At 47.2% G+C, this 279,687-nt stretch overlaps 4 protein-coding genes and 1 non-coding gene across 9 annotated transcripts; 2 read left to right on the forward strand and 3 right to left on the reverse strand.

Annotated features, from left to right (window-relative positions):
- The first annotated feature begins 12,001 nt into the window (after positions 1-12,001).
- Positions 12,002-32,452, forward strand: LOC134352154 (cerebellar degeneration-related protein 2-like). The gene is made up of 5 exons (XM_063059406.1): positions 12,002-12,218; positions 20,487-20,599; positions 22,373-22,521; positions 28,330-28,479; positions 29,403-32,452. Exons 1-5 carry the CDS (start codon positions 12,140-12,142, stop codon positions 30,160-30,162), a joined length of 1,251 nt encoding a protein of 416 aa, XP_062915476.1. The 5' UTR covers positions 12,002-12,139; the 3' UTR covers positions 30,163-32,452.
- A 1,666-nt stretch (positions 32,453-34,118) lies between these two features.
- On the reverse strand, positions 34,119-109,966 carry polr3e (polymerase (RNA) III (DNA directed) polypeptide E). Of its 3 annotated transcripts, none has more exons than XM_063059407.1 (22): positions 109,861-109,966; positions 109,588-109,680; positions 103,000-103,088; positions 93,878-93,928; positions 93,704-93,781; positions 90,739-90,857; positions 88,862-88,944; positions 84,731-84,838; positions 81,779-81,828; positions 80,719-80,838; positions 79,383-79,468; positions 77,970-78,014; positions 77,048-77,139; positions 76,512-76,632; positions 74,822-74,903; positions 72,928-72,987; positions 70,444-70,601; positions 63,127-63,191; positions 58,283-58,770; positions 42,183-42,260; positions 40,594-40,719; positions 34,120-35,834 (listed from the first exon to the last, which is right to left on the reverse strand). In XM_063059407.1, the coding sequence occupies exons 3-22, from the start codon at positions 103,033-103,035 to the stop codon at positions 35,778-35,780; spliced, it is 2,103 nt and encodes a 700-aa protein (XP_062915477.1). In that variant the 5' UTR covers positions 103,036-103,088; positions 109,588-109,680; positions 109,861-109,966; the 3' UTR covers positions 34,120-35,777. The 3 variants fall into 3 exon arrangements, with proteins under 3 accessions (XP_062915479.1, XP_062915477.1, XP_062915478.1); XM_063059408.1 differs by having other exon boundaries at positions 109,787-109,902; XM_063059409.1 differs by lacking the exon at positions 109,588-109,680 and having other exon boundaries at positions 34,119-35,834; positions 109,861-109,956.
- Positions 109,967-110,982: 1,016 nt separating this feature from the next.
- Positions 110,983-182,864, reverse strand: eef2k (eukaryotic elongation factor 2 kinase). 3 transcript variants are annotated; one of them, XM_063059410.1, is made up of 20 exons: positions 182,714-182,864; positions 168,541-168,804; positions 165,466-165,513; positions 153,528-153,628; positions 144,385-144,445; positions 141,977-142,014; positions 136,814-136,985; positions 134,730-134,879; positions 133,561-133,693; positions 132,515-132,642; positions 130,996-131,206; positions 129,704-129,771; positions 127,353-127,427; positions 125,188-125,241; positions 124,985-125,050; positions 122,521-122,661; positions 120,518-120,706; positions 118,876-119,000; positions 116,277-116,455; positions 110,983-114,212 (listed from the first exon to the last, which is right to left on the reverse strand). In XM_063059410.1, exons 2-20 carry the CDS (start codon positions 168,748-168,750, stop codon positions 114,103-114,105), a joined length of 2,259 nt encoding a protein of 752 aa, XP_062915480.1. In that variant the 5' UTR covers positions 168,751-168,804; positions 182,714-182,864; the 3' UTR covers positions 110,983-114,102. The 3 variants fall into 3 exon arrangements, with proteins under 3 accessions (XP_062915480.1, XP_062915481.1, XP_062915482.1); XM_063059411.1 differs by lacking the exon at positions 165,466-165,513; XM_063059412.1 differs by lacking the exon at positions 124,985-125,050.
- Positions 182,865-193,477: 10,613 nt separating this feature from the next.
- Positions 193,478-193,559, forward strand: trnal-uag (transfer RNA leucine (anticodon UAG)). The gene has a single exon. It is a non-coding gene; the product is annotated as a tRNA-Leu (tRNA).
- Positions 193,560-211,693: 18,134 nt separating this feature from the next.
- vwa3a (von Willebrand factor A domain containing 3A) lies at positions 211,694-278,007 on the reverse strand. The gene is made up of 32 exons (XM_063057526.1): positions 277,701-278,007; positions 276,253-276,352; positions 275,340-275,464; positions 273,604-273,681; positions 272,218-272,272; positions 270,102-270,203; positions 269,870-269,976; positions 267,978-268,103; positions 267,055-267,163; positions 266,468-266,533; positions 265,905-266,030; positions 265,532-265,670; positions 264,570-264,673; positions 263,287-263,367; positions 260,966-261,060; positions 260,586-260,705; positions 260,142-260,216; positions 257,843-257,981; positions 255,860-256,052; positions 251,382-251,452; positions 249,697-249,855; positions 239,734-239,815; positions 238,553-238,642; positions 236,944-237,041; positions 231,606-231,758; positions 230,015-230,123; positions 227,839-227,983; positions 220,969-221,113; positions 218,493-218,644; positions 215,934-216,060; positions 214,951-215,048; positions 211,694-213,423 (listed from the first exon to the last, which is right to left on the reverse strand). Exons 1-32 carry the CDS (start codon positions 277,751-277,753, stop codon positions 213,369-213,371), a joined length of 3,477 nt encoding a protein of 1,158 aa, XP_062913596.1. The 5' UTR covers positions 277,754-278,007; the 3' UTR covers positions 211,694-213,368.
- Positions 278,008-279,687: the final 1,680 nt, after the last annotated feature.

Genomic DNA, 279,687 nt, shown 5'->3' on the forward strand with positions numbered 1-279,687 from the left:
GCATTCCATGGGAAATATCCACGTTTCTATAGCAACATTCACAGCTCCGGATGCCCAGAAGCCCTTTGCAATCAATGATATTCATCCAAGATGGATAGGTGTTTGGGTTACAGACAATATTACCAGGACTACAGGGCGATGGTTGTGGGGGGCTGGGCAGGCTGGCACTTCATGTCTTGCATGGTAAGAGACCTTTTGAGGTGTGTAAATTCATGGGGGGCAGAGATAGGGTGAACTTACTCCGTCCTTGTCCCAGATGGGGAATGAAGATCCAGGGGGCAGAGGTTTAAGTTGAAGAGGGACAGAGTTAACAGGAATTTGAAAAGCATCTTCTAAACACAAAGAGTATTGGAATTGGTTTATTATTGTCTTGCATACTGTTCACACAGATCAGATCATTGCAACTGTGCCTTGAGGTAGAACAAGGTAAAACAATAACAGAATGCAGGATACGTCACAGTTACAGAGAAAGTGCAGACCGCCATCACCATTATGTGCTGTTGCATATGACATCATCATTATGTACTGTGTTGTATGACATCATCATTATGTGCTGTGTCGTATGACATCATCATTATGTACTGTGTCATATGACATCATCATTATGTGCTGTGTCATATGACATCATCATTATGTGCTGTGTCGTATGACCATCATTATGTACTGTGTTGTATGACATCATCATTATGTGCTGTGTCGTATGACATCATCATTATGTGCTGTGTCATATGACATGGACGATCATGGTCTTTCCATGACTATGATTGTTCTTGGCAATTTTTTCTACAGAAGTGCTTTGCCATTGCCTTCTTCTGGGCAGTGTCTTTACAAGATGGGTGACCCCAGCCATTATCAATACTCTTCAGAGATTGTCTCCCAGGACTTGTGATCTGCACCAGCTGCTCTTGAGACCATCCACCACCTGCTCCCACGGCTTCACGTGACCCTGATCGGGGGCTAATCAGATGCTACACCTTGCCCAAGGGTGATCTGCAGGCTGGCGGAGTGAAGGGGCACCTTACACCTCCTTTGGTGGAGATGTATCTCCACCCCACCACCCAAAGTGGGGCGTGGGCAGACAGTAAGGTGCAAGATCCTAACGAGGTAGACTGAGGGGTCAAGAGGCCTCTTCTATCATACTAAAGGTGTACTCTAGACTCTGACACTAGTGGGATAGAAACTGCCCTTCAGCCTGGTGGGACGTGCTTTCAGGCTTTTGTGTCTTCTGTCCGATGGGAGAGGGGAGAAGAGAGATTGTCCGGGTGGGTGGGGGCTTTGATTTTGCTGAGGCGGTGAGAGGTGTAGACAGGGCCCATGGAGGGGAGGCTAACATGTGTCCACAACTCTCTGAACTTTCCTGAGGTCGTGGACAGAGAAGGTGCCGTACCAAACTGTGATGCCTTCCATGGTGAGAGTGGTCAGTGTATAGAACGTTACAGCACAGTACAGGCTCCTCGGCCCACAATGTTGTGCCGAACTTCTACCCTATTCCGTGATCAATCTCACCCTTCCCTCTATTTTTCAAACAGACAGATAGAATGACCTGCCAGAGGCAGGTACAATGACAAGGTTTAACAGTTGCTTGGACTGGAAAGGTTTCAAGGAATGTGGATCATAGGCAGGCAATTGGGACGAGCTTAGATGCAAATCGTAGTCAGCATGAATGAGACGGGCCGAATGGCCTGACGTTGTGCTGTGTAAATAAATAAATGGTACAAAGAACGAGCAAAACAGTGCGTTCATGGGTTCCTGGACTGTTCAGAAATCGGATGGCGGGGGAAGAAGCTTTTCCTGAATCATTGTGTGGGTCTCCAGGCTCCTGTACCTCCCAGTGAGGGGGGGGGGGGTGGCACGTCCTGCACTGTGAGGTTCCTTAGTTATGTTTTGCCGCCTCCTGACGATGTCCTCGATGGTGCAGCGGCTGGTGCCCATGGTGGAGCGGAATGGGTTTACAACCCAGCTCTCCTCTACGTTGACCCCTCCGTTCCAGGCTCTCCTCCATAGACCTCCAGGACTCTGCAGAACTTCCTTACTCTCCTAACGCAGTAGAGCCGGGGTACACCTTCCCTGTGATTGCATCAACCAGCTGGGCCCGGAGGGGTTGACACCACGAAAATGAAGCCCTTCACCCTTTCTGTTTGATTCAGCCACACCTCCTTCGCCAGCAGTGCACGGCAGATGAGATGACGTGTCACAGTGAGAAGTCCACGGCCTCGATCTCCACAGGTTATTGCTGCTGCACCTTTGCACTCAGATACTGCCTGACTGAAGACATGCCAAAAGCTAAACCAGGAGGAATCTGGAAACTCAGCAGCCGGCCGGGCAAACGTGAAGGCAGCCGATCAGTCTGAATCTATCCTGGGTCCAACATAGAGACAGAGAAAACCTGCAGCCCACAAAGCTGTGCCAAACATGTCCTTACCTTAGAAATTACCCAAGGTTACCCATAGCCCTCTATTTTTCTGAGCTCCATGTACCTGTCCAGGAGTCTCTTAAAAGACCCTATCCTATCCACCCCCACCACTGTTGCCAGCTGCCCATTCCACACACTCACCACTCTCTGCGTAAAAAACTTACCCCTGACATCTCCTCTGTACCTACTCCCCAGCAGCTTAAACCTGTGTCCTCTCGTGCTAGCCATTTCAGGCCTGGGGAAAAACCTCTGACTATCCACACGATCAATGCCTCTCATCATCTTATACACCACGTTGATGCAATTGCAAGGAAGGCATAATGGCAGCTATATTTCATTTGGACTTTGGGGAGACTTGCTATTGTCACCAAGGACTCTCACAGATGTACTGTGGAGAGCATTCTAACTGGTTGCATCACCGTCAGGTATGGAGGGGCCCCAGGGTCGGAAAAAGCTGCAGACAGTTGTAAACTCAGCCGGCTCTATCATGGGTAGCAGCCTCCTCAGCATCCAGGACGGCCATGCCTCGAAAAGGTGGCATCCGGTATTCAGGTCCCTCCTAAACCGGGACGTGCCCTCTTCTCATCGCTACCATCAGGGAGGAGGTGCAGGAGCCTGAAGACACACACTCAGTGTTACAGGAACAGCTCCCCCCGCCATCAGATTCCTGAACAGACAATCTATGTCACTAATTGTTTTCCTCTTTTGCTCTGTTTTTGCACGACTCAGTCACTTTAATTTTATATTTTTTTGTTTCTTACTGTAATGTTCGGGTTTTTTTATTACGCATTGCAATGTTCTGCGGCTGCAAAACACCAGATTTCACAATGTGTGCGGCTGGTATTAAACCCGGTTCTGATGGGTCCTCTCAGGTGGAATATTTCACCAGGTGTCTCTCAGAGTGAGGGAGGAGGGATCAGAGATGCTTCCTCTAACTCCTCCGGACCCATCCCCTGTCCCAAAGTTGTACAGGCCTGTGGGTTCATCTGCCGCTGTAAATTGCCCACCGTGTGGGTGAGGGGGAGAGGGCAGTTGACGGAAATGCCGGCAGAATGGATCGCGGGGAATGGAATTGCTCGGCTGGCTTGTATTGACTCAATGAGCCGAAGGGATCGCCTTCTATTTCCTAGAAATATATGGAACAAAGTCAGTCAGTCAAAGGTCAAAGTTCTAATAGTTTCCTTTCTTGTAAAAGTTATGAGTAATTAATGTTTATTTTATGTGAAGCTGCTGGTCTGTTGTGAAGCTGCTGTGAGTTTCCCATTCTCCTGTGCACACACGGACTTGTGCAGGTGGCAATAAACTCCACTTTGGCTACTTAGCTCCTCAACACAGGTCTTACTGACCATGTTACTGTCTCAATCTTCAAAGTAAAGTTCTGCAGACTTTGGCTGTCTCACTTGCTTCTGTCTCTCCAGGTAATCCCAGACAGCCTGGATGACGTTGGGATCAGGCACAAGACGACAAAATGTGTGAATAAAAAATAACACGCTAACACTGAGAACGTGAATTGTGCAGCCGTTGAAAGTGAGTCAGTACGTTGTGGAATCTGTTCAGTGAAGTTATCCATTCCAGCTCCAGAGCCGATGGTTGAGAGGTGATAACAGCTGCTGAACCTGGCGTTGTGGGTCCCGAGGCTGCTGTGCCCTCTGCCCAATGGCAGCGGTGAGAAGAGGGTACGTCCTGGTGGGTGGGGGTCCTTGATGACAGACGCTGCTTTCCTGCAACAGCACTCCCTGTAAACGTGCCCAGTGGTGTGGTCGACTCTGACATATCAAACCTTTCTGTAGACAGTGTTTCCATACCAGGCCGTTGGTGTTTCCATACCAGGCCATGGTGTTTCCATACCAGGCCATTGGTGTTTCCATACCAGGCCATGGTGCAAACAGGCAGGATACTCTCCACTGTGCATCTGTAGAAGTTTGTCAAAGTTTTTTGGAACAATTCACGGGGAGTAGGTTTCTGTAACCAGGTGATCTCAACATGTTTGGAAATATTGACTAAACCTCAGGACAACTTTCCTTAATAACAAACCACTGGTTCCTATTTATAAATTGGGAGCTTTCATAACGAGCACTTGAGTGGAAACTAAACAGAACCAGTCAATTACATTTGTCCCACCCAGAGTGAAGCACAGACTTAACGAGGAGCTTGTTGATTTTTAATTTATTTTATTTAGTGATACAGCAAGGTAACAGGCCCATCTGGCTCGATGAACTGTGCTCTCTTCTCCCTTCAACCATCAGGCAGGAGATACGGGAGCCTTAGGACCCACACCACCAGGTTCACTCACAGATATCACCCCTCAGCCATCAGGCTCCTGAACCAAAGGGGAAAACCTTACTCAGCTCAACACTGAACTGTTCCCACAACCTATGGGCTCTTCATCTCGTGTTGTCGATATTTATTGCTTATTTATTCATTATTATTATTTCTTTCTTTTTGTATTTGCACAGTTTGTTGTCTTTTGCACTCTGGTGAACACCCAGGTCAGTGCAGTCTTTCATTAATTCTATTACAGTTATTATTCTATTATGGGCTTATTGAGTATGCCTGCAAGAAAATGAATCTCAGGGTTGTAAATGGTGACATGCATATACTTTGATAATAACGCAAACACGAGGAATTCTGCAGATGCTGGAAATTCAAGCAACACACATCAAAGTTGCTGGTGAACGCAGCAGGCCAGGCAGCATCTCTAGGAAGAGGTGCAGTCGATGTTTCAGGCCGAGACCCTTCGTCAGGACTAACTGAAGGAAGAGTGAGTAAGGGATTTGAAAGTTGGAGGGGGAGGGGGAGATCCAAAATGATAGGAGAAGACAGGAGGGGGAGGGATAGAGCCGAGAGCTGGACAGGTGATAGGCAAAAGGGATACGAGAGGATCATGGGACAGGAGGTCCGGGAAGAAAGACAAGGGGGGAGGGGACCCAGAGGATGGGCAAGGGGTATATTCAGAGGGACAGAGGGAGAAAAAGGAGAGAGAGAGAAAGAATGTGTGTATAAAAATAAGTAACAGATGGGGTACGAGGGGGAGGTGGGGCATTAGCGGAAATTAGAGAAGTCGATGTTCATGCCATCAGGTTGGAGGCTACCCAGACGGAATATAAGGTGTTGTTCCTCCAACCTGAGTGTGGCTTCATCTTTACAGTAGAGGAGGCCGTGGATAGACATGTCAGAATGGGAATGGGATGTGGAATTAAATGTTGTGCTGAAGGTGTTAAACTAAAAATAAAAGTAGTACGTGACAAAACAAACAAAAGCTAAAAGCAACAATGTCATTGCAAGTTGAGGAAAGTATAGTACGAGGTAGAATTAGGGTTTTCCAGCTTGGTTCAAGAACTTGATGGCAACGGGGAGGAAGCTGTTATTGTACTTCACCTCGTCCGCAAAGTAGGTATATGAAATGAGCTGCCAGGGAAATGGTAGATGTGGGTACAATTACAATGTTTAAAAGGCATTTGGACATGTAGGGACAAAGGCCAATTGGGCCGAAGGACCTACTTCTGTATGACTCTATGAACCAAGTATAAGGAGGTGTTCCTGCTGCTATTTCCTGGCATAATTTACATATTATTATTTAATTATTTAAGGTTTTATTACTATTTAACTATTTATGGTGCAACTGTAACGAAAACCAATTTCCCTCGGGATCAATAAAGTATGACTATGACTATGTAACACACATCAAAGTTGCTGGTGAACGCAGCAGGTGAACGCAGCAGGCCAGGCAGCATCTATAGGAAGAAGCGCAGTCGACGTTTCAGGCCGAGACCCTTCGTCAGGACTAACTGAAGGAACAGTGAGTAAGGAATTTGAAAGTTGGAGGGGGAGGGGGAGATGCAAAATGATAGGAGAAGAAAAAAAAGGGAAAAGAAAAATAAATAAATAAAATAAATAAGGGATGGGGTACGAGGGGGAGGTGGGGCATTAACAGAAGTTAGAGAAGTCAATGTTCCTGCCATTTTTTCCTCTCTTTTTTCTCCCTTGTCCCTCTGTCCCTCTGAATATACCTCTTGCCCATCCTCTGGGTCCCCCCCCCTTGTCTTTCTTCCCGGACCTCCTGTCCCATGATCCTCTCGTATCCCTTTGGCCTATCACCTGTCCAGCTCTCGGCTCTATCCCTCCCCCTCCTGTCTTCTCCTATCATTTTGGATCTCCCCCTCCCCCTCCAACTTTCAAATCCCTTACTCACTCTTCCTTCAGTTAGTCCTGACGAAGGGTCTCGGCCTGAAACATCGACTGCACCTCTTCCTATAGATGCTGCCTGGCCTGCTGCGTTCATCAGCAACTTTGATGTGTGTTACTTTGATAATAAAGTTACTTTGAACTTTGCTTCCACCACCTCTCCTGGTCACCCATTTGAGGCACTGACCATCCTCTGTATAAAACACCTGTCCCACTCCTATCCTCTAAACACCTGCTCTCTCAGTTTAAAGTTATGAACTGAAATCTATGTTGGAAAAGTTAAACCCCCCATTGCTTTTACAAGTTACTGCAGAGTACTTACGTATCTGTTTCTGCTGACTACTGGGAGGCTTGTTGTATTATGCTTGCCAATGTCGAAGTAAAGTTATTAGCAAAGTATGATATGTTTTTAAAAATGTAGTTACTGATTGAGATACAGACAGACCCTCCTGGCCCTTGTTTGAGACACACCACCCAGCTACACTCCTGTTTAACCCAGGACAATTTTCAATGACCAATTAACCTACTAACCAATGCATTGTTGGACTGTGGGAGGAAACCAGAGCACCAGGAGGAAACCCACAGGGTTACGGGGAGAACCTACAAACTCCTTACAGGCTACTACCCTGAGATTAACTTTATTTCGGACACTTACAGGGAAATAAAGAAATACGATAGAATTTATGAAAAACAGCACATAATCAAAGACTGACAAACAACCAATGTGCAAAATAAGACAAATTGAGCAAATGGTAATAAAAGTGTCATACTGAGAATGTGAGCTGAAATGGGACCTCGAGGGTAAGTCTGCAGGTCATACAATCAGTTCAGAGTTGAGCTGAGTGAAGTTATCCACACTGGTTCAGGAGCCTGATGGTTGAGGGGTAATAACTGTTCCTGAAACTGGTGGTGTGGGACCTGAGGCAGGCTCTCCTTCGTGATGGCAGCAACGAGAAGAGAGCCTGGCCTGGAGGGTGGGAGTTGCTTGTTCTTTGTAGATGTGCTCTATAGTGGGAAGGGCTCTGCCTGTGATGGACTTTTAAAAAATTTATTCATTTACGGGATGTGGGCATCGCCAGCTAAGCTGGCATTTATTGCCCATCCCTGGTTGCCCTCAAGGTGGTGATGAGCTGCCTTCTTGAACCATCCCTGAGGTGTAGGTCCACCCACAGTGCTGTTAGGGAGGGAATCCCATGATTTTGACCCAGCGACCATGAAGGAACAGCGACATATTTCCAAGTCAGGATGCTGAGTGACTTGGCGGGGGGGGGGGGGGGGCGGGCGGGTGGATTTCCAGCTGGTGGGTTCTTGTTCCAGGTATCTGCTGTTCTCGTCCTTGGTGGTGGTGGTGGGTCTGGAGGGTGCTGCCTGTGATGGACCGGGCTGTATCCACCACTTTCTGTAGCCTTTTCTGTTCCTGGGCATTGATGATACAACAGTTAGGATTCTCTATACTGAGCATCTATAGGGTGAACACCCCACTCCTATTAGAAACTTCTACCCACATGACCTTATTGGAAGATCCCTCCTGGATCTGGAAAAGTACTACAACACTCTCCCTACCCAGTGGTGTGACAATCTCCCTATCCAGTGGTGCGACCACCCCCCTATCCAGTGGAGTGACTATCTCCCTATCCAGTGGTGTGACACTCTCCCTATCCAGTGGTGTGACAATCTCCCTATCCAGTGGTGTGACCACCCCCCTATCCAGTGGAGTGACCATCTCCCTATTCAGTGGTGTGACCATCTCCCTATCCAGTGGTGCAACTATCTCTCTATCCAGTGGTGTGCCGATCCCCCTACCCAGTGGGGTGTGACTATCTCCCTATCCAGTGGTGTGACCCCCCCACCCAGTGGTGAGACTATCTCACTATCCAGTGGAGTGACCATCTCCCTATCCAGTGGAGTGACCATCTCCCTACCCAGTGGAGTGACACTCCCTATCTCTTTGTGTTTATTTTCTCAGGTGTTTGTGCATGGAGGGTCCTCAACCATCTTGGACTGTAGGACAACTTCACTTGTTCCCACAACCAATGAACTCACCTTCAAGAACTCTTCACCTCATGTTCTCGATATTTATTGCTGATTTTTTTGTATTTACAGTGTGTTTTATTTTACACACTGGTTGTTGTCTGTCCTGTTGGGAATGTTCTTTAATTGATTCCATTCTGTTTCTTGTATTTGCTGTGAATGCCCGCAAGAAAACGAATCTTAGGTTGTACATGGTGACGTGGGAGTACTTTGATAATAAATTTACTTTGAAGTTTGTTTTCTTTTTGTATTTGTAAATGTTTACAGATGAGCTGTAACGAGTACCCTGACTTCATCACCACAACTTCATCACTTCCCGTCACAGTCACTCCTGTGCCCAGCATCTCTTTATGGACAGACAATCAATCTGTGTGTACAAGCTACCTCAAGTATTTATATTCGTGGTGTTTTACTATTACTATATTCTTTACCTTCTTGTGCTGCATCAGATCTGAAGTAACAATTATCTTGTTCTCGTGTACTGGAAATGACGTTGAACAATCCTGAATGCTAACGGTTGCATCTCAGCCGGGCCCGACAACTGCCCTGCACCACCGGACCCTGCAGGGGGAGGTAGGGACAGGCCAGTCCATCACAGCCTCGTCACGTCCTGCATCCAGCCCACCTTCACCCCCTGGCCAGTCGCTTGTCTCTGAGAGAGGATACAGGAGCTGGAAAACCAGGTGACCTGCCAGCTTGGACTCCTTCACCCCACCTTTTGATTCTGGGTTTAGCCCCCTCCTTTCCAGTCCCGATGAAGGGTCTTGGCCTGAAACATCAACTATCCCCTCCCCAGACGCTGCCTGACCTGCTGAGTTCCTCCAGCATTTTGTGTGTGTGTTGCTCTGGACTTGCAGCATCTGCAGAGTGTCCTGCGTTTCAGGACAGGTTCTTCCCCACCGCTTTGAGAAGCCTGAACCAAGTACTTCTTTCACACCCCTTCCTGGTGGTACAGCAACATTCTCTGAATCTTAAATTCAATATTTGGTTATTTCATGATTGTTACTTCCATAATCTTCTCTTGCTCCAATTCAGATATGCACTACAATCAGAAACAGAAGGTAGTGGATATGGCCCAGTCCCCCCCACCTCTGAGCAGATCTACAAGGAAAGCAGAAAGCAGGTCCCCCACCACCCGGCCATGCTCTCTTCTCACTGCTGCCGTCAGGAAGAAGATATAGGAACCTGAGGGACAGTCATTACCCCTCAACCATCAGGCTCCTGAACAAGACAGTTAGAAGGTCTCGGCTCAAAACGTCGACTGTTCACTCTTTTCCATGGATCTACCCAGCCTGCTGAGTTCCTCCAGCATTTTGTGTGTGTTGCTCTGATTTCCAGCATCTGCAGATTTTCTCTTGTTTGTAGATACAGATACTTTATTGATCCCAAAGGAAATTAGTGTCACAGTGGCAGTACAAGTGCAGATATAAAAATGAGAAGTAGAAAGAATAAAGTTACCACAAACAGTCTGACAGGAGGGGGTCATCACTCCCCCGGCTATAGTTTGACTCATTATCGAGCCTAATGGCCGAGGGTAAGAATGAACTCATTTTGCACTCTTACTAAAAGTGCTCCTCTGTTCAGCCAAGGGAGGGGGATAACCTCACTCACCTCAACACTGAACTGATTCTACAACCAATGGAATTTCAAGGACTCTACAACTCACGTTCTCAGTAATTAATTATTTAACTATTATTTATTTGAATTTGCAGTGTCTTTTAATTTTTTATAATTTTGAGATGCAGTACAGAATGAGCAGCACTCACCTAGCCTAACCACAGGACAATTTACAATGACCAATTAACCTACTAACCAGTACGTCTTCGGACTGTGCGAGGAGACCACTGCGCTCCATGGGAAAGACGTACAAACTTCTTACAGAGGGCGTCGGAACTGAACTCTGAACTCCGACATTCCGAGTTGTGGGGGCGTCGCGCTGACCACTAGTTAGTTGTGACGGGGCCGGTTGTCAGTCTTTGTGTGCAGTTTTGTCACTGGTTTTACTGTATTTCTTTGTTCTACTGTGAATGCCCACAAGAAAATCAGGGTAGTATATGGTGACATATATATACTTTGATAATACATTTGCTTTGAACTTATTGTTGTATTCATTATTTCCACGTATACTGCAGGCGAGCCAGGAATTTTACTGCATAACAGCACTAATGGAAGCTTTTGCATCGACTCTGTCACATCCATAGCCATAGCCACAACAGCTGCCATAGTTGGATGCATCAGCAAGGGAGATGAGGCTGAGTACAGGGCTACGGTAGGAAACTTTGTCACATGGTGTGAGCAGAATTATCTGCAGCTTAATGTGAAAAAGACTAAGGAGCTGGTGGTAGACCTGAGGAGAGCTAAGGTACTGGTGACCCCTGTTTCCATCCAGGGGGTCAGTGTGGACATGGTGGAGGATTACAAATACCTGGGGATACGAATTGACAATAAACTGGACTGGTCAAAGAACACTGAGGCTGTCTACAAGAAGGGTCAGAGCCGTCTCTATTTCCTGAGGAGACTGAGGTCCTTTAACATCTGCTGGATGATGCTGAGGATGTTCTACGAGTCTGTGGTGGCCAGTGCGATCATGTTTGCTGTTGTGTGCTGGGGCAGCAGGCTGAGGGTAGCAGACACCAACAGAATCAACAAACTCATTCGGAAGGCCAGTGATGTTGAGGGGATGGAACTGGACTCTCTGACGGTGGTGTCTGAAAAAAGGATGCTGTCTAAGTTGCATGCCATCTTGGATAATGTCTCCCATCCACTACATAATGTACTGGGTGGGCACAGGAGTACATTCAGCCAGAGACTCATTCCACCGAGATGCAACACAGAGCGTCAGAGGAAGTCATTTCTGCCTGTGGCCATCAAACTTTACAACTCCTCCCTTGGAGGGTCGGACACCCTGAGCCAATAGGCTGGTCCTGGACTTATTTCCTGGCATAATTTACATATTACTATTTAACTATTTATGGTTTTATTACTATTTAATTATTTATGGTGCAACTGTAACGAAAACCAATTTCCCCCGGGATCAGTAAAGTATGACTGAAGCTTCTGTACTCTTCACGCAGCCACGCTCCCGATGAATGCAACAAGCGAGGGCTCCGGTAATTACCCCGGGAGGAGCCCCGCCGGCTCCATTGTCTCGACCGCAGAACTTTCAATGAGCCGCGCCCTCTCGGGGGGCGGGACGCTGTCGGTCACGTGGCGTCGCGGACGCGGCGGATTGGCTGGGATTCGAACCGCACTCCAAGAGCGGGTGGGCGGGACGCTGTCGGTCAGGTGACGTGGCGGGCGCGGCGGATTGGCTGCGGCTCGGTGTGTCACACAGGGGGCGGGGCCTGGCCAGCGGGGTTCCCGCCCCCCGGCCGGCGGTCCCAGTCTGGGCCGCTGCCCTTCGCCGCCCCGCCGCTCGCTGCCACGTCGCTGCGATGGAGTGAGCCCCGCGGCGCTGCGGTGCCGAGGGCTGGGAGAGCCGGTGCTCGCTAAGCGCCACACGGAGGGAGGATGCTGACGGACAGAATAATGGAGGAGTTTGAGCTCCGGGAGGATTCCTGGTTCCAGCAGCAGCGCGATATGGAGCACGGTGAGTGAGACCTCGTGTCTTTTCTCTCGCGGTGGACTGTGCCTCTGTTCCGGGGCGCTGCCTTGTTCGAGTCCCGGTCCCGCGGTCTGTCACCTGCACCGGCCTTTAGTAGAGGAGACGGTCTCTGTTTGAGATTAAAAACCCTCTGATAGAACAGGTCGGTGCAGTCTAGTTACTTTGTTCTTCTCTGCCCACCGCCTAAAGAAAACTTGAAGAAGCCTTTCGGCTCAATTGGATCTTTAACACAGCTGTCCCGGCTCGGGACGAAATGACCTCTGTTCCCATGCCTCCATCGATGGTACCTATCCCGCTGCGTGTCTCAGGCGCCTTGTGTTTCGAGCATCTTGTGTCTTCGCTTCCTTTCGCTCCGCCGGGGGTTGGTGTTGAGTTTTACACAGTGATCGGCCGGGAGTTGTCCTGAACGACGCGGTACGGGGTAGGAATTATCCCGGGTGCTCAGGATTGTCCGAAGTCCTTGCATTGTGGAAAGGAAGGCTGTGTCGCAAAGACAGGAGATTCTGTGGACGCTGGAAGTCCGGAGCAACGCACTTAAACCGCTAGAGGAGCCCAGCAGGTCAGGCAGCATCTGCGGAGGGGAAGAGACAGTCGGCGTTTGGTCATCAGCACTGGAAATGAAGGGGCAATGTCAGGGAGGGCGGGGAGAGGGGCAGCAATACGGGGGGGGGTGGGGTGGAAGAGGTAAAGGGCTGAAGAAAGAGGAACCTGATAGAGGAGAGTGGACCATGGGGCAAAGGGGTGGGGCACCCCCAGGGGGAGGTGATGGACACGTGAGGATAGGGAATTCGGAGTGGGGAATAGGGGGAGGGGAGAAATTACCAGAAGTTAGAGAAATCGATGTTCATGTCAGGTTGGAGGCTACCCAGACAGAATATGAGGTGTTGCTTCTCTAACCTGAGAGTGGTAGAGGATGGGGACGGGTGGCCACCTGCAAAGCCTGTGTTGTAGTAGATGGAACGAGGGTGCTCGACCGTGTAAGCTCGGGGACTGGGTGTTAATCAGGATCAGAGGTTGGGTGCTCAGGGAAAGTCCCACCCAAATGTGTACCTTGATGTCCTAGGATTGTCCCTGTTTGTGCTTGGAATGTGGGGGTCTCACACTTCTCCCAGGACAGAAGCTGGTTGGCTCATGTTGTGCTGTTGCCGAGGGAGATTTTGCATTTTAGATCTAGTGACACTGAGAGGTGATGGTTGGGCTTGAAATCACTGGGGGCAATTTTCTCTGGGAAAGGGTGGGGGAACCAGCTGATCTTAGATTTAAAAACTGGGATGTGAAATTACTGAAGGGCTAGTATGAAGATGGGCTGAATGGCCCATGGGACCACTGCTTCCCATGGCTTGGGCTCCCTGAAGAGTTTGGGGGGGGGGTTGTTACTGTGAACCATGCATATCTGCCTCTCTCTACAGTCAAAGCTTCCTGTGGTATCCTGCCTGGGAAAAAGGCCATTCAATCCATCAAGACTGTGCCTGCCCTGCGTTCCAGTGAGTCCCACTCTTGCACCCGCTGTGTCGCTATGGCAACAGTGTTCTGAGTGAGCGCGCCGGTTGAATTGGACCTCGACAGGCGTGAATTCCCTTTCAAACTCTCTGAATCTGCGTCCGCTGACCTTTCAAGGAGGGTGTTCAGATCACAAAGGATCAACCCCTCCACCACCTCCCGCCCTTCCCAGTTCTGCCCCTCTCCCTCCCGCTGTTCCTAATAGTGATTTCAACTCGGCCTCCCTTGGCTCAACCCCTCCTCCCTGTCCAGAATAAATCCCAACAATGGCTGTTCTTTTGTTCCCCTCGTAACTCTGCCTGAGGATGCAGACAGATCTGGCCTTGTGCTGAAATGTTTGTGAAGGGTTCAGAGATCACAGATGATGGAATCCCCCATTTCTAATGAGGGTTCCAGTCATAGGACAGTACAGCACTGAAACATCTAGTCCATACCAAACTATTAATCTGCCTGGTCTCATCGGCCTGTACCTGGACCATCGCCCTACCTACCCCTCCCGTCCAAACTTCCCTCGTGTTGCAATCAAACCTACGCGTGCTTCTTCCTCTGGCAGCTCATCCCACACTCTTTATCACCTTCCGAGTGAAGAAGATCCCCCTCAGATATTTCATCTTTCACCTTTAACCTATAACCTCTCGTACTGGATTCTCCCAACTTTACTGGAAAAAGCCTGTTTGGATTTGCCCTCTCTAAGCCGCTCATAATTTTGTATACCTGTATCAAATCTCCTCTTATTCTCCTTTGCTCCAGGAAAAAATAGTCCTAACCTATTTAATCTTTCTCTATAACTCAGGTTCTCAAGTCCTGGCAACTTCTTTGTAGATTTTCTCTGGGCAGGTTCATGTTATTTGCCCCCCCCCCCCCCCCCAGGAGTTGTGTTTTCTGGTTTAGTGGCAGCTTGTAACTGGCTGTAGGTGAAAATATAACTCTCTAAGTAATGCTCCATATTTCTGTGGTTAAACTTAGTCATTGACCTGCTCTCTGCCGTTCCTAAAGAGGGTGGCTGGCTAAATGGTCAGATTCAAGTTTATTGTCACTGACATACACCTGTAGACCTTGTTAATGCAACTATCTAATCAGCTGATCATATGACAGCAGCTCAATTTACAAGAGCGTGCAAACACGGTCAAGAGGTTCAGTTCAAACTTCAGAACGGGAAAGAAATGTGATCTGACTGTGGAGTGATTGTTGGTGCCAGACGGGGTGGTTTGAGTATCTCAGAAACTGCTGATCTGGGATTTTCACGCACAACAGTCTCTAGAGTTTACAGGGAATGGTGCAAAAAAAAGCATCCAGTCAGTAGTATTCCTGTACCTAATAAGGTGCTCAGATGTTGCAAAATTAGTTATTTTGTAATAAATTAGTGTAACACATTAAGAAAGTAACTACAAGTTGCAGTAAGAAATGTGTGTGACAATCGTCATCTCGTTGTAGGAAGGATGTGGGAGTTCTGAAGGGTCAGAGGAGATTTACCATGGTGCCTCCTGATTCAGAGGGAATGTCCAGGACTTTTCTCTTTGGAGCGAGGGAGGCTGAGGGGTGGCATGGCAGTGGAGTGGTCAGCACAATGCTTTACAGTCCCAGTGACCCGGGTTCAATTCCCCTCACTGCCCGTAAGGAGTTCATACGTTCGCCCTGTGATTGCCTGCGTTTCTCTGGGTGCTTCCGTTTCCTTCCACAGCCCAAAGCTGTACCAGTTGGTCAATCGGTCATTGTAAACTGCCCGCTGATTAGGCTAGGGTTAAATAGGGGGGTTGCTGGGCGGCTCAAAGGGCTGGCAGACCCTGTTCCCGGCCGTCTCTCAATCGATGAATAAGAGGCATAGATAGAACGGAAATGGCGGATCAGTGAATCAAACGGCTAATACGAACAAAATAATTGAGTCAAATGGCTAATAGGAAGGAGCATATTTTAAGGTGTTTGGATTGAAGTATGGGGGATGTCAGAGCTAGGTTCTTTTTAAAGAATGGTGAATGTGGGGGTAGGGGCAGATACATCAAGGACATTTAAGAGACTCGGGCACATGGATGAAAGAAAATTAGAGGACTGAGTGAGAGGGAAGGGTTGGGTTAATCATGGACTGTTAAAAGGTCAGCACAACACAGTGGGCTGATTGACCTGTGCTGTAATGTTCTGTTTTCTATGTTCTACAAAAGTAGTGGAAAAAAAGAGAAAATAGTGACAAGATGACAGAGCATAGAGGAAGAGACCCCTGTTGTGATTCTGGTTCTAGCTGAGACGGTACCGAGCTCCCAGATGTAAAGTTCAAAGTAAATTTATTGTTGAAGTACACACAATTCGCCATACACAACCGAGATTCATTTTCTTGCAGGCACTCTCAATAAATACAAAGAAACACGTTTAAAAAAAACACTTAGAATACCGATTAACCAACAGAAGTGCAAAAGGCAGCAAACTGCAAAAAGAATAATAATAATAATAAAAAATAAATATTGGACAGGAGATGGAGTCGGTAGGTTGTGGGGACGGTTCAGTGTTGGTAATCGGGTCGGTTGTAGGTTCGTAGCAGGATAAGTGTCTCAGTGTTGGTTCACTGTCTTTGTTGCCCTTCCTTGCATCATACAGTGGGGCAGGCTGAACACAGGGAGGGAGCGGTGAAAGAATCTCCAGGCTGTCTGTCTTGGCAGCCAGGCAAGGCAAGAAAAATGCTTAGCCAAAGCCTTCTCGGCATGCAGGCAGAACAAATCCGACTGCTTTACACACCGGTGGCTGTACAAAACACCTCTCCTTTGTGACTAAGAGTTGAATGTTGGTGTTGATCGTCTGTATGCCCGCCAAATCTTCCTCCCCCCTGAGGGACTGGCTGAGACACGAACAAAGTGAGCGGCAGTTTTGGGAAGTGACTGAGCTCTGTCTTCTGTGTTGTCCACAGCTGAATCTGTTGCTGATGCATCTCGGATTGTCAGATTATACAGATTAGCTTGTCACTGGTTATATTGCAGTCTGTTACGGAGGGGCCAATGCACAGGATCGGATAAAGCTGCCGAGGGCTGTAAACTCAGCACAGAAATCTACAGCACATTACAGGCCCTTCGGCCCACAATGTTGTGCCGACCATGTAACCTACTCTGGAAACTGCCTCATAACCCTCTCCTTTTCTAAGCTCCATGTACCTCTCTAAGAGTCTCTGGGGGTGAGGGGGGGGACCCCCTGTTGTATCCGCTTCCAGCACAGTTACTGGCAGTGCATTCCTCACACCCTCCATCAGCACCAGCCTCCCCACCACCCAGGGCATCTTCAAACGGTCATGCCTCAAAAAGGCATCCCTCATCACTACTGTCAAAGAGGAGGGACGGCAGATGAAGGCACACACTCATAGCTCAATGTTTCAAGAGCAGTTTCTTCCTCTCCGCCATCACATTTCTGTAAACACTCTCACTTTTTCACTCTTTGTACATTATTTTGTAGTGATTTTTAATATTTTACACTGGTACTCCTGTGCAGAACAATAAATTTCACAGCTTGTGTCAGTGATTCTCATTCACTTCATTGAGCTACAGTGAAATGCATCGGTTTGCGTCAAAACCCAACAGTCCGAGGGTTTGCTGGGGTCAGCCCGCAGTGTTGCCTCACTTCAGGCGGCAGCCCAGCACGACCACCACTCGCTAACCCTCACCCGTCCGTGTTTGGACTGCGGAAGGAAACCGGTCACCGGTCCTGGAGAGAACATACAGACGGTGGTGGGAATTGAAAACTGGTGCTGTAAAGTACTGTGCTAATCGCTACGCTGCTTTTACCTGTTTTGGGTGTGAGAGTGTGGGTTAGGTTATCAGTCTGGGGAATGGACATTGACCTGAAATTTAAACATCCCACATCACTGGGTTCAGGAACAGTTATCACCCCTCAGCCATCAGGAAGGAGGTACAGGAGCCTCAGGACCCACAGCACCAGGTTTGGGGACAGTTATCACCCCTCAGCCATCAGGCTCCTGAACCAGAGGGGATAGCCTCACTCACCCGAACACTGAACCTGTGGCCTCGCTTTCAAGAATTATTTATCTCGTTCTCATTTGCTTATTTATTATTATTTTTCCTTTTGTGTTTGCACGATTGTTGCCTTTTGCACATTGACTGCTTCTGTCCTGTGTGTTCTGTTAGAGTTCCTGCAGGAAAATGAACCTCTGGGTTGGGTATGGTGAAACGTAGGTCCTTTGATAATAAATTTACTTTGAACTTTGTTCTCTAGACCTTGTTCCATCTCATTTGCGTTTCTAAATGTCTGGTGGCTGTGTCAGCTCTATTAACACTTTCCCGTGTTGATCTGCCAATGTTTCTGTCCCATTACTGACTCTGACAGCAGTGTGAGAGAACATCTTCTCTCACGCACGGGTGCGATCACACCTCATCTGCCGTTTCGCTCGTTCGTTCTCAGTTGCAGCAGGAGGGCTGGGCTTTGCAGTCTGCTCTGCTTACCCTCAGCTTGCTTTGTCTGTCAGAAAAGAGCAGGTTCATCGCTGATCTGAGCCACTGGGTGTTTGTCAGAATCGGGTTTAACAGGAAATGTGTTGTTTTGTGGCAGCAGTACATTGTAATATGTAATAAAAAAAATCTAATTTACAACACTGTCCAAAATCTTTGATGCCCACCTGCAAATCTGCTTGGGAATGGTGAGGGTGGAGCACTGGGGTGGGGTATGATGTGGGTGCAGACACACCCCAGCCCTGATGCACCAGGTAAGGTCGTTTTGATTTCAAACAATCAGTTTGGTGTTGCTTACTGAATGTCTCTCTGGTGGTAATGTATATAGATTCATTATCCATTCAGAAATCTGATGGTGGAGGGGAAGACGCTGTTCCTAATGTGTGTCTTCAGACTCCTGTATCTCCTTCCAGATGGTAGCAATGAGAAGAGGGCATGTCCTGGGTGGTGGGGGTCCTTAATGATGGATGTCACTTTTATGAGGCACTGCCTTTTGAAGTTGTTCCTGATGGGGAGGCAATGTTCAAACAACCACTCGTTACAACAGTAGTGTGCAGAAGAGCATCTCTGAACGCACAACGCGTTGAACCTTGAGGTGGACGGGCTACAGCAGCAGAAGACCATGAACATACACATGGTGGCCACTTTGTGTGGTGTCTGGATCTACTTGTCGTTCTACCTGTACTGCACTTGTGCACGGGACGATAAACTCGACTATCTTTGTTCAGGGCGCCGTTGAAATTGGAGGCCCACCAGGGTTGTGGTTCTCGGGTTGGTGTTGGGACCACTTCTTTTCACGTGGTATGTCAACCACCTGGATGACGGAGTTGGTGGCTTTGTGGCAAAGTTTGCATAGGATTCAGAGATGGGTGGTAGGTCAGGTAGTGTTGAAGCAGGGAAGCTGCAGAAGAACCTGGACAGATTGGGGGAATGGGCAAAGGCAGCATGGTAGTGTTGGGACGTGTACAGTTATGCACTTTGATAGAAGTATTGAAAACACTGTTTTCTTAATGGGGAAGTGAATTCAGAAATCGGGTGCAAAAGAGCAATAGACAATAGGTGCAGAAGTAGACCATTTGGCCCTTCAAGCCTGCACCGCCATTCTGAGATCATGGCTGATCATCTACTATCAATACCCGGTTCCTGCCTTGTCCCCATAACCCTTGATTCCCCTATCCATAAAATACCTATCTAGCTCCTTCTTGAAAGCATCCAGAGAATTGGCCTCCACTGCCTTCTGAGGCTGCGCGTTCCACACCTCCACAACTCTCTGGGAGTAGAAATTCCTCCTCAACTCTGTCCTAAATGACCTACCCCTTATTCTTAAACCATGCCCTCAGGTACTGGACTCTCCCAGCATCTGGAACATATTTCCTGCCTCTATCTTGTCTAATCCCTTAATAACCTTACATGTCTCAATCAGATCCCCCCTCAATCTCCTTAATTCCAGCATGTACAAGCTCAGTCTCTCTAACCTCTCTGCGTAAGACAGTCCGGACATCCCAGGAATTAACCTAGTGAACCTACGCTGCACCTCCTCCACAGCCAGGATGTCCTTCCTTAACCCTGGAGACCAAAACTGCACACAGTACTCCAGGTGTGGTCTCACCAGGGCCCTGTACAAATGCAAAAGGATGTCCTTTTGGAAAGGATTGCCTAAAGCAAACTTGCCAGTTAAGTCAGTGGTAAGGAAGGCAAGTGTAATGTTAGTTTTTATTTTGGGAGGATTAGAATATAAAAGCAAGGATGTAATGCTGAGGCTTTATAAGGCTCTGGTTAAACGGCACCTGGAATGTTGAGAAAGTAGAGATGTGCTGACATTGGAGAGGGTCCAGAGGAGATTCCCAAGAATGAAAGGGTTCACGTGAGGAGCGTTTGCCTCTGGGCCTGTACTCACTGGAGTTTAGAAGTCAGTGGAGATCTCACTGAAACTGGCTGAAAGGCCTAGCTAGTGGATGTAGAGAGGACGTTTCCAATAGTGAGGGAGTCTAGGGCCAGAGGAGATGGTTTTGGAATAAAAGGACATTTCTTTAGAACAGAGATAAGGAGGAATTTCCTTAGTCAAACGTTGGAGAATCTGTGGAATTCATTGCAAAGATGGTTGTGGAGGCCTCGTCATTGGGTATATTTAAAGTGGAGATTCATAGGTTCTTGATTAGTCAGGGTGTCAAAGGTTACAGGGAGATGGCAGGAGAGAGTGGGATTATAAATCAGCCATGATGGACTGGCAGTGTTTTCTCAATGGGCTGAATAGCCTCATTCTGCTGCTAGGTCTTGTGGTTTAATGGTCGTGGTGTCTTATCTCCTGTCCTAGACCTGTACCTGGCAGCAGAGCTGGGCAAGGCCCTGCTGGATCGCAACACGGAGCTGGAGGAGGGGCTGCAGCAGATGTACAGCACCAACCAGGAGCAGCTGCAGGAGATCGAGGTGAGGCTGTGGCACTATGCCCCTCGCTGGGGAGGGTGGGGGAGAGGGTATATGGAGTCCCCTCACCAATGTGCCAGCCAGTTACATTCCAAACCATACAGAGGCCAGTGCTTACACCGAGATTTATTGGGTAGGGGCAGGAAGAGGCCATTCCTCCCCTCTGCATTGTCCTACTGTTCAACTGGATCGAACCTGTTCGGTATTTGGTCTGACAGATGGATACACAGCAGGTCGGGCAGCGTCAACGGAGAGGATGTTCGAGCTGAGAGCCTTCATCAGGACTGGAAAGGAAGGAGGCAGAAGCCCGAATGGGGGGGGGGGGGGAGGGAGAAGGAGTTGAAGGTGGTAGGTGAGGGGTTAAAGTGAGGAGCCGGGAGGGGATAGGTAGAAAAGGTTAAAGGACTGATGGAGGGGAGTAGACAATGGGAGAGAGGGAAGGAGGACGGGCACCAAGGGGAGGAAGGTGAGCAGGTTGTGAGGGTGGGGTAAAGGCATGAGAGGTTATAGAGATCGATGTTGATCCCATCAGGCTGGAGGCTACCCAAGCGGAATGTGAAGTGTTTCTCCTCCAACCTGCGTCTGGTGTCAGTGGGGGAGAAGAGGAGGCCGTGGACGGACATGTCATTGGGGAAGTGGAACTGGCTGGCCACTGGGCAGAGCCAAGTTCCTGCTGTTCGGCATCTAAATCAGGTTACTATCACTCACATACCATGAAATTTGTTTTGCGGAAGCAGTACAGTGCAAGACAAATTACAATAAATTGCAACAGGAATATTAAACAAGGCAAAGATTAAACCAGTGAGGCGTTCAGCAGTTCATGAACCATTGAGAAATTTGGTGGAGGGGAAGAAGCTGTTCCTGAAACAATGAAATCTAAATCATTAGACCAAACAGTTCATAAATTGTGCAGCAGAAAACACCTGATTGGCTGTAGATTGCTTTGGGATGTTGTAGGAGGGACAGAGTCCATTTTCTCCCTACTTCAGTAAAGCAGTTCATCTTAATCATAGACCCCACCTACCACAGGCATTCTCTCCCCCCCACCCCGAAAACGCCAGACTCATACCTGTATGGTCAGACACTTGATGGGATTTCTAGTACGATAAGATGACTCTTGTCCTCAGTCTACCTCGTTGTGAGCCTGCGTCTTACTGACGGCACTGCCCCTTCTGTTTGTCGTTTGAGTTCATCAGGATGGATAGGATACAAGCGTTTCACTGACGAAGGGTCTCAGCTCCCCTCTTCCTGCCCCCATCACCTTCTCTTTCTGGCGTCTGCCCCCTTCCTTTCCAGTCCTGATGAAGGGTCTCACCCCAAAACATCTCCTGGTTATACGACCACTGATGCCAGGCAGGCAGTCTCTGAACAGTATTGATAATGGCTGGAGTCACCTGTCTTGTAAAGACACCACCCAGAAGAAGGCAATGGCAAACCACTTTTGCAGAAAAATTTGCCAAGAACAGTCATGGTCAATGATGGACCAAGATCGCCTATAAAATAAGACACGGTAGATGATATGAAGAAAATTCCAGGTGTGAGGTAACCAAGGCACTGTGTGCAGGAGTATTTCAGTGAGTGCAGAGCCATGCAGCTTAGAGAGAACAATGCTCAGGAAATGAAAGGCAGTGATACAGACGGGGAGGACGTTCTTTTTCCTGTGATGCCATTGTGCAGCTCTCTTGCCTCCTGCGGTGGGTGGAGGGGAAGGGGGGTTTCCAGTCGGACAGGCCTCCCCCCTTCCTGCAGTCTCACTGCTTCTGTCCCGTCTCTCAGTACCTCACCAAGCAGGTGGAGTTCCTGCGGCAGACAAATGAGCAACACGCCAAGGTCTACGAGCAACTGGACGTGACTGCCCGCGAGCTGGAAGTGACCAATCAGAAACTAGTTATGGAAAGCAAGGCATCAGAGAACAAGATGACCAGGTAATGTGATGCTTTACCGTGACAGACTTGATTATTACAATCCGTGCGTGGGGCAGGTCTCCTTTTAAGCAACGCTGAAGATTTTAAATTGCCTCTTATTCTGCCTTCCGGCCCCTTCCATGGTCCACTGTCTTCTGCTATTGAATTATTTCTTCAGCCCTTTTACCTTTTCCACCTATCCCCTCCCAGATTCCTACTTCATCTCCACCTCCCGGTCCCACTTATCACTTGTCAGCTCGTACTCTTCCCTTCCTCCTACCTTATTTTGGCTTCAGCGTCCCCTTTCCTTTCCAGTCTTGATGAGGGGTCTCTGCCCAAAATGTTGATTGTTTATTCCCCTCCAGAGATGTTGCCTGATCTGAGATCCTCTGGCACTTTGTGTGAGTGTTGCTCTGGATTTTCACATCTTGTGCCTGTTTGCCACTCAGTTTTGCTATGTCAACAGTCACGCTGGAATTGCATGCTCTGGCCAGTAGGGAGTGTTTGTTCACCCTCGCCCTCAGCCGATGCAAGTTGAAATGTGTGTGTTAACGACACAGCCACTCAGTGGTGACCTGCAGACACTCGGATCGGCCAAGGTTCCCCACAGATGGATGCACGTTGGTTCTTGTTGGTGAGATAGGGTCCACTTTGTGACCAAGGCTTACAAATTCATTAGCAGATCATAGAAACATAGAAAATGTACAGCACAATACAGGCTCTTCGGCCCACAAAGTTGTGCAGGAAAAGGGGAGGTGCAACGAGACCTGGGTGTCATTATACACCAGTCATTGAAAGTGGGCATGCAGGTACAGCAGGCGGTGAAAAAGGCGAACGGTATGCTGGCATTTATAGCGAGAGGATTCGAGTACAGGAGCAGGGAGGTACTACTGCAGTTGTACAAGGCCTTGGTGAGACCACACCTGGAGTATTGTGTGCAGTTTTGGTCCCCTAATCTGAGGAAAGACATCTTTGCCATAGAGGGAGTACAAAGAAGGTTCACCAGATTGATTCCTGGGATGGCAGGTCTTTCATATGAAGAAAGACTGGATGAACTGGGCTTGTACTCGTTGGAATTTAGAAGATTGAGGGGGGATCTGATTGAAACGTATAAGATCCTAAAGGGATTGGACAGGCTAGATGCGGGAAGATTGTTCCCGATGTTGGGGAGGTCTAGAACGAGGGGTCACAGTTTGAGGATAGAGGGGAAGCCTTTTAGGACCGAGGTTAGGAAAAACTTCTTCACACAGAGAGTGGTGAATCTGTGGAATTCTCTGCCACAGCAAACTGTTGAGGCCAGTTCATTAGCTATGTTTAAAAGGAAGTTAGATATGGCCCTTGTGGCTACAGGGGTCAGGGGGTATGGAGGGAAGGCTGGGTTCTGAGTTGGATGATCAGCCATGATCATAATAAATGGCAGTGCAGGCTCGAAGGGCCGAATGGCCTACTCCTGCACCTATTTTCTATGTTTCTATGTTTCTATGTAAGGCACGACCTGCCTTTGACAAAGCCATGCTGACTATTCCTAATCATATTATGCCTCTTCAAATGTTCATAAATCCTGCCTCTCAGGATCTTCTCCATCAACTTACCAACCACTGAAGTAAGACTCACTGGCCTATAATTTTCTGAGCTATCCCTACTCCCTTTCCTGAATAAGGGAACAACATCCACAACCCTCCAATCCTCTGGAACCTCTCCTGTCCTCATTGATGATGCAAAGATCATCGCCAGAGGCTCAGCAATCTCCTCCCTCATTTCCCACAGTAGCCTGGGGTACATCCTGTCCAGTCCTGGTGACTTATCCAACTTGATGCTTTTTAAAAGCTCCAGCACATCCTTTTTCTTAATATCTACATTCTCAAGCTTTTCAGTCCACTGCAAGTCATCCCTAAAATCGCCAAGATCCTTTTCCGTAGTGAATACTGAAGCCAAGTATTCATTAAGTACCTCTGCTATTTCCTCGGGTTCCATACATACTTTTCCATTGTCACACTTGATTAGTCCTATTCTCTCATATCTTATCCTCTTCCTCTTCACGTACTTGTAGAATGCCTTGGGGTTTTCCCTAATCCTGTCTGCCAAGGCCTTCTCATGGCCCCTTCTGGCTCTCCTAATTTCATTCTTAAGCTCCTTCCTGCTAGCCTTATAATCTTCTAGATTCCTATCATTACCTAGTTTTTTGAACCTTTCGTAAAGCTGTTCTTGACTAGATTCACAACAGCCTTTGTGCACCAGGAATCTTGTACCCTACCATCCTTTCCATGTCTCATTGGAACGTACTTACTCAGAACTCCACGTAAATATCCCCTGAACATTTGCCATATTTCTTCCGTGCATTTCCCCGAGAACATCTGTTTCCAATTTATGCTTCCAAGTTCCTGCCTGATAGCCTCATATTTCCCCAAACTCCAATTAAACGTTTCCCTAACTTGTCTGTCCTATCCCTCTCCAATGCTATGGTAAAGGAGATAAAATTGTGATCATTATTTCCAGAATGCTCTCCCATTGAGAGACCTGACACCTAACCAGGTTCATTTCCCAATACCAGTTCAAGTACAGCCTCTCCTCTTGTAGGCCTATCTACATATTGTGTCAAGAAATCTTCCTGAACACACCTAACAAACTCCACCCCATCTAAACCAATCTATTAGAGTTTTTCGAGGAGGTTACCAGGAAAGTGGATGAAAGGAAGGCAGTGGATGTTGTCTACATGGACTTCAGTAAGGCCTTTGACAAGGTCCCACATGGGGGGTTAGTTAGGAAAATTCAGTCACTAGGTATACATGGAGAGGTGGTAAATTGGATTAGACACTGGCTCAATGGAAGAAGCCAAAGAGTGGTGGTAGAGAATTGCTTCTCCGAGTGGAGGCCTGTGACTAGTGGTGTGCCACAGGGATCAGTGCTGGGTCCATTGTTATTTGTCATCTATATCAATGATCTGGATGATAATGTGGTAAATTGGATCAGCAAATTTATATAAATATAAATAAAAGGCCAAATCTCGATTATTGTGTACAGTTCTGGTCACCGAATTATAGGAAGGATGTCAATAAAATTGAGAGAGTACAGAGGAGGTTTACTAAAATGTTGCCTGGGTTTCATCTAAGTTACAGAGAAAGGTTGAACAAGTTGGGTCTTTATTCTTTGGAGCGTAGAAAGTTGAGGGGAGACTTAATAGAGGTGTTTAAAATTATGAGGGGGATTGATAGAATTGATGTGGTTAGACTTTTTCCATTGAGAGTGGGGAAGATTCAAACAAGAGGGCATGGGTTGGGAATTAGAGGACAAAAGTTTAGGGGTAACATGAGGGGGAACTTCTTTACTCAGAGAGTGGCTGCTGTGTGGAACGAGCTTCCAGCAGAAGTGGTTGAAGCAGGTTCGATGTTGTCGTTTAAAGTTAAATTGGATAGATATATGGACAGGAAAGGAATGGAGGGTTATGGGCTGAGTGCAGGTCCGTGGGAATAGGATAGGGTAAGAGTTCGGCACGGACTAGAAGGGCCGAGATGGCCGGTTTCCATGCTGTAAATGTTATATGGTTATATATACGGATCAGCAAACTTGCTGGTGATACAAACATTGGAGGTGTAGTGGACAGTGAGGAAGGTTTTCAAAGCTTGCCGAGGGATTTGGACCAGCTGGAAAAACGGGCTGAAAAATGGCAGATGGAGTTTAATACAGACAAGTGTGAGGTTTTGCACTTTGGAAGGACAAACCAAGGTAGAACATACAGGGTAACTGGTAAGGCACTGAGGAGTGCAGTAGAACAGAGGGATCTGGGAATACAGATACAAAATTCCCTAAACAGTAGATAGGGTCGTAAAGAGAGCTTTTGTTACATTGGCCTTTTATAAATCAAAGTTTTGAGTGTAAGAGTTGGAATGTTATGGCTGAATTTGGAGTATTGTGTGCAGTTTTGGTCACCAAATTACAGGAAGGATATAAATAAGGTTGAAAGAGTGCAGAGAAGGTTTACAAGGATGTTGTCGGGACTTGAGAAACTCAGTTACAAAGAAAGGTTGAATAGGTTCGGACTTCATTTCCTGGAGAGTAGAAGGATGAGGGGAGATTTGATAGAGGTATATAAAATTATGATGGGTATTGATAGAGTGAATGCAAGCAGGCTTTTTCCACTGAGGCTAGGGGAGAAAAAAACCAGAGGATATGGCTTAAGGGTGAAGGGGGAAAAGTTTAAAGGGATCATGGGGGGGTGGGTGGCTTCTTCACACAGAGAGTGGTGGGAGTGTGGAATGAGCTGCCAGATGAAGTGGTAAATGCGAGCTCACTTTTAACATTTAAGAATAAATTGGACAGATACATGGATGGGAGGTGTATGGAGGGATATGGTCCAGGTGCAGGTCAGTGGGACTGGGCAGAAAAATGGTTCGGCACAGCCAAGAGGGGCCAAAAGGCCTGTTTCTGTGCTGTAATGTTCTACGGTTCTGTGGTTGTAAACCCCTCACTCTAGGGAGATGCCAATCAATATTTGGGAAATTGAAATCTCCCACAACAACCCTGCTATTACTACACCTTTCCAGAATCTGTCTCCCTATCTGCTCCTCAATGTCCCTGTTACTATTGGGTGGTCTATAAACAACACCCAGTAGAGTTATTGACCCCTTCCTATTCCTAACTTCCACCCACAGAGACTCCATAGACAACCCCTCCATGACTTCCTCCTTTTTCTGCAGCCGTGACACTATCTCTGATCAACAGTGCCACGCCCCCACCTCTTTTGCCTCCCTCCCTGTCCTTTCTGAAACAGCTAAAGCCTGGTACTTGAAGTAGCCATTTCTGCCCCTGAGCCATCCAAGTCTCTGTAATGGCCACAACATCATAGCTCCAAGTACTGATTCATGCTCTAAGCTCATCTGCTTTATTCATGATACTCCTTGCATTAAAGTAGACACATCTCAAACGATCGGACTGAGCGCATCCCTTCTCTATCACCTGCCCATCCTCCCTCTCGCACTGTCTCCAAGCTTTCTCTATTTGTGAGCCACCTCCCCTTCCTCTGTAACTTTCGTTCGGTTCCCACCCCTGAGCAATTCCAGTTTAAACTCCCCCCGATAGCCTTAGCAAACCTCCCCGCCAGGATATTGGTCCCCCTGGGATTCAAGTGCAACCCGTCATTTTTGCACAGGTCACACCTGCCCCAGAAGAGGTCCCAATGATCCAGAAATCTGAATCCCTGCCCCCTGCTCGTATTGCTCTCTCCCACCTCTGAGCCGCAGAAACAGGCCCTTCAGCCCATCCAGACTGTACTGAACTGTTCTGCCCAGTTCCATTGTCCTGCGCCCAGATCCTAGCCCTCCATAACCGTCCCATCCAAAATTCTCTTCAATGGTGTAATCAAACTGGCATATCTAATTTTTCCTTCCCTCCCCCCCCCACCCCTTCCCAAGCATCCGAATGTTCCCCAGACCTCCAGTGGGTGGATGGTGGGAAGCTCGAGATGCCGAGTCTTTCGTAACTTCTCTCCCTGACCCCGCCCAGTGGAATGACAGCTGGTGATGCCTGGCAATCCCTCTAACTGAGCGTAGTGGTTAGTGTGCTGTTATTACACCTCGGCGTGCCGGTTTCCGGGTTCATTTCCAGCGTCCCCTGTTAGAAAGCTTGTACGTTCCCCCTGTGACGGCGTGGGTTTCCCCCGGGTGCTCTGGTTTCCTCCCACAGTCCGGTAGTAGGTTAATTGGTCGTTGTGAATTGTCCTGGGGTTGAATCGGGGGTTACTGGGCAGTGCGACTCGTTGGGCCGGTCCCATGCCGTGTCTTTAAACGAGTAACAGTAATAAGCAGTGGTGCCTGTGCCTGCTGTTCCTTGCAGCCTGACGGAGATGGTGGAGAGTCTCCAGTCTCACGTGGACGAACTGCAGCGGCAGATCGAGGATCTGAAGAGCAGGTCCCGACAGGAGTCGGAGAAGCGGAGGGCGGCGCAGAGCTCCCCCTGTCTCAAAGAGCTGTGCGACTTCCAAGGGTAAGACCGCCACGCCTTAAAACCTCTTGCTTTGGATCCAGACACAACAATGGACTCAGGGTGTCTGTCATGGGGGAGAAAGACTGTTCAGCACATCTCTGACCAGAGATGTTACTGGGGCTGGATGAAGTTCCCCTGCAGTGACACTGGTGGCAGAGAGACCTTGTATGAACTGGGTTCCCAGCCTGAGACGCGCGGACCCCAGCATCAAGGCTGGGAACCCATCTCAATGCAGGCAAATGTGGTTAGTATGGATGGGGTTCAAACAGAGGCCTGGAGGCCCATTCCCAGAAGCCTGGCGGACGCAGAAAGGATTCACGAGGACGTTACCAGGACTGGAAGGCTTGAGTTACAAGGAGAGACCGGATAGGCTGGGAATGTTTTCCCTGGAGTAAAGCTGAGGGGTGACTTTTTATGGAGGTTTAAAGTCATGAGGGGCATGAAGGTGAATGGTCTGTCTTTATTCCCCCGGGAAGGGAGCCCAACACTAGAGGGCATGGGTTAAAGGTGAGAGGGGAAATTTAAAGGGGACCTGAGGGGCAACTTTTTCTCCCTGTGAGGGGAGGGAGGGAGTGGTGCTGATGGTAGGGACATGGAGCGAGCTGTTAGAGGTGGGCACCATTGGTGCTTAGACAGGCATGAGAAAGCTCTAGGTTGTGAGCCAAATGCAGGCACATAGATTAGCTCAAGAAGACTCCTTGATCAGCATGGGCAAGTGGTCTGTATAACCCCAGGGAATGATTTTTCATGCATCTCTTGATTATAACTGGAATGTTAGCAGAGGAAAATATTCTGTGTGGACTGCATTGGCCTGTTTAGAACTGTGTGAGCTAATGGGCTGGGCTGGGACAGCAGGAGTGGGTAGGGCCAAGTGGCCTTTCTCTGGCCTCATCTCTTCTCCCTTGCTGTGTGTCCACCCGCAGGTCGCTGGAGCAGGACCAGGCGCTGGCGGAGGAGCGGGAGCGGCTGCGGCGGACCGTGTCGTCGCTGCGGAGCCAGCTAGCGGCCGAGCGCCGGCGCACTGAGGAGCTGGAGGAGGAGCGGCGGATGGTGCTGAGCGAGAGCGGAGGCCTGGAGCGCGGCCTGACCGCCCTGCATGACTACACGCAGCGGCTGGCCGAGCTGGAGAGCAGCGTGGCCGATCTGCGGCGCCGCAGCTCCGAGCCCCGCGACCTGGCCAGCCTGCTGGACAGGCTGCTGCTCTACCCGGAGCCGGCGAGTGACGGCCGGCCCGATAGCCCGGACCCCGGCCCCGCCGATGACCCGGTGCGCGGACATGAACTGACCTGCATCAGGCGGGCGGAGGCGGTGCGTCGCCGCGGCGTCTCGCTGCTCAACGAGGTGGACGAGCAGTACAGCGCGCTCCAGCTCAAGTACGATGAGCTGCTGAGGCGCTGCCAGCGCCCCGCCGCTGGGTTCTCCTCCTCCAGCAGCAGCCACAAGGCGGTGCAGACTCCAGGCCGGCTGGGCCCAGAGCCCGCTGCCCGCTGCAGCCCGTCCAGAGCGCTGCTGGCGGTCGAACCTGCCTCCATCCCGACCTCGACCTCCGCTGACGGCCAGCCCGAGTACAAGGCCCTTTTTCAGCAGATCTTCAACTGCATCCAGAGGACAAAGCAGGAGATCGAGGAGAGCCGTTCCAAGTACAGGCAGGGACAAGCGACCGAGCGCAGGGCTGAAAAATAAAACTACCAGTACTGTGGCAATAAATCTCTCAGACTGGATCCAAACCTCATCTAATTTATTCAACAAAGACGATTTATTGCTTTGTTCGTTTTTCATTGTGGGGTGGGGGAAGAAGCCATTTTGACTCGAGCCAGATGACACACTTGGATGTAAATATCTTTGTAAATCCCTCTGGAGTGTGACTGGGAATAGACTTTTCCTCAGAGAAAATGAATGTTTTTTTTAAATTACAAGACACATTTCCAAAACTTGAGAACAAAAGCAGAAAATGCTGTGAATACTCGTGGGGTCAGCCAGCATGGGTGGATGGGGAAACGGGGTGAGTGCTTCAGGTGGAAGACGCTCCACGGAACTTGGGTACAGAGAAATGTTCTATGATGCAGTGACGGTGGGGAGGATTGAGGAAAATTCTGTTGGGGCGAGACTGCGATTGTCTGATGTGGAACTCATTCAGTTAGTGGAGGGGCAGATTAGTGTGGGAACAAAAGGGTTAAAAAGTTGTGGATTGCAGGGTAGTGGGGCAGGCAGTGGAGGCACAGCGGATAGTTCATTTGGAGCAGAAATGGGGAGTGAGTAAAGGACGGGTAGCTTGCGTTCACATTGGCCTTGTACCTGCACTGCTCCCATGGGTGCTGCTGAGGTATCCACCTGGACAGTGGAACATTTGTCGAAGTCTGTGCTCTGATGGGCGGGTGAAGAACACAGCTCTGAGGGTGTTTACACGCTGGCTTGTCCATGTCACTGGGTTACTTACAAGCTTCCCGGTGCAGCCCGAGTGGTGAATTGGAAATGAACCTGGCATGACTCCCAACCAGACCCAGGAGGACTTGGTGTGAGGTCGATGACTTGCAGATCACTTCTGCTCGAACCTGTCCGTGTCCCAGCTGGTAGCCAAGGTGTCTGGCTTCCCTTTTTGTACATTGGGGGTGAGACCAGCAATATGAATAGTCCCCAGGCCCCTGCACAGATGGTCCAGGTGTTCTGACCATGTCTGGCTGTAGTCCTCATGGCCTTGGAGAACCTGTTCCATCAGCTGCTGGTGAACCATGAAGTCCATCTATGAACTGAATCAGTTCAGGAACCTGTGATGTGATATCTGCCCCCTCTGCTGTACAGCAACATCAGTTTCCGCCTGTCTGTGCCACTGACTCCGTTCCCTCCCTTGTCATCTATTGGGCAAGTGTCACTTCACATCTTGTGTCCTGCCCTCAAACTGCCCCAGCCACCCCTTCACCTCTAGAATTGATCCTCGGCATCAGTCCTGCCCCCCCAGAGTACAGACATCCCCATAATCCACTCGGAAACTTAAACAACTTTGTATTCTGACCGAGGACCTCCCACCAGAAACATGAACCCTTTCTTCACCTGCTGCTTGGCCTACTCTGAGTAATGCAAGCATCCTGATTTTTGTTTTGATCACCTTGGTCAATCTAACTGAATGTGCCAGAGGGTAGGGAGGGAGGGAGTCTCCTGTTATATTTCCCCACACCATCTCCTTTCAGATGGTGAAGTCCTAGTGGGTGAAGGGTTCCTAAGTCTCTCACCAGTGTGTTTGTGTAGGCACACTAGGGAATCACGGCCCCACCAACCTCTGCACTAGAGTCTGACCTCTTTCTTCCTGAGCTGAGCACACCTACTGCTGACAGCAGCTCAACAGTCCTCTATCCTGGTCCAGACTTTCAAATTGCTCATCATAGTTCTTCTAGGTGAAGATCCTTCCTCTCCCGGGGATGAGCTTCAGAGCTTCTGTTGCTGTTCCTGTAGCTCTGGATTTTAATCAAATGGAGTTGCTAGCCCCATATCCAACCCTCCTCTCACAATCTGGCTCGGGACTGGTCATAGCAAAGTTGGAGCCTGTGCTCACATGTGAAATTACCATCCTTGCATGCACACAGTGATCAGGCCTTTGGTTTGTGTGGGATAGAGTGCCCATGTGGAGATGCTCCGGTGTGCAAGTGTGCGAGTAAAATTCCAGTTACAGTGGACATGCTGGTGGTGCAGTCTTCTGTTTAAGTTGGTGGCTACCCCTCCGTCTCGCCTGTAGTAAGGAAAAATGCCCCAAATGTTGGAATTAGATTGATCACTCAAGTGGAGTATGATGATCTCATGGTTGTCTGTTGGTGGGTCCTCCAGTGGCTGATCAGGGATCCACGTATTCCGGTGCTGTGTGGGCAAGAGTTAAGTGGTGGCTGTAGTTGGTGGTTGGGTCTTTTGATTGTTCAGTCTGTACTTGTTCTCTGAGGTGGACTGGAAGTCGCTCTCATGTAGCACCCCCCCACCCCCCGGAACAGATTTCCTCCAGGTGCATTTCTTAAATGTGGTCCTGAATGTTCAGCATCTGCACGTTGACCTTCCCTGTGGCCATGAAGCTGCAGAAGATGGGCAAGATTAGACTGACCAACACGCATGCGCACACTGCAGGAACTCAGGGGGTCGGGCAGCATCTATGGAGGTGAGTAAACAGTCGATGTTTCAGGCCAGAATAGGGAAGTGGGGGGAATTGGTGGAAGAGGTGAAGTGCTGAAATGGGTAGCTGTTAGAGGAGAGTGGACCATGGGAGAAGGGGAAGGAGGGGCACTGAGGGGAGGTGATGGGAAAGGAAGTGGAATGGAGAAGAAATCATTGTAAGTTAGAGAAGTTGATGATCATGCTGTTGAGTAGAAGGCCACCCATATGGATTGCAGTAATTAGAGTGGGATGTGGTGCAGGGTTGCAGTTCCTGCAATGCTAATTTGCAGATGGTTTCTGGGGGAGGGTGTGGCATAGTCCAGGGCTTTGAGCTCAGCCAGGAGTGAGGGGTGTGTGCAGTGTTGTCTGGGGGTAACTGAAGGGAAAAATCAGCCCTTTTGAAAATGGATAGTTCCTACCTTACTGCACCAGAGAGACTCTGGGTTCAATCGCAACCTCTGGTGCTGTCCGTGGGGAGTTTGCATATGCACCTGTTTTTTTAATCTGCCCCAGTTACTCTGGTTTCCACCTGCATCTCAAAGAGGTGATGGTTGATGGGTGTTTGAAGATCCTCCAGAGGGAGGATGAGTTCTTCAGAGTTTATGGGGTGGGGTTTCTGGCCCCATGTGCAACCCCCCTCCTTTCACAGGGAGGCTTGGCAGAGTTTGAGTGGGGATTAATAGGTTTTGGGGGGGTGATGATTGTAAAGGGTTTTGATGGACTGTATGACTTGTAGCTACTCTCTCCTGGGCGGGGGGGGGGGGGAGGTGTGATGTGAAACAGTTTATGTTAAAGGCCTTCGAGTAAGTGTGGCATTGGGAGAGGGAGGGGTACTTGTCCCTGGATTCAATCAACCCATGGGGGGGGGGGGGGAGAGGAGAGAACAAGAGCTTTGGCCCTGTGGGAGAGTCCCTTGTGAAGATGAGGTGGGACTGGTCCACAGGCTGGAGTCACTTTAGTCTCAGAATTGCCCCTCCTGCTCAGAGTGACAGTGGGCCATTGGTGTGAGCAGGAGGGAGCTGATGGTGCATCAACCTCCAGTCTTCTTCAGTGGAGGAATTACAGTTGACGTGCTAAATTCTCTTCACAATGACAAAGGAAAATTGTGTTCCTGCTGTTTTTTTTTCCTCGTCTCCTCACTGTTCTCCGGTTTGTACACTTCATTCGGTGTTTTCATTGTAATAAACTTTCTCCCTACCCCACCTTTGATTAATGGCACTGAAATCTAGTATAAGACCTCATCTTACCACTGAGGTAGTTTGTGCATGGGATGTTTCAGAATTCCACGGGCCAGGAAAATTAAAATGTTCATCATTGCCTGCAACATATCTGGTCTCATCAAGGCAACTGGACGTGCTGTGTTGTCTCATTGCCCTGATTTACTACTGCTTGATATATACAATGACCTGCTGTTTCAGGCCAAAACTTTTTGTCAGCAGTTTGTGTGCACTTTGAGTTCATTACTATAAACTACAGTCAGTTCACCATATCAGTCAGTGAAAACACCTCTCTTTGGTTGAGGAAACATTAGAAAGAGGCAGACTCTTACACTAAGGGTGGAAGCAGCAAAGAAAAGTGAATCTGTGGACTTCTGTATGCCAGAGAACTGCTGCTGAGGTAGAAGGCTGGTACAGTCCTCTGGTCTATTTCTGTTAGGAGCAGGTGAGGGGATACTACAGCAAAGAAGTAAGCCTTTGCGTACACCTAGTCTATGCTAAACTAGATTTCACTGGGCCAGCCCACTACCATCCATTCAAACTTCTCTTAAAAGTTGCAATCGATGTCTATCACCTGCTGCATCTTGTTCCCCACCCTCTGAGCAAAGTTCTCTCTGAATGTTTCAACTTTCACCCATGACCTCTGACTTGATGGAAAAAGCCTGCTTGCATTTATCCTATCTGTACTGCTCATTCTTTGTTCTGGGATCCTCCCATCCTGACAACAACCTTGTAACATTTTCTCCGCCCTTTTCAGGTAAAAACCAGTTACTTCACTACACCAAATATGAAATGTTTATACTTTAATCTGTTGGGATCTGCCAGAGATATTCAGAAGTATTAGCACGAGACTGGCATCTATCAGCTTATTGTAGGGGTGTGAACCACAGGGGAATGATAACACCGTAAACAAGATCTATCAGATATTCATGGAGACAGCAGGTCAGGCAGAATCTATGGAATGGAATAAACAGTTGTCGTTTCAGGTTAAGACCCCTCATAAAATTGTAAAACACTACAGCAGAGAAACAGGCCTTTTGGTCTCCTAGCCTCATTCTCCCAAAGCCCTGGCTCCTAACAACAGTTCCATCCCAACCAATTGTCCCTAATTTTCTGAAATGGGCAACATACACAAAATGCAGCAGTCAGCATTTAAAGAGAGGAATAAACAAGTCAATGTTTCAATGTTTTATTTACAGTTTAGCTCAGATGATACGTGGCAGCCATACCCACTGCCCATGTTCCCTCTTTCGTGAATTGACAACTTCACATTAAGATGCAATCTAAAAAATTCAATCATGTTACACGGGGAAAAACCTATCAAAGAACGATGTGGATTTGGTTATAACTCATCAGTATTAAAACCATAAAATTAAACTTTAATAGTTTGGGTGAACTTTTGGTCACTGTGAGATTGTTCAAGATCACTGGCTCTCAATAATGGGAAATCATTAGACTATGAATTTCTATTGAATGAAATAGAATCCTAGCCTTTTGACTAGGTAATGTTACTGATCTAGACCTTAGCCACGATGTATGGAGATTAAGGATGACTGCAAAGACTTTAAATGATATTTCATGATTCCTCACAGATAGATCCATTTTCCATCTACACAAAACCATAGTTTGAACAGAGGGTGAGCGTCAATAGGTCCGAGACTCATAACACTGAGTTGTGAAGGTGAACCAGATCTCTATTTGCCTTCCCCAGGGTCATTCTACACAAAACTGTAGTTTGAACAGAAGGAGAGAGTCAATAGGTCCGAGTCCGTTAACACTGACTTGTGAAGGTTATTCACTTTCCCTGGGGCTGTTCCATCTGGTTCTGTCCACCGTTACAATCAAGTGTCCACGCCAACCATCACAGGCACACAGGCGTTAACCCAACACCATCGCTTGCTAACTTCACTGCCCAGCTCCGGAGTCACAGAGCGGGGCACAGTGTAGCTGTCAGGAAGGTAAGGTCCCTTTCAGATACCACATCCCACCGTGGCTTGCACAGCAGTCCTGTGAAAAGAGTTGAGATGGATGGGTACAGCAGAGAAACCACTTGTACAGGCAAATGGACCAACCCAACACCACACAGATATGCAGAGTTGTGGTCGCAGCTCAGTCTCCCCTCCATAGACCCGGTCTATACTTGTTGCTGTCTTGGTAAAGCAGCTAGCACAATCAAAAACTCAACCCAGCCTGTTCTCTTTCCTCTTCTGGCCACAGCTCCCACAGGGCAGAAGGTACCCAAAAACAAGGACCACTCTATAAGATTAATGAACAGTCCTTTGGAAAATATACTCTTGATGTCACAATCTACCTCATGGTGGGCTTGCACCTTATCGTCTAGCTGCAACATAGCTGTTACTGTTTGATTCAATCAGTATGGAGAACAACCAATGTGCAAACGATAAACGGTGCAAATAAAATTCAGAAAATAATATTGAGAATAGGGCATGGTAGCATACCAGTTAGCACAATCACTTTACAGCTTCAGTGATCACCACCCAGGGTTCGATTGCTGCCACTGTCTGAAAGGAGCTTGTAGGTTCTCCCCACAGCTGCATGGGTTTCTTCTGGGTGCTCTGGTTTCCTCCCATAGTCCAAATGATGGTGGCTTATTGATTTATTTATAAATTGAGACCTTCCAGATCTTCGAGCAGTGCTGCCAGCAATCTTCCGCTTTAACCCTAGCCTAACCACAGGGCAATTTACAATGACCAATTAACCTAGCATCTTTGCACTGTGGGGAAGAAACCGGACAACCTGGAGGAGACCCACGCGGTCACAGGGTGAACGTATAAACTCGCTACAGGCAGCGGTGGGAATTAAACCTAGGATGCTGGTACGGTAAAGCACTGTGCTAACCACTACGCTACCGTGTTGCTTCTACACTTTGACCTGTTTGACATGGGTGACCCTACCAAGGGCCAAAGCAAAGTCTTGACTCAGCCAGCATAGCTCCCCAGGTCATTGAGGCACTCAACCCTCCAAACCCAATGACAAAGTTGTGGTCCTCTTGGAGGCCTTGCTATTGAAGTGTCTGGCAAGGTGGAAATCTTGTCACATGAACTTAGTTCAGTTTTTTTTAAGATAACACCATAAGATCTAGGAGCACAAGTAGGCCATTTGGCCCATCGAGAGCACTCCAATTCTTCCAGTCATCCCCACCCCCCTGCATTCTTCCCATATCCTTTGGGCGCATTTAAGGCAGAGATAGATAGGTTCTTGATTACCCAGGGCATCAATGACTCTGCCTCCACAGCCGCTCGTGGCAAGAAATTCCACAGATTTACTCCCCTCTGACGAAAGTAATTTCTCTGCATTTCTATTCTAAATGGATGTCCTTCAATCCTGAGGTCATGCCCTCTGGTCCTAAACTCCCCTACCATGGGAAATAACTTTGCCATATCTAATCTGTTCAGACCTTTTGACAGTCGGAATGTTTCTATAAGATCCCCCTTCATTTTCCTGAACTCCAGGGAATACAGCCCAAGAGTTGCCAGACGTTCCTCATACGGTAACCCTTTCATTCCTGCAACCATTCTCGTGAATCTTCTCCGAACCCTCTCCAATGTCAGTAATTCCTTTCTAAAATAAGGAGCCCAAAACTTCACATAATACTCAAATGTGGTCTCCCAAATGCCTTACAGAGCCTCAACATCACATCCCTGCTCTTATATTCTATACCTCTAGAAATGAATGCCAACGTTGCATTTGCCTTCTTCACCACCGACTCAACCTGGAGGTTAACCTTTAGGGTATCCTGCACAAGGACTCCCAAGTCCCTTTGCATCTCTGCATTTTGAATTCTCTCCCCATCTAAATAACAGTCTGCCCGTTTATTTCTTCCATCATACACTTTCCAACATTGTATTTTATTTGCCACTTTGCCCATTCCCCTAAACTATCTAAGTCTCCCTGCAGGCTTCCTGAACACTACCTGCTCCTCCACCTATCTTTATATCATCGGCAAATCCATTAATCCCACAGTCCAAATCATTGACATACATTGTAAAAAGCAGCAGTCCCTACACTGACCCCTGTGCAACTCCACTAGTAACTGGCAGCCAGCCAGAATAGGATCCATTTATTCCCAATCTGTTTGCTGCCGATCAGCCAGTGCTCCACCCATGCTTATAACTCCCCTGTAATTCCATGGGCTCTTATCTTGCTAAGCAGCCTCGTGCAGCACCTTGTCAAAAGCTTTCTGAAAATCCAAGTACACCAAATCTACTGCATCTCCTTTGTCTACCTCGCTTATAATTTCCTCAAAAAAATCGCAGTAGGTTTGTCATGCAGGATTTTCTTTTCAGGAAACCATGCTGGCTTTGGCCTATCTTGTCATGTGCCTTCAAGTCTCATCCCTAACAATCGATTCCAAGAACTTCCCAACCACTGATGTCAGGCTAACAGGTCTATCATTTCCTTTCTGCTGCCTCCCACCCTTCTTAAATAACGGAGTAACATTTGCAATTTTCCCAGTCATCTGGTACAATGGCAGAGTCTATTGATTCTTGAAAGACCATTGTTAATGCCTCTGCAATCTCTCCAGCTACTTCCTTCAGAACCTAAGGGTCCAGGAGATTTATCCACCCTCAAACCATTAAGCTTCCTGAGCACCTTCTCAGTTGTAACTTTCACTGCACAAACTTCACTTCCCTGACACTCTTGAATGTCTGATATACTGCAGACATCGTCCACTGTGAAGACTGATGCAAAATACACATTCAGTTCCTCTGCCATCTCTGTGTCTGATTACAATATCTCCAGCGTGATTTTCTATTGGTCCTACTCTCTTTTACCCTTTATATACTTAAAAAAGCTTTTAGTATCTTCTTTGATATTAGTCACCAGCTTCCTCTCATAATTCATCTTTTCCTTCCGAATGACCTTCTTAGTTTCCTTCTACAAGTTTTTAAAAGCTTCCCAATCCTCTATCTTCCCACTAACTTTGGCTTCCTTGTATGCCCTCTCTTTTGCTTTTACTTTGGCTCTGACTTCACTTGTCAGCCACGGTAGTGTCCTTCTTCCATTTGAAAATTTCTTCTCATTTGGAATATATCTGTCTTGTACTTCCCTGATTTTTCACAGAAACTCCAGCCATTGCTGCTCTGCTGTCCTTCCTGCTAGTGTCCCTTTCCAGTCAACCTTGGCCAGCTGCCCTCTCATGCCATTTATTCCACTGAAATACCAACACATTGGAATTTAGTTTCTCCTTCTCAAATTTCAATGTGAGCTTGATCATATTGTGATCACTGTTCCCTAAGGGAACCTTAACCTTAAGCTCACTTATCACCTCTGGATCATTGCACAACACCCAATCTAGCATAGCCGATCCCCTCGTGGGCTCAACAAGCTGTTCTAAAAAGCCATCCCTTAGACATTCTCCTGAGGTCCAGTACTGGCCTGGTTTTCCCAATCCACTTTCATGTTAAAATCCCCAATGATTATCATGACATTGCCTTTCTGACACGCCTTTTCTATCACCTGCTGTAATTTGTAATCCACATCCTGGCTGCTGTTTGGAGGCCTGTATACAACTGCCATTAAGGTCCTTTTACCCTTGCCATTTCTTTACTCAACCCATACAGACTCTACACCTTCCAATCCTATGTCATTCCTTTCTAATGATTTAATATTATTTCTTATACACAGGGCCACACCACCCCCTCTGCCTACTAACCCATCCTTCCGATACACCGTATATCCTGATTCGTCTGATCTTGCTATTCTTCCACTCGTTAATACGTGGCACAGGCAGCAATTCCAAGATTACTACCCTGGAGGTCCTGCTTTTCAGCTTCCTACCTAAATCCCTGAATTCTCTCTTCAGGACCTCCTCCCTTTTTCTACTTATGTCATTGGTATCAATGTGTACCAAGTCTTTTGGTTGTTCACCCTCTCCCTTCAGAATACTTTGCATCCGATCCGAGACATCCCATACCCTGGCACCTGGGAGGCAACACACCATGCGGGTACCTCTATCAGGCTTTCAGAACTTCCTGTCTGTTCCTCTCACTATTGAATCCCCTACGACTACCACATTCCTCCTCTTCTCTCCCTTCTGCACCACGGAACCAGGTTCAGTGCCAGAGACCCGATCGCCATGGCCGTCCTCTGTCAGATCAGCCCCCTCAACAGCATCCAAAACAAGAAAACGATTACTGAGGGGGAGGCCACAGGGGTGCTCTCTACTATCTGAGCTCTTCCCATCTCTTCCCTGACAGTCACCCAATTATCTAACTCCTACAGCCTCGGGGTGACTAACTCCCTGTAGCTCCTATCCGTTTCCTGCTCACTTTCCCTAATAAGCTGTAGGTCATCAAGCCGCATCTCCAGATCCCGAACACGGTCTATCAGGAGCTTCACCAAGAGAACTGAATTTTTTTTTTGCATCAATGAGCAACACAGTTGAGAATGAGCTGGGGGCAGCCCACAATTCACTAACACGTCATTGGAATGTGGTAGGAAACCCACATGATCATAGGGAGAACATACAAACTCCTTACATAGACAGTGGCAGGAATTGAACCCAGATTTCCCGTGTAGTAAAGTGTTACGTGAAACACTGTGCTACAGAATGGAATTGATGCAAGATCAGTGTGGTCGAGATCACGGTGTCTGGTACAGACTCAGTGCACGAGGGTCCTGTTGTCAGGGTATCTGTGATTCACCCAGGAAGGGGTGCAGGAGAAGAGAGACTGTATTAACCCTCACACATCATCTAGACCACACCATTACTGGGGTAACCTGACTGTCCATTTGCACTTACCTTCAGCACTCTGTCCACGTCGTGTTTACTGAGATTGTCTCCAAAATCCTGGCAGAGTTTGGACTGGATGACGTTCCGACGCACACGGTAATTTTTTGAAAAGATTTCAAGTAGTATCTGCCGATACTGAAACAAAAACGTTGTGAAGACACGTCAATGTCACATCTCTGGACAAGACCACTCAAGCCCATTCACATTTATCACAGGACTAGCACAAGATGGTAAGACATTAGGCCATTCATCCCATCGAGTCTTTCACTATCCTATCATGGCTGGTTTATTATTCCTCTCAACCCCATTCTCCTGTCTTCTTGTAACCTTTGACTATTCAAGAACTTATCAACTTTTGCTTTAAATACACCCAATGACTTGGCCTCCGTAGCTGTCTATGGTAATGAATTCCACAGATTCACCACCCTCTGCATAACGAAGTTCCTCTCTATCTCTGTTCTCAGTGGACGTCCTTCAATTCTAAGGCCTTCCCCCCAGTCCTAGACTTCCCCATTATGGGAAACATCTTCTCTACATCCACTTTATCTAGTCCTTTCAATATTTGGCAGGTTTCAATGAGATTCCCCCTCAATATTCTAAACAGCCATGGCACAGCAGGCCCATCCTGTAAGGAAAGCCCCATAATGACTCCCTTCTCCTATCCATGGAAACTTCAGCATTGTGGGCATTTATCAGATGCCCATTAGTGTGATGTGGTGACTCAGCAGGTAGTGCTGATGTCCGATGGCCAATCGCCTGCATTCAATACTGACTCTGGGTGCCGTCAGTGCACGCTCTCCCTGTGACTGCTGTCAACGAACCCTTAAATGGGTATTGGCAGGCAAGAGATTGTGTCTGGGAAAGAGGGCGAGTGGGGCAGCTGAAATTACTTTGCTAGGAGCTAGCATAGACCCAATGGACAGAACGGTCACATTTGTTATCATAAGGAAGTCTTTACTCTCAGCAGCCTCTCAGATTCTGCAGATGCTGGAAATCTAGAGCAACACACAACAAAACGCCGGATGACAGGTGAGGGAGATGGGTGGGTGAAGGGGGATGAAGTAAGAAGCTGGGAGGTGAGAGGTGTGTGATGTGAAGGCTGAGGGAGGAGGAATCTGATGAGAGGATATTTGATTTTGGAAGAAAGGGAAGAAGAGGAACCGGAATGGGGAATGGAAAACTGCAAATCGGGGAGAGAGGTGGGGGAGAAATTACCAGATGCTGGAGAAACCGATGTTCATGCCATCAGGTTGGAGGCTACCCAGACGGAATATGAGGTGTCCCTCCTCCAACCTGAGTGCAGCAGTAGAGGAGGCCATGAATCAACACGTCAGAATGGGAACGGAAGTCTAATTAAAATGATGGCCACCAGGAAATCCAACAATTGTGGTAGATGGAGTGAAGGTGCTTTGACAATTTCATTTATGTTTTGGTTGTGTTTCCACCTATGTTAAATGTTTCATGAGCCCAGTGCACGTTACCTTCGCTAATACTGCCCTGGGTGCCAGCTTCATTGCTTCTCCTTTACCCAGAGACAGGCCAAAACCCAAGGGACATCGTCGGTCTCAGTCAGAACAAAACACTTTGGTGGAGCTTACCTGGTCGAAGGAGTCCCCAGCCTCCCAAAGTGCAAAGATCTTCTGTTCATCAGCTGAAGCGGTTGTCTGTGGAGGGAACTGCACAGGGAGTATGCATCAGAGAGAGGGTCTGCACACTCGAACACAAAATGCCCACAGGATACAGAACCACCAGATAGACTGGAAACTCCTTACAGACAGTGGTGGGAACCAAACCTCGATTAGTGATTGTTGGCGCTGTAAAGCGACTACACTACCATGCCACCCTGAAAGGCTGGGCCCCGGCCCTTGGCCCAGCTCCTACACTGAACTGTACACATACCGTAGTTCTAACTCCTCCATTTCCAGCAATCTGAGAACCAGAGGGAATACCAGTGCAGTGTGCTCAACCTGCAATTGCACACAGGCTAAACCAGGTAGGAAAAAGAATGTTCCTACATAAATAACATTAATGAATCAACAAGACATAGACTTCAACATAAATCAGGATGCTGCCTGGATTAGAGAGACTGTCTTTGAGGATGGGCTGACAGAGCGAGGGCTTTTCTCACTGGAGCGGAGGAGGATGAGAGATGACTTGTTAAAGATGTACAAGATGATAAGAGGCAGAGATAGAGTAGACAGCCAAAGACATTTTTTTCAGGGTGGAAATGACTAATATTAGGGATGATTGGAGGGAAGTATGGGAGGGGGTATATAGAGTGTCAGAGGTAAGGTTTTTTTAAAAATATAGAGTGGTGGGTGCATAGAGGCAGATAAATTAGAGGCATTTAAGATATGCACACGGATGATAGAAAAATGGACGGCTACGTGGGAGGGAAATGTTAAATAAACTTGGAGTAGTCAAAAGGCCGCAACAAATGGGCAACACTATTACAGCTCGGGCATCGGAATTCAATCCTGGTGACCTCTATACGTCCTCCCCGTGGAATGCAGGGGTTTCCCCCGGGTGCTCTGGTGTCCACCCACAGTCCAAAGACGTTGTCGGGTAGGTTAACTGGTCATTGTAAATTGTCCCTTGATTGGGTTAGGGTTAACTTAGGGGTTGTTGGGTGGTGCGACTCGAAGGGCTGAAAGGGGTTATTTGGTGCCGTATCTCAGTAAACAAATAAAGCACCCTGATCTAAACGGCCTGTACTGTTCTATGTTCCAAACAGAGATTGATACACAATGAATGTGCAAAAGACAAGAAATGATGGACACTGCTCTCTCGAGGCAGCACTCCATGTAAATGTGCTCGGTACTGGCGAGGACTTCGTGGGCATGGACTGGGCTTTTCTGCTCCTGGGCATTGGTGTTTCCACACCAGGCCATGATGCAACCAGTTCACCGGGCATCCATGGATGTTTGTAATGATTCTGGTGACGTGCCGAATCTAAGCAAACTTCGAAGAAAGTATCATGCCTTCTTTGTGATGATGCTTACACGTTGGTCCCAGGACTGACGTGGTAACACCAAGGAATTTAAAGTTCTGACTCATTCTCTGCAACCACAACTGCTGCCCTATTATTTTCTAGAGTAATGAGCTGAACAACAGGAAGGAAAGCAGATCCCTTTAATTTAATGTCTGTTCTGAAGATAGGAGGCACTCAAGGTCCATTTGTGGTCTATATCATCACCAGGAGGAGGGAGTGAGCTGCCGACCTCGCATTGGATCCTGTGGTTTGCAGTATCCAGTGTGAATAGTTCAACCTGTCAACCCGAACTAAACGGGGAGATCTGAGCTCACCAAGGTCCCGAATCTGGAGCTGGGTCCACGTGGGTGAAGGGAAACCAAATTAACAAGAGCAGAGGTGACCATTCAGCCCCTTGAGCTTGTACTGGCTGCTCACCAACTAGCTCCACTCAGTATAGGATTACCTCAATTGCGGAACACGTTAATTGGATTAGCCAGCACAACTTTAAACACAAACATCTCACAATTCTATACTTTCCTCCAAACACCTTAAAACAGGGGCTCTCAACCTTTTTTATGCCAAGGACCAATACCATTAAGCAAGGGGTCCACGTACCCCAGGTTGGGAACACCTGTCTTAAAATTATGCCCTCTCTTTTATGCCATTTCCACCCTGGGAAAGTGTCTCCGGCTCTCCACTCAGCCTATGCTCCCTATCATCTCATTCATTTTTATCAAGTCACTTCTCACCCTCCTTGTGCCTGGGAACTCTGCCAGTCTGACACACCACAGGGACAGAGGAGAGCAGATTGTAGAAACTTTTATGTCAGGGCAAGTTTCCAATCAGGCGCCAAGACCACACTAAGTGCAGCATTGCCTGGAAATTCACTCCCATTACAATGACTGGTGGATAACAGCCACTCACCCTCCTCATTCTGTGTGGTTGTTGTGCACAGATAGGTCTATTAAAACCTTGAAGACGACCATGAATCACAAACTGCATTTCTGTGGTCATGCAGTACAGTCATTGTTTTGTTGAAGCACACAAGGTGGTCCTGCTGGCTTTGTCCCCACGACCAAGGAACCACTGGCCTCCTGACTAGCTATACGTCAACACATCCTTTCCAAGTACCAGGAGTTCACAAAACTTTGGTTACACTGTTGTTTCACACAACCCCTGGGACGCAGTAGCGCAGTGGTTAGCAAACTGCGATTCCAGCTCGGGCCAGAGTTCAGAGTTCAATTCCAACACCATCTGTAAGCAGTTTGTACGTTCTTCCCATGACCACATGGGTTTCCTCCCAAAGCCTAAAGATGGGTAACGGTAAGTAGGTTAATTGGTCCAGTGATTAGGCTGGTGTTAAGTAGGTGGGTTACTGGGTGGTGTGGCCTGGGGTTACTGGGTGGTGTGGCCTGTTCCACAATGTCCCTCTACATAAATACACTCAGAGTATTGAGTTCAGTTCTGGTCGCCTCGCTACAGGAAGGATGTGGAAGCTTTAGAGAGGGCGCAGAGGAGATTTACCAGGATGATGCCTGGACTGAGAGCATGTCTTACGAGGATAGGTTGAGTGAGCTAGGGCTTTTGTCTTTGGAGTGAAGGAGGGTGAGAGGTGACTTGATAGAGGTGTACAAGATGATAAAAGGGTGCACAAGAGTGGATAGTCAAGAAACTTTTTCCCAGGCTGGAATACAAGGAGCCATAATTTTAAGGTGATTGGTGGAAAGTATCGGTGGGGGTTGATGCCAGAGCTAAGTGTTTTACACAGAGAGTGCTGGGATGCCGGTACAGGCAGGTACACCAAGGACACGTGAGAGACTCTTAGGCACTTGGATGGTAGAAAATGGAGGGTTATGTGGAAGGGAAGGGTTAGATCCATCTTGGAGTAGTTAAAGCACTGGTACTGTGCTGTACTGCTCTATATGCCAGTTCCAAAATCCAAATGTGCAGGAATATAAACAGCTGTGGAGGGGATTCTGCCCAACACATCACAGACATATCCCTCCCCACAACTGGTAGTACCTGCAGAAGAGTCCCCCTCATGAAGACTATGGGTACCAAAGATCCCCACCATCCAGGCCATGCCATCTTCTCACGGCTACCACTGGGCAGGAGGTACAGGAGCCTGAAGCCCCACACTACCAACCAACACAACCCTAATCACTATCTCTGTATAGTAACGCTGTCACCACTTTATGCTTTACATTGGCTCTTTGAGTTTCCATGGCGATTGCATTCTTTCAAAGTTTATAGTACTTTCATTATCAAAGCATGAAAACTTGCCTCCTTACAGACAGCCACAAAGCAAAGAAACCCAATACACCCATTAAAAAAAGACCGTCAAACACCCAATGTGCAGAAAATAACAAACCGTACAAACAATAAAAGTAAGCAAACGCCATTCAGAACTGAAGTTCTTGGAAGCGAGTTCACAGTCACTGCCGGTCCAGGAGCCCGTTAGTTGCAGACCACAGCCTCAGTTCAGCGCAGAGACGAGTAAACCTCACGGAGCAGTCAGCGGAACACCAGCCCATATCTTTTCTCTGGCTCTGACACCCTGACCTTTTCAATCTGGTCCGGTGTTGAAGTCGGCCAAACGCTGGGTCACTCTCACTCTCAGCCCCGGGCCCTGCTGCCTTGATTCGGCCCGTACCCAAGCTTTCTAATCTGGCCCAGCATTTAAATCAGCCAAAGAGTGGGCTGCCCCTCGCTCTCAGGCTCGAACCCTGCCGCCTCAGCTCTGCCTCGCCTCCAAGAACGCTTCAGTGATGGCCAAACAGTGTGTACAAACCGTCCCTGCTCTCAGACTCAGACCAGTGCCCTGGCCCCACTGTCTCAATTCAGCCTGTACCTGCCACACCGCAACCATCCTGCACCTTCAAGACTTCCGTTCACATCACAAAAATGCCAAGTCAGAAGCTCAACTCCAAAAGGGAAGATACAGGCAACAGTGCAGTAATTAAGTGGTAATGATTGCAGTGATCATTTCCTAGAAATAGTGTGATTAATAAAGTAGCTAGTAGTTTTGCTTGCTACCAGCAAGTCGTCACTGTGTTTCACCAGCACATCTTAATCCTTTTATGAAAATTTATGTTTGTTCTTGTGAACGCTGTTTATCTGATGCTCAGTGCCTGCGATGCTGCTGCAAATAAGTTTTTCATTGTACCAGTGAACTAGTGACAATAAACCCCACTTTCACTACAGCCTGATATACTTACATCAACAACGTTACCTACGTGCAACTCAGCAGCCCCAAATTCTATTATTACATTAACTTTCTGGTGTTGATCTCTCTCACTTGAGTTAGTGTGTTCACTCCCTTGATGTCTGTGCTGGGACTTTGGTAAAGCTGTATTTTCAAGTGCAAAGTGAGAGAGTGAGAGCTGGACGTGTCTGAATAGGACATTAACGAGACTCAGAGTGTTCCTCCCTTGAGCCCAATCAGATATTAATGATTACTCAGCATTGTTAAGGGTGTGGGCTGTTCCAGTGTCATTTAGTTAAAAAGCAACTCCAGAAGCCTCAGTAATCAGCCCAAAGGCTTGTGGTGTCTTGTATGGAATGTGGCTGGTTTCATCCACACAACACTGAGTTTCAGGACATTCACTGGCAAAGACCTTCTGTGAGGTGATTATGTGCATTATTGCTTCAGGAAGCTGGAATATGCCTTTTGATTGCGGGACGGGGTGGGGTGGGGTGGAGGAGCCACTTTGTCGAGCACCTTTACTCCGTCCACTAAGGGAGGCATGATTCCCAGCAACACACACAAAATGCTGGAGGAACTCAGCAGGCCTGGCAGCATCTAAGGAAAAGAGTACAGTGCTGAGTTCCTCCTGCATTTTGTGTGAATTGCTCAAGATTTCCAGCATCTGCGGAATCGCTTGTGTTTATAATTAACTTCAACTGACATTTTAATCTTAATTTCAAAAATCAACAAACAACAGATGCCATTTATCGGTCAGATCTGTCGAGCTTCTGGATCACAAACACAAAGATCCCTCAACCTAACTATTCATCATCATGTGCCGTGTCGTGTCGTATGACGTGGGCGATCATGGTCTCTCCATGACCACGATTGTTCTTGGCAAATTTTTCCGCAGCAGTGGTTTGCCATTGCCTTCTTCAGTGTTTTCACAAGATGGGTGACCCCAGCCATCATCAATACTCTTCAGGGATTGTCTGCCTGGTGTCAGTGATCACATAACCAGGACTTGTGATATGTACCAGTTGCTCATATGACCGTCCCCCACCTGCTCCCATGGCTTCACGTGACCCAGATCGGGGGGGACAGGAGGGAAAAGAGATGCTAAGCAGTTGCTAGACCTTGTCCAAGGATGACCTACAAGCTAGTGCAGGGAAGGAGAGTGTTACACCTTCTTTGGTAAAGATGTCTCTCTACCTTGCTACCTGTAACTATTGTTCCTTTCCACACCTTGTGGTGCATCGGTGGGGGAACCTTGCCGTTCCTTTAGCATTCTTGTCTGATTTTTTTTTTTTTTTTTTAAAAAGAAGCTGGAGTTACTAACTCGATGCTCAACCTGGCACGGATGGAATGTGTGCAAGGAGCTGGCTGCATTCAAACCCAGGACCATTTGCCTCCACGTCTGGTGCAGATGCCACTACACCACCGGCTGGCAGCCCGTAACCACTAGCACTGGTAATTTAATAAGCTCCAAGAGGTTGCTAACATATCTAACAAAAATAGCAATTCACCAGTCCTGGCATCAACACACACAGAGTCCAGCCAGATTAGCTGAAATACTGAAAGTAATTCATTCAGTCTCTAATCCTGCCATCGCCTTCTCAGTTCTTTTCTCCTGATTAAACTAATCCGTCATTCTAAAATGTTAATCAGATTATATCCATACTGGTTCGTTAAGGTTGTCATTGCTGAGGGTGGTACAAGCTCCCACTGCCTATTAAATGCTTCCAATGACGTGCATCTCAAATAGCCTCCGACAACCAAGTTCAGCTCCTGGCCTTCCTCTGTGCTTCAGCTACTAAGCCCAGTGGAACTGCTTCTACTGACAGGAGAAGGGGCAAAAGTGGGTTACCGGTGCCTTAAAACCAGTCGCTTTGGGCAGATAGGGCTCATCAGCTGTGGTTGGCAGCTCATCTAGGAGAAACTGTGCCCTCTGGTCCTGGACTTGCCCACTATAGGAAACATCCTCTTCATTTCCACTCTATCCAGGCCTTCCAATATTCGGTAGGTTTCAATGAGATCCCCTCATTTCTCTAAACTCCAGTGAGTACAGGCCCAGAGCCAGCAAATGCCTCTCATACATTAACCTTTTCCTTCTTGTTCACTTTATACCAAATGTGGTCTGGCCAATGCCTTACAGTCTCAGCATCACAAAAGCATAACCCACCATCAGGTTGAAAAATCACAGGTAGAACAGAGCAATGGAAGGGAAAAAGCAGAAGCCTGCTGACCCACCTCATCTCCTGTCTGAGCCAGTTCTCACTCCTCCCTAAATATGCCTAACGATCTGATGTCAGCAACCCATCAGGGCAGAGAATTTCGATAATCTCCACACTATACAGAACGTGACCACTCCATAATCTTAACCATGTTCTCTTGCTTGAGAGTGCTGCACCTGGCAGCATTGAAAGACACAGAGATGTTTCCTACAGCGCAGGAGTCTAGGACCAGAGCACACAGCCTCAGAATAGATGGACGTCCATTTAGAACAGAGAAGAGGAATTTCTTTTGCTTGAGATAGCTGAGGGGACCAAATCATTGGATATATTTAAAGAGGAGGTTGATCAATTCTTGATTAGGAAATACATCAAAGGTTACAGGGGAAGACAGGAGAATGGGGATGAAAAGTTATAATAATCAGCCATGATGGAATGGTGGTGAGGGCACAATGAGCCAAAATGCCCAATTCTACTATGGCTTTAAGGAACCCACTGTGAATACCTAGCATCCCATACCCAGTACAATACGGACTGCAGCTAGGGAAGTGCTTTCTTAAAGCACTGTTGGATGCTCTTAAGTCAGGAATGGTGTTAATGACTGTCTTGTTCTGCCTTAAGGCCTGGTACAGGACCTCTTGCTGGTCCAGGAGTATCCTACCTTATTAAATAACCCACTTGGCACTGACACTTCTGCAAAGACACAACTGATGCACGGGATTGAGGCACCATCCAGGATATTGCCATTCTACACTGACAAGCAGGCCCATGGCCACCTCTGGGGTCACGAAGAAGCTTCTCTCAGGTTGGAGGAGTAACACATCATATTCTATCTGGGTAGCCTCCAACCTGATTTCTCCAGTTTCTACCCTTCCCACTTCCATTCCCCGTTTTCCTGCCCGTCATCTCCCCCTGGATCCCCTCTCCTCCTTCCCTTTCTCTCATGGTCCACTCTCCCCTGCTATCAGATTTCTCATTCTTCAGTCCTTTACCTCTTCCATCTATCACCTGCCAGCTTGTACTTCTTCTCCCCCTCTCCTTATTTCAGCTTCTTTCCCCTTCCTTTCCAGTCCTGATGAATAGTCTCGGCCCGAACGTGACTGTCTATTCCCTTCCATAGATGCTGCCTGACCTACTGAGTTCCTCCAACATTTTGTGTGTGTTACACAATCCAGGACATGCCCTCTTCTCATTATTACCATCAGGGAGGAGGTATAGAAGCCTACAGGAGTGTGTACAGGTACACACTCAATGATTTAAGAGCTTCTTCCCCTCTGCCATCAGATTGCTGAACTGTTCAGAACTCTACTTGTTCTGTTTATTCCCCTCTCTTGATGCTGCCTGGCCTGCTGAGTTCCTCCAGCATTTTCTGTGTGTTGTTCTGGGCTTCCAGCATCTGTACAATTTTGTGTTACCTTACTATCTTGCTCTTTTCACACTATTTTTCATTTATTCTCATTGCAACACAACACTTTTTAAACGTCTTGCGTTATACTGCTGCCACAAATCGAATTCCACAATTTATGTCAGTGATAATAAACCTGATGCTGAATAATGTTCTAGCAGTTGATGCAAACTCCAGTGAGCTGACACAGAAAGGCTGGCATTTTGTGAGATACACACAAGTCCTGTTAATGGCATGATTTTTAGCAGGAGAGGAGGGAGAATGGCTCGGCACTTCGACTCCCCACAGACTGAAACATGACAGAAGGAAGGAAGATGTGTGAAGGTTTAGTGTGAGATCGACACCTGGTGTCTGCCATTTCAGCAGCTCAGATTGCTGGTCTCCAGTGAAGTGAAGGCAGCACTGGTATCTGAGCAGTACAGCGTCGTCACTCACACGTCCCTGAAGCTAGTACCAGACACTCCTGACTGCAGCCATCCCCACTGTACAATCTGTAACAATCAGCCCAAGATGAAGGGCAAGCCATTTGGCCACAGAAATCCATAATAGATAGGAGCAGAATAAAGTTATTCGACCCATCGAGTCTGCTGCATTATTCGATCATGGCTGATTTATTTTCCCTTTCAACCCCACTCTCCTGGTCTTCTCCCCATCGTCTTTAATGCCCTTCCGAGTATCTATATTTAAATATATCCAATGTATACCTGAAAGATACAGAATTATTATCTTTACTGCCAAATGAAGCAAATTTTTTTTGTTTTTTAAACACACCCCAAGAGCAGTGAGATATTTTCACAGGAAATATCTCACAGTGGCTTGGACGGTTGTGAAAATACGTGACCCTGGATGGCCGATATTCGACCTCAGTACCATTCTCCCACAATAACACTGAACCCTGTTAGATCCCAACAAATCTTTCTATCTGTCACAATTTACTCAGTGACTGAACCCTCTGTGATAAAGATTTCAAAAGACTTTTCACCTCAGCGCTAAATGGATGACTACTGAGTTGCCTGGTCCTCCTGTCCAACGCAAGTCCACCCCAAAATGGTCACTTGGCACTGGAAGGCACTAGAGGTCCAGCTTAAAATTATCTGGTCTCTGGTCACCTCAAATGGAGGCCAAAGATCCCATGAAACTACCCAAAAGGCAGCAGGGTAGATACGCCCAGTGTCTAGGTCTAACTTCACACCAAAATCACATAACTGAAACACTACAGGAGTGCACCCGACAGAACTTCAGCATTCAATACATCAAGCTCGATAACCCAAGCCAGCACCATTACCCCATGCTCCACAACATCTGGCTACTGCCTTGCAGTTTGGATTAGAAAGAGAACATTACAGTACAATACAGGCCCTTTGGCCCACAACGTTGTACCAACTGTTTTTAACTTTATCAATCAATTTAACCCTCCCCTCCCACATAATCATCCATTTTTCTATCATCCATGTGCCTATCTAAGATTCTCTTAAATGTCCCTAATGTATCTGCCTCTAGCAAGACCCTTAGCAGCATGCTCCATGCACCCACCACTCTGACATCCCCCCTATACTTTCCTCAAACCACCTTAAAATTATGCCCCCTTGTATTAACCATTTCTGCCCTGGGAAGTCGTCTCTGACAGACCACTCTATCAATATCTCATCTGTACACCTCTGTCAAGTCACTTCTCATCTTCCTTCAATTCAAAGAGCCCTAGCTCTTTCAACCTCATAAGACATGTTCTCTAATCTGGGCAGTATCCTGGTAAATCTCCACATCCTTCTTATAACGAGGCGACCAGAACTGAATGCAATATTCAAAGTGTGGTCAAACCAGGGTCATACAGAGCTGCAACATGATCTTGCAGCTCTTGAACTCAATATCCCAACTGATGAGGGCCAACACACCATAAGTCTTAACCACCGTATCAACTTGCACGATAATTTTGACGTAGTCCCTCTGTTCCTCCATATTGCTAAGAATCCTGTTATTAACCCTGTACTCTGCCTTCAAGTTTGACCTTTATAAGAGCATCACTTCATATTGTTCCACAATAACCCATACCCTCTGGTAACTTCCCCAACAACCCACACCCTCCATCTAACCACTGTTTTCATCAGTAATTAAGACAATGAACTGAAGTCCCTATCCGAGGGTGTAAAGGAATCTCTCCTGTTGCTGCCTCAGGCTGTATAGCCAGGCAGCTGAAACTAGTTACTGATTAAGTCCAGGAGCTAGATATTACAGCTGTATTTGGAGAATTGTGTATAGTTTTCGTTACCCTTCTATAGCAAAGACATCATTAAACTAGAAAATGTGCAAAGTTTAATGAGGAAGCTGGTCTTGACCTGGTAACAGCTGCTTCCCTCAGGCTGTGAGGCTAATGAATACCCTGTCACCACCAAGGTCTTGTCACTAGGACAGCGAGCTGTTTACCTGTGCTGCACACTATAAGCATTTTTATATTAAAATTTTAGTCATTATAAATATATTTCATTCACTTATTTATGGCAATATTTTGTCTCGCGTGCCATGTATGATACGTTTTGTGGGCGCACCATGGTCTGGAGGGACATTGTTTTGTTTGGTTGTATATACAGTTGCAAGAAAAAGTTCGTGAACCCTTAGCAATTACCTGGTTTTCTGCATTGCTCATAAAATGTGGTTTGATTTTCATCCAAGTCACAATAGACAAAGACAACCTGCCTAACAAATAACACACAAACAATTGTACTTTACATGTCTTTACTGAATACATTGTTTAACCATTCACAGTCCAGGCTGGAAAATGTGAACCTTTGTATTTAGTAAGTGGTAGATCTCCTTTAGCAGCAAAAACTTTCACCAAACATTTCCTGTAGCTGCTCATCAGACCTGCACAATGGCAAGGAAGAACTTTAGACCATTCCTCCATACAAAACTGTTTCAGTTCATTAGTACTTCTGGGATACCTTGCATGAACAGCCCTCTTCAGATCATGCAACAGCATCTCAAATGGGTACAGATCTAGACTCTGACTTGGGCCATTTCATAACATGAATTTTCTTATTTTTAAACCATTCTGTTGATTACTCTTGTGCTTTAGATCATTCACTTGTTGCATTATTAACTTTTAAGTTTCAGGTGATGGACCACTATCCTGACATTTTCCTGTAAAATGTCTTGATACAAAATTGTATTCATTGTTCCCTCAACAATTGGAAGCTGTCCAGGCCTGAGACAGCAAAGCAGCCCTAACCATGCTGCTCCTTCCACCATGATTCACAGTGGGGATGAGGCTTTGGTGCTGGTGTGCAGTGCCTTTCTTTCTCCAAACACAGCAGTGTGCATTTCTGCCAAAAAGTTCAACTTTTGTCTTATCTATCCGCAGAACATTGCCCCACCAGCACTGTGGAACATCCAGGAGGTCTTTTGCAAGCTTGAGATGTGCAGCAATGTTTTTTTTGGAGAGCAGTGGTTTCCTCTGTGGTGTCCTTCCGTGAACAACATTCTCATTCAGTGCTTTTCTTATAGTGGACACATAAACAGAGACAATAGCAAATTCTAGAGATTTCTGCAGGTCCTTTGCTGTTCCCCTTGGGTTCTTTTTCACCTCCTCCAACATTGCACATTGTGTTCTTGGTGTGATCTTTGCAGGATGGCCACTCCAGGGAGAGTAGCAGCAGTACTGAGTTTCCTCCATTTATAGACAATTTCTCTTACTGTGCACTGATGAACACTCGGGTGTTTAGAAATGCTTTTGTAGTCTTTTCCAGCTTCATGTATCTCTACAATTCTTCTTCTAAGGTCCTCTGAAAGCTGTTTTGATTGAAGCATGGTGCCCATAAACAGGTCTTTCTTGAGAAGAGCAGGCTCTATCAGTAACCTGACTTTGTGTGTCCTTTTTTTATAGTGCAGTGCACCTGTACAATCCAGACCTCCAATCTCATCTCATTGCTTGGAACACCTGACTCCAGATAGCTTTTGTAGAGGGCATTACCCCAGAGGTTCACATACTTTTTTGAACTTAGACTGTGATTGTTTAAATAGTGTACTCAGTGTTGATGAAAAGTACAATTGTTTGTGTTTTATTAGTTCAGGTAGATTGTGTTTGTCTACTATTGTAACAGATGAAGATCAGACATTTTAGGAGTAATTAATGCAGAAAACGAGGTAACTGCAAAAGGTTCACAAACTTTTTCTTGTATGTATAGTCAGATGACAATAAACATAGAAACGTAGAAAATAGGTGCAGGAGTAGGCCATTCGGCCCTTCAAGCCTGCACCGCCATTATGATCATGGCTGATCATCCAACTCAGAACCCTGCACCAGCCTTCCCTCCATACCCCCTGATCCCCATAGCCACAAGGGCCATATCTAACTCCCTCTTAAATATAGCCAATGAACTGGCCTCAACTGTTTCCTGTGGCAGAGAATTCCACAGATTCACCACTCTCTGTGTGAAGTGAAGTTTTTCCTAATCTCGGTCCTAAAAGGCTTCCCCTTTATCCTCAAACTGTGACCCCTCGTTCTGGACTTCCCCAACATCAGGAACAATCTTCCTGCATCTAGCCTGTCCAATCCCTTTAGGATTTTATACGTTTCAATCAGATCCCCCCTCAAGCTTCTGAATTCCAACGAGTACAAGCCCAGTTCATCCAGTCTTTCTTCATATGAAAGTCCTGCCATCCCAGGAATCAATCTGGTGAACCTTCTTTGTACTCCCTCTATGGCAAGGATGTCTTTCCTCAGATTAGGGGACCAAAACTGCACACAATACTCCAGGTGTGGTCTCACCAAGGCCTTGTACAACTGCAGTAGTACCTCCCTGCTCCTGTACTTGAATCCTCTCGCTATAAATGCCAGCATACCATTTGCCTTTTTCACCGCCTGCTGTACCTGCATGCCCACTTTCAATGACTAGTGTATAATCACACCCAAGTCTCGTTGCACCTCCCCTTTTCCTAATCGGCCACCATTCAGATAATAATCTGTTTTCCTATTTTTGCCACCAAAGTGGATAACTGCAATTTATCCACATTAAATTGCATCTGCCATGAATTTGCCCACTCACCCAACCTATCCAAGTCACTCTGCATCCTCTTAGCATCCTCCTCACAGCTAACACTGCCACCCAGCTTCGTGTCATCTGCAAACTTGGAGATGCTGCATTTAATTCCCTCATCCAAGTCATTAATATATATTGTAAACAACTGGGGTCCCAGCACTGAGCCTTGCGGTACCCCACTAGTCACCGCCTGCCATTCTGAAAAGGTCCCGTTTATTCCCACTCTTTGCTTCCTGTCTGCTAACCAATTCTCTATCCACATCAATACCTTACCCCCAATACCGTGTGCTTTAAGTTTGCACACTAATCTCCTGTGTGGGACCTTGTCAAAAGCCTTTTGAAAATTCAAATATACCACATCCACTGGCTCTCCCCTATCCACTCTACTAGTTACATCCTCAAAAAATTCTATGAGATTCGTCAGACATGATCTTCCTTTCACAAATCCATGCTGACTTTGTCCGATGATTTCACCGCTTTCCAAATGTGCTGTTATCACATCTTTGATAACTGACTCCAGCAGTTTCCCCACCACCGACGTTAGGCTAACCAGTCTATAATTCCCCGGTTTCTCTCTCGTGAACTCAAAAGTGGAAGATAGACAAATGCGAACTGAGGTGCTTTGGGAAGTCAAATCAGGATTTGTACAGTGAATGGCAGAGCCCATAGGACCGTTGTACAACAGGAAGACCTTGGGGTAGAGGTAAATGGTTCCTTTAGGTTCATGTGCTGTGTATATATAGTTTTGTTTGGTTGTACATTTTTAAAGTAAGATAACAATAAACATGAATACTTGAACTATAGGGAGAAGTTCAATGGCTAGGACTTTATTCCTTGGACCATAGGAGTCTGAGGGGTGCCCTTACTAGAAATGTATAAAATCACGAGGAGTCGAGACTGGGGTGAATGTGAGTCTTTCTCCCAGGGTTGGAGAATTACACTCAGCGGGCACAGGCTTAGGGCAAGAGGGGAAGAGATTTAATAGGAAACTTTAGGGGTAATTTTATCTGCACAGAAGCTGGTCAGTATGTGAATGCTGTCCTAGTGACGAGGCTGTGGTGGTGCCAGGGTATTAACTCTCTCAGCCTGTGGAAGAAACTGTTACTCAGTCAAAACCAGCTTCCTCGTTAATCTTTTCTGCATGTTTCCCAGCTTAATGATGATCAATTCCAAGAACCTGGCAAGTAGGCATGATCAATCAGATCCTGGTGAGAACATGGCAACTGAATGGCCCTACTATACACTGAAGAACCATCCCTTTTTCTGCAGGCTATTGAGTGCACGTATTTGGCAGGTCATGAGCCAATGAATCACAAAGACATGCTACACTCCATTAGGATTTTGAGGAGACCCTAGCAAATTTCCACGGGTATATGGTGCATCATCATCTGGTATGGAGGCTCCAGTGTGTAGGTTTGAAAGACCAAAAGACCATCATACATGAGATGGCATAATAATAATTTGGCGATTCGGCCCGGAGTCTGCTCTGCCATTCCATCATGGCTGATTTATTTGCCCTCTTAACCCCTTCTTTTGTCTTCTTCTCATAACCCTGAACACCCCGACAAATCAAGAACCTATCAGCCTCCACCTTAAATATATCCTTGGCTAACACAAATCAGTGCAAATGTTTAACCCTACTTCTCTGTTGTTGTTCTTGCTTTGCGTATACGTAACAGTATGTGAAATAAGCTGCCAAAAGGGGCATTTGAGGCAGGAACTATACATAGGTGGTGGGGTGGAGATATGTCTCTACCAAAGGAGGTGTAAGGTGCTCCTTCCCTCCACCAGCCTGCAGGCCACCCTTGTGCAAGATGTAGCACCTGCTTAGCCCCCAATCAGGGTCACGTGAAGTCATGGGGGCAGATGGTGGATGGCCGCATGAACAGCCAGTGCATATCACAAGTCCTGGTTATGTGACCACTGACCTCAAGCAATCGCTGAAGAATACTGATAATGGCCGGGGTCACCTGTCTTATAAAAACACTGCCTGGGAGGCAATGGCAGACCACTTTTGTAGAAAACTTTGCCAAGAACAATCATGATCACCCATGTCATACAACACACCACATAATGGTGATAACAACTGTACACCAGTAACTCAGACAGGTAGATAGATAGGAAAAGTTTACGGGCCAAAGAAAGGCAAATGCGAAGAACTGAGATGGAAATCTCTGGTGACACAGACAAGATGAACCGAGCTGCATTACTCTACGAGTATATGGATGCCTGGTATGGAAACATCAGTGCCTGTGAACGGGAAACCCTACAAAAAGTGGTGAATATGGCCCAGTCCTTCACAGGTAAGGCCCTCCTCACCACTGAGCACATCTACAAGGAGTATTGTTGCAAGAAAGCAGCATCCATCATCAGGGACCCCCACCACCCAGAACATGCTCTCTTCTCGCTGCTGCCAGTAGGAAGGTGGTACAGGAGTCTCAGGGCCCTCACCACCAAGTTCAGGAACTGTTATTACTGCTCGAACATCAGGCTACTGAACCAGAGAGGATAACTTCACTCACCTCATCACTGAACTGCTCCCACAACCAATGGACTCACTTTCAAGGACTCTTCATTTCAAGTTCTCAATATTTATTGCTTATTTATTTATTTATTATTGTTTGCTTTTTTGTTTCTTTGTATGTGACTAACCACAAGGAAATGAATCTCAGGGTTGTATATGGTGACGTATATGTACTTTGATAATTATTCATTCTAACAAACCGTTCTTGAATTTAAGTTCTTCTAACGAATGGATTCTTTTATTTTTCCTACCCAGTTTTATCCCCCTTCTACCCTCTTCATTATAACTCCGGTATTCTTGGAACCCAGCCCAAAAGATGCCCTTCTATATGCTCGGTTACTTACAGGCACCAAGATCTGCTTGCAGCCACAGTCCAGAACGGTCTCCTGTAACATTCGGTCCGAGATGCCACTGAATAAGATGTGGCCAGGGGGCAGACTGGCCAAGTGCAGGTTAAACAGCCGCTTCAGTTCACTTAAACTGAGCACGTAGTGTTTCCTGAGCATGCTGTACACAAAGTCCCTCAGCTCCACCGACGCCAGCTTGCTCTGCCCGCCCGCGTGCTCATCCGCTGACTCACGGGAGCTCTCGTCTGTGTGGATGCCATTGGTTACCCTGCTGCCCGACCACGGGTGTGTGTCCATGGGTTCCTCCTCACTTAGCGGTTCCTCCTTGATCCTGACAGGAAGCAAGGAGCTGCCGGGGTCCTGCATGTCCGCTCCATGGGGGGACTTCCGCCGCCAGTAGTCGCTGTCCAGGGTGGCATGGTTCTCCCGAAGGCGCTCTTTGGCTGCGGCTACCCGCCGCTCGCCGCTCAGCACCACAGGCACAGCTGTTCAAAGACAAAGCAAAGGCCAGTCACTCCCAATGCTTTCATGGGGGAGGGGGAGGGGGCACAATAACACAGCATCTAGCACAACACTTTAGAGTGCCAGCGTCCCGGGTTCAATTCCAACCAGTGTCTGTAAGGAGTTTATATGATCTCCCTATGACTGTGTGGGTTTCCTCCAGGAGCTCTAGTTTCCTCCCACATTTAGATTAGATTAGACTACCTTCATTTAAAATATGTACATTGAAACAGACAGCGAAACATGTCATTTGCATTAACAACAAACCGAGGATGTGCTGGGGGCAGCCCGCAAGTGACGTTACACATTCCGGCACCAGCCTCAGACTTAAATAAAAAATTCCAATTTCTTTAACCTCTTATAAAAGTCAGAGAACTATAGCAAAGAATTAGGCTATTCATCCCATCTAATCTAAAGTAAAGGTATCTGTTAGTCTTGCGAGACCATGAAACTGCGCCTGGAAAGTCTTCACTCTCCAGGGTGCAGGCCTGGGGAAGGTTTTATGGAAGACCAGAAGTTGCCCATGCTGCAAGTCTCCCCTCTCCACGACACCAATGTTATCCAAGGGAAGGGCATTAGGACCCATACAGCTTGGTGTTATCGCAGAGCAATGTATGATTAAGTACCTTGCTCAAGGACACAACACGTTCCCTCGGCTGGAGCTCGAACTCACGACCTTCAGGTCGCTAATCCAATGCCTTAACCACTTGGCCACATGCCCGCACCCATTTAATCTACATTGCACTATTACTGGCCCCATCACTGAGTGTGCATGTCTGAATGTTACCTGCTAATGTCATTCAAGGGAAGTAATGCAGACAGGCCCTATTATGCCTCATCTGCTGGTACCCAGGTCTCAAATGGGAGTCACAAGATTGAAATACGCTCCTTCCCCATCCCAGACCAATCCAATGACCCATGTTCAAAGACAGATTCTGCCCCACTGTTATTGATCAGTCCCCTAGTATGAAGTGTTGACCTCATAATTTTGAACTTCATTGTCTGCCCACACTACACTTTCCTGGCATCTTATATTTACTTATTTAGAGAATCAGAACAGTAACAAGCCAACTACATCCATGTGACCAGCTAAGCTACTAATCCATACGTCTTTGGAATATTTGAGGAATCTCAAACGTTACAGGAAGAATTTACAAACTCCTGAGACAGTGGAGGAGTTGAACCCAGGTCGCAGAAGCTGTAACAGCGTTACATGAACCAAGAGGCTACTGTCACACTAACAGTAACACTTTAATCCGCATTCTGTTATTGTTTACTCTTTGATCTGTATGTAAGACAACTTCTTCACCCTACTATCACAGTATGTGATAGTAATAAAACTATTTACCTATCTGGGATTGACTGTAAGCCTTTCCTGCTTCCATTGAAAGGCCTAGATAGAATGGACATGGAGAAGGGGTTCCCTATAATGGGGGGAGGGGTCCAGGAGCACAGCGCACAGCCACAGAATTGAGGGACATCCCTTTAGAACAGAGACAAGGAAGAATTCCTTCAGCCAGAGGATGCTGAATCTGTGGAATTCATTGTCACAGATGACAGTGGAGGCCATCATTGGGCGTATTTAAAGCAGAGGTTGCTAGGTTCTTGACTAGTTAGGGTGTGGAGAAGGCAGGAGAATGGGGTTAAGAGGAAAAATATATCAGCTATGATGCAATGATAGATCAGACCTGATGGGCCGAATGGTCTAGTTCTGCACCTATGTCATATGGTCTTATTTATGGCCATACAAGCCAGCTATTGATTTTGGTAAGGCACACAAAATGCTGGAGGAATGAACAGTCAAGAGGTGGTACACTAGTGCAGTGATTAGCATGATATTATTACAGTGTCAGTGACCCGGGGTTCAATTCCCGCTGCAGTCTGCAAGGAGGTTGCACATTCTCCCCATGGCTGCGCGAGTTGCCTCCCCACATGCCAAAGACCTACAGGAATCAGGCAGCTCAGGCTCATCGGACCTGTAACTGTGCTATATCTAAATAAAACAAAATTCAGACCAAGACCCTTCATCAGGAACCGATTGACTGTTTATTCCCTTCCACAGATGCTGCCTGATCTGCTGAGTTCCTCCAGCACTTTGTGTACGTTGCTCCGGTTTTGCAACATCTGCAGAATCTCTTGTATTCTGATCTTGTTGGTTTTCCTAGTCACTTATGCCATCTCAGAGTTCTGCAATCTTGCAGCATTTAGATATTATTGCTCACTTTTCCCCTCCCCACACCTTATTCTGGCATCTGCCCCCTTTCCTTTCCAGTGCTGATGATTGTTATTGGCCCAAAACGTCCCGTCCATTGATGCTGCTGAGTTCCTCCAGCATTTTGTACGTGTTGCTCTGGGTTTCCAGCATCTGCAGAATGTTTGTGTTAATAATATATTGCAGATGTTGGTTAGGATCTGATTGAGTGCACAGGTGTCTCATATGTTAACTCATTTTCAGGGCCATTCCCACAGGACTGCATGATCAGGAACTGATCTAATCTCAGGCACCATCACCGCGCAAAGAAACAACAGCTGTGTCCGAGGGAGAGTGGGCCGTGAAATCTCAAAGAGCCACCAGCTATGCTGCTTGGCACCTAACAACGAAGCCTCATTAACATCTGCGGTCCACTGGCGTGCAAGCTGATTCCTGGCTGCCTGGAATAATCTAATTCACACTTGGCTGCTACAATGCCAAAACACATTTGATTGATGGAATGGTTCTCAGGTTCAGATTTCTATACTACAACAACAAAAATATACAGTAAAATGTGTCATTTGCACAAGGCCAACACAAGGATCACACACAAAATGCTGGAGGAACTCAGCAGGTCAGGCAGCATCTGTGGAGATGAATAAACAGCCGACGTTTCAGGACTGGAAAGGGGAAAGATGCCAGAATAAAAAGGTGGAGGAGGGGCCCTGAATGAAAGTAAGGGAGTAGGTGAATGGGCAGCTGGATTGTAGCACCACTGTAGTGTAGTGGTTAGTGCCATGCTATTACAGCTTGGGGCACCGAAGTTCAGTTCAATTCCAGCACCCTTTGTAAGCAAGCTTGTACATTCCTTCCCGTCTGCGCGTGGGCTTCCTCTGGGTGCTCTGGTTTCCTCTCACAGACCAAAGACGTACTGATTAGTAGGTTAATTGGTCACTGTAGATTGCCCCATGATTAGTCTAGGGTTAAACTGGAGGGTTGCTGGGCAGTGCAGTTTGAAGCGCCTACCCGGCACTGCGCCTCTAAATAAACGTGCTGGGGGCAGCTGTAAATATTTCACATTCAAGTACCAACACCACAGCAGAGAAAGATGCTCCCTTTAATCCATGCCTAACTATTATTTTGCCGAGTCCCTTTGACTTGCACCTGGACCATAGCCCTCCCATCCATGTACTTAACAAAACTTATCTTAAGTGATGCAACCGAACCCACATCCACCCTGAGTGAGGTTCCCCTCAAATATTTAAACTTTCACCCTTAACCCATGACCTCCAGTTCTAATCTCATCAACCTTAGTGGAAAATACCTTATCTGTACACCTCATAATTTTGTACATCTCTGTCAAATCTCCCTTCATTCTCCTACACTCCAGGGAATAAAGTCCTAATCTATTCTCTTTAATCCTACGATAACATGCCCACCATGAGTGAGTCCAACCTTGCTCATCCACAAGATGTGCGGTGCCAAGAACAAAGTTCAGCAACACTTCGCAACTGAACTTACATTTGATTTGTCTGATAACACGAATGAGGTTTCCCTACAAAAAGCAGTGGATCCAGCCTAATCCATAAAAGGCAAAGCCCTCCCCAGCATTGAACACATTAACAAGGAGTGCTGCCACAAGAAAACAGCCTCCATCCAGGACCCCTGCTGAGCTCTTCTGGCTGCTGCCATCGAGGAGATACAGAAGCCTTAGGTCCCAAGTTCTTGGGTTCAGGAACAGTCATTACCCTACAACCATTAGGCTCTTGAACCATGTGGATAACTTCCATCACCTCAACAATGAACTGACACCACAACCTATGGACTCACTGTCAGGGACTGTACAATTCGTGTTCTCAGTATTACTTATTTATTGTTATTTGTATTTGCATTGACTTACTTTGCACATTGATTGTGTGTAGTTTTACATTGATTCTATTGTTTTTCATTGTATCTACTGTGAATGCCCACAAGAAAATGAATCTCAGGTTACTATATGCTGAAATGTAGGTACTTTGATAATAAACTTACTTTGAACTTTGAGGTTTTACAATCATAATGAGTCGCTTGCGATTTGCAAGAATTAACATTTAGCACCGATTTCCCAATTTGCCAGTTGATTAAAAGCTGGTGACCTTATCGCTCTTACCTGGTTGAGAGTCGTGTTTCTTTGGCATCATGTCTTCCTTGGAGAGGTTGTAGACTTTCTCTAACCTGCAGACAAAAAAAACCCCAATAATAAACACAAGGGATTCTGCAGAGAAGTGATGTGTCAAGAAGGTGGCATCCATCATTAAGGACCCCCATCACCCAGGCCATGCCCTCTTCTAATTGTTACCACCAGGGAAGAGGGACAGGAGCTTGAAGACACATGCAGTAAAACAAATTTCACGACATACATCTGTGATAATAAACCTGATTCTGAGATTCACGCACAATATGCTGCAGGTCAGCAGGCAAAGGTTTCCAACCTGGGGTCCAGGACTTGCTTATTGGTCAATAGCATTAAAAAAAATTGGGAACCCCTGATGCAAGAAGAGGAATAAAGATTTGCTTTTTGGACTGAGACCCTTTATTAGTCCAAGTTGCAGAAGCAAACTCACGATCCAACATTTAAGTCTACAGTCTGCCTTGCAAACGCAATCAATGTGTGATTTTATGTCACAGGATTCTGAATCTCTGGGTCAATTTGGATTCATTGTTCCTTGAAAGTGGCATCACAGATAGATAGGGTCATAAAGAGAGCTTTTGGCATATTGGTCTTCAGAAATAAAAGTATTAGGTACAGGAGTTGGGATGTCATACTGAAGTTTTGTAAGAAATTGCTGAGCCTAATTTGAGAATTGTGTGCTGTCCTGGTCACCTACCCACAGGAAAGATGAAAATAAGACTGAAAGATGCAGAGAAAATTTACAAGGATGTTGCTGGGATTCGAGAACCTGAGTTATAGGGAAAGGCCGAATCAACTGGGTCTTTATTCCTTGGAGCACAGGAGAATGAGGGGAGATTTGATAGAGGTAGACAAAGTTACAAGGGATATAGATAGGGTAAATGCAAGCAGCTTTTTTCCCCTGAGGTTAGGTGAGACAAGAATTAGAGCTCATGGGTTAAGGGTGAAAGTTGAAATATTTAAGGGGAACCTGAGGGGCAGCTTCTTCACTAAGAGGGTGTTGGGAGGGCAGAATGAGCTGCCAGCCGACGTGGTGGATGCGGGTTCAATTTCAACATTTAAGAGAAATTTGGGAGTGGTACGGGGGCTATGGTCCAGGAGGTATGGGGGCGGAGGGTCTAGTGGGGCCATGGTCTGGGTATGAGGGGCATGGAGGGGTATATGGGGGTATTGAAGGAGTATGGGGGGGTCCATGGTCCAGGTATGAGGAGCATGGGAGGTGGGGGGCTATGGTCCAGGGGTATGGAGGGGCTATAGATACACATATGGGAGGGGTATGGCGGGGCTATGGTCCGAGGGGTATGAGGGGTGGCATAGATACACAGATGGGAGGGATATGGTGAGGCTATGGTCTGGGAGGGCAGGCTAAAGATAAACGGATGGGAGGGGTATGGGTGGGGGCCAGTGGTCTGGGTAGGGGTCGATGGGAGTAGACAGATGATTAGTTTAGCACTGAATAGATGGGCCAAGGGTCCTGTCTCTGTGCTATAATGTTCTATGACTCTATATTAAATATAGAGACTTTCAAAATTAATTGTCCCTCAAATTAAAGTTTTGTTTAGACTACAGGAGCAAATAAGTTGCCAAACATGCACAAGGGCCCCGTCCACCAGAGGTAATGTTTTAATGAGTTATTACTCTTGCTATCAATTTGTGCAAACTTAACGAAGGATTCTGATAAGGGTTGCGATTTCACAGTCTTGTTAAGGGGAAACTATTGGCACTGGCCGTTATTTCTCGAGTTAACTGACAAAGGCAGCTGGATTCCCACGCGCGGAGTTTATCAGAGAAAGCCTGAAGTGACTGCTGACAAAAACACCAGCAGCGTTCCTCCAGCAGGTGCAGGGTTTCACCGACAAGCGAATGAACATTAATTACTCAAATTATGTGAACTTAAGCTCCTCATCGGCTAACCCTGCTGCAAAATACATTGAGAGCTGTTCACTATGTACCAAATGTATTTTTTTTAAAATGAGTGTTCAGTACTGAATAGCAAAAGTGCCTGCTGTTATTGAGTTATTCTGTGTTCTTTGAGTCTTTCAAACAAAGTTACTTTCAAATAAAAATTTGCATCTCTTAAACACAAGAGATGCTGTAGATAGTGGAAATCTAGAACCACAAACGCAAAATGCAGTGGAATTCAGCATCTATGGCAGAGGTTCCCAGCCTGGGATCCACAGACCCCTCGCTTAATGGTGTTGGTATCTCTCCACAGCATAAAACAGGTTCCAAACACCGATCTATGGAGAGGAATAAATAGCTGACATTTTAGGCTAAGACCCTTCATCAGGAGTGGGAGGAGAAGGAAGCCAAAGCCAAAATAATAAGGTGGGTGAGGGGGAGGAGGGGAGGAAGACAGGATCAGTTTACTCAGTTCTATATCACATCTCTGTAAGCCACACTGGGGCGGTGGGGGGAGGTGGTTGTTAGAGGAGTAAGGACACATTTATTAATAATACTGAGAGAAGCAAAAACGTTTGCAAGTGATGCTTGATGGAGGGAGGGGAGAGTCATAGTCATACTTTATTGATCCCGGGGGAAATTGGTTTTCGTTACAGTTGCACCATAAATAATAAATAGTAATAAAACCATAAATAGTTAAAAGTAATACGTAAATTATGCCAGGAAATAAGTCCAGGACCAGCCTATTGGCTCAGGGTGTCTGACCCTCCAAGGGAGGAGTTGTAAAGTTTGATGGCCACAGGCAGGAATGACTTCCTATGACGCTCTGTGTTGCATCTCGGTGGAATGAGTCTCTGGCTGAATGTACTCCTGTGCCCACCCAGTACATTACGTAGTGGATGGGAGACATTGACCAAGATGGCATGCAACTTGGACAGCATCCTCTTTTCAGACCCCACTGTGAGAGAGTCTAGTTCCATCCCCACATCATCACTGGCCTTACGAATGAGTTTGTTGATTCTGTTGGTGTCTGCTACCCTCAGCCAGAAGGAGGTTTTCACCGAAATAGATGCTGTCTTTGCAGTTTTGCTGAGTACACCTCCATTCCTGCCATATAATGTAATGCTGGGGGTTTATAAGGCATTAGTCAGTCAGACCTCACTTGTAGTGGTGTGAGCAGTTTTGGGCCCCTTACCTCAGAAAGGTTGTGCTAACATCGGAGAGGGTCCAGAGGAGGTTCACGAGAATGACCCAAGAGGAATGAAAGGGTTAATGTATAAGGAGCTTGTGATGGCTCTGGACCTGTACTTGCTGGGGTTTAGAAGAATGGGGGGGGGGGGGAGGGAGAGGAGATCCCATTGAAACCTATCATATATTGAAAGGCCTAAACAGGGTGGACACAGAGAGAACGTTTTCTATAGTTGGGGAGTCAAGGACTGAGGGGTACATTCTCAGAATACAGGGAGATCCATTTAGAATGGAGATGAGGAGGAATTTCTTTAGCCAGAGGATGGTGAATCTGTGGAATTCATTGCCACAGGCGGCTGTGGAGGCCAAATCATTGGGTATATTTACAGCGGAGATTGATGAGTTCTTGATTAATAATGGCATCAAAGGTTATGGGGAGAAGACAGGAGAAAAGGGTCGAGAGGGATAGTAATTCAGCCATGAAGGGTCTCGGCCCAAAATGTCGATTATTTATTCCCCCCCATAGATGCTGCCTGACCTGCTGAGTTCCTCCAGCATTTTGCGTGTATTACTCTAGATTTCCAGCATCTGCAGAATTACTTGTGTTTATAGAATGTATTAAAAAGCTGGCTCTCCCACACAATGCATACCAGCAGTTCCTGTGGAATGCAATATCTATAGCAGACAGCACATTGAACAGAAGAATAAGCCCTGTTCTCCACACACTTCCTGACTAAAGGACCTGGGTTTTGTCAGCAATCCCTTGGTAAAATAATACCACACACTCACTGAAATCAACAATGGTGCACTGAGAGACTACCAGGGAAGGAACCAATGAGGGAGTGTAAAGAAGCCCACACCAAGGGCTTTGTGTGAGCTGTGATTAAAATATTGCTGCTTCTGCACTGAGAAAACAGAAAACAAGCTCAACTAGTACAGCGTTTTAATAACATTTCAAGTATGTGGAATATTGCACAGGAGGCCAATGGGCGGAATAAAAGGCAGCCAGATCAAATTAATTTCTTCAGCACAGACTATTATGTTACCGTAGCAACAGTTTCACCTGATGGGAAACCAAAGGGAAGGCTGAGCTCAGGAATCGCAGCCAATGCCTACAGCCCACCTCTCCATCCCCACGGTGAAACAATGCAACTTTTCAACCAAGGTCAGCGAGTAGAGGTTGAAGGCCTGATGCCTGATGCCTGCATGCCCAGGGCCTCGGTCTGGAGGCTGAAGGCCCAGAGGCATCCTGTCATGGGTTGGAAGCCTGTGGGTGTGTGCATGCAAAAATGGTTTGTTTTGTTCAACACACACACAATGGTGGAGGAAAGGGAGCATCTATGGAATGGAATAAACAGTCTACATTACAGGCCGAGACCCTTCAGCAGGATTGGAAAGGAAGGGGAAGATGTCGGGGTAAAAAGGTGGGGGAAGGGGAAAGAGCACTGTTGTTGCTTGTGGTATGTTGTGTTCTGCTGAACATTGTGGACATGGTATATGTTGAAGCTGGAATGTGTGGTGACACTTGCGGGCTGCCTCCAGCACATCCTTAGCTCGCGTAGGTTGTAAAACACAGAACGACACATTTCACTGTATGTTTTAACATACATGTGATAAATAAATGAATCTAATCAAATTTGAAAAGGCAAAAGACTCTCAGGTGCCAGATGGCCAGCTTAACTGACTATCCAACCTTGGAAAATCACTAAAGTCTGAGGGAGAAAGGCTAAAAACATGAAGGAGAGACATCAGAGATGATGTCCTTCTTCAAGGAAAGGGGCTTCCCTTCCTCCCCCATTCCTCTACCCTCATCCATGTCTCCTCCATTTCCTGGACATCCACACATCCCATCGTCCCACCACCTTAACAGGAAGAGTTTGTCAAGCACCTCTGCTGAATCCAGCAAACGCGGAATTTCCCGGTGGCCGACCATGTTAATTCCAACACCCATTCATATTCTGATATGCTGGTTCATGGCCTCTTTTGCCACGAGGCCACTCTCAGGGTGGAGAAGAAACACCTCATATTCCATCTGGATAGCCTCCAACCTGAAGGCATGAATATCGATATCTCCTTCTGGTAATTCCCCTCCCTCCCCCTTCTATTCCCAACTCTGGTCTTTTACCTCCTCTCCTCACCTGCCTTTCACACCCCTACCCTGGTACTTTTCCTTCTTCACTTTTTCCCATGTTCTACTCTCCTCTCCTATCCTCCTTTCCTGCCCTTTACATTTTCCACCCAACTGGTTTCACCTATCACCTTCTAGCTGGTCTTCCTTCCCCTTCCCCACCTTTTTATTCCAGTATCTTGCCTTAAGGGCCTCGGACTGAAACATCAACAGTTTATTCACTTCCATTGATGTTGCCTGACCTGCTGAGTTCTGCCAGCATTTTGTGTGTGTTCCTTCAGAATTTCCAGCATCTGCAGATTCTCTTGTGTCTAGTCAAGATAACTGAGTGTTTTCTGGAAATGTCTTCGGACAGGGAGCTGCCGTTTGTTTGGAACAGTCCTGGAGAAGAGAGTCCGCATCTCGCTGGACACCTTAGGCTCCACTGAACCCTACCTGGCGGCCCTTAAGGAATCTGAGCCCCTTCATCTCGTGTTTATTTGGGAGAAAGGCTGAGGGCAGTTCAGGGGTTCAAACATCACTGTCAGATGAGACTCTCATGCAGTGAAGAGGGACCACAATCAGGAGGTACAATATTTCAGCTGAAACATCACGCTGTCAACCTGGGGTCCACGGACCTCTCAGTTAATGGTAGAGGTCCAAGCATAAAAAAGCTTGGGAAACTCTGCCATAGACCAAAAGACACAGAGCAGAATTAGGTAATTCAGCCCATCCATTCTGCTCCTCTAATTGAACATGGCTGATCCATTCCACTGTCAACCCTACTCTCCTGCCTTCTACCCGTAACCTTTGATGTCCTGTTTAATCAAGAGCCTATCAACCTTCACTTTACATATACTGTACTCACAGATTCACCATCTTCAGGTTAAAGAAATTCCTGTTCGTCTCTATTCTAAAGGATCTCCTTGTACATAAAGATACCACAGTAGTTCTGAGGAGTAGGAACTTCCCCAGTAACCTAGAGCCAACATTGTTCCTCAATTAACACTGTTAATCCTGATGATAATGTTGCGGTATGTGGGAGTTGGTGCGTAAGTGTTTGCTTTGTTTCCTGCACTGTCACAGTGACTTTATTCTAAATGTTCACTGGCAGTCAGAAACTGTGGTGTGTGCTGAAGAACTACAAACTAATCTTTTTTGAGCATAGGGAATATCTGAACAGCATAATAATATTTGACTTGGCTCATCTAGTTCGTGTCAAACTATTGTTCTGCCAAGTCCCATCTGGACCATGCACCTTCAAACTTCTCTAAATTGTTCAAACGGAACATACATCCATCACTTCCCCTGACAGCTTGTTCCACACTTGCACCACCATCTGAGTGAAGTTCCCACTCAGGCTCCCCCTTAAATGTTTCACCTTTTACCCTTAACCTATGACCTTTAGTTCATGTCTCATCCAAACCTCAGTGGAAAAAGCCTGCTTGCATTTACCCTATCTAAACCCCTCAATTTTGTACACCTCCATTACATCTCCCCTCATTCTCCTACACTCCAGGGAATAAAGTCCAAACCTATTCGACCTTTCCCTCTAACTCAGGTCCTCATGTCCCAGCAACATCCTTGTAAATTTTCTCTGCACTCTTTCAATCTTACTGATATCTTTGCTGTACACAGGTGACACGAACTGCACACAACACTCCAAATTCGGCCTCACTAATGTCTTACACAATTTTAACGTAACATCCCAACTCCCGTACTCAAAACTTGATTTATGAAGTCCAACATGCCAAAAGTTTTCCTTACGAAGCTTACATTAAAATAATGCTTACATCAACACTTTGAACCAGTTCCTAATGCTGCCCCATAGTAAGGACTTTGCTTCTTTTCATTTACTATACTTTCCTTCTATTTCCTTTCTGTTCTGTACGTCCTGCATTCAGGAATTGAGCAGAAAGAACCAAATCCTCAGCAAATTATAGAAAGGTATTATTAAAAATGCAGGAAAAGAGTCCGTGCACCTCTCCTCCCCCAAGTAGCATAAGCAGTTCTACTCATTACTGCTGGTGTGTTTAAGGCCAGTTTCTCAGCTTCACCCAACCCCACCCCATCCCGGACCGAGTGAGGCATCAGATTACTTGGCCTGAATTCCCATCCAAAGCATGTGCTGCCTCTGGGCCACATCCGGATGCTTCTTCACAAACTTGGAGTCGTGGGGAAGCAGGAACTCCCAGCCTTTGTTGACACGGGGAACAGCCATTTGCTCCAGGAAGTCCTTCACATCTTCAGGAGGGAGCTGATGAAATAAAGACAAGCAGAGATGAGGGATGAGGGAGGTTGCACAGCCTTCAAATTACTGAACTCCCATCTTGAGTGCGTGCAACAGACTGCCAGGGCTGGTGGCGGAGACAAATACATTAGGGACATTTCAGAGACACTTAGATAGGACAATGGAGGGAAGGGTGAGATTGAACTTTGAATAGATTAAAATCTACCAAGGTAATGTAGTGGTTAGCATGACACTATTATAGCTGGAGGTGTTCTGGGATTCGGAGCTCAGTTCCGGCGTCATTCTGTAAGGCGTCTCTGTACATCCTGCCAGTGCAATCAGTGGGTTTCCCCTGGGTACTCTGGTTTCCTCCCACAGTCCACAGACGTCATGAGTAGGTTAACTGATCATTGTAAATTGTCCCGTGATTAGGTTAGGGTTAATTGGGGTTGCATGGCTCGAAGGGCTGAATGGTCTACCCCACCCTGTACCAATAAATAAATAGTAAAACAAAAGATTGGCACAATATCAAGGGTCAAAGTGTCTGTGCTGTGCTATAATGTTCCATCATGTTGAAAGAATGTAGTTAACAACCAGGCAAGCACGGCTTCTAACTGTGCTTACGCACTGAGGTTTCGTTTGCAGACAATTTTCTCCACTGTATGATTAAGATAATATCCTGTGTGTTGTTTATACAGATGCGCACGTGGTGCTGCTGTAAGCAAGCTTTTCAATTGTCGCACCTCACTGTACTTGCATGCGACAATAAACTCAACTAGGAAAGATTAAACCATTAGACACAGGAGCAGAATTAGACTATTCGGCCCATCTAGAATGCCCTGCCATTCAATCACGGCTGATTTATTATCCCTCCCAACCTCGTTCACCTGACTTCCCCCTGTAACTGGTGACGCCCTGACTGATCAAGAACCTATCAACCTCCACCTTAAATATACCAAATGACATGGCCTCCACAGCCACGTGTGACAATGAATTCCACAGATTCACCGCCCCCTGGATAAAGAAAGTTCTCATCTCTGCTCTGGGGCTGTGCCCTCTGGTCCGAGACTCAGTCAGTACTGGAAACATCCTCTCCACGTCCATGCTACCTAGAACTTCCAATATTCAATGAGATCCTCATTATCGACACCCCAGCAAATACAGGCCCAGAGCCAAACACTCCCGTGTTAACTCTTTTATTCCTGGGATCATTCTCGTGAACCTCCTCTGGATTCCCTCCAATGCCAGCACATCTTTTCTTAGGTGGGCCCAAAACTGCTCACAATATTTCAAGCCAGTCTGATCAATGCCTTACAAGTCTTCAGCATCACATATTCTAGTCCTCAAAATAAATGCTAACATCGTATTTGCCTTCCGTACGACCGACTCAACCTGCAAGTCAACCTTTAGGGGATCCTGCAGGAGGACTCCAAAGCCCGCCTGCACCTCTGATTTTTGAATTTTATCCACATTTAGAAAATGGTTTACATCTTTATTCCTTCTACCACAGTACATGACCATGCACTTCACTACACTGTATCCCGTCGGCCACTTCTTTCCCATTCTCCCAATCAGTCTAGGGCCTTCTGCAGGTAAGGTTCAGAGTAAAATTTATTCCCAGAGTAAATTCACTTCACCACAAACATCCCTGAGATTCTTTTTCTGCAGGCATACTTAGCACAACTATAGAACAGTAACTGTAAACATCAGGAACTGTTCACTGTAAACTGTGCAAATGTAGATGTAAATAAATAGCAAAAGCAGGTACCCTGCTTCCTCAATACTGCCCCTCCACCTATCTTTATATTATCCATGGACTTGGCCATCCAAATCATTGAGAACATGAAAAGCAGTGGTCCTAACACCCATCCCTGCAGGTCATCACTAGTCATCAGCAGCCAACCAGAAAAGGCTCCCTTTATTCCCACTCTTTGCCTCCTACCAATCAGCCACTGCTTTATCCAAGCTAGAATCTTTCCTATAATACCATGGGCTTGTAGATTGTTTAGCAGCCTCATGTGTGGCACCCTGTCAAAGGCCCCTGAAAATCCAAGTAAACAACATCCACTGACTATCCTACCTGTTATTCACAGAATTCCAACAGATTTGTCAGGTTAAGATTTCCTCAGTCAGTAAACCATGCTGACCATGGCCTATTGTGTCAGGTGCCTCCTTGTACCCTGAAACCTCATTATCACTGAGACTCCCAACACTTTTCCAACCACTGGCCTATAGTTTCCTTTCTTCTGTCTCCCTCCCTGAAAGAGTGCAGTAACATTTGCACCACCACAAGAGTGGCTGACACTGGCATCGCAACACATCATAAGTGTGGCAGAGATAACACTTCAGTCACCTTGATCACAGCAGCGACTTCTTTCCGGACGACCCACAGGTCCTGCGTAAACTTCCACATCTACAGATGGGGAGACAAGGAAAAGATTACAGAAAATCGGACGGCACCGTAGTGTAATGCCATTACAGCGCCAGCCACCTGGGTTTAATTACTTCAGTCTGTAAGGAGTTTGCACGTTCTGTCCGTGACCGCACGGGCTTTCTCTTGGTGCTCTGGCTTCCTCCTGCATTTGACAAATGTACAGGTTAGCAGGATAATTGGGCAATACGGGCTCGTTGGGGCAGAAGGACCTGTTATCACATGGTATCTTTAAACAAACAGAAATTGAAAGTCAGGGTGAAGGCTAAAAGCGTGGGCCTTGCTTGCTCATTTTCACAATGTACTTCTCAAATTTGAGACAGGACGACGATCTCCTCATGAAGACTACAGTAGCTGGTGGGACAGATGATGGGGAGTTATTCCTGCTGCTGGGATAGCTGATGGAAAGAGCCTAAGGTAGAGGGGACTGAACCCTGGAACTTGAGGCTGCCCAGGGGTGAGGCCAATAAGTACACCATCACACAGTGGGAATATGTGTCTTGTCCTAACCTCTGTCTCCTTCAACACACCCTCATCCAATACAGCAGAGCTCTGCCACGTCCACCACAAAAGGCAGGGTCTCCTAGTGGCCACTGATTTCAATTCCCTCCTTTACTACCAGAGGACACATTCAGGGTGGAAGAGCAACACCTCACATTTCATCTGGGTAGCCTCCAAGCTGATGGCATGAACATCGATTTCTCCCTCTGGTAATTTCTCCCCCCTCTCCCTCCTTTTCCCATTCCCACTTTAAATCCCTTCTGTTCTCCTCACCTGTCCATTACTTCCCTCTGGGTCCCTCCTTCTTCCCCTTCTCCCATGGTCTACTCTCTTCTATCAGATTCCTTCTTCTCAATCTCTTTATCTTTTTCACCTATCACCTGCCAGCTTCTTGCTTCACCCCGTTCCCCCACCCACCCACCTTCCCTCTCAACAGGTTTCACCTATTATACTCCTTCCTCTCCCTCCAACTCTTATTGTCTTTCACCACCCCCCCACCCACTTGCAGTCCTAATGAAGGGTCTTGGCCCAAAATGTCTACAGTTTATTCATTTCCATAGATGCTGCCTGACCTGGTGAGTTCCTCCAACATTTTGTGTGTTGCTCTGGATTTCTAGCGTTTGCAGAATCTCATGTTTGCAACCTGAATTAAATTATTGTTTGTGTTGGAACATCACAAGTGAAACAGCTTTTTAGATAAATAACAGACACAACAAAAATGTCTGCATTATCTAATGCTTCAGAGCCTGATATAAAGACAGACAGTGCATTTATGTGACGCCTTTCCCAACTTTCTCATGGCACTATACAGAACGCAAACAAGGCGGTCTCCCCCCCAATGACTTGGCATTAGCTTTGTCACATCGAAATAATGTGAAGCATGCTGCTTGTGTCAATAACCAACAGTCCAAAAATGTGCTGAAGGCAGCTAGCAAGCTGTCCCAAATGCTTCAGGCACCAACATAACATGCCCTCAACTTACTAACCCTAACCTGGAGCAGCCGGAAAAAGCCAACATGGCTATGGGAAAAATGCACAAACTCCTTACAGTGGCGGGTTTGAACCCAATTGGTGATCGCTGGTGCTGTAAAGAGATTGCGCTGTTTTGTTATTGTATTGCCCTTGTGTGACAAAATAAAGTTCAGCTCTCATTATTAACCCCTTCATCATCATCAATGAAATATCCATTTATCCTGGGACTTTTGTCGATGTAGGACATTACTGCCTGCACTGGGACATACCAAAAGTGCTTATAGGATTGCACGTCATCCTTTAATCCAGACCTGATCTGATATGTCTGCATTTGTGTACTCACAATAAAGTCCCTTCCTCTGCACAGAACTTCCGCAGCAACTCCACTGTGGGGACTGCAGGTATCCTTGGGGTACAGCACGTCACTGGCCAAGAGAAGACAGCAGTACATTAGCCGAGAGTTAAACACCGATTCAAAAGACAAAATCTAACCACAGAAATGCTGCTTCTCCATAGGTTTGAGGAATTGAGAGCTAATGTGACAGGGCAGCACAGTAATGTAACGGTTTACAGCGCCAGCATTCGGGGTTCATTCCCGCTGTTCTCACATCTGACCACATTCCAAAAACGTACGAGTTAGGGTTTGTTGACTATGTTGGCACCAAAAGCATGGTGACACCTGCAGGCCGACCCCAGCACATCTTGGACTGTGTTGGCTGTTGATGTAAACGATGCATTTCACTATTCTTATCTTCCAACTCAAATGTTCACTTGAATGAACGCAGACTAAAGTTCATTAAACCTACACAGAAATGCTCAGCAGGTCAGGCATGTGGAATTGGAATCAGTTACTGTCACTTGTACCGAGGTAGAGTGGAAAAGTAAACTTGTAAGAAAATGTCATCATGTCAGCGATTGGTAGAAGCAGCAGATTCTGTAGGTGCTGGAAATCCAGAGTAATAACACCACTGTGTAAGGAGTTTGTATGTTCTCCCTGTGAGTTTCCTCTCGATGCTCCAGTTGCCTCCCACAGTCCAGACATACCTGTCAGTAAATTAATTGGTCATTGTAATTGGTCCTGGGATTAGGCAAGGGTTAAACAGGCGGGTTGCTGGCGACACAGCTGGAAGGGCTGGAAGATACTATATCTCAATAAATAAATAGTGCTGGGGGAACTCATGCAGCGTCTATGAAAATAAAACATCAACTGTTTATTCATTTCCATAGGTGCTGCCTGACCTGCTGAGTCCTGCCAGCAGTTTGTGTGTGTGCTGCGTTGCTATGGGAGAGATAAGGGAGAGTTTAAACCAGCCAACAGCACAAAGGCTCAGTTCGATTGGGCCAAATATTCAGAGATTATGAAAAAAAATTAAAATAGATGCACATAAAAAGGTTTGACTGATACTGTGTCCTCAAGGGAGCAACCTTCAGTGTGGAGTGACGTTAGAATGACAATGTCAGTTGTTCATTAAGTGATCTGGGTAAACACTGATGGACAGAGTTGGGACAAGACCATTGTACTGAGGAACAGGAAAATGCTCCATGAGGAATGAAGAATGTGGTCAGTGGGGTAGGGTGAGGGCGAAGTATGAACATATACCGTTCAGCACAGAAACAGGCCCTTTGACCTACCCTATCTGTGCTGACCACACAGCCAAAACACACTTACACAAAAAGTAAAAGATACCACAGTAGTATAACCACTGGTGTGATGCTATTAGAGCACCAGCAGTCTGCATTCAATTCCTGCTGCTGTCTATAAAGAGTTTATACAATCTCCCCACGATCACACGGGTTTCCTCCGTGGGGCTGCCACTCTCCGAAGGTGTGGGTTTCTCGGTTAATTGGTCACGGGTGTAACCGGACGGCATGGGCTCACTGGGTAGAAAGGGCATGTTACTGCACTGGATCTCTAACTAAAATAACAAACTCCCCTCAACTTGGAGATTTCTTCTGAAGGCGATGTTTCCTCAGCCTAACTCAGGAGCAGGAAGCTTGTCCTGAACAAGACACTGGCGATTCTTGGCACCTACCTCTTAACCACCCAGCATCCCTGAACCAGCATGGCCACCTGCTGAATACAACGCAGAACGGCCGTGGAATCGACACCCGAGCCCAGGAGACCCATCAGATTCGCAAACTGCACCACCTTCACTGCAGTGAGAGAGGCAGAGAACCCCGTTAGAAACAGAACTTGTGTCAAGCAAAGCTCATATTGCAATGACTGAACCAACATTATGCTACACCACAGTAGAACAGCGGTTAGCGCGATACTATTACAGCTCAGGGTTCAATTCCGGCACTGTCTGTCAGCAGTTTGTACGTCTTTCCCTTGAGCATGAAGGTTTCCTCTGGGTGCTCCAGTTTCCTCTCACTGGCCACAGACGCACCACATTAGCAGCATTTAAAAGCCATTGAGACGGGTCCATGGACTGGAGATGATTAGACGGCTATGGGCCAAACACAGGAGGATAAGTATGGACAAGCCGGGTGAAGGGGCCTGGTTCCATGCTGTATGACCCGATGACGAAATAGGGCACTCATCTCAAAATGCCCCAACATCACTCACCGTTCTTCATCAGGGTTCTGACTTGGTCTGCCAGGGGCAGAGTCCGCAGCTGAACCATAGAGAGTACGTTGCTGGGGGCTAGGGGTACCTTCCTGCAAGAGGAGCATAGGCCATTAACACCACAGGACCTCACCATTCAGCCCATCAATGCTGCTCTGCCATTCCATCATGGCTGATTTATTATCCCACTCAACCCCAATCACTTGTCATTTACCCCGTAATCTTTGACATCTTTACTAATCAAGAACTTAGCAATCTCCGCTCTAAATATACCCAATTTCTTGACCTGCACAGCAATGAATTCCACAGATTCACCACCCTCTGGTCCGAGACTCTCCCACTATTGGAGACATCTTCTCCACATTCACTCTATCTAGGATTTTCAAATAGAATGCTGTAGTGGCACTTCTGGGCTATATCATCACCCACAAAGACCTAACCTCAGCACGAACAGAAGTTGGGACTAACAACAAAGATCTGTGGGATTTTGAGGTTGAATAGGTTAGGACTTTATTCTCAGGGGTGTAGGAGAATGAAGGGAGATTTGATAGCGGTATACAAAATTATGAGGGGTATAGATTGGGTAAATGCAAGCAGGCTTTTTCCCCTGGGTTGGGTGAGACTACAACTAGAGGTCATGGGTTTAGGGCATAACGTGAAATATTTAAGGGGAAATTCCTTCACTCAGAGGATGGGAGTGTGGAACGAGCCACCAGCATAAGTGGTGAATGCAGGCTTGATTTTGATGTTTGAGAGAAGTTTGTATAAGAACGTGGATGCCAGGGGTATGGAGGGCTGTGGTCTGGGTGCAGGTCGATGGGATTAGGCAGATTAACAGTTCAGCACGGACTACATGGGCAGAAGGGCCTGTTTGTGTGCTGTAGTGCAGTATGACTGAGGTATATAAAAAATGTCGACTTACAACTCTTCTTCTTCGACTGGTGGCATCAACATGGACAAATACTCGCTGCAAAGAGAGGGAAAATCTCAGTGATCTGAGCAAACTGTACTTGGACCTCTGCAAAATTATTGGCCCCCAGGTTTCCCAAGGTTGTCATAGCCTTGGGGGGGGGGGGCAGAGAGAGGGGTAGTGGGGTTAAGCTCCCACTACCTATGAAATTCTCCCAAAGGCATGCATCTCAAATAGCCTGATAACCAAGTCCAGGTCCTAGCCTTCACGTGTGGCTTAGCTACTAAGCCCGGCGGAACTGTTTCTACTGACAGAAGGGCCAAAGGTGGATCATTGGCGTCTTAAAACTAGTCGCTTCAGGCAGATGAGGCTTGTCAGCCGTGGTTGGCAGCTCATCCAGAAGGGAAACTCAGATTTCAAACCTCTGCTGCCTTGCGCCTATACCCACTCATGGGGAAGGCTTCAGGAGTAAACCCCAAGAAAAAAATCCGGAGCTGGAATCCCTAAGGCAGTCCTATGTTGAGTTCAATGCTGACTGGCAACTCCTGCAACACTGCTGGTGTCAAACTGTATCAGTCTCTGCTGTTCCTTTGGATTCATCAGCTGCCTGGAGAGGGGGAACCTGCTACTTGGGCAAGAACTAGCTCTCCATATCATACTGCCCAGGCCTGTATATCACGTAGACATCCATGGTCAACCCCAACCAACGGCGTGCCTCCTAGAACCCAGGACATTCAGCTCAATTGAGAGACACTTAATACAGCTTTGGGAAGAAGCCCCAAACTTATCTGTACTTAATGAACAATCTGCTAGGGTGCTGGAGGCAGGCAGGCCGAAGATGGCCTGTCCTGGGGTTAGAGAACTGCCTGTGTGTGTGTAGGTGCATGGGATGTAGCAACAGGGCCTGTTCACTCTTGCCTCTGTTGTTTTGTGAACATTGTGGACATGCATGTTAACAGCAGAAAGTGTGGCGACATTTGCAGGCTGCCCCCAGCACATCCTGGGGCAGTGTTGGTTGTTAACACAAATGACTTATTTCACTGTACGTTCTGTATTATTGTGTCTTTGGGAACATTATGAACGTGCTAATGTTGGGCTGCCCCCAGCACATCCCCAGATGTGTTGGTTGTTAATGCAAATGGCACATTTCACTGCACGTTTCGATGTACACATGACAAACAAAAGAATCTGAATCTACTTGTTTAAATACTGTCTGTAGATTTATCAGATACTATATCCAAAAATCTTTGGCAAAAAAATCCCTTCATAGACTTGGGCAAAACACTACAAGGTAGATCAGATTTTTATATCTTTATAACTTGAAGCACACTGTACATCCTGTCCGTACACATTCTACGGGCGTCACTCTATAGGGACTCACGATAAGATAATGTGAAGCGCAGCACGCGAACACCCTGCTCATACCTGGGGGATTTGGTTAGTTCAGACGTCTCCACCATGCTGGCCAGCTGACTGAAGAGATACTGCCGCTCGTGTTCAGACCGGCTGTCCTGGATACAAAGCAGATGCACTTTCAGTAAGTCAGACGCAGCCAACACTGCCCCCTGGTGCCCATCTCTGTAACAATCTGGTGGCTCCCAACGCTCCCAACACTCCCTAGTGAAGCCCCACTCTTTAAAAATATAACAGATCCATGCCAGATACACTAAATTAAACATGCTCCTTTAAACACCTTTGGTGCCTTCTCAATCTTCTCATAAGGCATGCCCTCTAATCTAGGCAACTTGTTTAAATTAAGGGACACACAGGGTGGTAGCTTGGAACTCAGGTTTGAGAGGGACCAAATCAGAAATATTACCACTGATGTACTGTATGTCATGTAATCTGTTGATCTGTTGCTTTAAATAGAGTACTCCTGCCTTCCCACTACTGTACTGACTCCCATCCACTTCTCTCAAGGATGCTGATGAAGAAAACTGCGAGGCTCCCCACCTGCATTTTACCAGAGCACCATTGAGAATGGGAATTGCAAGGCAAGACCCTGCAGTGGATTGTGAGGAGTGCTGAGGGAATCGTCGGTGTCATTCCCACCCTCCCCCAACCATTCAGGACATGTATTAGAAACGTTATTTCCATAGAGCTCTCAGCATTATCGAGGACCTCTCCCATCCATCCCACAGTCTCTCTGACCTTCTACGGTCAGGTAGAAGGTACCGCAGTATAAGAATGAGGACTGTCAAGCTGGGTAACAGCTTCTTTCCCCCAGACTGTGAGACTTCTGAACACCCAGCTACCACCTAGTAGGTATGACAGCACTAGTGGCAGTAATATTGTTGTTTATTTAATCATATGTAATATATGCACTGTCAACTTGTACATCCATAGAATATTTATCTGTTAATATTATTTTAGATGCTGTATGTGATATACGTACTGAGTTTTGCACCTTGGTTTTGTTTGGCTGTATACATGTGTACCGAGTTTGACACCTTGGTCTCGGAGCAATGTTGATTTGTTCAGCCTTATACACGTGTACGGTTGAGTGACAATAAACTTGAACAAGCCCACAACGTCAGGCTTGTGCCTCTGTGGAAGATCAGAGAAATGCTAATGGTGTAATCAGACAGAAGTGGAAGCAATACCTGGGAATCTGCAGAATACAACCAGGTGGACATTTATATTAAAAAGGACCATGAAACAGGAGCAGGATTCCTACTCCCTGTGCTGAGATAGAATGTAATTGTGTAAGTGACCAGAACTATAAGATGGTACAATGATAGTGGGGACAGAGCATACACACCTTCACACCACAGTAGTGCAGGTAATGCCAGGGCTCCTCCGCCTGTTTCTTCTGTAGGAACTCGTAGGACTGAATCCGACGCTGGCGAGCCTGCTCGGTCTCAGGACGTGAGAAACGCACCTAAAGGTAACACAATAGCGTGTCGGGTAGTAGGCACAATTATTTTTAGATGTACAGTGAGGTCCCACAGAGAGAAGCCCAGCAGATGAGAACGATCAGGGTGGCACAGAGTGTAATGCTTTACAGAGCCAGTGCCCGGATTCGACCCCTGCCGCTGTCTGTACGTTGTGACTGCGTGGCCTTCCTCTTGCCGCTCCGGTTCCCCCCACATCCCAAAGACGTACAGGTTAGTAGGGTAATTGGTCAGATGGGTGATTGAGCCACACAGGCCTGTTTGGACAGAAAGTCCCGTTACTGTGCTGTACCTTTAAATAAATATAACAAACAACCAGAACACAGAACTACATAAAGTAACCAATAAAATTACCACACAAAAACCACTAATAAACAGAACTACAGCACGTTACAGGTCCCATGGTCAACAATGTTGTGCTGACCCTTTAACCTACCCCAAGATTAATCTAACTCTTCCCAAACCCATAGCCTCCATTTTTCTATCATCCATCTGCCTCTCTAAGAGTTTCTTAAATGTCCCCAATGTATCTGCCTCTATCACCACATTCCACACAGCCACCACTCTCTGTGTAAAAAACCTTACCTCTGACATCCTCCCCATACTTTCCTACAATCACCTTAAAATTATTCTCCTCATATTAGCCATTTCTGCCCTGGGAAAAAGTCTTTGGCTGATCAATGCCTCATTTCCTTGACCTCATAGAGCAGGGGTTCCCCACCTTTTTTATGCCAATAACACTGACCATTAACTGAGGCCCATGGACCCCACATTCGGAATCCTTGGCTTTACAGTGACATTACATTAGTTTACTTTTTACCCTTGGTTATTAAAACCAGAACTCAACCACTTGATTGTGAAAAGTGAAATTTTAAGGCTTTGTAGAGTTGAGTACCCCTACAGAGGTGGAGCACAAGGCCCACTTACTGTGATCTGCTTCACATCATCTTCGGCTTCATCCTGGGAAGAATCACCAGCTGCAGGAGAACAGGTCATATTTACTCATGGGCTTGAAGACCGCAAGACAATAGACAATAGGTGCAGGAGTAGGCCATTCAGCCCTTCGAGCCAGCACCACCATTCACTGTGATCATGGCTGATCATCCACAATCAGTACCCCGTTCCTGCCTTCTCCCCATATCCCTTCACTCCGCTATCATTAACAGCTCTATCTAACTCTTTCTTGAAAGCATCCAGAGAATAGGCCTCCACTGCCTTCTGAGGCACAGCATTCCACCCAACCTCTGGCAACTGTGGAGGCTGTGGCAAGGCAAGGGTTAATGTCGTGGCAAGGCTAGATCACAGTCAGTCCTGGCAAGAAAGCTCTTTGAAGAGCATCACTTCCCTTTTTCACAGCTGCAAACCGGAGCCATTTGGTATCCAGAGAAAAAATAATAGCATAAGGATTCAAGGTTCACAAACCAACTGTGGGACAATTGTCGGTTTGTACCTTCTGCTGACTTTTAACACCTCCATTCTGAATGGTGGCAGGGTGGAGATACATCTCGACCACAGGAGGGTCTCCTTCCCTGCTCACCCTGATCAGGGTCACGTTAAGCCATGGGAGCAGGTGGTGGATGGTCGTACGAGCAGCCAGTGCAGATCACAAATCCAGGTTATGTGACCACTGACACCAGGCAAACAATCTCAGAATTGATAGTGGCTGGCGTCACCCATCTTGTGAAGACACTGCCCAGAGGGCACAATAGCAAAACAACTTCTGTAAAAAAGTTTGCCATGAGCAATCATGAAAAGACCATTATCGCCTACATCATACAACACGTCACATAACGAACGATTGTGAATGACTATTGATCTTGCAAGTAAGGATTTCAAACACAGTTTACCAAATGGTCAATATTCATAACTGCTGGTGAATTTGGTATAACAATGCCATTTCTCTGTTCAGATTTCAGTCCTGTTTGGTGACAGGGACCGGGATATTTTCCTTGTGCACAAGTAAATGAAGAGTGATTGAGGAATGAGCACGAGTTTTCAGAATCTGGTTAACCAACAGCAGATAAACATGCGTTCACCTCCGTCACTCATTGACAGAAAATTTTAAAAACCAAAATAAGCTTTGTTCATAATAAAATAAATTTACAAAAAAAAAATAGACAGCACCTTTTCATTCTTATATTCGTAGACAACACATTCAGGGTTAAACTACTTTTTTAAACCAATAACACAGTAGCCACTCATGTGGCCCCCGGTATGGTATAGTGCTATAATGATTGAGGGGCTTCCATACCAAACCTGGCCCCTCCTGTACAATATGGAAGAACACTATAACATGGTCATTCCCCACCGAAGCATGGAGAGAACAGTTATGATGATTTTGAGGTTCACTGGTGACTTGCAAAACTAGCCGTATGACACATACTGTCCAGGCAGAGTGCTCTGGACCCACACCATCCTCACCGTACAAATATCCCCTTTACTTACTATCCAATTCTCCTCATTCTGACATTGGAAGGTTCAGAGAAGGTTCACAAGAATGATTTTAGGAATGAAAGGTTTATTATATAAGCAGCGACTAATGGCTCTGGGCCTGTACTCAATGGAGGCCTAGAAAGAGTGGACGTAAAGAGGATAGCAACACACATTAAAGTTACTGGTGAACGCAGCAGGCCAGGCAGCATCTCTAGGAAGAGGTACAGTCGACGTTTCAGGCCGAGACCGTTCGTCAGTTAGTCCTGAGGAAGGGTCTCGGCCCGAAACGTCGACTGTACCTCTTCCTAGAGATGCTGCCTGGCCTGCTGCGTTCACCAGCAACTTTGATGTGTGTCGCTTGAATTTCCAGCATCTGCAGAATTCCTGTTGTTGACGTCAAGAGGATGTTTCCTTTGGTGGGGAGTCTAGGACTAGAGTACACAGCTTCAGAATAGAAGGATGTTCACTTAGAATGGAGATATGGGGAGTTTCTTTAGCCAGAGGGTGGTGAATCTGTAAAATTCATAGCCACAGGCAGCTGTGAAAGCCAGGTCACTGGGTGCATTTAAGTCGGAGGCTGACAGATTCTTGATTAATCAGAGCATGGAAGGTTACGGGGAGAAGCAGGAGAGCGGGGTTAAGAGGGAAATGGATCAGCCATGATGAAATGACGGAGCAGACTCAGTGGACCAAATGGCCTAATTCTGCTAAGCCACATGTGAAAGACAAGAGCCGGACTTGGGCGGCAGAGGCTGTTTGAGGCAAGCCATTGGGAGCATTTAATAGGCTGCGGGAGCTCATCTCCACTATCACCCCTGGCTCCAGCAACCTTAAGGACACTAAGTTACTATAAAACTTGAATATATAAGCAAAACACTACAAACCACTTTCCCCTTTCCCAATAGGCAGAAGATACAAAGCCTGAAAGCGTGTAGCACCAGGCCCAAGGATGACTTGCACCCCACCGTTATGTCTATTGAGTGATCGATGAAACGGACTCTGTTCTCACAATCTACCTTGTTATGAGCTCGCAATGCACTTTCATCGCAACTGCGGCACTATTCTGTATTGTTATTGTTTTACCTTGTTCTACTTAAATGCATCGTTGTAACAAAATGCACTGTACCGATGGCACGCAAACAAAATTTTTCATTGTACCATAGTCATGTGACAATAATAAACTAATTTCCCAGTATTCGGGATAGGAGTTAAATACTGGTCTTGTCAGTAACTCTCACAGACTAAAAACGAACAATTAACATCAGGAGGCAGGAAGGAAAGCCTTTCTGCCTTTCAAGAGCACAGCCTCCACCGGATCCAGGAACCTTTGGAATACTGACTTCCCACGCTGCTGCTCTGACCCTCTGCAAGGTGTCCCACAGCAGCATCACCCACCCGTAGGCCGAGGCCGACCCACCAGACAGCACCACTCACCCCGACTCCTACCTTCATTTGCTGCCTCCCTTTCCCGATGCTTTGCGTCCGCTTTGTCCAGGTAGGAAAAACTGGGTCTCATCTGAAGCATTCCATGTAACGGGGTGACATGTAGCTCGCCTGTTGCACAACATTAGGAGAGAAAACTTATCCAGGGTACTCACACCAGGCACTCTCTCAAAGACAGATGCTCGAGCCTGACATAAAGGGAGCGGTTTGACAGGCTACAATTTCATTGCTTAGAGAGTGGACACTGAGAACTGGTCTTATAGAGATGCATAAAATTGTAGGGGACAGAAATAAGGTGACACACATCAAAGTTGCTGGTGAACGCAGCAGGCCAGGCAGCATCTCTAGGAAGAGGTACAGTCGACGTTTCAGGCCGAGACCCTTCGTCAGGAAATAAGGTGAACTGTCTTTCCACAAAAGTTAGGGAATCAAAGTTCAAAGTAAATTTGTTATCAAAGTACACTTATGTCACCATATACAACCCTGAAACTCATTTTCTTGCAGGTAACCATAGTAAATTTGTAATAGAATAACATAATACAATACAGGTGCCCCCCGCTTTACACCACTTCGCGTTTTACCAGAGACCTACATTAGTACCTGTCTTTGCTAACCGAAAGAAATCCCGAGGATTTTTGCTTTTATGAAAAAAGGCGCCTGCTTTGAACTTCTGTTTACCCTGAGAAAGACTACCATGACCGTGAAGCCTTGCGTGGGCAGGTGCGTGGGCATGCGTGTAGTTGCCTTTTTTTTTAGGTTTTATGTGCTATTTGGTATGATTTGGTAGGTTATTTTTTGGGTCTGGGAACGCTCAAAATTTTTTCCCATATAAATTAATGGTAATTGCTTCTTCACTTTACGCCATTTCGGCTTATGAAAGGTTTTGTAGGAATGCTCTACTTTCGGATAGCGGGGGAAACCTGTATATGAAAAAACGCACGTCCAAATAGCGCCAGAAAAAGACAACAAACTGTGCAAATATGAGAAGAGAGGAATAATAATAATTCACAAATAAACAATAAATATCGAGAACATGAGATGAAGAGTCCTTGAAAGTGAGTCCCTAGGTTATGGGAACAGTTCAGTGTTGAGGGAAGTGAAGTTGAGTGAAGTTATCCTCTTTGGTTGAGGAACCTGATGGTTGAGGGGTAGTAATTGTTCCTGAACCTGGTGGTGTGAGTCCTGAGGCTCCTGTACCTCCTTCCTGAAGGCAGAGGGGAGAAGAGAGTGTGGTGGTGAGGGTTAATGACGTTGGAGAACTGGAGGGCATCAGTTTAAGGTGAGGGGGGAGAGATTTAATAGGAACATGAAAGGCGTTTAAAAAAATACACAAAGGGTGATATCTCAGCTGCCAAAGTGACTAAAGCAGATACAATAACAGCTTTAAAAGACAGTTGGACAAGTACGTAGATTTAAAAGGTCCAGAACAGGGTTCCCAACCAAGGGTCCACAGACACCTTAGGGTAAGGGTCCAGGGCATAAAAAAAATTGGGAACCCCTGGTTCAGAGGGATGAGGGCTAAATGCTGGCAATGGGACGAGCTTTTTGGGGGCATTTTGGTCAGCATGGACCACTTGGGCCAAAGAGTCTCTATCCGTGCTGTCTGACTCTAAAAACAGTGCCACGGGAACTCACCAGCCAAGTGCCAACACTGACTGGAATCTCAAGTCAAGTCTATTGTCATTTCCACCATAAGCTGCTGGTACAGTACACAGTAAAAATGAAACAACGTTCCTCCAGGACCCTGGTGTTACATGAAACAACACAAAACTACACTAGACTATGTGAGACAGCAGAAAGCTACAGTAGACTACGTAAAACAACATAAAAACTGCACTAGACTGCAGACCTGCACAGGACTACATAGAGTGCACAAAACAGTGCAGGGCAGTACAATAATTAATAAACAAGACAATAGGTACAGTAGAGGACAAATTACAATATAATAATAAATGATGTAGATGTCAGTCTAGACTGAGTACTGAGGAGTCTGATGGCTTGGGGGAAGAAACTGTTGCACAGTCTCGTCGTGAGAGCCTGAATGCTTCAGTACCTTTTGCCAGATGGCAGAGGGAAAAGAGTTTGTGTGAGGGGTGTGTGGGGTCCTTCAGAATACTGTTAGCTTTGCGGGTGCAGCGTGTGGTGTAAATGTCTGTGATGGCAGGAAGAGAGACCCCAATGATCTTCTCAGCTGACCTCACTATCCGCTGCTGGGTCTTGTGATCCGAGATGGTGCAATTCCCGAACCAGGCAGTGATGCAGCTGCTCAGGATACTCTCGATACATCCTCTGTAGAATGTGGTAAGGATGAGGAGTGGGAGATGGACTTTTCTCAGCCTTTGCAGAAAGTAGGGACACTGCTGTGCTTTCTTGGCTATGGAGCTGGTGTTGAGGGACCAGGTGAGATTCTCCGCCAGGTGAACACGAAGAAATTTGGTGCTCTTAACGATCTCAACGGAGTAGCCGTCAATGTTCAGCAGAGAGTGGTCGCTCCCTGCTCTCCTGAAGTCAACAACCACCTCTTTTGTTTTGTTCACTTTCAGAGACAGGTTGTTGGCTCTGCACCAGTCTGTTAGCCGCTGCACCTCCCCTCTGTATGCTGACTCGTTGTTCTTGCTGATGAGACCCACCATGGTCGTGTCATCGGCGAACTTGATGATGTGGTTCGAGCTGTGTATTGCTGCACAGTCATGGGTCAGCAGAGTGAACAGCAGTGGACTGAGCACACAGCCCTGGGGGGGCCCCGTGCTCAGTGTGAAGGTATTGGAGATGCTACCCCGATCCAGACTGACTGAGGTCTCCCAGTCAGGAAGTCCAGGATCCAGTTGCAGAGGGAGGTGTTCAGGCCCAGTAGGCTCAGCTTCCCAATCAGGTGCCGAGGAACGATTGTGTTGAATGCTGAACTGAAGTCTATGAACAGCATTCGAACATGTGTGTCTTTTTTGTCCAGGTGGAGGGTGGTGGCGATGGCGTCGTCTGTTGAGCGGTTGGGACGATACGCAAACTGCAGCGGGTCCAGTGAGGGAAGGGGCAGCAGGGTCTTCATGTGCCTCATGACGAGCCTCTCGAAACACTTCATGACGATGGATGTGAGGGCAACGGGACCGTAGTTGTTGAGACTCACATATCCATCACTCAGACAGCCTGTGTCCAAGTCGCCTCACCGTCAGAGGGGAAAACAATTCAATGTAATGAGTTCCTTTTCACGCGGCTGCTGACCAAGCGCAAGGCATTGCACTGTGGGACGTTAAACCGGGGCAGGACTTGGACAGTAAGTGGCAGGGCCCTGGGGAGTGTGCAGAACGGAGAGACACTGGAGAACACAGAGACAATGGGGAGTGGGTACAGTTCCCTGAACGCGGTGACATGGTGTTGAAATTGACATCTGGCACAATCAGGGCATAAATCATCGGTAAGTGCTGGAGTACAGTTCTGGTCACACAGCTATGGCAATTATATCATTTGTACAAAGGAGATTCACTGAGACGTTGTTGGAACTGGAGGGCCTGAACTATAAGGAGACCCTGAACAAACTGGGACTGTTTTCCCTGGAATGGAGGAGGCTGAGCGATGACCTTATAGATCAGGGGCTCCCAATCTGGGGTCCACAGACCCCTCGTTTAATGGTAGGGGTTCAATGACATGAAAGGGGTTGGGAACCCCTGCTCTAGAACTTTATAAAATCATGAGGGGCATAGATACTGTGGATGTTAATAGTTTTTTCCCCAAGGTAAGGGAGCCTAAACTAGACGGCACTGATTTAAGGTGAGAAGGAACAGATTTAGAGGAGGCATCAGGGGCAGGATTTTCCACATAGTCTGTAAGGAGTTTGCATATTCTCCCTGTGAACACGTTGGTTTTCTCTGGGTGCTCCAGTTTCCTCCCATATTTCAAAGACGTGTGTGTTAGAAAGTTGTGAGTACACTACGTCAGCGCTGAAGCATAGCGACACTTGCCGGCTGCACCCAGCACTTCATCGTTTTACCCTGAAAAACCAAAAGCTACTTGTGAACAGAGACTGCTCACAGGATCTTGAAATCGACCCACACCCGCAGCCATGACTCTATACCTGGCCCAGGGATAAACCTGAGGATTATTGGTGTCACAAGTACAAGACTAATCCAATTCCCTCACCTTTCCTGTAGATGGCAGCAGCGTAGCGGGAGGTGTTGACGACAGACTGGATCGAAGAGAAGACTTGTTTGTCCATGAGTTTCCTGGAGACGAGAAAAGTGCAGCCAAGATTTACATCGGACAAGGTAACCAGGGCTACATCAATGTCACAAGGTCCAAGAATCTAGAGGTTTACTAAGTTGAGCTTTATTTTCTTGTAGGCATTTACAGTCAATAAAGAAATAATCAAATTATTGAAAAGCAAAGACCGTCAAACAACCAATGTGCAAAACAGCAAATTGTGCAAATAAATATACTGAGAACAAGTTGTAATGAGTCCTCAGAAGTGAGTTTGTAAGTTGTAGAATCAGTTCAGATTAGAGGTAAGTGAAGTTATCCATGCTGGTTCATGGATAACATGGAAGCTTGTCAAAGTTTTTGGTGACATGCCAAATAGATACAAACTTCTAAGAATGCGCTGCCATGCTTTCTTTGTGATGGCACTTTATGTGCTGAGCCCAAGCCAGATCCTTGGATAAGTTAACGCCAAGGAACTTAAGGCAGCGATTTTCTCCGCCTCTGATCAAACTGGAAGAGGGAGTGTGAAATCACCAGCAAGGTTGATGCAAAGTGCAGACAGACCAGGGGTCTCCAGCCTGGGGACCACAGATCCCACAGTTAACGGAATGGGTCCATGGCATAAGAAGTTTGGGAACCTGAGCTGGGGTAAAGCTTACCCGTTGCTGCAGGAGGAACTCTGACATGGTAAAAGGGACACTCGAGCCAGTTCAGCACAAACAGATGCATCCACTGTGGGATGCACTGCCACTCGAAAGCTACAATCTGGACACTGAGGGGCAGGGTCCTACACAGCACCCACAAACACGTGAGGAGTGGGTTGGGGTAGCAGAGTAGTGCAGTGGTTAGTGTAACACTATTACACGCAGGCGACCTGGGTTCCTCTAAGGAGTTTCTACATTCACCCAACACTGGATGGGTTTCCTCCCATTTTCCAGACATACCGGTTAGAAGGTTAATTGGTCACATGGATATAATTGGGCGATGTGGCTCGAAGGGCTTGTTATCATCTAAATAAAGAGATAGTTTTTAAACAGGGCACAGGCGAGGGAGGGGGATGGTGCTTTGCACACAGAATAAATGAAGTGGATGAAACCTACAGGTGACAGCAGAATAACAAGAATGTACAGAAAAGCATGTGATGTTTTGTGTTTTATATATACTTCTATGACTAAAGTTTTGTTTTGGAAATTCTCCTTAGTCAAGTCATCTTCAGGAGGCTAAAGAAACCTCGTATGTCCCCTTTGATCCTTGCCAATTTTTAATCAATGCACCATCCTATCTGCACAACGGTTTGGTACAGCAACTGCTCTGCCTGTGACCACAAGAAACTACAGACAGTGTGGACACAGCTCAGGACAACACAGAAACTGGCATCCCCTCCACGGATTCGAGGCAGATTTACCCCACCCACCCCGGGCGTTCTCTCTTTTTCCCCTCTCCCATCGGGCAGAAGATACAAAAGCATGAAAGCACATACCACCGGACTCTAGGGCAGCTTCTACCCCACTGTTATAAATCTCCTGAATGGACCTCTTGCACGATAAGATGGATTCTTGCTCTCACCATCTCTGCACTTTCTCTGTGGCTGTTACACTTTATTCTGCATTGTTATTGTTTTACCTTGTTCTACCTCAATACACTGTGTAATGATCTGATCTGTATGAACAGTATACAAGACAAACTTTTCATTGCACCTTGGAACATGTGACAATATATTCTACCTCAATGTGTTGTGTAATCACCTGATCTGCTTGAACGTTATGAAAGACCTGAGAATGATAAGCCTCACTGGGACTAATCGCTGTGACATTACTTACGTTGTATAGGTGCTCCCAGAGTCGTCGGTGCTGGCACCATCCACGTTCAGCGCTATCTGCTCCCCCTTGCTCCGACAGTAGTTGGGACTCATTGTGTCGATTGCCATTTCCACTTCCACCTACAGGGAAAGCCAGCAAACAGCAGGGGGATAACTTTGAGAAACAGCACAGTAGCAGGTCCTCATTCTCCCACAAGCCCGGGCCACCCAATTACACTGACGTGACCTATTAACCCACTAACCCTGTGGGAGGGAACAGCAGCAAACCCACACAGTCATGGGGAGAACGTACAAATTCCTCACGACGTACAATGGAATTGAAGCAGGCCACTGGCTCAGTAACAGTGTCACACAACTACACTGCTGTACCATCCACAGATCAGTAGCAGAGGAAGAGATGTATTGTACAGTGAGCCGGAGTCTCCCAACGAGAGTCCATAAGACACAGGAGCAGAAGTGGCTGATTTATTTTCCCTCTCCACACCATTCTCCTGCTTTCTCCCATAACCTCTGACACCCTTGCAACCTATCAACCACAGCTTAAATATGCACAATTACTTGACCTCCACAGCCATCTGTGGGAATGAATTCCACAGATTCACTACCCTCATGCTAAAGAAATTCCTCATTTGTTGTAAAAATTAAAACAAGTTCAAAGCATATTTATAATCTACACCGTATACAACCTTGAGATTCACCTTCTTACAAGCAGCCACAAAGCAACAAAAGAGAACAGAATCCACAAAAACCCACACAACCAAGGCTGACAAACACCCAATGTGCAAACAATAAAAAAAATAAAACAGATAACACACAGAACATGAACCAAGTCCCTGTGACTGAGTCTACAGCCACGGAGCCAGTTCAGCACTGGGGCGAGAGCAACTGGTCCAGGAGCCCGATGGCTGCAGGGCAACAACTACTCCCAAATCTGGCGGCGTCGGACCCGCAAGACTCCTGCTTCACCCGCCTGATGCCAGTAGCGAAATGAAGGGGAGACAGGTCAAATGCAGGCAGGAGGGACAGGCTCAGGAGGGGGATCTTGGCTGACTCGGAGAAGGGAATGGAACAACAGCTGGTCCTCCACCTTCGGACTCGACTCCTTTATCCTTTTAATCTGGTTCAGCGCTTAGATCGGCTAAACATCAGTTTGCTTTTGCTCTCGGACCCCGACCTTTCAGTTCGGGGGTGGGGGGGTCTTTGGGTTCTGCCCCAACAATGGCCAATGCGACAACCACCATACCTGCATTGCAGAGAGTCCAGTTAGCCAAATCCTTCAGGTGACCGCATAAACGGCAGATAGCACACCTCCGAAAAGAAAATTACAGGCTTCAAATTGCAGTGATTGTAGTCCAGAAGCATATTTAGTAGAATAGCTGGCAGTTTCATGAGCTTCCCACAAAATGCTGCTGTATGCTACCAGCACCATCTTGGGACACTCTTCTAATCCCAACCTGCGGTCCACAGACCCCCTGGTTAATGGTAGGGGTCCATGCTATAAAAATGGTTGGGAACCGCTGCTCTAGACTTTCCTGTGCAAAATGCTGCGTGGCCTGCTGATTTCCTCCAGCATTTTGTGTGTGTTGTTCAACTTTCCAGCACCTGCAGACTTCTCCTAGACTTTCCCATTATTGGAAACACCCTCTGCAACAGTAAAGTGACAGTAAAAGAAGAGACAGCAGCGGGACTTGGGAAGGTGGGGCCATGGTACCGTAGTGGTTAGCGTAACACTATTACAACACCAGAAACCCAGTTCAATTCCCACCGCTGTCTGTAAGGAGTTTGCACATTCTCTCTGTCACTGCATGCGGTTCCTCTGGGTGTTCCAGTTTCCCCCATACGGGTTAGTACGTTAACTGGTAATGTGGGTGTAATTGATTTCTTTGGACTGGAAGGGCTGTATCTCCAAATAAATTAAATTAATAACGATGGTGGCAGCTCCACTGAGGACGGGGATGTGAAGGAGGAGAACCAGAATTAATGTTCCACGCTGAATTCCAACGCGAGGGAGTAAAAACCTTTGCATTACAACTCCTCCGCAATGTAGAGACATGTGAATTTATAAGCCCAACGGCTTGTAGAAAGAAACTGTCCTGTAGATTGCTGGTCCTGGTTTTACTGCTGTGGTACCGTTTGCCAGATGGAAGCAGCTGAAACACTTCATGGTTGGGGTGACTGGTGTCCCTAATGATCTTCCAGACCTTCTTTATGCACTTGCAACTGTAAATGTCCTCAATGGAGAGAAGCTCACATCCACAGATGGGCTGGGCTGTCCGCACCACTCTCCGCAGTGTCCAGCGATCAAGGTTGGTGATGCAGCCAGTTAGGATGTTCTCAATGGTGCCTCTGAAGGCCTTGCGGATTTGGGGGATCATGCTGAACTTTCTCAGTTGCCTGAATTGGAAGGGACGCTGTTGTGCTTTTTTTTTTGCCACAAAACCAGTGTTTACAGTCCAGGTGAGATCTTCAGTGATAGGTATATCGAAGAACTCGAAATTACTCACCCTCTCAGACTTTAATTTTGAAGCGAAGCCCTGCCGACTTTTATTTTGATAGCACTGCCACCTTTAATTTTGAAATTCAGTTCAACCACATCAGAAGGGCAGCTATATTGTTATTTAGTAGAAATTTTTGGTCAGACCAAAGCACAGATACACAATCCTGTGTTGCCTTTCTTCCATTTGTGCCATCAAAATCATTGCCTTTTAACGGTTAATCAATTGCACAAGGAAAGCAGTACACCCGCTCCCCCCATCACTCAGAAAGCCCTGATCCGCTAAGACAACCTGCCTTTGAAATGTCTTAGCTATCCTCTCACTCCACTGGCCCAGAGGAGCTCACGCGAGCCCAGCTGAACAGTTACCTCTGCCACTGGCTGGGTAGGTCGGATGGGCAAAAACACCCCCTCAGCAGGGTCACCCACCGACCAGCAGGGCAACGGGATCATGGCAGAAAAGGGGACTCACCTTCTGCTGTTTAGGCTTTATCCTCGCGGACAAGTGGGTGACGTCATCGTACTTCATTGTAGCTGGACGCACCGGGTACTGCGGACGAAAGGAAGAATGTTGGCGGGGCAGGCTTAACTTTAATTTTAAAAAAAAGATGAAGGGCACAGAGAAGGGGCTCGACGAGACACACACCTGGAACAGGTAGAGCTTCTCGGCCAGACTCTTGGCTAGGTGCACATCGATCTGCAGAGAAAGGAGAGATGTATTACTGTGGGTGCTGGCAGATTGTACTCAACCTCTCCTGCAAGCACACTTCATTCCTTCCAGCAGCCACTTAAAACCAAAGCTCCTCTAATCCAAATAATTTAGCCAGAGGAGTGCCCACCCTCAAAATGGGGACACAGATCCTTTAAGGAAGGCGACTGACAAGTCAGAGCACTACAGCACAGAAACAGGCCCTTTGGCTCTTCCAGCCCACACCGAACTGTCACTCAGCCTAGTCCCCTGCACACCGAACTGTTACTCAACCTGGTCCCCTGCACACCGAACTGTTACTCAGCCTAGTCCCCTGCACACCGAACTGTTACACAGCCTAGTCCCCTGCACACCGAACTGTTACTCAGCCTAGTCCCCTGCACACCGAACTGTTACTCAACCTGGTCCCCTGCACACCGAACTGTTACTCAGCCTAGTCCCCTGCACACCGAACTGTTACACAGCCTAGTCCCCTGCACACCGAACTGTTACTCAGCCTAGTCCCCTGCACACCGAACTGTTACTCAGCCTAGTCCCCTGCACACTGAACTTACTCAGCCTAGTCCCCTGCACACCGAACTGTCACTCAGCCTAGTCCCCTGCACACCGAACTTACTCAGCCTAGTCCCCTGCACACCGAACTGTTACTCAGCCTAGTCCCCTGCACACCGAACTGTTACTCAGCCTAGTCCCCTGCACACCGAACTGTTACTCAGCCTAGTCCCCTGCACACCGAACTGTTACACAGCCTAGTCCCCTGCACACCGAACTGTTACTCAGCCTAGTCCCCTGCACACCGAACTGTTACTCAGCCTAGTCCCCTGCATACCGAACTGTTACTCAGCCTAGTCCCCTGCACACCGAACTGTTACTCAGCCTAGTCCCCTGCACACCGAACTGTTACTCAGCCTAGTCCCCTGCACACCGAACTGTTACTCAGCCTAGTCCCCTGCACACCGAACTATTACTCAGCCTGGTCCCCTGCACACCGAACTGTTACACAGCCTAGTCCCCTGCACACCGAACTGTTACACAGCCTAGTCCCCTGCACACCGAACTGTTACTCAGCCTAGTCCCCTGCACACCGAACTGTTACTCAGCCTAGTCCCCTGCACACCGAACTGTTACTCAGCCTAGTCCCCTGCACACCGAACTGTTACTCAGCCTAGTCCCCTGCGCTCCGAACTGTTACTCAGCCTAGTCCCCTGCGCTCCGAACTGTTACTCAGCCTAGTCCCCTGCGCTCCGAACTGTTACTCAGCCTAGTCCCCTGCACACCGAACTGTAACTCAGCCTAGTCCCCTGCATTGACGTGCATCAAGACCAAAGCCCTCCATAGCCCTCCCATCCACACACTTAAGCAGATTCCTCAGATGTTGCAATCACTGGCACTCGCACCACCCTCTGAGTGAAGTTTCCCTTAAATATTTCTTTCACCCTTAACCTATGACTTTCTAGTTCTAGTCTTGCCAAATGCCACGGGAAAAAACCCACTTGCATTTACCCTATCTGTACCGCTTAATTTTGTATACCCCTATCAAATCTCCCCTCATCCTTCTACGCACTAAGGAATGAGTAGACATCAACCACAACACTGGGAGAGATAAACCTGCTATTTTCACAGTGGTATATTTCACACCATTCAGCAGTAGACAGGGTATTAATCACGAAGGTAGCACCTCAGATGTCCATTGAAGAGAGCGAGATGTGAACACACAACCTTGCCAGACCAGCTCAACCGAGACTCCCACGGAGCCACAGAAATAGAAGCCGCAGACGCTGCGATTAAGAGATTAAGGGAGCTAGGGCTTTACTCTTTGGAGGGAAGGAGGATGAGAGGAGACATGATAAAGGTGTACAAGATAATAAGAGAAATAGATAGAGTGGATAGCCAGAGCCTCTTCCCCAGGGCACCACTGCTCAATACAAGAGGACATGGCTTTAAGGTAAGGGGTGGGAAGTTCAAGGGGGATATTAGAGGAAGGTTTTTTACTCAGAGAGTGGTTGGTGTGTGGAATGCACTGCCTGAGTCAGTGGTGGAGGCAGATAGACTAGTGAAGTTTAAGAGACTACTAGACAGGTATATGGAGGAATCTAAGGTGGGGGCTTATATGGGAGGCAGGGTTTGAGGGTCGGCACAACATTGTGGGCCGAAGGGCCTGTACTGTGCTGTACTATGCTGTACTATTCTATGTTCTATAAATCTGCCGCCACAAATGAAAACGCCGAAGGGACTCAGCAGGTCAGGCACATCTATGGAGGGAAATGGACCGTCAATGTTTCAGGTCGAGGTCCTTCATGCAGTCCTGATGAAGGATCTTTGCCCAATACGTCGACTGTTTATTCTCCTCCATAGATGCTGCCTGACCTGCTGAGATCCTCCAGTATTTTGTGTCGCTCTCAATTTCCAACATCTGCAGAATCTTTTCCATCTCCATTTTAAAGCACATTGCGGTCTGGAAGCATCGGTATATTTTTGGTTGAATGATTTTGTATCGAATGAACGTAGAACAGCTTATGCCGGTAATGTTGTGTCGACCTTTTAACGTATTCCTAACTCTTCCCTCCCTATTTTTCTTTCATCCATGTGCCCATCTAAGAGTCTCTAAAATATCCTTAATGTATCTGCCTCTACCACCCACCCTGGCAGTCTGTTCTATGCACCCACCTCTCCGCGTAAAAGACCTGATACTCACCTGCAATACTTTCCTCCACTCACCTTAAAATTATGCCCCCTTGTATGGTTACTTATGCCCCAGGAAGAAATCTCTGGCTGTCCACTCTTCACACTTTTCTGTATTGAACTCCATCTGTCACTTCTCAGCCCAGCTCTGCATCTCGTCAATGTTCTGGTGTAACCTGTGACAACCTTCTACACTACTGGTCACCAACCTTTGTAAGCCCAAGATCCCCTACCCCGGCCTTAGTGAAAAGCAAGATCGACCTACTAAGTCATTTAGACACACGCATGCGCCCCGGGGCAGAAGGGACTGGAAATGGAGCCCTGCAGCTCCGGAAGCAGTCTCTCTTTGCAGGCCGCTTTCCGTAGCGGGAGTGTTGCTATGTTACCATTACCTTAATTGGTATTACTTATTTTTATAATGCTCACATTAACACACCTTTAATTCTAAGTTTCATTATTTAATGCTATTTCAACACGAAAAATAAATGAATAAAAATTAACTGTTGCACTCAGTGTGATGACTGGGGCTGAATACTTTCTGCTAGATCCCTGAAAGTTTGAGACAGTCTGTGAGGTGTCTGTCAGTAAGACAGCTCCTCTACTTAGATTTAATAACTTTCATCTGTTGCAGCACAGTGCCCTCGCAAACCTCCTGACAGACTGAATATTTGAATGGACAGTTTCCTTTGTTAGACTGAATGTTGAATCTGCCACGTTTTTCAGGTGTTTTGTATTGGTAAACTGTTACTGAGACACTAGTATAAGCTTCAGAGGTACACAAGATAATGACACTGTGGCGACCCACTTTCTGGCACCCACGAACCGGCTCACGAAACAGCGCGCGCAGGCAGAGGGCCGGCAGCAAAAAGGGCGCCAGGCCATCTTCACCAGCAGGGGGAAAATCCCGCGCGCAGAAAGGGTCTGGGAATATGCATTCCCCACAGTAGTCCCGCCCAGGGAGGGCGGGAACGGGAAGGCTTTAAAGCGGGCCACGAAGTTTGAATAAATCTCTTTCATCGCAACTCTAACTCACCGACTCCGTGTGGTTATTCTAGCGCTGTGTGTAGCACATCGCTACAATTGGTGACCCCAACGGCCCAAACGATATTTGGACCAGAGATGACTGACGCTGCATCTGTTCACGCAGTTTCGTTAAAACTGCCAAGCTTCTGGACGCTGCGATCCCATTTATGGTTCGAACAAGCAGAAGCACAATTCCACATTCGGCAGATAACCTCGGAGTCCACTCGCTACTACTATGTGCTGAGCTCCCTCGACCAGGAGACTGCTGCACAAGTTGAGGAGTTTATACAGTCGCCCCCGGAGGTCAGCAAATACACAGCATTCAAAGCCCTGCTCATAAGGACTTTCGGACTCTCACGGCACGAACGAGCACGCCGCTTAATGCACCTGGATGGTTTGGGAGACAGGCCGCCGTCAGCATTAATGAACGAGATGCTGGCCCTGGCTGAAGGACACAAACCCTGCCTCATGTTTGAGCAGGCATTCCTAGAGCAACTGCCCGAGGACATATGCCTACTGCTGTCCGACGCAGATTTCAGCAACCCCCGGGAGGTGGCGGCCCGAGCAGATGTGCTGTGGAATGCCAGGAAAGAGAGAGGGGCATCCGTCACACAGATCACCAAGCCGCGTGCCCAACGACAGACCAGACCAGGCCCGGCAGCAGAGCCTACAAAACCCGGCGACGGGAGTGAGGAGCCCAACGAACAACGGTGTTTCTACCACCAGCGGTGGGGCACGGAGGCCCGCCGCTGCAGACCGCCCTGCAAATTCCCAGGAAACGCCAGGGCCAGCTGCCGCTGATGGCTACGGCGGCTGGCCATCAGGACAGCCTCCTGTACGTCTGGGACAAGCAGTCGGGACGCCGCTTTTTGGTCGACACCAGAGCGGAGATCAGCGTCTTACCTCCAACGAGTTACGACACCCGCAACAGAGAACCGGGACCCACCCTGAGGGCCGCTAATGGCAGCACAATACGAACCTACGGCACCCGCACGGTGCGGCTACAGTTCAGCTCCAGCCGGTTCACGTGGGACTTCACACTGGCCGCCGTGGCCCAACCACTGCTGGGGGCAGATTTTCTACGAGCCCACAGCCTGCTGGTCAACTTGCAAGGGAAGCGATTAGTCCACGCCAAGACTTTTCAAACGTTCTCCCTGGGTGAAGCACAGTTGCCAGCCCCACACCTGGACTCCATCACGCTGTCCGACGATGAATTCACCAGGGTCCTGGCGGATTTCCCATCAGTACTGACACCGCAGTTCACGGCAGCCATGCCCAGACACGGAGTACAGCACCACATCCCGACCCAGGGACCACCCCTCCACGCCCGTGCTCGAAGGCTTCCCCCGGACAAGCTCCGACTGGTGAAGGAGGAGTTCAAGAAGATGGAGAATTAGGGATCATACGACGGTCCGACAGCCCATGGGCCTCCCCACTTCACATGGTGCCCAAGGCAACGGGGGGCTGGAGACCATGCGGTGACTACTACAGACTGAACGAGGCTACAACGCCAGACCGCTACCCTGTGCCGCACATTCAAGACTTCGCAGCAAACCTACACGGCTCAAGGATCTTTTCCAAGGTAGACCTCGTCCGGGGATACCATCAAATCCCTGTACATCCGGACGACATCCCCAAAACAGCACTTATCACCCCGTTCGGACTTTTCGAATTCCTCCGAATGCCGTTTGGTCTAAAGAATGCCGCACAGACTTTCCAGCGGCTAATGGACGCGGTGGGACGCGACCTGGACTTTGCATTCATCTATTTGGATGACATCCTCATAGCCAGCAGTACTCGGCAGGAGCACCTGTCCCACCTCCGCCAGCTCTACTCCCGCCTGAGTGAATTCGGCCTTACAATCAATCCAGCCAAATGCCAGTTCGGACTCGACACCATCGACTTCCTGGGCCACAGGATTACTGAAGACAGGGCAACCCCGCTGCCCGCCAAGGTAGACGCGGTCCGCCACTTCCCCCAACCCAACACAATCAAAGGCTTGCAGGAATTCGTGGGTATGGTGAATTTCTACCACTGTTTCCTCCCCTCAGCAGCCCGAACCATGCGCCCCTTGTTCACTCTAATGTCAGGTAAGGGCAAGGACATTACCTGGAACGAAGAGGCCGCAACCACTTTCGTTAAAACCAAAGAAGCCTTAGCAAACGCCGCGATGCTAGTGCACCCCAGAACGGACGTTCCTACTGCCCTCACGGTGGACGCATCCAACACAGCAGTCGGTGGAGTGCTGGAACAACTCATCGAGGGTCGCTGGCAACCCCTGGCGTTCTTCAGCAAACACCTACGACCACCCGAACTCAAATACAGTGCTTTCGACCGGGAGCTATTGGCACTATACCTGGCAATCCGGCATTTCAGGTACTTCTTAGAAGGTAGGCCCTTCACTGCGTTCACAGACCACAAACCGCTTACCTTTGCGATCACTAAGGTGTCCGACCCCTGGTCGTCCCGCCAGCAGCGACATCTGTCCTACATCTCCGAGTACACGACGGACATCCGGCATGTCTCTGGAAAGAACAATGTCGTGGCAGACGCACTTTCCAGACCTACCATACAGGCCCTGTCCCAGGGGGTGGACTATGCAGCGCTGGCAGAGGCACAGCAGGCAGACGCTGAGATCCCCAGTTACAGGACTGCAGTCTCCGGTTTGCAGCTCCAAGACCTCCCCGTAGGCCCAGGTGAGAGGACCCTACTATGTGACGTAGCTACCGGCCAACCCCGCCCCGTCGTCCCAGCAGCCTGGCGCCGGCGGGTGTTCGAATCCATTCACAACTTAGCGCACCCCTCCATCAGGACAACTGTCCGGCTGGTCTCCAACAGGTTCGTGTGGCATGGACTGCGTAAACAGGTCAGTGAATGGGCCAAAACGTGCATGCAGTGCCAAACGGCCAAGGTGCAGCGGCACACCAAGGCTCCGCTGCAGCGGTTCAAACCCTCCCGCCGGAGGTTCGACCACATCCATGTGGATATCGTGGGCCCCCTGCCAGTGTCACGAGGAGCGCGGTACCTCCTAACTATGATAGACCGGTTCACCAGATGGCCAGAGGCAGTCCCGCTCACCGACACCACCTCCGAATCCTGCGCCCGAGCACTGATCGCAACCTGGGTAGCACGCTTCGGGGTACTGGCCCACATTACCTCCGACAGGGGCGCCCAGTTCACCTCCAGCCTGTGGTCGGCTATGGCCAGACTTCTAGGAACACAGCTACACCACACAACTGCCTACCACCCACAGTCGAACGGACTAGTGGAGTGCTTCCACTGTCACCTGAAATCGGCTCTCATGGCCGGCCTGGAAGGGCCTAACTGGGTGGACGAACTTCCCTGGGTCCTGCTCGGAATCCGCACGGCGCCCAAAGAGGATCTACACACCTCGTCGACTGAGTTGGTGTACAGCGCGCCCCTGGTCGTCCCAGGAGAGTTCATACCAGCCCCAAGGGGGCAAGAGGAAGAACCCACAGCAGTCCTGGACAGACTACGGGAGAGGCTCGGTAACCTGGCCCCCATACCCACTTCACAGCACGGACAGAGCCCGACCTGCGTACCCAAAGACCTGCAAAACTGTAAGTTTCTTTTTGTACGACGGGGCGGACACCGGGCACCGCTACAGCGGCCCTACGAGGGGCCGTTTAAGGTGATCAGGAACAACGGGTCCACGTTCGTGCTGGACATTGGGGGGAGAGAGGAGGTTTTCACGGTGGACCGACTCAAACCGGCCCGTGTGGACTTGGCGCAACCGGTCCAGGCTCAGGCACCGCGGCGCAGGGGCAGACCTCCCAAACAGAGGCTGATCCAGACTGTGGACATTGGGGGAGGTATCGCCGGTTCTGGGGGGGGGGGGGGGTTATGTGGCGACCCACTTTCTGGCACCCACGAACCGGCTCACAAAACAGCGTGTGCAGGCAGAGGGCCGGCAGCAAAAAGGGCGCCAGGCCATCTTCACCAGCAGGGGGAAAATCCCGTGCGCAGAAGGTGTCTGGGAATATACATTCCCCACAGTAGTACCGCCCAGGGAGGGCGGGAACAGGAAGGCTTTAAAGTGGGCCACGAAGTTTGAATAAATCTCTTTCATCGCAACTCTAACTCACCGACTCCGTGTGGTTATTCTAGCGCTGTGTGTAGCACATCGCTACAACACCACTGTTTTTTGTTTCCCAGTTCTTTTACATTTGGGGAATGTTGGAATTTAAAGGGGGAGAAGTATTGTAATGTAAGCATTATAAAGATAGGTTGATGCAGATTAGGATAATGGTTCTCCCGCTAGGGAGAGCTGTTTGCGGGGAGAGGTTGTTTCCGGGGTTGCGGGGTTTTGCTTCCGGTCTTTTCTGCGCATTTTTCCTTTTTTTGGGGATCTACTGTTTTATTCATTTATTTTTCGTGTTGAAATAACACTAAATAATGAAACATAGAATTAAAGATGCTGTAATGTGAGCATTATAAAGTCTCAAAGATTGACCGGTCGATTGCAATCGACCGGTTGGCGACCACTATTCTACACGATCCATAACACCCCCATCAAAACACACAGGAGCGAGCCTTGGTTGTAATTCAGTGGGAATCCATGGCCCAAACTCTTGTGGATAATGAGGACTGAGCATACAGAAGCAGTAAAATAGTGACATACAGTTGGAGATTGGGAACTGAGGGCATATCAGAGAAGCATGAACCAGGTGACCAATACAATACCAGAGGGCATCCATTTAAAGAGCTTGGAGGAAAGTGCAGTGACCGCATCACAGATAGGTCTTCTTTATACACAGAGACTGGTGAATGCGTGGAATGCACAGCCGAAGGTGGTGGTAGGGGCAGATACATTCACGACAATTAAAAGACTCGGGCACACAGAGGGAGGAGAAACGGAGGGTTCTGGGCTGTGTAGGAGGGAAGGGTTAGAACGATCAAGTAAAGTGGCAAGAAAGCGCAGCAGTTAGCACACTTTACAGTATAGCAGTTAGGTTTCAGTTCCCACCGTGGTTGGTAATGAGTTGTACCTGCTCCCTGTGACCATGTAGCTTTCCTCTGGGTGCTACGGTTTCCTCCCATATTCCAAAAACATACAGGTTAGGGTTAGTGAGTTGTGGCGTGCTATGTTGGCACTGGAAGGATGGCGACACTTGCAGGCTGCCACCAGCACATCCTCAGACTATGTTGCTCAGTGACACAAAGGATGCATTTCACTGTAAGCTTTGAAGATAAACGTTACAAATAAAGCTGATCTTTATGTAGGTTAGCACATGGTGGGCCAAAGAGCTCGTACTGTGCCGAGGCTCTAAATCTACAAGGAGCTGGGGACAGCATCTCCGCCGTTACTGAGAAAGCTCTAGAGGTTCACTCACCTCTTGTACAACTGGGTCATCGTCTTCGGTTGCCATGCCGACAAAGGAGCGCTGGACTGCCCGCTGCTGGCCGGTCTGTGCTCCCACACCTGGAACATTAGAAGCAGGTTGTTGGTAAGTTCGGCTCCTCATTTGCCCACTACCCTCCCCCAGCAGTGATCTCCAAAGCTGACCAGGTACCAGCCAAGCACAGCTCAGAGGATTCACCAAGTCAGCGGAACAGGCTGCTGCCGAGGAGCCTCTGAAGCTAATGTGCAGTCCAAAGGCAAGAGTGGTACTGTAACGTAGTGGTCAGCACAAGTGATCCCACCACAGTCCGTAAGGAGTTTGTACATTCTCCCACTGACCGTGTGAGATTCCTCCGGGAGCTCCGGTTTCCAGACATACAGGACAATGCGAATTGAGGGCAGGCTATGTTGGCACCAGAAGCACGGTGATGCTCGTGCGCTGCCCCCAGCACATCCGTGGACTGTGTAGGTCAGTGACACACATGATGCATTTATTGGTGTGTGTCAATGTACAGGTGATAAATAAAGACCATAAGATATAGGAGCAGAATGAGGCCATTTGGCCCATCACATCTGCTGTCATTTCATCATGGCTGATCCATTTTCCCCCTCAGCCCCAATCCCCCGCCTTCCCCCTGTAACCCTTCATGCCCTGACCAATCAAGAATCTATCAACCTTTGCCTTAAATATACACAATGATTTGGACTCCACAGCTATCTGGGGTAACAAATTCCACAACTTCACCACTCTCTGGTCAACAGATGGCCCTCTATTTTGAGGCTGTGTCCTCTGGCCCTAGACTCCCCCACCATAGGAAACATCCTCTCCATGTCCACTCTATCAAGGCCCTTCAACATTTGTTAGGTTTCAATGAGATCCACCCCTTATTCTTCTGAATTCCAGTCAGTACAGGCCCAGAGCCATCAAACACCCTTCATGTGACAAGCCCTTCAATCCCGGAATCATTTTCATGAACCTCCTTTGAATCCGAAATAAAATAAAGTGAATCTGTGAAAACAAATTGGATCTGGGAATACAGGTACATAATTTGTTGAAAGTGGCATCACAGCTAGAGAGGCTCGTAAAGAAAGCTTTTGGCACACTGGCCTTCATAAATCAATGTATTGAGTACAGAAGATATGACATTATGTTGAAGTCGGATAAGATGTTAATGAGGCCTAATTTGGAGTATTGTGTGCAGTTTTGGTCACCCACCTACAGGAAGGATGTAAACAAGATTGAAAGAGTACAGAGAAAATTTTACAAGGACGTTGCTGGGTCTGGAGGACCTGAGTTATAAGGAAATACCAAATAGGTTAGGACTGTATTCTTTAAAATGTAGAAGACTGAGAGGAGATTTGATAGACGTATACAAAATTATGAGGGGTAAAGATAGGGTAAATGCAAGCAGGCTTTTTCCACTGAGGTTGGTTGGGACTACAAATAGAGGTCATGGGTTAAGGGTGAAAAGTGAGAAATCGAAGGGGAACATGAGGGGAAACCTCTTCACTCAGATGGTGGTGAGAGTGTGGAACGAGCTGCCAACGCAAATGTGCATGAGCTCAATTTCTCCTGACCCTCATGTATTACCCAACAACTAAGGTTTTATGTAACCCATTGCATCTACAACTCCAAATAACTGTTTTGAAACGTTCACATCTAGGCAGCGTCATCATAACTCTTTCTCCATAGACCTCTTTAGTCAGCAGGTTTGTTACCAGTTAGAATTCATAACCAGGACAGATGAAGTAAGAAATGGGCTTTAATATCTCCTACATTGTCACGTGCTCAGGCTGTTGTGTTTTATTACAACAAGTAACTTCGGTCACTGCTGTAATGTAGGAAACACATCAATGCCAGCTCTCACAAACAGCAAAAAGCTAAGATCAGAATTAGGCCAATCGGCCCATCGAGCCTGTTCCACCATGGCAGATTTATCTCAACCTCATTCTCTTGTCTTCTCCCCGCAATCTTTGACACCCTGATTAATCAAGAATCTATCAACCACCATTTTAAATTTACTCAATGACTTGGCCTCCACAGACGGTTGTGGCAACGAATTCCACCACACTCTGGTGCTACTTTCCCACTATAGGAAACATCCTCTCTAGATCTTTCAATAAGATTCTCTTCATTAACTCCAGAAAGTACGTTAACCCTTTCATTCTAGGAATCATTCTTCTATTCCTCCATCTAATGTCAGCACATCCTTCCTTTGCTATGGGGCTCAGAAATGCACACAATACTCGAAAGGTAGTCTGGCCAATGACTTATAAACCTTCAAATGACTGGATAATTTGTTTTAGAAATTGCAGGCAGAAGTATAAATATTGACTTAAATGTAGGAGGGAATCACCTCAGCCCAAATCAAAAGAGTTTTGTGTACTTTTGTTTTGACATGGCAGGTACAACCGCCATTAAACCTCGCACTGACGGGGTTACACTCCCACAGTCCAACGTCAAAGCATTGGCCGAGATTTGCTGCTCTACTCTCAGGAGTTGGTCTTAAACCCGTGACCTCCCGTCTTTAAAATGTTCTTGAATCATGCCACAATGCCACAGCAATTTACTACTAGCCACCAAGAATATAGGGGTTAAATTAGTTAGATTTATTTGTCAAGTCAAGTTCAAAGTAATCCAAGTACATATACGTCCCCATATACTACCCTAAGGTACATTCTCTTGCAGGACATGACAAGAATCAAACAGAATCGAATTAATGAAAAACTACGTAAGCAAAGACTGACATCAACCAATGTGCAAAAGCCGAATTATGCAAATAATTTTAAAAAGTACTCGACACATGTACATGGACACCGAGTGAAACGTTGTCAATGACCAACACAGCGTGAGGATGTGCTGAGGGCAGCTCAGTGTTGCCATGTTTCCACCGGCAACATAGCACGTCCACAACTTACTAAGCCGAACCTGTACGTCTGTGAAACGTAGGAGGAAAGCAGAGCACCCAGAAAAAACCCACTCAGTCACTGAGCGACACACAAACTCCTAAAAGTATATATGAGTATTTAAGACCACGAGGGGCATAGCTATGGTGAAACAATGTAGCCTTTTTGCTGCACAGCTGGTATAAAAACAAAAGGCCATACATTTAAGATCAGAAACGAGAGACAGATAAGGGATATTGGGGCTGCTTCTTCACGCAGAGGGGTGGTGAACTGCCAGAAACAGTGGTTGAGGCAGGGACAATCAACAATCAATATCCATCTGGATAAGGAGAAGTTTAGACAGCAAAGGGACAAACATGGGCAGATGGGATAGTCACCATGGACAAGATGGGTTGAACAGCCTATTTCCAGCTCTCTACCAGCAGAAAGAAAGGACTTTAATTTTAAAGTAGAGAAATGAGACAACTTTTCCTCAGAGTTTAGAACCAAACCAGGGAGAGCAGCAAACAGCTGGATGGGGGGGGGGGGTGTGAAATAACAGGATGGAAAACACCTCTGTCAAACCTCACCAACAGGGATCTTCACTGATTCTAGATTGTTTAAGGCAGCAGTCCCCAACCACCGGGCCGCAAAGCATGTGCTACTGGGTCGCGAGGAACAATATGATTTGGCGATATGAGTCAGCTGCACCTTTCCTCATTCCCTGTCACGCCCACTGCTGAACTTGAACACACGCGGTCATTACCCACGCGTCATCAATGTCAGCGCGGGAAGGAGATCAACTCGAGCTTGCAAATGACGGCGGGCTGAAAAGTATGTTTGACATAACATCTCTGCCAGCATTCTGGATCAAAGTCAAGGCTCAATATCCTGAGATAGCCACGAAAGCACTGAAAACGTTGCTTCCATTTCCAACATATCTCTGCAATGAATGCAACGAAAACTAAATTGCGGAATAGACTGGACATAAGGAACCCCCTTCGAGTATCGATGTCTCCCATCACCCCTCGATGGCACCGTCTTGTTGCAGGGAAACAAGCCCAGGGCTCCCACTGATTCAGCGATACTGGTGTGTTGCAATGATTTTATATGTTCATACGGGGAAAATATGTGCTGTGTTTAATATCCAAACATTACTTAAAATGTTATGATGCTATTGACTTATAAGTGATTTTTATATGGTTATATAACCATATAACAATTACAGCACGGAAACAGGCCATCTCGGCCCTTCTAATCCGTGCCGAACGCTACTCTCACCTAGTCCCACCGACCCGCACTCAGCCCATAACTCTCCATTCCTTTTCTGACCATATAGCTGTTCAGCTTAACTTTAAACGATAATATCGAAACTGCCTCTACCACTTCTACTGGAAGTTCATTCAACATTTACTTCAAGCTCCCCTGATAATTGACCTATCACTATATGCATGTGAGGAAAACACATGCGCTGTGTGTTTAATATTAAATTCATTAGATAAACCGTTTTAGAAACGAAATTGAGTGTATTAGCCACTTATCACCCATATTCCGGTCATGATTAACACCCACCCCCCCCGAATAAAATTGCCAAAAACGCTTGTAGAAAAAAATCGGCATGTACACACATGCGCACACAGATGCCCGCGCAAGGCTTCATGGTCATTGTAGTCTTTCTCGGGAAAACACAATGTATTTGACTGCTACTCTTGTCCGTTGGCAATCCTACCACCCCTCCTCCGGGGTCAGCCGGTCCGCAAGAATATTGTCGATAATAAACCGGCCCGCGGTGCAGAAAAAAGGTTGGGACCCCTGGTTTAAGGTCATTTCCAGTACACAAGCGTAAAGGAGAACGAAATAATTGTACTCTGGATCTGATGTAGCACACAATAAATATAAATACATAAGATAGCTTATATAAGTAACACACATCAAAGTTGCTGGTGAACGCAGCAGGCCAGGCAGAATCTCTAGGAAGAGGTACAGTCAACGTTTCAGGCCGAGACCCTTCGTCAAGCTTATATACATGGATTGCGTTATGACTCTGTCGCAATGTACAGACATGTGAATTGACAAGCCTAATGGCTTGCAGAAAGAAGCTGTCCCATCGCTTGCTGGTCCTGGCTTTAATGCTGTGGTACCGTTTGCCAGATGGAAGCAGCTAACACTGTTTATGGTTGGGGTGACTGGTGTCCCCGATGATCTTCCAGGCCTTCTTTACACACTGTAAATGTAAATGTCCTCAATGGAGAGAAGTTCACATCCACAGATGCACTGGGCTGTCTGTACCACTCTCTGCAGTGCCCAGCGATCAAGGTTGGTGCAGTTCCCGTACCAGGCAGTGATACAGCCAGTTATGATATTCTCAACGGTGCCCCTATACAAGGTCTTGAGAATTTGGGGGCTCATACTGAACTTTATGGATTGTATGTCCATAAAGCGATGCTAGACACTGGAGTGTCTGTATGCAAGGTGACTCCATCAGGAAATGATAAAGTATTGGTGGTTGGAGTAGGTCAGTGGGTGGAGGTGTTGATCAGCCTTACTGTTTGGGGAAAGTAACTGTTTTTGAGTTTGGTGGTCCTGGTGTGGATGCTACATAACCTTCACCCTGGTAGGACTGGGACAAACAGTCCACGAGCTGGGTGTGTGGGTTCCTTTATGATGTTAATGGCCTTTTCCCCACTCGTTTCTGTACAACTACAACTGTAATCATTGCCCTGAACCTCCACACTTCACAAGCACCCTTTATGCTGACTCCAGAAACAGATGAAAAACAACCTATTATATTACAAACGCATTAAAGGCTGGTCTGTACTCATGCGCGTTGCTACAACAGACAACACATCACGCAATAAGTATGTGGATTGCAGGCTCACTGAGGTGAATGACTCAGAAAACACAACAGACGATTAGAGGGGAGGAAAAGGCTTTGCTCTCTGTGCACACTTCAATAACAAGTCAAGAGAAGCTTTGCTTAGGGCCTGCAGCCTTGAGTAAGCAAACATGGCTTAATATCCAAAAACTCCCATGTGTTAGGGTTGGGCTCCATAACTGACACTTACTCAAGATGTTTAGTGTCATTTCCAGCACACAAGTGTAAAGGAGAACAAAATTATTACTACATAAAATAGCATATATACAGAGATTGATTGTATATCCATAAATGACACTAGGCACAGGAATGTCTGCACATAAGCTGACCGACAAGAAATGATGAAGTAGTGCTGGTTTGGGAAGTGGAGGGGTGGGTTAGTAAGAGGAGGCATTGATCAGCTTTGGGGGAAGTAACTGTTTCAGAACCCCCTTCACTCCTCCTCACCGGGGACGAAACCTATATTCCCTCCTGCTCTTCACCGGGGTCGGCACCCATCCTCCATTCTCCTCACCGAGTAAGCCACCCTCTCTCGCTCCTCCTCGGTGAGGGAACCCTCCTTCCCTCCTCTTCACTGGGGATGGCACCCACACTGCCTCCTCCACCTCCACTCCGGGGACGGAACCCAACCTCCTTTCCTCCCTCTCCACCGGGACAGCATGCCTTCTTCCCCACCGGGGACGGCTGGCTCCCTCTTTCCGTCCTATTCACGGGACGGCACCCATTCAAAGCCACCTCTGTACCCCAGTTTGTGCCACATGCAGAGCTGCCCGGTGGGATTCTGTCCGCCGGCAGCCGTACCGACGCCGTTGCCGTTACCTGCTGGCGGAGCCTGGGTCGCGCTGACCACTTCCACCGCGGGAACGGAACCGCCTCATCGGGGGTAAAGGAAGGACGACCAGGGGCCTCGGCCTGTAGTGGACACAGAGAGAAAGTCGCCGGTCAGGGCAGTCCACGAAACGGACATCTGTCTTAATCTAGCCCGCTGCTGTAACCAGACTCCAGGCCTAGGCCTCACCGCGCTGTCCACCGCACACTCGAGGATTCACTGTGCCGCCGCCGCTGCTGCCCTTTTCCCGGCCCCGGACTCACCGCGCTCCCCAGCCGCTCACTCCCTCAGGCGGTACCGGCAAAATGACTCAGGCCGCCCGCAGCCATGGAGCCGACACGTGGGCCCGACTCCTACCCACAATCCCCAGCGCAAGCTCTCTGGCGGTCGGAGGACCACATTACACCAGGACGCGTGGTAGCTCTGGCGGCGGAGGACCACATTACACCAGGACGCGTGGTAGCTCTGGCGGCGGAGGACCACATTACACCAGGTCACGGCGTATATCTGGCGGTCGGAGGTCCGTATTACACCAGGACGCGGAATGGTTCTGACGGTCGGAGAACCACATTGCGCCAGTTCACGGTATTTATATGGCGGTCGGAGAACCGTATTACGCTAGGACGCTGGATGGCTCTGGAAATTGAAAGACCGTACTAAATGAAGGTGCGGGATGTTGCTGGCGGTCGGAGGACCGCATTACTCCTGAACGCGGTGTCCCTCTGGTGATTGGAGGAGCTCATTGCACACCGTCACGGGGAGGGGCCCTGGCGGCCGGAGGACAGCATGGCACCGGCCGGGGAGTGGTGGTCTTGCAACTGCTGGATCACATTACACCTGGACAGGGGGCCCTGGCGGTCGGAGGCTTGCATTACAGCAGGACGCGAGTCTCTGGCGGCTGGAGGACCACATTACACGGTCAGACAGGGTGCAGAGGGCAGGCGGTTTGCATAACTCAATCCACCGGACCAGTGAACTCCTGTTGGTCGGAGAACCGAATTGAACGGGAACACGGATGGACGGGGAGTCCTGGTGGCTGCAGGACCGCATAACACTGCCACTGTGAGAATGGGGTTGAGAGCTAATAAATCAGCCATGATAGAAAGGCGAAGCAGATGCGATGGGCTGAATGGCCAAATTCTGCTCCTCTGCCTTGCCGTTCACCATACTCCTATAATGGAGGACCAAACTGCACGGACACGCGGGGGGCTCTCCCCCGTACCCGGAGGGCTATACTTCACCAACTCAATACCATTCACAGATCCTGCCTGATCTGAACTACACTTGCATATCCACATAAAGCTTTAGGCCGGTCAGTCAGGAACTGGAAATCTATTCCAGCTGCAGCTTAACTTTCACATATAATGATAATAAAAACACCTTAACTGAAAAGAGTAAAAAGGAATTTATTCTCGCCAAGCTCATTCATATTACACAAAAACTGTAAATTTCTAGGGAACAAGTGCCTGTCCCTATTTGCAGAAGGGCACTTGTCCCCTTTGTAAAACCCAAACTGACATCAATGTACGATTATTCTTGATCTTAACATTGAAGAGACATGAATTATGGCAATTTAAAAGATCAACGACCCAAAACAGTTTCCCTCACCACAGCTGCTGCGCAATGCTATTTCCAACAATTTAGATTTTTAGTATTTTGCAACATGCCTAAATATAAAGGATTATCCCAGAACGCCAAATTGATGTTCTTTTCATGCTGATGTTCATCTCTGCATTGCTGCCCATTTCCAGCAGTGTGATTTTATTCGTATTTATACTTCACTCTTTGATTATCGAATTTCAATGACTATGTGCATATCTTTGAACCCCTTTCCAGATTAATGATAGCTACTTCCAGTGGTCAAGACTACAGGCTTTCTTGGGATCTGCTGCTACCTCGGCTGTTACTCTTCGTGGTACTTGCTCTCAAGTATGGTACAAAGCTGACTACAAAGTGCTCGCACTGTGCAGCCAGAAATTCTGAGGGTTAGCTAACAATGGCTCGGGCTGGAGGGTTAAAACATGCAAGGTTTTGGACAGGGAGTGGCCTTTTATTTAAATAAGGCAACGAGTACATGAAGCTGAGAAGCTACACATCCAGCCCTACCTGAACAGTTAACATGATAACACTGTGCTTGACATTCAGAGGGTGATGCAGCTATTCAAGGACAAGCTTTCAAGTCTGCTATGGACTGAGTCTTGATCCAGAAAATCAGGCTGGTGTTGTTAACAATGCCATCACATTACAGACTGGAAGGGTTAATGGCAGGATTCTGAGCAGTGTGGAGGATCAGATAGAACTCGGAGCCTAGATCACAGACCCTCAAAGTTACAGAAAAATGTGTGAGGAACTCAGCAAATAAGGCAGCATCTATGGAGAGGAATAAACAGCCAACATTTTGGACTGATACTCTTCACCAAATCTTGGCCCAAAACATTGACTGTTTATTCCTCTCCATAGATATTGCTTGACCTGCTGGTCTCCTCCAGCATTTTGTGTGTTACTCTGGATTTCCAGCATCTGCAGAATCTCTTGTGGTTATGAACCCTTGAAGTTGTTGTCCAAGTTGATATGGTTAAGGTGCATGAGGTGGAAGCGTGTGGAAGTGTTAGAGGGTGCACAGGAGGTTTACCAAGATGCTGCCTGGATTGGAGAGCATGTCTTGAGGCCAGTTGAGAGAGCTGGGGCTTTTCTCTTTGGAGGATGATGAGAGGTGATTTGATAGAAGTGTACAAGATGATGGAGAAGAGGGAGGGGGGAGGGGGGAGAGAAAAAACAGCCAGAGCAGTGATTGCTAACATGAGGTGCCATAATTTTAAGATGATTGGAGGAAAGTATGCAGGCTGGATGCCAGATTTTTTTTTTATTACAGAGAGAATGGTGAGTGTGTGGAACACCTTGCCAGGGGTGGTGATAAAAGCAGATACATTAGGGACACTTAAGAAATTCTTAGTTAGGCACATGGATGATAGAAAAATGGAGGGCAAGGTGGGAGAGAAGAGTTAGATTGATCTTAGAGTAGATTAAAAAGGATGCCGTATGTTCTCTCAGGCAGGATTTACCTTATGGACAGTGGCTCCAAACCACAGCTGGAAGAGGAATTCAGAGCACATCTGCATTTGGAATGGTAGGAAGTCACCATGTCCATAAGTCATGTCATCCTGGGACTCAGAATGTGCACAGACCACAAAGGTAGCTGCCTTCTGTAGAGTGGAGCGTCTCAGGCGAATCCCAGCACTGTAAAGTCACTCCCTTCCTGAGCCATTAAAGAACCCATGGCCCAATTTATTCTCAGTATTAGAATCATACTGTACTATAGCTCAGAATCAGGCCCTTCAACCCACCTAGTCCATGCCGAATTGTTACTCAGTCTATTCCCATTGATGCACACCTAAACCATATCCCTCCATACCCATCCACCGGTTTATCCAAACTTCTGCATCCAGAACTTCCACCTGGCAGCTCGTTCCACTGCCCTCCGAGTGAAGATGTTCCCTTAAACATTTCACCTTTCACCCTTAACCCAAGACCTCTAGTTCTAGTCTTGCCCTGTCTCAATGGAAAAAGCCTGCTTGCATTTACCCCATCTATACCCCTCCCTCAACTAATAGTGCTATTATTATCAGTCATCCTGGAGTTAGAGGTAAGTGTGAGTGTGTGTATGAGTATGAGAGTGTGTGTGTGAGTGTGAGAGAGAGAGAGAGAGAGAGAGAGAAAGAAAGAAAGAAAAGAGCAGGGCTTGTTTCACTGTTGTTGCCTGGTATGTTGTGTTGTTGTGGTCTGTGTTGTTCATTGTGGACATTCTATGTTGGTGCTGGAATGTGTGGTGACACTTGTGGGCTGCCCCCAGCACATCCTCAGACTGTTGGTTGTTAACCCAAATGACACATTTAACTGTATGTTCTGACGAACGGGTGATAAATTAATCTGAATCATCAACACCAGACATTCATTTTGCAAAATGGTAACATACATTCAGTAATTTCCTGCTGCTTTACTATCAGAATAGCTTTTCTGTAAACCCAGAGCTGAAAACTGATAGAACTGCAAGTGTAGTAACCATGAGGAAATTTCCTTAAGAGTAAATGTTAGAACCAGGAAGTCATTTATGATTTGGGCATCATGTAGCGTAGTGGTTAGCACAACTACAGCTCGGGACAATTCCGGATGGGCTGCTGGACACTGCAGCTTGTTGGGCCTATTCCACGCTGTATCTCGAAATAAAAATAGATATATTTAGTCAAAAAAGCACATCCTGGCCCTACCATCTAATCATAAGGAAAGTTCAAGTTCTGCAACAGCCCCAACACAAAGTATATACATAGAAAGTGCTGTTAAACTCCACACGACGCCAGTGCTAACTGTACCACGAGCAGCCACACAAGCCCACGGCATCATCCATCACACAATGAAAGACAGCGGAGGAGGCCCCAAGGGTCCATCGGTGACATGGGAAGACAGCCAGTGGTCACTGAATCGCCCCCAGCAGTTTGCAAAGCATTAATTCATTCCTCCATCCTGGCCCAGGCCTCCTCAGCTTGCTGGTAGTATTGGTTGGCGAGTCTGCCTTTCAAGTTAGCCATGGCTGCCTCTGCTGCTTCGGTGAAGAGATCGCCTGCAGAATGCATCAAAACCCCACGTTAGGCAAGTGAAACATCGTGATGCCGTATCCATCACCCAACCCATTCCATTCACCGTCTGCCCCCAGTCTGGTAAGAGCCCGAGAATGTACTACACGAAGGATGTGATTAGACAAGGGAGGGCAAAGAAAACATTCAGAACTTAGTGAACTGGAGAATGTGAAAAGAGTCTCCAGCAGGACTGGAATTGCAAAGACAGACTGTATAGACCAGGCCACACACACAAAATGTTGGGATCATCAACTGTATCTGGTGTGCCCGCTGCAGCCCCCTCTACACTGGTAAAACCCAACTTAGATTGAAGGAATGCTTTGTCGAGCACCTTCACTCCATCCACTGCAAGATTTCCTGGTGGCCAACCATTTCAATTCAATTTTCTGTTTGCATTCCGACATTTCGTTCCATGGCCTCCTCTACTGTCACGATTAAGCCATCTTCAGGTTGTAGAAGCAACATCTCATTGTCTGGGTAGCCTCAAACCTGATGGTATGAACATCAATTTCTCTAACTTCTGGTAATTTCTCCCCACTCCTTCTTTCATACCTCTTCTCTTTTCCTCACCTGCCCATCACGTCCATGGCCCCCCCATCCTCCTTCCTGTTCTCCCAAGGTCCACCCCTTCTCCTATCAGATTGCTCCTTCTTCAGCCCTTTACCTCTTCCACCTCTCACCTCCCAGTTTCTCGCTTCATTCCCCAGCTCTCCAGGTCTCACCTATCAGTCCTGAGGAAGGGTCTCAGCCCAAAATATTGACCGTTTATTAATTTCCCTTCATGCTGCCTGACCTGCTGAGTTCCGCCAGCATTTAGTGTGTGTTGTTCTTGATTTCCAGCATCTGCAGATTCTCGTGTTTATCACCTATCACCTGCTGAGCTTGTCCTCCTCCCCATCGGCCCACCACTTTATTCTGGCTTCTCCACACCCCCCCCACCACTTCCAGTCCTGGCCCAAAACATCAACTCTTTACTCTTTTCCACAGACGCTGCCTGACCTGCTGAGTTCCTCCAGCATTTTGTGTGCGTTGTTCTCGATTTCCAGCATCTGCAGAATCTCTTGTGTTTATGAACAGACTGAGACTGTTTTCACTGGAGTGAAGGAGGCTGAGGGGGTGACCTGACAGAGGGGTATAAAATCATGAGGGGCACAGATATTGTGAAAGGTCACAGTCTTCTCCCCAGGGTAGGGGAGTCTAAATCTAGTGGAAATAGATTCAAGGTGAGAGCAGAAGGATTTAAAGAACATCTGAGTGCTAACTTTCCATCGAGAAGGTGGTGGGAATATGCAACGAGCCACTGGAGGAAGCAGTGGAGGTGGGTACAATTACAATGTTTAAAAGAGTTTTGGGCAAGTACATGGATAGGAAAGATTTAGATTGGGGTTCCCAACCTTTCTTATGTCATAGACCCCCACCATTAACAGAGGGGTCTGTGGAACACTGGTTTAAAGGGATGTGGGATGAGTGGAGGCAAATAGAACCACCTTGTGTAGGCAGCTTGGTTGGCATGTATGGGCTGTGCCGAAGGGCCTGTGTCAGTTGATCTGCCTCGTGCATTAATCAGTTAACCGGCCCATATGGATTACGGGCACCTCACTGATTGTTCTCCACAGTGGACAAGTACACCAGCATCCAACACGTGGATTTGCCGGAAACAAAGGCTCTGAGGCGAGGCGTTGTTTTCTTTGGATTGAATCAGAATCAAGTTTAATATCACTGACATACGTCGTGAAATTTGTTGTTTTGCAGCAGCAGTACATGCAGACGCAGAGAGGAATACTGAGGTCCATGTAGAAATCTGATGGTGGAGAGAAGAAGCCATGCCTGAATCGTTGAGTGCAGGAGACGGTTTAGTGAATATGGGCCAAATGTAGGTGCCTCAATCTGGCTCGGGTAGGCACTGTGGTCAGCACAGACAAGCTGGGCCGAAGGGCCATGCGGTCTAAGTTTCTCCAACGTCAGTGCATGGGCAGCGGTGTACGGAGTATAAAGGAGGGGACGGGACACAAGCAAAGAGAAGGCTGTGGTCCAGGGGAGAAGTTTACCTGCTGTCTGTGGATCCGGCTCGACACCAAACCCCCCCGTCATGTGGATCTCTGCCTCTCGCGCCAGGAGATTGTACTTGGGCTCGTCCCCCGTGCCATCGTATTCCCCTCCCTCGTCATACTCTGTCATGTTCAGAGCGGCATTGTACCAGTATAGAGCTTCCTTCCAGTCACGCACCCTGTGGGAAGGAGTTAGTCACTTTACACGTAGACCTGCATGATCCCTGCCACGCCTGCCCCACCTCTTTCCAGTATGAATCAAATTGTTCCAACTTTTGATTAACAAATGCTGTTATCTTCTCCATTTTGTAAATGTCCATTGTAATTTCCATCCATGCATTTAAAGTTGGGATCTCCTGTGATAACCATTTCTTGGTAAGAGTCTTTTTACCAGCCACCAGCAGTATATTCATTAAATATTTATCTCTTTTCAACCATTCTTGAGGTATATACCCAAAATATATGGTCTTACTTTTTAAGGGTATTTCACATTTAAACATGTCTTGTAGGGCACTGTGTATCTCACTCCAATAGTCTTTGATAACGGGGCACTCCCAGCAAATATGATAATGGTTTGCATTTTGACTTCCACAATTTCTCCAGCAAACAGGGAGGTTACTATCATAATGGGATTTCTGAAAGGGTGTAATAAAATATCTTATCAAGTTTTTCCAACCGAACTCCCTCCATTTCTGTGAGCTGGTACACTTCCACTGATACCTCCATATTATTGTCCATTCTTCCTCAGATATAATTATTCCTCCTTCCTTCTCCCATTTTGTTTTAATGTATGAAGTCGAATGTGTTTTAAGATTTGATGAACTCTTATACATGTTTGAAATGATTCTACTACTGTTATCTGAATCATATGCTTTTCTAAATAGCTCTGCCAAACATGTACTTGCCTTGGTTACATTTTTAATCATCCTATTAACATACAGTCGGATCTGTAAATACTGATAAAAGTCCTGTTTTTCTAATAAGTGTTTCTCTTTAAGCATTTCAAAACTGAACAGTGTTCCTTCTTTCATTATATCGCAAAGAACTGTTATTTCTTTGGCTGTCCAGTCCTTAAATCTAGCATCCAGTTTATTCGGCGTTAAATCCGAGTTATATGCACACCATTTAAGAATTGCTGTATCTCCCTCTAGTTTACATTCTTTTATAATAGTTTCCCATATTTTAAGAGTCCATTTCACCCACAAGTTATCAATAGTATTTATGTACCTTTGTAGGTTATCATCAGCCAAAATTGCCTGTATGGGGATGGGAAGTATCCCCTCCTCAATGTTTTTCCATTGAGATTGTGATAATCATTTATTTTAATTTTCAGAGTGCTAGGCAGCTGCTTAGAGGAGCCCATGGCTACCGATTATTGGGACAAGGTTTGAGGAGTCAGGGTACTTATAAAGCTTTGAAACTTGCATCACCTGGCCTTTCCTAACGATGATTGTGAACAAGCCATAGCCCTAACAAGCTAATTAAGGTCTGAGACCTTGGTAAAAGTTATCTGAGAGCTCAAATCTCTTGGGGTGCCCAAACCTTTGCATGGTGCTCCTTTCCTTTTTTCCCCACTCTAAAATCGTAGAAAACTAAAATAATACACTAATCTTGCTTAAGATGTTGAAAAGAATGTTTCATCTTTAACTTTATGACTTTTGGAGATCAGTTCATCTTCTACTCACTTAACTATTCACAGTAACAAAAACTTTGACCAGGGGTGCCCAAACTTTTGCATGCCACTATATAGAGAAACAAAAAGAAAAGTTGCTATAGTTCTTTGCTGACAGCGAATCAAAAAACATGACCCCCCTTTCAGACATGCAATTCTGCTTAGTTGTACAATCCAGCTCTTTGCTTTGGAAGTGGCAATAACCAACTTCCTGTAAGGAAATACAGAAGGTATTTTGTCTGTACTGTACTTCAATAAATTTCAGTTGTTTTTCATTTGTCATTTCTTATTTCCTTATTCTTCAAAGCTGAGATGATCATCAAATTGGTTCAAGGTGTTCATTTATTTAATCCTTTTGCCTGTGATTCCACAAAATCACTAATCAGGCACTGTACATGTCCCAGTCGTCCTGGATTTGTGGTGGCCAACCTATACCACCAGGCTGAAGAACAGCTTCTACCCCACTGTTTGTTTGTTTATTTATTGAGATACAGCACAGAACAGGCCCTTTTGGCTCTTTGAGCCACACCTCCCAGCAACCCTAGCCTAATCATGGGACAATGTACAATGACCAATTAACCTAGCTACCAGTACATCTTTGGATTGTGGGAGGAAACCAGAGCACCCGGAGGAAACCCACACAGGAGAACGTACAAACTCCTTACAGGCAGTGGCCTACCTCGATGCAGCGTGTAGGAACAGTATGCAAAACTGGCTTTTCACTGCGTACGTGACAATAATGAACTATTTTACCAATTTAGCAGCATCAGAACAGATCTCATGTCTGCACTTTCTACTTCAATAGCTGACATATCCGTCACGATAGAAACCCCTCAACACAAGAGGTCGGCGAGGCAGGAGCACCCACTCCACGTCCCTGCTGCCTTCCAAGCCTGACTGTGTGGGGGGAGGGAGAGGGTCACGTACCGGTCGGGACCAAGGCTGACTCCAGTGTCGAAGGCTCGAGCTGCACGAATCATGGACGGACGATCCCCTGCTTCCGCACCCATCAGCAGGTAGTCAAAGCCAACCTTTCGATGCTCGTCACTGTCCTGCCCACACATGCCAGAGTCAGAGACACATCAGTCACCGAGTTATAAACATTCAGAGGATCAGAGCACAGAATTACATCCTTCCGTCTACACCAGTCATCAGGCACACATTTATCACACTAATCCCACACTCCCAACAACTCCCCCAGATTCCACTCCTCACCTATAAACTAGGGTGCAATTTACAGCAAGCAGCCAATTAAGCCACCAATCTGAACACCTTTGAATGTGACCTTATAGAGATTTATAAAATCATGAGGGGCATAGAAAAGGGGCATGGTCACAGCAATGAGTGGCACAGTAGTGTAGTGGTTAATGCATCGCTTTACAGTGCCAGTGAACCCCAGACAGGGTTCGATTCCTGCCACTATTCGTGAGGAGTTTGTATGTTCTCACTGGGACTGCATGGGTTTCCTCTGGGTGCTCCGGTTTCCTCCCACGTTCTACAGAACGTTAGGGTTAGTAAGCTGTGGGCAAGTTATGTTGGTGGGAGCATGGCAACATTTGTAGGCTGCCCAGCACAATCCTCATTGATTTGATTTGATGGAAGCCACACAGTTCACTGTATGTTTCGTATTACAGAGCATGTGACAAATAAAGCTGATCTTTTTCCATGGGGGGGGGGGTCTATAGCCAGAGTGGTTTACAGTGAGAGGTTAAAGATTTAAAGGGGACCCAAGGAGCAAGTTGAACCTCCAAGGGTGGAGGTTATATGGAATGAGCTGCCAGGAGGAGTGACAGAGGTGTAATACAGTCACAGAAAAGTACCACCGGAACCAGGCCCTTTGGCCCGAAATCATGGTGGGTACAATTACAACATTTAATGAGTGCATGGGTGGGAAGAGGAAATGGACTTGCTGTTATTATTTTGTTTTGTTTGCTCATTTTCTGCTGAGTACAGTGGGCACGGTGCTGGATTGTGTGGCGACACTTGGGGCTGTCCACTGTACATCCTTTAAGTGTGACGGCTGTTGATGCAAACAGTGCATTTGACTCTATGTTTGGATGTACGTGTGGAAAATAAATGTAAGGTATTTGGACAGATCCACAGATAGGAGACCTCCAAGAGGATCACAACCTTGTTGTGGTTTGGAGGCTTGTGTGCCTCAGTGAGCTGGAGAGCTACGTTGGCTGGAGTCAGGGCTTTAAGCTTTAACTCTTAGCAGGTCAAATGGTAGAGGACAGACTAAGAGTGGTCTACCAGTCCTCCAGGTTCAGGGGTTCAGCTCAGGGCTAACAACCCTGACTGGTAAAACTGTTATGGAAACAGCAATGAAGAATGCTTCCATGTGGCCAAGGACAGAGAGAGAGATGGAGGACCTTCATTGCTGCCCTAAATCCAGCGGCATAATGGGCAATTAACTAATTAGACAGGAAAGGTTTAGAGACAAATGGGGTAGGCTCAAGACAACATGCTCTGCATGGACAAGGTAGGCCAATTGGCCTGTCTCTGGGCTGTGTGACCATCTATGACAAACCCATTGATACAGACATCACAGACAGATCGCCGGACGTACCTCCACAGTGACGTCAGTCAGGATGTGGTGGGGTAACTGCAGGTAGATAAGACTCAGGGCAACGATGGCTTCCAGCTCCCCACAGAGCGCGGCGTGCTCAAGGTGGAAGACGGCAGACTCACGGTCCCACTCCTCCAGCTTTTCACAGAAGCGGCCTGCCTCATGGTACCGTACCATGGCTAGATGCACCTATACAAGCAACAGAACTGTTACCCTGAGAGTCACAGAGAGCTGGGAGGCAAGACAGAGAACAGGGGATAGGGGTTCTCAAGGCAGAAGGACCACGGTCAGAATCACCTACATGAGTCGAGGGTTGCTGGATTAGGGTGTAGGATAGTTAATTTTCTTGAGCAACACACACAAAATGCTGGAGGAACTCAGCAAATCAGGCAGCATCTATGGAGAGGAATATGGAATATACAGTCAATGTTTTGGGCCGAGACCTTTCATCAGGTCACCTGATTTTACAATGTCCAGTCAGACATAGAGACAGTATGTGGAATCCATCACCTCTTACCCTCTCCATTACCGTGAGAGTGGAAGAAGTCCAAAAGCCAAGGCCCCTTCACCCCAGCCCTTCAGATAGGGAATGAGCAGACAGCTGGATCCTAGTACTGCTCTCAGCTGGAAGACTGGTGTAGGGGTCTGTGAGTTAATGCAGAATAAAGTCAGCAATTTTGTTCCTTTCCCCACAGATGCTGCTCTACCTGCTGAGCTCATCCACTACATTGTTACTCCAGGTTCCAGCATCGGCAATCTGTCTCTAAACTTTAGACACTCAGCCACAGAGATACTTGAATGCAGCCAAACCTTGGTTAATGAGGCAGATTTTAATGAGTTCTATATCCTGAAGCTATGACAGTGCAGCAATTGATAAGGGATTTGGAAGCTGCCAATATTCCATGTCCATAAAGGCCATAAAATATAGGAGCAGAATAAGGCCATTTGGCCCATCGAGTCTGCCCTGCCATTTTATCATGGCTGATCCATTTCCCTCTCAGGCCCAATGTCCTTCCTTCTCCCCGTATCTCATCATGCTCTGACTAATCAAGAATCCATCAACCTCTGCCTTAAATATACCTAAAGACTTGGCCTCCCCAGCCACCTGTGGCAAAGAATTCCACAGATTCACCACCCTCTGGCTGAAGAAATTCCTCCTCATCTCCGTTCTAAGTAGTCATCACCCTATTCTGAAGCTGTGCCCTCCGGTCCTAGACTCCCAAAGAGCCAAAGGGCCTGTACTGTGCTGTAATGTTTTATGTTCTACCTACTGGCACTGTGATTTACCAAGTACGGAGTGCTGATGTTAAAGTGCCATGAGTCCACAAGACCACCATGGGAAACATCCTCTCCACACCATCTCTATCAAGCCTTTCAACATTCAATGGGTTTCAGTGAGATCCCCCCTCATTCTTCTAAATTCCACCAAGTACAGGCTAGAGCCATCAAACACTTCTTATATGATAAGCCTCTCAATCTTGGAATTGTTTTTGTGAACCTCCTTTGACCCCTATGTCAGCACATCATTTCTAACACAGGGGAACGTGGGCACGTTGTGTTGGGCACGTGGCCAAGTGGTTAAGGCATTCCTCTAGTGATTTGAAGGTCACTAGTTCGCGCCTCAGCTGTGGCAGCATGTTTGTATCCTTGAGCAAGGAACTTAACCACACATTGCTCTAGTCTGTGCGAGGAGTGGCGCCCCACACAGACTTCCAATCTGCACCTTGTAAGGCATGAAAATGCCCGATGCAGGCCTCTCATGGTCTGAGTCGACGTTCCCTCGACGTTCCCTCCCCATAACATAAGGGACCCAAAACTGCTCACAATACTCCAAATGAGGCCTCACCAGTGCCTTATAAAGCCTCAGTATTACATCCTTGCTTTTATATTCTAGTCCTCTTGAAATGAATGCTAACATCACATTTGCTTCCTCACCACTGACTCAATCTATAAATTAAGTCGGAAAAGCATACTGTAGGGGAGATCCCCACCATTGGACGTACCTTGCCCAGAATGGACTTCCCAATTTTCTTTTCCTGTTTGAAGGCATTAAGTCGCTGCACCTCAACAGCCACACATGAAGGCCAGTGCGAGTGAGCTCTGGAGGAGTGGTAATGGTTCCACTTGTCTTCGTTATGGTGATCCTTCATAACAAAACATAGGTTATACATCAGTGTGCTGTCTTTGAAGCAGGTCAGTCTGCACACCGACAACAGGCTCAAGGTGCAGTACTCGCCCAGCAGATTTAACACACAAACTACTTCTTTACCAAGTGCGCTCTGTGCAAAGACCATTGTCAAAAATCACGTCTGCATACAAACAGAGCAGCGCTGAAATAGTTACTTAGCAATTGCCTCAAGCTAGCTATGTATGAAAAGTCTACACAAGATGGTAGATACAGTCCAGTCCACCAAAGGCAGAGCTGTCCCCACCATTGTGCAAAACTACAAGGAGTGCTGTCACAGGAAAGCAGCATCCATTATCAAAGATCCCCATCATCTAACTCATGCTTTCTTCTCACTACTGCCATTGGACAGGGAGTACAGGAACCTTAAGTCTCACACCACCAACTTCAAGACCTGATATTATCCTTCAACAATCAGGCTCCTGAACTGGCTTAGATAACTTCACTCACCTCAACAATGAACTGACTCTACAACCTAAAGACTCACTTTCAAAGACTCTACAAACAACTCATGTTCTCAGTATTGTTTTTAAATTTGCACAATTTGTCTTCTTCTGCACATTGGTTGTTTGTCAGTCTTTGTTTACTTATAGCTTTTCATAAACTCTTTGTGATCAGACCATAAGACAAAGAAGCAGAATTAGGCCATTCAGCACATCGAGTCTGCTCTGCCATTTCATCATGGCTGATCCATTTTCCTCTCAGCCACAATCTCCTGCCTTCTTCCCATATCCCTTCATGCTCTGACCAATCAAGAATCTATCAACTCTGCCTTAAATATATATATTTCTTTATTTTCCTGTAAATGCCTGCAAGAAAATGAATCTCAAGGTAGCGTATGGTGACATACACGTTCTTTGATTATAAATTTACTATAACCTTGACACTGTGTTTGCAAGTTAAACCCAAACAGTTCCAGCTATGTTCAGTCCCTGTGTTAGACTACACAGGCAGAGCAGAAGGGATAATGTGCACGTTAACCAGTGCCATCCATTTCCCCCCCAGTTGCGAGTAACAGTCCCACAGACCATTTCGTCAGACATGGATATGGGGATGGAGAGTGATGGAAGGTCTCTTGACGAAGGACAAACACCAGAGGAGGGAGAAATGTTGCAGGCTGGTGGCCAGAGAAGACAGCCGGTCCTGGGGCTGGAAGACAATACATGTGTGACTGAGGCTATACAAGGTATTGGTTAGACTGCACTTGGGAGTATCATGAGCAGTTCTGGGCCTTTTATCTAAGAAAAGATATGCTAGCATTGGGGAGGGTCCAGAGGAGGTTCATAGTAGTATTTGATGGCTCTGGGCCTGTACTCGCTGGGGTACAGAAGAACGATGGGGAATCTCATTGAAACCTATTGAATATTGAAAGAGGACGTTTCTTGTAGTAGGAGAATCTAGGAGCAGAGGGCATAGCCTCAGTATACGAGGACATCACTTTAGAACAGAGATGAGGAGGAATTTTTTAAGCCAGAGTTGGGTGAATTTGAGGAATTCGTTGCCACAGATGGCTGTGGAGGCCAAGTCAGTGATAAACATTTAAAAAGCAGAGGTTAATAGGTTCTTGATTAGTCAGACCATCAAAGGTTATGGGGTGGGGGGGAGATAATAAATCAGCCATGGAAGGGCAGAGCAGACTCAATGAGCCAAATGGCCTAACTCTGCTCCTGTCTTATGGACAGAGAAAAGAGGGAGCGATCTTTTAAATTTGAGGTGCACAGAAATTACGTTTTGCAGAGGGAATTGCATCGCTGGAATTCTCGACTTCAGAAAGTTATGGAGACTGGATCACAGGGGCCATTTAAAGAGAGAGCTGAAAGTTCAAAGTAAATTTATTATCAAAGAACCAACATGTTACCATATACTACATTGAGATTCAATTTCTCACAGGCATTTACAAAAAAATATGTAAACAAAGATGGACAACCAATGTGCAAAAGAAGACAAACTGTGCAAGTAAACAAAAATACTGAAAACATGAGTTGTAAAAAGTCCCTGAAAGTGAGTCTATAGGTTGTGAAATCAGTTCAGAGTTGTGGTGAGTGAAATTATCCACGCCAATTCAGGAGCCTGATGGTTGTAAGGTATGAATTGTTCCTGAACATGGTCCAAACTGGGGAACTCAGGCCTCTGGGCCAGTTTTTTTTTTGTGTTCAGACAGGAGCCAAACCTGCAAGTGGTGCGGTAAAAGCAGACAAGCTATCTGCACGCCGTGTACACCATGCAAGATCAACAAAAAGCACAAACAGAAGGCAAAAGATCAAGCTGCCATGCATGGTCACCGGCAGAGTCCTATGGCTGGATTTGAGGATGTTTAGGGACTGGCACACACTGGGCCTCGCATTTCCCTGATCAAACAACAATCAGAAGGAAAGAATGTTAAGAAATAAAACCATAGACAATTATGAAAGAAATACAGCACACTGGAATGAACCCAACAAAGGTCAGAATAGACATTGAAGAATAACCGTAATGCTCTACATACCCGCCGGATACTGTCTTCATCAGATTCACAATACCTTCGCACATTTGAGTTTACCTAAGAGGAATTATAAAGCAAAACATCACAGGTGGCAGTGACATCGGACTCAGAGATAGATTTGAGTGGAATTATGCGCATGTTGTGTTGGACTTCACAACACAGGGGATGAGTTCGAGAACTGTGAGGTAATGTTACAGCTCTACAAAACTCCAGTTAGACCATACTTGGAGTATGGTGTTCATTTCTGGGCACTTCATTATAGAACAGGTTGCGCAAGGTAGGTCTTTAGAGAGGAGGAGGATGAGATGCGACTTGACAGAGCTGGACAAGAGGCATCGATAAAGTGGAGAGCCAGCGCCTTTTCCCATGATGGAAATAGCTAATACGAGTGTGCATAATTTTAAGGTTTTCGGAGGAAAGTGTAGAGGGATGTCAAAGGTAGAGCACTGTAGCACAGAAACTGGCCATTCGCCCCATCCTGTCTGTGCTGAACTGTTATTCTGCCTAGTCCCATCAGCTCGCATGTACAACATAACCCTCCATACACCTCCCAACTTTCTTTTTTAAACACTGAGAGGGGTGGACGCCTGGACCACATTGTTGGAATGGTGGTAGAGGCATCCAAGAGTCTTAGATAGACACAGGGATGAAAGGAAAATGGAAGGCTTTGTGGGAGGGAATGATTAGATTGACCTTAGATTAGTCAAAGGGTTGGCACATTTTCATGGGCAGAGACCTGAGCTGTGCTGTATAATTCTATAACTTAAATACTAAGTGTCTATGGTAGCCTCCAACTCCACATGACATTTGCTGCACATCTGGTGAACAGTCAGCACTTCTGTGATGATATAAATAGTAGCAAAAGTTCACACCAGTGCTAACTATCCTGAGCAGTCGCGTCATTTTACAGAACAAGAGAACGAGTTTCCAAGGTTTGGGACAAATGGATCAGTCAGCCTTCATGTCCATACATGAACTCAGTTAGCTGAGTGAGCTAACTCCATACCCCAGCTCAGTTAGCTCTGCACACATGCAGACCACAGACATAGGAGCAGAATTAGGTCATCCAGCACAACGAGTCTGCTCTACCTGTTTCTTTAACAGCCTCAATAAAGAAAGGTGCTGAAGGGACCCTAGGATCTGAGACGGAACAGACTCAATGGGCCAAATGGCCCGATTCTGTTCTTTTGTCTTATGGTCATAGAGTGGCAGGTTTCTATCACTGGTTGACACTCCTTTGGTTCTGCGTCATTGCCAGTAGAGACCAGCCAGACAACATAACCGGTTTCCTTCCCGTCTGTGCTGCACACTCCTGTGGCTGGTCCCTGCTAAGGAAGTTTGGCATGGTCAGCACAGGAGAGTGCAGGAAAGACACAGCAGGTGGTGGTCATCTGATGACTGTTCTGTGCTGATATCTCCTCCTGCCCCCATTTCATCACAACCTTCAGCAGCTCCTTTCATTCCTTTCTCCAACACGAGCTTATCCTGTCTGGCCACATCGTCAACTTCCACATTCCTTCCTCTCTCTGCCTGCACCAAGACCAGAAGACATAGCACAAGGATTAGGCCTTCTGGCCCATCAACTCTGCTCTGTCATTCAACTGTGGCAGATTTACTATCCCTCTCAACTCCAGTCTCCTGTTTTCTCCCCGTAATCTTTGATGCTCTGACTAATCACAAACCTATCAACCTTAACTTTAAATATACCCAATTACTTTGCCTCCACAGCCATCTACAGCAATAAAGCTCACGGATTCACCACCCTCTGGCTACAGAAATTCCTCCTCAACTCTGTTCTAAAGGGGCGTCCTTCTATTCTGAGGCTGTGCCCTCTGGTCCTAGACTCCCTCACTATAGCAAACATCCTCTCCATGTCCAGTCTATCTAGGCCCTTCAATATTTGATAGGTTTTAATGAGAACCCCCGCCCCCTCCATCCTTCTGAATTCCAGCAGGTACAGGCCCAGAGCCATCAAACACTCCTCGTATGTTACCCCTTTCATTCCCAGGATCATTCTTGTGATCCTCCTCTGGACTCTTCTGAACATCCCACTGGATGTGCCTTCCACTGACGCCCTCTAGCTCTGGAGCACCCTCCTCCCTTTCTCTCTGTCTACCCCATCAAACTCTCTCATTATCTCTCCATTACAGGGAAATGTTGTTTATTACCCGGTCTGCCAACTCCCCATCCAGTTCACTCCTCCGCTCACTGGGACATCCACTGTCCCCTCCCGATTCAGACATCTGGCAGGAAAAAGAGAAAGTAAAAGACCATTAGACAAAGTAAGCTCGGGTACCGCTCTCAACCTGACACCTGCGGTAGGGAAGAACATTACACAAAAATCAAAAACATGCAGACAGCAGGAATCCGTAATAAAATAACTGGAAATACTCAACAGGTGAGGCTGCATCAGAAGAAGATATAACTTTTCAGAGTTAACCTTTCTGGGAACTGGGAAAGAGGTTACAACAAAGACTAAGCTGCAGGAATAATGGACATAACAGTTTGTGATAGCCAATCAAAAGTGTCAATGGGACATTTAGAGGACCATTACATTTGTTTATTACATTAGTCATGTAATAAACTGCTGATCTCCTGGGATTTTCACTCACAACAGTCTCTACACCAGGGGTCCCCAACCTTTATTACCATAAGACATAGGAGCGGAATTAGGACATCTGGCCCATCGAGTCTGCTCCGCCATTCAATCATGGCTGATCTTTTTTCCCTCCTCAGCCCCATTCCCCAGCCTCCTCCCCATAACCTTTGGTGCCATGTCCAATCAAGAATCCATCAAGTTTTACCTTAAACACAACCATCAACCTGGCCTCCAAAGCTGCCTGTGGTAACAAATTCCACAAATTCACCACCCTCTGGCTAAAGAAATTTCTCCACATCTCTGTTTCAAATAGACATCCTCTATCCTGAGGCTGTGCCCTCTTGTCCTAGACTCCCCCACCATGGAAAACATCCCTTCCTCATCTACTCTGTCTAAGCCTTTCAACATTTGAAAGGTTTCAATGAGATCCCCTCCCCCATTACTTCTAAATTCCAGCAAGTACAGACCCAGAGCTATTAAACGTTCCTCTTATGATAACCCTTTCATTCCCAGAATCATCCTTGTGAACCTCCTCTGAACCCTCTCCAATGCCAGTACATATTTTCTTAGATGAGAAGCCCAGAACTGTTTACAATTCTAAAGGTGAGGCCTTACCAGTGCCTCAGCATCACATCCCTGCTCTTGTATTCTAGACCTCTTGAAATGAAAGCTAACATAGCATTTGCCTTCCACACCAACGACTCTACCTGCAAGGTAACCTTTAAGGTGTTCTGCAGAGGACTTCCAAGTCCCTTTGCATCTCAGATTTTTGGATTTTTTCCCCATTTAGAAAAATATACACATTTATTTCTACTACCAAAGTACATGACCATACATTTTCCAATATTGTATTTCATTTGCCACTCTCTTGCCCATTCTCCTGATCTGTCTAAGTCAGGGGTCCCCAACCTTATTCGCACCGCGGACCGGTTTAATATTGACAATATTCTTGCCAACCGGCCGATGGGGCGGGGGGGGGGTGTTCAAATTCAACAGTGCGTGACAGGGATGAGGAAAGGTGCAGCTGACTCATGTCGTTTCATATCGCCAAATCATATCGTTTCCTCGCGGCCTGGTGGCACATGTTTTGCGGCCCGGTACCGGTCCGCGGCCCAGTGGTTGGAGACCACTGGTCTAAGTCCTTCTGCAGCCCACCTGTTTCCTCAACACTAAAAGTGGATGAACTACAACAGCAGAAGGCCGTAGACATTCAGGAGGTACCTAATGAAGCAGCCATACTTACTTTTTATAGTAACTAATAGTAATTTGTTATGCCTGCTCTGTACTACTGCTGCTACAAAACAACAAATTTTACAACTAACATCAGTGATAATAAACCTGGTTCTGATTCTATTACCAGTTCTGCTTGTCGTCATCACCATGTGCTGTGTTGCACGACATGGGTGATCATGATCTTTCCATGACCATGACTGTTCTCGGCAATTTTTTCTACAGAAGCGGTTTGCCATTGCCACCTTCTGGGCAGTGTCTTTACAAGATAGGTGACCCCAGCCATTATCAATACTCTTGAGAGATCGTCTGCCTGGCGTCAGTGGTCGCATAACCAGCACTTGTGATCTGCACCGGCTGCTCATACAGTCATCCACCATCTGCTCCCATGGTTTCACGTGACCCTGATCGGGGGGCGAAGCAGGTGCTACACCTTGTCCAAGGGTGACCTGCAGGCTAGTGGAGGGAAGGAGTGCCTTACACCTCCTTTGGTAGAGACATATCTCCACCCTGACACCCAAACAGTTCGACTACCATTTCTGATATAAGAAACAGAAAGACCAAAGGCATGAAAGTGTGTATTGTACAAATACCACCATATAGAATGAAAAACAGTTCCACAAGTTAAGGACTATTTAACACAGAACCATATGTATTACAAGGGTTGCAATTAAAGCAGGGGGTTCTTACCCGTCGCTCACCCAGTGAGCCATCGTGTTCACTGCTTAGATTATCAACCTCATTAAACACTGTCCAACCTAACAGAAACAAGAAGAAAAACTGCAGATTATTAGAGGTGCCTAACCTCACCGTGAAGAGCAATAAGGGTTTGCCCCCTAACAAGCTTACACTCCGAAGCATTGCGTAAATACAAGAGGAATTTAGGCAGGAATTTTAGAGTAAGCAACACATAGAAGGTACCACCATAGCAAACATTAATAGTGTGGTTGGGCCAAAGGGTCAGCAAAGACGCAGTGAGCAGAAGGACTTGTTTCTGTGCTGTATGACCCTACAAATGGTCACCTTCAGCAATAGTTCTTCTTAACTATATATAGGCAGCAGAAATCTCAATCGGAGAATCAAGGGAGGGAACAAAGGGCAAAAAGAGAATTTAACTATCTTCACATACACTAATTGGATTTTGAAACTATTCATTTAAACAGTCCTATTCCAATTTTACAATGGGATCCATTGACTGATGATTGGAAAAGTAAAGGACTATTTCTAATACTGTACACTAATGGGCTCTGCCTGGGGTGTACGGATGGCATAGCAGTTAATGTTACAGCCACAGCACTCCAGTGGCCTGGGCTCCATTCCAACCTCCAGTGCTGACGGTGTGGAGTTTGCATGTTCCTCCACAGGTGCTCTGGTTTCCTGCCACATACAAGATAGAATATTACAGCACAGTACAGGCCCTTCAGCCTACAATGTTTTGCTAACCCTTTAAACTACCCTAAGATCAATCTAACCCTTCCTTCCCACATAACCCTCTATTTCGCCATCATCCATGTGTCTAGTGTCTTAAATGTCCCTAATGTATCTGCCTCTACATCTCCTCTGGCAGGGCATTCCATGTACCCACCACAGTAATGTTCTATGTTCAGTCCTTTGAGCATATACTATTTACTTAGATCAGCAGCGACATACACACACACACACACACACACACACACACACACAAGGCTAGAGGAACTCGGCAGGTCAGGCAGTACCTATGGAGGGGAGTGAACAGTTGATGCTTCAGGACAAGACCCTTTATCAGACTTGCCGAGTTCCTCCAGCATTTTGTATTGCTCTGGATTTCCAGCATCTACAGAAGTTCTTGTGTTTATAGTTAGAATGGGCTGACCTGTATCCCAACCCCAATATCCTCAATTACACAGCTCAACAGATTGTGCTCCTGAGCAAACTATAACCCTGGGGCAAAGACTGCCCACGCTGAACCAGCTGAACAAGTATACGTGAGGAGGCTGGATTACCCATAGGAGATTTGCCCAGCATGTCTTCCTTCGGACTCCAATAGGATGAGGGTGAGCAGGGGAGGGAGTCGAATGGGCTGTCACTCACGTTTTCATCTCCAGAGTTCTCAGAGAGGCGACGGAGGATAGGAGGTCTGGAGCCAGACAGCGTCCTTACCCTATTGCTGCCGCACACTTCCTCACTGCCTCGAAGGACAGTCTTTGCTGTTTTCTGAACCAAAGACACAGTGGAGAGGAAAATACAGAAGGCAAATAATCAGAATGCTGCCAGAGTTTCTGCTCATCTTGCACCAAGCAATAAAGTACACACTCACTGCTGCTCAACCACACTGGCAAAAGGCTGCTTGCATTTACCCCACCTATACCTCTCAATTTTGCATACCTCTATCAAATCTCCCCCCTTCCCCATGCTCCACGGAATAATCCACTCAAGAAGCTGATGGTAGGATTGTATACAGGAGATCTCAGAGAACATGAACATGAACACACTCACTAGTGAGCGTGTGGAAGTTGCTGCCAAGTATGGTGGTAAACGGTAGAAACATTAGTGACATTTAAGAAACTCTTAATATATCTGCCTCTACCACCGCTCCAGGCTGGGCATTCCACACACCTACCACCCTCTGTGTAAATAAACCTACCTCTGACATCCCTCCACACCCCCCCCCATACTTTCCTCTAACTACCTTTAAATTATGCCCCCTAGTATTAGTAATTAGGCTCAAGTTCATTTTAGTGGATAAAACCACTGTGTGGCAACTCCACATGACACTTTGGGTGATGCTTAATGGCCAGAGTGGAGATATTCTCCCATCTCTACGGTACTTTGGTACGGAGACTAAGATTAATCTCAGAACCCAAAGTCAAATTATTTTATTATCAAAGTACATATGTGTCACTCTGTACTACCTTGAGATTCACTTTCTTGAAGGAATTTACAAGAAAGAAACACGATAGAATTTATGAAAAATTATACATAAACAAAGGCTGACAACCAATGTGCAAAAGAAGTCAAAATTGTGCAAATGAAAAATAACAATACTGTGAACATGAATCGTCAAGTTCCTGAAAGCAAGTCTGTAGATTGGGCAATCTTTTCAGATTTGGGGTGAGTGAAGATACCCATGCTGATGGTTATAGGATAGTAACTGTTCTTGAACCTAGTGGTGTGGCACCTAAGGCTTCTTTACCTTCTGCTTGATGGTAGAGCGAGAAGAGAGCATGGCCTGGATGGTGGGGGTCCTTGATGATGAATGCTACTTCCTTGTGGATGTGCTGCTTGTAAATGCACTCAGTGGGGAGGGCTTTGCCAGTGATAGACCAAGGGCCAATGTGGAGAAAATAGCCAGTCGACCCATTGCTCTGACTGATGAAAGTGACCATCTTTGGGGTGTAACTGTCATCCAAGTGCAATCGTGTAAGAGGGCCTGTGTCACATGTGAAAGAGCAATCTAACCCGAGGGTCCAGGCATCAGATGGGGGTGTGCAATACACTACAGCGATAACACAAGACACTAACCAGTAAATTCTGTGCATGCTCCAATGCTGCCATTTCCTTCTGCGACAGATCGAACGGAGTAAGCCCCATTGTCTTGCAAATGCTGTTGCAGGCATGAGAGTGAAAGAACAACGCCATCCCTCGCACACCTACGGTGGAAATTGGAAAGTTGGTGCAAGCCACTGTTTGGTCCGGCAGTGCACAGCACAGCTCTCCAGGGTATCCATGGTCTAACCCACACTCCAATTCGACAGTCTGCCCAGCGATGAAACAGCCTCGAGGCTGGTGGGGTATGGTGGCGGAGCGTGCGCCAAGTCGACAGTCTGCCCAGTGATGGAACAGCCTTAAGGCTGGTGGGATATGGTGGCGGAGTATGGGCATGCTCGCTGATGTTTGATGGAGCTGTAAACGTCCATAATAACCAAACACTGACCTCCGGCAGAACTCCCATTCATCCTGCTTGGGTGCAAGAAGTGGCCCCATATTCTCCATCACTTCTTGGGAATTAATCTGATAAATCTCCTCTGAAGGAACTTAGCGTCCTTCCTGAGGTGTGGAGCCCCAGGATGGACTCAGTTCTCCTACCAAGAGCCCAGCAGAAATCCGAGCTCTTAGCAGGATTGAGCCCATCCTAGCACGGCCTCTGAAAAAGAGAATGTCACTTTAGAATAGAGTTAAGGAGGAGTTGAGAGGGAGGTGAATCTGTGGAATTCACAGACAGCTGTTTAGGCTAAATCAGTGGGTACATGTAAAGCAGAGATTGATAGGTTCTTGATTAGTCAGGACGTCAAAGGTTATGGGGAGAAGGCATGAGAATGGGGATGAGAAGGAAAATGAATCAGCCATCACTGAATGGTGGAGCAGACTTGATGGGCCTAATGGCCTAACTGTGCTCCTATGTATCCTTTGTCATCTGCAGGGGGTGTTTCTAAACCACTAACTTCTATTGTTTTGTTTAATCCTATAACCTTATATTTAAGAAATTCTACAAATCCTTCCAAAGCTAAGATTCACAATTGATTAGATCAGTCACAGATACATTTAGGCTCTAACATACAAAACATTACCCAAGTTGCCATCTCCAAAGTCTGTGCCACTGGACGTGTGGATCTGAGGGTCTGTGTACAGGTCACCCACTCCTTGGATATCCACCACTATCAGCTGGTGCGCCGAGCGTTCAAAGGTGAAATGACTAAATGCCTAAAGTCAGTGACAAAGAAAGAGAGAATTATTTATCACTGTCATACACCGTTTGTCTTTTGCACATTGATCATTTGTCAGTCCTTGTGTGTAGGTTTTCATGGATTCTATTGAACTTCTTTGTTCTACTGTGATTCTCTCAAGAAAATGAATCGCAGGGTTGTGTGGTGACATACACATACTTTGACAATAAATTTACTTTGAACTGTGAACAGAGGGAAGAGAAATGGCGGGGGGGGGTATAAAGAGAGAAATGAAGAGAGACAGAAAGAAACAGTGGTTTGATTTCAGTGCATGGTTCAAAACTTACATGATTATCAAAACACTACAGTACTACTTGGCCATTGATATCACAGGGTGAATGCACCAGTGAAAACACAAAGACGCACAATACCATTCTTAAGCACACTATGAAAGTTAAATGGGGTAGGCCAGAAGCTGGGAATCCTGTGGTGACTCACTTTTGTACACTAAGTGACCCATCAGACTGTCAAGTAACCACCTATATTGATCCTATTTATCAGCACTGGAACTGTAACCTTCCATCCCTTGAAAGGTTCCACCCACCCTGCTCATTGACTGTTTGTCCCACTCCCATTAGGGAGGAGACTACGTCGCATCCACACCAGGATCATCAGGCTCAAAACCAGTTCCTTTCCCCAAGCAGTGAGACTGATCAACCCCTCCTCACCCCCAACCACCACTACTTTATCATTTCCTGTCAGTCACCTTATTCCTGAGCCTAGCGTTACCTTAGGGACATACAATCAATCTACGTATACAAGCTAGCTTGTGTATTTATATTTATTGTTTTTTTTTAAGTTATTGTGTTCTTTATCTTATTGTGTCTTTTGTGCTGCATCGGATCTGGAGTAACAATTATTTTGTTCTCCTTTACGCTTGTGTACTGGAAATGACATTAAACAATCTTGAACTTTGGCCCAACTTGTCTGATCTAGTCCAATTAGCCTGCATTGGGCCCATTCCCATCTATGCAGCTGTCCAAATGCTCTGTAAATACGGTAGGAGTGCTCACCTGCGGAGTGAGGCGAAAGTTTTCGTCCCTCACAAAGCCCGAGTTGGAGTTGTATTTGATGTATTTGCCCTCGATGTAGTGTTCTAGATGGTACAGAGGTTTCCCAGGTCTGTTCTTCATCTCCAAAATACACATTTGCATGATGTCCACCTAACATCAAGGACACAAATGGACAATGTCTTTTTTGAACAAGTTGAGGCCATAACTTTCATGGTACTTTCGAAAAGGCAAACATCATAGCCCTTTCCCACCACTGTCCCTATTTGCTGCTGCACCACTGACATCAGACACTTTACCCTATAAAGACACACTCTGCTTCTCAGGACTCCTGCAGCTACCTGGTGGTCAGACCTTGTCTTCTTCTGTCAACTCTCATCATCTGTGCTCTGCTCAGATGTCCTCCAAGCAAATGCTGGGCCGATCCCTCGTTCACTCGCTCCCTTCACTGGCTGAAATTCCACTTCCTTTTAACTTTTTAAATGAGGAGAAATTTCTTTAGCCTGAGGGTAATGAATCTGTGGAATTCATTGCCACAAACAGCTGTGGAGGCCAAGTCACTGGGTATATTTACAACAGTGATTGATAGGTTCTTGATTAGTAATGGTGTCAAATGCCATGGGAAGAAGGCAGGGGAATGGCATTGAGAGGGATAATAAATTGGCGATGGTGGCAGAGCAGCCTTGATGGGCTGAATGGTCAATTCTGCTGCTATGACTTACGGTTTCAATGATTCCCAGTTAAACTTAGTGACACGTGAGCTGTTAATCCTGCAGTCCAACAACAGCTGTCAGCTCAGGAAGAGATGCAGAGCTGAATAAAACAGACATTCAAGGTCATTACTGCTGACTGTAATTACAGCTTGTGATTTTATTTGAAGTTCCCAATGAGATTACAGGTTCCTAATTCTTCTTTATGGACTTATTAGTGTCTACAATGTGCTAACTTGCCTAAAACTCTCAACACCAAGAGAAATGGGGCAGTTAGATCATAAAACCTGTGGGGGCAGCACGTTAACATAATCCATCTCCAAATATTTGAATTCCTTAAGAGGGGCACGAAAGCGTAGTGGTCAGCACAATGCTTTACAGTGCCAGCAACCCAGGTTCAATTCCTGCCCATCTGTGAAGAGTTTGTATGTTCTCCCACTGACTGCATGGGTTTCCTCTGAGTGCTCCAGTTTCCTACCACAGTCCAAAGACGTACAGTTTAGGGTTGGTCAGCAAGTTGTGGGCATGCTCTGTTGGCACCAGAAGCATGGCGACACTTGGCCCCCCCGCACATCCTCATACTTGTTCATCGATGCTAATGACATACTTCACTGATTCAATGTTTCAATGTACATGTAACAAATAAAGTGAAGTAGATTTCTATTTTAATTCCACTTCCCATTTCTATTCTGACATGTCAATCCATGGCCTCATCTACTATCGCGATGAGGCCACACTCAGGTTGGAGGAGTAACACTTCATATTCCGTCTGGATACCCTCCAACCCGATGGCATAAACATTAATTTTGCAAACTTCCAGTAATGTTCCCACCCCTCCCCCCCTTCACCATTCCCTTTTCCTTCTCTCACCTTATCTCCTTCCCTGCCTATCACCTCCCTCTGGTGCTCCTCCTTCTTTTCTTTCTTCCATGGCCTTCTGTCCTCTCCTATCAGATTCCCCCTTCTCCAGCCCTGTATCTCTTTCAACAATCAACTTCCCAGCTCTTTACTTCACCCCTCACCCCCAGTTTCACCTATCACCTTGTGTTTCTTCCTCCCCTCCCCCCACCTTCTAATTCTGATCATTTTTTTTCTCCAGTCCCAATGGAGGGTCTTGGCCTGAAACATCTACTGTATACTCTTTTCCATAGATGCGGCCTGGCCTGCTGAGTTCCTCCAGCATTCCGTGTGTGTTGCTTGAATTTCAGGGAATTGACAGATTTTCTCGTTTGGATTTCTGTTGAGTGAGCTTGGGTTAGATGAAGTCAAGATCTAGATCAGCCACTACGCAAACTGAGCGATGGATTAAGCTTGACAAATAAGAGTAACCCCTGCTGTTCCTGTGCTTTACATTTACAGTCCTACTGACCACTCCACCTGTTTGGGAGGCTTGTGTCTGCTGTACTCCTCGCCCCACAGCTTTGCCTCCATTTGGAGTCGCACGTCCTCGAAGTACACATCTCGATCCACAGAGTCTATGTAACGCTTTGCAACGTAATTGGAGGCAGCCTTCCACTGCTGGTGACGAGTGAAGTTTGAAAGTTTCTTCCTGTTGAGCACAACAGAAAACAAAATTAACCGACCAGCAACTAAAAATCCCTATCGAGCCACCAAGCTCCTGAGATGAATAGACCATAACCCACAATTACCCCAAACATCCCAGCTCACTGGAGTAGTTTCTGCACTTCACTCACCCCCACCACCCAAATCAAACCCCTCCCCACCCCCTGCCCCCCTGTCAACACTCTCCCCTTCCCTAGCAACCCCGTTCCCTCTCCCCCAAACACATTCCCTGGTCCACCCCTTCCAAAATACTCGACTCCTTGCTGAGTACAATCTCACCAATGAAAATCTCACTGCAGTATCTGTGCCAAGTGGCACAGAGAGAAGCCCAATCTCTGTCCTGTTGCAGTGATGCAGAAGCGCACACTCAGAGTCACATATAAAGGTTCAGAGAACATAGAACACTACAGCACAGTACAGGGCCTGTTGCAACTTTTTAACCTACTCTGAGATCAATCTAATGCTTCCCTCCTACTTGCCCTCCATTTTTCTATTAAGTGTTCCTAATGTATCTGCCTCTACCCCGACCCCTGGCAGGACATTCCACACACCTGCCACTTGGATTGAACTTTCCCCCTACTTCTTAGGCTGAGCTGCCAAGCAAAGATTGTGTGCAATCTATTTAAACAAAACCATTGAGAAGCATGGGTTGAATAGGTAAAAAAATATAACAGCATTTCCTGTAGAAAAATGGCAGTAGGGGTATTGAACACAAGGTCTCCTGTTTGAGTGTTCTGGAGTACAGTACACTAAGGTTTTCTGCTGTTTTTAGTAACACCGAACTATCCCTGGCTGTGAATGTACACAGCTGACAAACACACCAGCTGGGAAGATGTCCTGCCTAATGTCTGAAGAGTCTCTCAACCCTTCGAGATTACAGGCTTCCAAATCCTCATGGATTCATTAAGTGTCCTAACTTACATAATCCTCTCAACACCAAGACAGCTGGACTATGTTAGATCACAGAACTGAATGACCACGTGAATTGACTTCAAAGTTCAAAAAGTTCAAAGTAAAATTTATTATCAGGGTACATACATGTCACCACATATAACCCTGAGACTTTTTCCTGCGGGCATACTCGGCAGATCTCTCAAACAGTAACTGTAAACAGGATCAGTGAAAGAGCAAGAGCATAGAAGATAATGAGAGCATGAGATAAGATAAAGAGTCCTCGAAGTGAGATCATTGGTTGTGGGAACATCTCAATAGATCAGTGTAGATATCCTCTTTTGTTCAACAGCCTGATGGTTGAGGGGTAGTAACTGTTCTTGAACCTGGTGGTATGAGTCCTGAAGCTCTAGTACCTTCTACCTGACGGCAGCAGCGAGGAAAAAGCATGGCCTGAGTGGTGAGGATCTCTGATGGTGGATGCTGCTTTTCTATGACAGAATTTCATGTAAATGTGCTCAATAGTTGGGAGGGCTTTACCTGTACTATACTAGGCCAAATCCACTATCTTTTGCAGGATTTTCCAAAGGCATTGGTTTTCCTGTGCCAGACCATAACGCAGCCCAATCATCACACTTTCCACCGCACACCTACAGAAGTTAGTCAAGGTTTGTAATGACTTCTCCGCAGACTCCTAGTGAAGCTGCCCCACTTTCTTTGCAATTACCTTTATACAATGGGTCCAGGACAAGTCCTCTGAGATAGTGACATCCAGGAATTTAAACTTACTGACCCTCGCCACCTCTGATCCTCAGATGAGTACTGGTTGATGGACCTCTGATTTCTGTTGACAAAGCTCTGGGTAGATGGAGCCAAGATCAGGATCAGCCACAGTACAAACTGATTGATGGATTAGACCATAAGACAATAAGACACAGGAGCAGAATTAGACCATTTTGCCCATCTAGTTCTCTCCGCCATTCCATCATGGCTGATTTCTCTCAACCCCATTTTTTTCCTGACTTCTCCGCATAACCTTTGACGTCCTTACTAATCAAGAACTTATCAACCTCCATTTTAAATATACCCAATTACTTGGCCTCCACATCTATCTGTGGCAATGAATTTCACAGATTCACCTCTATCTGGCTAAAGAAATTCTTCCTCGTCTCTGTTCTAAAGGGACGTCCTTCTATTATGAGGTTGTGCCTTCTGGTCCTAGACCCACCCCTATTGGAAACAACTTCTCCACGTCCACTCTATCTAGTTTTTCAATATTTGGAACTTTTCAATGAAATACCCCTCATTCTTCTAAACTCCAGTGAGTACAGGCCCAGAGCATTCAAATGCTCCTCATACATTAACTGCCTTATTCCCAGGATCATTTTCATGAACCTCCTCTGGACTTTCTCCAATGCCAACACACTCTTTAGACAAGGGGCCCAAAATTAGGTTCATCAAGTAGAGTAATCTACCCAGAGTTTGTTCAACAGAATTACACTAACATGGTATTCAGTTCTGTGATCTAACTTAGCCCAGTTCTCTTGGTGTTGAGCATTTTAGTCATGTTACAACACTGTAGACATCAGTGAATCCAGAAAGAAGAATGAGAAACCAGTGATCTCATTGGGGACTCATCCCAATCCTAGCATCTCATCACATCAACTCAAGCTCTTGCCAGATCCCACACAAACATTAATCCAAAATAGATTTGCAAACAGGACTAAAATAGAAATGTGATAGGGCGTGGGAAATGGGGCAGAAGGTGACAAATGGAGAGCTTATTTGATCAGGCAATTTCTCCTGTGATAGTGTGCCATAGTAATTCTATCAAACTTGAAGAAAAACTTTAAAAGATCAGCAGTTATTGCATGCACAATTTATTCTTAACCAACTCTCCTTTGTTACTGTGTTGGGTGTTCCCAGCCCTTTGCACTTACTGTTGAAAGTATCCTAACTGGTTGCATCATGGTCTGGTATGCAAGTTTGACTGTGCAGGGACACAAGACGTGGCAGAGAGTGGTGGACTCTGCCCAATATGTCAGGGGCACATCCCTTCCCACCACTGGGAGGAGCAACACCAGTCACTTCCCTTAAGAAGGCCACATCCATAATTTAAGATACCCAACATCCGGGCCTTGCCATTTTCTCAGGACTACCACCAGGCAGGAGGTAGAGGAGCCTGAAGTTCCACACCACCAGGTTCAGGAACAGCAACTCCTCTTCAGCCATTCAGTTCTTGAACTAATTGGTATAACCCCAATCACTGCAGTATAGCAACACTATGACCCCTTTGATTACTTTTGCTGCCCTAGTAAAGCAGTCATTATCAAAGACCCTACCTACCCCAGACATTCTCTCTACTTCCCCTCCCATCAGAAAGTACAAAAGCCCAAAAGGATGTACCACTGAGGCTCAAGGACAGTTTTTATCCCACTGTCAGAAGCTATTCAGTGGACCTCCAGCACAATAAGATGGACTCTTGACCTCACAATCCATCTTGCATGCACCTTTCAGTCTACCTGCACTGAACTTTCTCTACAACTGTAACACGTTATTGTACATTCTGTTATTGTTTTACCTTGTACTACATCAATGTACTGTTGTAATGAAATAATCTGTATGGATGGTACGCAGAAATAAGTTTTCCCACTGTACCTGGATACACAATTAAACCAATTGTGTTCTTTCCTGTAAAAATTGTTTATAATTTATGTTTTATTTCTTATGAATGCTGTTTATCTGACGCAATGTGCCTGTGATGCTGCTGCAGGTAAGTTTTTCTTTGTAAGCATTCATACATGGACTTATGCAGGTGACAATGAACTCCACTTTGATGTTGATTTAGGGGCAAACCAGGAGTCTGACACCTCAGATACCACACAAGCAGGGGACAATGAACTTGACTATAATGGTCCTACCAACAGCTCAAAAGGAACCATCAACCAACACAGAATTGTTTCTGTCTGGAGGTTCCCAGGACTGTACTGTTCAGTGGTGCATCAGATGAGTAAATTAATTACTCAGAGATCAAAGATTAGCTTTACTTGTCTTCACATGTACATCAAAAAATATAGTGAAATGTGACATTTGTGTCAATAACCAACACAGTCCAGGGATATGCTGGGGGCAGCCTGCAAGGGTCACGATGCTTCCAGCACTAACATAACATGCCCACAATTTACTGACCCTAACCAGTATGTCTTTGGAATGTGTGAGGAAACCAAAGCACCCAGTGGAAACCCACGCGGTCACAGGGAGAACATACAAACTCCTTTAAGAGAGCAGCAGGAAAATCTCAGGGAAATCTTTGGTACAACATGGTAACATAGCAGTTAGCCTGATGCTATTACAGCACCAGCGACCAGGCTGCTTATGTGGTCTTCCTGTGACCACGTGGCTGGGTTCCCCTGCGGGTGCTATGGTTTCCTCCCACATTCCAAAGATGTAGAGGTTAGTAACTAATTGGTAACATGGGTGTAATTGAGCAGTGTGGGCTCACTGGGCCTGTTACCACACTGTACCTCTAAATAAATAAAATACATGACAATTTAAAACTGGAGGTTTTTTAAATAAATCATAAACACAAGAGACTCTGCAGATGCTGGAAATCCAGAGTAACACACACTAAATGCTCGAGGAATGCAGCAGGTGAGGTAGCATCTAAGGAAATGAATAAACAGTCGATATTTCAGGCCGAGACTCTTCATCAAGACTATCCTAATGACGGGTCTTTGCATGAAAATTGACTGTTTATTCATTTCCACAGATAATGCCTGACCTGCTGAGTTCCTCCAGAATTCTGTATGTGTTACAGAGCAATTCATCTTTGATTAAGTCCTATTATGGAGGAAAGGAAGATTGAAGATTGGATCAACCCTACCTCTGTATTAATTACTAATATTCCTCTGGGGGAAAAAATTCTAATTCTCTCTGCCACCACATTTCATACACAATTTAAATGCACCTCCAGGAGGAAGAGTGATGAATTATGGTGGGGAATTTGGAGGCTCATGTTCCTACCCAGGCATCCCTGGTGTTTCTCAATCTAGTTCTACGACAAGAAAAAATAAGAGCAGAACTTACGTTCGGTAGCATTCCCGCATGGCACCACGGCCAAAGGGCTGAAAGAGAAAGACCAAGCGTTCAATTTCAAATTTTTAAACAGGTTTGATATATAAAAAGATGTCATAATTGTTTTTGGGAGAAGTTCTCGTGAACCCACACTTTGCTTTTGAAAGTCAGATCCACATCACACTGCTCCTCTGCACAACTGCACTCTGTACAGGGCTGCAGGGAGGTCTGGCATATGCTGTTCCAGTCTGTGCTTAGTCCCTCCGACAGTGAGCAGATGCATTCCATAGGCTCAGTAAACCAGTGAAGTGACCCCTCCCGCCCTGGCATTCCCTCTTCACCCCCTTCCCATCAGACACAAGATGCAAAAGCCTGAAAGCATAGACCACCAGGTTCAAAGACAGCCTCTACACTATGTTATCAGACCTCGTACAATAAGGTGGACTTTGACCTCACAATCTACCTAGTTATGATCTTGCATCATATTGTCTACCTGCACTGCACTTTCTGTAGCGACTACACTTTATTCTGCATTCTGTTATTGTTTTACCTTGTTCTGCCTCAATGCACAGTTGTAATGATCTGATCTGTGTGAACGGTATACAAGCTTTTTAATGTTCCTCATTAATCAATACTTCAGACCTCTTTCCAGCTGTTCTAATAGTGAACAAGGGTAACCAATAGCCAGACTAAAGAACTGAAATAAAATAATCTTCATCTTGAGTTTACAATAAACTGGAATGGCAGGCCCCAATTTATTGATAAGCATTCATTATATTTAATCATCATTAACAGGAATAACTTTCTAAACTATAGCAAGTGTTCAATTTTCAGCAACATGATGCCACCAAGGGATGGTGAAAAGGTACAAGGACAACATCACAAGCCACTAACTAGTTCCGAATCACAATCAGGCTTATTATCACTAACATCTCTCATGAAATTTATTATTTTGCAGTTGTAGTACAGTGCAGTACATAAAATAAACAATAAATTACAATAAGATATTGAAATATATATCTATATATTAAATAAATAGTCATAATAAGAGCAAACATATAGTGAGGGAGTATCCAAGGGTTCATTATCCATTCAGAAATCTGATGGTGGAAGGGAAGAAATTGTTTCTGAAACACTGAGTGTGTGTCTTCAGGCTCCTGTACCTCCCTCTTGGAGCTTAGATGGAAACTATAACAGTCAATGAGTGGAAGAGGGTTGGGGCGGGGGGGGGGGAGAAATCAAAGGCATGAACCTCACCATCCATCTTCCCACATACCAAATTTAACCATATTAACAGAGATGAGGAGGAATTTCTTTAGCCAGAGGGTGGTGAATCTGTGGAATTCATTATCACAGACGGCTGTGGACAGCAAGTCATTGGGTATATTTAAAGAGGAGATCAATAGGTTCTTGATTAATAAGAGTGTCAAAAGTTACAGGGAGAAGGAGGGGAATGGAGCTGAGAGGGATAATAAATCAGCCATGATGGAATGGCAGAACTCACTTGATGGGCTGAGTGGCCTAATTTTGTTCCTATGTCTACCCTGAACAGCTTGGTCAAAAGCAAAACCCATTGGCAGCAAGTCCAACTCCAAATGCCCAAGGAGTTGTTTTAGTACAGGGCAAGAATTTAAGGACACAACAAACAACCCTATTGGAGGAACTCAGTAGCTCGAGCAGCACCAGCAACTTAATGAAAATGTTGAGGAAGCTGGCTCCATGACTGTACACATGCCTGAAAGCACCAGCTGTCATTCATGTCCAAACTGCTACAAGCCAGGTTATTCTGCCATCACCTGTAATAACACTCCACACTTTATAGAGAAAACCTGACTGGAAGAGGTGAAGGCAGCCTTTAATGTAATAATTACAAAGGGATACATAAGACCGTAAGACACAGAAGCAGAAGTTGGCCATTCAACCCATTATGTCTGCTCCACCATTCCATCAAGGCTGATTTATTATCCCTCTCAATCTCATTTCCTGTCTTCTCCCCATAACCTTTGACACCCTATCAACCTCCACTTTAAATATACCCAATGACTTGGCCTCCCCAGCATCCGTGGAAATGAATTCCACAGATTCACCACCCTCTGGCTAAAGAAATTCCTCCTCATCTCTATTCTAAAAGGACCTTCTTGTATTCTGAGGCTGTGCCCTCCGGTCCTAGACTCCCCCACTATAGGAAATATCCTCTCCATGTCCACTCTATCCAGGCCTTTCAATATTCATTTGGTTTCAATGAGATCTCCCCACTTTCTTCTGAACTCCGGCAAGGCCCACAATCACTAAAAACTCCTCATGTTAACCCTTTCATTCCTGGAATTATTCTTGTGAACCTCCTCTGGTACCTCTCCAATAGCACATTTTTTCTTAGATACTGGGCCCAAATCAGCATGATTTGGTAACAACACTCTTACCTGTTTTGCCATTTTCATGAGTACTTCATCTTCAACCCACTTTCCTGAAATAGCATTATACCTGTTGAGACAGGAAAAGAGGGGATGATGTACAATTTGAACCATTTCTCTTTACCCACCTACCCCTAGTTTTGTTGAGATTTTTCTGCAAGCTAAGGTTCAATTGGAACAGTAACAGTGGCAGCATGATTAACCTAGAGCAGCAATAAGGGTGCTACAGTAGCGTAGCAGTTAACACGATGCTATTGCAGCTTGGAGTGTCAGTATTCAGAGTTCAATTCTGGTATCGTCTGTAAGAGCTTTGTTCATCCTTCCCGTGAACGTGTGGGTTTCCTCCGGGTGCTCCAGTTTCCTCCCACATTCCAAGTTAGTCGGTTAATTGGTCATTGTAAATTGCACTAGGAGTGAACAGGTGGATTGCTGAGTGGCTCGGCTCATTGGGACAGAAGGGCCTGTTCCACACTCTCTCTTTAAATAAGACAATAAACCCCAAACCTCAAATCTTCTCATCCTATCCATGCACAGCTGGGCAGGTTAAGTTTAAGATGAGGTGATTCACTTTGGAAGGTCAAATTTAAAGGCAGAGTACAGGATAACTGACATGATACTAAACAGTGTGGAGCAACAAAGGGATCTTGGGGTCCACTTCCATAGATGCCTCGAAGTTGAAAGGGGTGGTTAAGGTGGCGTATGGTGTGTTGGCCTCCTTTAGTTGGGGGAATTGAGCTCAAGAGCAGCAAGATAGAGCATAGAACATAGAATAGTACAGCACAGTACAGGCCCTTCGGTCCACAATGTTGTGCCGACCCTCAAACCCTGCCTCCCATATAAGCCCCCACCTTAAATTCCTCCATATACCTGTCTAGTAGTCTCTTAAACTTCACTAGTGTATCTGCCTCCACCACTGACTCAGGCAGTGCATTCCACGCACCAACCACTCTCTGAGTAAAAAACCTTCCTCTAATATCCCCCTTGAACTTCCCACCCCTTACCTTAAAGCCATGTCCTCTTGTATTGAGCAGTGGTGCCCTGGGGAAGAGGTGCTGGCTATCCACTCTATCTATTCCTCTTATTATCTTGTACACCTCTATCATGTCTCCTCTCATCCTCCTTCTCTCCAAAGAGTAAAGCCCTAGCTCCCTTAATCTCTGATCATAATGCATACTTTCTAAACCAGGCAGCATCTTGGTAAATCTCCTCTGTACCCTTTCCAATGCTTCCACATCCTTCCTATAGTGAGGTGACCAGAACTGGACACAATACTCCAAGTGTGGCCTAACCAGAGTTTTATAGAGCTGCATCATTACATCACAATTCTTAAACTCTATCCCTCGATTTATGAAAGCTAACACCCCATAAGCTTTCTTAACTACCCTATCCATCTGTGAGACAACTTTCAGGGATCTGTGGACATGTACCCCGATATCCCTCTGCTCCTCCACACTACCAAGTATCCTGCCATTTACTTTGTACTCTGCCTTGGAGTTTGTCCTTCCAAAGTGTACCACCTCACACTTCTCTGGGTTGAACTCCATCTGCCACTTCTCAGCCCACTTCTGCATCCTATCAATGTCTCTCTGCAATCTTTGACAATCCTCTACACTATCTACAACACCACCAACCTTTGTGTCGTCTGCAAATTTGCCAACCCACCCTTCTACCCCAACATCCAGATCGTTAATAAAAATCACGAAAAGTAGAGGTCCCAGAACAGATCCTTGTGGGACACCACTAGTCACAATCCTCCAATCTGAATGTACTCCCTCCACCACCACCCTCTGCCTTCTGCAGGCAAGCCAATTCTGAATCCACCTGGCCAAACTTCCCTGGATCCCATGCCTTCTAACTTTCTGAATAAGCCTACCGTGTGGAACCTTGTCAAATGCCTTACTAAAATCCATATAGATCACATCCACTGCACTACCCTCTATATGCCTGGTCACCTCCTCAAAGAACTCTATCAGGCTTGTTAGACACGATCTGCCCTTCACAAAGCCATGCTGACTGTCCCTGATCAGACCATGATTCTCTAAATGCCCATAGATCCTATCTTTAAGAATCTTTTCCAACAGCTTTCCCACTGCAGACGTAAGGCTCACTGGTCTATAATTACCCGGACTATCCCTACTACCTTTTTTGAACAAGGGGACAACATTCGCCTCCCTCCAATCCTCCGGTACCATACCCGTGGACAACGAGGACATAAAGATCCTAGCCAGAGGTTCAGCAATCTCTTCTCTCGCCTCGTGGAGCAGCCTGGGGAATATTCCATCAGGCCCTGGGGACTTATCTGTCCTAATGTATTTTAACAACTCCAACACCTCCTCTCCCTTAATATCAGCATGCTCCAGAACATCAACCTCACTCATATTGTCCTCACCATCATCATGTTCCCTCTCATTGGTGAATACCGAAGAGAAGTATTCATTGAGGACCTCCCTCACTTCCACAGCCTCCAGGCACATCTTCCCACCTTTATCTCTAATCGGTCCTACCTTCACTCCTGTCATCCTTTTGTTCTTCACATAATTGAAGAATGCCTTGGGGTTTTCCTTTACCCTACTCACCAAGGCCTTCTCAAGCCCCCTTCTTGCTCTTCTCAGCCCCTTCTTAAGCTCCTTTCTTGCTTCCCTATATTCCTCAATAGACCCATCTGATCCTTGCTTCCTAAACCTCAAGATAATGTGGTAACACTCACAACACGCTGGAGGAACTCAGCAGGTCGGGCAGCATTCTGTGGAAAAGATCGGTCGACATTTCGGGCCGGAACCCTTCATCAGGACTGTAAAGGGAAGGGGCAGAGGCCCTATAAAGAAGGTGGGGGGAGGGTGGGAAGGAGAAGGCTGGTAGGTTCCAGGTGAAAAACCAGTAAGGGAAAAGATAAAGGGGTGGGGGAGGGGAAACAGGGAGGTGATAGGCAGGAAAGGTGAAGAAGGAATAGGGGAAAACACAATGGGTAGTAGAAGGAGGCGGAACCATGAGGGAGGTGATAGGCAGCTGGGGAAGGGGACAGAGTGACATTGGGATAGAGGAAGGGAGGGGGAGGGAATTACCGGAAGTTGGAGAACTCTATGTTCATACCAAGGGGCTGGAGACTACCTAGACGGTATGTGAGGTGTTGCTCCTCCAACCTGAGTTTAGCCTCATCATGGCAGTAGAGGAGGCCATGTATGGACATATCCGAATGGGAGTGGGAAGCAGAGTTGAAATGGGTGGCTACTGGGAGATCCTGTCTGTTGTGGTGGACGGAGCAGAGGTGCTCGACGAAGCAGTCCCCAAATCTGCGTCGGGTTTCACCGACGTAGAGGTGGCCGCACCGGGAGAACTGGATACAATAGATGACCCCAACAGACTCACAAGTGAAGTGTTCTTCTACAAGCCCACTGACTCTCATAACTACCTCAACTATACCTCTTCCCACCCCGCCACATGCAAAAATGCCATGCCCTATTCCCAGTTCTTCTGTCTCTGCTGCATCTGCTCCGAGGATGAGGTTTTCCGTTCCAGGACATCTCAAATGTCCTCTTTCTTTAAGGATCATGGTTTCCCTTCTGCTGTCATCAATGATGCCCTCACCCGCAACTCGGCTCTCACCCCATCCTCCCGCCATCAGAACAGGGACAGATTTCCCCTTATCCTCACCTACCACCCCACCAGCCTCCAGATCCAGCACATTATCCTCCGCAACTTCCGCCACCTTCAACAGGACCCCACCACAAAGCACATCTTTCCCTCTCCACCCCTCTCCGCTTTCCACAGGGATCAATCCCTCCACAACTCCCTGGTCCACATGTCCCTCCCCATGGATCTCCCACCTGGCACTTATCCCTGTAAGTGCAAGTGCTATACCTGTCCCTACACCTCCTCTCTTGCCACCACTCAGGGCCCCAAATAGTCCTTCCAAGTGAGGCAACACTTCACTTGTGAGTCTGTTGGAGTCATCTATTGCATCCGGTGCTCCAGGTGCAGCCTCCTCTACATCGGTGAAACCCGACGCAGATTGGGGGACCGCTTCGTCGAGCACCTCCACTCCGTCCGCCACAACAGACAGGATCTCCTAGTAGCCCCCACTTCAACTCTGCTTCCCACTCCCATTCAGATATGTCCATACATGGCCTCCTCTACTGCCATAATGAGGCTAAACTCAGGTTGGAGGAGCAACACCTCATATACCGTCTAGGTAGTCTCCAGCCCCTTGGTATGAACATAGAATTCTCCAACTTCCGGTAATTCCCTCCCCCTCCCTTCCTCTATCCCTATGTCACTCTGCCCCCTCCCTCAGCTGCCTATCACCTCCCTCATGGTTCCGCCTCCTTCTACTACCCATTGTGTTTTCCTCTATTCCTTCTTCACCTTTCCTGCCTATCACCTCCCTGCTTCCCCTCCCTCACCCCTTTATCTTTCCCCTTACTGGTTTTTCACCTGGAACCTACCAGCCTTCTCCTTCCCACCCTCCCCCATCTTCTTTATAGGGCCTCTGCCCCTTCCCTCTACAGTCCTGACGAAGGGTTCCGGCCCGAAACGTCGACCAATCTTTTCCACGGATGCTGCCCGACCTGCTGAGTTCCTCCAGCGTGTTGTGAGTGTTGCTTTGACCCCAGCATCTGCAGATTATTTTGTGTTTAAGATAATGTGGTAGCTCTATAAAACTCTGATTTGACCACACTTGGAATATCTTGTTCGGTTCTAGTCGCCTCATTACAGGAAAGATGTAGAAGCTTTAGAGACAGTGCAGAGCAGATTCACCAGGATGCTGCCTGGATAAGAGACTATGCCTTATAAGGACAGGCTGAGTGAGCTAAGGCTTTTCTCTTTGGATGAAAGGAGAATGAGAGGTAACTTGATAGAGATATACAAATTGTTAAGAGATGTTGATTGAGTTGATAGATAGAGACATTTTCCCAGGGCAGAAATGGCTAATACCAGGGGGGGATAATTTTAAGGTGATTGGAATAAAGTATATGGGGGACATCAGAGGTATTTTTCTCCCCAATAGGGAGTGGTGGGTACATGGAACATGCTGCCAGGGTGATAGTAGAGGCAGATATATTAATGGCATTTAAGAATCTCTTAGAAAGGCATATGGATAGAATATTGGAGGACTATGTAGGAGGGAAGGGTATGATTTCCCTTAGGGTCAGCTAAAAGTTTGGCACAACGTTGTGAGCCGAAGAGCCTGTAATGTGCTCTATGCTTTAATCCACCTGAGTTGGTGGACATCTCTACTGCAGCCTGCTGCTGATTTTGCAGTCAGAATGTTACTTCTCGTTCCCAACAACATGGACGTGCCACTCCATGGGGCTGAGAGGGAATAATGAAGAGCGATCAGTGACAGCTACTTGATGACCACATTGACAGGCTATAAATTTTCCCACAAGAAAATTTTAAACCAGTTTACCACCAGACTTGCTGGAATTTCTATTTCAAGCAGAAACTATTCTATTTTTGGCTTTAGAGAAGGGGAATAAAATCTGCAGTGGATCTCAATAGCTCTGCCTCGTGACAATGTGTTGGCAGCAAAAAAATGGACAAGTAGTCACTAAATGTTTTCAATTTCAGGGTAGGAACAAACATGATTGTTCAGCTCCCAGTGAGTTTAACCATATACTGTGGTGACACAAGCTTGATTAAGCTGGCAAATTGCCAAGCTCAGTCATAAATCAAGAATGTAGTAATAATAAGTCGTTTATAGAGGAACTTTTCATACAAACAGTTTTGTTCAAAGTGCTTTATAATCGGATAAAGTGTAAACATGAAGATAAAAAATAAAAACATGAAAATAAAAGACAATAAGATGTTGGTTAAAAGCAAGGTTAAATAAATAGGTTTTGAGCAGGTGTTTAAAAGCGTCATCTAAGTGCATTGCTTATAGTTTTAGCTATTAAATTCCACAGTTTAGGAATAGAGTTCAAAAAAGCAGAGCTGACAATTCTGATAGAGACTGCTTAGATTTAAGAGACCAGCTGAAGAAGACCTGAGAGCTTGAGCAAGGTTATAAAAAGGTGATTCTGCGATGTACTTCAGTCCCAGAACACTGAGAGCTTTAAAAATGAAATTTAAAATCAATTCTAAAAGCTTGTCAGGGCTTTGCCAGAGTCAGCCAGCAATGGTGATGCCTGGTTACAATCTTGCTATTTAAAGGTTGCCCTCTCACGCCCAGCACAGAGATCCAAATGTGGTTAAAACAGCAGATTATGCTAATACTGAAAGAAATTTTATAATCTTCAAGCTAAGGTATTTTTTAAGATTTTTAAAGAGACCTTTAACAATTTAAAGTTCTTTAAAGATTAGTTTTATTTGTCACATGTACATCAAAACATAGTGAAATGCACCATTTGAGCCAATGAGCAACAGCCTGAGAATGTGCTGGAGGCAGCCCACGAGTGTCGTCATGCTTCCAGCACCAACAGGGCATACCCACAACTCACTAAACCTAACCCATGCGACTTTGGAATGTGGGAGGAAACCAGAGCACCTGGAGGAAACTCGTGTGTTATTCATGGAGAGAATGTACAAACTTGTTACGGAGAACTGTGGAAAATGAACCCTGATAACTGGCAACGTAAAGCTTTACACTAGCTGCTATAATTATAGTAAACTGCCTCTCGTCTTTGAAAGATATCAAAGCCTTGTGCAAGGACTGAGGATTTCTGACATGTGAAAACTACATAAGTTGAGATAGCTCTCCTGTCTGATAGACTAAGAAACTGTTTACACAAGCATAGCAGGCAGTAATCACAGAACACATAATTAGAATAATTAGCAAGAATGCCATGGGATGATAAGTATTTTACAGTGAGTTAATATAAGCTGGGGGGAAAAAGAAGGTGCAGAGCCAGTTGTAAGCATAGTACAATACAATAGAGCACAGGAACAGGCCCTTCAGCCCACAGTGCCTGTGCTGACTGATTCCAATTTTAATGAATCCAATCTGTCTGCACTTGGTCCATACCCCTCCCTTTCCCCTCTATTCTAATTTCTGTAGAAATGCCTCCTAAACCTTCATACAATTCCAGTTCACTCTACAAGGCAAAATATTGCAGGACTATGGAGACAGAGACAGAGACCAGGGTGTGTGATGCATTGGATTGTTTTGATTCAGGTAAGTCAGAAGTGCTGCATGGCTATGACCTCAGTGACCATTCTCCATTTGGATAGAGAGCTCGAGTTGGCCCAACATGGGCTGAGGGGCCTGTACTGTGCTGTAATGTTCTATTAAACCTCAACATCAAAAGGTGCAAGGAAGGAGTAAGACTTTGCCCTGTGTACAAGGAAAGATGTCAACACTGTTTTTGCTTTATTTCAGTGGAACTGTTGAGAAATTAATTTGTATTTTAAAATCTGTGACCTAAAGGTAGCTCTGGAACAAATGCTGGCAAATTTTCTGATGTCTTCAGTTTCAGCACATTCTAACTCTACCACCTCAAATCATGTTTATTGTGCGTTGAATCACTGTTTCACAGAATATCACCCTAACATACTATACATCTTCTAAAAACCTGAAGAAAATATTTATTTATTTAGCCATAAGCGAGGAGTAGGCCCTTTAAGCCACACTGCCCAAGCAAACCCAAAGCCGTGATTAACCCTAACCTAATCACAGGACAATTTACAATGCCAATTAATTTATCCAACTAATTGAAGAATTTTTTTCCCATTTTTCAATCAGTACAGTGATTTTAAGTTCTCTTTCCCAATCGGTTTTAATTTTATTAGATACATCAGGACATAAATTCATAATTATATTATAAATAATTGCTACAACACCTTTTTGAAAAAGATTTAAATCTAAAATTTTTTCCAAAATATCCATTGGATATAAATGTGGAAAATTAGGAGAAACAGTTATTAAAAAGTTTCTAACCTGTAGATATCTAAAAAAGTGAGATCTAGGCAAATTATATTTATTAGGTAGTTGTTTGAAGGACATAAAACAATTATCCAAAAATAAATCACGAAATCGTACTATACCTTTGATTTTCCAATCTAAATAAGCTTGATCCATAGTGGAAGGTTCAATTAATTAACTCATCCCCTATATGTGCTAAATATGCGTTGATACAGTTTAAAGTAATGCACAGGGCTCATATGTCCAAAGATAAATTATTCCGTTATTACTCTTATATAAATCCTATATGTGATAGATGTCATTCCAAGATAGCTTCTTTAACTTACATGTTTTGGTCATGTCCTTTGTTGAAAAAATATTGGAAAGATATTTTTGATATTATTTCAATGGTTTTGAATATAGACTTACAACTTCACCCAATTACTGCTATTTTTGGGTTACCAATGATAGAATCAAATCATTTAACCTCTTCAGCTCGTCGGATGATTGTATTTCTTACTTTAATGGCTAGAAGATCCATTTTGCTGAATTGGAACGAGATTAATCCTCCTACCATATTTCATTGGTTTTCTCAAACTATGCTGTGTTTAAATTTGGAAAAAAATTAGAAGTGTTGTTTATGATCCCTCTATTAAATTCGAAAAGACTTGGAGGCCATTTATTCAACATTTTCATATGACATAATTTTTCCTTTTCCAAACTTACTTATTTCTTTGTAATATTGGTTGAGACGAACGGAGTTGTCGACATTAAGATTTTCTCTTCTCTCTTTTTTTTAAGATGTTATAAAACAGCCCATGTCTTTTTTTTTCTTTAGTTGATTAATTCTGTTTAGATTAGTTTTTTTTGGGGGGGTTATAATTTTTTTTCCCTTTTTCATGATTTTTTTTTTAGATATCTTTCTTTGTTTTATATTGTTCATTTGTATCCTATATGATTGGGAGTTTTATCATTTAAGTGTTAAGTGGCTTTATAATCACTTATGCTAATTATAACAATGTATTCCCAATAACTTTGTACCATTACCATGTTATGTTTATTTTTATGAAACTAATAAAAAGATTGAAAAAGAACAATTAACCTATCCAGTATTTATTTAGACTATGGGAGGAAACCAGAGCACCCAAGGAAAACCCACTCATTCCGCGGGGAGGATGTACAGAAATTCCTTACAAAATGACACTGGAATTGAACTCGAAACTCCGGAACGCCCTGAGTGATAATAGCACCGTGGTAACCGCTATGCTACTGTGGTGCTGATTAGAACAGTAGAATTAAAGCAAGAGGAACAGACCTGTAACGAGTTGCTGTCTCTGTCTCAATTTCTTCCAGGTGGAATTCAGCCCAAGGATCAGGCATGTGCTTGGCTTTTTCAAATGCATGCTTCCAAGCTTCCTGCACAACAGAAGGAACAGCTCATTTCCTTTCAAAGTACTGGTGCCAACACTGAATTTTATTTACAAAATGTATTCTGCATAGGGCGCTGTGTTTTTTTGTAGTTGTAAACCAGTCAGAGGTCCATATCAGAACCAGGAGCCAAAGTCCAATCACAATTCAATGCTGGAAGTGGAGTGAACATTCACGAACATCCATAACCAAATATTTACAATGTATACAATGCAAGGGAGAAAAAAAAAATCTGATTTCAAGTCCAAAATATGAACACTAATCCAAGCAAAAGCTTCAATCAGTGCTCAAGATCCGGTCTCAGTGCGATTTGAGAAGATTAACAAATGCACACTATTTTAACCCGCTTAGGTTCAGAAATTACCTTACAGAGGACGATGGGAAACTAGTTTTGCAGAGGCTGACCTTCGAGCTTCTTGTTTCAGGCCACTTTAATTCTCAATCCTGCTCCTACTAGAACAATAATACCTCATCTTCCCTCTGGGCACCTGCAACTTTCCGTAATGAAGAATGAATTTTCCAACGTTATCTCCAAGAGCACACTTGGAGTGGGTATACTGCATTTCTCATCATTGCTTAGATATTAATTAGCAATGAAAACAAGTCCATTTCCTTTCGTACTATTCACCTTTCGATCAAAGTTCATAGAAAACTTATTTTCAAAGTACATATATGACACTCTATACTACCCTGAAATTTACTTTCTTGTAGGCATTCACAGTAAAACAAAGAAATATTTTAGAATCAATGAAGAACTACAAAGACCGGCAATCAACATGCAAAAGACGGCAAACAGTGCAAATACACAATAAGTATACAATATTGAGAACATGAGTTGTAGAGTCCTTCAAAGAGATTGTCCAATCAGTTCGGGATTGAGATGAGTGAAGTTATCCACACTGGTTCAGGAGACCAATGGATACTTCATAATACATTCATTCACTTGACAAGTCAAATCTGACAATGCCCATTTCAACTCCTTTACAATGCAGGTGCTGAAGAATTTCAACAGCATGTTGCCCTTCAAAAGCCTGGTTCACTGAGGGCAGTCAGGAAGCTTCCACAACCTTGCTTTCATGCAATGTTCAAGCACTTGCATCAGATGCAATATTTGCTTTCACATGCTTGAGGGCACAAGCAGCCCTGACCAAAATAACTGATCATTAGTGCTATTGCTTCGTAACAGCACCTGCTATAAGATTGAGGTTCAATTCCCACCACAGTCTGTCAGGAGCTTGCTCGTTTTCCCCATGACCATGTGGGTTTCCTCAGGTGCTCCAGTTTCCTCCCAAATTAGGGTTACTTTCTGAGTTCCACAGGGACCGCTCCCATGCAACTCCCATGTCCAGTCATCCATACCCACTAATCTTCCTCCTGGCACTTATCCTTGCAAACAGAACAAGTGCTACACCTGCCCCTACACCTCCTCCCTCACTACCATTCAGGTCCCAACCAGTCCTTCCAGGTGAGGTGACACTTCACCTCTGAGTCTGTTGGGATCATTTATTGTATCTGGTGCCCCCAGTGTGGCTTCTTGTATATCAGTGAGACCCCATGTAGACTGGTAGACCACTTTGTTGAGCACCAACACTCCGTCTGCCAGAAAAAGCGGGATCTCTCAGCGTTCACCCATTTTGATTCCACTTCCCATTCCCATATGTCCATCTATGGCCTCCTCTACCATCGCGAGGAGGCCACAGTCAGATTGGAGGAGCAATATCTTATAGTCCGTCTGGGTAGCCTCCAACTGCCTTCCTCTGGTGCTCCTTCCTTTTTTTCTTTCTTCCATGGCCTTCTGTCTTCTCCTATTGGATTCCCCTTTCTCCAGCCCCCAGTTCTTTATTCATCCCTCCCCCCTCCCAGTTTCACTGATCACTGTGTATTGCTTCCACCCCTCCCCCCACCTTCTAATCTGACTCCTCATCTCTTTTTTCCCCTCTAGTCCTGCTGAAGGATCTCAGCCCGAAACGTCGATTGTACTCTTTTCCATAGACACTGCCTGGCCTGTTGAGTTCCTCCAGCATTTTGTGTGCATTGCTTGGATATCCAGCATCTGTGGATTTTCTCTTGTTTCTGTTAGGGTTACGATCAGTAAATCATAAGCATGCAACACTGGCGTGGAAGCATGGCGACATTGCAGGCTGCCCACAGCACATCCTTGATGCAAATGGCACATTTCACTGTATTTTTATCTTTAAATATAGAAGCCATGAAACAAACTTTGACATAGATCTTCATGATAACTACTGCCATCATACAGTGCCCAGTTCACCAAATCTTGTAGTTGGAATTTTTGTCATCTGTAGAATTTATTTTTGCATCTGAAATATTGATATATTTGTGGATAAATGGTATGGTCAACACAGACAAGACAATAATATTTATTCTGGATCACTCCTTCCAGCGAGTGGATTCAGAGTGTTCGTCAGGTCAGCTGACAATTATCACTATGTTGTTTTTGGATAGGATTCCCCTCCAAAGTCATTAGGTAAGCACTTGAATGACAACAAGAAAATACTATTGTTTTTGGGATTGCTGTTGTTCCTATCTGCACATTGTGGCACACTGGGCGCAACTTCGCCATTTCTTTAGCATTTTTGTCTGTTTTTTACGAGGCCAAGTTGCTAGCTTGACATTCAACCCAACACGGATGGAAATGTGCAAGGGAGCCAGCCGGATTTGAACTTAGGACCACACTTTTTGGGATAATAAATTTATATTCATCTCTGTCAAGTGGCAAATTAAGATTCTATAAAACCACTTTTTTTTTTAATTTGAAGAAAGAGATAATCAATCAACTTTCAGTGCAACTTGGTGTCTTCTGCTCAGTTTATCTTCTGTGAAGAAATAAATAGCCAATCTCAAAAAGTAAAAATTAAATTTGAATCACATTCTTTGAAAAATGTGAGTGGACCTTAGATTGGAAAATGTGATCTGAAAAATTCAGTTGACTGTTTATTCATTTCCATAGATGCTGCCTGACCTGCTGAGTTCCTCTCACATTTTGTATGAGTTGATTCAGTTGGAAACTGTATGCAGTTTGTGGTTGAATTAGCGGAAGTTGAGAGAAGCCAGAAAGGTTGCTGAGAAATACTTGAAGGATACTGTTAGTTTATTTCTAATTTAAAATAAGATTTTTCTGAGAAAATAGTCCAAAGAAACTGATTGTAACATGGAACAGATAAAAGTAAAAGGCAGCAGAGATAATAGGTGCGGCTGCCTCTAATACAACACAACGCAAACTTATTCAAAATTACAACTCTAAAGCACATTCACAACCTCAGATGTACCTTGAACAAATCTCATGTGACAAGATGAACTGTTGACCTCAATCTACCAGATTATGTTCTTGTTCCTTATTATCTATCTGCACTGCAACACTTCATTCTGCATTCTGTTATTGTTTTCCCTTGTACCACCTCAACGTACTATGTAATGATCTGATCTGCATGAACAGCAAGACAAACTTACATTGTATCTCAGTACATGTTGATATTGAGAAACCTATTCCAATGCCAACGAGCTGTACATACAATACAGCACTTCGCCTCTGTAGTTACGGCTGTAGTGCAGAAAACACCAGTGACAGTTGCTATAACAACCTGCTGAGGGATAATTATTGGTCAGAAGACCAGGACTTCTACTGTATGTCTAAGAAGCCAGGAGAGATCTTGGTTTTACATGCCTTCTGCAAGATCCTCAACTTGTCCAGAGGTTGGAAGGCCAACATCTGCGAGTCCACAGCCAAGGAATGGAGGCCGAGAGGCCTGTGTGCGTGTGTGAGCAGAGGGAGGGAAAGGGGCTTGTTCTGCTCAACATTATGGACAAGCTATGCTGGCACTGGAATGTGTGGTGACATTCACGGGCTCGCACCAGCACATCCTGGTAGCTAATGCAAACGATGCATTTAGCTGTATGCTTTGATGTACATGTGATAAATAAATAATTCTGAAATCTGAATCTACAAGACTTCACTATTAGACACAAATCCTTCCCTCGGTGCTGCACTGGATGTTGGCCTACATTACTGCCACAGTTCCACAACACTGCAGAAGAAAGCGGTGTCACAGGTGACAGGTTAGTCATGGCTAAGATCAACTCCTGCCTAAGCAAGGACCTGGACCCACCGCAATTTTCTATCACCACAATAGTCTACAGCGGATGCAATCTCACTGGCTCTCCACTTGGCCTTGGATAATCTGGACAACAGTAATAATCAGGTCAGGCTGCTGTTTATTGACTACAGCTCAGCATTCAACACAACCATTCCTACAGTTCTAATCGACAAGCTCCAAAACCTGAGCCTCTATGCCTCCCTCTGCAAATGGATCCTTGACTTCCTCACTGGGAGACCATAGTCTGTGTAGGTCAGAATAACACTTCCATCTCACTGACAATAAACACTGGCATGCTAGCCCATTGATCTACTCTCTCTACACCCATGACTGTGTGGCTAGGCACAGATCAAACACCATCTATAAATTTGCAATGACACAATTGTTGGCAGAATTTCAAATGGTGACACGGAGCATACAGAAGTGAAAAACATCATCTGGTTGAATGGCGTTGCAGCAATAACCTTGCATTCAATGTCAGTAAGAACAAGGAATTGATGGTGGAATTCTGGAACAAAGCATCCAGGGAACACACACCGTCCTCATCAATGGATCAGAAGTGGTAAAGGTGAGCAGTTTCAGGCTCCTGGGTGTTAACATCTCAAGGGTCTTTCCTGGGCCCAGCAGATAGATACAATTATAAAGAAGGCACAACAGCGGCTATATTTCATTAGATTAGATTATGAAGACACGCAGTCCTCTTTTATTGTTATTTAGTAATGCATGCATTAAGAGATGATACAATATTTCCTCAGGTGTGATATCACAAAACACAGGACAGACCAAGACTGAAAACTAACAAAACCACATAATTATTACATATAGTTACAACAGTGCAACAATACCATAACTTGGTGAAGGACAGTCCATGAGCACAATAAAAAGTTCAAAGTCTCTCAAATGTCCCACATCTCACGCAGATGGGAGAAGGAAGAAAAACTCTCCCTGCCATACCCGACCACATCTGAGTCATCCGAAAGCTTCGAGCTCTGATCAGCTCTCCGACACCGAGTACCGAGCACCATCTCTATCCGAATGATTCGACTTCAAACTCGGTCGCCAACAGCAGGCAAAGCCGGGGATTTTGAGACCTTCCCTCCGGAAAATTCTCGATCGCGCAGTAACAACAGCAGCGAACTTGCGTTTCAGAAATTTCTCCAGATGTTCCTCTGTGCTTTCACGTCTGTCTCCATCAAATCAGAATTGTCCGCGGCCCCTATTTAACGGATACAATATCATTTTCACCGGAGGGCTGCGCACGCGCGGCACGCTGCTATCTCTTCCTCCCGCCTTTAGGAGTCTGAGATGACTTGATATGCTACCAAACTCTCGTAAATTTCTACAGATGTACTACGGAGAGCATTCTAACTGTTGCATCACCATCTGGCATGCACAGCATTGGGAAAAGCTGCAGGGGGTTGTAAACTCAGCCAGCTCCATCATGGGCACTGGCCTCCCCAGCATCCTGGTCACCCTCAAAAGGCGATGCCTCAAAAAGATGGCATCCAGCACCCAGGACATGCCCCCTTCTCATTACAATCATAAAAGAGGTGGTAGAGGAGCCTGAAGACACACACTTAATGTTTCAAGAACAGTTTCTTCACCTCTATCAGGTGATTTCTGAATGGACAATGATCCTACGAACACAACTTCACTATTTTTCCTCTCCTTTTGCACTACTTTAATGTTCTATTTTTACATATTCTTATTTTAACTTGTAGTTTTTATTATCTATTGCACTATACTGCTGCCACAAAACAACAAATTTCACAACATATGCCAGTGATAATAAACCTGATTCTGAATTGGTCATAAAGAGAACTTTAGCCACAATGACCTTCATGAATCAGGAGTTGAGGTGTTATATTGACCAAACTCAAGAGTACTGTGTGCAGTTCTGGTCAGCTCCCTGCAGGAAAGATATCAGTAAGATTGAAAGAGAACAGAGAAAATTTACCACAATGTTGCCAGAACTTGAGGACTAGACTTATAGGGAAAGACTGAGTAGGTTAGAACTTAATTCCCTGCAACATGGGAGAATGAGGGGAGGTTTGATAGAGGTGTACAAAATTATGAGTATAGATAGGGTTAAGGCTTTTTCCACTGAGATAGGGTGAGACTAGATCTAAAGGCCATAGGTTAAGGGAGAAGGATGAAATATTTAAGGAGGAACTTCTTCACTCAGAGGGTGTTGCGAGTGTGGAGGTGGAACGAGCTGCCAGCACAAGTGGTGGATGTGGGTTCAATTTCAACATTTAAGAAAAGCTTGGATAGGTACATGGATGGGAAGTGAATGGAGGGCTGTGGTCCAGGTGCAGGTCAATGAGACTGTGCAGAACACGAGTTCAGCACAGACAAAATGAGATTAAATATGATTCTATAATGAGCAAGACAGGAGAAGGCGTCTGACATCAAAAATCAGGAGGACCAGAAACCTACAATGAAAAGGCTGACGTGACTGATTAATTTCTAAATGTAATCCTGTGGTATCCTCTCTGGTGCCACATTAGCCCTACCTACATTGGCAAATTGGTTTATTATTGTCACATATACCAAGGTACAGTGAAAAACTTATCTCGTATACTACCCATACAGATGATTTCATGAAAGTGCACTGAGGTAGTACAACGGAAAGCAAAAACAGAATGCAGAATAAAGTGTTTCAGATAAAGAGACAAAAAGTTGCAAGGCCATAACAAGGGTCAAGAGACCAAAAAGCTACTGGAGGAAAGAGAGAGGAAGGTGGCATTAGAGCAGCAGATGGTAAAGAACAGGCAGAAGTACTCAATGCAGCTTTGAGCTTCAGGCCATTAAGGTCATTACTTTGCTGTCAAGAGTGCGGGCAATCAGGAAACGGAAAATAAACAGTTGCTTCAGAGGAAATCTTCACTGGGTTTGTTGGCCTCGACTTGAATCTATCCTCTGACCACCTCCTCCTTGAACCATCTCAGCCACGGTTTTGGTTTCTGCACTTCTTGTGTGTACACGCACGCACACGCACACACACGCTCACACTAAATGTGGCCAAGAGGTCAGTCCTCATCCCTGTAGGTCTGCAGAAGGAAATGAGTTCACAGCAGATGACAACGCAGACTGGTGTTCTGGTTCTCTAGCTGGAGATTTGGTAAGTAAATGTTGCTACAGCCACACAGTCAGCAGGACTGTGTGCAAGTCTGTGGAGGCAGGGCTCAGCTCCTGACTCACTCATTCAGCTCAGCTCATGCTTCTGAGATCACTGACCCTATGATCCTACCTCCGACAGTGAGCAGCTTGTCTACCAGACATTAAGTGTTAAATGTGGCTCCACAGCACAAATAATAAAACTCCCAATAACCTGCCAACCAACCATTCAGAAATCCTAATGGTTCAGCATTTGGCTCACCATGCATGCGATTAACCAGAACACCAGCTCCCAAACTCGTTTCGACTACCTTCTATCTATGTTAATAACTAGAGTGATAGCTCTGGTCACCTAACTACAGGAAAGATAGCAATACGTTTCAAAGAGTGCAGAGAAAATTTACAAGGATATTGCTGGTACTTGAGGACCTGAACTGAATAAATTAAGACTTCAGTCCCTAGAATGCAAGCCAATGAGGGAGATCTTACAGAGATACACAGGCATTTTCTCTTCAGGTCCCTGTAATGTCCTGTGAATACAGTTATTTGTTCCGTGCTGCGGACGCCTGGTACACTGTATCAATGGAACCGTCTCAGTACATCCGTCACCAATACTGACGCACTGTTTATATCTTCGTCATGTTCAACTCACGTCTCTGACCTCTGACTACAGCTAACACACAGTGAAACCAGTGGCTCCCACTTATCTGAAACACCAAAACTAAACAGAACCACACCTCTGACTCTGAAGATATTTAACAATTACCATCACTATCACAATTCTTTTCAAACTGACACAGCAAGAAATTGGGAAATGAGTTAAAAGGGGCAGATTCCAAACCCCAGAGCTGGCAACAACAAAAAAAACTGTAGTATACTTCATTTAATATTAGCAACAGATTCCAAGACTTACACCGAAGCATTTTCAAATCAAACATACGTCAAAATATAAACTGACAATAGGACAGTTAAGAGACTCGTTAAGCGAGTTTAAGAGGCATCTTAAAGCTGGTGTGGAGACAAGAGGAGGATGAAACTGTGGAGAGAGGTTAGATGGGAGACAGGAAAGAGATCAGCAGTGCTGGGATCCAGGAGAAAGATGAAAATTAAAGAAGACAAACTCAAAATGGAAGAAGAATTAACGATCATGCAGGTTATGCAAGACTTGAACGAGAGGTTATAGGTTAAGGGTTAAAGGTGAAATATTTAAGGGGCACTTGCGGCAGAACTTCTTCACTCAGAGGATGGCGAGAGTGTGGAATGAACTGCCAGTGGATGTGGGCTCAACTGTTCCAATGAAGACAAGCTTGGTTAAGTACATGGATGGGAGGGGTATGGAGGGATATGGTCCAGGTGCAGATCATTGGGACTAGGCAGAAGATCAGGTAGGCATGGATTAGATGGCCTTTTTCTGTGCTGCGTGGTGCTCTAGAACATCAATAAAGTGAATTTATAAGGGCTTTGAGGTATTAATTGGAAACAAGACCTTTTAGCCCTGAACATCCAGCATCGAGCACGCTGGATTATCACTGATAGAGTTTTATTGGACTACTGTTTTGCCCGGTTCAAGGACAGCTTCTACCCAGCTGTTACAAGATGGATTGAACAGTTCACTAGTACAATAAGACAGACTCAAACTCATTATGGCCTTGCATCTTATTGTGTCTGCAGAGCACTTTCCCTGTAATTTGCACTTCATTCTGCTTTCTGTTCCTATTTAAATTCGTACTACCTCTATGCAGTAGTAAGGTGAACTGATCTGAGAGACAGGATTAGAATCTAAGACTAGCTTTATTTGTCACATGTGCATCAAAACATACGTGAAATGCACTGTTCGCATCGATGACCAACACCGTCTGAGGATGTACTGGGGGCAGCATCCAAGTGTTAGCATGCTTCCAGCACCAACATAGCATGCTCACAACTTACTAACCTGTAGGTCTTTGGACTGTGGAAGGAAACTGGAGCACCTGGAGGAAACCCAAGCAGTCATGGGGAGAATGTAGAAACTCCTTATAGACAGTGGCAGGAAATGAACCTGGGTCACCAGCCCTCTAAAGTGTTACAGTAACCACTGTATAGTTTTTCACTGTACCTTGGTACATGTGACAATCATAAACCAATTTACCATTGGAGGCTGGGCAAATCTGGCACCACAGGGTTGCAACAAAGGATTACGTTGCAATATAAATAGGTCACTAGACACCCCCCCAGGCAATTAAAAGCTGTTAAACACAGATATATAATGCAATTTCTAATACATTGCATTCAAAACACATTATTATTAGACTAAGTGGAATTGAAATTCTGTCCTTGTGTTTGACAGTGTCAGAATGACACCATACATCCTGCTCTCACACATCAACATCAGCTCAAAGTTGCTTTTTAAGAAGAAGGAAGCGATTGTAAACAATCTACTTTTGCTCTTGTGGCCCACTTCAGATCACTTAAGATTTGTATGCTGTCCAGCTTCACCAGCAAAAGCCTTTTGTCTGGATGCATCACAGCTTGGTACGGCAAATGCTCTGCCTGAGAGCCCAAGAAACTACAAAGTTGTGGACACAGCCCAGTACATCAGAGGAACCAGCCTTCCTGCCATCTGCTCTGTCAACACTTCTCACTGCCTTTGTAAAGCAGACAGTATGATCAGACTCCACCCACCCCAGGCATTCTTTCTTCTTCCCCCTCTCATTGGGCAGAAAGATACAAAAGTCTGGAAGCACATACCACAAGGCTCCAGGACAGCTTCTAACCCACTACTGAATGGACCTCTTGTTTAATAAGATGGACTCGTACTCACAATCTACCACATTATGACCTTGTGCTTCATAACTAGCCTGCACTGCACTTTTAACCCTTTTGCATTGTTAATGTTTTACCTTGTTCTACCTCAAGACATTGTGTAATGATTTAATCTGTATGGACAGTATGCAAGACAAGATCCTTATGGTATCTTGATACAAGTGACAATAATACACCCATTCCAACACCAAATGATCCATAGACACTGGTGTACCAGGAAACCCTGCAGCAAGCAGCACCCACACAATAGTTCAATAATTCTATTTAGTATCAGAGAATGTATATAATATACAACCTGAAATTCTTACTCTCCACAGACATCCTCAAAACAGAAGAATTCCCCCAAAGAATATATGACAGAAATAAAAATGCAAGCCCCCAAAGCCCCCTGCCCATCCCACGCATTAGTATCCAACTTTTACTCACAATTAAGTGGAGGGAATTGGCAAATTGGTTTTATTATTGTTACATGCATTGAGATACAAAGAAAAATATGCCTTGCACACTGACCAAAGGGATCAAGTTATTAAGATAAGACAGTAACAGAATGCAGAATAGAGTATTACAGTTACAGCAAAAGTGCAGTGCAGGCAGACAATAAGAGTCAAGATCCACTGTTCAATAGTCTTATAACAGTGGGGAGTGAGGTTGAAGCTGTCCTTGATCCCGGTGGTACATGCTTTTGAATCTTTTCTGCTCGATGGGGGCGGGGGGAACAGAATGCTTTTCTATGGAATGCTCCTTATTGGAAAGATTCAATTAAATGTAATACTAGTGCCTGTAATAACTCCGCCAGGGATGCCCCCAAGCCCAACTATGAAAGGAGGAAGGTTGGGCATGGAGTTAGCAGCCCTAACCTGTAAAAACCCGGAGCTGCAGAAAACCCAACAAAAGCTCCAAAGACCTAATTCCTGGGAGAGCAAGGTTCTTCGGCTAGAAGACATATGAAGTCGTGTGGTAAAAGCTGAAGCTACAAGGCCTATCAACCTTCTATTGGCCCAGGACAGCCTATGCCCCAGATGGGGTGATGGGCTTAAGAAGTGCCTGTAATGCTCTGTCAATATGTTTTGGTTTTCAATAGTAAAACCAGTTATTTGTTCAATGCTGTGGACTCCTGGTATGCTGTGTCAATGGCACCGTCTCAGGGTACAGTACATTCCTCAAACCAACACTGACGCACTGTTTATATCTCCAGCATGTTCAACTCACGTCTGACCTCTGACTGTACTTTGACTAGAACTAACGTAGAGTGAAACCAGGAGCTCCTGCTTATCTAAAATACCAAAACTATCCTCTGACTCGGAGGATATTTAACATTTGCCATCACTATCATAATTCTTTTCAAACTGACACAGGAAGGAATCGGGAAATGAGTTAAAAGGGGCAGATTCCAAACCCCAGAGATGGCAACAACAAAAAACTGTATTAATATACCTCATTTAACATTAGCAACAGATTCCAAGACTTACATTAGAGCATTTTCAAATCAAACATACACCAAGATACAAAGTGACATTAGGACAATTAAGAGACTTGTTAACCGAGTTTAAGAGGCATCTTAAAACTGCTGTGGAGAAAAGAGGAGGATGAGACTGTGGAGAGAGGTTAGATGGGAGCGAGGAAAGAGATCAGCAGTGCTGGGATCCAGGAGGAAGAGATGAATTCTGGTTCAAACACAAGATGGAAGGATAATTAACAATGACATGCAAGGAAGTATACAAGCTAATCAGGGACAAGATGGTTACAGAGTAGAAAACGCAATGAAATGATTGCATATATTCGACCTACCCGACCTCGGTCAGTTAATGAGCCAAACTTAGGACTGGTCTCGTGATTCTGAAGGACACAAGATAATTTGAAAAATACAAAAATGAAAATTTTATTTTAAACAAAACTTTGCCTGTTAGCATTATCTGTGGCACAGTTACATAATCTGTTTCTAATTATGGAAAAAAGTCCCTGTATATATTTTTGATTTACCTGGCCAATATTAACAGAAGTTTAATTTAATTTTCTCCACGAAATGACACAAGACACCAATAGTTTTCTGAAAGCTTAATACAGCATACTGATTTGGTCAAATTATTTCTCAGATTGCATATTGGCTAATTAGTAAAGTGATAATTAAATGTCAAAGCAAAAACAAAGTACTGGCAACACGCTGATCCACAGACAGAGAAACACATAACACATGTAAGAAGCTGGAGGAACTCAGTAGGTCAGGTAGCATCTATGGAGAGGTAAAACAGCCAACATTTCAGGACAAGACCTCCATGTTCCTCTGGATTTTCAGCATCTGCAGCATCCCTTGTGTTTATGAGAAACAGAGCTAATGCTTCAGTTCATAACCAGAAGAATCTGGTATCTCAGGGTAGAATAAAGTGACATATATGTACTTAGAAAATAAATTTATTTTGAACCATGAATCATTCACCGAAATATTAACCCTGTTGCTCTTTCTTCCCAAATGCTGCCTGACCTGCTGAGTTTTTCCAGCATTTTATTTTTGTTTTTACTGTTGGTTTACAGCATCTATAGGTTTTTAACCACAAAATATACCACATTTACCACAAAATACACCACTTTTAACTCTGCTTTAAATTTGAACACCATATGAGTACTTTTATTTTTTCCGTCTCACTCCTTGGAATATTTTTGGCATGCTTGTAGATTCTAATGCTGGTTAATCCCTTTTTGCTCTGCTGACAAAGAAAGAAAATGACTAAAAACTGATTAGTTTAGCAGCAAACCTCCCCAAAATTATTTTACATGAAATATACATCCTTCTGCTCTACTCTCAGAATAAACAAACTGCTCTACAAGCATTTGGATTGAAATTTGCTGTGGGACGAGGAGGAAAAATTTGCATTAAAAAGACCATAAAACATAGGAGCAGAATTGGGCCATTCAGCCCATCGAGTCTACTTCATCAATCCATCATGGCTGATTTATTATCCCTCTCAACACCATTCTGCTTTCTCCCCAAAACCATTGACGCCCTTGCTAATCGAGAACCTATCAACCTCTGTTTTAAATATACACAATGACTTGGCCTCTACAGCCGTCTGTGGCAATGAATTCCAGAGATTCACTTCCCTCTGAGTATAGAAATTCCTATCTCTGTTATAAAGGGATGTTCTTGTAGATATGCATGAAAATTCACCAAGTACCGAAACTGTTAAACAGTCATGAGAGACAGCAGATGCTGGAATCTGGAGTAACAAACTCCTGAAGGAACTCAGCGAGTCAGGCAGCGTCCTTAGAGGCAAAGGGCTGCCTTGACATTTTGGGTTGAGACCCAACATCAGCAATTTCTACTGACAAGTGAAAGGGTTAATGTCTGAGGAGCATTTGTTGGCTCATGAGCTCCACCTGCTAGAGGCTCGAAGAACGGGGGAGGGGGGGAATCTCATTGAACCCTATTGAATATTGAAAAGCCTCGAAAGAGTGGACACGGAGAGGATATTTCCTATAGTGGGGGGGAGTCTAGGACCAGAGGGTACAACCTCAGAATAAAAGGACATTCCTTTAGAACAGAGATAAGGAGGATTTTTTTTTTAGCCAGAAGGTGGTAATTCTGTGAAATTCATTGCCACAGACAGCTGTGGAAGCCAAATCACTGTGTACATTTAAAGCAGAAGTTGATAAGTTCTTGATTAGTAAGGGTGTCAAAGTTATGGGGAGAAGGCAGGAGAATGGCATTGGGAGGGATAATAAATCAGCCATGATTGAATGGCGAAGACTTGATGGGCCAAATGGCCTAATTCTGCTCTCATATATTATGGTCTCATTGCATACCATGGTCACATCAGGTGACTTCAAAGCACTTTACAGACAATGGTGTCCCCTTTCTTTAAAAGAAAGTGCAGTTACTGCTGCAGTACAGTTCAGCACACTTCTGCAAATTTTTTGGAGATAAATGACAAGATTATCTGTTTCTGTAATGTTGAGGAGGGAAAAATATTGACTCTAGGACACCTCCTCTCTTCTCCAAAATATCACCATGGAATCTTTTACATCAAGTGGCAAAAGACTCCTCTCAGTAGAAATACGGCACTTTCCACTCTATATGTCCTATCTCAATGAACAACCAGCTTGCACTCAAGGCACCATCTAGGACATGCTCTCTTCTCATTACAGCCATCAGGGAGATGTTACTGGAGCCTAAAGACCCACACTCAATGCTTTAGGAACAGCTTCTTCCCTTCCACCGTCAGATTTATGAATGGTCCATGAACACCACCACCACTATTTTGTTCTCTTCTAACATTTATTTATTTATTATTCTAACTTTTTTTTAAAAAGTGCATTGCACTGAATTGCTGCTGTAAAACAAATTTCACAAACATACTGTACATCAGTGATAAGAAACCTGATTCTGACCATCAGAATGCACTTACATGCTGGAGTTTCTGGTGTGGGACTTGACCCTTGAACTGACAGGATGTCACTAATGACGTCACACATCACTCACACAAAATGCAAATCTTTGTTAAAGAAAGGGCACCAGGATTTCACCGATTTGTATGCTACTGGCATCCTACTGAATATTCAACAAGGCACCAATTCCAAAAAGAAACTGTAGTTACCATCTGGTTAACGTGCCCACACCTAAAGCCGGATTTCAGCTTCAATAAACTAATGACTACCCGACTTCTAATCTCTAAGTGTCTGATTAGTAAAGTTTGAGTTTGTAAACAACCAGCGTTAGTATGTTCCAGGACAATAAGCACATGCAAGGCTCTCACTCACTGCAATGAATGTTGGTTAATTTTTAAGCATTACTTGTATATAGAAATACATTAGTGTACTAATCAAAGGGCAGAAATAAAAACATAAAAACGAGAGATCTTAAGACTGTACCTTAAAGTTGAATGACCTTACAGGGGAGCTGGAAGTTTCACAAAGTTTACCCTTCAAGTAATTGCGATTGCATATCTTATTTGACTTATGTTCATCATAATCTGTGATGGAGCAGATAAGATACTGCTCTTCATCATCACTGTCGTCCACAGAGTTTCGACTTGTACTGCCAACACCTTCGATCTCAAAGATCAGGTCATCTTCTGCCATAGTTAACTGCCAATATTTCCAGCTTCAGGCAAATGTCTTGCAAAACAGGTTCTCCTGCAGACAAAACAGATCCAATCATCAGATGCCCATGGTATTATCAATTCATTACTGGACTCTTAAGAAAAGAAATACAATACACAAAATGTAATCATTACTTAACCTCAGTTTCACTGTTTCATTTCATCCAGAGATTAAAGATTTAAAGATTAGTACATCGAAACATGGAGTGAAATGCACTGTGTGCATCTATGACCACAGTCTGAGGATGTGCTGGGGGCGGCCCGCAAGTTGCCACGCTTCCGGCACCAATATAGCATGCCCACACTTACTAACCCTCTCTCCACCAAGTTCAAGTTTATTCTCATCTGACTGCACAAATATACAACCAAACAAAACATTCCTCTGGACCACGATGCACCCACAAAACGTATACCACAGACAGCACATAAAACAAAATGTTACCACAAATAAGTTAATAAAACATAATTCAAAGTGCATGTAGTCCGCAACACAGATAAACAGTAAACAGCTCACTGTCCAAGTGACAAGACCTCAGTGGTGCAGAGTATTCATAGTCACACAGCCTGAGGGAAGAAGTTGTTACCAAACCTGGCAGTCCTAGTCCTGATGCTCCCGTACCTCCTTCCGGACAGCAGTGGGTCAAAGAGATTGTAGGATGGGTGGAAGGGACCCTCAACAATGCTTTGGGCTCTTCGTATACAATGCTCCCACTAAATGTCACAAACAAGGGGAGTGAGACCCTGATGTTCCTGTTGGCACTTTTTTTATACTGTCCTTCATAGGACCTTGTAGTCCAATGCCTTACAGCTTTTATAAAGGAAATATTTTTCTTCTTTAATAAAGGAAATATGATATAGGACCGAGTGCTTTCCCAGCATTTATGATGAATAAACTCTTCTCGGGCTTCCCGTCAGTACAAGTATCAATTATAACCGACATTTCGATGACAAACTCTGATCTTCCAACAGTGATTATGCCTGGGCATATCTAGTCTGGTGGTATTTATACCCCCATAGTTCACCAATCTTGATTGGTTAGTGTTCGTCCAATCAGGTTTCTGCTTTCCCACCTTGGAATTCCAGTTGTTACTTAGAGTGAGACCTTCATCTTTGTTAAAATTCTTTCCCTCTAGTTTTATTTTGATGGCTTCCTTTACCAAGCAGTCCCAAAGGCCATTGGTGCAGCACGGTGGTTTTGTGCCATCGATGTCAACCCAATGGCCATTGTGAATGCAATGTTCTGCTTCCACCGATTTCTCTGGGTAACCCAAACGGATACACCTCATGTGCTCCTCGATGCGAGTTTCCACAGTGCGTCCTGTCTGGCCAATATACACTTCTCCACATTCAAAGGAAATCCTATAAACGCGTAAACTGTGATTCCTTTGACTCGTAAAAGCTATGATTTGAGCTTTCTTCCCCAAGGAAATAAGACCATTAGGCAAGATGTTCCTACAGAATACTGTAGCTACAAGGTGAAGAAGATCAATCAGGCCCTTAAAAGGGCCAGCAGAAAAACCAGGAAACCTAACAACGAGGAGGAACCCATCTTTACTGCCTGTCCTTCCATGGTTTCTGGAAGGATCACCAGGGTACTTAGAAATAGCAGATTAATACCATCCACAAACCCGTAAGAAAGCTCAAATCACAGCTTATGCCTGTCAAAGATGACTTGGGACCTGGGTCGGCTGGCGTTTACAGGATTCCCTGTGAATGCAGAGCAGTGTATATTGGCCAGACAGGGTGCAAGGTGGAAACCTGCATCAAGGAGCACAGGAGGTGTATCCATTTGGGTTACCTACAGAAAATGGCAGTAGCAGAACACTGCATTCGCAGTGGCCATAGGATTGACTTCAATGGCACAAAACTACTGTGACATGCCAACGGCTGTTGGGACCATCTAGTGAAGGAAGCCATTGAAATAAAACTAGAGGAAAAGAATTTTAACAAAGACGAAGGCCTCGCTCTAAGTAAGACTGGAATTCATTGGTAAACAAGATGGGAGGGCAGAAACATGATTGGATGAGGACTAACCAATCAGGAGGGATGGACAATGGGGGCATAAATACCACTGTACTAGACATGCCCATATATCATCCCTGAAAATGCTAGAGTTTGTTATCGAAACGTCAGTTATAATCAATACCTGTACTCGGCTGGGAGCCCAGGAAGAGTTTATTCAGTATATGATACGCATAACACAATGATTAGTTATTCTCAGTTTCACTGTTCATTTCATCCAGAAATTAAATATCAGCTTTGTTTGCACATGTATAATCGAAATATACAGTAAAATGCATCGTTTGCCTCAACGACCAAAGTCCACAAGTGTTTCATGTTTCCAGTACTAAGAGAACCTGCCTACAACATACTAACTCCTTTCTCTTTTATAAAAAGAATCTTTTTTCTCTAATAAAGGGAAATATGATATGCAAGACACAATGATTAGCTATCCAGGTTTCACTGCTTATTTCACCCAGAGATCACATTTTTACAGCATAAACTTTTTCATTTGCAGTTCCACTTGAGTAATTGTCTGAAATATTTACAGACATTAATTCCCCTCCCAGTTACATTTCACTCACAGACACAGAAATCCTCCCTGGTCTATCAGCACCCCTTCCTTCTCTGTATATAACCTCCACCAGGCTTTCCCTACCACAGCACATGCCAATTAAAATCATCAGCTGAAACCTGCCAGCTGACGCAACAGCTGGCTCCAGACTCCCATACGTGTCTGTCCACGTGAAAAGTACATCAAGTTCTAGCGGGGCAGCAACACTGTGCTCTTGGGGGCAGGAATGTACCCAAACACAGAACCTCTCACTACTGAAAGCAGTCCACGCATTAGTCTTCATGCCTCTAGCATTCATCAACCGCTAGTGATAATGCCATGCACATTAAAAACTAACCCAAGAACAAAAGCACTCTCTACCAAATATATACAAAATGTGGTGTAACAAAAACATTCTGTCGGCTTAGTACACCAACTGCCCACCACTCTGTGCAAAATAAAAAAGACTTGCCTCCTGGATCTTCTTTATACTTCCCCGCCCCTGCCTTGTGAAATTTTATATGCTTCTGTCATCCTCCAGGGAAAACAACCCAGATGTGTCTAATCTCTGTGTACCTTTGATACAAAGCAGGCAAGATGGCATATCGGTTAGTGTAACACTTTACAGTGATGCAGAAAATCGGGGTTCAGATTGCAAGGAGTTTGTATGTTCTCCTCTGGGTGATCCAGTTTCCACCCACATTCCAAAGGCGTACAGGTTAGGGTTAGTAAATTGTGGGCATACTACATGGGTGCTGGAAGCGTGGCGACACTTGTAGGCTGTCCTAGCATATCCTCGGACTGTGGTTGAAGAGACCAGCACTCACTGGAGAAATTTTAGAATAAATGGTGCCATGGTCATAGCCACAGTTGTACAGTACAGAAACAGACCCTTTGTTCCAATAATGTCTATGCTGACCCATACTAATCCCACTAGCCTGCACTGATGAGATATCCTTCCGTACACTCGTATAAAGCCAAGTGTCAGCCAGCTCCTTGTAATTGTGGGGCATCACAAACCAATTTCAGTCCTTCCTGCTGCTGTCTCTAAGGAGTCTGAATGTTCTCTCTCTGGCCATGTGGGTTTCCTTCCACATTCCACAGATGTACAAGTTAGACTTAATTAGTTATGGGCAGGCTACGGTGGCGCTGGAAGCATGGCCCAGTGCATCCTCGGACTGTGTTGGTCAGAGACACAAACAATGCATTTCACTGTATGTTTTGATGTACATGTGACAGGCAGAGGAGGAAAGCTGGGGAAAAGACAAAGTTAATCTTTAGCTTTTCTTCAGCTCTCCTCTGATGCCTGTATCTCCTCCAACACAACCAGAAATTGTGTTTGTTGCATATAGCAAAACTGTTTAACAAGGCATTTTAACGAATTATCGATATTAAACGAAAACCAGTTTGTTCCAGCACGAGTTTTTAAAGATTTTTGCAATCACCTCCAATATAGCTTGACCACTGCTCCCTTAAGAGTGCATTCAATAGGAACTCATTGGGGGGGGGGAGGGTGAGAGAGATTAGCTTTATTTGCCACACGTGCAACAAAGCACACAGTGAAATGTGCATCAACAACCACAGTCCGAGGATATGCTAGGACAGCCTACAAGTGTCGCCACGCTTCCAGCACCCATGTAGTAGGCCCACAATTTACTAACCCTAACCCGTACGCCTTTGGAATGTGGGTGGAAACTGGATCACCCAGAGGAGAACGTACAAACTCCTTGCAATCTGAACCCCGATTTTCTGCATCACTGTAAAGTGTTACACTAACCGATATGCCATCTTGCCTGCTTTGTATCAAAGGTACACAGAGATTAGACACATCTGGGTTGTTTTCCCTGGAGGATGACAGAAGCATATAAAATTTCACAAGGCAGGGGCGGGGAAGTATAAAGAAGATCCAGGAGGCAAGTCTTTTTTATTTTGCACAGAGTGGTGGGTTCCTGGAACATACTACCAGGGGAAGTGGTGAAGGCAGAAATTTTATGTTACTTAGATACAGTATGGTAACAGGCCCTTCCGGCCCAAAGGATCCATACAGCCCAATTGCACCCATTTGACCAACCGACCTACTAACCTGCATGTCTTTGGAATGTGGATGGAAACCAGAGCACCCGGAGGAGACCCACAGTCACGGGGAGAACGTACAAACCAATTAGACAATGGTGGACTTGAACTCTGGTTGCTAGCGCTGTAATAGCATTACGCTAACAGTTACCATACTTTACCACCCTTAGGTGACTTGGGGAAGGGAGTGAGAATGCGCACACTCCAGTGCACAGAACTGAACCTGGGTCTCCAACTCTATCCACTGCGCCACTCTATCTTACCGATGTTTAAGAGGCATTTAGACAGACACATGAACATCTTATTTACTTTGACTGATTTGAAATACAGCACAGAAACAGGTCTTTCCAGCCCAATGAGCCATGCCACACAGCAGCACACCAATTTAACCCTAGCCTAACCACAGGTCAATTTACAATGACCATTTAACCTACTAAGCACTGCATCTTTGGTACGTGGGAGGAAACCAGAGTAACCAGAGGAATCCCACGTGGTCACAGGAAGAACATACAAATTTATCACAGACAGCACTGGAACTGAACTCCGCACTCCAACGCCCCGAACTGTAATAGCGTTCTGCTAACTACTGTGCTACTATGGTGCCCCCAGGGAGGGAATGAAGGGATGCGGGCCACATGCAGGTAGTTTAGGTCAGCAGTCTGCACCGTCTACAACGCACATTGCGGTTACCTGCCCAGACTATGTCAACAGTTCCTCCAGTCTGGCAATTTCTCATCACCCAAAGACAGAGGCAGCAGACACTTGGAAACACCACCAACTGCAGACCCTCCCTGGTTCTCACTCCAGCCTGGCTTAGAAATATCTCACACCAACACACCCTAGAAGCCTGAAGTCTCAGACTACCAGGTTCAAGAACAGCTCCTTCCCTTCAACCACTCCGTTCATGAGCTAACCGACAAAACCTCATCACAGCTGTTTAGTAACATTACGATCACTACGCACTTAAAAGGACTTTGTTTCGGAGGACTTCCGGGTCATCAAGGGAATGGCAGCGTAAGGAAAAGGTCTCTCGACAAAAAAGAAGGTAAACTGCCCCAAAATCGAATTTAGACAAATACTTAATATTGCATAACTATATTAATAAAAGGGGCAAGGATGATGTCTAAGAACAAGAATAAAAAGTCCGCTTCGAAGGCTGATAAACATAAAGAGACACAGCAAGGCAACGGGCCTAGCTCCCCCACGGCAAGCCAGGACGGAGATAATGAGGGGGAATCGGTGACTCTGTCTTTGATTCTCGGAGAGATTCGCGAGTTCCGACAAGATAACAGCAAACAGCTGGAAGATATTAAAGGAGAAATAGTAAAAACTAACTCGCGGATAGATGAAGCCGAAGCAAGGATTGTTGGAATTGAGGAGAAGCTACAAAACGCCGAGGAAGTGATAGCAGAAATGCTGAAGCTACAAGACCAGCTCCAGTGGAAACTAATAGATCAAGAAGGCCGCTCGAGAAGGGAAAATGTGAGGATCTACGGAGTTCCCGAAGGAACCGAAGGTAAACCCGGATTGATGATTCCCTTCGTGGAGAAGCTGCTTAGAGAGAACCTTGATATACCGGCCGCAAAAGACCTACAGATAGAAAGGGCTCACCGCGCGTTGGCACCACAGCCCCCGGCAGGCGCCCAGCCCAGATCGATTCTGATCAGATTTCTCAGTTACAGAACGAAGGAAGAGGTGCTTAAAAGAGCATGGCAAAAGAAAGGTTTCATGTGGAACAACTGCAAAATCAGTTTAGACCACAACTACGCACCGGGGATTCTTGCCAGACAGAAGGAATATACGGAAACACGGAGAGTCCTGAAGGAAAACAACATCAGATTCCAGACCCTGTATCCAGCTCAGCTGAGAGTCTTTTACGACGAAGGGACAAAAACTTACGCTACGGTGGAGGAGGCAACGTTGGACCTGGCGGACCGGGGACTACCTATTAAAGTTATCACCCAACCGGAGTCGCTACTGGAGAGGATTCGGCAGAAGTCGTGGCAGTTAGTGGGGCGAGGACGCTCCACTCGAACCAGAGTGTCAAACTACAAGGAAAAGCTGCAAATATTCAGACGCGAATGTACAGAGAATACAGATTAATTAAGAGAAATGACTGAAAAGAGTAAATCGGACTTAAAAGTAAAATGAAAACTGGTAACTGAAAATAAACTAGGCGGAATAACTTAAATGATAGCAATATGGTCGAGACATAAATAGGAGAAAATTCTCTATGATTATTCAAACTGCTGAGGGCCCTCTAACACAGGGTGAAGATAGAGGTTATCCCTCTGAACTGAGGCGGGTCGGTGCTCAGGCCTCACTGTGGGAAGTCGGGAAAAATTTTCAAATGTTATACGTTCAGAAATGTCTAGGGTGTGGTTATATGTCTTGGTTTACTGTTGAGAAGGGATTGCTTACTGTTTGGTTAGAAAAGGAGAGTGCTTTTTTTCTACTAGAGAAAAATGCAAACTGAATTGGTAAAAATAATTTCCTATAATGTTAATGGGGTTTTGAATCCAATTAAAAGAAATAAGATTATGTCTAAATTGAAAAAAGAGAGGGCACAAATAGCTTTCCTCCAGGAAACACATATGAGCCAATCTGAACATGGAAAATTAAAAAGAATGGGCTTTAAGCATATATTTTATTTATCATATAAATTGAGTCACAAAAGAGGGGTAGCTACTTTAATATCAAGTACTCTTAATTATGAACATATTTCAGAGACTAGAGACAAAGAAGGACGGTTTGTAAAAATCACAGGAAGAACAGAAGGTACAGAAATAACATTGCTGAATGTTTATGCTCCTCCAGGTAGTGAATGGTCATTTTATAGACACATTTTTGACCTAATGGTCAGTTCTCGAGGGGTAGTAATTTGTGGAGGGGATTTTAATATTAGATTAAATCCTATATTAGATTCTTCAAGAATAGTTACTCAGAATAAACCTCTGACTCGGAAAGTGAATTCATTGATGGAGGAGTTGGGAATTATAGATGTCTGGAGGGAATTACACCCTACTAGTAAAGATTATACATATTACTCTTTCCCTCATTCAGCCTATTCAAGGATAGACTATTTCTTTATCTTTAATACAGACAGACTCAGGATAAAAAACTGTAATAATGCAACAATTGATCTGTCGGATCATAGCCCAGTCTCTATGTCTCTAATCCTGGAAAGGAAAATGAGGAAAACACTATGGAGGCTAAACTCACATATACTCAATAACCCGAAAGTAATGGAGAGATTAAGGGGAGAAATCAAAGAATATCTAGACCTTAATGACATGGGAGAAACATCACCAGTGATTTTATGGGATACATTGAAAGCTGTACTGAGAGGGAAAATTATTTCCATTACTACTCACATGAAAAAAATCAATGCACAAAAATTAGCAGACCTTCAAGGAAAATTAAAACAACTTCAAGTTGTAGATAGCAACAAAAGTAATTCAAATCGAAAACAGGAAATTAGGAAATTGCAAAGTGAAATTGATGATATTTATACGTTGGAAACTCAAAGAAATTTTCTTTACCTGAGACAAAAGAATTATGAAGTAGGAGGTAAATCAGCTAGATTATTAGCATATAAATTACGAAAACAACAAGCAGACAATACAATTCATAAAATAAAGAATCCAAAGACAAAGCTTGTGGAGAGTACAATAGGGAAAATTCAAGAGAGTTTTGAAACATATTATCGAGAGCTGTACTCCCAACCCCGGGCCCCCAATGAGCCCTATATAGACAGTGTATTGAATTTTTTAGATCTACCTAAACTTACAGATTTACAAAATGAAAGTTTATTAGAACCAGTAACTGTCAAAGAACTGAACATGGCCATCTCTAGGTTAAAGGCTGGAAAGTCCCCGGGTTCTGATGGGTTTACCTCAGAGTGGTACAAGTCCCTGAAGACACAGTTAGCCCCATTACTACTTAACACCTTTAACTGGATCTTGCAGAGAGGAGAAACTCCACCTTCCTGGAGAGAAGCGATTATTTCAGTTATTCCTAAAGAGGGTAAAGATAAACTAGAATGTGGCAATTATCAGCCAATTAGTGTTCTTAATTTAGATTACAAACTATTTACATCTATATTAGCGCGCAGATTGGAAAAGCTTTTACCTGGCCTAATCCATTTAGACCAGACTGGATTTATTCAACAAAGACAAACACAGGACAACATAAGGAGAACTCTGCACATATTAGAACAGGTTAATAAGAACGAGACAGAGACAATGGTAGTAGGATTGGACGCTGAGAAAGCTTTTGATTTGGTTAGTTGGGCATTCCTATACAGAGTGTTAGGAAGATTCGGCTTTCAAGAAAGGTTTATTAAAGTAATTCAGACTCTATATGACAGCCCTACAGCCCGAATTAAGATAAATGGGGACCTCTCTGACTCCTTCATTTTAGAGAGAGGCAGTAGACAGGGATGCCCAATTTCTCCTCTCCTTTTTGCGCTATATATTGAACCACTTGCCCAACTAATAAGACAGAGCGAAATCGTAAAAGGTATCAAGGTGGCAGGGATTGAACAGAAAGTGACGTTATTCGCAGATGATGTTTTGGTCTATCTGAGTGAACCAGAAAAATCATTTATAGGATTGTTTACACTGTTGGATGACTTTGGGAAAATATCAGGTTATAAAATAAATGTAAAGAAAACGCAGGTTATGTCCCTAAATTATACACCATCCAAAAAATTGCAGGATACATACGATCTTAAGTGGGAAGCTAAATCATTAAAATATTTAGGAATAACCCTGCCGAAGGATCTTTCAACACTGTCACAGGTAAATTATGGGCCATTAATCTCAGAGATAAAAGCAGATATGCATAGATGGAATCTTATCCCCTTTTTAAGTTTAAATTCAAGGATAAATACTATAAAAATGAATATTCTTCCTTGGTTATTATATCTTTTCCGTACTTTACCAGTGGAGGTGGATGATAATCAATTCAGGGAACGGGACAAATGGATTTCCCGCTTCATTTGGCAAGGAAGGAAACCTAGAATTCGATATAACACTTTACAGTTAGGGAAGGAAAGAGGAGATATGGTTCTTCCTTGCCTGAGAAATTATTTTTATGCCTCACAGATAACCCCTCTGTTATATTGGTGTAATAGGGAATATAAGGCTAGATGGAAGGAAATAGAATTTGGATTAGTTGACAGTTTTCCTCTTCAGGCCTCAATAGCTGACAAAGGATTGATGGCCCAGTTGGAAAAATTTAATAATGCTTGGATAAATCTTACATTAAAAGTATGGCAGAAGGTGGTTAATTCATGTGGAATTAATAACATGTTAAAACTCTTTAGATGGTGTGCATATGATACCGAATTCCTTCCCAACAGAGGAGATAAAGGATTTGAGCTATGGATAAAGAAAGGTCTTACAACCTACCTCTCATTTATAGATAAAAGAGTATTACAAAGTTTCCAAATCCTGCAAGACAAACATGGCCTAGAACATAATGACTTTTTTAGGTACCTTCAAATACGAAACTATGTTAACCAGAGTTGTAGATATACAGACCTATCAACAGTAGAATTAGAATTTTTCAAGATTCTGAATTCGGCTTGCAGTTCAATACCTAGTAAATCAGTTTCTCGCCTATATAATGCACTCTCCCATGCTAAAAATGTAAATACACTGTATATTAAAGAGAAGTGGGAGAAAGAAGCGGGGTTGGTACTTTCAGAGGAGGCTTGGGGGAAAATCTGCAGCTTTCAATGGTCCTCGACTAATTCTTTGACTTGGAGAGAACATTGTTGGAAAAACATTATAAGATACTTCAAGACCCCATATCAGGAAAAATATAAAGATACAAATGTGATGTGTTGGAGAAGGTGCGGCTCCAAGGAGGCAAATCATTTTCATATTTTCTGGGATTGCCCTAAATTAAGTCTATTTTGGGAAGGTATTCATAGAACATTAGTTAAGGTACTTAGGTCCCAGATACCTCTGAACTTTGAGACGCTCTATTTGGGGCATGTATTGTTCCTTGAACAGAAGGAAGATATAAAGTTGCTGCAGGCCCTCTTAGCGGCAAGTAAGAAATCAATCACTAGAAAATGGCTAAATCCAATACCACCTACATTAGAAGATTGGTACGAAATTATCTTGGAAATATTTAAAATAGAAAAGTTGACTTACTCCCTGAGAACTCAAAAAGAAACATTTTATCAAATCTGGAATAAATGGATTGAATATATAACCCCAATGCGAGCAGACTTTAGATGACTCTCCTAATGATTTATATTGCTCTTCTCATCAACACAGTAATATTGCTAACGTAAGCACCCCTAGTCCAAATGTTTGTTTTTTTTTGGAAAATAGAGAATTAACACAAGTAAAGGGAAAGATTTGGGAAAGGGATAAAAAAAAATGAAAAAATTAAGTAAATAAGTACATAGGGATTGGATAATTTTGTCTGCGGGCAGGAACAAGCACGAACAAATTGGGATATAAACACCTACAATGGTCGGTATATAGGCTTGTATGCAACATTTTGGACCAGTGGAAATGGTCCAGAAGGGTTGTATGGAAACTATTATTACCATTTTTCTTAACAACTAATTTAATTACTTAGCCTAATAGGTTAGATTTACCACAGTACATAATTATCTATTTAAATGTTTATTTTCCTTTTATATCATCTCAATGTGTACTTAAGAATGTATAAATAATTGTAGTTTTATACATATAAAAAAATGGAAAAGGTTATATGTGTGGAAAAAAGTACATGATAATTGTGAATTCCTTATCCAAATAAAAATAAAATTTAAAAAAAAAGGACTTTGTTTCTTTTCTTCAAAAACACAAGAGATTCTCCAGTTGCTGGAAATCCGAGCAACAGACACAAAATGCTGGAGGAACTCAGCAGGTCAAGCAGCATTATGGAGAGGAATAAACAGTCAACCTTTCAGGCTGAAACCCTTCATTATAATTACAAACAAGAGAAAATCTGCAGTTGCTGGAAATCCAAGCAACACACACAAAATGCTGGAGGAACTCAGCAGAAGTTCAGAGCAGCAACACCTTATGTTCCACCTGGGTAAAAATTCCAACAAGCCAGTCCATGGCTTCCTCTACTGTTGCAATGAGGCCACACTCAGGTTGGAGGAGCAACACCTTGTATTCCATCTGCGTAGCCTCTAACGTGACAGCAAGAACATCGATTTCCTTGAACTTCTGGTAATGTTTCCCCCCACCATTCTCCGTTCCTTTTTTTCTCTCTCTCTCACTTACAAGGAACATTTGATGGCTCTGGGTTTGTACTCGCTGGAATTCAGAAGGATGAGGGAAGGATCTCATTGAAACCTTTCGAAGGCTGAATGGCCTAGATAGAGTAGGTGTAGAGAAGATGTTTCCCATGGTGGGGGAGTCTAGGACAAGAGGGCACAGCCTCAGGATAGGGGGCACACTTTCAAAACAGAGATGCAGAGAAATTACTTTAGCCAGAAGGTGGTGAATTTGTGGACTTTGTTGCCACGTGCAGCTGTGGAGGCCAGGTCGTTTGGCGTATTTCAGGCAAAGATTGATAGGCATTTGATTGGACATGGCATCAAAAGTTTCAGGGAGAAGGCCAGGAACTGGAGTTGAGGAGGAGGAAAATAGATCAGTCATGATTATATAGCTGAGCAGACTTGATCGGCCAGATGGCCTAATTCTGCCCCTATGTCTTATCTCTTTACCTGCCCATCACCTCCCTCTGGTGCTCCTTCCCCTTTTCTTTCTTCCTCTCTTATCACATTCCCCCTTCTCCAGCCCTTTATCTCTTTCACCAATCAACTTCACAGCACTTTACTTCACCCCTTCTCCCCTCCTGGTTTCACCTATCACCTTGTGTTTCTACCAACTCTCCCCCCACCTTCTAACTCTGACTCATCTTTTTTTCTCCAGTCCTAATGAAAGGTCTCAGCCCAAAGCATCGACTAAACACTTTTCAATAGATGCTGCCTGGCCTGCTGAGTTCCTCCAGCAGTTTGTGTGTGTTATCCTCCATTATAATTATTGTAATCTTGTAACAATGATGTGTAATTTATGTTTTTTTCTTGTAAATGCTGCTTAGAAAAAAGATTGGAGGGCTATGTGACCTCAGAATAGAAAGAAGCCCATTTAGAGTGGAAATGAGGAGGAATTTCTTTAGCCAGGGTAGTGAATCTGTGGAATTCATTGCTACAGACTGCTGTGGCAGTCACATAGAACATAATTGGGTACTGTTCAAGTCATTGGGTATAGTTAAAGCACAGGTTGCAAGGTTCTTGATTTGTAAGAGTGTCAAAGGTTACGGGGTGGATAGGCAAAAATCAGCCATGATTGAGCTGTTTCAATAGGCTGCATGGTCTAATTCTGCTCCAACGTCAGATGAGTTAGACTGATCTTACAGTAGGTTAAAAGGTTGGCACGTCGTGGGCCTAAGATCTACACTGTGCTGTGCTGTTCCATGTGTATATTATGTGCTGCAACTTGACTTTCCTTTGCGATGTGTATGCGCAGATGACAATAAGCTCGATTTTCATCGTCACTGGGTCCCCATCTGGAATGTCAGTTTCAAGCGATGAATCAGAATGAGTACAGCATCAACTTTGTCCACCGCCACAATAAATACTGTCCTTGATGCCAACACCCGCATCCCTAAAAGAGAACTAGAAACGCAGCCATCAGCCGCTCAAATATCAGACTACTGGCACCAAACGTTCTCAAAGCAAAGCCAATATCCGATGAACACAGTGTGCTTATGACAAACTGCCTGACAGCACCGATGCAAACCCCAACTTCAATTGCAGTCTCACCGCAAGGTTGGTAGCAACGCCCTCTATCGTATTGGTATTTTGAATGAGATTGCGTGTTTACACGCAAAGTGCCTCCACATTTAACACCTCCGCCAAAAATCCTACAGCATCCGGACAGAGACTCCCTTCAATGTCTCTAATCCTGAAGGAATCGATTCTAGGAAACTCGTTACCAACATTAAAACGTCTGAAAATCAGACTGCCCAATATATTTCTCTGGGGTTGTCTCTAACGTTGAAGCAACCAGCATACTGTTTCAAATCGCAAAATGCTAAGCGCTGTAACTCGTTTGCAAAATGTTCACGACTTCCTTTTCCGAGCAGAAGACGCGGTTTCAGCGGCACAGTGCACGACGTCGCTGCAAACATTCTGAATGCATGCATCATCCCAATAACAACGATATCGATCCACGGGGGACTGCGCCCGTACAGGACCACACGACCAGGATTCTGCAACACACGTTAACTGATGCAGTATGTGGCGGCAGTGTAGATGAAAAGTTCTTACCGCAGGCTCCGGACCTCGGCGCCAGGGCGAGTAATGCATGAAATCCTCCGCTCCAGAGTGTCAGCGTTTCTGCAGAGCTTGCTTACCAACGATCTGCCGAGGAAGTGGAAAGACGTGTAACAGGCACCCAGCTGTCTCCGCCCGAACACGCGGTGCCCGTTCCGCCCACGACGCGCCCGCCGCTCTGCACGTACACATCTCCAGCGGGGACACGTTGCAAACCCTTCCCTTTCTCCGTCCCACTACCGGGAGGCTGCTTTCAAATGATAAACCCCCACTATCTCACGTCAGTAAAGAAACCATCATTCATTACACGGGAGTTTTCAAACTTCCCCTCCATTCTCATCCACCACACCAACAATAGAAAAAGGTTTATAATGTCTCTTCTATTTTTCATTAAGAACATAGTTTATTTTAGAAACAAAAATATCACCACGTAGCTTTGTTTAACTGTAAATCATCCCATCCCCCAGTATATACCCTTTGCACCATGAGGGAGGAGATACAGCAGGTTCCTCAACTTATTAGGAACGCCTCCTTCCCTCTGCCATCAGAATTCTGAATGGACCATGAAAAGGACCTCATTATTCATTTTGCATCTCCCCCTCCCCCTCCAGCTTTCAAATCCCTTACTCACTCTTCCTTCAGTTAGTCCTGACGAAGGGTCTCGGCCTGAAACGTCGACTGCGCTTCTTCCTATAGATGCTGCCTGGCCTGCTGCGTTCACCAGCAACTTTGATGTATGTTATGTATGTTGCTCATTATTCTTTTCTCTCTTTTTGCACTATTTATTTTAGTTAGTTACTGGCTGTAACGCCACTGGTGTTTAGGGAAACAATATAGATTCTCCATCTTTGTCTGTCCTTTGACATCTTTATTGTACCCCGAGGTGTGGTTCGGGGTCCTCAATTCCGCCTCTCTGGTACAGTATAGCACCAAGTTGCCTTTGGTCTCCCGCGTTTCCTTTGCCCCGAGCCTCCAGAACACCCTCTGTATTTTCTGGCCAAGAGAGATCTCTAGCGATGCCCAGCTCCTTCAGTGTCACCAAGAAGGCATGGATTCAATCATCATTTCTCATTGTAATTTATGGTATTTGATATATTGCAATGTACTGCTGATGCTTCAAAACAACAAATTTCATGACATATACCAATAATAAAAACCTGATTCTGATTTTGAACAGATGCAATAAGTGGCACTGATGATTTATATCTGATTAACTTAATAGTTTGAATGTAATTTCTTCCCCCTCCCCTTCTCCTTTTTCCTTTCCCCATTCTGGTTCCCCTCTCACCCCTTCTCTTCTCACCTGCCCATCACCTTTCCCTCATTCCCCCTCCTCCTTCCCTTTCTCCCATGGTCCACTCTCCTCTCCTATAAGATTCCTTCTTCTCCAGCCCTTTATCTCTTCCACCTATCACTTCCCAGCTTCTCACTTCACCCCCATCCTCCACCCACTTTCCCCTCACCTATCACCTGCCAGTTTACTCCTTCCCTCCCCCACCCGCTTCTGCCCCCTTCCTTTCCAGTCCTGATGAAAACTCTCAACCCAAAGCATCTAGTGTTTATTCCCCTCCATAGGTGCTGCCTGACCTGTTGAATTCCTCCAGCATTTTGTGTGTTACTGCTGATGGATCATTTGGAAATAATATATTGATGTCTTGCTGACATAACATAATCATTGTAAGTAATTAAAATGATACCTTAAATTAAGACAATGCAAAGTCTCATTTTATAAAACAGTGTATTTATGAACATAAATTAGTTTGAGGTAATGTGTGTGTTATTTAGAAGAAAACTCTTTGCATCTGTCATGGGAGGGGGCGATGATAGCGGACCCAAATGCAAGACACAGACACTGAGGTACTAGGAACAGGACAAGGTTTATCGAGATAGCAAGGGGAGTCAGGAAGAAATGATGCTGGATATGGACACAGGCCCTGGATGAGACAAGGACACTGGGCTGGATTAGGACTATGACTAGGACAGCGGGACCAGGACAAGGAACTTGGAACTATGAGCCTGGGCTAGGACTCCAAACCAGAGACTGCACAGGGACCCGGAACCTGGGTCTTGACCCCGGATCTAGGCGATGACAAGACATAGCTTCAGGACTGGATATGGAACTCCTGCACAGGACGAGGCACATGGATAGGATGAGAACACAAAGCCTTGACTTGGACAAGATGAGGTTCTAGGACATGGCTTGGACTGGACGAGGTTCTTGGATGTAGCTTGAACTAGGGACTCCTGGACTGAACGAGAGACTCCTGGACAGGACGCGGGAACTCCTGGACAGGATGAGGAATCCCCAGCACCGGGTTGGGCGAGAAACTCCAGGGCAGGGAGTGGAACTCTAGGCCAGGACTTGGCTCTTGGACTAGGCGAGGCTCAGCTCTTGGACTCAGCTCGGTTAGGCCCTTGGGTACGAAGCCGGGACTCCTTTTTGGAGTGCAGGGCTGGGACCCTTTCTAGGACACAGGGCCGGGATGACTCCTGAGGATACTTGCCGAGGGAAAGTGCCAGGGATTCGGATGGGGAGGGGAAGGGAACAGTCCAGGTGCCTCAATTAAGGCACCCAATGGAACAAGGGAAACAGGAAAACCCAGAATAAGGATCGATGAACCAGAATGTGGAATTCACGGACCGGACCATGACAGCATCGAGTAATCGAAATAAGTGGGCAAATCGGATATGATAAGGGAAATATGAAATTGTCTATTTTATCGGCGAAAATATGCCACAGCAATAATATCGAAACTCAAGAGATGTTACAGCTGCTGGTAATCCAAAGCAACACACACATCATGGTGGAAGAACTCAGCAGGACAGGCAGCATCTACGGAAAGGAATAAACAGTCAGTGTTTCAGGTTGAGACCCTTCATAAGGACTGGAAAGGAAGGGAGCAGAAGCCAGAATAAAAAGGTGGTGGGGGGGAGGAGAGCAATAATATTTAAATGCTGAGAGATTACAGAGCTCTGAGATGCCGAAGGATACAGCAAGTGACTAGTAAAGTCAACAGAACCAGATTTATTATCACCAATATATGTCATAAAATTGCAGTGATACATAAAATATACTATAAATTGCAATAAAAATACATAAATAAGTTGTGCAAAAACAGAATAAAAATACAGAGATGGTGTTAATTGTCCATTGGAAATCTGATGGTGGTAGGATGTTGGAGATCTTTCACCAGTCTGCTGTAGTGAGTGCAGTATTCTTTGCAGCTTTATGTTGGGGGAGGACAGCATTGGTGCTGGTGATGCAAAAAGACTAAATAAACTCATCAAAAAGGCTGGATCTGTCCTTGGCTGCAACCCAGACTCGTAAGTTAGTGCTACAGCGGTCACTAAACAAACTGTTATCCATTATGGACAATCAGGCATATCCTCTCCATGACCGACTGAATAAACAGTGGAGATTCCTTTCAGACAGACTCACTTAGTTGTGCTGTCACAGGGATCCTCTTATAGAAAATCTCTCATACCAAATACAATAAGCATGTACAACAGTTCATCTCTGTTCAACAGGAGAACACACATCATAGTACGATAGTCTCTGCTTTATTATTTCATACATTATTGTACACTGGTAAATTATTACTCTGTACTTCATTATTTGTTAAATCTGCACACTGCCAAGTGTGCTTTTAAATGTTGCTGCTGTAATGAATGAATTTCCTACTTGGGATCAATAAAGTGCTTATTATTATTCTATTCAGAAACTGGTCCTAAAGCATTGAGTGACTGTCTTCAGGCTCCTGTACCTCCTCGATGGTAGTTATGAGAAGAGACCATGTCCTGGGTGGTGGGGGTCCTTAACCATGGATGCCAGCTTTTTGAGGCCTCACCTTTTGAAGATATGCTCTATGTTGGTGAGACTAGTGTCCACGATGGAGATGGCTGAATTTATTGTTTAGTGTGAAGGAAGGTGATACGCAAGAAGGGAAGTTATGCTTCAGTAATATAGGGCACTGGTGAGATTATATCTGGAATATTGTGTATTCCAGAAACAATCTACATTGCAAATATGGAACTGTCGTTTGATGTTTAGCACATAAAATATAGAGCCCCCCATCAATATGATGTCTGCTGTATCTTGTTTTGTCAAATAAAGAAGCTGTTCATATATACTAGTATTTTTCTCTGGTGACTTCATTCATGCAACAACAGTAACCATACACTACACTGAGGTTAATTTTCTTACAAGCATTTGTCAGAATCAGAATCAAGTTTATTATTACTGGCATGTGACATGAAATTTGTTAACTTAGCAGCAGCAGTTCAATGCAGTACTTAATATAGAAGAGAATAAAAAATAAAATAAAATAATAATAATAAAGTAAATCAATGACAGTATACATATATTGAATACATATAGTGTTTGTAGACCGGATATTGAACTTTTTGCTGTTGGACCCCGGCCATATTCCACCGAGATGCAACACTGGGCGTCACGGGAGGTTGTTCCTGCCTGTGGCCATTGAACTTTGCAGCTCCTCCCGTGGAGGGTCAGACACCCTGAGCCAATAGGCTGGTCCTGGACTTATTTCCATCTGGCATAGTTGGCATTTTGTTGTTTGATTGTTTGTGGGTTTTGTATTGCTATATTTATGCTCGATTCTTCGTTGGTGCGGCTGTAACGAAACCCAATTTCCCTCGGGATCAATAAAGTATATCTATCTATCTATCTTGAATAGATTAAAAATGTGCAAAAAACAGAAATACTGTATATTTTAAAAAGTGAGGTCGTGTCCAAGGGTTCAATGTCCATTTAGGAATCGGATGGCAGAGGGGAAGAAGCTGTTCCTGAATCGCTGAGTGTGTGCCTTCAGGCTTCTGTACCTCCTACCTGATGGTAACAGTGAGAAAAGGGCATGCCCTGGGTGCTAGAGATCCTTAATAATGGACACTGTCTTTCTGAGACACCGCTCCCTGATGATGTCCTGGTTACTTTGTAGGCTAGTACTCAAGATGGAGCTGACTAGATTTACAACTCTTTGCAGCTTCTTTCGATCCTGTGCCATAGCACACCACCCACCCCCATACCAGATGGTAATGCAGTCTGTCAGAATGATCTCCAAGGTACATCTATAGAAGTTTTTGAGCGTATTTGTTGAAATGCCAAATCTCTTCAAACTCCTAATGAACATTGAGAGGAAAATAACAAAATACAACAGAATTTGTGGAAAGCTATACATAAAGACTGACAAGTAATCAATGTGCAAAAGAAAACAAATTGTACTAATTAAAGTAAATATTTCTGAGAACATTGACTTTTAGAGTCTTTGAAAGTAAGTCCATAGACTGTGGAATCATGTTTTGGGTTGAGGTTACTGAAGTTATCTACTCTGATTCAGGACCCTGATGGATGAAGGGTAATAACTGTTCTTGAACCTGGTGGTGTGGGTCCTAAGACTCCTGTACCCTCTTCCCGATAGCGGCAGCAAGAAGACCACATGTTCCAGATGGTGGGGGTCCCTGATGATGAATACTGCTTTCTTGTGCCAGCGCTCCTTGTAGATGTGTTCAATGGTGGGGAGGATTTAGTCTGTGATGGACTGGGCTGTATTCAGCACATTTTTTTGAATAGACTTTTCCATTCTTAAGTATTGGTGTTTCCATTCCAAGCTGTGATGTAACCAGTCAGGATACTCCCCCAATATGCATCTATAGAAGTTTGTCAAAGTTTTAGATGACATGCTAAATCTGCACAAACTTTTAACAGAGCAGAGGTGTTGTCATGCTTTCTTTATAAAGCATAGCGTCCTAGGATGGGTTCTCCGGTCCTGTGCAAGCGAGCTGGAGTGTTTGCTGACATCTTCAACTGCTCCTTGCTTCAGTCTAAGATCCCCTCGTGCTTTAAGAAGGCAACGATAATCTCAGTGCTGAAGAAGAGCAAGGTGGCATGCCTGAATGACTATCGACCTGTGGCTCTGACATCAATTGCTATGAAGTGCTTCGAGAGATTGGTTATGGCACACATCAACCACAGCCTACCGGTCAACCTCGACGCTTTGCAATTCGCCTATCGGAGCAACAGGTCGACGGCAGATGCCATCTCTCTGGCCCTACATTACTCCTTAGAACACCTGGAGAATAAAGACGCATACGTAAGGCTCCTTTTCATTGACTACAGCTCTGCCTTTAACACCATCATTCCAAATAAACTGATTCCTAAGCTCCGGAACCTGGGCCTTAGCACTCAGATCTGCAGCTGGATCTTCAACTTCCTCACAGACAGGACCCAGGCTGTAAAAATAGGGGACAAGCTTTCCTCTACAATCACTCCGAGCACCGGTGCCCCACAAGGCTGTGTACTCAGCCCCCTGCTGTACTCACTGTACACCCATAATTGTGCAGCCAAGTTTCCATCGAGCTCAATATATAAGTTTGCTGATGACACCAATTGTAGGCCATATCTCGGGTAATAATGAGTTTGAGTACAGAGGGGAAATTAAGAACCTGGTGGCATAGTGTGAAGACAATAATCTATCCCTCAATGTCAGCAAGACGAAGGAATTGGTTGTTGACTTCAGAAGGAGTAGCGGACCGCACAACCCCATCTACATCGATGGTGTGCAGGTGGAACAGGTCAAAAGCTTTAAGTTCCTCGGGGTCAATAGCACAAATGACCTGACTTGGTCCAACCAAGCAGAGTCCACTGCCAAGAAGGCCCACCAGCGCCTTTACTTCCTGAGAAAGCTAAAGAAAGCTAAAACCTTCACTCATTTTTATAGATGCACTGTAGAAAGCATTCTTCTAGGGTGCATCACAACCTGGTATGGAAGTTGTCCTGTTCAAGACCGGAAGAAGCTGCAGAAGATTGTGAACACAGCCCAGCACATCACACAAACCAATCTTCCGTCCTTGGACACACCGCACACTGTTGGAGCAGTGCTGCCAGGATAATCAAGGACACGCCCAACCCAGCCAACACACTTTTAGTCCCTCTTCCCTCCGGGAGAAGGGTCAGGAGCTTGAAGACTCCTACGGCCAGATTTGGGAACAGCTTCTTTCCAACTGTGATAAGACAGCTGAACGGATCCTGACCTGGTTCTGGGCCGTACCCTTCAAATATCCGGACCTGCCTCTCCGTTTTTTTGCAGTATATGTTTTCCCTTTTCTATTTTCTATTTATAATTTATAATTTAAAATTTTATGATATTTACTATCATTTTGTACTCCAGGGAGCACGAAGCACAGAATCAAATATCGCTGTGATGATTGTACGCTCTAGTATCAATTGTTTGGCGACAATAAAATAAAGTAAAATAAAGTAATGGCACTTATAAGCTGGTCCCAGATGCTCTCATATGATGATGCCAAGGAACTTAAAGTTACTGGCCCTCTCCATCTCCAGTCCCCTAAGGAGCTCATGGACCTCTGACTTAATCCTCCTGTAGTCAACAATAAGCTCTTTGGTTTTGCCGACATTGAGTGTTGTGGCATCAATGAACTAGATTTTCAATCTCCTTCCTATATGCCAATCTGTTACCACCTTTGATTCAGCCAACAAGGTAAACTCTTGACCTCACGATCTACCTCATCGTAGCCCTTGCATCTTATTGTCTACCTGCACGCTAACTCTAACACTTTGTTCTGCCTTCTGTCACTGCTTTTCCCTCAATATACATTTTGAATTAATCTGTATGGATGGTTTGCAAAACTAAATTTTTCCACTGTATCTCTATACACATGACAATATACACTGGTACCAAAAGAATGTTTCCTCTTGTGGGAGAATGGAGAAATTAGAATTTTGGAGAAAAATTAAATAATTTTTTCCCTTTTTGAAGGACGTGGGCGTTTGGAACTTTATCCCTAATAGGGTGGTGGAGACAGTGTAGAAGGCAGAAGTGGATAAATTCTTGATAAGCAGAGAAAGGTTAAACACAGGAGATTCTGCAGATGCTGGAAATCCAGAATGCAGAGGAACTCAGCAGGTCAAGCAGCATCTATGGAGAGGAATAAATGATCAGCTTTCGGACTTCAGGACTGGAAAGGAAGAGTGCAGACGCCAGAATAAAAAGGTGGGGGAGGAGAAAGAGGACTAGCTAGGTGATAGGTGAAGCCAGCTGGGTGGGAAAGGTAAAAAGCTAGAGAGAAAGGAATCTGATTGGAGAGGAGAGTGGAGCATGGGAGAAAGGGAAATAGGAAGGGACCCAGGGGGAGGTGATAGGCAGGTGAGGAGAAGTCGTAAGAGGCCAGAGTGAGGAATAGAAGAGAGAAGGGGGAGGGAAAAATTTCCCCGAAGAAGAAATTGATGTTCATGCCATCAGGTTGGACAGAATATGAGGTGTGCCTATTATGTTTTGTAACTCCAATTACAAGAAAAACACAGAGCCAGGAGATAACTTGTGTACGTTTAGTTTAATTGTTTCTTTTACTTTAGCAATGTGCGTGCGTATGATGTGGTAGCGTAATGACACATGCCATTTTACGTAAACAAAAAAGAAATATAGTTACAATATTACTCAAATACATTTGAAATATTGAATATGCAACTGTACCGGAAGGAAAAATTGATATTCATGCCATCAGACTACCATGGGTAAATAGCAGCATAGAATAAGAGGTTACACTCAGATCAGTTATGATCTTAAGAAGCAGGCTTGAGGGGTTAGGTAGCCCTATTCCTGCTCCTTACTTATGTGCATTGTTTTGGTGCTGGCGATACATGGCAACCTTTTGAAGGCAGTTCACAAAATTTCCAGATATACTTTTTCTGAACTATTATTGCTCAATCTGCAGCCTGTAATTGCATTTTACTTTTGAACCATCTAAGCTTTTTCACGCAAGAAAATGAATCACAGCGTAGTATGTAAATGGTGACATACACATAAACTTACTTTGAACTTTGATCCAGATCTCTGCCTGGTGAAGCTCATGGTATCGCTGTGCATGGTAACTTTACCCAAATTTATTATGTGCCACCGTATTCTCCTCCCACTCACTTTTTTCTAACTTTCTGTTCTCCACCCAGTCTGATACCCTTCTCTTTCACATCCTACCATCTCACCCTTAATCCTTCCCACTGCTGTCTTCCTTCCCCCTTCCTATACTTCCCGATCACAAAACCATCCATTACCCTACAATCCCATTTCCCCCTGCCCCAATACTTCACCTGCCCTCAATTCCCATTCAAGGGTAGGGTCCCATATATTGTCCACACCCACAGCTTACCAATCCTCACCTGCCCCCATCACCTGTATCTCACTACTTATGCCCCCAGTCTTCACTCTCCCTCACTCTTCTCTCTGCTTCCTCAGTCCTCACCCCACCTTACCTAATCCTCATCCCCTTCTCCTCACCCACCTTACCCAATCCTCATCCCCCTTCTCCTCACCCACCTTACCCAATCCTCATCCCCCTTCTCCTCACCCACTCCCTATTGCCCTCACCTTCCCCAGCTCCTCACCCTCACCTGTCCTCTTACTCAATGCCCCTATTCCCTACCTTCAACTCTCCTGACTCTGACTGATAGCCTCTTACCCACTCCCTCACCCCCAACCTACTCCCTAACCCCTCAGCCCACTCCCAACACCCTCACTCACTCTGTAAACCCTCATCCCTCTCCCTACCTCTACCTTCAACTCTCCTCACCCTGACTCATGGCCTCTCACCCACTCTGTATACCCTTGCTTAGTCCCTACCTACACACTCACTTCTCTCACCCTTCACCCACCCCCTACCTACACACCCACTCCCCTTACCGCTCATTCACCCTCACACTCTCACCCACCCTACACTCTCACTCCCCTCACCCTCTACACATTCACCCAGCCCTACCTACACACTCACTCCCGTCACCTCACTCACCCCTTCCCTACACTCTTACTCCCCTCACCCACCCCCTAAACCCTCACACTCCTCACCCCACTCACCCCCTACCTACACTCACTCCCCTTACCGCTCATTCACGCCCACACCCTCATCCACCCTACACACTCACTCCCCTCACCTCTCTCACCCTCACACCCTCAGCCACCCTACACTCTCACTCCCCTCACCCTTCACCCATCCCCTACCTACAACTCACTCCCCTCACCACCTCCTACACCCTCACCCACTCTCTAACCCCTCTCTGTCATTCCTTCCCCCACCCAATTCATCATCCCTTTCACTCACTCCTCACCCCTCCCGATTCATTATCCCTCTCACTCACTCCTCACCCCGATCCCTCTCACGCACTCACTCCTCAACCCCGATCCCCCTCACTCACTCCTCACCCCCGATCCCTCTCACTCACTCCTCAACCCCGATCCCCCTCACTCACTCCTCACCCCCGATCCCTCTCACTCACTCACTCCACACCCCGATCCCTCTCACTCACTCCTCAACCCCCGATCCCTCTCACTCACTCCTCACCCCCGATCCCTCTCATTCACTCCTCACCCCGATCCCTCTCACTCACTCCTCACCCCCCGATTCATCATCCCTCTCACTCACTCCACACTCCTTCAATCCTCTCCAATCCCTTCACTCCACACAGCTCCATCAACACCTCCATACACACCCTCACCCACCTATCGGCCTCCTCTCGTCGCTCCATCCGCCAAGAGACAGCGGGAACCTTAAAGCCGCCTACACTGAGCGCGGGTACAACATCTCACCTGCCAATAAACCGACTCCGAGGCTATGGCGGGAGGAAGGCCGCCATCCAGACTCTAGGTTGCCTAGTGACCGCGAGACCGAGAACGGCGACTACGGCTGCGCAAATACGGGGAAATAGCGGCCGAGAGGCGCTTCTGCCGTCGGGGTAGCGTGGCCGAGTGGTCTAAGGCGCTGGATTTAGGCTCCAGTCATTTCGATGGCGTGGGTTCGAATCCCACCGCTGCCAAGGCGTTTCTTTTTGTTAAATTGTTTATAAATTTAATTATCATAATTTGTTTCACATATTATGCAAATATATAAATAAATAAATTTACAAACTAAAAGTATATAATATAACATTATTTTTAATACTTTCTAAATATTACAAAAATTAAAGACCTCGATCTAATAAACTATTAATCATAAAATATCAAATAACCATGAACACATAACTATCAAAATATAATATTACATATTTTGTCAATAATAATAACAAACAATAGTACTGCATGAATTAGAACTTACATTTTGAAAGTGTTTTTAATGGCCAAAACCTGAATGGACATTGAACCCATGAACACTACCTCACTACTTTTTATTATTTCTCTTTTTCAATACTTATTTAATTTACTATTACTTACTGTAATTCATAGTTTTTTTCCCTCTATTATTATATATTGCATTGTTCTGCTGCCACAAAATCAACAAATTTCTCTACATATGCCAGTGATATTAAACCTGAGCAACACACATAAAAATTGCTGGTGAGCATCTATAGGAAGAGGTACAGTCGACATTTCGGGCCAAGACCCTTCGTCAGGACTAACTGAAAGAAGAGATAATAAGAGATTTGAAAGTGGGAGGGGGAGATCTGAAATGATAGGAGAAGACAGGAGGGGGAAGGATGGAGCTAAGAGCTGGAAAGTTGATTGGCAAAAGGGATATGAGAGAATCATGGGATGGGTGTTGCTTGAAATTCCGGCATCTGCAGATTTCCTCGTGTTTGCGCTATTAAACCTGATTCTGATTTCTTTCTTCCATTGATGCTGCCTGGCCTGCTGAGTTCCTCCAGTATTTAGTGTGTGTTGCTCAGTTTTATGAGAGAATTGTTTTAACAAAATTTAATAACAGCAGGTTGTGGTGTGAAATATTCTTGGTGGAGCATGAACTACACACTGTACTCCAAATGTGGTCTGAGATGAAGCAGCAAGGAACAGGGATCTTTGCTGGGAATTATTTGTTGGCCTCTGAATCTTGTGCTTGCTGTAAATAAAGAAATTAGAAGCATGTGTGACAATACAGAAATGACACGATCTACATACATCCAATAAACCAAGTTAGCACTAACAATATGAAGCGATGCTCAGCAATTCTGCTGAACTTGGGGAGTGTGCTATGCTGGAGCTGGAATGTGTGGTGAGGTGACAGTTGCAGGCTGCCCCCAGCATAACCTTAGGTTGTGTTAGTGCTTAACACAAATGACACATTTCACTGTATGTTTCGATGTACACGTGATAAATAAATGAATCTGGATCTGAGGGCGAATTCTTGGAATGTACAATAGAATTCAAGTAAATTACAGTGAGTCCATAGGTTGTGGGGACAGTACAGTGTTGTTTTCCCCTGTTGTTCAAGAGCCTGATTGTTGAGGGGTGATAACTGTTCCTGAATCTGGTGGTGTGGGTCCTATTTCAGGTTGTATACTGTATACATTCTCTGACAGTAAGTAGAACCGTCGAACTATTGAGCATGAGATGAAGAGTCCTTGAAAGTGAGTCCATAGTTTGTGGGAACGTTTCAATCATGGGGCAAGTGAAGTTATCCCCTAATGGGTGAGGGTAACATCTGTTCCTGAACCTGGTGGCGAGTCCTGAAGCTCCTGTACCACCTTCCTGGTGGCAGCAGCAAGAAGAGAGCATGATCTGGATGGCTGGGGTCCTGATGGTGGATATGCTTTCCCAATAGCACTCCGTGCCGACGTGCTCAATGTCGATGTGAAATGAACTGTCCAGATGGCACACAAACAAAAGTTTTTTCTGTATCTGGGTGGAAATAACAACAATAAACCAATTTATCTTTATCATCAAATATTTACTTACTAACGTCCATCACACCAGCTTCTTGCCTAACTGCAGGAGCCCAGCAGAGGGCAGCGCTGACCACCCAATCTGTAGGTCGGTGGCAGATCTTCGAAGGTGGGCAAAATCTTTCAGAATTAGGTTTATTAACACTGACTTATGTCATGAAATTCGTTGTTTCTCGAGAGCAGTGCAGGGTAATGCATAAACTATACTATAAATTACAATAAGAAAGTACACAAAATACTATAAACTAAGAATGTATTTTTAAAATTCATGCAAAAAGAGTATAAAATAGTGAGGTGGGCTATTCAGAAATCTGACTTTGGAAGGGAAGAAGCTATTGCTGAATCATTGAGTGTATGCCTTCAGGCTCCTGTGCATCCTCCCTGATGAGGGGAGGACATGTTCTGGGTGACGGGGGCCCTCAATAACAGATGCCACCTTCCTGAGGCATCGCCTTTTGAAGATGTCCTCAGCGGTAGGGAGGCAAGCGCTGAGTTTGCAACTTTCTGCAGCTTTTTTCTGATTCTGTACATACCAGACAGAATGTTACCCATAGTACATCTATAGAAATTTGCAAATCTTTGGTGACATTCTCAAATTCCTAATGAAGTAGAGTGTGCCTCCTCACGATTGGAATTGGAGTTGGTTCCGGTTCCAATTCGGTGTGTTGGGCCCAGGATAGGTCCTCTGAGAGTCATGAACCCTCCCGACCAGCGAGGGGCGTCAGAGAGCAGCCAATCTCCGCGCACCGAAACTGCTTTGAGTTCTTTAATGACTACTTTTAGCGTTAAGCTGTCAGTGTTTTTCGTGACGTTCTTTATGTGAATGTGGTTTCCGTATTGAAGCACCTTCAATAACTCCAAGAGACTGAAGTAGGGTAAATACTGAAAGGCTTTTATTCGCTGTACAATACTACCTCCATGCTGAGTGTCTGCCCCCAGACTGAGGGGGAGGGGCAAGGCGGAATCACCTTTATTCAGGGCTCTGTGGGAGGAGCCACAGGGGCAGTCAGCAGAGGGGCGTGTCCAGACAGGTAACCCAGTTACAACATATATATGGTTTCCCACACGTATACTTCGCGTTCTTAAGTGATTAGTTTTTGATTTCGACCTGCATGGGTTTCCCATGTTATATGTTCTATTTAAGGCTATTCTGGTCGGGGACCCATTACTGAGTCCTGTGTACACAAGTCGAGCTCTTGGTTTGATTATTCCCTGTATTATTCTCTGAATAAATCTTCATTGTTAATTACTGCTATCCGATCCCAAGTTTGAGCCCACTCATCGGGGGAGCGTTACACTGAGATGTTGACTCCCAGGAATTCCAACCCTGGGGTCTCTCATATTAGTTCCGGCAGAGGTTATCAGACCTTAATTGTTAACTCCGTTTCTTCCTGATCTCAGAATCGGAATTGGGTTTATTACTGACATACTCTCAGTGGCCACTTTACTATGTACAGCAATGGAACCCGGTGTAGTCCTCTGCTGCTTAGCCCATCCACTTCAAAGTTCAATGTGTTGTGCGTTCAGAGATGGTCTTCTCACACCAGTGTGGTAACAGGTGGTTATTTGAGCTCCTGTCAGCTTGAACCAGTCTGGCCATTCTCCTCTGACCTCTCTCATTAACAAGGTGTTTTCACCCACAGAACTGCTGCTCACTGAATGCTTTCTTTTTGTACCTTAACTCTAGAGACTGTTGTGTGTGAAAATCCCAGGAGATCAGCAGTTTGAGATATTGAAACCACCCCGTCTGATACCAGCAATCATTCCACAGTCAAAGTCACTTAGATCACATTTCTTCCCCATTCTGATATTTGGCCTGAACAGCAACTGAACCTCTTGACCATGTCTGTGTGCTTTTATGCACTGAGTTGCTGCCACATGATTGGCTGATTAGATATTTGCATTAACGAGGTGTACCTAATAAAGTGGCCACTGACTGTTGTGAAATGTGCTATTTTGTCACAGTGCCACACATAAAAAATTACTGTGAATTGCCTTATATAGACAGTGCAGAAAGCGAGCAAGATAATGAGGCGGGGGCCGTGGGTTTATGCTCCATTGGGATCTGATGGCGGAAGGGGAGACGTATTTATTTTAACGGTACAGCGTGGAGTGGGCCCTTCTGGCCCTTTGAGCCACGCCACCCCAGCAAATCCCGCCAGACTCAGTTGACCCAAACCTAAACACAGGACAATTGAAATGACCAATTAACCTACCCGGTACGTCTTTGGACTGTGGGAGGAAACCAGAGCACCCGGAGGAAACCCACACATTCCACAGGAAGGATGAACTCTGAACTCTGAACTCTGGAACACCCTGCGGTGAGATAACATCCTGCCAACCGCTAACTACTGTGTTCTTATTCCATTTGGAACTCTTACCCCGCTTTGAACTATATCTTCTGTAAACAAAGTGCTCTATAAATAAAATTATTATTAATGGTAATATTGGGGCCTGGCCCGATGCCGTGGGTGTATCTCCCACCCCAGCAGTGTGACTGGACTGCTGTAAGTACCTGATCTGGTTCACGGATGTAGATCAGTGATAGTCTCCACCCCTACAGGAATTGACTCCATCCCAGATGCCCATATCCAGCCAATGCCTACTTCTTTTCCTAGCCAGGGCCTCAATATCCCTCATCATCCAGGGTTCCCAATTCCTTACCAGCCTTGCCCGTCGCTCTAACAGGGACGTACAGACCTTGCACTCTCATCGTCTCACTTTCAAAGCCTCCCGCTTGCCAGAGATCCTTTTACCCATTAGCAACTTGCCCCAATCCACTTTACCTTTCCCATATCTAATGAAAGGGTTAACTTATGAGGAGTGTTTGATGGCTCTGGGCCTGTACTCGCGGGAGTTTAGAAGAATGAGGAGGGATCTCATTGAGACCTATCAAATATTGAAAGACCTTGATAGAGTGAATGTGTTTCCTATAGTGGGGGAGTCTAGGACCAGAGGGCACATTCTCAGAATAGAGGGATGTCCATTTAGAACTGAGATGAGGAGGAATTTCTTTAGCCTGAAGCTAGCGACTCTGGAATTCATTGCCGTAGATGGCTGTGAAGGCCAAATCGTTGGGTATATTTAAAGCAGAGGTTGATAGGTTCTTGATTCCTGAGGACTTCAGAAGTTACAGGGAGAAGGCTGGGGTTGAGAGAGATAATAAGTCAGCCATTATGGAGCAGACTCGATAGACTAAATGGCTAAGTCTTGCTCTTAAGTCTTATGTTCTAATTTAAAACTAATATAACTCTGGTCACGGGTCCCAAATTGCTCAATTTCCTTTCTTTAATACCGTCAAAATTTGCCTTTCCCCAATTTGGAACTTCAGAACCAGATCCATCCCTTTCCCTAACTAATTAAAGTCTAGTAGAACTATGGTTACTGCTCCCAAATTGCTCCCCACTGTTAGCTCAGTCATTAATCCTGTCCCATTTCCCAAGAAGAGTCAAAACTTCTCTTCTTCGGCCTGCAGTGTCAACTGTCCACCTCTCTCCAGATGCTGCTCGACTTGCTGAGTTTATCCAGTGCTTTGTTTATTGCGTCTGCATTCTCTTGTGTCTCGATTGGTTAATTGGATGCTGCAGATCCCTCCCCTCCAGTGTAGGGATTCCTGACCTTCGTTATGCCAGTGAGCTGAGGGGTCCGGGACCCCACGTTGAGACCCCCTGCTCTAGTGTGTTAGCTGAGTGGTAGGATACAGGAGTTCACTGTTTAACGTGATGCAAATACACAGCTGACTGTGTACCGCTGGATCTCATGCTCCGGCGGAGGAGGGCTCCTCCCGTTGGTGCTGCCCTCCGGTGTTCACTCAGTGGAAGACAAGCTGGATGGCCTTTGCTGCAGCTGCACTTGCACAAGATGAGGAACTGCTGCAGGCTTGTTCTTGCAGAAACGTGGCTCCGGGGCAAAGTCCTATGCACCATCACTCTGCAGGCCGTGGCACTCAGGCACATGGGCTGTATTTTTACTTTTTACCATGATGCTTGCAACTGTATGTTTTTCTGCTACCATAATTATATAATTATATGGTCCATAATTATATGATTATATGGTGGCTTTATTGCGTTCACTCTCCAGAAGTGGCTGCGTGACCTTGGCTTCACGAGAAGAGAGATCCAGCCAACCAGCAGGGCTGTAGCTGAGGCAGCAGAGACAGGATCAGCATGGGTGTGGACCAAGTACGTCCAGAGGGGCAGATAGTCAGACAGTGTATACATACCTTGCAAACCCTTCAGTAGTTGCATAGACACCCGAAGAGTAGACTATCTGTTGGATGGAAGTGACCAACAACTCTGATAGAGGCAGATGCCAAGTTTTTAAACTCACCAGTGGGAGGTGGTGCTGGCCCACCACCTGGAGGGAGTCTTGATCATAAGTGGGCCGAAACTCCTGAAGACAGGTGGCAGATCAACTGATGATCCCACTGGTGATAGCACAGGACAGTTAACATCTTAGTCCACGTGTATTTTCAATTCTTATGTACTATGTGTGACTACTGGTACTGTGCTGTGCGCCTTGGCCCCAGAAGAACACGGTTTCATTTCGCTCTATACAAGTGTACGGTTGAATGACAATTAAGCTTGAACTCTAACTTAAGTTATTCATAGTAATATTACTTTGTGTGTGAGTTACACATACTATTATGTGCTCCTTGGTTCAGAGGAACATTGTTTATTTGGCGGTATATGTGTATATGGTTAAATGACAATAAACAAACTTAAGGAATTGCAAAGTAGGAATAGACTTTCTTTGTGAGCTAGCAGAGGCTAAATGGGCCAAGTGGCCTTCTTCATAGTAAGGAATGATGGTTCTCCAACCATGTGCGTGGTCCGCTCCCCCAGTTTGCCGGGAAGAGGGGGAAACGTCAGCGAGGCAGCCCTACTCGTTGACGGAGGAGCTCACGGGGTTTTAGCTGGAAGGGGTGGTCAGAGGCGGGCTGTGTCACGGGGCAGGGGATGAAGAGCGGTCAACAGCAGAACCACCAGCACAAGGAAAGCAGCTTTCAGCAGCAGACGGAGGGAGGCAGCCCACTGCCGCCACGCTTTTACCAACTGCTTGACGTAATCGGGCAGGTCGTACTTGCTGGGATGGTATCTCAGCTGCTTCCTGGCTTTCTCGATGCTGAAGGTGTGCGTGACAGAAATGTTCCGAACCTGCGGAAAGGAATGTGAGGAGTAACTAAACAGGCAAGGTCACATCACCCGCTAGGGGCCACTCGGCCGGCACTGGCTCCCTGGAATATCCCACGCATCCCCACAGAGCTTCCCTGCTGCTCTTCATCCCTTTCCCATTCTTGTTGGATTTGATAACTTTGCCACGCATGTGAGGATGTATTCAGTGGGGGAAGGGATGAGGAGGGTACCTGCTGGCCACCAACCCATTGCCTGCTTTTGGGTGGAGCGTCTCAGGTGAGGCCAGCACTATGAAGTCGCCCCCTTCCTGAGCCATTAAAGAGCCCATGGCACTATTTATTCTGGGCAATAGAGTCAGAGCACTACGATACAGAAACAAGCCCTTTGGCCCATCTAGTCTGTGCCAATCCATTAATCTGGCTAGTCCCACTGGACCATAGCTCTCCGTACCCCTCCCATCCAAGCACCTGATCCAAACCTCTCTAGTTTGGATGTCGCAGGCAAACCCACATCCGCCACTTCCACTGGCACCTCATTCCACACTCTCACCACCCTCTGAGTGAAGAACTTACCCCTCAGGCTCCCCTTAGATATTTCACCTTTCACCCTTAACCCATGACCTCTAGTACTAGTCTCACCCAACCTCAGCAGAAAAAGTCTGCTCCCATTTATTGTGTATTTGAGTAATATTGCAAATATGTTTTTGATTCCATTCTATCCCCTTTGGTTCAGTCCCTTCCCACCTACATCCATGACAACCCTCATGCCCTCGATCTTCTCAGTAATTTTTAATTCCCTGGTCCTGACTGCCCCAACTTCACCATGGCCATCCAGTCCCAATACACTTCTATCCCCCCATCTGGAAGACCTCAAAGCCTTCTGCTTCTTTCTTGACAGAAGAACCAGCCAATACCCCCTCCAGCAGCACCCTCCTCTGCCTGGCAGAACTGATCCTCACCCTCAACGATTCTTCCCCCCACTTTCTCCAAACTCGAGGGGTAGCCATGGGCACTCACATGGCCCCCAGCCTTGCCTGCCTTTTCAATGGCGATGTAGAACAGTCTATGTCACAGCCTTCCCCAGTTATACTCCCCAACTCTTCCTCCACTTCACCGACAACTGCATTGGCACTGCTTCATGCACCCACGCTGAACTCGTCAATTTCATCAATTTTGCCTTTAGCTTCCACCCTGCCCTTAAATACACTTGGACCATCTCTGATGACTCACTCCTATTCCTTGATCTCTCTGTCTTCATCTTTGGAGACAAACTATCAACCAAAATCTTTTACAAACTTACTGATTCCCACAGTTATCTTGACTATACCCTTCTTACCCCTATCTCCTGTGAAAATGCTATTCCCCTCTCACTGTGTCTGTCCCCAGGTTGCAGCTTTCCATCCCAGGACATCAGCCATGTCCTCCTCCTTCAAAGAACAGGGTTACCCTTCCTCTACTGTTGATTCTGTCCTCACCTGCATCTCCTCCGTTTCCCGTACATCTGCGCACGCTCCATCTTCCCTCTGTCCTTACCTACCACCCCATCAGCCTCAGCATTATCCTCCATCTCCAAAGGGATCCTACCACTAAACACCCTCCCCGCTTTCCACAGAGATTGCTCCACAATTCCCTTGTCCATTCGTCACTCACCATTAATCTCCAACCTGACACCTAACCCTGCAAGAAGCCTAAGGTGCTACACCCGCCCATACACCACCCCCCCTTGCCTCCATTCAGGGCCCCAAACAGTCCTTCCAGGTGAGGCAACACTTCACCGCTTTGTCAAGCACTTCCACACCATTGACCACAAGTGGGTGGCCAAAGATTTTAATTCCCGTTCCCATCCATTCCAACATGTCGATCCATGGCCTCCCTCTGGGCAGAGGAGCAACACCTTGTATTCTGTCTGGGTGGCCTCCAGCCTGATGGGATCAACATCGATTTCTCCTTCTGGTAACCCCTCTACTCCAATCCCCACTCTGACCCTGCACTTCTTCTCACCTGCTTATCACTTCCCCTAGGTCCCTTCCCTTTCACTGACGGTCCACTCTCCTCTCCTATAAGGTCCTTTCTTCTCCAGCCGTTGACCTTTCCCACCCACGGCTTCACCTATCACCTTCTAGCCAGCCTCCTTCCCCACCCCCCACCTTTTTATTCTGGCATCTTCCTCCTTCCCACTCGGTCCTGAAGAAACGCCCCAGCCCAAAATGTCAACTGTTTATTCCTTTCCATAGATGCTGAGTTCTTCCAGCACTTTGTGTGTATTACTTTGCAAATATATTGTTTGATTAAGTATTCTTGTTTATTTAAATAATTAATTACAGGCTATATGTGAAAGCAGGTGAGTTGCACACATCATAACTCTCCTATGTTATACGTGTGTGTCTCGCTTAAAGTAAAAACAAAACTAGGTACATCATTCCTGGCTTCATGCTTTTGCGTTCAATTAGTTGAAAGTTTTGGAGTTACAAAAACATCACATTTACCCTGTCCGTCCTGCACCCTCAGCCATCAGTCAGCCTGAGTTTAGAGGACTGTGTATGTGCGTGCATATGTGGGAGGGAGGGAGGCACGAGGCTTGTTTCCCTGTTGATGCTCGGTATGTTTTACTGTGTTCTGTGCTCTGCCGAGCGTTGTGGGTATGCTACGTCACTGAGGTGACCCCAGCACAATCCTTGCTGATTTGATGTGACGCCGACAACCCATTCCACCGTGCGTTTCAATAAAGCTAATCTCGAATCAACCACACTGCCTGCAACCTAAGGAGACTGCAGGGTCGTGGACACAGCTCAGCACATCATGGAAACCAGCCTCCCCTTCTCGCTGCCTCAGTAAAACAGTCAGCATAATCAAAGACCCCACCCATCCTGGAGATTCCCCCTTCTCCCGCTCCCATCAGACAAGAGATACAAAAGGCTGAAAGCACCTACCACCGGGGTCGAGGACAGTTTCTACCCCCCTGTTATAAGACCAGTAAATCTCTTGTACAATAGAGATGAACTCTGAACCCTTGATCTACCTCGTCATGCACTCTCCCTGTAACTGTAAAACTTTATTCTGCATTCTGTTGTTGCTTTAACTTCTGCTACCCTGATGATTTCACCCCCCCCACCTTCTTATTCCGGTTTCGCCCCGCCCCTTTATTTCCGGTCCTGATGAAAGCTCTTGGTCTGAAAGGTTGACTGTTTATTCCCCTCGATAGATGCTGCCCGACTTTGAGATCCTCCAGCACTCTGTGTGTGCTGCTCTGGATTCCCAGCACCTGCAGAATCTCTGGTGTCTGGGACTGGGTCTGTTGGTCAGTACCTCGGTGCAGGTGAGCAGGGGAGGGATCTCCACCACTGGTCTCAGGACCATGTGCAGATATTCCATCAGAGCAGCTGCAAGACAGAAGAAGAGGTTGTGATGATGGTGTGAGAGGTCCTTCCTATCTGTGACACCCATTGTTCGGGCTTTTATCTTGAACTATAGACCTGTCAGCTTTTAATTTGACAGCGCTGCCACCTCAATTTTGAAATTCCGTCAGATTACATCAGGAGGGCGGCCATTTTGTTTTTTAGTACAAATTTTCAGTCGGACTGAAGTACAGATACATAATCCTGTGTTGCCTGTCTTCCATTTGCACCATCAAAATCATCGTCATTTTACTCTTCATCGATTGTGCATGTCGGTGGGGTGGCAGGGTGGAGATCTGACCCTACCTAAGGGGGCATAAGGCTCTCCTTCTCTTGGGCAAGGGGTACCACCTGCTTAGCTCCCCCCCAACCCAATCAGAGTCTTGTGAACCCATGGGAGCAGGTGGTGGATGGTCGTATGTGGAGCTGGTGCAGATCACAAGTTTTGTTATATTGACAATCTCTGAAGAGTATTGATAATGGCTGGGGACACCCGTCTTGTACAGACATTGCACAGAAGGCAATGGCAAACCATGTCTGTAGAAACATTTGCCAAGAACAATCACGGTCATTGAAATACCACAATTGCCCACGTCACGTAATGAACGCACACGCGGAGCTTTGACGCTCCTGACTCCCATGTTCAGCTGAGTGGAGTTCGGCTTTCTGTTGAATTGTGTACTTCCTGTTCCACACGCAGAGCCATACACTCATCAAACCGTGCCGCAAATGGCAGGCCCGGGGAACCTGCACCTGGACAAAACGTACTGCCCGACTGCTGTGGGAGGGAGCTTGGGCAACAGGCGGGAGATCCTCACTAAAGCGACGTGGATGAATGAGGCAGTGGAACAATGGCCGCACCCTCACATTACCCCTCCCTCTCCAACATCCCCTCCATCTCACTCCCTCTCTGTCCCTATCCACCTGCTCCCTCCCTCATCCTTGGGAGAGCTAAAGGGTGGAGGAGGGGCGAGGGGAGGAAGAGGCGGAAGGCAGACCTCTCTTTCTGCCACTCCCCCATCTCCAGCCTCTCTCCCTCTCTTGTTGATGGTGAGATGGGTATGTCTGGCCAAGGTCAGGATTATCAGCACAGAGATATGGAAAAGACAAAACCACCCAGAGCCACGACAAATGATGCTATCTCACCTGCTGTGTAAACAAGCCGGGTGGGAACATGGAGCCAAGATCGGTAGCCTAGCTTTACAGACTAGTGGGGAGGGGAAGAGAGAGACATTGGGTGAGTTCAGAAACAGCTGATTCCACTGCAACCCCACTTCCTGCGACGGAACAGGTGGAGGCTACAACCCTCTGCAACTTTTCCCGATCTTGTGCATTGGCGCTACCATACCTGACCGTGATGCCCCCAGTCAGAACGCTCTCCATTACATATCCATAGAAATTTGCAAACATCTTTAGTGACATACGAAAGTTCAAATGAAGTTACTATCAAAATACATAAATCCACCATATACAACCCTGAGATACATTTTCCTGTGGGCATACTCAAAAAATCCATAATAAAACAACAGCCATAATAGAATCAATGAAAGACCATACTGACTTGGGTGTTCAATCCGAGTGCAAAAGACGATAAATTGTGCAAACACAAAATAAATAAATAAATAATAATATGTTAAATGCCCCATAACGGGTTAAAGAACCAGCAGAAATGGAAAACACCTTGGCCTCTGGTATTGCTGTTAACTAACGCTCGTTTATCAGTAACTACGCAATACAGTAATACAAATTCAGATATATCAAACAGGTTAGCAAAGTTCATGCATATATAAGTGTGGAAATATAAAACCAAGCTTCTTCAAGCCTAGGGGGTAAATGGATACAGTCTTACGGTGATGGGTAAATGAAATCAGTTCAGTTCGTGGTTATTAAGTTGAGTAGTGATGGACAGAGAGAGATGTTGTAGTTGTTTGAGTAAGTCGATACTGTTGATTCTTCCCATGGTCCTCCGAAACTTCCAAGTTAGCCAAACTTGACTCATTTAAGAGCACCGTCTTCAAGCGATAATCAACCAACCTAGGCAAAGGTTAGACACACTGGTAGATTCCACAGGGTTGCTCTTTCATGCACTATACATTGATCCCTCACAATCGATCCTCAGTCCCACACTCGTGGGCACCTGGACAGGATAGTGGTAACTTCACCACACCTTAGTGTGTCTGCGTGTCCTGTGAAACAAGCAATTACACTGGTTTAAATACTGTTGTGCTGAACACCAGCTGTCCATCAAATAGCTCCTCCTCTCTCTCTCTGTAGGAACTCAGAAGCTGGCAGTGTCCTTGCAGAAATACCAAACAAACTGTGAGCAGACTTCGCCCCTCTCCCTCTCAGTAACAAGTTGTTTGTGCTGTACAGCTGCACGCGCTCTCTCTCTTTTTAAAAGCACAGTCCTTAATGAATAACTCAGGATATCGTCACACCTCCCTCCTTTTGGGAAAAATTTTGATGAAGGAGCAAAATTTTTAGTCTAACAGTAGATTACAAATTTTGAAACAATACATGTATAATTATCAGATAACAGAGCAAAACATGTACAATTTCTAACTTAATATCTGGATAAACAATCAGCTATAATGTCAGTACCTTTCACATGTTTTATTTTCAGTTCATATTCTTGCAAGATCAGACTCCAGTTTAATAACCTTCTATTCTTATCCTTCATTTCCCCCAGAAACACTAACAGATTATGGTCCGTATAAACCACAAGTGGTTTCTGGGCAGGACAAACATAGACTTCAAAATGTTGTAAAGCCAGAATAAGTGATAGCAACTCCTTTTCCGCAGTAGAATAATTTTTCTGGAGCACATTAAATTTCTTTGAGAAATAAGCTACTGGATGTTCAATTTCACCATCATCCTTCCTGTAACAGTACTGCCCCAGCAGCTTCATCACCAGCGTCTGTCGCTATAGAGAATGGTTTTGAAAAATCAGGTGCTTTGAGCAGAGGATGATAACACAGAATAGTTTTTAGTCATTCAAATGCCTCCTGGCAAAGGTCACTCCATACAAATCTTTCACTCTTCCCTAGGAGTTTTGTTAGGGGGAGAGCGATGTTTGCCAAGTTCTTACAAAACTTACAGTAATACCCAACCATTCCTAGGAACCTTCTTAACGCTTTCTTGCCCGTCGAAATGGGAACTTCAGCAATGGCTTGAACCTTGGCCTGTACAGGAGCCAGTTGGCCCTGGCCTACTACATAGCCCAGATATGTAACAGTAGCATGTCCAAACTCACTTTTAGCGAGGTTCACAGTAAGATTGGCCTTGGAAAGCCTGTGTTATGTACCCCATAACTGGGTTGCCAATGGAAATGGAATGCTCGTTGGAGTCTGTGATTACTAGGAACTAATAAAGTTTTATTAAAGAAATAAGTAATACAGTACACTAATCGCAAGGATATAAATGTAACAGGTTAGCAATGATAATACACACATATACACAGAAATAGGGTAATAGGAATCAACCAAACTCTATCGCAGTCTAGGGGTAAAATGATCAGTCTTAAGTGAAGCAGAGTTCAGTTCAGTTTAGTGCAGTTCGAAGTAATCGCTGTTGTTGTACCGTTGGAGAGAGAGAGAGAGTGAGAGATGCAGTTGGTTTCGGGCAGACCTTTTGATGTCTTCTGATCCCGCTGTGGTCACCGACTGTGACCCTCCGTTCCAGATACGATCGTTCTTCCGCAGTGAACCCGGCACCCGGGCAAGGGCGGGTTCCCCCCAGGTTCCCACCGATTGTACCTTTACACCCTGTGAGCCTCTGATCGATTCCCATGAACCGGTCCTCCAAACTCCTACCAACTTGTGGGGGCACACTGCTCTTTCCAGGGTCTCGTGGCGTGTTGTGCCTTAGCAAACCTGCTCTTTTTATTCCCCTGCTGGGGTATCACCTGTCCATCAAACTTCAAACAGCTCAGGTTCAAAGCAAACGGTCTGTTAATATCTGAATTGTGTTTCTTTCTCATTAATATCTCTCCTCTCTCTTATTAGCATTTTGAATGTTTCTCCATTGTCTTCCGTTATCTCTCTCATTAGCATCATCCGTCCGGTAGCTCTGCTTGGCGTCACACATGACACCTGTCAAATAGCTTTTCTACAGCTGCAATATGTTCTTCCCACATGTCCTTCCATACACCAGATAATCAATATAAGCCCCTGTATTTTCTAAACCCTCAATCACTGAATTCATCATCCTTTGGAATGTCCCTGGAGCACTTTCCATCCCAAAGAGTAAAATATTGTACTCATACAGTTCAGATGGGGTCACAAATGCAGATATTTCTTTAGCCCTTTCTGTCAAAGGAACACACCAGTATCCTTTTAACAGGTCAATCTTTGTAAGGTATTTAGCCTTCCCTACTCTATCAATACAGTCATCCACTCTTGGGATAGGATAAGCATCTGTCTTGGTTATTGCATTAACTTTCCTGTAGTCAGTACAGAATCTAATGCCTCCGTCCAGCTTAGGGACAATAATGCGGGGTGATGCCCAGTCTGGGGTAAATGGCCTATAATGCCGGCTGTCAGCATGTATTCAATTTCTTGTTTAACCATTTTATTTTTGTCTTGCCTCATTCTGTACGGGTGCTGCCTAATTGGATCAACTTTATCTACAATTACGCCATGCACTGCAGCCGCACACTATCTTGGAATGTCAGGGAATAAATATGTACACTTGCTAATTAAGCCTTTCAAGTGTTTTTGTTGCTCAGACTCTAAATGATGGATTTTACAGTCAAGATTTTCCAAAACAACAGTGTTTTCAAGCTTTGTGGAAGACTACACTGAGTTCATTAAAATTATCTGGTATCTCGGTACCAGGCTCCACAGCTTCATATGTTTTCATAACAGTACTCACAGGCGCTATCCTATCATACCAGTGTTTCATTTTAATTTGAGCATTCTGCAAAATCTGCTTTGCAAGGTCTCAAGCCTTGTTAAGCCTATCTCGAAACTTCAAAACATAATCCAGCACACTGACACATACTTTCGGATCAGACCACTGTTGTCTGACCAAGGTCAAAGGTCTTCTGGGCCTGTGACCGAAAACAAGCTCAAACAGACTAAACCCCAATGATTCTTGAATCAAATCCTTAACAGCAAATAAGAGTAAGGGAACCCCCTCATCCCAGTTTTTTTCCATTTTCCACACAATACATTTTAATCATGGTCTTAAGAGTGGAGTGGAACCGTTCCAAGGCTCCCTGGGACTCTGGGTGATATGCAGATGACACAATGTGCTTAGCTCCCAGTTCTCTAACTATCCCCTGGAATGTTCTCGAAGTAAAGTTACTGCCCTGGTCAGATTGAATTTCTTTGGGCAGACCTACCAGTGTGAAAAACTTGCTGAGTGCTTTTACCACAGTCTTGGCCTGGATGTTTCTGAGAGACACTACTTCAGGGACCTAGATGCAGTACACATAATTGTGTACAGAGCATTCCACAGACTCACTACTCTCTGGCTAAAAAAACTCTTTACCTGAGTATATTCTGAGGCTGTGCCCTCTAATTCTGGATACCCCCACCATAAAAACACCCACCCTATTTAGTCCTTTCAACATTCAGTAGATTTCAATGAGATCCCCCCCCCCACATTCTCTAGGCAGCCAATGGGGAGAGAGTAGGTCATGTGACATTAGATTGACAACACCCAGCTCCGCCCCAAGCCCCCCCTCACTGATTGAGCCCAGTTCCAGATCCCCCCTCATTCTCCTGAACTCCAGGGAATACAGCCCGAGAGCTGCCAGATGTTACTCGTACGGTAACCCTTTCATTCCTGGAATCATTCTTGTGAATCTTCTCTGAACCCTCTCCAATGTCAGTATATCTTTACCAAAATAAGGAGCTCAAAACTGCACACAATACTCCAAGTGTGGTCTCACGAGTGCCTTATAGAGCCTCAACATCACATCCCTGCTCTTATATTCTATACCTCTAGAAATGAATGTCAATATTGCATTTGCCTTCTTCACTACCGTCTCATCCTGGAGGTTAACTTTTAGGGTATCCTGCACAAGGACTCCCAAGTCCCTTTGCATCTCTGCATTTTGAATTCTCTCCCCATCTAAATAATAGTCTGCCTGTTTATTTCTTCCACCAAAGTACATGACCATATATTTTCCAACATTGTATTTCATTTGTCACTTCTTTGCCCATTCCCCTAAACTGTCTAAGTCTCTCTGCAAGCTCTCTGTTTCCTCAACACTACCCACTCCTCCACCTATCTTTGTATCATCAGCAATGTCATGATAATCGTTGGGGATTTTAACATGAAAATGATTGGGAAAATCAGGCCAGTACTGGACCTCAGGAGAGAGAATTTGTAGAATGTCTAAGGGGTGGCTTTTTAGAACAGCTTGTGGTTGTGCCCACTAGGGGATTGGCTGTGCTGGATTGGGTGTTGTGCAATGATCTGGAGGTGATAAGAGAGCTTAAGGTTAAGGAACCCTTGGGGAACAGTGATCACAATTTGCTCCAGTTCACTTTGAAATTTGAGGAGAAACTAAATTTCCTCTGGTCCTAGACACTCCTAGAACCATCCTCTCCACAACCACCCTATCTTGGCCTTTCAATATTCGATAAGTTTCAATGAGATCCCCCCACATTCTTATAAATTCGAGTGAGTACAGGCCCAGAGCCATCAGATACTCTTCATACATTAACCCTTTCATTCCTGGGATCATTGTCCTGACCCTCTCCGATGCAATCACAACTTACTTTCTTTCTTTTTCTTTGGCGTGTGCTTTCGTGCGTGTGTGTCTGTGTGTCCGTGATGATGGATTTTTCACGGCTTTTTCACAAGGCGCAGAGCGAGAGAGAGACTGTGAGGCGAGCCACTCCTCACACAGACATTTCGCAGTATATTCCCTTTATTTTACGAGGTTGAGTTGCGATCGAGACACTCAACCCGGCACAGATGGAAAGCGTACTCGGGAGCGGACCCGACTGGTTTCGAACCTGGGAACCTCCGCTCCCGGGTCTGGCGCTGATGTCGTTGTGCCACCAGCCGGCCCGCCATCACAATTTCCTTAGGTAAGGGGCCCACCCCAGTGACCAGCTCCAGACTGGCTGCTCCCAGCTGCCCAGCCAGCCAAGCAATACTCAGCCTTTCCTCTGTACTGTGCACTCAATGGTCTCTTCATTCAGTCGCTCCTGTTCCTGGTCTCCATCCGCTTCAAGGTTTGACGTGTTGTGCATTCAGAGATACTCTTCTGCACAACATTGTTGTATCATGATAATTACATCAGCAGTTTCTGAGATACTCAAACCACCCTGTCTGGCACCAACAATCATTCCACTGCCAAAGCCACTTGGATCACATTTCTTCTCCATTCCGATGTTTTAAACTGAACAACAGCTGAACCTCTTGACCATGTCTGCATGCTTTTACGTATTGAGTTGCTGCCACATGATTGGCTGATTAGATATTTGCACTAACAAGTAGGTGTACCTAATAAAGTGGCCACTGAGTATAAATGGGAAAAACGCTAGAGCCATGTGGTTATTGTTGAGGGAAACACGGACAGAGACAGTTTACATCTCAAATAATTTTGCTGCATCTTCGTCAGTTTCCAAATATGTATTGTCACGAACCCCGTGACGGGAATAAAGGACCAGCAGAGATGGAAAATACTTTGGAGTCCAGTATTGTTATAAAGTAATAATATTTATTAGTAACTACACAATACAGTAATATAAATGTAGATAAATCAAACAGGTTAGCAATGACTACATAAAAGTAAGTGTGGAATATATGTGTATGAGAAACCAAGCTTCTTTAAGTCTAGGGGTAAAAAGATAGTCTTACGATGATGAGTAAACTTCAGTTCAGTTTGGTTCGTGGTATTGAGTTGAGTAGTGATGGAGAGAGAGAGGGAGAGATTTGAGTCTACAGGCGAGCTGACGCCGTCGATCTTCTCGTTGTCCTTCGAAATCCTTTAAAAGTCACCGACTGTGACTTTAACAAAGGGGACTGGTTTTCTGTGGTGGAGCTATCCCCCAGGCGAGGGTGGACACATGGACAACTCCCTACCAGTCAACCCTTTTCCTTTCCACTGCAAGAGCGACGGATCGATCCGCCTGATCCATCCTCCAAAACCCACTTTTCCTGCGGGCACAACAATGCTCATTCAGTGTCCAGAACATGTGTCTGAGGTCTATCTTCCTGTGCTGAGCATCAACTGTCACTCAAATAACTCCTCCTTCCTTTGTCTGTGAAAGAAATGCAAGCAGGCAAAAGTCCTTGAGAAGTGTCAACAACCTGCCGAAAATCATAACATTGAGTGTCCATTAAATAACGCTGCCTTCGGTCACCATAGCAACTTACGAGCTGCTCGGTGCTGTCTCCAACTCAGCAGAAATCCAAAAGTTAACCAGGTCTTTCTCGTTCCTTAAAGTGACAGTCCAACAGTTAGTCTTCGTCTCTCTCTCTCTCTTCAAAACAAGATTTCAATGTTAAATAACTCTCTTTCTCTTTTCAAAAGCACAGTTAATAGGGGTGAACAAACACATTTCATAGGGGTAATTCCGGACCCCGTCACAGAATCATACACAAATAACTTGTTAAAGAGTTGAAGACCACGAGTGAAAGACGCTGGTGTAAATTATCCACACAATTCTTAGTACGGAAAAAACGCTCCAAAAGCCACCTGGAAACTTAATACAAATCCTTTAGATCCTCGGCATTGCTTTTTGAGGGAGGGTAAGATCCAGTGGGCAAGCATTCCCAAGAGAAAGGACCGAATCTGACGTTCAGGTAGGATTAACCAAGACTAGGAACAATTTCATATTAAAGCCATGATACAATGAGTTATAAACGAGGTGTGTTCCCTCACTTTCCCACACCTTCTTCCTGAAATGTTAACTCTGCTTCTCTCTCTACAGGCGCTGACTGACCTGCTGATTGTTTTCTGAATTTGCTGATCTTACTTCAGATTTCAGTGAAAATGAACTGGTGTTCCATGCCAGCATGCCCACCTGAGCCCCTTTCCGTTCTCCTGCGTTTGACCTGTCTCCCTCTCTTCTCACTGCTACCATCGGGCGGGAGGTGCAGGAGTCTTGTGTCCTGAGCGGCCAGGTTCAGGAGCAGGTGGTGCCCTGGAGCCACTGGACTCCTGGCCTTCACTCGCCCCGGTGTTGAACCGACTCTGTTGCCTGTAGACTCACTTTGGGGGACTCTGCCTTTGTTCTGTAGGAACTTCCAGGGATTCTCTTGTATTTATTTATTTTCCTGTGGATGCCAGCAAGAAAATAAATCCTAGTGTTGTTTATGGTGTCCTGTACGTACTTTGGTAATAAGTTTACTTTGGATTTTGAAATTTCCAGCATCTGCAGTACAATTTTTTCCAGGAGTTAAGAAGCTGTGAGGTAATTCCAAAGGCGCGGGTCTCGAAGGGTGTGTGATTCCTCCGCCAGCTGGTGATGTGTTCTAAGCTTCACCGGATTTTGAGCCTCGTGTTGGTTGCTTTTCCAAAAGTAAACTTCTATTGACAACAAAAGAAGCACAATTAGCGAGAACAGCCGTGGGCAAATGATGAGATTTTACACGTTATAACGATCAGGCCAACCTGCTTCTGTCCCACTGTTTCGTACTTTAAGAGGGCAGCTCATCAATAGGATTTCCACAATGGAACAAGTCAGCAAATAGATTTCCCATCTGTGATACAACCCACCAATAGGATTTCCTCTCTGTAGTAAAACCCACCAATAGGATTTCCTCTCAGTGGTAAAACCACCAATACGATTTCCTCTCTGTAGTAAAACCCACCAATAGGATTTCCTCTCAGTGGTAAAACCCACCAATAGGATTTCCTCTCAGTGGTAAAACCCACCAATAGGATTTCCTCTCAGTGGTAAAACCCACCAATAGGATTTCCCATCTGTGATACAACTTACCAATAGGATTTCCTCTCAGTGGTAAAACCCACCAATAGGATTTCTTCTCAGTGGTAAAACCCACCAATAGGATTTCTTCTCAGTGGTAAAACCACCAATACGATTTCCTCTCTGTAGTAAAACCCACCAATAGGATTTCCTCTCAGTGGTAAAACCCACCAATAGAATTTCCTCTCAGTGGTAAAACCCACCAATAGGATTTCCCATCTGTGATACAACTTACCAATAGGATTTCCTCTCAGTGGTAAAACCCACCAATAGGATTTCTTCTCAGTGGTAAAACCCACCAATAGGATTTCTTCTCAGTGGTAAAACCCACCAATAGGATTTCCTCTCAGTGGTAAAACCCACCAATAGGATTTCCTCTCAGTGGTAAAACCCACCAATAGGATTTCCTCTCAGTGGTAAAACCCACCAATAGGATTTCCTCTCAGTGGTAAAACCCACCAATAGGATTTCCTCTCAGTGGTAAAACCCACCAATAGGATTTCCCATCTGTGAAACAACCCACCATAGGATTTCGCTATGTGATACAACTTACCAATAAGTTTTCCTCTCTGTGGTAAAATCCACCAATAGGATTACCCCAGAGGGATATAAGTTACCAATACAATTTCCCCAACAAGAGAAGATCTGCAGAAGCTGAAAATCAAAGTAACACACACCAAATGCTGGAGGAACTCAGTAGGCCAGGCAGCACCTATGGAAAGGAGTAAACAATCGACGTTTTGGGCCGAGACTCGTCATCAGAACCTGACCAATACATACATTTCATGTGTATTAATACAATTTCCCCTCTGTGTACAACCCACCAATAGGATTCCCCCTCTTAATACAGCCAATAGAATTTTCCCTCTGTGGTAGAACTTACCAATAAGATTTTCTTTCTGTAGTACAACTTACCAATAGGATTTTCTCTCTGTAATACCAACCCACCAATAGGGATTTAGCTGCATCATGTAGGCCATCAATCACGGTTGAACATGCCCCTGTGTGTCTGTAGATGAGTCAGGCAGTGATACTGTCCTGTCTGATAGCACAGTGAAACCTCTTCAAAGTGATCGTGAGGGTAGATAACTGGGGCTGGAACAGAAGATCCCAGCTGTCACACCCACCTGAAGGAACGGGCTTGTGTCAGGAACCGCCGAGCTTTAGTAATTTCTTCAGAGAGCCTCTTTAGATCGTCACCCTCAAAGGCAGGAAGGTTGGGGTTCTGTAAGCAGAGAAACAGACAAAAGAGCCACTGAAGGACACACTTATTAAAGACTGAGGTTTTAAGGGCTAATGTCCCACTAAACAATAAACACTGTATAACTCTCCATCAAACTCAAAGGCTGTGTTACCCAACTACGGTTGCATAGATCGTGTTTCAGGTCCCAGTCGAACTGCTGGGGCAGAGAACGTGACTGTCAGTACAAGGACCCGGCATTTCTTATACAATCAAACAGCAGGAAAGCAGGCCCTTTGGCCCATCGAGTCCATAGTGACCCTCACCTATTTTCCCAATCCTACACTAACGCCATGTTCCTATCAATTCCTCCCCCCCCAGATTCTACCAAAGACATCCAAGACCACGTTTGGAGTATTGTGTGCAATTCTGGTCACCCTGCTACAGGAAGATGTCATTAAACTAGAAAGGGTGCAAGAAAGATTTGTGAACATGTTCCTGTGAATGAAGGGCTTTTAATTTAGAGATTTTTGGTTCTCACACATCCTTAAATTATGCTGATCACACATTGCTAATAATCCTGCCCTTACTGGGAGACTTCGCTGTAGTTTTAGTCATGAATTTTGTTTTGCTATGATTGCTAGAGATTCTCTGTTGAGTAAGTAAAACAGAATATTTGCTGTTCTGTGAACAAATTAAGTCCGTTTGCTGTTCTACGAATAGACTCTGTTTGTCATTTTATAAACAAATAGACTCTGTTTGTTACGTTTGTTGTTCTGTAAACAAATAAACTTTGTTCGTTGTTCTGTGAACAAAGAGACTATCCACTGGCTTCATACAGGTGTCAAATATCAGTATAGAAATTATCAGTTACAACAGGAAATTAGATAACAACTAGTAACTTTAAATAAAGTAATTTCATTAACTTACATCTTCATCAGAAAATCCTTCCGCTATCATCTTGTGCGCCACCAGCTGCCCATCAAGGGCTCCATGACAACGATGGAAACGCCCTCTGGTCTGGGCTGCCAGATTCTTGAGGAACTCATCGGCAATGCTGTCGATAAAACACCAGGGATTAATAGGCCGACTGGGCAGAATCTGTCCGCATCAACAGAGGGTCCAGGATGAGTGGGGAGTCTCCTGTCGGTCCCACTTTCCCCCCATTTCCCATTGCTTCCCAGTAACTGTAACTAGCTGGTTAACACACTGCTCCTCTATTCATTTCAAAAGTTCAAAGTAAATTTATTTTCAGAGTATGTACTGTATCTGTCACCAGATACTATCCTGAGATTCATTTTCTTGCATGCATTCACAATAAACAAAAATCCAGCAGAACATGCCGGAGTATTGTGAGCAGCTTTGTGCCCCCCCATCTAAGAAAGGATGTGCTGGCGTTGGAGAATGATCCTGGGAACGAAAGGGTTAATTGATGAGGTTAGGACAAGTGTTTGATGGCTCTGGGCCTGGACTTGCTGGAGTTTAGTAGAAAGTGGGGGGTGGGGAGAGAATGTCATTGAGATATGCCAAATATGGAGTGGAATGCATGTTTCCAATAATGGGGGAACGAAGGCCCCAGAATAGAGGGATGTCCTTTTAGAACAGAATTGTTTTTAGCCAGAGGGTGGTGAATCTGTGGAATTCGCTGTCACCAACGGCTGTGGAGGTCAAGTCACTGGGTACAGATACCAGTGATATTAAATCAGATTGTGATTCTATACTCAAAGTGGAGATTTGATTAGTCAGGTTGTCCGAGGTAATGGGGAGAAGGCAGAGAGTGGAGTTGAGAGGATAATGAATTAACCATGATGGAATGATGCAGCAGACTCGATGGGCTGAATGGCCAACAGTACATCTTATGGTAAGTCAGTGGGAGGATAGTGTATAGGTCAACAGCGAGAGACACAGCTCCAGATCCGGGTGGGGACATGGCAGATGTTTAATCCGAGGTGTTACACTTTGCAGGTCACACGTAACTGGGCCGTTAATGGCCGGCTCCTGAGGAGCACTGGTGTACAGAGGGAGGTCGGGGGGCAATCTACGGCTCCCTGTAAGTGACCACGCAAGTAGACAGGGTGGTAGGGGAGATATTTGGCACATTTGCCTTCACTGGTTTGGCTACTCGGCCAAGAGGAGCACAACCTTGTCGTTGGGTTTGGAGGCTCGCCTGCCTTAATGACCCGGAGAGCTACGCTGGCCGGAGTCAGGGTTTTATGCTTTGGCTCTTGGTAGGTTCATCCATGCCAAACAGGTCAAAGGGTGAGAGGTCAGACTAAGAGTGGTCCACCAGTCCTCCAGGGTCAGAGGCTCGACGCAGGGCTAATCACCCTGACTGGTCGAACAAAACTGATATGGAAACAGCAATGAAGAATCCTTCTACAGCCCACCTGTGTGGGACAGTATTCCAGGGAGAGACACAGGTAGAGGACCTTCACCGCTGCCTGAATGCCAGCGGGGTAACGGGCAGGAAGTAAGGAAGGTTTGCACAAGGAAGTCATGTTGCAGTTGTTAGGAGTTTACAATTGGGAGTTTTGGGTGCTGTTCTCTTTGCCACATTAGAGGGGGTGATATGGAGCTTTTGGAGAGACCACAATATATAGGAGCAGAATTAGGCAATTTGGCCCCTCTAGTCTGTTCTGCTATTTCATCACAACTGCTCCAATTGCCTTTCAGCCCGAAGCTCCTGCCTTTGCCCCGTATTCCTTCACGTTCTGACTAACCAAGAATCTCTCAACCTCTGCCTTAAACAGACATAAAGACTTGGCCTCCACAGCTGCCTGTAGCAAAGAATTCCACAGATTTACCACCCTCTGGCTAAAGAAATTCCTCCTCATTTCCATTCTAAATGGACACTCCTCTACTCTGAGGCAGTGCCCTCTGGTCCGAGACTCCCCCTCCATAGGGAACATCCTCTCCACATCCACCCTATCTAGGCCTTTCAACATTTGATAGATGACAGGGGGCAAGAATTTTTTTCATATAGAGTGGTGGGTGCAAGCAGATATGATCAAGGTGATTAGGAGGCATTTTACACCGTCCCATGTGGGGTGTAGGGGATGTCCAGAGAGGGGTAACACCTCTGGCGAAGGGGTTTGTCGTGTCCAGTCTGGGGCAGCTCGCTCACCCTTGGTCCCCACCAAACACTCGGCTCTCACCTGTGGCTCTGAGTAGCGGTTTGCATGGGACAGAGGCCACACCCCAGTACACCACTTTGACGGGTGAGGGTAAACCAGGTGAGGGTACCTGGCAGCCTCTCACCTCAGTGAGTTAGGGATATGCTTGTCCAAGCATGCACACTTAGCCCTGGAGGACTGGGCGGATGAGACCTACAGAGGTTGGAAAGTGGTATTGTAACGCTCTGTGGACAACGAGGCAAAGACATGATAAACCAGTACTACACAGGCCCATGAACAAGAGGGATATGGTTGACGTGCTGGCAGGAGGGATGAATAATCTGTGGGCCAATTTGCTGTCCCGCCCTGCATTCACCTGTCGGTGCAGTTGAACGAGACGGTGTGGACTTTCACTCCCCGGCCGAGGTTCATCTGCTGCGTCTCCTCCAGAACCAGCTGGCAGCTGGTATTGGGCTTGCCGTCCGTCAGCAGGTAGACTCCCTGCACGTCCACATGCTGAAAGGCCCTCTGTTAGCAAGAGACAGCAGGTGAGACCTCCACCACCCTCAGCTCTCCAATGCAGTCGGCTGCCCTCACCCACACCCGCGTTACTTTCACACAAGCCTCCCTGCAGAATCTGATCTCAGAAGAACATAAAAAAGAGCAGTCGTCGGCCACTCGACCCTGGAGCCTGCTCCACCAATCAATACAATCATGGCTAGTCCGACTGTCTCAGCTCCACCCACCTCTGTTTTCCCTGTAATCCTTAATTCCCTTTATAAGCAAAAATCTATCTGACTGTGTCTTAAATATATTTAATGATGTAGCCTCTACTGCCTCCCTGGGCAGAGAATTCCACAGATTCACCACTCTCTGGGAAAAAACTTTTCTTGTTATTTGCTTATTTAGAGATCCAGGCCAACGAGCCCACTCTGCCCAATTAACCTGCTAACCCATCTGTACGTCTTTGGAACGTGGGAGGAAACCAGAGCACCCAGAGGAAACAGACACAGCCACGAGGAGAACGTACAGACAGTGGGGGGAAATGAACCCGAGTCGCTGGTGTGGTAATAGGGAATACAGTTACGCCAACTGCCACGCCACCGTGCTGAGCAGCTCCTCACCTCGGTCCCAAATCTAATCTCCGAATCCTGAGGCTCTGTCCCCTGGTTCTAGTCTCACCTACCAATGGAAACATCTTTCCTGCCTCTATCTTACCCAGCCCTTTCCGAATTATGCGTGCTTTATACGATCCCGTATCACCCCTCTCCCCAACACGCACTGTACCTCATCATTCACCTCAGCCTTCAAATTCCCATCCCTGTGGGCAAATCCCTCCACAATAGAGTAATTCCTCCACAATGGAGAAATTCCCTCCTTATGGATAAATTCCTCCACAATGGTGAAAAGATCCTTGTGGGCAAATTCCTCCACAATGGAGAAATTCCGTCCTTGTGGGCAAATTCCTCCACAATGGAGAAAAGATCTTATCTACCTTATGCCTGTTTGTCCATTTCTTATACTTTTATACGATTCGATCAGGTCACACCTCTGCCTCCTTCACCCCAGAGAAAACAACCCCAGCCTGTCTCATCTTTCCTCATACCTAAAGTTTTCTAATCCAGGTTGACAACCTGGTGAATCTCCTCTGCACTCGCTCCAGTGTGACCACATCCTCCTATAGTGTGGTGACCGGGACTGCACTCAGTACCCCATGTGTTGTCTACTAATGCTTTGTAAAGTTGCAACATAACCTCTCAACTCCTATATTCTGTTCCCTGGCCAACGCAGACAAGCTCGGCACAAGCCTCCTATCTGCCCCGTTGCCGCTTTCAGGGCGGCCCTTTCGTCTGTCACCAGAGACTCTACAGATACGTTGTGGAGAGCATTCTGACTGGTGTGAACAGGATGGGAAACAGCTCCAGAGGGATGTAAACAGCCAGCTCCATCACGGGCACCAGCCTCCCCAGCACCAGGACAACTTCGAAAGGCGTTGCCTTTCATCGTTAAGGACCCCCACCATCCAGGACATGCCCTCTTCCCATTGCTACCATCAGGGAGGAGGTACAGGAGCCTGAAGACACACACTCAATGTTTCAGAAACAGCTTCTTCCCCTCTGCCATCAGATTTCTGAATGGACAATGAACCATGAACACTACCTCACTAACTTTGCTCTTTTTACACTGCTCATTTAACCTATTTTATGTATTTCTTATTGTAATTCATAGTGTATTTTATATATTGCACTGTACTGCTGCCACAAAACAACAAGTTTTATGACAAATCGGTAACATTAAACCGGATTTTGATTCAGGTTCTGAGCTGTGGGCTTGAACCCCATCGGTTGCTCTCTGTAACCTCCTCTGGTCCAACAACCTGCTGAACTCTCCGCCCGTAGCAAATACCCAGTTTGCTGATCCTCCTCCCCGTCTGCCTTCACCCATGGACTCCAATCCTCCCTCTACTCAGTTCTCTGAATGTAACTTGGTCTTCAGCAGTTTGGTAATATTCAAAGACTCTCCCATGGGCTATATAAATGAAAGTTGTTGTTGGTGTGCTGAGTGTCCCTTGGGGTAACCAACCAGAGTGACAGTGAGAGGAACAGGTTACATCCTCACACCTTCCTGGTGTCAGTGAGACCCGTTACCTGTTCCACAGACTTCTGAATATCCAGCCCAAATTTCCACCTGCCCCCACTGTTTCCCCAACAATCCTAAGGACCGGCAACTCGATGGGCTGAACAGACTCTATCCCATTCCCCGCTCGCCTATGCCAAGCCGAGTGGACGGTCTCCGGTGGGTGCCGAGCACAGGCCAGGCCATGGGACGAGTGGTCAGTGCCGGATACTGACCTGTAGTGCCTCTAGAGTGCAGGTGTTTCCATGGGCGACGGAGCTTGAGACCCACTGAACAGCGTCATGGCAGGCATCATCAGTGGCCTCCACCAGCTCCTCCCTCCAACTGTCCACATGCTCCGCGAACGACAGCAGGTTGAAGCTGGAACAACAGACGTGGCAATAAATGAGTGATCTCAAGTCTCTTTCTCCCCACAGCCACTGGCTGACCAGCTGGGCATTTCCACCTTACCCTGACCAGCTTAAAGTGTATCCACTCCCAATGAAGTCTCCAGTTTGGTTCACCTCAGCTTCTTTACTTGACCATCCCACTTGTTCCCCCAACCCTCTGCATACTCCTATCTCCCCTTGCCCTGTACCATTTTAATACAGTGAAATTCCAATCTTCACCCCTCTCACTGTACCGTTCCAATCTTCACCCCTCTCCCTGTACCGTTTCAATCTTCATCCCTCTCCCCGTACCGTTTCAATTTTCACCCCTCTCCCCATACGGTTCCAATCTTCATCCCTCTCCCCGTACCGTTCCAAACTTCACCCCTCTCCCCGTACCATTCCAATCTTCATCCCTCTCCCCGTACCGTTCCAATCTTCACCCCTCTCCCCATACCATTCCAATCTTCACCCCTCTCCCCGTACGGTTCCAATCTTCACCCCTCTCCCCGTACCATTCCAATCTTCACATCTCTCCCCATACCGTTCCAATCTTCGCCCCTCTCCCAGTACCATTCCAATCTTCATCCCTCTCCCCGTACCGTTTCAATTTTCACTCCTCTCCCCATACAGTTCCAATCTTCACCCCTCTCCCCGTACCGTGCCAAACTTCACCCCTCTCCCCATACAGTTCCAATCTCCACCCCTCTCCCCGTACGGTTCCAATCTCCACCCCTCTCCCCGTACCTTTCCAATCTTCACCCCTCTCCCCGTACCGTTCCAATCGTCACCCCTCTCCCCGTACCGTTCCAATCTTCACCCTTCTCCCAATACCGTTCCAATCTTCACCCCTCTCCCCATACTGTTCCAATCTTCACCCCTCTCCCCGTACGGTTCCAATCTTCACCCCTCTCCCCGTACCATTCCAATCTTCACCCCTCTCCCCGTACCTTTCCAATCTCCACCCCTCTCCCCGTACCTTTCCAATCTCCACCCCTCTCCCCGTACGGTTCCAATCTTCACCCCTCTCCCCGTACCTTTCCAATCTTCACCCCTCTCCCCGTACCGTTCCAATCGTCACCCCTCTCCCCGTACCGTTCCAATCTTCACCCCTCTCCCCATACAGTTCCAATCTTCACCCCTCTCCCCGTACCATTCCAATCTTCATCCCTCTCCCCACACCGTTCCAATCTTCACCCCTCTCCCAATACCGTTCCAATCTTCACCCCTCTCCCCATACTGTTCCAATCTTCACCCCTCTCCCCGTACGGTTCCAATTTTCATCCCTCTCCCCGTACCTTTCCAATCTCCACCCCTCTCCCCGTACAGTTCCAATCTCCACCCCTCTCCCCGTACCTTTCCAATCTCCACCCCTCTCCCAGTACGGTTCCAATCTCCACCCCTCTCCCCGTACCGTTCTAATCGTCACCCCTCTCCCCATACTGTTCCAATCTTCACCCCTCTCCCCGTACGGTTCCAATCTCCACCCCTCTCCCCGTACCTTTCCAATCTCCACCCCTCTCCCCGTACGGTTCCAATCTCCACCCCTCTCCCCGTACCTTTCCAATCTTCACCCCTCTCCCCATACAGTTCCAATCTTCACCCCTCTCCCCATACAGTTCCAATCTTCACCCCTCTCCCCGTACAGTTCCAATCTCCACCCCTCTCCCCGTATGGTTCCAATCTCCACCCCTCTCCCAATACCGTTCCAATCTCCACCCCTCTCCCCGTACCGTTCCAATCGTCACCCCTCTCCCAATACCGTTCCAATCTTCACCCCTCTCCCCGTACCGTTCCAATCTTCACCCCTCTCCCCGTATGGTTCCAATCTTCACCCCTCTCCCTGTACCATTCCAATCTTCACCCTCTCCCCGTACTGTTCCAATCTCCACCCCTCTCCCTGTACCGTTCCAATCTCCACCCCTCTCCCCATACCATTCCAATCTCCACCGCTCTCCCCGTATGGTTCCAATCTTCACCCTTCTCCCCGTACCTTTCCAATCTTCATCCCTCTCCACGTACCGTTCCAATCTCCACCCCTCTCCCTGTACCATTCCAATCTCCACCCCTCTCCCTGTACCGTTCCAATCTCCACCCCTCTCCCCGTACTGTTCCAATCTTCACCCCTCTCCCCATACAGTTCCAATCTTCACCCCTCTCCCTGTACCGTTCCAATCTCCACCCCTCTCCCCATACTGTTCCAATCTTCACCCCTCTCCCCATACAGTTCCAATCTTCACCCCTCTCCCCGTACCATTCCAATCTTCATCCCTCTCCCCGTACGGTTCCAATCTTCACCCCTCTCCCCGTACGGTTCCAATCTCCACCCCTCTCCCCGTACCTTTCCAATCTCCACCCCTCTCCCCGTACGGTTCCAATCTCCACCCCTCTCCCCGTACCTTTCCAATCTTCACCCCTCTCCCCATACAGTTCCAATCTTCACCCCTCTCCCCGTACAGTTCCAATCTCCACCCCTCTCCCCGTACGGTTCCAATCTCCACCCCTCTCCCAATACCGTTCCAATCGTCACCCCTCTCCCAATACCGTTCCAATCTTCACCCCTCTCCCCGTACCGTTCCAATCTTCACCCCTCTCCCCGTATGGTTCCAATCTTCACCCCTCTCCCTGTACCATTCCAATCTTCACCCTCTCCCCGTACTGTTCCAATCTTCACCCCTCTCCCCATACCATTCCAATCTCCACCGCTCTCCCTGTATGGTTCCAATCTTCACCCTTCTCCCCGTACCTTTCCAATCTTCATCCCTCTCCACGTACCGTTCCAATCTCCACCCCTCTCCCTGTACCGTTCCAATCTCCACCCCTCTCCCCGTACTGTTCCAATCTTCACCCCTCTCCCCATACAGTTCCAATCTTCACCCCTCTCCCTGTACCATTCCAATCTTCACCCCTCTCCCCGTACGGTTCCAATCTTCACCCCTCTCCCTGTACCGTTCCAATCTCCACCCCTCTCCCCGTACTGTTCCAATCTTCACCCCTCTCCCCATACAGTTCCAATCTTTACCCCTCTCCCCGTACCATTCCAATCTTCACCCCTCTCCCCGTACGGTTCCAATCTTCACCCCTCTCCCTGTACCGTTCCAATCTCCACCCCTCTCCCCGTACTGTTCCAATCTTCACCCCTCTCCCCATACAGTTCCAATCTTCACCCCTCTCCTCGTACCATTCCAATCTTCATCCCTCTCCCCGTACCGTTCCAATCTTCACCCCTCTCCCCATACAGTTCCAATCTTCACCCCTCTCCTCGTACCATTCCAATCTTCATCCCGCTCCCCATACCGTTCCAATCGTCACTGAAATATTGAAACATATTCGAGTGAAGTGTGTTGTATTGTGTCTGCGACCAACACAGTCTGAGATGTGTTGGGGGCAGTCTGCAATTGTTGCCAAGCTTCTGGTGCCAACACAGTGTGCCCACAACTTACTGACCCGAATCTGTACGTATTTGGAAAGTGGGAGGATTGTAGAAACTGCTTACAGACAGTGGCGGAAATTGAACCCTCTCAGTGATCGCTGCGGCTGTAAATTGATTGTGCTAATTGCTGTTCTACCATGCTGTCCATGTTCTGCCTCGATGCACTGCGTAATGATCTGATCTGTGTGAACAGTACGCAAGGCAAGCTTTTCACTGTATCTCCATACATGTGACAACAATAAACCAACTCCAATTTGTCCACCTGATAGAGTCATTGTTCTGAAACACCCATTCTCTTTCTCTCTCCACAGATGCTACTTGACTTGTCTCCAGCATTTTAGACCATCAGACATAGGAGCAGAATCAGGCCATTCAGCCCATCGAGTCTGCTCCACCATTCCATCATGGCTGATTTATTATCCCTCTAAACCCCTATTCCTTTGACACCTTTGCTTTCAAGAACCGATCAACGTTCGCTTTAAGTACAGAAGATAAATACAACAGTGCAACACAATACAGGCTCTTCGGCCCACAACATTGTTCCAACTTTTAACCTACTCTAAGATCAAACTAACCCTTCCCTCCCATGTAGCCTCCATTTTTTATCACTGGTGTGCCTGAGTGTCTCAAATCTCCCTAATATCTGACATCCCCCGCAAAACTATCCTTCAAACACCTTTAACTACACCCAGTGACCTGGCCTTCACAGTGTCTGTGGCAATGAATTCCACAGATTCACCACCCTCTGGCGAAAGAAATGCCTCCCCATCTCCGTTGTAAAGGGACGTCTGTTTTAATTGTTGTTGTTTGGAACTTCCAATATTTTGATCAGGATCAGAATCAAGTTTAATATCACTGACATATGTTGTGAAATTTTGTTGTTTTGCAACAGCAATACAGTGCAATACCTCATAATTAAAAACTATAAATTACAATAAGAATATACAGAATTGTGCAAAAGTCTTAGGCACATACAGTATATATAACTAGGGCAGCTAAGACATTTGCACAGTACTGTTTATAAAAATTAAATAAACACTGCAAAGAGAGAAAAAGAAAGAAAAAATAATGAGGGTTTATTGTTCATTCAGAAATCTGATGGTGGAGATCTGAACTTTGTCAGAGTTCCAGATCGAACACAATGGGCCAAATGGCCTCTCACTGAGCCTTGAATGTCTCCTTTCCTTGATGACTTTCAATGAGAATGGTTTAATTTTCAAAGTTATAAGTTAATTTATTATCAAAATATGTATTTGTCACCACATACCACCCTGAGATTCATTCCCTAGCTCCTTGCTCTCTGCTCAAATAACTTTCTAAGAAGGAAAGATGTATAAAATGCTTTCTCTTCTGTGCATCTTTCCATAGAAAAATAAGCTCCACAGTTCAGGAATCGGAAATCCTGAGACGTGGATAACTGTGGGGGATCCTTGTCGGAATACCTCCACTGACCAAAGGATTTACATGGAGGGCTTGAGACCTTTCCAAAGGAAGGACTCTGGGCAGGGGATGGGAGAGAGGAGAGGGGAGTGGGAAATTGGAGAGGTGAGGGGAATGAAGGTCTATCCTGGGGGAGGGGGATGGTCTGTGTGTCTGCCAACATGCACCCCCTACACCGCTGTAACCACTTGGGGCTGCTTGTGGATGCGTAGGATGTTGCTGGTAGCAGGTGTGACGCCAAACCAAGCTATCGGACAATTGATGCTAATTGGAGAGATAACAGAGACAATGGAGAAACATTCAAAGTGCTAATAAGAGAGGAGAAAGGGATTAATGGAAAAGAAACACAATTCAGAATATTGACAGACTGGTTGCTTTGAACCTGAACCGTTTGAAGTTTGATGGACAGGTGATACCCCGGCAGGGGGATAAAAAGAACAGGTTCGCTAAGGCACGACACGCACTACGAGATCACGAGATAACGAGACCCTGGAAAGAGCGGTGTGCCCCCACAAGTTGGTGGGAGTTTGGAGGTCCGGTTCGCGGGAACCAACCAGAGGCTCACAGGGTGTAAAGGTACGATCGGTGGGAACCTGGTGTACGTGTCCGCTCTTGCCTGGGTGCCGGGTTCGCCGCGGAAGAACGATCATATCCGGAACAGAGGGGTCACAGTTGGTGACCACAGCGGAATAGAAGACATAAATAAAAAGGTCTGCCCGAAACCAACTGTGAAGACATCAAAGGTCTGACTGAACCAAATTGCATCCCCCCCTACTCCAACGGCACAACAGCGATTACCGCGAACTGTACTAAGCTGAACTGAACTCTGCGTCACTTAAGACTGATCATTTTACCCCTAGACTGCGATAAAGCTTGGTTGATCCCTATTACCCTAGTTCTGTGTACATGTGTGTATTATCATTGCTAACCTGTTGCATTTATATCCTTACGATTAGAGTACTGTGTTACTTATTTCTTTAACCAGACTCCAACGAGTGGTCCATTTCTGCTGGTTTGGCAACCCAGTTACGAGGTACATAACACAGGAAGGAGTCATGAACAGGTCCACTGGAAATCCCCGAGATGTGGATTACTTATGGGGAATGCCCTTGGGAATATCTATCACCTGTGGGGAATCCCCTCGGGAATATCCACTACCTGTGGGGAATCCCAACGGGAATATCCATCACCTGTGGGAGATCCGCTCGTGAATATCCATCGCCTGTGGGGAATCCCAACGAGAATATCTGCACTGACTAAGGGATGGACACAATGGAGGTGTCCGGGGATCTGAGATTCCAGCTCCCACTCCCGCAGGAATCCTGTTCTCAGCACTCACGGCACGGTACTATAGCGGTCAGCGAATCGCTATACTGTGCCAGTGATCACTGACCAGCGTTTGATTCCAACCGCTGACTGTAATTTCTGAATGGATAACAAACCCATATACACTACTTCACTAACCTTATCTTTTGTGCGTGCACTAATTATTGAATTTAATTTTTAAGGTACGGTATACTTCTTACTATATTTTACAGTGTATTTTGTGTAACGCTGCAAAGCAACACATTTCATGACACGTGCCAGCGATATTAAACCTGATTCCGATTCTGAAGGAGATTGCTCATTCTCCCGTGACCGTGTGGGTTTCCACCGGGTGCTCCGGTTTCCTCCCACATTCCGAAGACGTACGAGTTAGGGTTGGTAAACTGTGGGCAGGCTGTGCTGGCACCGGAAGCGTGGCACCACTTGCGGGCTGCCCCCAGCGCATCCTCGGACTGTGCTGGTCACTGTACGTTCCGACGTACACGTCAGATAAAGCGAACCTTTAATCTTTCTCTCACCTGTGGCTATTCCTCCTCAGTTGCTCCCAGATGAGGGAGCTCAGTTCGTTCTTCAGGGCCGCCAGGTGGGGTTCAGTGGAGCCCGACGTGTCCAGCAAGATGCAGACTCTCTTCTCCAGGACTGTTCCGAACAAACGGCGGCTCCCTGTCGGAAAACATTTCCGGAAAACCCACCGTTATCTTGACCATCGACACAAATGAGTCAGCAGATGCTGGAAATCCAGAGCAACACACTAAATTCTGGAGGAACTCAGCAAGTCAATGGAGAGGAATAAACAGTCGACGTTTATCAGGACTGGAAAGGAAGGGAGAAGGGGCCAGAGAAAGAAGGTGGGTGGAGGGACACGAGTACAAGCTGGTAGGTGATAGGTGAGACCCATCTCTTTTTCCATTGCCCATTCTGGTTCCCCGCTCACCCCTTCTCTTCTCCTTGCCTGCCCACCACCTCCCCCAGTGCCTCTCCCATGGTCCACTCTCCTCTCTATCAGATTCCCTCTTCTCCAGCCCTTTATCTTTTCCACACTTCACTTCCCAACCTCTCACCTCATCCCACCCTCCCACCTGATGAGGGTCTCAGCCCAAAATGTCAACGGTTATCTTGACTTGTCCTTACCGACTGCCCTACACATCACTTTCCATTCTGTCCACCATCTCCGATGGTGTCCCATCCCTGGCACACCTTTCGCTCTCCTCCCTGTCCACTTTCCGTAGGTGCTGCCCTCTCTCTATGATTCCCTTGTTCACTCGTCGCTCCCCGTCGATCTCCCTCCCGGCCCACACCCACGCAGGCGTGACAAAGGCTACGCCTGGTTCAGGGCCCTAGACATTAACCCTTCTGTTTGGGTGGGAGTGCGTGCATCTTTTCAATACGTCCCTCCGGAGGGAGGGGAAGCCCTCGGCAGATCCCTCCTCCCACCTCACCCGTCACCCTTCAGGAAGGCTGGGCGGAGCCCATCAACGGCACTCAGTCCAGAGAGCGGAGAGTTTCAGGCTCCGAGGGGTGAAGACATCACCAGCCATGGAGACACCAGGGCCAAGACAGCTCACCCGCATCTCTACTTCCTCAGGAGGCTACAGAAATCTGGTCGGTCCCCGTCGACCCTCACCAGTTTCTATCGGTGCACACTGAAGCACCCCGTCTGGATGCATTACAGCTTGCTCCAGACACTGCCCAGGGCTGTGACCACAAGAAGCTGCAGAGAGTATTGGACACAGCTCAGCGCATCGCAGAAGCCAGCCTCTCCTCCATGGGCTCTGCCTATACCTCTTGCTGCCTCAGTAACGCAGCCAGCAGAATCATAGACCCCACCCAGCCGGACATTCTCTCTCCTCCCCTCAACCATTGGGCAAAAGACACAAAAGCCCAAAAGCACCCACGAGGAAAGGTTGAGTGAGCTCAGGATGAGAGGGGTCCTTGAGGGAGGTGTACAAGATGATAAAAGGCATAGAGAGAGCGGACACTCAGTGGAGAAATACGAGAGGACGTATTTTAAGGTGATTGGCAGAAAGTTTAAGGGGGATGTCAGGGGTAGTTTTTTCCCCCACGGAGTGCTGGGTGCGTGGTTCTCCCTGCCAGGGGTGCTGGTAGAGGCAGATACATTCGGGATAGCTAAGATTCTGTTAGCAAGGCACATGGGTGATAGGGAAATGGAGGGCTGTGTGGGACAGAAGGGTTAGACAGATCTTGGAGTAGGTTAAATGGTCGGGACAAAATTATGGGCCGAAGGGCCTGTACTGTTCTCTGCTCCACCAAACTGGAGGGCAGCTTCTACCCTGCTGCTGTGAGACTACCAAACCTCTTCGGTGATAAAGGTAAATCTACCTCATGGGTGGCCTGTGTGCCTCATTGTCCCACCTGCATCACACTCCCCCTGTATCAGCGACCCTTCACTCTGTGGTAACACACACAAAACGCTGGAGGAACTCAGGTCAGGCAGCATCCATGGAGGGGAATGAACGGCTGACATTTCGGGCTGAGGCCCTTCCTCGGGACTGGAAAGGAAGGGGGCAGGAGTCAGAAAAGCTGCTGAGTTCCTCCGTCATCTTGTGTGCTCCTCTCCTTCATTCAGTCCTCTGCGGATAACGCACAAAGCTTTCTCGCCGTGTCTCGGTACGTGTCAGCGAATTGCGCGGCGTGTCGCTGCGGGGCCCGTCGACAGGGAGACAGGTTCTGTACCTGACAGCAGCCACTGCAGCCGGCCAAGGTACCGGCCAAGGACCTCCTCCACCCGCTCGATGTAACAGTCCAGCTCTTGCGCCTGTAGGTACAGGTGCCTGTGCTCTCCCTGTAACACAGACACAGCGACGTGACCCCCTGAACACCGGCCCCCAAGGGCTCACCCCCACGCTGTCTGCATCACCGTCCCGTACGAGTCAGCAGCAACCGGGCGAAGCTGCAGGGAGCAGGGACTCAGTCCATCGCCTGGAGCAGGTCAGCAGGTTTGGGCCCCTTATCCCAGAACGGACGTGCCAGCATTGGAGACGGTTCAAAGGAGGGTTGCGGAAATGATTAAACGGCTCGTCATATGAGGAGCATTTGATGGCTCTTGGCCTGTACTCACTGGAATTCAGAACAGCGGGGAGAGGGGGTGGAATCTCACTGAAACCTAGTGAATGGTGAAGGGTCATTGCAAGAGTGGAGGGTGGAGAAGATGTTTCCTATGGTGGGAGAGTCTAAGGCCAGAGGGCACACGCCTTAGAACACAGGGAGATCCATCTAGAACGGAGATGAGGAGGAATTTCTTTAGCCAGAGAGTGGCAAATCTGTGGAATTCGTTGCCACAGACAGCTGTGGAGGTCAAGTTGTTGGGTACATTTAAGGCAGAGGTTGATAGATTGGTCAGGGCATGAAGGGATACGGGCAGGAGATTGGGGCTGAGAAGAAAAATGGATCAGCCATGATGAAATGGTGGAGCAGACTCGATGGGCCAAATGGCCTAATTCTGCTCCTATATCTCGTGGTCTTATCTTATACATCACGGGCACATTGCTCCCTCACCATCGGTAGTGTCTACAGGAAGGCAATATCCAAAAATTCCCACCATCCGCGCCACACACCCTGCTGCAGCTACCATTGGCCAGGAGCCTGAAGTCCCAGACCCCCAGCTTCAGGAACAGCTATTTCCCTTCAACCATCCAGTTCTCGAACCGTAATCACTACAGCCAGGCAAGAGCAGACTGCATAGGGAGCACGGTAGTTAGTGTAACGCCTCACGGTGCCGGTGACTTAATACCCGCTGACGTCCGTGAGGAGCTTGTACGTTCTCCCTGTGACCACGTGGTTTCCTCCAGGTACTCTGGTTTCCTCCCACATCCCAAAAACCTACGGCTTAGGGTTAGTAAGTTGTGGGCATACTATTTTGGCGTCTGAAGTGTGGCTATGCTTGCGGGCTGCCCCAGGAATTGCTCGGACGGTGTTGGTCATTGACATAAACCACGCATTTCACCGTGTGTTGCGATGTACAGGTAACAAATTAAACTCATCATAAATCGTTATCTCCTCCACTTAGCGACACATTCCTGGTGTATGTGTCAGCCAGAGCTGGAGGGGAGAACATACAATCTCCTTACAGGGAGCAGCGGGAATTGAACACGGATCGCTGGCACTGTGCTAACCTCTACGCTGCCATGCCGCCTAGCAAGCACACAGCAAGATCCCACACTGCGCGACAAGGTTTTGGCAACACTGGGCAAGGTTTGAGATCACTGGTCTCGGGCCCCCCCCACCACCGCTCCTCGCCACCGAGGGACGTCATGGCCACACTTACATTGATCTGCACCGTGGGGAAGCCCGCACAGTACCTGGCCGAGACCCTCTTGTTCAAGCTCCTCACCAGCTTCTTCCGGTGGCTGCAGTCTGGCCCAGACAGGAGCCTGTGCAGGTCCAGTCCCAGCTTCCTCAGGCCCAGCCTCCGTAACCACTGCCGAGGAGAGGACAGAGTTTCTGTCAGGGTACTGATCGCTCCAGGACCACAGCCTGACCCTACCTCCCTGGAGAAGCAGCATCCAGTACCCACAGGTACAGTGGGTACTTCTGTGACCGGTGGGTATTTCTGTGACCAGTGGGTATTTCCGGGTACAGTGGGTATTTCTGTGACTGGTGGGTATTTCTGTGACCGGTGGGCATTTCTGTGACCGGTGGGTATTTCCGGGTATAGTGGGTATTTCTGTGACCGGTGGGTATTTCCGGGTACAGTGGGTATTTCTGTGACTGGTGGGTATTTCTGTGACCAGTGGGTATTTCCGGGTACAGTGGGTATTTCTGGGTACAGTGGGTATTTCTGTGACCAGTGGGTATTTCCGGGTACAGTGGGTATTTCTGTGACTGGTGGGTATTTCTGGGACTGGTGGGTATTTCTGGGACTGGTGGGTATTTCCGTGACTGGTGGGTATTTCTGTGACTGGTGGGTATTTCTGTGACCGGTGGGTATTTCTGGGTACAGTGGGTATTTCTGTGACCGGTGGGTATTTCTGGGTACAGTGGGTATTTCTGTGACCGGTGGGTATTTCTGGGTACAGTGGGTATTTCTGTGACTGATGGGTATTTCTGTGACCGGTGGGTATTTCTGGGTACAGTGGGTATTTCCGGGACTGGTGGGTATTTCTGTGACCGGTGGGTATTTCTGGGTACAGTGGGTATTTCTGTGACCGGTGGGTATTTCTGTGACTGGTGGGTATTTCTGTGACTGGTGGGTATTTCTGGGTACAGTGGGTATTTCTGTGACCGGTGGGTATTTCTGGGTACAGTGGGTATTTCTGTGACCGGTGGGTATTTCTGTGACCGGTGGGAGCCACAGAGGGCCGAATGAGTTCTGGATTGCGATGACCATGTCCTAGTTTGAAGTGTAAGCAGTGTGTGTGGTGGAAATGTAAAGCATTGTAACGGTCTGACCCTGTAATCTCTGAATAAGAGGTGCTGATTAGGGTCAGGGCAGGGTCACTGTCAGCACAGAATCTCTCAGTTCATGGAGGGCTGGAATAATTTGCTCAAACATCAAAGTCATTTGAAGTTCAGGCAAATTGTCCCAATCCTCCACAAGGACAGAGTAAAATTTATTATCAGAGTGCGTATCTGTCACCGTAATCTACCCTGAGATTCATTACCTTGCAGACATTTATAGGAAAATAAAGAAATGGAATAGAGTTTGTGAAAAACTGTACAAAAATAAAGACCGACAAACAACCAATGTGCAAACAAAACTTACAGTGTACTAAGAACGTGAGTTATAAACACGGGATCAATGTACTGACGGGATGGGGAGCTGTCTGTCAGCAACTGCACGGCCAAAGGACTGTTCAGACGCGTCTAGGAATGGTGTTGGGGAGCGTCCTGTCACCCACGGAACGGCGGGCGGCCTGTCACCCACGGAACGGTGGGCGGCCTGTCACCCATGGAACGGCGGGCGTCCTGTCACCGAGGTACAGTGACTAACTTGGTCTGCAAACTGTTCACACAGATCAGATCATTACACTGTGCCTTGAGGTAGAACAAAGTAAAGCAGTAACAGAATGCAGAATAGAGTGTCGCAGAGACAGAGAGAGTGCAGTGCAGACAGACAGCAAGGTGCGAGGTCACAACGAGGTAGATTGTGAGATCAAGAGTCCATTGTATTGTATGAGGGGATCGTTGAATTGTCTCTTAACAGCGGATAGGAGCTGCCCTCGAGTCTGAGGTACATAAATACAGGTTTTCATATTTTTTGCCTGGTGGGAGGGGAGAGAAAGAATGTCCGGGGGGAGGGAGAGAGAATGTCCGGGGGGGGGAGAGTGTCCAGCGGGGGGAGAGAATGTCCGGGGGAAGGGAGAAAATGTCCGGGGGGGGGGAGAGAATGTCCGGGGGGAGAGAGAATGTCCGGGGGGGGGAGAGAATGTCCGGGGGGAGAGAGAATGTCCGGGGGGGGGAGGAGGAGAATGTCCGGGGGGGGGGAGAGAGAATGTCCAGGGGGGGAGAATGTCCGGGGGGGGAGAGAATGTCCGGGGGGGGGAGAGAATGTCTGGGGGGAGGGAGAATGTCCGGGGGGGGGGAGAGAGAATGTCCGGGGGGGAGGAGAATGTCCGGGGGGGGGAGAGAGAATGTCCGGGGGGGGGGGAGAGAATGTCCGGGGGGGAGAGAGAATGTCTGGGGGGGGGAGAGAATGTCTGGGGGGGGGAGAGTGTCCGGGGGGGGGGAGAGAATGTCTGGGGGGGAGAATGTCCGGGGGGAGGGAGAGAGAATGTCCAGGGGGGAGAGAAAATGTCCGGGGGGAGGGAGAGAGAATGTCCGGGGGTGAGAGAGAATGTCCGGGGGGGGGGAGAGAGAATGTCCGGGGGGGGGAGGAGAATGCCGGGGGGGGGGGAGAATGTCCGGGGAGGGGGGGTGAGATTGGCCGGGGGTAGAGAGAGAATGTCCAGGGGAGAGAGAGAATGTCCGGGGGGAGGGAGAGAGAATATCCGGGGGGGGGGAGAGAATGTCCGGGGGGGGGAGAGAGAATGTCCTGGGGGGGGAGAGGTCCGGGGGGGGGACAGTGTCCGGGGGAGGGGAGAGAATGTCTGGGGGGGGCGAGAGAGAATGTCCAGGGTGGGGGAGAATGTCCAGGGGGGGGAGGAGAATGTCCGGGGGAGGGAGAATGTCCGGGGGGGGGGTGAGAATGGCCGGGGGTAGAGAGAGAATGTCCAGGGGAGAGAGAGAACGTCCGGGGGGAGGGAGAGAGAATGTCTGGGGGGGGAGAGAATGTCCGGGGGGGAGAGAATGTCCGGGGGGGAGAATGTCCGGGGGGGGGAGGAGAATGTCCGGGGGAGGGAGAATGTCCGGGGGGGGGAGAGAATGTCCGGGGGGGGAGAGAGAATGTCCGGGGAGGGGGGGATGAGATTGGCCGGAGGTAGAGAGAGAATGTCCAGGGAAGAGAGAGAATGTCCGGGGGGAGGGAGAGAGAATGTTCGGGGGGGGAGAGAATGTCCGGGGAGGGGGGAGAGAATGTCTGGTGGGGGGAGAGAGAATGTCCGGGGGGGGGGAGAGAGAATGTCCGGGGAGGGGGGGGTGAGATTGGCCGGGGGTAGAGAGAGAATGTCCAGGGAAGAGAGAGAATGTCCGGGGGGAGGGAGAGAGAATGTCAGGGGGGGGGAGAGAATGTCCGGGGAGGGGGTAGAGAATGTCTGGGGGGGGGGGGAGAGAATGTCTGGGGGGGGAGAGAGAATGTCCGGGGGGAGGGAGAGAGAATGTCCGGGGGGGGGAGAGAATGTCCGGGAGGGGGAGAGAATGTCTGGGGAGGGGGGAGAGAATGTCTGGGAGGGGAGAGAGAATGTCCAGGGGGGGAGAGAATGTCCGGGGAGGGGGGAGAGAATGTTCGGGGGGGAGAGAATGTCCGGGGGAGGGAGAATGTCCGGGGAGGGGGGGGTGAGATTGGCCGGGGGTAGAGAGAGAATGTCCAGGGGGAGGGAGAGAGAATGTCCGGGGGGGGAGAGAATGTCCGGGGAGGGGAGGGTGAGATTGGCCGGGGGTAGAGAGAGAATGTCCGGGGGAAGGGAGAGAGAATGTCCGGGGGGGGGGAGAGAATGTCCGTGGGGGGAGAGAATGTCTGGGGGGGAGAGAGAATGTCCGGGGGGAGGGAGAGAGAATGTCCGGGGGGGGGGGAGAGAATGTCCGGGGGGGGGGGAGAGAATGTCTGGGGGGGGGAGAGAATGTCGGGGGGGGGAGAGAATGTCTGGGGAGGGGGGAGAGAATGTCTGGGAGGGGAGAGAGAATGTCCAGGGGGGGAGAGAATGTCCGGGGAGGGGGGAGAGAATGTTCGGGGGGGGAGAGAATGTCCGGGGGAGGGAGAATGTCCGGGGAGGGGGGGTGAGATTGGCCGGGGGTAGAGAGAGAATGTCCAGGGGGAGGGAGAGAGAATGTCCGGGGGGGGAGAGAATGTCCGGGGAGGGGGGGGTGAGATTGGCCGGGGGTAGAGAGAGAATGTCCGGGGGGAGGGAGAGAGAATGTCCGGGGGGGGGGAGAGAATGTCCGGGGGGGGGAAAGAATGTCTGGGGAGGGGGGAGAGAATGTCTGGGAGGGGAGAGAGAATGTCCGGGGGGGGGGAAGAGAATGTCCGGGGAGGGGGGAGAGAATGTTCGGGGGGGGAGAATGTCCGGGGGGGAGAGAGAATGTCCGGGGTGGGGGAGAGAATGTCTGGGGAGGGGAGAGAGAATGTCTTGGGGGGGGGGAGAGAGAATGTCTGGGGGAGGGAGAGAGAATGTCCGGGGGGGGGTGAGAATGGCCGGGGGTAGAGAGAGAATGTCTGGGGGAGGGAGAATGTCCGGGGAGGGGAGAGACAGAGGAAAGGAGGATGAGAGGTGTACAAGATGATAAGATCCACAGATCGAGTGGAGCCAGAGCCTTTTCCCAGGGCAGGGATGGCTAAAACAAGGGGGCATCATTTTAAGGTGATCGGAGGAAAGTATCGGGGGGACGTCACAGGTAGGTTTTTTACACAGAGAGTGGTGGGTGTGTTGAATGTCCTGCTCGGGGTGGTGGTACAAGCAGATATGTTAGGGACATTTAACAGACGCATAAAAAGGCAAATCCCTATTCTTTCCAATTACAAAAATGGAAGACAACATCAGAGGGAAGCATTAGTTTGAGTTTAGAAAACTTTAAAGGTTGGCAGAGCATTGTGGGAAGAATACTGTGCTGTATGTTACAGTTGGCAGGGAGTGTGTCCCGCTGAGGTTACAGTTGGTGGGGAGGGTGTCCCAGTGAGATTACAGTCGGTGGTGACGGTGTCCTGGTGAGATTACAGTCAGTGGTGACGGTGTCCCGGTGAGATTACAGTCAGTGGGGAGGGTGGGAGGGTGTCCCGGTGAGATTACAGTCGGTGGGGAGGGTGTCCCGGTGAGATTACAGTCGGTGGTGACGGTGTCCTGGTGAGATTACAGTCGGTGGGGAGGGTGTCCCGGTGAGATTACAGTCAGTGGTGACGGTGTCCTGGTGAGATTACAGTCGGTGGTGACGGTGTCCTGGTGAGATTACAGTCGGTGGGGAGGGTGTCCCAGTGAGAATTACAGTCAGCAGGGACGTGTTCTCATTTCTGACAAAAGCATATGGACGATGGATGCCGGAAGCAGATCCAGTTGCGAGGGTTAGATACTCCTTACCGCTACAGTCGAGCAGATCTCCTCTTCGCTCGGCAGGGAGACACAGGGTATGACTGTCCGTGCACTCCTTGTCCTGGGGCGGGTCTGGTACACGGCACCTTCTCAACAGAGACGGAGACAGGCCAGGTGAAAGGTCATGACCCAAAATGTCGACTATTTCGCCCCCATGGCTGCCGCCCGACCCAGTGAGTGTCTGCAGCTTTTCGTGTGCTGCCCCAGGTTCCAGTCTCTCGTGTGTCTCTCGACACAAACGGCTCAGAACCATCCTTGCTCAGTGGCACCCCACCACTTCACCACCGTCCAGCCTGTCTCCTGGCCCCCTAAAGGCTGGAAGTTTCCAGAATACTCGCACAATTGTGGAGAAAATCGAACACTAACTCGGCTAGAAATGACAGGGTGAAACAGGAGTGTGACGGTTAGGACAACACATTCCCGCACCAACAAGCAGGGTTCAATTCCCTCGCCACCTGCCAGGAGTTTGTCTCCCCGTGACCACGAGGGTTTCCTCCAGGTGCTCCTGTTTCCTCCCACAGTCCAAAGACGTGTGGGTTAGGGTTAGTGACCCCTTGTGGGCATGGTTGCTAGCATGGGACTCGTAGTGACTCTTGCGGGCTGCCCCCAGAGTCGTGTAAAGGCAGATGGGGTTAGTTTGATTGGCATCACGTTCAGCACAGACAGCACGGGCCGAAGGGCCTGTTCTTCTGTTGCTTGGGCTTGAGGGCCTGTGTCACAAGCAGGGCCTGCACCAATGGGTACTTTATTCCCTGGGTCGGGAGGCTGGCCCGATAGAGGTATAGAAGACCATAAGGGGCAAGGACAGGACGAGAGCACAGGCGTTTTGCTAATAACAAAATGGCATAAGTCTAACATCTGAGGTGAGAGATTTAATTCAATTCAACTGTAATTGTCATTTAAGCATAGATGAATACAGCCAGATGAGACGGTGTTACTACGGGGTCAGGGTGTAAAAACACATTACCGACAGTCACACACAAGATCACAGTCACGTAATGAGTCCTGACTCTCGCCCCACCCCATCCCTGTAACCCTGCGGTTTGATGTACACAAGCCAACAAACCCACACAGAATGTGGAGAAGTGACTCGACCGGTCTGTACAAGATGATAAGGGTCAGAGATCGAGTGGATAGAGACTTTTTCCCAATGAGGAAACGGCTTATACGAGGGGCTGTGGTTTTCAGGTGAATGTTGGAAAGTATAGGGGGGGATGTCAGAGGTAAGTTCTTAACATAACAAAACTCTTAGATAGGCACATAAATGATAGAAAAATGGAGGGCTATGTGGGAGGGAAGGGTTAGATTGATTTTGGAGTAGGTTAAAGAGTCAGCACAACATTGTGGGCCGAATGGCCTGTACTTTGAAACAGTATTCTACGTTTTTGACATCGGAACAACTTCTCGCAAAGGGTAGCCAGTACTTGCAATGAGCTGTCAGAAATAGTGGTTGAGACGGGCAAAGTTTGTGAGCAATCTATACAGGGATAGGAGAGGTTTAGAGAGATATGGGACAAACCTGGGCCAACTGGACTAGCTCAGCCAGCATGGACACACTGTGCCTGTCCCTGTGTTATATGTTCATGGCCGTACTCACCTACTTTACTCCCCTGATCGGTGTAAAATGCTGACCTCGAAACCTTCCGACTTTCCAGGAAAGAGCGCGGTCGTTTTGTGCCGGGATGAGCTGGAGAAGGAACCGTCATTTTGCAGACGTTAGCTGAGCCCAAGGAGAGGAGACGACCCTGTTCCCAACCTCACCAACCCCAGAACTGGGCGAGAAGGGGAACTCTCAGTCCTCACTGCCCTCCGGCCACCCCTACCTCCCGCTGCGCGCACGGACCCACTGCAATTTGCCTTCCAGCGCAACAGGTCCGCAGTGGATGCAATCTCCCTGGCTCGCCAGTCGCTCCTGGACCATCTGGGACAACAGCAATACCTGCGTCAGGCTGCTGATTACTGATTACAGCTCAGCCTTCAGCACCACCAAACCCTCAGTACTCATCAACGAGCTCCAAAACCTGGGCCGCCGATCCTCCGTCTGCAACTGGAGCCTGGCCCTCCCCATCGGGAATCCAGAGTCAGTGCAGATTGGTGATAACACCTCCTCACCGACAACCAACACTGACGCACCTCAGGCTGAGTCCGGAACCAGGTGCTGGGGGCTCCAAGGCAGCCGGTCCTGGGGGTGTGTGTGCGGGGTGAGGGGAGGGGGAGGCTGGGAAAGTGGTTTAGAGTCACAGAACATGGCAGCGCAGACCACTTGGCCCGTTTTGTTTCTGCTGAATTATTACCCTGCCTCATCCTATTGACCCACACCCAGACCATCGCCCTCCATAACTCTCCCATCCATGTACTGATCCAAACTTCTCTTAAATGTCCCAATCAAACCCACATCCACTGGCAGCTCGTTCTCCACTCTCAACCCCCCGAGTGAAGGCATCCCCTTAAACACTTCCCCTTTCACCCTTAACCCATGACCTCTAGATCCAATCTCACCCAACCTGCTTGCATTTACTCATCTATACCCCTCATAATTGTGTACCCTCGATCCGGTCTCCCCTCCTTCTGCTGTGCTCCAGGGAAGTGTTGCTGTTGCCTGTGGTTTGAGTTGTGCTAATGGACGCGCTGTGTTGGTGCCGGAATGTGAGGTGACGCTTGCGGGCTGCCCCCAGCACAGCGTTAGCTCGTGTGGGTTGTTCACACCAGTGGTGCACTTCCCTGGCGGTTTCGAGGGGCAGACGGTGAAGGAAACTGAGTCGGACTCTGCTCACCCACCTCGAGGGCCGGCAGCCTTCCCACTGCTCACACGCCCGGTCAGTGCCAGCCGGCTCTCCTCTCCTCCGTCCTCCCGCGCTCGCTGGAGAGGCAGAGTGAGATCCCGTTAGCTCTGGCCTTCCATCCCCTCCACCTCCCTCTCAGAAAGTCACAAGGACCTGCTGATACTCAGCAGTCCCTCAGACAACAGACACCAACTGGCCCTTTGTCCCGCTGTCTCTACGCCAACCAGGCCTGTCCATACCGATCCCACTTCCAGCACTGATTTCCCAAATCCCTCTGTGTTCCTGTGCAAATACATCTCCAAGTGTTGACTCTGTTCCTGTCCTCTCTGACAGATTACTTACATACCGAGTGCCCACAGATCTCCCGTAAACATCCTCCATTGGGCTCAGGGGCAGAATTAGGCCATTTGGCCCATCGAGTCTACTCCACCATTCCATCATTGCTGATTTATTTTCTCTCTCTCAGCCCCACTCTCCTGCTTTCTCCCCATAATCTTTGACACCCTGACTAATCAAGAACCTGTTAAAACTTCACTTTAAATATATCCAATGACTTGGTCTCCACAGCTCTCTGTGGCAATGAATTTCACAGATTCACCACCCTTGGCTGAAGAAATTCCTCCCCATCTCTGTTCCAAAGGGACACCCAATACTGAGGCTGTGCCCTCTGGTTCCAGACACTCCCAATACTGGAAACACCCTCTCAGCCCTTCCCACCTGCCCATCACCTCCCTTTGGTTCCCCTTCCCTTTCCCTTTCTCCCTCTCTTCTCTCCTATCAGATTCCATCTTCTTCAGCCCTTTACCTCTTCCACCATCCCCTCCCAACCTCTTACCTCATCCTCCCCCCCCAACCCACCTTCCCCCTCACCTGGTCTCACCTATCACCTGCCAACTTGTACTACACCCCTCCCCCATCTTGTGTTGGCTTCTACCCCCTTCCTTCCCAGGCCGGGTGAAGGGTCTCGGCCCATCACACACTCCCAGGGTCAGACACAGAGTGAAACTCCTTCCACATCGTCCCATCACACACTCCCGGGGTCAGACACAGAGTGAAACTCCCTCCTCACCGTCCCATCACACACTCCCGGGGTCAGACACAGAGTGAAACTCCCTCCACACTGTCCCATCACACACTCCCGGGGTCAGACACAGAGTGAAACTCCCTCCTCACCGTCCCATCACACACTCCCGGGGTCAGACACAGAGTGAAACTCCCTCCTCACCGTCCCATCACACACTCCCGGGGTCAGACACAGAGTGAAACTCCCTCCATACTGTCCCATCACACACTCCCGGGGTCAGACACAGAGTGAATCTCCTTCCACATCGTCCCATCACACACTCCCAGGGTCAGACACAGAGTGAAACTCCCTCCACACCGTCCCATCACACACTCCCGGGGTCAGACACAGAGTGAAACTCCCTCCACACTGTCCCATCACACACTCCCGGGGTCAGACACAGAGTGAATCTCCTTCCACATCGTCCCATCACACACTCCCAGGGTCAGACACAGAGTGAAACTCCCTCCTCACCGTCCCATCACACACTCCCGGGGTCAGACACAGAGTGAAACTCCCTCCTCACCGTCCCATCACACACTCCCGGGGTCAGACACAGAGTGAAACTCCCTCCATACTGTCCCATCACACACTCCCGGGGTCAGACACAGAGTGAATCTCCTTCCACATCGTCCCATCACACACTCCCAGGGTCAGACACAGAGTGAAACTCCCTCCACACCGTCCCATCACACACTCCCGGGGTCAGACACAGAGTGAAACTCCCTCCACACTGTCCCATCACACACTCCCGGGGTCAGACACAGAGTGAATCTCCTTCCACATCGTCCCATCACACACTCCCAGGGTCAGACACAGAGTGAAACTCCCTCCTCACCGTCCCATCACACACTCCCGGGGTCAGACACAGAGTGAAACTCCCTCCTCACCGTCCCATCACACACTCCCGGGGTCAGACACAGAGTGAATCTCCTTCCACATCGTCCCATCACACACTCCCAGGGTCAGACACAGAGTGAAACTCCCTCCTCACCGTCCCATCACACACTCCCGGGGTCAGACACAGAGTGAAACTCCCTCCTCACCGTCCCATCACACACTCCCGGGGTCAGACACAGAGTGAATCTCCTTCCACATCGTCCCATCACACACTCCCAGGGTCAGACACAGAGTGAAACTCCCTCCTCACCGTCCCATCACACACTCCCGGGGTCAGACACAGAGTGAAACTCCCTCCTCACCGTCCCATCACACACTCCCGGGGTCAGACACAGAGTGAAGCTCCCTCCACATCGTCCCATCACACACTCCCGGGGTCAGACACAGAGTGAAACTCCCTCCTCACCGTCCCATCACACACTCCCGGGGTCAGACACAGAGTGAAGCTCCCTCCACACCGTCCCATCACACACTCCCGGGGTCAGACACAGAGTGAAGCTCCCTCCACACCGTCCCATCACACACTCCCGGGGTCAGACACAGAGTGAAACTCCCTCCTCACCGTCCCATCACACACCCCCGGGGTCAGACACAGAGTGAAGCTCCCTCCACACCGTCCCATCACACACTCCCGGGGTCAGTCACAGAGTGAAACTCCCTCCTCACCGTCCCATCACACACTCCCGGGGTCAGACACAGAGTGAAGCTCCCTCCACACCGTCCCATCACACACTCCCGGGGTCAGTCACAGAGTGAAACTCCCTCCTCACCGTCCCATCACACACTCCCGGGGTCAGACACAGAGTGAAGCTCCCTCCACACCGTCCCATCACACACTCCCGGGGTCAGACACAGAGTGAATCTCCCTCCACACCGTCCCATCACACACTCCCGGGGTCAGACACAGAGTGAAACTCCCTCCACACCGTCCCATCACACACTCCCGGGGTCAGACACAAAATTAACCTCCCACCACACCGTCCCATCACACACTCCCGGGTCAAACTCAGAGTGAAACTTCCTCCACACTGTTCAATCACACACTCCCGGGGTCAGACACAGAGTGAAACTCCCTCCATACCGTCCCATCACACACTCCCAGGGTCAGACACAGAGTGAAGCTCCCTCCACACCGTCCCATCACACACTCCCGGGGTCAGACACAGAGTGAAGCTCCCTCCACACTGTCCCATCACACACTCCCGGGGTCAGACACAGAGTGAAACTCCCTCCTCACCGTCCCATCACACACTCCCGGGGTCAGACACAGAGTGAAACTCCCTCCACACTGTCCCATCACACACTCCCGGGGTCAGACACAGAGTGAAACTCCCTCCTCACCGTCCCATCACACACTCCCGGGGTCAGACACAGAGTGAAGCTCCCTCCACACCGTCCCATCACACACTCCCGGGGTCAGACACAGAGTGAATCTCCCTCCACACCGTCCCATCACACACTCCCGGGGTCAGACACAGAGTGAAACTCCCTCCACACCGTCCCATCACACACTCCCGGGGTCAGACACAGAGTGAATCTCCCTCCACACCGTCCCATCACACACTCCCGGGGTCAGACACAGAGTGAATCTCCCTCCACACCGTCCCATCACACACTCCCGGGGTCAGACACAGAGTGAAACTCCCTCCTCACCGTCCCATCACACACTCCCGGGGTCAGACACAGAGTGAATCTCCCTCCACACCGTCCCATCACACACTCCCGGGGTCAGACACAGAGTGAATCTCCCTCCTCACCGTCCCATCACACACTCCCGGGGTCAGACACAGAGTGAAACTCCCTCCATACTGTCCCATCACACACTCCCGGGGTCAGACACAGAGTGAAGCTCCCTCCACATCGTCCCATCACACACTCCCGGGGTCAGACACAGAGTGAAACTCCCTCCACACTGTCCAATCACACACTCCCGGGGTCGGACACAGAGTGAAACTCCCTCCACACTGTCCCATCACACACTCCCGGGGTCAGACACAGAGTGAAGCTCCCTCCACACCGTCCCATCACACACTCCCGGGGTCAGATACAGAGTGAATCTCCCTCCACATCGTCCCATCACACACTCCCGGGGTCAGACACAGAGTGAATCTCCCTCCACACCGTCCCATCACACACTCCCGGGGTCGGACACAGAGTGAAGCTCCCTCCACATCGTCCCATCACACACTCCCAGGGTCAGACACAGAGTGAAACTCCCTCCTCACCGTCCCATCACACACTCCCGGGGTCAGACACAGAGTGAAGCTCCCTCCACACCGTCCCATCACACACTCCCGGGGTCAGACACAGAGTGAAGCTCCCTCCACACCGTCCCATCACACACTCCCGGGGTCAGACACAGAGTGAAACTCCCTCCTCACCGTCCCACCACACACTCCCAGGGTCAGACACAGAGTGAAACTCCCTCCACACCGTCCCATCACACACTCCCGGGGTCAGACACAGAGTGAAGCTCCCTCCACACCGTCCCATCACACACTCCCAGGGTCAGACACAGAGTGAAACTCCCTCCTCACCGTCCCATCACACACTCCCGGGGTCAGACACAGAGTGAAGCTCCCTCCACACCGTCCCATCACACACTCCCGGGGTCAGACACAGAGTGAAGCTCCCTCCACACCGTCCCATCACACACTCCCGGGGTCAGACACAGAGTGAAGCTCCCTCCACACCGTCCCATCACACACTCCCGGGGTCGGACACAGAGTGAAGCTCCCTCCACATCGTCCCATCACACACTCCCGGGGTCAGACACAGAGTGAAGCTCCCTCCACACTGTCCCATCACACACTCCCGGGGTCAGACACAGAGTGAAGCTCCCTCCACATCGTCCCATCACACACTCCCGGGGTCAGACACAGAGTGAATCTCCTTCCACATCGTCCCATCACACACTCCCAGGGTCAGACACAGAGTGAATCTCCTTCCACATCGTCCCATCACACACTCCCAGGGTCAGACACAGAGTGAAGCTCCCTCCACACCGTCCCATCACACACTCCCGGGGTCGGACACAGAGCGAATCTCCTTCCACATCGTCCCATCACACACTCCCAGGGTCAGACACAGAGTGAAACTCCCTCCTCACCGTCCCATCACACACTCCCAGGGTCAGACACAGAGTGAAACTCCCTCCTCACCGTCCCATCACACACTCCCGGGTCAGACACAGAGTGAAACTCCCTCCATACTGTCCCATCACACACTCCCGGGGTCAGACACAGAGTGAAACTCCCTCTACACCGTCCCATCACACACTCCCGGGGTCAGACACAGAGTGAAACTCCCTCCTCACCGTCCCATCACACACTCCCGGGTCAGACACAGAGTGAAACTCCCTCTACACCATCCCATCACACACTCCCGGGGTCAGACACAGAGTGAAACTCCCTCTACACCATCCCATCACACACTCCCAGGGTCAGACACAGAGTGAAACTCCCTCCTCACCGTCCCATCACACACTCCCGGGTCAGACACAGAGTGAAACTCCCTCCATACTGTCCCATCACACACTCCCGGGGTCAGACACAGAGTGAAGCTCCCTCCACACCGTCCCATCACACACTCCCGGGTCAGACACAGAGTGAAACTCCCTCCATACTGTCCCATCACACACTCCCGGGGTCAGACACAGAGTGAAGCTCCCTCCACACCGTCCCATCACACACTCCCGGGGTCAGACACAGAGTGAAACTCCCTCCATACTGTCCCATCACACACTCCCGGGGTCAGACACAGAGTGAAACTCCCTCCACACCGTCCCATCACACACTCCCGGGGTCAGACACAGAGTGAATCTCCCTCCACACCGTCCCATCACACACTCCCGGGTCAGACACAGAGTGAAACTCCCTCCATACTGTCCCATCACACACTCCCGGGGTCAGACACAGAGTGAAGCTCCCTCCACACCGTCCCATCACACACTCCCGGGGTCAGACACAGAGTGAAACTCCCTCCACACCGTCCCATCACACACTCCCGGGGTCAGACACAGAGTGAAACTCCCTCCACACCGTCCCATCACACACTCCCGGGGTCAGACACAGAGTGAAGCTCCCTCTACACTGTCCCATCACACACTCCCGGGGTCGGACACAGAGCGAAACTCCCTCCACACTGTCCCATCACACACTCCCGGGTCAGACACAGAGCGAAGCTCCCTCCACATCGTCCCATCACACACTCCCGGGGTCGGACACAGAGTGAAGCTCCCTCCACACCGTCCCATCACACACTCCCGGGGTCGGACACAGAGTGAAACTCCCTCCACACCGTCCCATCACACACTCCCGGGGTCAGACACAGAGTGAAGCTCCCTCCACACCGTCCCATCACACACTCCCGGGGTCAGACACAGAGTGAATCTCCCTCCACATCGTCCCATCACACACTCCCGGGTCAGACACAGAGTGAAACTCCCTCCACATCGTCCCATCACACACCCCCGGGGTCAGACACTGAGTGAATCTCCCTCCACACCGTCCCATCACACACTCCTGGGGTCAGACACAGAGTGAATCTCCCTCCTCACCGTCCCATCACACACTCCCGGGGTCAGACACAGAGTGAAACTCCCTCCACATCGTCCCATCACACATTCCCGGGGTCAGACACAGAGTGAAACTCCCTCCTCACCGTCCCATCACACACTCCCGGGGTCAGACACAGAGTGAATCTCCCTCCACATCGTCCCATCACACACTCCCGGGGTCAGACACAGAGTGAAGCTCCCTCCACATCGTCCCATCACACACTCCCGGGGTCAGACACAGAGTGAAACTCCCTCCACACTGTCCCATCACACACTCCCGGGGTCAGTCACAGAGTGAAACTCCCTCCACATCGTCCCATCACACACTCCCGGGTCAGACACAGAGTGAAGCTCCCTCCACACCGTCCCATCACACACTCCCAGGGTCAGACACAGAGTGAAACTCCCTCCACACTGTCCCATCACACACTCCCGGGGTCAGACACAGAGTGAATCTCCCTCCACATCGTCCCATCACACACTCCCAGGGTCAGACACAGAGTGAAGCTCCCTCCACATCGTCCCATCACACACTCCCAGGGTCAGACACAGAGTGAAGCTCCCTCCACATCGTCCCATCACACACTCCCAGGGTCAGACACAGAGTGAAGCTCCCTCCACATCGTCCCATCACACACTCCCGGGGTCGGACACAGAGTGAAACTCCCTCCACACTGTCCCATCACACACTCCCAGGGTCAGACACAGAGTGAAACTCCCTCCTCACCGTCCCATCACACACTCCCGGGGTCAGACACAGAGTGAAACTCCCTCCTCACCGTCCCATCACACACTCCCGGGGTCAGACACAGAGTGAAACTCCCTCCTCACCGTCCCATCACACACTCCCGGGGTCAGACACAGAGTGAAACTCCCTCCTCACCGTCCCATCACACACTCCCGGGGTCAGACACAGAGTGAAGCTCCCTCCACACCGTCCCATCACACACTCCCGGGTCAGACACAGAGTGAAACTCCCTCCACACCGTCCCATCACACACCCCCGGGGTCAGACACAGAGTGAAACTCCCTCCACACCGTCCCATCACACACTCCCGGGGTCAGACACAGAGTGGAACTCCCTCCTCACCGTCCCATCACACACTCCCGGGGTCGGACACAGAGTGAAGCTCCTTCCACATCGTCCCATCACACACTCCCAGGTCAGACACAGAGTGAAGCTCCCTCCACACCGTCCCATCACACACTCCCGGGGTCAGACACAGAGTGAAGCTCCCTCCACACCGTCCCATCACACACTCCCGGGGTCAGACACAGAGTGAAGCTCCCTCCACACCGTCCCATCACACACTCCCGGGGTCAGACACAGAGTGAAGCTCCCTCTACACTGTCCCATCACACACCCCCGGGGTCAGACACAGAGTGAAACTCCCTCCACACTGTCCCATCACACACTCCCGGGGTCAGACACAGAGCGAAACTCCCTCCACACTGTCCCAGCACACACTCCCGGGGTCAGACACAGAGTGAATCTCCCTCCACATCGTCCCATCACACACTCCCGGGGTCAGACACAGAGCGAATCTCCCTCCACACTGTCCCATCACACATTCCCTGGGTCAGACACAGAGTGAATCTCCCTCCACACCGTCCCATCATACACTCCCGGGGTCAGTCACAGAGTGAAACTCCCTCCACACTGTCCCATCACACACTCCCGGGGTCAGACACAGAGTGAAGCTCCCTCTACACTGTCCCATCACACACTCCCGGGGTCAGACACAGAGTGAAACTCCCTCCACACTGTCCCATCACACACTCCCGGGGTCAGACACAGAGTGAAGCTCCCTCTACACTGTCCCATCACACACTCCCGGGGTCAGACACAGAGTGAAACTCCCTCCACACTGTCCCATCACACACTCCCGGGGTCAGACACAGAGTGAATCTCCCTCCACACCGTCCCATCACACACTCCCGGGGTCAGACACAGAGCGAAACTCCCTCCACACTGTCCCAGCACACACTCCCGGGGTCAGACACAGAGTGAATCTCCCTCCACATCGTCCCATCACACACTCCCGGGGTCAGACACAGAGCGAATCTCCCTCCACACTGTCCCATCACACATTCCCGGGGTCAGACACAGAGTGAATCTCCCTCCACACCGTCCCATCATACACTCCCGGGGTCAGTCACAGAGTGAAACTCCCTCCACACTGTCCCATCACACACTCCCGGGGTCAGACACAGAGTGAAGCTCCCTCTACACTGTCCCATCACACACTCCCGGGGTCAGACACAGAGTGAAACTCCCTCCACACTGTCCCATCACACACTCCCGGGGTCAGACACAGAGTGAAGCTCCCTCTACACTGTCCCATCACACACTCCCGGGGTCAGACACAGAGTGAAACTCCCTCCACACTGTCCCATCACACACTCCCGGGGTCAGACACAGAGTGAATCTCCCTCCACATCGTCCCATCACACACTGCTGAGGTCAGACACACACTGTCCCATCACACATTCCCGGGGTCAGACACAGAGTGAATCTCCCTCCACACCGTCCCATCACACACTCCTGGGGTCAGACACAGAGTGAAGTTCCCTCCACACCGTCCCATCACACACTCCTGTGTCAGACACAGAGTGAAACTCCCTCCACAACGTCCCATCACACTCTCCCGGGGTCAGACACAGACTGAAGCTCCCTCCGCACTGTCCCATCACACACTCCCAGGGTCAGACACAGAGTGAAGCTCCCTCTACACTGTCCCATCACACACTCCTGGGGTCAGACACAGAGTGAAGCTCCCTCCACACCGTCCCATCACACACTCCCGGGGTCAGACACAGAGTGAAGTTCCCTCCACACACTCCTGGGTCAGACACAGAGTGAAGTTCCCTCCACACTGTCCCATCACACACTCCCGGGGTCAGACACAGAGTGAATCTCCCTCCACACCGTCCCATCAGACACTCCCGGGGTCAGACACAGACCGTCCCATCACAAACTCCCGGGGTCAGACACAGAGTGAAGTTCCCTCCACACTGTCCCATCACACACTCCCGGGGTCAGACACAGAGTGAAGTTCCCTCCACACTGTCCCATCACACACTCCCGGGGTCAGACACAGAGTGAATCTCCCTCCACACCGTCCCATCAGACACTCCTGGGTCAGACACAGAGTGAAACTCCCTCCACAACGTCCCATCACACACTCCCGGGGTCAGACACACACCGTCCCATCAGACACTCCCGGGGTCAGACACAGAGTGAATCTCCCTCCACACCGTCCCATCAGACACTCCTGGGTCAGACACAGAGTGAAGCTCCCTCCACACCGTCCTATTCTGCACTTCTAAGACCGTGGAGCTGTGTGGTTGATTGAGTCTGTGGTGATGCCAGCTCTCCAGTGCTGGTGTAATGCTGATAGCTACAATCTCATGACTGGATGTACTGGGGGTCTCACCATCCTGGCCAGAGACAGGGCTGTGGGCTTTGGAGCCAGCAGCTTCGGAGGGTGCCGATCGCCCTTTCTCAACGCCTGCTGCAGACCCTCGGCTGGGACCACCGTGTCTTCTCGAGGCCTCCCCGAGCGTTGGCGTAGCGACTGCAGCAGCAGGGCACTCTGCAGGGGTTGGGGTAGAAAGCACAGCAGTCAGTTTTCCGAACACATGTGGAGTACTGCGGGCAGTTTGTGGCTCCACATCCACGAAGGGATGTACTGCCATTGGAGAGAATCCCGAGGACCTTCAGAGGAATGATTCCCGGGAATGAACGGTTTAGCACACGACGAGCGCTGGATGGCTCTGGGCCTGTACTTGCTACAGTTTAGAAGAACGAGGGGAAATCTTATTGAACTCTACCAAATACTGAAAGCCGCGGTGGAGTGAACGTGGGGAGGGTGTCTCCTACAGTGGGGGAGTCTACGACCAGAGGGCACAGCCTCAGAATAGAGGGGCACCCATTTAGAAAGGAGATGGGGAGGAATTTCGTTAGCCAGAGAGTGGTGAATCTGTGGAACTCGTTGCCGCAGGTGGCTGTGGAGCCCAAGTCATTGTGTGGTTATCCGAGAACTCCCAGGCACGGATGTGACCCCCGGAAGGGCGTCAGGCAGTCAACTCGGATAGAGCCTTCAACCACCCACCACCCAGACCTGTGAATGGCCAGGAGGAAGATAAAGAAGAGATCGGTGGGGTGGGGGGGGGGTCTCCTGGTCCGCTTACTCCTGGGCCAGGCAGTGAGCAGTCGAGGGCTCTGCCCAAGATGACTCCTGCCCTCAGCTGCAATGCCCTGGTAAAGGTTTCACTGCTAACTGTGTTTGGGCTACTGTTAGAGTGCTGAGGAATGAAATGCCCGGGAGGAAAGACGTTTCACATCCACGCCCAGGTGTTCCTGGAGAAGCAAGTGTGTGGTATCCACTGTCACAGAGGGGGAGTGCTGAGAACAGTAGGCCCCTCAGGGACTTAAATGCTCTGTAGAAAATAGTAATCATATTTTAATTTGAAATTGTAAGTAGTTTTGTGATCCCTGATTATTACACTTAGCGGCCACTTTATTAAGTACTACGATAAATCTGCTCATATCTGATCAGCCAATCATGTGGCAGCAGCTCAATGCATAAAAGCATGCAGACATGGTCAAGACGTTCAGTTGTTGTTCAGACCAAACATCAGAATGGGGAAGAGAATTGATCTACGTGACTTTGATCGTGGAATGATTGCTGGTGCCAGATGAGGTGGTTTGAGTATCTCAGAAACTGCTGATCTCCTGGGATTTTCATTCACAACAGTCTCTAGAGTTTACAGAGAGTGGTGTGAAAAACAAAAAAACATCCAGTGAGCAGCAGTTCTGTGGGTGAAATCGCCTTGTTAATGAGAGAGGTCAGAGGAGAATGGTCAGATTGTTTCAAGCTGACAGGAAGGTGACAGTAACTCAGATAACCACACATTACAACAGTGATGTGCAGAAGAGCATCTCTGAATGCACAATATGTCAAACCTTGAAGTGGATGGGCTACAGCAGCAGAAGACCATGAACATCCAACCAGGGGATACCTAATAAAGTGGCCACTGAGTATATTAAAAACATACAGCTACAGGGGTCTGGCCTGGAACATCGGCAGTGTCTAATACAGCAACAATTGAGCAGTACCTTTTCAGAATAGTTAGCTGCTTTCTCCATTTCAGCCGATATAAGCTGAATATCGTCACTCTCAATGATACCTAAAACCAGACCAAAGGAGGAGATGTTCAGTGACCAGGGTAATGGTTAACCCTTCTCTGCTGTTGAATTAGATTGTATAGTAGTTGTTTTTTTTGCAGTTTAACAATTTACGCTTGCTTGTATTTTATGTAACTACTTACAAACATGTAACTGTTTAGTATGTATCCTAGTGGTCACAGTATGTATATGGAATTGTTCAGTGTGCCCCCTAGTGGTCACAGTATGTATATGGAATTGTTCAGTGTGCCCCCTAGTGGTCACGGTATGTATATGGAATTGTTCAGTGTGCCCCCTAGTGGTCGCAGTATGTATATGGAATTGGTCAGTGTGCTCCCTAGTGGTCACAGTATGTATATGGAATTGTTCAGTGTGCCCCCTAGTGGTCACGGTATGTATATGGAATTGTTCAGTGTGCCCCCTAGTGGTCACGGTATGTATATGGAATTGTTCAGTGTGCCCCCTAGTGGTCACGGTATGTATATGGAATTGCTCAGTGTGCCCCCTAGTGGTCACAGTGTGTATATGGAATTGTTCAGTGTGCCCCCTAGTGGTCGCAGTGTGTAGATGTAATTATTCAGCCTGCCCCCCTAGTGGTTTCACTTCTCTCTCTTTCTGGAAGCTTCTTTGGTATCACATTATTTGAAAAGCAACTATCTGATTGGTTACCTCTTATCTACAAATATGAATGGAATGTCTCTTTTCTGTGGTACAAGAAAGGTTGAGCATCTTGGTCTACTATCTTCCTTACCTTTCTATTTTTTTGCATGTGCCTGCGTGCGTGCTAATCTGAGCGTGTGTGTCTACGCGTGCGTGCGTCCGTGATGATGTCCTTTTCATAGCTTTTTACAAGGCACAAAGCGAGAGAGAGACTGTGTGGCCCCACCACTCCTCACACAGACATTTTCACAGTATCTTTCCCCATATTTTACGAGGTCGAGTTGCGATCTCGACACTCAACCCGACACGGATGGGAAGTGTACCCGGGGGCAGCCCTGACCGGTTTCGAACCCGGGAACCTCCGCTCCCGGCTCGGGCACCGACGTCATTGTGCCACCAGCCGGCCTCATACCTTTCTTCTTAAGATTCATACTACTTTTCTTTTCCAATTCTCTTCGTTCTATTAACGCTTAATAAAACAATCGTAAAGTTTTATGTCTTTTGAAAGAGCCTTGGATCAAAAGCATTGGAATCCAACACTGGTGACAGTGCAGATGCCCACTGGCCTGCCGCTCTTTGGGGGCCTCCACAGGGTGCCCGCCCAGACTGTCGGTGACCACTGGCTGCATTGAGAGGGACCCACCCATCCTGGGGGCCCCGAGACCGCTACAGAGCCACCGCCAACACTGGACACCTGGGAACTGATCTCCGAGGGCAACACTGGATCAGTGGAAGCAAGTGGCATGGTAGCAGAGCGGTTAACGCAGCGCACTACCGCACCAGTCGCCTGAGTTCAATTTCCATCTCTGTCTGTAAGGAGGCTGTACTGCTGTAAGGGAAAGGGCTAATAACTTGAGAGTCAGGCTGTGGATTGTTCCTAGTAAATCTCTCTCTCCACATACAACCCTGAGATACATTTCCTTGCAGACATACTCAATAAATCCATAAATAACAAATCAATGAAAGACTGCATCAAATTGGGCATTCAACCAGTGTTCAATAGACAACAAACTGTGTAAATATAAAAAGAAAGAAAGAACAATAATAAACAAATGACAAAGCAATAAATATCGAGGTCATGAGGTGAAGAGTCCTTAAAAGTGAGTCCATGGGTTGTGGGAACATTTCAGTGATGCCATGCCCAATCAGGAATCTCTCAATCTCTTCCTTAAATACACCTCAGAGGCCTGGCCTCAGCAGCTGCCTGTAGTAACAAATTCCACCAATTCACCACACTCTGAATCTCTGTTTTGAAAGGATGCCCCTCTATCCTGAGGCTGTGCCCTCTTGTCCTCGACTCCCCCACCATGGCAAGCATCCTTCCCACATCTACCCTCTAGGCCTTTTCAACATACGAAAGGTTTTAATGAAATCCCCTCTCATCCTCTGAATTCTGGTGAGTACATACCCAGAGCCATCAAACGTCCCTTTTAGGATAACACTTTCATTCCTGGAATCATCCTTGTGAACCTCCTCTAGACCCTCTCCAGTGCCAGCACATCTCTTCTAAGATGAGAAGTCCAAAACTGTTCACAATACCCAAGGTGAGGCCTCACCAGTGCCTTATAAAGCCTCAGCATCACGTCCCTGCTCTTGTATTCTAGACCTCTTGAAATGAATCCTAACATTGCATTTGCCTTCCTCACCACTGACTCTATCTGCAAGTTAACCTTTAGGATGTTCCTCACAAGGACTCACAAGACCCTTTGCATCTCAGATTTTTGAATTTTCTCCCCATTTAGAAAATAATCCACATATTTATTTCTAAGTGCATGACCATGCATTTTCCAACATTGTATTTAATTTGCCATTCTCCTTACCCATTCTCCTATCCCGGAAACGGGCAGCTGAGGAGACCCCCCCACCCCCAAGCCCCTGTGCGGACAGCCTGGCGATGTTCTGGGGGTACGTTTGCGCTTAGATAAACATGGAGAGGGAACACACAGTTGTTGAGAAATAACTCTATTTCCCATTGTCCCAATTTGGTTACACCGTTTGTTTGGGGGTCAGGTAACACCCGATGTGTGACAGAGGAGATCACCTGACACCGAAATCAGAGAGTTCAAGTTCATTGACATCTGACTGTACAACTGAACGAAACACCCTTCCTCCGGACCACGGTGCACCCACAGAACATATACCACACACAGCACATCAAACAGAATTTTACTACAAACCAGTTAATAAAATATAATTCAAAATGCATGTAGTGTGTAGCAAAGGTAAACAGTAAACAGCTCGCTGTCCCAGTGACGAGACCTCGGTGGTGACAGGGTATTCATCAGTCTCCCAGCCTGAGGGAAGAAGCTGTTACCCAGTCTGACAGTCCTAGTCCTGATGCTCCTGTCCCTCCTTCCTGAGGGTAGTGGCTCTGAGAGATTGTGGGACGGGTCCTGATGCTCCTGTCCCTCCTTCCTGAGGGTAGTGGCTCTGAGAGATTGTGGGATGGGTCCTGATGCTCCTGTCCCTCCTTCCTGAGGGTAGTGGCTCTGAGAGATTGTGGGATGGGCGGTCGGGATCCTCAACAATGCTTTGGGCTCTTCCACCACTACGCTCTCAGTAAGTGTCACGAATGGGGGAGGGAGACCCTGGAGATCCTCTTGGCAGTTTTTACTGTCCCGAGACCATTGGGAACATCCTTGACAGAGACTGGAACATTTTAATCTAATTGAGTTTGTGTTATTAATTTTTGCTAAGGAATTTGTGAAGATTCGGTAGGACATCGGAGAGCATATTGACAGGCTGCCTGGTCTGGAAACACCAATGACCCTGAGTGGAAAACCCAGTCCATCGTGGGTAAAACCCTCCCCACTACCGAGCACATCTACATGAAACACTGTCGCAGGAAAGTAGCATCCATCATCAGAGACCCCCACCACCCAGCACATGCTCTCTTCTCAAACCAGAGAAAACCTGCAGGTGCTGGAAATCAAAGCAGCACACACAAAATGCTGGAGGAACTCAGCAGGCCAGGCAGCATCCGTGGCAAAGAGTAAACAGTCGACAGTTCAGGCCCAGGCCCTTCATCAGGAGCGGAGGAAAAAGATGAGGAGTCCGAGTAAGGAGGTTGGGGGAGGGGAGGAAGAGGTACAAGGGAGCAGGCGATAGATGAAACCGGGAGAGGTACAGGGGCTGAAATAAAGAGCTGGGAAGCAGGAGAGGACAGAAGGCCGTGGAAGAAAGGGAGGAGGAGGATCACCAGGGGGAGGAGATGGGCAGGTAAGGAGATAAGGTGAGACAGGGAAATGGGAACGGGGAACAGGGAAGGAGAGGGGAGGGCATTTCTGGAAGCTCTCAAACTGCTCTCACCACCAATGGCCTCTCAAGGAATCTTCACCTTATGTTCTCGATATTTATGGCTGATTTATTTTATTATTATTGTATTTGCAGAGTTTGTTGTCTTTGCCCACTGGTTGAGCACCCAAGCTGGTGTGGTCTTTCATTGGTTCTGTTATGTTATTATTCTATAGACATATTGAGTGTGTCCACAAGATAATGAATCTCTGGCTTGTGGATGGTGACGTGTACTTTGATAATAAATTTACTTTGAACTTTCTCACTGTTTTTGTCTCTCTGATTTAGTATTGTAGAACATGATTTGTAACAAAAAGTTTTTTGTTAAAGGGTACTGCCCCAGGGATTAGCAGACTCTGGAGGGTCACCCACTGCACCCACCCCCCTCCCCTGCACAGGCAGATCCCAGTACTGACGGGGGGGGGTCACCCTCCCCTCCTCGCGCTCTCACTCACCTGACTCCTGGAACCAGTGGAACCTCCCACCGCCACTCCTCGCCAGTTCCCGGAGGGCATCCGCCGTGTCCCGTGGGGAGGCGTAGCGGGGCATTACTGTGCCCTCGGGTTGGGGGTCAACGCTGAAGAGACAGGTATGGAGATGGAGGTCGCGACCAGCACAAACCTCAGTGACGTAGGAGGAGATGGTGACCTGTGGAAAAGGAAGGGGGGGGTGGGTACAGAGGGTCAGATCTCCCAAGGGTGGTGACCTCTCCCACCCCCACCCCACCGTCGGCAAGCTCTGGGATCAGAGGTCCGTTTGAGTCCGAAGTTCAAAGTCCCGTGGTCAATTTGTCCCAGGATTTACACCAGCAGTCAAGGTCTGAACATCAAAGACCAAACTCAGCAGGTCTGGAATTCCGAAGTCCAAAGTCTGAGGGTCTATGCCAGAGGGTGGAGGTAGGAGGCCGTTGTTTACGATTCCAAGAGTCTGGGGCCAGGGACTGGAAGCCAGAGGCCTGGAGGTGAGCAGTCATGATGCTGGAGGCCTGTACTGTTTGTATCTGTGTGTGGGTGGGAGGGTGCAAAAGGGGCTCGTTTGGCTGTTGTCTTGTTCGGTTCTCGTTGCTTGTGTTGTTTTGTGAACATTGTGGGCCTGCTCTGTTGGCACCAGAGTGTGTGGTGACACATGCGGGCTGTCCTCAGCACATCCTTGGGATGCGTTGGCTGCTAACGCAAACGACATATTTCACTGTATGTATCGATGTACTTGTGATAAATAAACTAATCTGAGTCTGAAATCTGGAGCTCGCCCAACACGTGGCCTCTGGGCGAGGCCATATCGGTCCGTCCCACCCTCTAACCACGTCATGACCCCTCTCCTCGACCTCAGCACCACTTTCCTCTGCCATCAGAATGCCTCCCACCCCACACCAAGTAAACAATCTCGAAACAGGGGAGGCAGCTCAAGCACCAACTTGCTGAGGCAGGCCCGGCCAAGTGGCCATTCACAGACATGCTAGCCCTTCTTCCAGGCCCTGGCGTCCGGGTGTCCTTGGAGAGGGTGCACACGGTATCCATGGGAACAAAGTGCCATTGGTGGCTCCACACCCTGCCTCCCCCAGAGAACTGACTGTGTCATTAATGACACAACCTTACTTTAATTTGAACTACAATATCTGGAAACTTGAAGATGTACAGCGTTTGGTGCTGTCTGGATTAAGCTTTTGTAGAAACACAACACCTTTATTACGGCGGAAGTCCATCTTTCAGTGTTCCAGCCCCCTCCCCGCCCCCTCCTACTCCAGGCACAACACAGGAGATCTCTCCTCATCACCCCCCCCATGGTCTTCAGGTTACAGGACCCACCTGACACCCTCCCACCTTCCTGACCTATCTCACAAGAATGTAGCCAGGACTTGAGTTATAGGGAAGAGGTTGAATAGGTTCAGATTTTATTCCCTGGAGCGTAGGAGAACGAGGGGAGATTTGATAGAGGTAGACAAGATTATGAGGGGTATAGACAGGGTAAGCGCAAGCAGGCTTTTTCCACTGAGGCTGGGTGAGGTTAGAACTAGAGGTTCTGCGGATGCTGGAAATCCAGAGCAACACACACAAAATGCTGTGGGAACTCAGCAGGTCAGGCAGCGACTATGGACATGAATAAGCAGCCGATGCCTCAGGCTGAGGCCCTTCATCAGGGCTGTAGCTGAGTGTAGAACTAGAGGTCATCGGTTATGGCTGAAAGGTGAAATATTTATGAGGAACATGAGGGGGAACATCTTCACTCAGAGGGTGGTGAGGGTGTGGAATGAGCTGCCAGTGGAAGCAGCTTCCATTGTAACATCTAAGAGAAGTTTGGATAAGTGCGCGGATGGGAGGGGTGTGGGCAGAAGATGGGGTTGAAATGGACTGGATGGGATAAAGGCCCCATTTCTGTGATCTCTGAGTGCTTTTGATCTCAGGCGACCGGGACCTGCGGTATTAGTGGTGAGGTCCTACCCGTGGCTGGTCAGGAATGCCGGTGGTGAGGAGGTAGATGCCGCAGGGAGCCTGGAGGTCGGCTGGATCCGTCTCCACCGCAGCCTTCATTGCGGCCAGCAGGTTCCGGCTGCCTTCACACCGCAGGGACAGGCTCCACCTGGAGTAACGATAAGGGTCAGCTTATATAAAGATTCCCCAACCACCACTACTTCATCAATTCCTGTCAGTCACCTTGTGTACAGACACCTAGCGTCACTTCATGGACATACAATCAATCTGTGTATACAAGATATCTTGTGATTTATATTTATTGTGCTTCTTTATTTTTGTGTTCTTTATCTGATTGTGTTTTTTTGTGCTGCATCAGATCCAGAGTAACAATTATTTTGTTCTCCTTTACACTTGTGTACTGGAAGTGACATTAAGCAATCTTGAATCTTGAACTTGCCACCTGTACATTGAATTGAATCGCCTTTATTACTTACAGCCTTCAAATACATGAGGAGTAAAAATCTTTACATCATGTCTCCGTTCAAATGTGCAATGTGCAATTTATAGTAATTTATAATAAATAATATGTACAACAGGACAGTCAATATAACATAGAAATACAATTGTATCAGCATGAATTAATCAGTCTGATGGCCTGGTGGAAGAAGCTGTCCCGGAGCCTGTTGGTTCTGGCTTTTATGCTGCGGTACCACTTCCCGGATGGTAGCAGCTGGAATAGATTGTGGTCAGGGTGACTTGGGTCCCCAGTGATCTTCCGGGCCCTTTTTACACACCTGTCTCTATAAATGTCCTGAATATTGGGAAGTTCACAACTACAGATGTGCTGGGCTGTCCGCACCACTCTCTGCAGAGTCCTGTGATTAAGGGAGGTACAGTTCCCATACCAGGCAGTGATGCAGCCAGTCAGGATGCTCTCAGTTGTGCCCCTGTAGAAAGTTCTTAGAACATGGGGGCCCATACCAAACTTCTTCAACTGGCTGAGGTGAAAGAGGCGTTGTTGTGCCATTTTCACCACACAGCTGGTGTGTACAGACCATGTGAGATCCTCAGTGATGTTTATGCTGAGGAACTTAAAGCTGTTCACCCTCTCAACCCCAGATCCATTGATAGGAGTTAGCCCGTCTCCATTCTTCCTGTAATCCACAACCAGCTCCTTTGTTTTTGCGGCATTGAGGGAGAGGTTGTTTTCTTGACACCACTGTGTCAGAGAGATGACTTCTTCCCTGTAGGCCACCTCGTTATTGTTTGAGATAAAGCCAATCAATGTAGTGTCGTTGGCAAATTTAATTAGCAGATTGGAGCTGTGGGTGGCGATACAGTCATGGGTATACAGGGAGTAAAGGAGTGGACTCAGTACGCAGCCCTGAGGGGCTCCTGTATTGAGAGTCAGAGGGTTGGAGGTGAGGGAGTCCACTCTTACAACCTGCCAACAATCTGACAGGAAGTCCAGGATCCAGCTACACGAGGCAGAGTGAAGGCCGAGGTCTCTGAGCTTCTTGTCGAGCCTGGAGGGAATTATGGTGTTGAATGCTGAACTGTAGTCCAAGAACAGCATTCTCACATAAGTATCCCTGTTCTCCAGATGTGTAAGGACGGTGTGTAGAGTTGTGGCTATTGAGTCGCCTGTCGATCGGTTGTGTCGGTAGGGGAATTGTAGGGGGTCCAGTGTGGGTGGTAGCATGGTCCTTGACCAGCCTCTCTAAGCATTTGCTATTATTGAGGTGAGTGTGACAGGATGCCAGTCGTTCAGACATGTTACCTTGGTCTTTTTAGGTACCGGAACGATGGTGGATGTTTTGAAGTGGGGGGGGGAACACAGTGAAATGTATCGTTTGAGTCGATTGTCAACACAGTCCGAGGATGTGCTGGAAGCAGCCCACAATGTTATCAAGCTTCTGCTGCCAATATAATGTGCCCACAACTTACTAACCCTAACCCGTACATCTTTTCAGAACGCAGGAGAACGTCCCAATTCCTTAAGGACTGCGGCAGGAATTGAACCTGGATCACCAGCACTGCAAAGCGTTCGCTAACTGCCACACTACCGTGACGCCCTAGCGTACAAGGAGAAAGAGAGGGGGAGGTGAAGGAAGAGCGAGGCACAAGGGAGGGAAGAGGGATTCACCAGACTGCAGTTGCAGGTACACAGCAGACAAGCTGTGGAGGGTGGGGGAGATCGGGGAGCGACAAGGAATGTATAGAGAACAACAGGGGGCTGAGGGTTTAGTTGGAACAGAAACAGAGCAGGGGGCTGGTGTGGTTGGGGGGGTGAGGATTTAGCCGGAACAGAACCACAGGAACTCACCTCCAGGCAGCTTGCAGGTTGTCAGGACTAACGGGAACCAGGCCCGGCTGGAATCGCCTCACCTCCGACCCGAACCTGGACAGGACAACAGTTAACATCCCAGTAAAGAACGGAGACCCCATCTCCCACCAACACCCTACCCATCCCAACGCCCTCCCTCCACGTACATGTACACACACACACACACACACACCGCACAGCCCCAGGGTCACCAAATCCGCTTAGGCTAAGCGGTAAGCAGGAGGAACAGCAAGCTCCAAAGGTCTAGGATTAATGAGAGGAACAAAGGGGGAAGAAAAAGAGAGGGACAGGGTTGGGGCAGAGTGGGAGGGGGTCAGAGAGGGAGGGGGAGAGGGTGGATAGAAAGAAGGAAAATGGAGGGAGGGAGAGGGGAAGGAGGGAGGGTGTGAGAGCGAGGGGCAGGGTGAGAGAAGGTTCACTCACGCTAACAGGTTGAAGGCGTCGCGGTTGGCGAGCTGCTGTTCGAGGAGCAGCCGCAGGGCATGCTGAAGGTGGATGATGTACCTGCCATTGTAGATCGAGGTATCCAACACCACCACCACCCTGTGGGGGCAGAGACCGCAACCCCTCGTCACAGTCACCATACCAACCAGGGTCACCGGGTCGCAGCAACAGTCGCTGGGGTCACTGGGGGGGGGGGTCATGGCCAAGGGGTCGTTGGGAAGTCATGGTCGTCGGGTTACTGGGAGGTCATGGCCATAGGGTCGCCAGGGGTCACAGCTGCAGGATTACCGGGGTTATTGGGGTCACAGCCCCAGGGTCATCAGGGTCATGGCTGCTAGGTGGCAGGGTCAATCACTGACCTTTTCTCACACAGGTTGCCCCACATCCTCCTGCTGCGATTGGACAGCCACTTGATCCTGAGTTCAAACCGGTTCACGGCTCGGGACAGACGCTTCTGCAGAAAGTCCGGGGACACCGGTCAGTCCGGGAACGTCAGGGGGAAGGGAGGGAGAGAGGGGAGAGGAGGTAGATGGGGAGGGAAGGGGTGGGTGAGGGCAGACAGGGGTGAAGAGGGAAAGGAACGGGGAGGGAGAGGGGAGAGAAAGAGGAGAGGGGAGAGAGGTGAAGAGGGAGTAGGAGAGAGAGGGAAGAAGGGAGCAAGAGAGAAATGGGGAGAGAGAAGGGGAGTCGGGGAGGAAACAAAGGAGTGAGAGAAGGGAAAGGGAAGATGGGGAGGAAGGGGAAATGGGGGAAGGGAAGGGGAAGATGGGAGGAGGAAAAGGGACTGGAAAGGGAATGATGGAGCATCACAGACTGGTGCAAGCTGGCGCCAGCAAACGACACGACCAAAGGCGACGTCCTGCAGACAGGTCAGTTATACGTGTTTCTGGTTTCTTGTTACTCTATTTTTTTTTAAATGCTATTTTGATCGGGCAGACTTGCTCCATGGTCAGCAGTCACAGAATGACACAGAGCCAAGCTGGACTGAACTGAACACTCCTGATCTGTTTCAAGGACTCTATGTTTGAAGTTTTATTCTGTGTGATATTTAGATTAGATCAGATTATGAGGACACACAGTCCTCTTTTATTGTCATTTAGTAATGCATGCATTAAGAAATGATACAATATTCCTCCGGTGTGATATCACAGAAACACAGGACAGACCAAAACTGAAAAACTAACAAAACCACATAATTATAACATATAGTTACAACAGTGCAACAATACCATAACTTGATGAAGAACAGGCCATGGGCACGGTAAAAAAAGTTAAAAGTCTCTTGAAAGTCCCACATCTCACGCAGACGGGAGAAGGAAGAAAACTCTCCCTGCCATGCCCGACCACAGTCCGACTCTGAGTCGTCTGAAAACTTCAAGCCTCCGACCAGCCCTCCGACACTGAGCACCGAGCACCATCTCTGCCAAGCACTTCGACCCCAGCCCCGGCAACAGGCAACAAGCAAAGCCAAGGATTTGGGGCCTTCCCCTCCGGAGATTCTCGATCGCACAGTAGCAGTGGCAGCGAAGCGGGTATTTCAGAAGTTTCTCCAGATGTTCCTCCGTGCTTCTCACGGCTGCCTCCATCAAATCAGGATTGTGTGTAAGGGGGTTTCGTCTTTTATGTTACTGCATAGGCTGATTAAAATGGCTTCTTTGTTATGTTATACTTGGGAATGCTTCTTTGTTATGTTAAATGCTGAAAAAGTTCCTGCGCTAGCAGCTTGTTTTGGGTTAGGCTGTGATAAGAAGATGTTACGAACCAATTGGGACAGTTGTTATGCTTTTGGTGTATCTGGAAGATTTGTATGCGCGGGGTTTTGGAGGCAGAAGGTGGGAGAGAGAGACAGAGGATGGACCAGGTGCTGTGATGTCCGCTAACGGGGTCGGACCCCGAGTGGGGCATTCGGCGAGGAGAGGAGACGGAGATGGACTCGTGTGGAATGTCTGGTCGACCACCATTATTGGTCCCAGGCTGCCGGTCGAGGTGGTCCGAGGGGTCGCAGGGTGAAGAAGAAGGGTCCTGAGCTCCAACTGTTTGTGCACGAAGAGATTGAACTTTGATAAGTGTGGCGCCTTTTATTTTCCTTTTATATTTTATTCTCTATTAATTATATAGTTCCAGTAATATCTATAAACTGTAAATCATTTAATCGTATCTGGTGTATTGTCTGTTATTTGGGCGGGGTGGGGTACGTCACACAGCATCCACACAAACTAATTACCCAGTTTGGCGGGGCCGAGGGCTGTTTCCCTAGACGACAGCGAGCCGAGCGACCCTGAGGTTGGCCGGGGGGCTACATGTGCACGGCCCCTATTTAACAAAGATGATATCATTTCACCAGAGGCTGCGCGCGCTGCGTTGCGCCTCCATCTTCTCCTCCCGCTTGTTTTCTGCCATTTGCACGATTTGTTTTTTTCTGCACACTGGGTGTTTGATGTTTTCATTGAACAAGTTCCATGATGTTTCCTTGTTTCGTGGCTGTCTGCGGGAGTTCGAATCCCAGGGTTGATTACTGTCTACGTACTTTGATAATAAATGTACTTCGAATCTTTGAATGCTGGTGGGACAGGTGGAGTGGGACTGAGGGAGAGAGGGCAGAGAGCAGGGAGGAGGAGGGGAGTGAGGGGGAGGGTGAGTGAGGGGAGAGGTGACAATGAAGGGGATGTGTGACCCTCACCTGATACTCGTAGAGTTGGGGTGGGTCCACGTGTAGATTTTTCACCGTCCCGTCACACCACTCCAGCTGCACCATGGCCTTCTGCAAACCAAACACTTTGGTCACCCCTGCTGACCCTCACCTTTCACCCCTGCCGACCCCTCACCCTAGATCCTTGCCCACCCCTCACCTTACACCCCCACTGATCCCTCACCTTACAGCCTCGCCACACACGAGGATGTCATGAGCAGAGCAAACACAAAAAGAGAAATAATGTGTGAGATCATGAAAAGGCAACGTAACTTCATTGGACATGTGATTAGGAAAGAGGAGTTAGAATGCACAGTAATTATGGGAAAGATTGAAGGGAAGAAAGCAAGAGGAAGACAAAGACAAAGACAAATGATGATGAAGACAGCAGCCAGAGAACTGGAAATGAATACCAATGAATTGATCCACTTGACCCGAAACAGGAGTGTGTGGGCCGTGGCAGTCAAAGCTCAAACTGGGCACGGCACCTGATGATGATGATGATAGAAAAATGGAGGCTACGTAGAAGGGAAGGGTTACATTGATCTTGGAGTAGATTAAAAGGTTGGCATAACATCGTGGGCCAAAGGGCCTGTAGTGTTCTATGTGCTAATTACATAACGCTCTGGTCAGGCCACGTTTGGGGGACTGCATTCAGTTCTGGTCACACCACTACAGGAAGGATGTGGAGGAACTGGAGAGGGTGCAAAAGAGATTTACCAGGATGCTAATATATACAGAAAGATTGGACCAACAGGGGTTGTTTTCTCTGGAACGGCGGAGAGGAGACCTGATAAAAGTTCATCCGATTATGAGACACACAGATAGAGTATTGAGTTAGAATCTTTTCTCCCCAGGATTAAAAATCTAATATTAGAGAGCATGCACTTACGGTGAGAGGGGATCAGTTCGAAGAAGATGTGGGACAAGATTTTTTTGACACTCACAGAGTGGTGGGCGACTGGAATGAGCTGCCCGGGGTGGTGTGAAGTGGCTCTGAGGCACGTATGTGTGCAGGGAATGGAGGGATATGGACACTGTGTCATTAACTAGTTCAGCATGGTACTGTGGGCCAAAGGGCCCTATTTCTGAGTTTTGCTGTTCTAAGCAAGTACCTCGCCAGGGAATGGAGTGTGGACAGAACCAGCCTCGGTGGAGACCCCTTTGATGAACAAGAGGGACGGAGGGAGGCAGAAGTTGGGAGGTCCTGAGGACAAGGACTGGGGAGGGAGGTTGGAGTCAGAGGCCGGAAGCTGCCTGAAGGTGGGACCTACCTGATGCAGGGTGGAGGAGACGGTCTTGCGCAGGATGGGGACGAACGCCTCGCACTGGGAGAAGGCGTTTGGAGCCAAGACTTGGTACAGGCCCAGCTTCCTGGCTGGAGGAGAGAGGGGGAGGGGTCAGTGCACAGCAAGATCCAGGCAGGATGGGGCGATGAGTATCACGCAGAGGCAGAGGTCAGCGAGGGCAGGTGTCACCAGAAGCAACAGTCAGTATGCAAATTGCTGAAAGGTCACGGGGAGGGGTTCCTAGAAAAAAGGGGAAGGGTCACAGGGCAGAGGGTCTCTGAGGGAAAATATTAGATAGGACAGGGCCTCTGAGAAGAAAGGTCACTAGGAAATGGGGTCAATGAGGGCAAAGGTCACTGAATGGAAAGGTCAAGGGGATGGGTCACTGAAGGGAAAGGTCCCTGGAGCGTAGAAGAATGAGGGGAGATTTGATAGAGGTATATAAAATTATGATGGGTATAGATAGAGTGAATGCAAGCAGGCTTTTTCCACTGAGGCAAGGGGAGAAAAAAACCAGAGGACATGGGTTAAGGGTGAGGGGGGAAAGGTTTAAAGGGAACATTAGGGGGGGCTTCTTCACACACAGAGAGTGGCGGGAGTATGGAATGAGCTGCCAGACGAGGTGGTAAATGCGGGTTCTTTTTTAACATTTAAGAATAAATTGGACAGATACATGGATGGGAGGTGTATGAGGGATATGGTCCGTATGCAGGTCAGTGGGACTAGGCAGAAAATGGTTCGGCACAGCCAAGAAGGGCCAAAGGGCCTGTTTCTGTGCTGTAGTTTCTATGGTTCTATGGTCACTGAGCGGTAGATCAGGAGGAACAGGGTCACCGAGGGGATAGGTCAGAGGGTGGAGTGTGTTTAAGGAGAAAGGTCACCAGGGTAAAGTTCATGGGCTGAGGGGTCAGGAGGATGATGGCGATGGAGGCGCGAGAACCCAACACCTTTCAGTCCGCTGTGCTTCAGCCACTCAGCCGAGGTTCGAGGCAGGAGGCCAGGGGCCTCGATGGACAGCGGACCCTCGTGGTTGGGTGGCCGGGGGAGGAACCAGGCCAGCGGCATCCCAGCAACTTCTGTCGACACCTAGGCTCGGAAGGGAGAGAGTGGAGTCAGAGGGCCTGGTGTTCGGAGGTCAGTACAGTTCCTGCCCCCTGACCCCACCAGAGTCCAGCTTCCCTAATGCTCCCCCATCATTCCCTCCGCTTTCACCTACCCTCTTCCCTATCCCTCCTCCCCCTCCCCAGGACTCTTCCCTCCCACCACGGCCGTAGACTGCCCCTCACCGACAGCCCCTCCCTCCTGCACCGGCCACCCTACCTCGGCAAGGATGGCGCCCACGGCCTGTCCGAGCAGACCCTCCTTCAGCTTGGCCACCGTCTCCAGCGCCTCGCCTGCTCTCTCCAGCTCCCGAGCCAGGTCTTCTAGGTCAGTGCCCCAGCACGCCTGCAGACAGGACACATGGACAAGTGGCCGACTCCTGCTCCTGTTTCTATGTTCCAATGTTTCTTCCCATCTTCAGCAGGAATTTGAATATCTCTGTTAACTCCTCCCGACCCCCGAACACCCCCCATTCCGGCTTCTCCAACGATCCCTGATGCCAGGTCACTGGGCTGGCTGGCGTTCTTCTCCCCGTGGAGGCTGCTTGACCTCCCAACCATCTTCCCCAGTGTCCTGGTCCTGGCCCCTGGGTTTGGTCTTCATCCCAGGTCCCTCAGTGCCAGGAGGAAGGAATCAAGTTGCCAAGGTACCAGTGGCCCCCGGACACCCCACACCTCCCCCGGCAACAGTAGCCAACTTCCAGAAAAGGGTGTGAAGGAGCTGGGAGCAAAGGGGGGGTGGCCACGTATGCTGGGGTGAGGGGGGGGGCAGCATCGGATTACCTGACTTGCCAGGGTGTAGGAGTGGAAACGTCCTCCCGACATCTCTGCCAGTGATCTCAGCAATGCCTGGAGACAAGGAGCGAGAATCAGTCCTCAGCACATCCAAATCACCGCCCAGAAACAGGACCTTCGGCCCATCAGCTCTATGCCGACCCATTGAGCATCCTACACCAGCCAGTGGACGAATCAGACTAGTTTTGTGTGGGTGAGCTGCGTGGGTTTCCTCCGGGTGCTCCAGCTTCCTCCCACAGTCCAAAGACATACCGGTTAGTAGGGTAATTGGTCATTGTGAATTGTCCTGTGATTAGCTAGGGTTAAATCGGGGGTTACTGGGCGGTGCGGCTGGTTAAGCCAGAATGGCCTGTTCCACGTTGTATTTCTAAATAAATGTAATAAAGATTTTCAGCATCCACAGCATCTCGGTGGTAACTGACCTCGCTTGGAAACCAGCGAACCACAGCTGGGGGAAGGAATTCTTCCGGGAAAAATTTGGGAAGGAAGGTGATCCCACTGTTTCGGGATCACTGAGCTGAGAGAACCCACTGGGCACACCTCACCCTCTCCTCCCCCCAGTCCCGCTGCCTCACCTGGGTCCTGTGATCGCTGCAGTCGAACACCACCGTCTGGATGGGAAGGCTCCTCCCGAGCAGACACTGCTGCAGGTGATCCCACAAAATCTCCGCTGGCTGGTCAGGGCTGCGAGGGGAGGGGGACCTGTGTTTGTAGTGCGTCTTTCACCTGCTCATGTTACCCCCCCCCCACCCCCCCCACCTTTCCCTGGCCCTCCCCCAGCACTGCCAGACCACACAGCGGTGAGTGCAGTCGTCCCCGGAGACCCAGGTTCAACCCTGAGCACCAACCCTGCCTCGAGTCCACGTGCCCGCCCTCGCCGAGGGGTCGGCAGCTTCAGGGTGTCTGAGCATCAACTGTTTATAACGCATTTGTCAGACTGCACTTGGAGTATCGCGGGCCGTTTTGGGCCCATTATCTAAGGAAGGATGTGCTGTCATTGCAGAGAGACCAGAAGAATTCACGGAAATTATTTGGGGAATGAAAGGGTTAATGCATGAGGAGCATTTGATGGCACTGGGCCTGAACTCGCTGGAGTTTCAAAGAATGAGGGGAATCCATTGAAACCTACTGAATATTGAAAGGCCCAGATAGAGTGGATGTGGAGAGGATGTTTCCTATTGTGGGGGGGGGGGGTCTAGGGCCAGAGGGCACAGCCTCAGAATAGAGGAACGTCCATTTAGAACAGAGATGGGGAGGAATTTGTTTGGCCACAGGGTAGTGAATCTGTGGAATTCATTGCCAGGTGGCTGTGGAGGCCAAGCAATTGGGTGCATTTAAAGAATTGGGTATATTTAAGCAATTGGATGTATTTTAGGAGGATGTTGACAGCTTCTTGTTTAGTCAGGGCATCAAGTGTTACAGAGAGGAGTTAGGAGAATAGGGCTGAAAGGGGACCTGAGGTTCTGGGCAGAGCCCCAGGGTCCAGCCCAACTCTTACCAGGTCCCCAGGACGATCAGTAGAGCATCCAGCTGCCTCACTTTCAGCGCCATGTTCAGAGCCTTCAGCAGATTGCAGCTTCCGCAGGGTTGGAGACCTTGAACCCACTGACGGGCTTCGTCCATCCTGTAAAGTGAAAATTAGCAGTCAGGCTGTGACGTATCGGCTAACCATGGACCAGCTGTAATGCACTGATCAGCAATGAATTAGTTCTAATGTGCTCAGCGGCCACTTCACGAGACACGCCTGTACACCTGTAAGGTTCAACGTGTCGTGTGTTCAGAGGTCCTCTTCTGTTCTGGAACGTGTGGTTATTCGACTTCCTGTCAGCTTGAACCAGTCTCAAAGTACATTTATTATCAAAGAATATCCAAATTACACAACCTTGAGATTTGCCTGCTTACAGGCAGCCACTAAGCAAGAAACCTGAAAGAACCCCTTTTAAAAAAGCAAGACCAACACCCAATGCAGATAGGCAGAGAGGAAACATAAATCATTCCAATAATAAAAGCAAGTTCAGCATTCCGAGTCCATGGGCCCAGAGCCTGGAGCCTGGAGTAGACCTGTAGCCTCGGTCTCAGTTCATCACACTGTGGGGCAAATCGCCACAAAGCTGGCAGACACGAGGGGCGTAGTGGCCGGGGCAGTGCCACAGCTTCAGCGCCACGGAGAGAGGAGTGATCATCACGGGAGAGCGAGCGAGCGAAATCAACCTGACCCTCGCCTCCGGTCCTGACACCCTTCCTTCCCAGGCCGGTGATTAAATTGTCCAAACACCGGGTCGTGCCCCTTGGGCCCTGCCGCAGTGACACACCCTCGGCCTGGACCTTGCCATCCAGCCTGAAGACGTTCCCAACCCCCTCTAAGTCTGCTCAGTGCTTAGAACGATCAACCTTGTACCCGGGTTAGATAGACGGGCATCGGAACCCCCCAGCCTCGAATCCTTACTGAAATACTCGCTCCATCTCCATCTCCAGCAGCAACACGATCTCAAACAGGTTACGCTCCAATGGTGCAGCACACCAGCATGGCTCATCGCTTGGCCATTCTCTCTCATTAACAAGGTGTTTTCCCCACAGAAACTGCTGCTCACTGGATGCTTTTTGTTTCTCGCACCATTCTCAGTAAACTCTAGACTGTTGTGCATGAAAATCCCAGGAGATCAGCAGTTTCTGAGATACTCAAACCTCCCTGTCTGGCACCAATAACCATTCCACAGTCAGAGCCACTTAGATCACATTTCTTCCCCGTTCTGATGTTTGATCTGAACAACAACTGAATCTCTTGACCATGTCTGCATGCTTTTATGCATTTTGCTGCCACATGATTGGCTGATCAGATATTTGCATTAATGAGCAGGTGTTAATAACGAGAGGGCTGTCTAAGTTGCATGCCAACTTGGTCAATCTCTCCCATCCACTACATAATGTACTGGGTGGGCACAGGAGTACATTCAGCCAGAGACTCATTCCACCGAGATGCAACACAGAGCGTCATAGAAAGTCATTCCTGCCTGTGGCCATCAAACTTTACAACTCCTCCCTTGGAGGGTCAGACACCCTGAGCCAATAGGCTGGTCCTGGACTTATTTCATAATTTACTGGCATAATTTACATATTACTATTTAACTATTTATGGTTCTATTACTATTTATTATTTATGGTGCAACTGTAACAAAAACCAATTTCCCCCCAGGATCAATAAAGTATGACTATGACTATGTGTACAGGTGTAGCTAATAAAATGGCCACTGAGTGTAGTTTCGATGTACGTGTGATAAATAATCTTTGATGATTAACCCAATTCTGATTCTGTGTTCTGTAACCCAGAGGTGGAAGGTCTGAGACACCAGACACAAGTACTGGGTGGCTGGCGGTCGCAGAGGGACTTACGTGCGGACGTTGAGGTCACGAGCATTCTCCCACAGGGGGTAGAGGTCGCTGCCGAAGGCCAGGAGATAGATCTGTTTGGTGTCCCTCATCTGTTCCTCCAGCAGAGTCTGTCACACAAGACACAGGGGGTAGGCAGGGTCAGTTTATCGTGATGACAGAGAGGTGGATGATGCACAAAACCCGTGCCCATCCCGCACGCAGACGCCTTGCCCCCTCGAGCCAGGACACTAACCAGCAGAGCTCCCTGCAGCTGTCCCTGTCGGCCGAGGCCGCAGTTGGCATCAGAGCAGTCCACCAGCACGCCCAGGTGCTTGCCTCTCACCAGGCCGAACACCTGGGGAGGAAGACAGCCGGTTAGGGCAGGGAACAGCAGCAACAACACAACTCACTACGTCACCACGCAGTCTTCTAACCTTGCTGGGTGTGAGAAACCCCACGGGGACGATTATAAATACGTGTGCTGTTTCTGGGTGACATCTGTATTGCCCTGCACATCAGATTAGAACCAATTCCAGTTCCAATCAGGAAGAAAGCCGCCAGTGTCTGGACTTCATTAGGAGTTCTATGTCTCCAAAGACTTGCAAATTTCTACAGATGTACCATCGAGATTTGGGAACAGCTTCTTTCCAACTCTGATAAGACTGCTGAACGGATCCTGGCCGGGATCTGGGCCGTACCCTCCAAATATCCGGACTTGCCTCTCAGTTCTTTTGCACTACCTTACTTTCCCTTTTCTATTTTCTATTTATGATTTATAATTTAAATTTTTAATATTTACTATCGATTTGTACTGCAGGGAGCACGAAGAGCAGAATCAAATATCACTGTGATGATTGTACGCTCTAGTATCAATTGTTTGGCGACAATAAAGTATAAAGTAAGTATAAAGTATTCTGACTGGTTGCATCACCTTCTGGTCTGGAGGCATCGATACACAGGATCTCCAGAGACTGCCCAGGCTTGTAAACTCAGCCAGGTCCACCACGGGCACTAGCCGCCACCATCGAGGGCATCTTCAGGGGTGATGCCTGAACAGGGTGGCATCACCACCTGTGAGATGGATGCACAGTCGTGTAGCATTTAGCACAACACTCTGCAGCACCAGAAATCACAATCTGCATTGAGTTCCCTGAAGTAGTTTGTACGTCCTCCCCATGAGTACTTGCGATTCCTCCAGGCGCTCGGGTTACCTCCCACATCCCAAAGACGTGCGGGTTCCGGTTAGGAAGGTTTGACAGGTTATGCTGCTGCCAGAAGCATGGCGACACTTGCTGGCTGCCCCCGGCACGTATTTGGTCTGTGCTGGCCGCTGTCACAAACGGCACATTTCACTATAACTTTCAATATTTCAATGCACTGTACATGTCACAACTAAAGCTAATCTTTGTCTTTTACGCTGTTCCTCATGACTACCCTCAGGGAGGAGGTGCAGGGGCCTGAAGACACACACACATTTTAGGAACAGCTTCTTCACCTTCACCGTAGGATCTCTGAATGGACAATGAACACTACGCCATTATTCCTTTTATTTTGTAATACTTACTCCTGTAAGTCGGAATAATGTTTACACCTGTATTATTACCACAAAACGATAAAGTTCATTGCATACAAGCCTGCTACAGCTTCCCAATCACCACAACGCTGGCAAACGTTCCAGTATTTCCTGAACAAGAACTCTGACTCTTTCAGCTCCGTGACGAAGAGTGAGGCTTTCGTTCAGGAATATTCGCTCCACGTGAGGGAGGCACGGCAATGCAGCAGTCAGCGCATCGCCCTACAGCGCCCACCACACGGGTTCAATTCCTGCCGGTGCCCGTGAGGAGTCTCTACCTGCTCTCACCGTGACCCTGCGGGTTTCCTCACAGTGCTCTGGTTTCGTCCTACCGCAGGGGTTAGGGTTAGGAAGATCTGTGCAAACTATGTTGATACTGGAAGCATGTGACCCAAGGGATGCACCCAAAACACTTAGAGATACTCTTCACTGTGTATTTAAATGTACCGACAAATCTAATCTTTAATCTTACTTTGGACGGGGTTCGGGGAGAGATGCAATAGAGTACAAATAGGATATTTTATTTAATGAAGTGAAAGAGTAACTGCTAGTGTAAGCGGGGGGGGGGTGCAGGAGGGGAGAGCTCTGATCTGAAACAACACACAGGAACGCTGTGATTCAAATTCCACCAGACACGGCAGATCCCTCACCCCGCAGAAGAGCAGGTAAAACACGAGCCATGTATGATCCTGGGAACAGGACCACCCAGCTGGTTCACAGAGCTAGGACAAGCACAAAGGGCTGAATGGCCTCTTCTGCCTTCAGTCACTCCAATGCACAACCTCAGAGCACCAACCTTTTTGCTCCCTTCCTTCAGCCACTGGGTCCGTTTCTGACAGGCATCAACCATTCTGAAATATTAAGCCAAAGTTACATTCATTGGTAACTGTTTTTGACTACCGATTTAATTTTTTTATACTACTTATTGCACTTTATAGTATATTTTATGTTTTGCATGGTACTGCCTCTGCAAAAGAACAGATTTTACAATATATCAGTGATAATAAACCTGATTTTGATTCTAAATCTCCTCTGCAACCTCTCTAAAGCCTCCAATCTTTCTTGCATTGCAGCGACCTGAACTGGACACAAAACTCCGAACCTTAAGGCACAGGAGCAGACAGGCCATTTGGCCCATCGAGTCTGTCCACTATCCATCAGGTCTGATTTAATCCCATTCTCCTGCCTTCTCCCTGTAACCTTTCACATCCAGACTAATCAAGAACCTATCAATTTTCACTTTAAACATAGCCAACGACGGTCTCCATGGCAGTCTATGGCATTGAATTTCAGATTCACCAACCTCTGGCTAAAGAAATTCTTCCTCACCTCTGTTCTAAAGGGACGTCCCTCTATTCTGAAGCCTCTGGTCATAAACTCACCCACTGTAAGAAACATCCTCTCCACATCCACTCAATCTAGGTCTTTCAATATTCGATAAGTTTCAATAATAAGCCCCCTTCATTCTTCTAAACTCCAGCAAGTGCAGACCCAGAGCCATCAAATGGTCCTCATACATTAACCCTTCCACTCCTGGGACCATTCTCCTGAACCTCCTCTGGACCCTCTCCAATGTCAATACATTCTTTATTAAACGAGAAAATCTGTAGAAGTTGAAATCCAAGCAATACACACAAACTGCTGGAGGAACTCAGCAAGCCAGGCAGCAGAGTAAACTGTTGATATTTTGGACCGAGACCCTGCATTGATGAAGAGTCTCAGCCTGAAATGTCGACTGTTTACATCCTTTCTTAGATATGGGGCCCACAATACTCCAAGTGAAGCCTCACTAGTGCTTTATAAAGTCTCAACATTACATCCTTGCTGTTATATTCTAGTCCTCTCAGAATGAATGCTAACATTGCATTTGCCTTCCTCACCACAGACTCAGCCTGCAACTCCTGCACCAGAACCCCCAAGTCCCTTTGCACCTCAGGGTTTTGAATTTTCTCCCTGTTTGGAAAATAATCTACGCCTTTATTCCTTCTACCAAAGTGCACGACTGTACACAGCTGACATTGTATTCCATCTGACTTCCTTCCTGTGATACGGGGCCCATTATTCCTGTCCAGGTCGAGAGGAACGTGGGGAGAATGAGCACAGGAAAATAGGGTTGTTCAGACATGGAGCCGACGGGCTGAACGGCCTGCCACTGGAAGCAAGGAGGAGGAAAGTGACTTACTCTCGGACCCTGGATTCAAATCTGGCCACCAGGCCGAGGCTGACCTGTAGGTGTTTCACCTCGCTCTCATCCTTGCTCCTGCCGGGAATGGGAAAGGGTCAGAGTTAGAATGGAGAAACAGCAAACGCAGTTCCCGGAAAACTAGAACTGGATTTGGTTTATTACTGGCACACGTAACACTGCTCGTGAAACTCAGGAGCAGAAATAGGCCATTCGGCCCATCATGGCTGAGTTACTATCCCTCTCAAACCCCACTCTCCTGCCTTCTCCCCGTAACCTTTGACACCCTGACTAATCAAGAACCTATCAACCTCCACTTTAAATATACCTAATGACTTGGCCTCCACAGCCTTCTGAAATACAATGAAAAGCTTGTTTTGCAGATCAGATCATTACACAGAGCACTGAGGCACAACAAAGTAAAAATAAAGTGTAACAGCTACAGAGAAAGTGCAGTGCAGGTAAACAGGTGAAAGGTTGTAACGAGAACCTCACATTATAACAGGGATGAGGATAAATTTCTTCAGCCAGAGGATGGTGAATCTGTGGAATTCTTTGCCACAGGTGGCTGTGGAGGCCAAGTCATTGAGTATATTTAAGGCAGAGGCTGACAGGTTTTAGTCAGGGCATCAAAGACTACAGAGGAAAGGCAGGAGGAGAATGGAGTTGAGAGGGAACATTAACCAGCCAGGACTGAATGGTGGAGTAGACTGGTCTAATTCTGCTCCTCTGTCTTACGGCCTTCCAACAGGGTAGATTGTGGGGTCAAATGTCCATTTTATTGCACTAGGGAGCCACTCAATAGTTTTACAAGAGCAGGGTAGAGCCGTCCTGGAGCCTGGTGGGATGTGTTTTGCCTGATGGGAGAGGGGAGAAGAGAGAATCTCCAGGGTGGGTGGGGGTCTGTGATTACACTGGCTGCTTTAGCGAGGCAGTGACGTGCGGTCAGATTCCTCGGAGGGGAGGCTGGTTTCCCTGACGTGCTGGGCTGTGTCCACAATGCCACGGTTCCTTGCAGTGCTGGGTAGAGCAGCTGCTGTACGTACCAAACCGCGACACATCCAGACAGAATCCTTTCCATGGGACATCGACAGAATTTGGTGAGGGCTGAACTGCTTCAGCCTCCTGATAAGTTCGAGGCTTTGGGCAACTTTCTTGGCTATGGTGTCTAAGACTTGGACCCCCAAGTCTCTTTGCACTACTCTGACCATGTAGATGTTCAGGAACGTGAAGCTCTCGACCCTGGTGGCGCCATGGTTGCGTAACAGTCAGCATGACCCTATGACAGTCTGGGGCGTTTTGGAGTTTGGAGTTTGATTCCAGCGCTGATCTGTCCATCCTCCCTGTGGGTTTCTCCTGGGTTCTCCGGTTTTCTCCCACAGTCCACAGACATATCGGGTAGGTTAACTGGTCACCTTAAATTGTTCTGTGATTAGGCTAGCATTAATCATGGTTGTTGGGTTGCTGGGACGATGTGGCTCCAAGGCCCAGTGGGGCCCACTCCATGCTGTATTGCTAAATAACCAAATAACTCCTTCAGCCCCCACAGCGTTGGTGTAGACAGGAGCTTGTGTACTGCCCGCTTTCTGAATTCAATAACCATCTCTTTTTTTGATGACATTGAGGAATGGACGTTGTCACGAAAACACAACACGACGTTCTCTATATCCTTCCTGTACTCTCATTCATGGCTATTCAAGATATGGCCCCCAGCCCCCCCCCCACCCTGGACTCACGTGACAATGCTGCCCTGCGTCAGAAGGTCTCGGATGGTCAGCTTCTGGCTCTCCAGGCCGTGATTGGCCAACCACTCAGTGGAGGTCTGTGTGTCACTGGGGACCGCTGGTCCACTGGCTGCCTTCTGTTGGGGAGAGAGAGAGGGGTCCGTTGGAGAGGTGGTGACAGGAGAGGAGGGGAGGGGAAGGAGAGAGGTGGCGGAGGGGAGGGGCATTCGGAGTACTACAAGCAGTTTTGGGCCCTATATCTAGGAAAGGACGAGCCAGTGTTGGAGAGGGTGCGGATGAGATTTATGAAAGTGATCCCTGGAATGAAAGGGTTAACCTATTAGGAGCATTTGATGGCTCTGGGTCAGTACTCATTGGAGTTCAGAAGAGTGAGGAGAGATCTCATTGAAACTATCTGAATATTGAAAGGCCTGGATTGAGTGGATGTGGAGAGGATGTTTTCTATCGTGGAAGAGCCTAGGACCAGAGGGCACAGCCTCAGAATAGAAGGATGTTCCTTCAGAACAGAGGTGAGGAGGAATTTCTTTAGCCAGAATTGATGAATCTGCAGAATTCGTTGCCACAGACAGCTGTGGAGGCCAAGTCATTGGATATATTTAAAGTGGAGGTTGAGAGGTCTGGATTAGTCAGGGTGTCAAAGGTTACGGGGAGAAGGCAGGAGAATGTGATTGAGAGGGATAATAAATCAGCTATGGAATGGTGGCGCAGACTCGATGGGCCAAATGGCCTAATTCTGCTCCTATGTCTTATGATTTTCCCTAGGGAGGGATGAAGTGGGGTCCCACCACGTTGTGGAGGCAGGAAACCCTTTAATCAAATCAGATCCTATCCCTTGGGAGCTGGGCTCCAAAACTTCACCTCAAAGTTAAGCGCTTCCTCTCAGCCCGCTAAATCTGCAACATACCAACAGCTGGCTGGTCTGATTAACATGTGTGACCAGTAATGCATCGTCTGTTTCGACATCCTGCCACACCTTCCTCAGCTGCTGGGGACTTCTCTTCATCCTTGAAATGCAACGAGAGAGTTGGTTATATTAACCCAAAATCTTTCACTCATCATCAAGGACGTCAGAGGAGTTGGAGTCGGTGCTTGCGTGACAGAAGACAAGCCATAATGTTGCTCTGCGGTTTTCAGCAACATTTATGGAGTTGAACTATATTTTTTGTGAGACTGCATTTTACTGCTACCTTATATGTGCTTGTTATCTTATGTGTGCTATATGTGATTTGTGCTGTGTATGACTGTTGGTATTGTGTTTTGCATCTTGGCCCCAGAGTAACACTGTTTCATTTGGCTGTATTCATGGGTATTTTTGTATGGTTGAATGACAATTAAACTTGAACTATGAACTTTGAAGGACCCCCACCACCCAGGTCATGCTCTTTTTTCGCTACCACCATCAGTAGAGAGGTACAGGCGCCTCTGGTCCCCCACCACACAGTTAACTATCAGCTCCTGAACCAGCATGGATAACTTCACTCACCTCAATACTGAACCAATTCCACAACCTATTCTTTCACTTTCAAACACTCCCAAACACTCCACCACTCATGTTCTCAAGGTTTTTTTTTGGCACAGTTTGTCTTCTTTAACATGTTAGTTGTTTGACCTACCTCCACCACTTGTGATTTTAGCTTAAAATCTTCTAGTTTTAGGCCAACGATCCCGAAAAAAGGCTGAACCCAGCCACATTATCTACGCTCTTGGTGGTTTTCTAAACCTCCATGAGGTCACTCACAGCCTTTTCCGTCCTCGGAACAACAGTCCCAGCCTGTCCAGCCTCTCCTTATCCCAGGAGCCCTCAGCTCTGTCAACATTCCACTGAATTAATTTCAGAACCCTCTCCAGCCTGTGCCTGTGATGATGCTACAAGTCAATGTTTCATTGCATGAGACCGTGAGACACAGGAGCAGAATCCGGCCATTCGGCCCATCGAGTCTGTTCCACTATTCCATCATGGCTGATTTATTCTTCCTCTCCACTCCATTCACCTGCCTTCTCCCGTAACCTTTTACGCTCTTACTAATAAAGAACCTATCAACCTCTGCTTTAAATACACTCAATGGCTTCATCCCCACAGCGTCCGTGGCAGTGAATTCCACAGATTCACCACCCTCTGAATAAGAAATTCCTCCTCTGTCCTTCTAGAGTAAATCCGCCATGACGAAATGGCGCAGCAGGCTCGATGGGCCAATGGCCTAATGATACCTCAATGTCTATGGGCATTGAACCTGATTCCGTCTCACATCACCTTGCAGTAACCTCAGCTTCCCGACCCCGTGCTGGGCACTGAGGACAACATGAATTCATCCTCTCTACTGAACTCGATGACATTATTTCTAAGGGACTTACAATTCGCTCTGAAGGAACTGCTCATTGGCCAGGATACCGGTACGTTGGTTCATGCTGTCGGCACCTGTAGCTCCGACACGACCACCACCCACTGCGGATCTGCACAGGGACAAACGAGTTGCAACGAAGTTCCTGCTTCGCGAAGGTAAAGACTATTTTCAAAGCGAAGAGATTATTCCCCTTCTCTCATGACCCCAGTACTTTCACTACAGACCTTCTTGTAGCCCCCGGTGCGCGCTGATTGACAGCTCCCGGGTCCCCAGATGGTCGGATGATTGACAGCTCCCGGATTCCAGCCTGCAGACTCGGCGGCTCGTTTCCCCCCACCGGCTCCGTGTTGTTTCTCGGTTGCCACTGGAGATGGGAGAGTTCACTCTCAGCAAGTTGGTTAATCCCCCTTTCGGAAGGGTGAGGGGAAAACGCGACCACGACCGGAGACGGGTGCATTACAGCCTAATCATTTCAAACAAAAAAAAACAACAAATGCAAGCAATACAGACCTGCAATTTATTAAATAGTTTCAGTTAGATTGCGTGGTATAGTCCAAACTTTGCCTGAAGTTGTGACGAATTGCAACCTAGCAACTCAAGCAAACTGGAGTCAGCCAATCGCTAGCCAGCGTCCGAAACTCCTGTGAACCATATTCAAAATTGTTTAATATCATTTCCAGAGCTTAAGTGTAGAGAACGAAATAATTGTACAGTTGACGTTTCGGGCGAACACTGGTCTACAATCACAGATCGATTGTATGTCTATAAAGTGATGCTAGGCACAGGAGTCTGTACTGCAGGTGACTTTGACGGGAAATGGTAAAGTGTTGGTGGTGGGTATCGACTCCGATAATGCTAGCGCTGGAAATCTGAAGCAAAAAATAGAAAATGCTGGAAGATGCTGATTAACTCCGGGACTGCTGATATGGTAAGTTGAACTACTGGAGTGCCACGTGGGTGGCTATAAATACGGATATGTACTGACTATAATGGAAACGTACGTAAAGGATGAAAAGTTATTGAATGGTTTATTGTATATATTTATTTTTGAATAAAGTATATTTTGAAATAAAAAAGACTCCGGGACTGCGGACTGCCCCGTTAATGTTACAAGAGCGGATTCAGAAACATGCCCTGTCCGAACTCCCGGGTGCAGACAGTAACGGTTTGGCCTGCGCATTTTTGGCGTATCGCTGCCATGATGAGGCCATGGAGAAGCAAGACCTCATATTCGTTCTGGGTAGCCTCCAGCCCGATGGCGTGAACATCGATCTCTCAAACTTCCGGAAATTTCTCTCCTCTCCCCCTCTTTTCCCATTCCCCATTCTGGCTACCCCTCGCCCCTTCTCTTCTCTTACCCTATCACCTCCCTCTCGTTCCCTTTCTCCCATGGTCCACTCTCCTTTCCTATCAGATTCCTTCTGCAGACCTTTGTCTTTCTCACCTGTCACCTTCCAGCTTGTAGTCCTCCCCTCCATCGTCCCTCTTCCTTTCCAGCCCTGATGAAGGTATTGAGCCTGAAATCATTTCCAGAGATGCTACCTGACTTTCTGAGTTCCTCCACCATTTTGAGATAGGTAGCGGTGGCAGATGAAGATTCATGTTGAGATATTGGAAATGTTACATTTTGAGATGAGGCAAATAAAAAAAAAGACACAATTCTAACTGAGGTTCAACAACAGAGACCTGGGGCTATGTGTCTATTATTCATGGCAAGTGACAGGGCAGTGGTTGTAAAAGCAAACACGAGGTTTTGGGCTTCAGATTCAGATTCATTTATCACACATACATCGAAACACGCAGTGAAATGGACGGCATGGTTCGCGCAACACTATTACGGCTGGGGGCATCAGAGTTCAGAGTTCAACCCTGGTGTCCCCTGTAAGGAGTCTGTCTCCGTCCTCCCCATGGAATGAGTGGGTTTCCCCCAGGTGCTCTGGTTTCTTCCCACAGTCCAAAAGACGAATAGGTTAATTGGTCATTGTAAGTTGCTCCAT

The sequence above is a fragment of the Mobula hypostoma genome, chromosome 9, assembly GCF_963921235.1.
Source record: "Mobula hypostoma chromosome 9, sMobHyp1.1, whole genome shotgun sequence".
In the NCBI taxonomy this organism is placed as follows: Eukaryota; Metazoa; Chordata; class Chondrichthyes; order Myliobatiformes; family Myliobatidae; genus Mobula; species Mobula hypostoma.

Bases quoted from the DNA above. Each gene is read 5' to 3' on its own strand.
- eef2k (XM_063059410.1), bottom strand. From the start codon at position 168,750: ATGGCAGAAGATGACCTGATCTTTGAGATCGAAGGTGTTGGCAGTACA. The intron at 165,514-168,540 runs GTACAGTCTTAA...TGTGTCCTTCAG, and splicing joins TAAGGTCATTCAACTTTAAG to AATCACGAGACCAGTCCTAA. The intron at 127,428-129,703 runs GTAAGAACCCCC...TTTTCCTGCCAG, and splicing joins GCTCACTGGGTGAGCGACGG to ATGTCTGAATCGGGAGGGGA.
- polr3e (XM_063059409.1), bottom strand. From the start codon at position 103,035: ATGGCAACCGAAGACGATGACCCAGTTGTACAAGAG. The intron at 74,904-76,511 runs GTAGGTGCCAAG...TCTCTTGGCCAG, and splicing joins GGATGCTGGGTGGTTAAGAG to TGACGTGCTGTACCCCAAGG. The intron at 63,192-70,443 runs GTAATCTGATGC...TTTTGTCTGCAG, and splicing joins TGGATGGGAATTCAGGCCAA to GTTAGAGAAAGTCTACAACC.
- vwa3a (XM_063057526.1), bottom strand. From the start codon at position 277,753: ATGAACCAACGTACCGGTATCCTGGCCAATGAGCAGTTCCTTCAGAGC. The intron at 270,204-272,217 runs GTTGGTGCTCTG...CTTCCTCCCCAG, and splicing joins TGAAGGAAGGGAGCAAAAAG to GTGTTCGGCCTGGTGAGAGG. The intron at 266,534-267,054 runs GTGAGGCAGCGG...CCTTGTCTCCAG, and splicing joins GCAGCGATCACAGGACCCAG to GCATTGCTGAGATCACTGGC.
- LOC134352154 (XM_063059406.1), top strand. From the start codon at position 12,140: ATGCTGACGGACAGAATAATGGAGGAGTTTGAGCTCCGGGAGGATTCC. The intron at 20,600-22,372 runs GTGAGGCTGTGG...CCCGTCTCTCAG, and splicing joins AGCAGCTGCAGGAGATCGAG to TACCTCACCAAGCAGGTGGA. The intron at 22,522-28,329 runs GTAATGTGATGC...TGTTCCTTGCAG, and splicing joins TCAGAGAACAAGATGACCAG to CCTGACGGAGATGGTGGAGA.